The following is a 288,358-nucleotide window of genomic DNA, read 5'->3' as shown; positions in this document are numbered from 1 at the left end:
CGGGAGCAGGGAATCCCGCTACCGGCGAACGGCACAGTGACAGCAGCGGGAACGGAGAATCCCGTTACCGGCGAACGGCACAGTGACAGCAGCGGGAGCAGGGAACCCCGCTACCGGCGAACGGCACACTGACTGCAGCGGGAACGGAGAATCCCGCTACCGGCGAATGGCACAGTAACAGGAGCAGGAGCAGGGAATCCCGCTACCGGCAAACGTCACAGTGACAGCAGCGGGAGCGGAGAATCCCACTACCGGCGAACGGCACAGCAACAACAGCCGGAGCAGGGAATCCCGCGTTACCGGCGAATGGCACACTGACAGCAGTCGGAGGAGGGAATCCCGCTACCGGCGAACGGCACAGTGACAGCAGCGGGAACGGACAATCCCGTTACCGGCGATTGGCACACTGACAGCAGCAGGAGCGGAGAATCCCGTTACCAGCGAACGGCACAGTGGCAGCAGCCGGAGCAGGGAATCCCGCTACCGGTGAACGGCACAGTGACATCAGCGGGAGCGGAGAATCCCGCTACCGGCGAACGGCACAGTGACAGCAGCCGGAGTAGGGAATCACGCTACCGGAAAATGGCACACTGACAGCAGCGGGAGCAGGGAATCCCGCTATCGGCACACTGACAGCAGCGGAGCAGGGAATCCCGCTACCGGAAAACGGCACAGTGACAGCAGCCGGAACAGGGAATACAGCTAAAGGCGAACGGCACAGTGACAGCAGAGGGAGAAGAGATTCCCGCTACAGGTGAACGGCACAGTGACAGCAGCGGGAGTTGAGAATTCCGCTATCGGCGAACGGGACAGTGACAGCAGCGGGAGCAGGGAATCCCGCTACCGGCAAACGGCACAGTGACAGCAGCCGGAGTAGGGAATACCGCTACCGTCGAACGGCACAGAGGCAGTTGCGGGAACCGGGAATACCACTACTGGCGAACGGCACACTGACAGCAGCGGGAGCAGGGAATGCCGCTACCCGCAAATGGCACAGTGACAGCAGCCGGATCATGGGATCCCGCTATCGGCGAACAGGACAGTGACAGCAGCGGGAGCAGGGAATCCTGCTACCGGCGAATGGCACACTGACAGCAGCGGGAGCAGTAAATCCCGCTTCCGGCGAACGGCAGAGTGACAGCAGCCGGAGCAGGGAATCCCGCTACCGGCGAACGGCACAGTGACAGCAGCCGGAGCAGGGAATCCCGCTACCGGCAAACGGCACACTGACAGCAGCGGGAACGGAGAATCCCGTTACCAGCGAACGTCACAGTGGCAGCAGCCGGAGCAGGGAATCCCGCTACCGGTGAACGGCACAGTGACATCAGCGGGAGCGGAGAATCCCGCTACCGGCGAACGGCACAGTAACAGGAGCCGGAGCAGGGAATCCCGCTACCGGCAAACGTCACAGTGACAGCAGCGGGAGCAGGGAATCCCGCTACCGCCGAACGGCACAATGACAGCAGCCGGAGCAGGGAATCCCGCTACCGGCGAACGGCACACTGACAGCAGCAGGAGCAGGGAATTCCCGCTACCGGCGAACGGCACACTGACAGCAGCCGGAGCAGGGAATCCCGCTACCGGCGAACGGCACACTGACAGCAGCGGGAGCAGGGAATCCCGCTACCGGCGAACGGCACACTGACAGCAGCGGGAGCAGGGAATCCCGCTACCGGCGAACGGCACACTGACAGCAGCCGGAGCAGGGAATCCCGCTCCGGCGAACGGCACAGTGACAGCAGCGGAGCAGAGAATCCCGCTACCGGTGAACGGCACAGTGACAGCAGCCGGAGCAGGGAATCCTGCTACCGGCGAACGGCACAGTGACAGCAGCCGGAGCAGGGAATCCCGCTACCGGCGAACGGCACACTGACAGCAGCCAGAGCAGGGAATCCCGCTACCGGCGAACGGCACACTGACAGCAGCCGGAGCAGGGAGTCCCGCTACCGCTGAACGGCACACTGACAGCAGCCGGAGCAGGGAATCCCGCTATCGGCACACTGACAGCAGCGGAGCAGGGAATCCCGCTACCGGAAAACGGCACAGTGACAGCAGCCGGAACAGGGAATACTGCTAAAGGCGAACGGTACAGTGACAGCAGAGGGAGAAGAGATTCCCGCTACAGGTGAACGGCACACTGACAGCAGCGGGAGCGGAGAATTCCGCTATCGGCGAACGGGACAGTGACAGCAGCGGGAGCAGGGAATTCCGCTACCGGCAAACGGCACAGTGACAGCAGCCGGAGTAGGGAATACTGCTACCGTCGAACGGCACAGAGGCAGTTGCGGGAACCGGGAATACCACTACTGGCGAACGGCACACTGACAGCAGCGGGAGCAGGGAATCCCGCTACCGGCGAATGGCACACAGACAGCAGCCGGAACAGGGAATCCCGCTACCGGCAAATGGCACACTGATAGCAACGGGAACCGGGAATCACGCTACCGTCGAACGGCACCCTGACAGCAGCGGGAACCGGGAATCACGCTACCGGCGAACGGCACACTGACAGCAGCGGGAGCAGGGTATCCGGGTACCGGCGAATGGCACAGTGACACCAGCGGGAGCGGAGAATCCCGATACCGGCGAACGGCACAGTGACAACAGCCGGAGCAGGGAATCCCACTATCGGCACACTGACAGCAGCGGGAGCAGGGTATCCCGCTTCCGGCAAACGGCATAGTGACAGCAGCGGCAGCAGGGAATCCCGCTACCGGTGAATGGCACACTGACAGCAGCGGGAGCAGGGAATGCCGCTACCCGCAAATGGCACAGTGACAGCAGCCGGATCATGGGATCCCGCTATCGGCGAACAGGACAGTGACAGCAGCGGGAGCAGGGATCCTGCTACCGGCGAATGGCACACTGACAGCAGCGGAGCAGGGAATCCCGCTTCCGGCGAACGGCACACTGACAGCAGCCGGAGCAGGGAATCCCGCTACCGGCGAACGGCACACTGACAGCAGCCAGAACAGGGAATCCCGCTACCGGCGAACGGCACACTGACAGCAGCCGGAGCAGGTAATCCCACTATCGGCACACTGACAGCAGCGGGAGCAAGAAATCCCGCTATGGGCGAACAGCACATTGACAACAGCGGGAGCGGGGAATCCCGCTACCGGCGCACGGGACAGTGACAGCAGCGGAAGCAGGGAATCCTGCTACCGCCGTACGGCTCACTGACAGCAGCCGGAGCAGGGAATCCCGCTACCGGAAAACGGCACAGTGACAGTAGCCGGAGCAGGGAATCCCGCTATCGGCGAACGGCACAGTGACAGTAGCCGGAGCAGGGAATCCCGCTATCGGCGAACGGCACAGTGACAGCAGCGGGAGCAGGGAATCCCGCTACCGGCGAACGGCAGAGTGACAGCAGCCGGAGCAGGGAATCCTGCTACCGGCGAATGGCACACTGACAGCAGCCGGAGCAGGGAATCCCATTACCAGCGAACGGCACATTGACGGCGAATGGCACACTAACAGCAGCCGGAGCAGGGAATCCCGCTACCGGCGATAGGCACAGTGACAGCAGCCGGAGCAGGGAATCCCGCTACCGGCGAACGGCACAATGACAGCAGCGGGAGAAGGGAATCCTGCTACCGGCGACTGGCACAGTGACAGCAGCGAGAGCAGTGAATCCCGCTACCGGCGAATGGCACAGTGACAGCAGCCGGAGCAGAGAATCCCGATACCGGCGAACGGCACAGTGACAGCAGCCGGAGCAGGGAATCCCGCTACCGGCGAACGGCACAGTGACAGCAGCGGGAGGAGGGAATCCTGCTACCGGCGACTGGCACAGTGACAGCAGCCGGAGCAGAAAATCCCGCTACCGCCGAATGGCACAGTGACAGCAGCGGGAGTAGGGACTCCCGCTACCGCCGAACGGCACAGTGACAGCAGCCGGAGCAGGGAATCCCGCTACCGGTGAACGGCACACTGACAGCAGCCGGAGCAGGGAATCCCACTACCGGTGAACGGTACAGTGACAGCAGCGGGAGCAGGGAATCCCGCTATCGGCGAACGGCTGACTGACAGCAGCGGCAGCAGGGAATCCCGCTACCGGCAAACGGCCGACTGACAGCAGCGGCAGCAGGAAATCCCGCTACCGGCGATCTGCCGACTGACAGCAGCGGGAACAGGGAATCCCGCTTCCGGCAAACTGTCGACTGACAGCAGCGGGAGCAGGGAATCCCGCTACCGGCGAACGGTACAGTGCCTCCCGCCGCCGAGAAACATGCAGCTGGGAGGACGGAGAACCCTGCTCATAGTTCACGTTTCAGATCATTGACCTCTTGGAAGAACTGATCATCTGTTTGTCATCTGTTCCAATGAAAAACTATCGACAATACTCTTTTTCCCTCTGCCAATTCTGCCAGACCTGCTGAGAAGTTCCAGCATTTTATTTCAGATGGCCTTATCGGGCGCCCAGGCATAGGCCTGACTGTTTAGGTATCGTCAGTGTAAGCTTAGTAGTCCCACAAGACAAGATGCATGATTAGACCTCGGGCCAGGGGAGGAATGGGGCTGCTCGGACTGCAGATTGTGTGGGGGTGACGTCGAGGGCAGTGTGGGAGTGAGTACGGGGATGAGGGAGTTGCAGGGTGTGGGTGGTAGTGAGGGTGTTTTTTGTGGGGGGTGTTGACACATGTGACACTGGAAACCACAACTCAGCAGGGTCTCACTTCCGTGTCCGCGACCTCCCTTTTCTCCGGGCCACTGACAACATCCAGAGCCCTGAGCTCTGCCATGGTAAGGGGCCGCAGGTCCGGCGGTCCCCCTCCAGTTTTCTCCTGCTCCAATGGTTAAGGGCAGCTTTCTCGGAGGGGGGGGGGGGGGGGGGGGGGGGGCGGTGCTGCCTATTCACCCTGGTCGCCCTGAGGCACTTGTGCAGTTGTTTCCGGACTGTTGATCCGGAGAGTGTTGCTGGCGGTGTGACAGCCTCTGCTCGAAAAGGAAAAAGAAGGCGACAGCAACCAAGGATAAAAAGAATTACAGTTGAAATCTTCTGTTTTTAAAACAGATTTTGTCTGAAAGAAAATGCGTAAAGCTACATTCCACCCATGAATTATTTTTTAAAGGAACAACAAAATAAAGAATACAAATTAAATTGGAAGAGAAAGAAATGAGAGGGGAGGAAAAGTCAAAGGAAGTACATCAAATTAAGAACAGGTAACTGTGATGCTGGGAAGAGATGGCACTACTTTGTGAATGGAGAATCATGGAGTTCCGATGGAGAGAGATTCCAGTATCACTTTGCTGCAAACAGAATGCTGAATGGAATTAAAGTTGCAACTTTCTGGACTGTAAGAGGATGGCAAACCTTCACCCTATTACAAAGTCTTGTCCATCCTGCAAAGCTGGTACAATGGGTTGGATTCTCTGGTCGCCAACACCGAAATCGCGTTCGGCGATTGGCCGAAGAATCAAAGTTCCTGACCAAATTGGGGCCGGCGCCGCTTATGCGGTGCTCCACCCCCTCCAAAGTGGCATACTCGGAGAGTACGCCGTGCTACGTATCAACGGCTTCAAGACATTGCTTGAAGCCCGCCCCCCCGATGGTCCTCCCGCGACCGGCCAAGTTCCCGATGGCGTCGGTCGCGTGTCTGTCATTCATCGGGAACTCGGCGTGGCGGCTGCGGACTCAGTCCAATGCCACCACAGTCGGGGGGCGGGGGGGGGGGGGGAGCCATTCTGCTGGCAAGGGGGACTTCATTCGGGGCTGGGGGTACTGTTGGGGGGTGGTCCCGTGTGTGCGAGCCGGCCAAAGGGGGGGCACTATTTTGCGGGCCGGATCTGTGAGCGGCCTTCGCCATGTAGCATGGTGCAGCTGCTGCAGGCCTCCGCCGTGCGCATGTGCGGCCACGGACCCGGCAATTCTTCAGCTAGATCCGAGTGCTCCATGTTCAGTCAGAGATTCAGATTTCATTGGTGTAGTCAAGAAGAAGGTGAAAATATTCCACAATTTGTACCAGTAATATGAAAACTAGCAAATAATTATGAGTTTGGATCAATCCTTGAGGACACGCTGAGAGACAGACTTGTGTGTGAATTGCAAAATGAGACAATCAAGAGACAATTGCTGACAGAAAGCTCCCTAGTGCCTGTGAAGTTGGCAGCAAAAGAAACTTCCCAATTGGAGTTGGCACTAAATAAACACGATTAATGCTGGGAAAAGAAAATCTCTCAACATGCAAGCATGCCATAGGTGTGCACAAGTGAGGCATTTTCCTGTGATCGATTTAGGATTGCCTGAGCAGAATGGTTAACCTTACAAGTCTATTTCTGATTAAACCACCGGAGAGGGGAAACCCTGCAAGACAGAGAATCAGCTGTCACTGGGGGGGGAGATTATTAGTCCAGTTCTTTAACAGTTAAACACATTTCAGTTACGCCTTAATGAGAGATTCTTCAGATAAGCCACTCAGAACCAAATCATCTAGCTCTTTCGGCCATGGATCCTTGTCATTTAAGACTTCCTAAATGAGCGTCCAGGATCTAAAGCTCATTCAAAGTAAAATACGCAGTTAATTCTTTTTGTGCAATTTTATTGTATAAACATTCTAGATTAGAAAACAAGTCGCAGCATCTTTTAAAATATCAATCTGCTAACAGTCCTTTGTCATCTTCTAACAGATTAATTTATTTCAGTGAAAAATATAATAAAACATGGAAATCTTAAACAATCTCATATCTGTACCTAAAAAGGTCAATAGGTACATACTTACAAAACCGCAAGAGTCTTTGACAAAACAAGCTTGGGAAGAGAACAGCTTACTCTCCTCGGTGGAGGGTAGAGAGAGTGCTGATTTTGTGCCTCTTCTTTATACATATATTTTTCTATTTAGCCTGTTTTGTGTCTTATCTTCCTATGGGAGTTTACTTTACAATTTTGTAGTTTTACTCTGTCTTATTTACAGTCTATCTTTCAAAGCTGATTGATGCTCCTTTTAATATTGGTTTGACCTTCAAACATTGTAACATACATTCAGCCGATAGGTAATTCTAAAAATGACTTCATTTTGTTATCTCTCATGTGTCAAGACTTCTCAAATATATAGTTGAACAGAAAGTTACTTAATTGGTTTTATTTGTTAACCGTTGCAAAATCTCTCTTTCTCTTGTTACAGTTTGTAGCAAGTTTCAATTGAGTAATTGAAAGGGTTTTATGTTCAGACAGACCAAGGATCCCAAGCGCCATATTGAGAAATGAAAATGAAAATCGCTTATTGTCACAAGTAGGCTTCAATAAGGTTACTGTGAAAAACCCTAGTCGCCACATTCCGGCGCCTGTCCAGGGAGGCTGGTATGGGAATCGAACCTTGCTGCTGGCCTGCTTGGTCTGCTTTAAAAGCCAGCGATTTAGCCCAGTGAGCTAAACCAGCCCCCTGGTTGTTCTTGAGGTGACTTAATTGGTCTAAGGGTGAGGGGATTCTCTTGTGTCTAATGGCTTCTAAAAATATATGCCTGATTTAATTATTGTATTCTGCTTGGGTTAAACACACTGTGCATTAATGTCTGATTCTTATAAGTGTCTTTATTTTAATCTGAATTCTGTGGTCAATGTGATATTCATCACATTCCACAGGGATGTTGGTGTCGAGAAAACAAATTCCATAATTGTGGCAAGATAGGTCACAAGCAAAGGCATGCTGGGCCAGACAAAATCCCAAAACCTTGAAGATGGGTAAATGCAGGAATGCACCCAAATGTACAAAAAAAAATGCAGAATGACTGACAATGAAAATTCCCAGGAAGACAAAGATGTCTACAGATATCAAGGAACTTGTTGGCATACTCGGTACATTATCGATGCAAGGCGATACACAGATATTTGGGGCCTGTTTCACACCAAATAGGAAGAAAATTAAAATGGGCATAGATACAGGAGCAGCTGTATCTCTCATCTCTGAAAACGTTTATCAACAAAAGCTCAAGAATATACCATTAAAATGTTCTGATATAATCTTGAGAATTTAGATGAAGGGGATGGTTCCAATGAAGGGTTATATCATGGCGAAGGTTGAAGTAAATGGTCAATTTGAAAAAAATTTCATTACATGTGGAAAAAGGAAATTTTCCTGCGAACTTTAGAACAGACCCCGAACATGCGCCGAAATGTGGCGACTAGGGGCTTTTCACAGTAATTTCATTTAAAGTTAACTTGTGACAATAAGCGATTTTCAGTTTTATTTTCAAAAGCATGGTTGAACCAAGTTGGCAAGCTGTGAACCAATTTGTTGATGGAAAGAACACATTACAGAAACTCTTAGGAAAGTGCAAGAAGATATTTGAAAACTCTTTTGACCGGATTTGAGGCATGACTTAAGCTAAAACCTGGTAGCACTCCTAAATGCTTAAAGGCGAAACTGTGCCATCTGTTTTCAAAGCAAAAGTCAAAGTGGAACTTGGCAACTTGATCAAAGATGGAGTGATCGAGCCTGTGATGACGAGTGATTGGGCAACCCCAATTGACCCAGTTATCAAGCCAGGTGGCTCAGTAAGAATCTATGGTGACTTTAAAATGACAATAGACCCAGGGGACGATTCTCTGATATGGCGGCTAAGTGTTCGCGCCGTCGTGAATGCTGTCGCGTTTCACGACGGCGCGAACAGTGCCTGGGCATGACCCTATGGGGGCCAGCACGGTGCTGGAGCGGTTCACACTGCTCCAGCCTCCGTACGTGGCGCAAATTGGGCGCCACGCCAACCCGCACATGCACAGCTGGGTCAGCTCAATCCTGCACATGCGCAGTTGGGCCGTGCCATCCTGCGCATGCGCGGGGAACTTCTTACGCGCGCCGGACCCGACCCAACATGGGGTCAGTATTCAGATGCCAGCCGCGGCGGAAAGTAGGCCCGGGGAGGGGGGGGGAGAGGCCAGTCCGCCGATCGGTGGGCAGCGAACGCGGGCCAGACCCCTTTGGAGGCCCCCCATCTGGTGAAGGAGCCCCCCCCCAACAGGCCACTCCCCAAGTGTTCCCGCTGGCAGTGACCTGGGGTGAACGATGTCGGTGGGACTTTGTAGTGTCGGAGCGGCTGCTTGGCCCATTCGGGCCGGAGAATCGGCAGCCCTGCCGATTCCAGCGGCCCGCGGCCGGCGCCACGCCAAACGCGCCGGCGCAAATGGCGCCGATTCTCCGCACCTCGGAGAATTGTGCGCCGGTGTTGGGCCGTCGTGGCACGGTTGCTCCGATTCTCCGGCCTGGAGCGGGGCTCGGAGAATCGCTGCCCCCAGTGTCATGTGCCAACCAGTGTCTCTTACCATTAATACAGGGCCTATTTGGGGGATTGTTGGGTGGACAAGATAGATTTGTCTGAAGCATAACTCCAGATGAAGGTGGCAGCTGAGTCAAAACCTCTTCTAACTATTGTAACACACAAAGAACTATTCAGGTACAAATGCCAACAGTTCGTAAAAACATCTGCGCTGGCCCTATTCCAAAAGTCAATGGACTAAATCCTTTGTGGTCTCAACAGTGTTCAATGTTATTTGGGTGACATTTTAATTATCGGCAGGACTCAACAGGAGTGTCTAAAACATTTAGAAGAAGCATTGGAGCATCTTTAAAGACATTGGGCGGGATTTTGCCCTAATCGGCGGGGCGGGCAACTCCGGCGGGAAGGAGTGGCGTGAACCACTCCGGCGTCGGTCCGCCCCAAAGGTGCGGAATCCTCCGCACCTTCAGGGGCTAGGCCGGCCCCGGAGTGTTTGGCGCAGCGCCGACCGGTGGGGAAGCGGCTTGGTGCTACGCCAACCGGCGCTGAAGGGCTTCCGCCGGCCGGCGCGAGTTGGTGCATGCACGAGAGCGCCAGCATGGCATCATCTCAATGCATGCGCAGAGGGCTTCATCTCCGCACCGGCAATGGCGGACCACTAGAGCCGCTGGTGCGGAAAATAGAGTGCTCCCACGGCACAGGCCCACCCGCAGATTAGTTGGCCCTGATCGTGGGCCAGGCCACCGTGGGAGCACCTCCCGGGGCCAGATTCCCCCGTGCCCCCCCGAGAACCCCAGAGGCCACCCGCGCTGCCAGCTCCCGCCGGTAAGGACCTACTCTAATTTACGCCGGCGGGACCGGCAAAAAACGGGCGGCCACTCGGCGACCCGGAGAATTCGCCGGGGGGGGGGGGGGGGCGCTGCCAGCGGCTGCCAACCGGCACGGCGCGATTCCCGCCCCCGCCAAATCCCCGGTGCCGGAGAATACGGCAGCTGGCGGGGGCGGGATTCAAGCCACCCCCCCTGCGCTTCTCCGACCCGGCAGGGAGGTCGTAGAATTCTACCCAAAATCTTCACATCACGAGCAGGAAATGCAAATTTTTCCAATCATCAATAAACTATCTTGGCCATGTTATTGATAAAGACGGGCTCCATAAGGAACCTAAGCAGATTACTGCGATTTTAGATGTGCTAAGACCAGAAATGAGATATTTTTTTAGAACTCAGCAATTACTGTGGATGATTTGTTCCAAATCTCGCTACCATATTAAAACCACTCCATATGTTATTATGTGTGAACCAACAATGGACTTAGACAGAAGACTGCGAAGAGGCATATGATAAAGTTAAACTGCTGAAGAAATCGGAAGTCTTAGTTCATTTTGACTCTATAATTTGAAAATGCAACTTGCATATAACTCATTGCCCTAGGGATTGGGTGCAGTTGTCTCTCACATAATGCCAAATGGAGATGAAAGTCCAATAGCTTTCACTTCGAGAACATGGACATGTGCTGAACAGAACTATGTTTAATTGGAAAAAGAAGTCTTGAGTACAATACTTGGCGTGAAATGATTTCAGCATTATTTGTATGGAAGGCAGTTTGTTTGTTAACATACCACAGACCTTTGACAATGATTTTTGGTCCTTACAAGGAATACTGGGCTGGATTCTCCCAAAATGAGGCTAAGTGTTGACGCCGTTGTGAAAACCGTGGAGTTTCACAATAGCGTCATTGGGCCCCCAGGTGGAGCTATTCAATGGCCCAGAAGGGGCTCGCATGGGTGCATTGTGCAATGCGCGATGGACCGGCCGCCGGTTTGCCGGTTCCGTCATTTACGCGATGCCACGGCTGAACTTAATTATTCTCCCCCACACACACACACGGCATCACAGGCAAGATGGCCGGCAGACGATCAGCACCGCGATTTCAGGACGGCAAACTCGAGACCCTCCTGGACGCAGTGGAGGAGAGGAAGCTGGTGTTGTGCCTCGGGCCAGGATGGAGGACAGTAGGCGCCATCATTCGCCGTGTGTGGGCAGAGGTGGCAGGCGGTGTCAGAGCCGTCGAGGTGGTGGCCCGGACTGCAGACCAGTGCAGAAAGAAGCTGCACAACCTCCTCAGGGCAGCCAGGTGAGTACCCAGCACTGTGCCCCTGGCACCAACCCCCCCCAAAACACGTGATCCCCCCTCCCCCCCCCCCCTTCCAGGGTGAGGACCCCACCCCCACCCTCACTTAGATGGCTGCACCCACCCATGTCAGCCGCAATGGCCAGGTGCCCTGTGCACTAATGCCATCAGAGACCCAAACTCTGGGCTGCATACGTGCGACCGTCTAACACTGTTGGTGTTTGTGTTTGCCCTGCCCAGGACATAACCACCGGGAGCGGGAGAAGGCTAGAGGGGGACAGGAAGACCAGCATCTCCTCACCGTGCCCAAGCAGAGGGCAGTCGACGTCGTCGGCAGGCCGCAGGAGAGGGAGGTCGCCGACGTGGAGGTCAGAGGTGCGCCACCAAGTGAGGCCCCCTACCTGGTTGCGGCTCCTCATGACATATGTGTGCCCACCCCTCACCCCACACCCCTCACCCACATTCCCTCACCCCTCAACCCTCCATCCTTCACCCACACACCACACCTCTCACCCCTGACTCCTCACCCCTCCAGCCCTCACACCACACAACAACAGCCTCATCACCTCACGTCGCCCCCCTCCCATCCACCTGTCCAACCATACAAGCCGTCTTGTGTCTTACAGGGCCAGCCGGCGATGGGCCCAGCCCATCCGGTGCCTCCCACCCACAGCCAGTGCCAGGGCCGGTGCCCCCCAGGGACGCCAAACACTGACGGGGAGGGCAGCCGGAACACCAGCCCTCTGCTTGAGACGAGCCAGGACACCACGGCACAGGGGATGACCACACAGGGGACCACGACCCAGGAGACCCGTGTCTTCGGGTTGGATGAGGATGTTGACGTTCCGTCATTGCTATCTCTTACACCCTCCACCACCTCGGTTGGGCAAATTACTGAGGAGGCTTCTGGGGCACTCACTGATCCGCACCACACAGTCGTTCCGGTACAGCAGGTGGAGACAGGAGCAGCCGAGGGGCCAGACGGTCGGAGAGCAGCCTGGCCCTAGCAACCAGCTACCACCCAGACGGGTCCTGGGCTCCTGGGAGGTCCATTCCCACCCATAGTTCAGGTGCAGGCAGAGACCCAGGGACTAGAGGATGGGATGATGGTGGCTTCCAGCACCTTCAGGGACAGGTGGAAGAGTCCAACCGCTTGCAGGAGGCCGTGGTGCTGCGGTGTTCCGGGACCACCCCTGCAGCAGTCACCGGCACAGGCCCCATCACCTCCTTCTCCCTTGGGGTGTCCGATGGCCCCCAGGCCTCTCCATGGGATGGGTGTGCGTGCGGAGCCAACCCCCGAGGCCCCCCGACACTTGGCACTGCTAGTCGTGGATGCCCGCTCTGTTATCGAACAGGGTCTGTATGTTAGCAACCATGGAGCACAGGGAGTGGGCCATCTCCCTCCGGGACTGCACCATCTCCCTCTGGGGCTGTCCGAGACCGGCCAGCACCCGGGCAATGGATCCGATGCTCTCAGCAATGGCCTGCTGTGACTGGCCCACACTGAGTGGCTCCGCTGCAATCTGCAGCTGGTTCTGGCACGTGGCTGCCTGTGAGTGGATAGCTCTGTCCTGGGCCACAGCCCCTGCCTGCACAGAATGCCCCAGGCCTTGCAAAACCTTACCCGTGTCTGACACCATTGCCCCTCATCGCCTCCATCGTGCATGCCACCCATGCAGTTTTGACCTGGGTGGCACGCATGACCGGCATCACTCCCTGCTCCTGTCCCTGGTGCATCTAGTGGGCAGCGGGCAGAACAGGGCAGCACCATGCTACCCGGGACGTCCGAGGAGCAGCCGGCCCCATCCAGGCCTGGCCGTCCCAGGAGATGAGGGCCAATGGGGACCCTAGTCGCAGGGCAGGAGTCTCAGCAGTCCACCTCCACTCCTGCTGTACCGTCTGGGGAACCACCTGATGTAGCATCAGAGCCCATAAGGCCAGAAAGTTAAACACCAGTTAGGTTGGAATGGGTGCAGGTCACAGTTTAGTTATAGGGGCGAGGGCACAGACTGCAAATACCTCTTCACATTAAACACCTGTTATCACCGTTCAAACCTGCCTCTGTGCTCTGTGTGATGGGGGTGAGGGACGGTGGTGGATGAGTGAGGCCCAGTGGGTGGAACATGCAGCACCCGCCTCCCCTGACCTTCCCCATCACTCCGTCCCCAGCTATTCAACATGACCGTGTGATGTGCTGGCCAGCCCGCATACAGTCCTCACCATGGGGGGAGTTGCTGCTGTGGGCATGAGTCAGACATTGTCTAATGATGTGGAGCATGGAGATCATCGCAGTCATCATCATCATCCTCCATCCCATGGACCAGACCCACTGTCACTGGCAACCCAGTGCCCCCAGCTCATTGTGTCGCAGATATATATAATGGAGGGAGGTGTGCATGCGGGTGGTTTGGTGGTGTGGGAGGTAATGGTGTCAGGTGGTGTGGGAGGGGAGGGTTTCAGGTGGTGTGGGAGGTAATGGTGTCAGGTGGTGTGGGAGGTAATGGTGTCAGGTGGTGTGGGAGGTGAGGGGGTCAGGTGGTGTGGGAGGTGAGGGGGTCAGGTGGTGTGGGAGGTGAGGGTGTCAGGTGGTGTGGGAGGGGAGGGTTTCAGGTGGTGTGGGAGGTGAGGGGGTCAGGTGGTGTGGGAGGTGAGGGTGTCAGGTGGTGTGGGAGGTGAGGGTATCAGGTGGTGTGGGGGGGGAGGGTTTCAGGTGGTGTGGGAGGTGAGGGTGTCAGGTGGTGTGGGAGGTGAGGGTGCCAGGTGGTGTGGGAGGTGAGGGGGTCAGGTGGTGTGGGAGGTGAGGGTGTCAGGAGGTGTGGGAGGTAATGGTGTCAGGTGGTGTGGGAGGGGAGGGTTTCAGGTAGTGTGGGAGGTGAGGGTTTCAGGTGGTGTGGGAGGTGAGGGTGTCAGGTGGTGTGGGAGGTGAGGGTGTCAGGTGGTGTGGGAGGGGAGGGTTTCAGGTGGTGTGGGAGGTGAGGGGGTCAGGTGGTGTGGGAGGTGAGGGGGTCAGGTGGTGTGGGAGGTGAGGGGGTCAGGTGGTGTGGGAGGTAATGGTTTCAGGTGATGTGGGAGGTAATGGTGTCAGGAGGTGTGGGAGGTAAAGGTGTCAGGTGGTGTGGGAGGTGAGGGTGTCAGGTGGCGTGGGAGGGGAGGGTTTCAGGTGGTGTGGGAGGTGAGGGTGTCAGGTGGTGTGGGAGGGGAGGGTTTCAGGTAGTGTGGGAGGTGAGGGTTTCAGGTGGTGTGGGAGGTAATGGTGTCAGGTGGTGTGGGAGGGGAGGGTTTCAGGTGGTGTGGGAGGTGAGGGTGTCAGGTGGTGTGGGAGGTGAGGGTGTCAGGTGGTGTGGGAGGGGAGGGTTTCAGGTGGTGTGGGAGGTGAGGGTGTCAGGTGGTGTGGGAGGTGAGGGTGTCAGGTGGTGTGGGAGGGGAGGGTTTCAGGTGGTGTGGGAGGGGAGGGTTTCAGGTGGTGTGGGAGGTAATGGTGTCAGGAGGTGTGGGAGGTAATGGTGTCAGGAGGTGTGGGAGGTAAAGGTGTCAGGTGGTGTGGGAGGTGAGGGTGCCAGGTGGTGTGGGAGGTGAGGGTGTCAGGTGGTGTGGGAGGTGAGGGGGTCAGGTGGTGTGGGAGGTGAGGGTGTCAGGTGGTGTGGGAGGTAATGGTGTCAGGAGGTGTGGGAGGTAAAGGTGTCAGGTGGTGTGGGAGGTGAGGGTGTCAGGTGGTGTGGGAGGGGAGGGTTTCAGGTGGTGTGGGAGGTGAGGGTGCCAGGTGGTGTGGGAGGTGAGGGGGTCAGGTGGTGTGGGAGGTGAGGGTGTCACGTGGTGAGAGGGTGCAGTATTGTGGTGTCCTTGCCCCTGCCGAGTAACCCCCCCCCCCCCAGTTGGTGAAACGTGCATCCCTCGAACATGCCGGGCATCACAGATTGTGCCAGTATGAAGGAGTTATGCACACTGCCTGAGTACCGGGTGCAGGTTCACCTGATGGTCACAGACCACCTGAATGCTCATGGAGTGGTACCCCATTCGGTTGGTGAACAGCTGCCTTTTGTCCGCTGGTGACCGAATGCGACATGCACCCCATCGATTACACCCTGGACCCAGGGCATCTCGGCGATGGCAGCAAAGCCCAGGCATCCTGGTGGGCGCGGTCCACAGGGAACTGGATGTACTGGTCTGCAAGGGCATACAGGGCGTCCGTCACGGCACGGATGCACCTGTGCACCGATGCTTGGGAGATGCCGGACAGGTCCCCACTCGGTGCCTGGAACGACCCCTTGTTATAAATGTTGAGGGTTCCCGTCACCTTGACAGCCACCGATAGCGGGTGTCCTCCCCCACTCCCACCCGGTGCCAGGTATGCCATCATGTGGCAGATGAGTCCGACAGTCTCACGGATCATCCGCAGCCTCCTCCTACGTGCCCAATCCGGGTGTTCCTCAAAGGACATGCTGCGCTGGTACATGCGGTGCCTCATCCGTGCCTCCTTGGCACCACCACCTCCCCCTCCTCCTCGACTTGTTCCTCCTTCTCCTCGTCCCGTTTCTCCACCTCCTCCTCGGCCTGTCGGGCGGCAGCCCTCCGGCCTGAGCGGCTGCCACCTGCCCCTCTACGGCCCTCTCCAGGGCTGCATGCAGGGCAGTGACGCTGCCAAATCGGCCAACATCGCTGGGTGGTTCCCAAACATGACACCCTGCAGGGGGTGAGGGGAAGACAGTTCATCATGGCGCATACACCTCTGCACAACCAGGTGCCATGGGCTACGTGGTGGCCCCATTTGACACCGCGCGCTCCAGGCACGCATGATCTCCGCCCCCGTCCCGTCGGTGCCCCTGATCCTGGCGCCCGTCCCTGCTGCCAGGGCCACCGTTTCATTGCACTACCCTCACTGGGGATTGCCGTCGGTGTGGCCTGGGTGGTCTTCCGGTGGGTGTGACCGGTTGAGTGGGGTGGCCGGGGTGGGGGCAGCACCCACCCACCCATACGCCTGTTAACCGTTCACCCAGCGCCCGGAGTGGGTGGCCAACAAGATAGCCAATGTAATGGCGCCCGTTGTGTGGGCACCGGCCTGTCATGTCGGGGGGTCCCCGACTGCTCAGCCTCTCCCACCTCTTCCCCCCAATCTGTATACGAGATGCTCTGTCACATTTACCAATGCGGGACAAAGCTGAGTCAGAGGAGAACTATGTGAATTATGTGTAGTTTGCCCAGTTCGATACGATACCTTTTACTGCATCTAACATGGACATGGGGCGCGATTCCCCGATGCCGCGCGACATCGGGAAGGCCGTCGTGAACTAGGCCAAGTTCCACGACGGCGCGAAACGGCCCCGTTCCCGATCGACGACAACAAGGGAGGGGGTGAAAATGTCGGAACCACGGAGGGCCGCCCCGAGGTTCGGTGATACTGACCTCGAGACCCTCCTCGATGAGGTGGAGCAGCGGAGAGGCATCATCTGCCCAAGACGAGGGCATCGCCACCCTTCCAGCACCGTGCGACGGGCCTGGCGTGAGGTGGGCACGGCAGTCAGTGCTGTGGGGCAGACCCCTCGGTCTGGGGAGCAGTGCCGGAAGAAGCTCCACGAACTTACCAGGGCTGCCAGGGTAAGTGCCAAGAGGGTGCCCCCGGGTCACAACAACCCCCCCCCCAAGTCCCTCATCACTCACCCCCCCCCCCCCCAGGCACGAGGGGGAGGGGGAGGGTGGGCAAGAGTGAGTGGAGGGTGGTTAACAAAGTTGTCACAGACCCACATGAGCACTGTGACCCCCCCGGAGAGATGCCATGGTGTAGCTGCAACTTTCCCCCCAACCTGTGCCAATATCTGAACGCCCTGATGATACCTGCCGAATTGTGATGATCTATCTATGCCCCCCCCCCCCCCCCACCAACAGGACAACAGGACAAGACTGCTCACAACAGCCGGGAGCGCAACAGGACCGGAGGGAGTTCACTCATTCTGCACCCCCTGACAGTGTTTGAACAGAGGGCACTGGACCTTGCTGGGGAATCTGCCATCTGGGAGGTCGCGCAATGCGAGGCTGGAGGTGCAGAACCAAGTGAGACAACCCTGCATGACAACCCCCCCCCCCCCCCAGCCCATCCTCTGTCCTCTCACACTCTACCCACTGAACCTCCCATCCTCTGCTGCCACACACAGGCGCCCATCCGCCACGACCACCGCACCCAGGGCCTCACGCCAGAGGGTGGCGGGAGGTCAGCCAGGAGTGCCATCCTCCCAACCCGGGACTGTCGAGCAGGATGCACAGAGGACGTCGACGCAGTCAACAGACTCACCTGACGCACAACCAGACATGGGCCGCGTGCAGCCTGCGCTGGGATATGACTGGGACGAGGACACTGCTGGTTTTATGACAGACGAGGATCTAGAGCTTGCGGCACTGCTGTCTCCCACACCATCCACCATCCCAGAGACACACACCTCGGTTGGCCAATTAAGTGATGAGGCTCCTGGGTCACGGTCTGGTGTGCACCACACAGCTGAGCCGGTACAGCAGGTGGAGGTCGGAGCAGCCGAGGGGCTGGACTGTCGGAGGGCAGCCCAGGCCCAGCATTCAGCTGGCTCCCAGACGTTTCCCGGGTTCCTGGATTTACTCGACCCACGTGGACAGCCAATGCATTTTGAAACCCAGGGACACAATGACGGGATGAGGGCCGTCTTCCAGCAGCTGCAGACGCAGTTAGAGGAGTCAAACCGCGTCCAGGTGCAGGGAGTGGTGCCGCTCATGGCAGCCCACCCAGGCCGACACCGCACGGGTGGCATCCGCGGTCGAGGTAATGGGTGAAACGGTTACGGCTATGGGTCAGGTTCTGCAAGGCGTTGGGCTTAATGTGCACGCGTCATCCATGGCCCTGGACAGGGCTGCCCTCTCACAGGCAGCAATGCGCCAGAGCCAAAACGACATTGCCGGCTCGCTACGGGCCCTGGCCGAGTCTCACCAGGCCATGGCACAGTCCCAGCAGCCCATGGCACAGTCCCAGCAGTCAGTCGCGGAGGGCATCGACCGCCTGACACACGTGCTAGATGGCGTCGCGCACTCACAGGTTGAGGTTGCAAAGTCCCTGGCGGGAATGTCTCACTCCCTGGACTCCGTCTCAGCGAACCTTCGGACCCTGGTCGATACGGTTGCAGGCCTCCAGGACTGGCAGCGCCAGGTGTCGGTGAGGCGACGGGGCACCTCCCCGTTCACACCTCCGTCCCACAGTGAGGCCCGGGGCCCACCGCGCTCCCCGAGGGAGGAGGAGGTTCTGGGGCCTGTCCCATTAACTCCATCACGGGACGTCCCTCAACGCTCGGCCTCCCCCCGTCCCATCTCTGGTGCATCACGTGGGCAGCGGGCAGAGCAGGGTGGCACCACGTCATCCGAAACGCCCATGGAGCAGCCTGGCCCATCAAGGCCGGGTCACCCCAGGAAATGAGTGCCGACGGGGAGACATGTCGCAGGGCGTGATTCTCAGCAGTTCGCCTCCACTCCTGCTGTACCATCTGGGGATTCACTTAGACATAGTGGTAGGGTCCGTAAGGCAATGAAGAGGGGCACATAGTAAGTTGGCACGGGCGAAGGGCACAGTTTAGTTGTAGGAGCTGGGGCATCTGTCCATAATATTCACCATTAAACTCACTATTGCACCTAACTTGTAAGACTGTGTGATTTTTCCATTGCCACGGGGATCGTGATGGTGACCGAGTGTCACTGGGGTTGATGAGCGGTGAAACTTCGGTGCCGGGTGTGCAACGTCCCGAGCGATTCCTGATGGGCCGAGCGGCCGTCTGTCTTTGGCCATCCCTGCCGGCATGTGTTACGCATGGTCCTACACGGCGGGACCTGGCAGGTAAGTTGGCGTGGGCTGTCCTCGGGGGAGCGCGGGGGGATCCAACCCCAGGGGGGTGCCCCACGTTGGCCAGGCCTCCGATTGGGGCCCACTGATCTGCGAGAGGGCCTATTCCATGTGGGTACTTCTTCCTTCCGCGCCGGCTTGTGTAGGCCTCTGCCATGGCCGGTCTGCGCATGCATGGAATCACACCGGTGGTTCCGCGCATGCGCAAACTCGTGCAGTCCCTTCCGCGCCGGCTGGAGTGGCGCCAACCCCATCAGTGTCCACCTAGCCCCCTGGACAGGTGAGAATTCCTCACCTTGGGGGCCCGTTGACGCCGGAGTCGTTGGCGCCGGTTTCCCCGCTGGCTTGGGGGCGTAGACCCTGGAAGGGAGAATCCCAGCCCAGACATCGAAACAAAGAGGTTTTGAGCAAGGTGAAAGAGTTTTACCAAGAAACTATGCTTTAAGTGAGAAGTGGGTACCTGCCACAGTACTCACAAAGACATACAGGGCGAGATTCTCCCATATGGGGAGAAATCGTAAGGCTGGCGTCAAATCTGGGCGGGATTGACGCCAGCCCCCCCCTTCCCGACCGGGAACCGATTCTGGTCCCCGGTCGGGGCTAGCATCCCGACGCCGTAAACTCCGGCATCGCGGGCTTAACGAATTTCATTAAGCCCGCTTGCCAGAGTTAGCGCCGGCTGACGCGTCATATGACGTCAGCCGCGCATGCGCGGATTGGAAGACTCCAACCCGCGCATACGCGGATGACGTCATCGCGTATTTGCGTGAAACCCGCGCATGCGCGGGCCGGGATGCCCCTCAGCCGCCCCGCGAATGGATACTGCTGGGCGGCGGAAGGACAAATAGTGCGCGGGCATCGGGCCCGCTGCCCGCGATCGGTGCCCACCGATCGCGGGCCCATGGCACCCTTGGCACGGCCGTGGTACTGCCGTGCCAATCGGTGCCATGGTTATAAAAAGCAAGAGTTTACGGCCGTTTTTACGAACGGCCAGACCAGGTGTGTTTGCCGTTCGTAAAAACAGCCGTAAAGGGCTGGGAACTCGGCCCATCGATCAGCTGAGAATCGCTGCCGGCCGTAAAAAAACGGCGTGGGGGGGGGGGGGGGGGGGGAGAATAGCGGGAGGGCGTCGGAACAGCGTGGCCGTAAAATTTTACGAGCCACGCTATTCTCCGCACCGTCGGGAGTGCGGAGAATCTCGCCCACAGTGTGTCACATGATTACATGGTAACATCATCAGAGGCACTTGAGAGATTTCTCTCTCTTTCATCTTAGACTGGGAACATGCAACATCTCTGCCATAAATTATGACAACTGTTTAAGTAACCTACGGTGTGGCAACCTAGTTATCCTTTGATACTGTGAGGAAAAGTAAAACCCCTGAAAAGATAACATAAATTCAGGTCAAATAGGCCACAAAGTACTTGGTTTGAAAAGGATATTTTCTCCGTCAAAAAACAGATTTGTCTCCATGTTGGATTTATATGTCATGTCGTATCAAACCAAAACATGAAGAAGTGTGAGTCCATTTGATCCAGGCACTCCAGTGTCTGATTAGATTTTATCTCTGATTTACACTGTCAGTTTGATTTGGCGCAAAACTAAAATCTCTTAACATCACCATCCGCTCTTAGTGGAAGAGGAAGATGCAGTAGCCCAGGAGTGAACCGGCTGTTGGAGCTGTGCCATAGGCACCAAGAATTCATCTCAATAAAGCCAGATACCCTGGCATGATGGAAGGACTATGTCTGAAGATACTTAGTGTTGATAAGGATGTTGCATCAGGCCAATATGAAAAAAACAGTAAAATGTGCAATCTAAGAGTTCTAGTAAAATTTGTCTGAATGGTCTTGTATACCTTAAAATGGAACTTGAGTATTACTGGTGCCAGTATTACTGATCATTACTGGTTTTTCAAATGTGAAAATCATCCCCCCCCTCAACCCGAACATTCCCTCGCCCTTTTCCCCCCCCGCGCCACAATCCTTTTCCCCGGCTCCCCCGTATTCGTCCCCCTGCCCATACTGGAGGACACGGTAGATTCCGGCTCGCTCTCAGAGTTATCCCGCCACTGGCCAGCACCAACACCGCCAGCACCTGCACCGTCGTCGCCAACACCGCCTGTGCCGACGTCGCCACCACAACTATGCCGATCACAGCGGAACGTTCGACCGCCGATTCAGCTCAACCTGTGACCTGCTAACCGGATGGACCCTTGGTTTTCTGTTGTTTGGACCTTTTGTACATCGACCACCTTTTGTATTATAGTTCCACGTCACCCCCGCTGGACTCATTTTTTACAGGGGGTCAATGTGGTGAAACAACCACTGTAGATATGTGTGCTTGCAGTAGGCGGATGTATGGCCGTACCTGTAATACAGGTTTCTCCGGTAAGCCCCTGCCGGCTAGCTCCGCCCACAGGGAGCTTGTGTATAAATATGTGCTAGCTTCACTGAGATACTATTCTACAGCTGCCGCTGGTGGAATAGCATCTCACAGCAATAAAGCCTCTCTTGTACTTCACTCGAGTCTTTGCGTACAATTGGTAGCGCCACACACAGCTTTGACAAAGACTCAAAACATTTCACAGCCATAACTTCCCAACATACACGTGTGTGACCTTTGTTCGAACTTTAGCATGATCAAGATTTACCTTGGTGCTGTTCCTTAAATTCCATAAATTTTGTCTTACTTTCTGCCAGGTCCCTTTAATCATAATCTCAGTTGTCCTATCTGCACCATGCCCCTTTCCCTGCAGTCTGGGTCTCTTTGTTTATCTGTCAAATATTTATTAGAATGTTCAGTTACAGAGTTTACCAATGTTTGCAGCACATTCTCACTAATTTGCAGCTTTCTTACTTATTTTCAAGTCATTGGCAAGGAGATTCATGTCCATTGAATCAGATTAACATGTATTGGGAGCTTGATGCAGCAGAAGTATTTTTGTTATTCATTCAAGGAACATTAGATTAGATTAGATTTAGATTTAGACTTATTGTCACGTGTACAGATACAGTCAGATCGTTCCATGCATGAAAAACATAGGCCAAACGATAGACATAGGACAAACGATAAATACATAAACATAGGGTGAAGCATACGGAGTGTAGTGCTACACAGTAGAGAAGATGCATGGAGAGGTCAGTTCAGTCCATAAGAGGACCATTTTGGAGTCTGGTAATAGCGGGAAGAAGCTGTTTTTGAATCTATTGTTGCATGTTCTCAGACTTTTGTACCTTCTGCCCGATGAAAGAGGTTGGAAGATAGAATAACCCAGGTGGGAGGGATCTTTGATTATGCTGCCCTCTTTCCCAAGGCAACAGGACAGAGTCAATGGATGGGAGATGGTTTTGCATGATGGTGTGGGCTGTGTTCACGACTCTCTGAAGGTTCTTACCATCTTGGGCCGAGCAGTTGCCAAACCAGGCTGTGATGCAGCCAGATAAGATGTTTTCTATGGTGCATCTGTAAAAATTGGTAATGTGGACATTTCCTTAGTTTCCTGTGGAAGTACAGGTGCTGTTGTGCTTCAACATGGGTAGACCAGGACAAATTATTGGTGATGTGCACACCTAGGAATTTGAAGCTGTGGTGGAGATGCAATGGTGTAGTGGTATTGTCATTGGGCCAGTAATCCAGGGTAATGTGGGGGACTGGGTTCGAAACCAACCACGGGCAGATGGTGAAATTTGAATTCAACAAGAATCTGGAATTTAAAAGTCAAATGGTGACCATGAATCCATTCACTAATGTATTTTATGGGCAGCACGGTAGCACTGTGGCCTCACAGCGCCAGGGTCCCAGGTTCGATTTCCCGCTGGGTCACTGGCTGTGCAGAGTCTGCACGTTTTCCCCGTGTCTGCATGGGTTTCCTCCGGGTGCTCCGGTTTCCTCCCACAGTCCAAAGACGTGCAGGTTAGGTGGATTGGCCATGATAAATTGCCCTTAGTGTCCAAAAAGGTTAGGAGGGAGTATTGGGCTATGGGGAAAAGGTGGAAGTGAGGGCTTAAGTGGGTCAATGCAGACTCGATGGGCCGAATGGCCTCCTTCTGCACTGTATGTTCTATGTTAACAAACCACCTCCACCTTGGCACAATTGATTCAGACAGGGGTGTGTACGACACTTCACTTCCTGAAGTCATTGACCAGCTCTTTAGTATTGCTGACATTGAGGGAGAGATTGTTGACCGATGTGGAGACCGATACAATGAGGCCCATGTGGCCACCCAGGCTGTCATTGAACGGTGCATCAGATTCATCAAGATGCAGTTCCGATACCGCTACCGCTCTGGTGCTTCACTGCAGTACTCCTCCCGGAGGGTCACTTTGTGGTGGTCTGCTGTGTCTTCCATAACCTGGCAGAACAGTGGGATGTTCTGGAGGTGGAGGAACATGTAACCATTTCCAAGGAGGAGGATGAAGATGAGGAGGCAACTAGACAAGGAGAGGCTGGAGGACGAGCCCGAGGTAGACCCACAGGATCACCTGGTGGATGGAAGATAGGCGGCAGCGGCGAATGTCTGGCAAGCCTGGAGGGCCAGGGAGAACCTCATCCTCTTCTCATAGGACGTGGCCTTGTCCATCATCCACCCCTCCACGCAACCTCCCCCCATCCCGTCCACCTTCTACCATCCTTCAGCCTTCCCCCTCCCCTCTCCCCCATCACCCAACCCCTCCCTCCCCCAACGCTGTCCCACCCTCACAGGATCTGTGTAACTTCACTGCAGGGTGATGATAGTGTGTTGCCACTGCCAGTGGGTCACTGTCGAGGGCAGCGGAGTGATGATATCCCACTGAGAGCTGATACTGCCTGTCTGCTGAGTGCTCAATCAGATTCATCACCTGTATGTGGTGTGCCGGGAAGGGGTGGGTTACGGATGCAGGGGGGCAAGAGGCATCCAAGACTTCCATGTCTGGGGAGCTAAGTCATGGGACTGGTGCCCGGTGCTTGGCCCGCATTGCTGAACAAAGTGCCAGAGGCTTCATATTGATCAAGGTTAACTTAATACTATAGACATATGTCTCCAACTGCCCCAATACCCTCGTGGTGCTGCCCCAATCTCCCACTCCTCCCCGCTCACAACACACCCTCATCCCTTACTCCATACCCCCCTTTCCCCCCATGCCCTCTCAACTTGTGCCGAGGTGTGTCCCCAGGATGCACATCAGAGGTGGAGGCACCCTGCTGCCTACTGCATCCCATGGGCTTTGATGCCCCAGTGGGCATCCTCGGGGGGCCTGAGGCCAGAGGGTGCCAGCACATTTGCCAGGGGCACATCCATGCTTGGGCTGACAAATGGCAAGTAACATTCGCGCCACACAAATGCCAGGCAACAACCATCTCCAATAAGAGAGAATCAATCTGTCACCCCCGAGGTCCCTTACAATTGGAATCAGGTGAATTCATAATGGGCAACAAAGAGATGGCAGACCCGTTGAGCAAATGCTTTGGGCCTAAGGAAGACACAATTAACCTTCTGGAAATACTAGGGACAGAGGGTCGAGCATGAAGGACGAAATGAAGGAAATCCTCATTAGTCAGGAAATTGTATTGGGGTATTGATGAGATTAAAACCCAATAATTCCCAGGCCCTGATGTTTTGCATCCCAGATTACTTAAAGAAGTGGCCCTGGAAATAGTGGACACATTGGTGATCATTTTCCAGTATTCTATAGGCTCTGGAAGTGTCCCAATGGATTGAAGGGTAGCTAATGTAACCTCTCTTTTTAAAAAAGGAGGGAGAGAGAAAACAGGAAATTATAGACAGGTTAACCTGATATCGATTGTGGGGATAATCCTGGAGTCAATTATTAAGGATGAAATAACTGAGCATTTGGAAAGTGAGGACAGGATCAGTCCAAGTAAGCATGGATTCACTGAAGGGAAATCATGCTCAACAAATCTTCTGGAATTTTTTGAGGGTGTGATCATTAGAGTGAACAAGAGTGAACCAGTGGATTATGTGTATCTGGGACAGGATTCCCTGACCCCCCCACCCCCGGCCGGGTCGGAGAATCGCCGGGGGCGGCGTGAATCCCACCCCTGCCGGCTGCCGAATTCTCCGGCACTGGGGATTTGGCGGGGGAGGGAATCGCGCGGTGCCACAGGGGCACTTTATTCCTCCGCACCGACGGCTGTACCGGTCCGCCATTGCCGGTGCGGAGATGCACCCCTCTGCTCATGCACTGGGATGCCAGCACACGCTGGCACTCCCGCGCATGCGCCAACTCACGCCGGCCGGCGGAGGCCCTTGTGGTGCCAAGCCCCTTCCCCGCCAGCCTAGCCACTGAAGGTGTGAAGGATTCCGCACCTTTGGGGTGGCCCGACGCCGGAGTTGCCCGCCCCGCCGATTCCCACAGAATCCCACCCCTGGACTTTCAAAAGGCTTTTGACAAGTTCCCACACTAGAGATTAATGAGCAAAATTAAAGCTCATGGTATTTGGAGTAATCTATTGGCATAGATAGAGAACTGGTTGGTGGAAGCAGAGAATGGGAATAAACCAGTCCTTTCAGGCAGTGACTAGTTGGGTACCGCATGGTTCAGTGCTAGGACGCCAGCTGTTCATAATATACATTAAGATTTGGACGAAGGAATTACATGCAATATATTCAAATTTGCAGACGACACTAAGCTGGGTGGCAGTGTGTGCTATGAGGAAGATGCAAAGAGGCTGCAGGGTGACTTGGACAGACTTGCTGAGTGGACAAATACTTGACAAATGCAATATAATGTGGGTGAATGTGAGGTTATCCACTTTGGTGGCAAAAACAGGAAGGCAAATTATTATTTGATTGGTGGCAGTTTAAGAAAAGGGGAAGTGCAACGAGACCTGGGTGTCATGGTGTAACAGTCGCTGAAGGTTGGCATGCAGGTACAGCAGGCGGTGAGGAAAGCTAATGATATGCTGGCTTTCATAACAAGAGGGTTTGAGTATAAGAGTAGAGATGCCTTGCCCCAGTTATGCACAGCCTTGGTGAGGCCACACCTTGAGTATTGTGTGCAGTTTTGATCTCCTACTTTGAGGAAGGACATTCTTGCCAATGAGAGTGTACAGCGAAGGTTCTCCAAACTAATTCTTGGGATGGCACGACTGACATATGAAGAAAGACTGGATCGATGGGGCTTGTACTCACTGAAGTTTAGAAGAATGCGAGGGGATCTCATAGAAACATATAAAATCTTAATGAGACTGGACAGTTGTGATACAGGGAGAATGTTCCTGATGTTGGGGATCTCCAGAACTAGGTATCACAGCCTAAGAATAAGGGCTACTTCATTCAGGACTGAGATGAGGAAAAACTTCGCTCAGAGAGTTGTGAACTTGTGGAATTCTCTACCACAGAAAGTAGTTGGGACAGATCGTTGGATATATTCAAGAGGGAGCTGGGCATGACCCTTGTGGCTAAAGAGATCAAGGGATGTGGAGAGAAAGCGGGATTGGGATACTGAATTTGCATGATCACTATGATCATATTGAATTGTGGCACTTGCTCAAAGGGCCGAATGGCCTACTCAGCACCTATTTTCTATGTTTCTATGACATTCAATCACATTACAATCACTGAAACCCCCATGATCAACATCCTGGGGGTTACCATTGACCAGAAACTGGACTAGCCATATAAATACTGCGGCTACAAGAGCAGGTCAGAAGCTAGGAATCCTGCACCTAGTAGCCCACCTTCTGACTCCCCAAAGCCTGACAACCACTTACGAGGCCCAAGTCAGGAGTGTGATGGAATACTCTCCACTTGCTGGATGAGTGCAGCTCCAACAACACTCAAGAAACTTAACACATTCCAGGACAAAGGGCCCGCTTGATTGGTACCTCTTCCTCAAACATTCACTCCCTCCATCACCGAAGCACAGTAGCAGCCAAGTGTACCATCTGCAAGATGCACTGCAGGAAGCACTGTGGGCAGCATGGTAGCACACTGGGTAGCACTGATACTTCACAGCTCCAGTGTCCCATGTTCGATTCCCAGCTTGGGTCACTGTCTGTGTGGAATCTGCACGTTATCCACCTGTCTGCGTGGGTTTCATCCAGGTGCTCCCTCCAAATGTCCCGAAATATGTGCTATTAGGTAATTTGGACATTCTGAATTCTACCTCTGTGTACCTGAACAGGTGCCAGAATGTGGTGAGTCGGGGCTTTTCACGGTAACTTAATTGCAGTGTTAGTGTAAGCCTACTTGTGACAATAAAGATGATGATTATTAGTATTATTAGGAACTCACCAAGGCTGCTTAGGCAGCACCTTCCAAACCAACGTCCACTACCATCTAGAAAGTCAAAAGCAGCAGATATGGGAACCCCACCACCTGGAAGTTCTCCTCCAAGTCATTCACCATCCTGTTTTGGAAATATATCGCCGCTCCTTCACTGTCACTGGGGCAAAATCCTGGAACTCTCTCCCTAATAGCACAGAGGATGTACCTACACCAACATGGACTACAGCGGTTCAAGAAGGCAGCTCACCACCAACGTCTTAAGGGTAATCAGGGATGGGCAACAAATGCTGGCCACGCCAGCGAAGCTCACATCCCGTAAAATTGTATTTAAATGAAGGCAATTCTTGGCGCATTATAATTTCTGCTTGCCTACCGTGTGGACGCCAATGCATCCATGATAGGCCTTGAAGCCATAATTATACAGGTACGGAAGGATGGTAACAGGAATTCAATCTATGTTGCTTCTCGGGTGTTGATAGAAACAAAACAATGCTATGCAGCTGGGGAGAAAGAAGCATTTACAGTAACCTGGGATTCAGAGAGATTATCGGATTGTTTGATGGGATTACAATTTCAAATTGAGACAGACCTTAAACCATTAGCCACCCTTCTGATTCCACAGAGTTTGTCGAAAATGCCTCTACGGAGGCTGATGCATTGCCAATATAAAGCTGTATATGTGCCAGGGAGAACACAGACTTCAAATGATGCACTCTCTCGAGCTACGATTGATCTTGCAGCAGCCCAAGGCTTGTGCCTTTTTCAGAGCTGGATGCATCAATCTACAAGATGTGCTGCAGGAACTCGCCAAAGGTCCTTCTATTTGCATTGTCCAAAACAACAACCGCAACCTCTACCACCAAGGCCAAGCAGCGGATACCTGGGAACATCAGCACCTGGAAGTTTCCCTCCAAACCATACGCCATCCTGACTTGGAGCTATATTGTCATTCCTTCACTGTCACTGGGTCAAAATCCTGGAACTCCCTCCCTAACAGCACTGTGAGTGTCGCTACACCACATGAACTTCAGCGGTTCAAGAAGGCAGCTCGGCACCACCTGTTCAAGGGCAATTAGGGAAGGGCAATAAATGCTGGCCTTGCCACGTCCCGTAAAAGCATTTAAAAAGAGCTCCCTCTGAGAGAAAAAAAAAATCTGGAAAGCACAGAAAGAAGGTGTGGCATGTACCCAGGTGCCAAGAAGGTTTGTCAAAATAAATTCAAATGATCAGCTCTTAGGAAAGTATCATAAACAGAGGAAATATCTGGTGATAATGGATGATCTTCTAGTGTTCAAACATAGACTGTTGAGTGCAACACCCAAGGCTCTGAGGGAGGAAATTCCTCAAATGCCTGTCATTTCATAGGGAACTTAAGTCTTCATCTCATCATGCCATACTTATTGGGTTTCCCAGCTAGATCTTGGAAAAGATTTGGACTAGATCTCTTCGACTTTCAAGCAAAAGCGTAACTCATCACAGCAGATTATTATTCAAGATGGTTCGAGGCTATTACATTTTACACTGCAATGGCTGAGGCTGTGATAAGAGCATTACTGAATATCATCGCAACGGTCTTTGGACAAAATTGTTTTGGATGATGGGCCATTGTTCCTGACTGGACACTTCAAGAATTCTACAGAATGCTGCAGGATCACTCATGTCCCCAGTTCTCCTATTCACCCACAGTCCAGAGGAGAGGCTGAAGCTATTTCTATACAACATTGACTTATGCCCATGCATTAACTAAATGGACAGAGGCACCTTTGAAAGAATGGTGAAAACCATGAAAATATTGGCTAAGGATGGCAATGGAGATTCAGCCTTGCTGAATTATAGAACTACACTTTTAAGCGACGGTACCAGGTAAGAAGGTTTGGATTCATGGTTGAAAGGCTGAAGGCAGAGTCCTTAAACTAACAGAACAACCACATTCCTATATTGCCTAAACTCTGGCAAATTCAGAAGAAACAGAAAATCTCTAATCTTATAACAGCTGGCTGGATCAAATGAGTTTAATTGTCATGTGCTTTGGAATGATGGATTGAAGATGATGGCCAGAATTCTCCGGCCGTGACAATTTTTTTTAACCGCCGGCAGCGGCTTCCAGCCTGCGAGCTTTCCGGCAGCGTGGGGTGGCTTCAATGGGAAATCCCCTTGACAAGCGGCGGGAGTATAGAATCCTGTCGCCAGCGAATGGCGCACCGCGGAGAAACATTCGGCTGGGTGACCGGAGAATCCAGCACGGTATCAATCACTTTGCAGAATGGTGACTGTGATGAAGCAATTCTGTACATGACCTCCAAACGCCATTAGGATGGTGACGCAGTTGAATTAAAAAACATGCTCTCAGTTCAGGCGGTCATTTTGAGTGGCCAGCCCAATTCTCCATTTTATGCCTGCAATGTGGCAAACAGCATTTGCCACGACAATATCCAGCGTTTGGAAAGACATGTTCCAACTGTAATGACAGATATCATTTTGTGGCACAATATTTTTCCATGAGAAGGCCTGAACAAGCAAAAAGTATCAACACTATTGATGAAGTGTACCTCGAGGACACATTTTTTGTAGACATGATTTCCAGTGAAGGCAAGGAGATTGAAGTCATGCCAAATGACAATGCGTTTGGAACAATTTGTACCAATTGTGAATTAAAGGCAAATAATCAAAAGGATAAATAGCCAGTGCCATTAAAGATAAATAACACAGTTATAACAGTCAAACGTGATACAGGTGCGAGGGCCAACCTCATCAATCTGCCCGATGTAAAAAAGCTGTGAATTGAACCAAAAGTAGTTAACAAAACAGTATTGTTAAGAGATTACAATGGATCAAATTACGACATTAGGAGTATGCAAGCTCAATGTCGATGTAAAAAACAGAATTCACAAGTTGAAGTTTTCTGCTGTGGCAACGGAACGCAAATCTTTGATTGGAGTAGTAATGTGTGAGGCACTACAGCTAGTCAAATGGGTCTGCAGTGCAGACAGCTCTGCAATAAGAGCCCTCTGCTCTCATGCCTCAGGAGATTCCATACTAAATGATTTCCCTGATATCTTCCAAGATTTTGGTACTTTACCATATACGTACAAGATCCAATTAAAGTAGAACGCAAAGCCAGTGATTCACGCACTGAAAGTGATCTGCCCACTGAAACATGTACCAGCTCCATTAAGAGATAAATTAAAGGCTGTGTTCGAGAGAATGACAGCTTCAGACGTAATTAAGCGCATAAAAGAACCTACAGACTGGGTAAACTCCATGGTCTGTGTCAAGAAGCATAATGGAGACCTACAAATTAGTATTGACCCTAAAGATTTGAATCTTAATATTAAAAGGGAACAATACCCGAACCAAAAAGGGAGGAGATAATATTCGAGATGTTAGGAGCAACTTGCTTCAGCAAATTAGACACGTCCCAAGGCTTCTGCCACTTAAACTAGATAAAGAAAGCACTAAATTGTGCAGGTTTAACACATCCTTTGGAAGATATTGCTTCTTAAGAATGCCATTTGGTATAATTTCTGCTTCAAAAATGTTTCATCGTGCCTTGAGCACATAGTTGAAAGGATTCCAGGAGTCCGAGTTTATGTGGATGACAATCATTTAGGGATTAACACGGGAAGAACATGATGGACGGCTTCCTGAAAAGTATCAAGAATAACAGCCTGACGTTGAACAGGGCAAAATGTCAAATCGGTGTGCACAGCATTACTTTTCTGAGAGACAAGGACCGGGATTCTCCCTTCTGGGGATTAAGTCCTCATGCAGGCGGGAGAACCGACGCCAGCCACTCCAGCGTCAACAGCCCCCAAAAGTGCGGAATTCTCCACACTTTCAGGGGCTAGGTGGACACCGGAGGGGTTGGCGCCATTCCAGCTGGTGGCAAAGGGACGGCGCGAGTTCGCGTATGCGCCAAAGGGCAGACGTAATCTCACGCATGTGCAGAACCGCCGGCGTGGTTCCGCGCATGCGAAGACCGGCCGCCTATTTTGGCACATACGCGGGGGGGGGTTCTCTTCTCTGCGCCCGACAGAGACTGGTGCTGTAGAAAGAAGTGCCCCCACAGAACAAGCCCGCCCGCAGATCGGTGGGCCAGACTGCGGGCCAGGCCACCATGATCCCCGCTCCCCCCGAGGACCGCCCCCGCCGACTGAACTGCCCGATCCCGCCGGTACGTGAGGTAAGTGATTCATGCCGGCAGGACTGGCCAAAAACGGACGGCCGCTCGGGGTTGGCGCTACCAATGGCACCCGGCCGGCATAGCGTGAATCCCCCCCTCGTCCAAAAAACAGCGCCGGAGAATACGGCAGCCGGCGGCGGGGCAGCGAGGCAGCGGGGCGGGATTTGCACCACACCCCCCCCGGGCCGGGGATTCTCCGGCCTGGCGGGGAGTCGGAGAATCCTGCCCAAGCTCTCTGCACAAGGCATTCAGCAAGGTCAAGACAAAATAAGTGCAATTCTGCAGATGCCACGTCCTACTGATAAAAACAAAATATTACAATGATAAATATTGTGGGCAAATTCATTCCCAACTTGACAGCTAAAACTGCACATCTTAGGGAGGCTCTAAAGAAAGATGTAACATTCCAGTGGTCCAGCAGCCATGATCAACAGTGGCAAGCATTGCAAGTTTCATTGACCATAGGTCCTGACATTTGTTGACCCAGCAAAAAAGGGCAGCACGGTAGCATTGTGGATAGCACAATTGCTTCACAGCTCCAGGGTCCCAGGTTCGATTCCGGCTTGGGTCACTGTCTGTGCGGAGTCTGCACATCCTCCCCGTGTGTGCGTGGGTTTCCTTCGGGTGCTCCGGTTTCCTCCCACAGTCCAAAGATGTGCAGGTTAGGTGGATTGGCCATGATAAATTGCCCTTAGTGTTCAAAATTGCCCTTAGTGTTGGGTGGGGTTACTGGGTTATGGGGATAGGGTGGAGGTGTTCACCTCGGGTAGGGTGCTCTTTCCAAGAGCCAGTGCAGACTCGATGGGCCGAGTGGCCTCCTTCTGCACTGTAAATTCTATGAAAAAATACGGAAATTGTGACAGACGCATCAAAGGATGGTTTGGGAGTGTGCCTACTCCAACAGAATCTGGAAGGAAACTGGCTTCAGCTGGCATATGCATCGAGATCAATGTCTGATACCGAACGCAGATATGAACCAATTGAAAAGGAATGCCTTGAGCTGATTAATGCGCTAACAAAGTTCCCTGCTTATGTGTTTGGTCTTCCACGTTCGTAATGGAGACTGACCACAGACCACTGGTCGCTTTCATAACAAAAATCTTATCGAGATGTCGCCGAGGATTCAGCGGATAATCATGAAGTTGCAACGGTATGACTTTCAGCTGATTTATACACTGGGAAAGCATCTCATTGTTGCTGCGACACTATCCAGAACCACCGGCACTGAGGAAACACTCCAGTTGGATGAGGAACTGCAGGTTCATGTAAACCTTGTAACTGAGTCTCTGCCAGTTTCTGACAAGTCAAAAATAATTAAAGAAGAAACCACTAAGGACACAGTCCTGCAGAAAGTGAGAAAATATCTCCACGAAGTGTGGCCCAAAGGATCCTGCTCAAGTCTCAAGTCTCTACAATGTACGAGCAGAGTGAAATGATGTGAATGGATTTTTGCTGCAGAATCAGCAGATTGTAGTTCCACAGTCACTACAGCCAATGATCCTCATGAAGCTACATAAAGGGCACTTGGAGATGGAAAAGTGCAAGCATAGAGCCAGGGAGGCAGTTTATTGGCCAGGGGTAAACCATGATATTGACATGATGGTGGATAATTGCAAAACCTGCCAAGAATGTCAGTGCAGGCAGAGCAAGGAGCCATGCAGATGGGCGAGATAGTCACAACTCCATGGCAGAAGCTTGGCATGGATCTCTTCCACTTGAATGGAAAGGAATACCTTCTGGTCATAGGCTATTTCTGTAACTACCTGGAGATAGCACAGCTGTAGAATTCCGCAGCCAGAGGTGTCATTAAGAATGTCAAAGAGATATCTGTATGCCACGGCATTCCGAATGTGATCATGAGTGACAATGGTCCCGGTTTTAATTGTTATAAATGGGCAGAATTTGCACGGCAGTATGATTTCCAACATGTTACCTTCAGTCCTCCCTACCCTCAGTCAAAAGGCAAGGCTGAGAAAGGCGTTCATATCGTTAAGCAGCTCATGAAAAAAAGCACTCAACAGCCGCGATGTCACCTATCTCGCCCTCCTTAGTTATCATTAGGCACCACTGATCAATGGGCTCTCGCCAGCTCAGATGTTGATGAACAGGCAACTGAGAACGACCTTGCCCTATATTCCTCAAGAATCAGTGAACCATATATCAGAGAGACTACTGATCTGTCAAAAAAGGAGGCGGAAGGGAATCTACAAAAATCTGAAAAAGACTCCATCCTTTGCAGCCAGAGGTCATGGTTAGACTTGAAGATTCCAAAGGAAATGGATGGTCTAAGCAAGCGAAGGTACTACAACAGCGGGTCCAAACTCGGATCTCAACATTATGGATGAAGCTGTTGTCTTAAGAAAGGACAGAAGAGCTCTACTCAAAGTTAGGCAACCTCTTGTAATGCAACTACCAGAGATGCATGCAACAGCCCTAAAACAGCTGAATAACATACAGTGCAGCATAAGGAATAACTACAACAACAACTACAAGATAAAGACACCACCATACATGACATGGGCAGCACGGTAGCACAGTGGGTAGCACTGTGGCTTCAGAACGCCAGGGTCCCAGGTTTGATTCCTGGCTGGATCACTGTCAGTCCAGAGTCTGTACGTTCTCCCTGTGTCTGCATGGGTTTCCTCTGGGTGGTCCGGTTTCCTCCCACAAGTCCTGAAAGACGTGCTATTAGGTAATTTGGACATTCTGAATTCTCCCTCTGTGTACCCGAACATGCGCCGGAATGTGGTGACTGGGGGATTTTCACAGTCACTTCATTGCAATGTAAGTCTACTTGTAACAATAAAGATTATTATTATTATTATTAAGAACAACAAAAAGTATCTTTGCATGTTCAGCAGCCACTTAGAGGATCAACAGGGCTAAGAAACAAACCTGAAAGACTGTAAATACTCTAAAGATGTAAATAGTTACGCATATCATATTGAATTGTAAAATAATCTAATGAATGTAAATGATTACATTTTACAAAGGAAAGGGGATGTGATGATATGCATAAAGCAATTCAGTACATGATATTGTACACGACCACCTACCACCAGGTAGCAGTGTAAACCCACCATGTGACCCTGCGTCTGGGGAGTTGGGAGTAAGTCATATTGGTGGATTGACGTATTTTGCAGCAGCTCTATAATAGTTAGTGTTAGTAATTTTTTATTTTATTTTTTCTAGTTATCTTTACCACACAGTTGTTTCATAATAAATTATTTAAACTAGATGTTCTGTAGTGCTTCATTCATATCGCCCAGTCTACAGAACATGACAGTGACCAGGTCAGCAAACCGGTTCAAGATCATCACTCTTGTTCAACGATGATAGGAGCAATATCAGGCAGAGCTGTAAAGGCACCACAAAGGTTAAACCTGTGAACTCCAGAGAGGAGATGGTGTTAGCATAAATGTAAGGGAAATTGCTTAAAGGAATTGCTTGAGATTGTTATAAAAAACATTGATGTTGTACTTGCTACACTATAAAGCATAATGGGGAATTGTCATGTGAGAGTACCTTTAAGAAATGGGTGTTTAAGAAATGTACCTTTAAGAAATGGGTGTTTATCAGTGATGTCAGTGTGGGTGAAGCTAGGCTGTCTGTCAGCCTTTTACTTTCGTTGTAGGCTGTTTGCTGCAGGGTGTGTTTTAGTTTTGCTTTCAGTGTTGAAGCTGAAGCCAGACAGAGCAGCTGTACTGTTGATCTCTCTGTCATGAAAAGACTATCTCTTGATCATTTGGTGAATTCAGAATTATAAATGTTCTCAGTAGTGAATGTAAACCTAATGTGCTTCTGTTAAAAGGTGTTTCTTTTGTCTTCTGGATGTTGTTTGGGAAGTTATTCAGGATTACTTAGTGTTGTATTCTTTGGGGGTTGTATTTGAATTGATGGTTGCGAAGATGTTCAGTGTATGTTTTAAAAGGTTAACTTGAGTTCATAGATTAAACATTGTTTTGCTTTAAACAATACTTTTCGATTTCTGCTGTACCACACTTGTAGAGTGGGCCGTGTGCTCCCCATACCACAATCTATGAAAAGTTGTGGGTCAGGTGAACTCCATGCTACACTTTCGGGTTCTCTAAACCCTGGCTCATAACAGTAATAGTTATGACAATGAGATTGCCTTGATGTAATAGTGACACCAGCAATCATGTACAGGACACTATTCGAAAGAGGGAACAACTTGTACACAAGAGAGATGTACTTACCTAGTAGCTTATGTATATACAGACATACAAACAAGGGCGTTCAGACCCTTCAGCCTTCCCCACCATTTCAAAATATGTTTTTTTTATTGGATTTTGAAAAATATCGCAACAAAGTAAAAGGAAAAAAACAAGGAAGTCAGCAATGCAGGATACAATCAACAGCACAAAGATACATCATACATCAGTACAAAAGAAAACAAAAGAAAATTCACAAGTACTCCAGTACTAAGGGGGTTTACATTGCATTACACAATGCAATCCAACCCCCATCCAGGCACAGGACAAGAACAGCCAACAGTCGTATGACTACAAAATTATAAAGGAAGGACCAGCAGCAACAGATCCAAGTTATTCTCAGACCCGTGGTCGTACATAAAAAAAGAACAAAAGAGCAAAGACCTGAGCTACTAGAGCCACCCCACTCGGATCCCAGATCCATAGCACTGTGAAGTGCCCAGCAACCAAAAGGAATTAAACCACCCAACCACCAAGCAAATAACAGTTCCCCAAGGGGAACAACAGGCTAACCATGAGACCAGAAATTTAAGCGAGATAACCTCAGTCCCAGCAAAAGAGCTGTTCCGCCATTTAATAAGATTACGGCTGGTCTGAAAGTACCATCAAATCTACATCCCGCCTACTCCCAATAACCCATCACCCCCTTGCTTCCCAAGAAGCTACCCACCTCAGCCTGAAAAATATTCAAACTCTCTGCTTCCACCGTTTTTTCAGCAAGAGAATTCCAAACACCGGCAGCCCTCCGAGAGAGAAAACAAAATCTCCTCACCCCAGTCTTAATTGGGTGACGACTTATTCTTAAACTGTGATCCCTAGTTCTAGATTATCCCACAAGAGGAAAAATCCTTTCCATATCCACTCTGTCAAGACCCCTCAGGATCTTATATGTTTCAATCAAGTCGCCTCTACTCTTTTAAACTTCGGCGGGTTCACACCTTGCCTGTCCAACCTTTCCTCATAACTGACCCATTCCAGGTATTAGTCTGGTAAACCTCTTCTGAACTGCTTCCAATGCATTTATCTCTTTTCTTCAATAAGGTGACCGATACTGTACATAGCAAACCAAATGTGGTCTCACTAGTGGCCTGTACAACTGTGTCTAGTGTAAATGAAATAGCTTTGAAGAAAACCTGACTGAGTCAGATCTAAGTCATCCATGAGTAGAAGGATACCTTCCCTGTGTAGATGAAGTCACAGGTTAAGCCACAGAACATGTGCAGCCATACATGTATGAGGCATTTCCCTTCTCAAGGAACTGCAGTGACACACGTTGACTGGTTAAATTACAGAGCCACAATGGGAAAGAGCTGCAAACATCCTTAAATGGAATACAGTCTGAAAATGTGAGGAAAGGGAAGGAGAGAAAAGTAGGCAGTCGGAAAAGTCAGACACTGAATGTATCAAGATTATTTTCAGCTGCTGAGGCCAGTGACTTTTTGGCAAAATGCAACACTTCCTCCTTCTCTGAAATAAGCAAAAAGCTCTTATGAGACTATATATCACCAGGACATTCAGCCTGGTTAGATTGATCTATTTGCTGTATTAATTTATACCTGTGCAGTGTTGTGGAACACTTTGCCCATGTTCATTGCCTGTACTGTTATATCCTTGATAGCACTTTTCATTTGTGTCATTTATTATTATTTTTGGGTTTAACCTTCTCTATTTCTCATTTAATTCTTTGCCTATGCAGAAATCTTATTATATTTACCTGTGCACAACACAGCTCTCTCAGGACGCACTTGCGATCCGATGCTCTCTGCAAGAATTTCACATTTAGTTTTGTTATTCAGTGATTATTTTAACCTCTTCAACCTGTGGGCATTTGACACAGCAAGCTCTGGGACTTTGAGCATTCCTGTCTTGTGCATGAACTTAAATGTACATTCCACATTCACAGCATTGCAGTCTTTGTTCTCCAGTTTCATTGCTCAAGTTACTTCAAGGGCAACTAGGGATGGGAATAAAAGCTGGCCTAATTCGTGATACATACATCCCATCAGTGAATTTAGAAAAAATTCTTGTGTGTAAGTTAGAAGCATGCAAAATTTAAATGCATTGAGGACAAAATGTTTTAGCCCCTGAAGACAGGAATAAGGGTTGCAATGCATTCTTATATTGGAATACATGCAACATACAATTTTGTATTGGTTCATTTCTGTGAATGCAGTGGCGAGCCAGCACTAACCACGTTGTCGATCGGCTGAAAATCCCAGCAGGGGGCTGATACTATGAATGGCTAATACCAATTAAAGCTAGCCTCTCATTACTCAGAACTAACTTTCTTAAAGGGAAGCTGCATTGTGGCTGGTAAAGGTGCAGGAAGTAAATCTAATGCAGGAAACAATGTGGGAGAAATCAGGCTTCAAGGTTTTTGAATGCTGAACTGGAAGTCTTAAAATCATAGAATTTACAGTGCAGAAGACGCCATTCAGCCCATCGAGTCTGCACCAGCCCTTGGAAAGAGCACTCTACTTAAGCCCACGCCTCCATCCTATCCCCGTAAGTCAGTAACCCCACTGAACCTTTTGCAAACTAAGGGACAATTTAGCATGGCCAATCCACCTAACCTGCACATCTCTGGACTGTGGGAGGAAGCTGGAGCATCCAGAAGGAAGCCACACAGACACAGGAAGAAAGTGCAAACTCCATACAAACAGTCACCCAAGACTGGAATTAACCTGGGGCCCTGGTGCTGTGAGGCAACAGTGCTAACCACTGATGTCTTGGTGGGTTAGGTGGATAGGTGGACAAATGCTCTGTATCAGCAAAAGGCCCTCGAGGCACTGTGATGCTCAGTAACAGAGGGAATGCAAAGTGTGCAACTGTTGGTGATTGGAAAACTGGTTATGGTCTTTAGTATCATACTCATGAGTTCTTCACAGGACATCAGGGAAGGGCTGCCTAGTTTGGCTCGTCCTCCTCCTCGTGCCTTTCTTCTTTAGCTGGACAACATGTAGTTGATGGCAAGGGCTGGCGTGGCATGATATGCAGCAGGGCACCACAAATCTTGCCACCCCTGCTCTGCCGAGTGCTTCTCCAGTGTGCTTTAGGCAATGGAATTAAGCATGCCAATGGCTTGATCAATCACATTTCGTGTGGTAGAATGAATTTTAGTGTTTGCAAACTGTGTGCGTGGGTTGTGCATTTGTATTATTAGCCATGCAGTCAGCAAATTTCCCTGGCTGCCCTTTGGACATCCTTTCATTTGCCAAGGTAGCTCAAATGCAGCAGGTGTAGCTAATAGCCACAGAAGGATAGCATGACTGTTGCGAGGATGTCTAATATTAACATAAGAACATAAGAACATAAGAACTAGGAGCAGGAGTAGGCCATCTGGCCCCTCGAGCCTGCTCCGCCATTCAATTAGACCATGGCTGATCTTTTGTGGACTCAGCTCCACTTTCCGGCCCGAACACCATAACCCTTAATCCCTTTATTCTTCAAAAAACTATCTATCTTTACCTTAAAAACATGCAATGAAGGAGCCTCAACTGCTTCACTGGGCAAGGAATTCCATAGATTCACAACCCTTTGGGTGAAGAAGTTCCTCCTAAACTCAGTCCTAAATCTACTTCCCCTTATTTTGAGGCTATGCCCCCTAGTTCTGCTGTCACCCGCCAGTGGAAACAACCTGCCCGCATCTATCCTATCTATTCCCTTCATAATTTTAAATGTTTCTATAAGATCCCCCCTCATCCTTCTAAATTCCAACGAGTACAGTCCCAGTCTACTCAACCTCTCCTCATAATCCAACCCCTTCAGCTCTGGGATTAACCTAGTGAATCTCCTCTGCACACCCTCCAGTGTCAGTACGTCCTTTCTCAAGTAAGGAGACCAAAACTGAACACAATACTCCAGGTGTGGCCGCACTAACACCTTATACAATTGCAACATAACCTCCCTAGTCTTAAACTCCATCCCTCTAGCAATGAAGGACAAAATTCCAGAAATGAAAATCGCTTATTGTCACGAGTAGGCTTCAATGAAGTTACTGTGAAAAGCCCCTAGTCGCCACATTCTGGCGCCTTTCCTGGTACGGGAATCGAACCGTGCTGCTGGCATGCTTTAAAAGCCAGCGATTTAGCCCAGTGCGCTAATCCTGCTGCCTGCATGATTAGAACATAGAACATAGAACAGTACAGCACAGAACAGGCCCTTCGGCCCTCGATGTTGTGCCGAGCAATGATCACCCTACTCAAACCCACGTATCCACCCTATACCCATAACCCAACAACCCACTTAACTTTACTTTTTAGGACACTACGGGCAATTTAGCATGGCCAATTCACCTAACCCGCACATCTCTGGACTGTGGGAGGAAACCGGAGCACCCGGAGGAAACCCACGCACACACGGGGAGGACGTGCAGACTCCGCACAGACAGTGACCCAGCCGGAAATTGAACCTGGGACCCTGGAGCTGTGAAGCATTTATGCTAACCACCATGCTACCGTGCTGCCCCTTAAGGTTGAGGTTGGTTGGGTGGGGGGGGGGGGGGAAGGGGAGGGAGACGAGGCCTGGGGGAGAGTGCGGAGGGGAGAGGGATGAGGGGGGAGCAGGGAGGGAGGCGGGGAGAGGGGTGGGAGAATGGGGAGAGAGTAGGGGCTGGGGGAGTGTGGGGGAAGAGGAGGGAGGGGAAGGAGTGGGGATGGGAAGGGGAATGGGGTGAGCGGAATAGGGAGGGTAAGGATTGATGAGTGTGTTGGGTTGGGGAAGAGGGGAGGTGACAGTGTCCCCACCCATATTCTCCCACTTGCCTTTGAACTCACCTCCAGCGGCGACATTCCTTTTCATCCCTGGTTCCAATAGAGCGATGTGCTTCCAGTTAATGGCAGCATGCTAGCAAAGCTACAAGTCCCCTCGGCCTGCTCATCGCTGGCAAAAGAGATCAAAATCTACTTAGCTCCAGTCGAGCAATAGGCATTGATGACAACAGTCACAAAAAAATGCACAGGCAATGTGCAAGATGTTGTGAGTCTTGCCATCTCCACCCTGCATGGAGCCAGACCTGTAAATGTTCTTTCTCACGGTTAACCTCAGCCTCTGGCAATGCTGTTCTGTTGCCCTGCTGCGAGGTTGCTGTTGTGGCAGGGGGCAGGTTTCACAATCAGCATGCGTATCTCAGCCCAAACATTTCACACAATTTCTCAGTCTTGCTGAGGTTCATGCAGGAGAATTGTGCATTGAACATCCTGGATGGAGATGACCTCCTGATGAGAGTCTTTCTGCCCCTTTCCTTCTCTTCCCTCTTGCAGCAGCTCCTTCTGCTCTGCACGTTTATTCTCCAAGTTATGCTATTATCCATGGGGAATGTCTTTTCTTCATCCTTTCATGGTACGGTGACATCATTAGCAAGGTCAGTATTTGTGCCCATCTCTAGTTGCCCTTGAACTGAGTGAATTGTAAGGGCACCTCAGAGGCAGTTAAGTGTCAAACACATTGCTGTGGGCCTGGATCACTTGGAGGCCAGATCCGGTAACGATGGCCGATTTCCTTTCCTACAGTTCATAAGTGACATTTTACGACAATCAATGACAATCATTCCTGAGACCTGCTTTCAATTCCAAGTTTATTAATTACGTTTAACTTCCACCAGGGGCCACGGTGGGATATGAACACTAAATCTTTAGCCTGGCCCTCTGGTCCAGTGACATTACTAGGACACCACTCTACACCCGCATCCAAAATGCACCCATGTCTGGGAGCAACTGGTCTGTGCAGAAGTTTTGAATTGAAATCAGGAACAAGTCCTTCAGCACCCTCCCCTCATCACCCTCTGTAGATTTTATATAACTTCGAACAACCATAAAAATCTAAACACTTCTGGAACTGGTGCAACAGACAGAAGGAATCGACCAAAAACTCACCAGTAAGTAGGTGACGGTCCCTTTAAATAGTGTTGGTGTGGCAATGAGGGTGAGCTCACAGTCCTTGAGGCTTAATATGGGTTCAGCTGTGCAAAGTTAAGAAACAGCAACTGGTGAAGGGATGATCCCCACACGGCTGCCATCAGATGAACGTCACACGCATGCTGCCGGTGAATGTCCAATGCGCACACACTAAGGTTGTCACCAATAAGGCACCTGGTGTGACCTACATTCTCAAATGGTGCAAATGACATTCACCAGGATGTTGCCTGGGCTGGATTGTTTCCGATATCAAGAGAAACCGGATAGGCTCAGGTTGTTTCCCTTATTTTGAGAAGGCTAAGGGGGGGCCTGATTTAGCTGTATAAAATTATGAGGAAGATAGATAGGATGAACAGGAAGGTATTTTTCCCTTAGAGGAGGGGTCAATAACTAGAGGGCATATATTTAAGGGAAGGGGCAGGAGGTTTAGAGGAGATATGAGGAAAACCTTTTTCACTGAGAGGGTTGTTGAAATCTGGAACGCACTGCCTGAAAGGGCAGGAACCCTCACGACGTTGAGGAAGTATTTAGATGAGAACTTGAAATACCAATACACACAAGGCTTATAGATCAAGTGCTGGAAAATGGGATGAGAAAGGTGAGGTGCTTGATGGTCAGCATGGGTGCAATGGGTCGAAGAGCCACTTTCCATGCTTTAAAACTCCATGACTCTGACTCGATATATGAGCATACCATGGAGAACACTTTTGGAGCACTAAATGCATGGATACCATCCAAACACGAGTGCAAACAATCCCGATTTATTGCCCTGTAACTCTTTTTCTGATTTTTCATTTCCCTGCTATATGCTCCTCTTCTCTTCAACTACCTTTCTTAAAGAATTCCTTAAATTCCAAAGCTGATTAGTATAAATTGCTGCTTGAAGTAAGAGCATTTCTGAAATCTGCTGAGTTGGTTTGAAATAGGCTATTAAGCCTTTACTTTTTTGAAACACAACAGTTTGCCTACATGACAGACTTAACTTCAAGCATTCGGCATTGTCTATGCAGTCTGAAGACATGAGGCACGATATAAATAAATAAACACATTTTCTGACTTAATTTGCCGATTATAACTCTTAACGTTTGTGCACATGCTCCATCTACCTGCAATATTCTATAGCTTGTGATGATGAGTTATTATCAGAAGCTATTCATTATTCTTCCCAATCTCTATTCGATGTTCATGCTTAAAATGAATATTATTTCCTGAATTAGCATTTATTTACCAAAGTGTTACACATTTTAAGCTGTGAGTTACCAGAAATGCGTTCACACATTTTAAAGGGCTACATAATTAATTTTTTAGTAACTGAACGATACATTTTTCATTGCTAATCCTGTTTTGTCCATTGGGCTACAACAGATATCTAAGTAATTTTTCACATAATAAAGCTTCTTATTCCATTAACTGCATTATGTGTGCAACAAAAGGAGACTTGGTAACCGTTTGTGTGGACAACATTTTTTGCGGAATTTGCTGATGTCGGCTTTGCATTTTTGTTAGCATTCCAACTTTCCATGCCCCACTTCATTGGCCATGTAGATTTTAAACACTCTTCACTAACAAAAGCTCTCTAGTGTGGAGCATTTAAACTTATTAATTGATTATTCAAACGTCACCTTTGAAACGGCACATCTACAACATTCCAAAAAGCGTCCCTAATAAATAAAAGGATTATGAGGTCCATATTTTAAAAAAACCTTTCAAAACTTCACCCATTTGTTTTTCACTTATGTGTCTCACATTCTCAAAGATTCAGGTTTGATGACCTGCCTGTTTTTAAAACCGACTTCCTGAAAGATGCCGAGGTTGTCCCGACAAGACCACAATGGTCTTGAATGTTCATGGAAATGCTGAAATTGCACAGGCCATCCTTTGCTGGTGGTATTGCACAGTTTCTATGCTGTAGAATATTTTGCTTTTCCTTGCTGTAGCTGTTGGAATTTGCATTGCCCAAAATGTACCAAATCAATTTGGAGAATATCTTCAAGTCAAAGAAGTCAGTTGGTAGATCTAAGGATATATTATGAAATGAAATGAAATAAAAATCGCTTACTGTCACGAGTAGGCTTCAATGAAGTTACTGTGAAAAGCCCCTAGTCACCACATTCCGGCACCTGTCTGGAGGCTGGTACGGGAATCGAACCGTGCTGCTGGCCTGCTTGGTCTGCTTTAAAAGCCAGTGATTTAGCCCAGTTAGCTAAACCAGCCCCTATCGCTGGGATAATGAAGGATTAGTGTTCCATTGTCTGAACTATGGCAATCTGCTAAGTGTATCTGATATGACCTTCAAGCCACCTGGACTAAACCTAATTTCATTCGTAACCATGAATATTTATCAAGAGATGTTGAAACTTTGGCAGTGCACTGCTCACGGGCAGGTGGAAAATTATTTCCAGTGGCTCCTTGTCACTCTCTTTGTGGTCACAAATCTTTTGCCAAATAAATAAGTATTGAAATGCATCAACACTAAATCGAATGTTTCCTGAGCAATGCTGCTTTAGTTGGGCTGTGTTCCAGATAGAGATTTTAAAGCAATGCAATTGGTTTGCCTTTTTGTCGTATGCATGCTCCCAAACCTTTCTGTGAAGCATCTATCTCCGGGGTAGTCATCCTCCTGAATTGTGGAATCACAATATTGATTCTTCTGGTAATTATTCCAATGCTTTGAAATGGTATTGCTGGTCCTCCTGCCGCAAGAAAGACACACTCTGTCTCAGCCATTTCCTGAGTGATGAAGATATTTGAGTGAAATTAGGAATCTATGGAGATGAGAAATTCAAAAGTTCTAGACATCTTTGAAGATCGTCCTTATCTTGAAGAGCTTTAAATCCTCTATTTTGCTTAGATCAGTACATAAGCCAACACTGGAATAAATAGAGCTGAAGAAGTTGATCTGCTACACGTTAGTGTCAGTTCAGGCTATGGAACACCAATCCTTCATTATGTGCTGCTTGCACCATTAAGCGCAGATCATGGTCATGTTCTTGCTTTGTTCGTTCCACAACAGCAATATCATTTGCGATACAGATGCATCCTGCCACAGTGCATGTAATGCAGGCCATGTAAGCTTGAAAGGAACCCTGACTGACATATATCCCGGAAAATGTAATTGAAAACAGTATTGTCTGAATGGGGAATGAAATGTAGTAAGCTCTTGGGACTTCTCCGTGAGATACACTAACTAGTAATCATGCTTGGCATTAAACTTTGAGAAAGAATTTTGCACCTGTAAATCTTGGATTTAACTCTTCTAATGTGGGTAATTTGTAAGCAAACATTTCAATACTGCGTTTTAACATCATAGACCCAGGCATATTCTTAATGCTCTGTCCTTTACGACACATGATTGAGCTGCACCAATCTGTCTGCTCTTGTAGTCTTCTAATGATTACTTCTTCCTCTACTTTGTATAGTGTGACCTTCAATTTGTCTTGGATGTGAATGCTGCACCTACATAGTGGATCATTTGCATTTTCCATCAAGTGAAAATTTGCACCTCCCCTGAAACTGCCAACTTTGTTAAAACATTGTGGATATTTTGATGTAAACTGAGGTGATAAGCATAGTTTCTGAGGTTGATCTGCTGTGTGATTTCTGACTGATTCCATAGATTGCAACTAGTATGTGTTCATGTCATGTCGAGAGTCTTGCAATTGCTGGGCCTTCAGTTTCCACAAAGTAGAATATCTCTGACACCCAAGAGGATTGATTATACTTGCACTCTGGGATTACAAAACTTGTACATAGATGTAAGGAACCATTGTACTGAAAGTTCCATTGTATTTGATTTTTCCATGGCTTTCCACATCTGTGGATACAGGGCTTTTGGAATTCATAAACTTAGTAATTTACCATTTTCCCCTGTGGAAATCTTGGTCAAATAATGAATAGTTACCAATGTCTTTAGGACAGATGATTTGAACCTTGGCAAGCACTTAGGATGGTGTGACAGTATTTATGTTTTCCTTGAGATTGATGGTATGAAACATGTCTTTCCGCTCTTCATCTCATCATCACATCATTGTCATATTTCTGATTTTTCAATCACCTTGTGTAAATGTTTCTGATGGAATACCGAATGGTCATACGTATTGGAATGGAATACATATTGCTTGAAGGGAACCACTGTGTATGGTCTGTTTGGGTCTGTTAACAGCTCTTTGTAGCTGCATCAGTCTTTGCTCTCATGCACTGTCAATGCCAATGACCCTTTCTGCCACATGCCATGCAGAATTGTTGAAAAGCTGAGCATTTTCCTGGTGCATACCAAAGGCCACATCGTCCATATATCTTGCCAGATTTGGGTCCCTTGGAAATGGATGCGATCACCAACTCAAAAATTCTGTCTGCTCACTCTGCATTTGAAAAAAATCACAGTACATACTCTTTTCTTTGCATCTGCAGACAAAGTGGTCTATGGATTTTCTGCAGCTGTCAAAATGGCATGATCTCTAGTTAATAAACACAAAAGTTTAACGTGATTTGGAACTGGCCTTCCAGTATAGTTCATGGGCAGGATATTCCATCCCACCAGACTCGTTTTCTGGCATGTCGCGCCCCCTGCTGGTAGCGGGATCCTCCATCCCAGCAACCGGCCAATGGGGCTTCCCATTGTCGCTTTCCCCACCGTTGGAAATCCGCGCGCGTGAGTACATTGCCAGCTAGGTGGAGAATCCCACTGATGGAGAATCCCACCCCAAATCTTTTGGGGATCCTTTAACTCTTCTGCTGTTAATCCTGGCACCTTCAGCCTGTGTTTCCAATTGCTAGGTATATTTTTATGGCTTGTTTGTTTGCTTTAGGCACACCTGAATTAAGAAACTATGGGCTAGATCCTACGTTTGCGATTGTCTGGCCTCGTTGCGCTATCGCTCGAGAGAAGCGAAGCCGGTGAACAGCGGGAGAGGCCAAAAACAAGAACTGTGTCCAGGCGAGAAACAGTTTGCGATGCAACCAGCCCACTCCCGTTGGCGAAATTGGGATCTCACCATAGCAAGGTGAGAAACGAACTATCACCACTTAAGCACTATTTCCATACATTTAATGGGAACCACTCCATATCCAAGGGCCTTCTGTCATTCAGCAGCCTTCCCAGCAAGTAGCCACACTGGTGCCAATTAGTACTCCTCTTGGAAAACGTGAACCTGGTGGATGGCTTCTGCGGGAGCTGAGGAGGTAAGTATCTATCTTTCCAAAGAGCCGGGGAGCACTGGACTTACCACCCCAGTGCCATGGGAAGGGGTGAGAGGGAGAGGGACGAGGTTCTGGGGGGCAACCGCTCATGACACCAGCATGCCAAACCCTGGATCGTGTGTAACTGTTCTCGGGGCAACCCTACCCCTTGCCCATCTGCTCCATTAACCACCCATAACACCCACGACTGCTGAGGCCTCTGACAAATAAGTAATTGGCAATTGTGGTTTAGTGAGCACTTCACTCAACTCAAATGGATTTCCACGGATTGGCAGGCAATGTACCATGTGGGAGGCATTGTCTAGCATCCCAGTCACACCTTGAGGCATCATACTGGTAGTGGTCAAGGGTGTTTATTGCGATCTACAATTCCCCACTTTTTCGACGGTGCTGCACCCTCCCCCAGCCCCTTCACTTCCTACCTACCATACCGCCCCCCCAGTCAAGAGTAGCTGGGTTATAGTCAGGGGAAGGAAAATGAAGGGCAGACAGTGCAGGGATCTCTCGTGGCCGTTCCCCTTCAAAACAAGTATAGTTTTGGATGCTGTTGGGGGGTGACCTTCCGGGGGAAGGCCCTAGCGGCCAGGTCTCTGGCACTGCACCTGGCTCTGTGGCTCAGAAGGGAAGGGGGAAGAATAGAAAAGCAACAGTGATAGGAGACTCAATGGTTTGGGGAATGGATAGGAGATTCTGTGGTCGCGAACGAGACTCCCGGGTGCCAGGGCCAGGGATGTCTCGGATCGAGTCTACAGGATTCTGAAGGGGGAGGGGGAGCAACCAGAAGTTGTGGTGCACATAGGCACTAACTACATAGCTAAGAAAAGGGATGAGGATCTAAAAAGTGATTTTAGGGAGTTAGGTTGGAAGCTAAAGAGCAGGACAAGCAGATTAGTGATCTCAGGATTGCTACCGGTGCCATGTGCAAGTGAAGCAAGGAACAGAGAGCGAGTGCAGCTGACCACGCGCGACAGGGCTGGTACAGGAGGGAAGGCTTCAGATATGTGGATCATTGGGATATCCTCTGGGGAAGGTGGGACCTGTACATGAAGGACGGATTGCACCTAAACTGGAGGGGCACCAATATCCTGGGCGCGAGGTTTGCTAGAGCTCGTTGGGAGGTTTTAAACTAGTTTGGCAGGGGGATGGGAACCAGATCTATGGATTAGAGGATAGGGTAGCTGTTGAACAGGCAGAAATAGTATTGGCCAAGTCTGTGAGGAAGGAGAGACAGTTGATAGGGCAAAGTTACACTCAGTGGAATGGGTAAAGTGTGTCTGTTTCAATGCAATGTTGCCAGGAATAAGGGAGATGAACTTAGAGCATGGATCAGTACTTGAAACTACGATGTTGTAGCCATTATGGAGACATGGATTTCACAGGGGCAGGAATGGTTGTTAGATGTTCTGGGATTTAGATGTTTTCAGAAGAATAGGGAGGGAGGTAAAAGAGGAAGGGGAATGGCACTGTTTATTAGGGAGTGTACAACAGCTGCAGAAAAGGAGGTAGTGGAGGAGGGTTAGTCTACTAAGCCAGTATGGGTGGAAGTCAGAAACAAGAAAGGAGCAGACACTTGATTGGGAGTTTTCTATAGACCCCCCCCCCCCCCCCCCCCCAATAGCAGCAGAGAGATAGAGGAACAGATTGGGTGGCAGATCTTGGAAAAATGCAGAAGTAACAGAGTTGTTCTCATGGGTGACTTCAACTTCCCTAATATTGACTGGAACCTCCTTAGTGCAAATGGTTTGGATGGAGCAGATTTTGACAGGTGTGTACAGGAAGGATTTCTGACTCAATATGTAGATAGGCCAACTAGCGGGGAGGCCATATTGGACTTGGGGCTCAGCAACGAACCAGGCCAGGTGTCAGATGTCTCGGTGGGAGAGCATTTTGGTGACAGTGACCACAACTCCTTGACTTTTACCATAGTCGTGGAGAGAGATAGGAACAGACCGTATGGGAAGGTACTTAATTGGGAGAGGGGAAATTATGCTACCATTAGACAGGAGCTGAGGAGCATAAAATGGGAACAGTTGTTCTTGGGGAAATGCGCAACAGTAATGTGGGGGTTGTTTAAGGAGCACTTGCTGCGAGTGCTGGATAGTTTTGTCCCACTGAGACAAGGAAGGAATGGTAAGGTGAAGGAGTCTTGGATGACAAGAGAAGTTGTGCTTCTAGTCAAGAGGAAGAAGGAAGCTTATGTAAGGTTGAGGAAGCAAGGATCTGGCACGGCTCTAGACGGTTACAAGGTAGCCAGGAAGGAACTCAAAAATAGACTGAGGAGTGCAAGAAGGGGGCATGAAAAAGCCCGAGCAGGAAGGATTAGGGAAAATCCCAGGGCGTTCTACACTTATGTGAGAAGTAAGAGGATGATCAGAGTGAGAGTAGGGCCGATCAGGGATAGTGGAGGGAACTTGTGCCTAGAGTCGGAGGAAGTAGGGGAGGCCCTAAATGAATATTTTGCTTCAGTATTCATTAGAGAGAGAACTTGTTGCTCATGAGAACAGTGTAAACCAGGTTAATAGACACAAACAGGTTGATTTTAAGACGGTGGGTGTGCTGGAAATTTTGAAAAGCATCAGGATAGATAAGTCCCCTGGGCCTGACGGGATATACCCAAGGTTACTATGGGAAGTGAGGGAGGAGATTGCTGCGCCATAGGCGATAATCTTTGCGTCCTCACTCTCCACTGGAGTAGTACCGGATGATTGGAGGGAGGTGAATGTTGTTCTCTGTTCAAGAAAGGGAATAGGGAAATCCCTGGGAATTACAGATCCATCAGTCTTACGTCTGTGGTGAGCAAAATATTGGAAATGATTCTGAGACATAGGATTTATGATTATTTAGAAAAACATAGTTTGATTAAAGATGGTCAGCATGGCTTTGTGTGGGGCAGGTCATGCCTCACAAGCCTCATTGAATTCTTTGAGGATGTGACAAGACACATTGATGAAGGTCGGGCAGTGGAGGTGGTGTATATGGATTTCAGTAAGGCATTTGATAAGGTTCTTCATGGTAGGCTCAATCAGAAAATTAGGGGCATGGGATACAGGGAAATCTGGCTGTCTGGATACAGAATTGGCTGGCCGAAAGAAGACAGTGAGTGGTAGTGGATGGAAAGTATTCCGCCTGGAGGTCGGTGACCAGTGGTGTCCCGCAAGGATCTGTTCTGGGACCTCTGCTCTTTGTGGTTTTTATAAATGACTTGGATGAGGAAGTGGAAGGGTGGGTTAGTAAGTTTGCCGATGACACGAAGGTTGGGGGAGTTGTAGATAGTGTTCAGGGATGTTGCAGGTTACAACAGGACATTGACAGGATGCAGAGCTGGACTGAGAAGTGGCAGATGGAGTTTAATCTTGATAAATGTGAATTGATTCGTTTTGGAAGGTTGAATTTGAATGCTGAATACAGGGTTAAAGGCAGGATTCTTGCAAGTGTGGAGGAACAGAGGGAGCTTGGGGTCCCTCAAAGTTGCCACCCAGGTCAATAGGTTTGTTAAGAAGGCATATGGTGTGTTGGCTTTCATTAACAGGGGGATTGAGTTTAAGAGTCGCGAGGTTTTGCTGCAGCTTTATAAAACACTAGTTAGACTTGTAGCCATCTGAGATGGCCACCTGTAAAGGACCATGGGAATTATGGCCAACCCAGGACTCAGACAGATACAGAGCTTGTATGAATTTGCAACCCAGATAGCTAGACCTGATCGAAACCCCCACTCGTTTGCATTCTAATGGCCCATTTCCCCAGAACAATAGGACTCCAATCAAGAAACCGGTACAGCCACAGACTGATCAGCACCATTCCTTTTACTGAGAGCCCAACTACCAAGGTCAATGACCTCTAAGGACCCGCCCAGCCACCAAGGCACCCGTCCCTTTATTGGCCGAAATCGAAGGCAGTGATCGAAGCCCTGTCAAATTATTGGGTCCAAGATTAAGGACCGCCCCAAAGAGCGCAAAACCCTAGAGGGATAAAAGGGGGCACAGCCACGTGTTCTGTCTCTTTTGGACCTGGCCTGTGCCAGCCTCCTTTGAATCCGGCCTGTGCCAGCCCAACTGCAGCATAACAACCAGACAGCCAAGTTCAAGACCAACGATCGCTACCTGACGGATGAGCCCAGCGGAGACAGAGCCACTTCTTCAAACCAGCCACATGAGATCAAGATAAAGGCCTTATCCACTTGCACAATGCCAGTTGCCTGAAGTTAAATATAGGCTATTGTAGTTGATAGGTGTAGTTTAACTTGTGGTATATTGTGCTTGCATGTCGAAGTAACCCTTGCGTGTAAATAAACCATCTTTGAACTTGAACTGACTAACTGGTTGTGTGGTCATTTGACCAATATACGGGAAAGCCTTGTGATTCAGTGAGAGAAATCGAAACACCCACAGTATTGGCGATGCTGTTGGGACATAACATCATATCATAAAAAGAGCCTCAGTATCATATTGCCGACTCTAAAGAGCAACATTAAGAAAGGTTGAAGGAGCTAGGGATTTTCTCACTCGAGCGAAGAAGACAGAGAGGTGATTTGATGGAGGTGTACAAGGTGATAAGAGGCATGGATAAAGTGGTTAGCCTGAGACTTTTCCCCAGGGAAAAGTCCTGGGGAATGGCCGTCATGAGGGGACATAATTTTAAGGTGATTGGAGGAAGGTATAGAGGGGATGTCAGAGGTGGGTTCTTTACACAGAGAGTGGTAGGTGTGTGGAATGCACTGCCAGCAGAGGTGGTGGAATCAGAGTCATTAGGGACATTTAAGCGACTCTTAGACAAGCACATGGACACCGGTAAATTGGAGGGGTGTAGGTTAGGTTGATCTTAGATTAGGATAAATTGTCGGCACAACATCGTGGGCTGAAGGGCCTGTACTGTGCTGTACTGTTCTATGTTCTGTCTGCATACCCAAAAACCTGGTGCATCATTTGACAGTTTTGTCACTGACTTGAGGTTAAAGTTCCAGTCATGCAACTTCAGCAGCCTGAAATCTTCGTTGATCCACGACCGAATTGTCTTTGATGTACCTAATGATAAACTCCGGGAAAGGTTATTACGGGACTGGAAAGGCAGTAAAGATTTGCAAAGCGAGCGAGATAGCTGCACAGAGAATAGATACACTCTGCTCGAACAATTTTGGCGCCAACTCGGAAAAAGAAGCCAGCGCCATTAGTGCTGTGATGCACATCTTGAAGAAACGTGGTCTCAGTGCGGGTTGCCATTTTAAGCGGCGTTTGGTGGAGTCCTTTGCAAGTTATAGAACACGAAACACAACGCATTTGACCAACCTTACTTCTGAATTACCTGGGACGAGTATCATTGTAGCCACTTTTGCACACTTTTCCAAAGCTCCACCCATGATGACAAGTTGTGGTGGGAATACACCAAGGAATAATGGCATCTTTCCTTTTTATTCAATTTACTGTTTAGCAGTGTTAAAAGCCACCTACTATAATCACAATCTTCGTTAGTCCAATTTTAATGACGGTATTTTTGGTTGACTCTCTCTCATTCGGTATCATTCGGCCCACACCTTGGTGACTCACCTTTCCTGACTGAGGTAACCCAGTGCTGGTCCTATGGTGCACTGTCCCTTTCACAGAGCTGATGGACAATGCACTGCAATCTCAGCATGAGGGATCTGTTTGCTTACAGCTCTTTTCTTGGGCACTGTCTCGGTGATGGGTCTTCAAAGCTTTTCTGCACAACCTCCACGCTATGTTTTCAACACTGTCCAATACTGCAATTTCGATGCAGTTTTAACAAAACATCAAGAGTGGGATTCTCACTCCCACCGCGGCCGTTTTCTGGTGCGGTGCGCCCTCGCCGGCAGCGTGATTCTCCATCCTGGCAACCGGCCAATGGGATTTCCCATTGTGGGCACCCCCATGCCGTCGGAAAATCCACGGGTGTGAGTGCGCTGCCAGTGAAATGGAGGATCCCGCTGACGAGGAATCTAGCTCCAAGGGTCTTCTTACGACATATAGTACAATCTAAGGCTATTCACTATGTCCTACCTGTATTTAATCTTGCTGCTACCTGTCTTACCACTACTGATCACCATGTGGTGTTACAATGATATCATGCTTTGGGCTTATTTACTGTACAAGACACAAGACACAAATTCCTTGTAAAGAATTGAATACATATGTTGTGAGTTAATTAATTCAGACTAGGCACAAGAGAACAGTTATGCATAGGTATAAAGCTTGAAGGCATCAGATCTGTGTGTGTGTGCTCTCCTCAAAGCTGATGTGAAACTAAGGCTGGATCACATGACAGAATTTCCTTCAAGTGATGACACGCTGATATTCCTTAAAAACATAATATAAGTTTGCCGATTCTCCATCCAATGGACGAGACCCCAGTTGCAAAATTAAGTTTTGTCCAATGTGTCTGCTCCTCGCAATTCCAGAATTCAGGTGCTTAATACATGCTTATAGAAAAAGGTAACATGTGACAGTTGTAATTGAGGTACATCAGAGAGGGCCTTACAACTAACTACCATTGAGAATGTATGACAAATGAAATCTAGGGTTGGAAACATGACAGGAATACAGTAGGGTGAGATCAGTGGTATGTCTTAATTTCCATATCATCCTTCGCTAATTAGTCTTTCTTCCTATTTCATCCTCTCACTCCTACACACTTTCTGATTGGCATTTAGATACTGCACAGCAGCGTAGCACAATGTCTTGTCATTTTGAACTGGAGTTTTATTGTTTATATTCTAACATATGTTTCCCTTCTATTTCTATACATGATGCAGATTTGATGAATCAAGAAATCAATAACTATGATATTGAACTGGCACTTCACAGTGCCTTATTCACTTCATATGCAATAAACACGATTCTTACTTTCCAGGGGTTCAGCTGATAAGTTGTCAGGGTGAACACTGGGTTTTTCAGTTATTGTAACAGTTTATTTGTTCTTTATAGGAGACAGGTTTAGATAAAGGATCTGGATCGGCGCAGGCTGGGAGGGCCGAATGGCCTGTTCCTGTGCTGTAATTTTCTTTGTTCTTTGTTCTTTATTAAGTGGGGGATCTTTTCTGTCATTTAGAGTATACGTTGCTGACTGAAATAGTGTTTAGTTAATGTTGCTTTTAGTTATTTGTTACAATAAATGACTTAAAATCCTTTCAGTCATTTACTGGAAATTCAAAATAAAAAAAATCAGTGTCTGGGGGTTCGTAATAAGGGTGAAAAGGATTAAATACATATGATGTCCCACTGCGGAGCAGTAGGTCTCCACAATCTGATGGTAGGACATGTCTCTCAGAAACACTTGTCAATTAAATGGTGTTAAGCCAGCTGAAGCCCATCCACCTCACATCCTCTTGCGCTCCTCCTGCTCCTCCTTTTCTTCCCTCTCTTCTTTCTTCTTCCATTCTTCCTCTTGCTACTCCTCTTCTTCCTTCCTCTTTTTCTCCTCTCGCTCCTCCACTGTGGACCCTGAATTTGCCCCTCTGGTGCAATTGCTGGCTGCAACAGATTGTGGCAAATGTCGCAAATTGCCTTAAATCTGGAGAACTTCTCGATTGAGTACTGCAGGGCGCCTCCTCACCAGTTACAGAATCTAAACTTCTCTTTGAGGATCAGTGATATTCCAAGTAGTTGAGTGGCTCTCAGTTTCAGATCTCATCTGAAATGCAGCACTCCCTCTGCATTTGAGTTTCATTCTGGCTTTTTGTGCTCAAGTTCTGGACTGGGATTATGAACCCACCGTGGTCGACCTGAGAAAACAAAGTGCTACCAGCTGAGCTACAACTGATCCATTACCAAGAAAGCATTAAAAGCTGAGCACGGCTTTTAAATAGCACTCAAAATCCTCAGTGGCACCTTGTTAACTCCTGCTCAGTTAGTCAGTATTAGAAGGTGTTCTTTAATGCATTACCCTCCAATATGGCACACACTCTTCTTCATGAGTGGTGGCAAGCAATATAATTGCCAATCAGCCTCTTAACAATCCCCTGGGCTGACCAATCCTACCGCATGTTTTTACCACAATGGCATCTTGTGCTAAATGTGGATTAGAGCAATGCTTTGGAGATTCATTAGTGCCTTAAGTATTCCAAGAAATTATTCACAATTGATCTTGTTAGTCCTGAGTCAATTGGATCTGAATTCATTTGGACCTTATGTTAGACATACAGTAGGATATCCAACTGTATAATCAGATAAAATATGGTGGTCTTGGTTACCCTATGTGCACATGTTAGCTTGGAACAGTTGATAGCATTCTTACTGCCTTGTGAAATAGGTGTAGGTTCCAGGCATCTCTCAAGAGTGCAAGTAATCTTGTACTAAGGGAGCCCTGTATTTGTTTTATTTACATATGAACATGCCCTGGGAGATATACCGATGTTGCTGAGTGTTAGGATAAATATGGATGCACCAATTATGTTGATAAAGATCTACACAGGAGAGATATAAAGGAAAGAAACATGGGTCATTTAGATGGTGAAGAAATGATATAGCATTGTTGGATTGGGAGGTTAGGAGGAGTAATAGCAAAGTTGGTGTGGGCAGGAAAAGCTCAATGGATAGATTCACAGGGGAGCAGGTAAAATTGGGAGTTGTGGCGGGGTGACCCTGAAACAAGTGTACAGGCGACTGGGTGCAGAGACGGGCTGAATGAAGGGCACTGGTACTGAGTTGAGGATTGATAAAAACCCATTCATTATATTTAGCTTCCTTCAATAACTCAAAAAAAACATAGGAATTGCCTACCTCAAAGAGTCTATAATGACCTGCATTTGTCGACCCTGTCAACTGAGAGGCACACCACTGTAATAATAGTTGGTTCTGAAATCAGCCATGCAACACAAATCCAGTAATGGTAACCCTTCGGCTAATAGAGTGAAATAGCAAGCACTGATTTTCCTTTCAGCAATGCAGACAGTTGTTTTCAAATACATAAAGGGCAGGGGTTTTAAATTTCATAACAACTTGACAGCTACTCTTGACAGTTGTTTGTGACTCTTCCAATGAGCTTGACATTTCCAATGAGCTAATGCACCATTTATGCACATTCATGTCTAATTTTAATGACCCCACAGGGCACCTTACCCATGACCTTTACCAAAGGTGTCCCAGGGCCATATTCAAAAGGGTCCCTTACCTCTCCAGTCCTCCACTTATCCAAGCAACTCAGCAAAGTTTAGACCTGCGCAAACTAAGCCCAATCTGCACAGATGGGGCTGGATTCTCCGATTCTGCAACTATGTACGCAGGATACATCTGGTCTTACGACCAAAAAGCTGGAGCCACCCCCGCACCGATGCTCTGCCTGGCGGGGGGCTAGCAGCCATGCCACGTAAAGCCCGCTGCTTTACCTGCCGATACGGACGCAGAATGGCCGTGTCCGTGGCCGCGCATGCTGTACAGTATGGCGCCGGCCATGCGCGGACCCAGCAAATCCAAAAACCTCACCACCTCCGGACCACTCACCACCAGTCCCCCCAGCCCCCACTGATGCCACCCTTACCAGTGGAATGGCTCCCCCCCTGACTGTGGCGGCGCTGGACAGCGTGTGCGTACTCCTCGAGTATGCCGTTTTTGAGGGGCCGGAGCATACAAAAAATGGCGCCGCCCCCGATTCTGGCGTAAAAATGGATTCCCCGGCCAATCGCCAGGCACGATTTCAGTGTCAGCGATCGAAGAATCCGCCCATCATGTTTCTCACTCCTCGTTGATGAAAATCAGATACAACTGGAAGCAGCTCCTGTTTTATATGGGCAGCTGCCACCTTGAACCTCAGATGTGCAATTTGGAACCTGAATTATTGCCCCCTGTTAATGTGGTAGGTGCCATGTTCAGGGACGATACTTAAGGGTCCAGGCCTCCAAGATCATTTTCAAAATGGTGGAACATTCTCCATTTTTATCAAAATTCAGGCCTGAATTTAAAATGACAATAAGACCAGGGCCTGGTGGACTGTCCATTTTCGGTGGTACAATATTAGCTGAATACAGGTTTCTTTTTCTTTGACAAGTCAAAACTCTGTTAGTTTGGTTGGTGGAAATTTGCTGTACATACATACAAAGAGATGACTGTTTTCACCCTCTCATACTTCACTTTATTTTAAATTTTTATTGAATGCATCTTGATTGATTTTAAGCCAAAGGAAGAGTTGCATTTTTATAACACCTTTCATGATCACAGGATATCGCAATGTCCTTTGCAGCCAGTACTTTTGAAGTGTAGTCCCTGCTGTAAAGGCGCAAATGCAGCAGCCAAGTTACACACAGCAAGATCCCACAAACCGCGATGTGAAAATGAGCAGATAATCTGTTCCAGTGATGCAGAATGAGGGATGAATAAGGGCCAGGACACCAGGGATAACTCGCCTGCTCTTCTTTGAAATAGTGGTGTGGGATCTTTTACTTCTACCTGAGACAGCAGATGTGGCCTTGGGTTAACATCTCATTTGAAAGGTGCCACTTGTGACAGTGCAGCTCTCCCTCTGTACTGCGCTGGAGAGTCAGCGTTGTTATTTGTGCAGATTAATCCTCTGTTAAATAAATGCACTAAAAAATGCCATGAAAATTTATTGAATGTTATTAGAGCGATATCGCGGATGGTAATTTCTGTACATATTTGACCATTGCAGTCCTGGCCAAGAATATATATATTAGATGAACAAAGTACTTGGTTAGAGTTGATCCATCAAATATAGTGAGGTGTACAAAATCACTTTAAGTACTAGAATGAGGCTTACTCAAAGTGCAGGCTGCTCTTCAAGAACACCCTTTGTTACTAAATCAAAGTATTGGTGATCTGTTCAAAGCAGCAGCTAGGACTGATCTCTCTTTTATTCCGATAATTTTTTTAATGAAGGTAACTGGAGTTCATGAAACAACTACATTTTCCTTGCTTTTTGAAATACATTGCCATGTTCAAACAAATTTACGATGGTATTTGCATGTGACAATATTACAAAAGAGTGGTGCTTATTTGTTGCTGGGTCTTTTCATCGACAAACAAGAAAATCTATTTGTGAAACTGTGTCCTGCAATAAGTTAAGGTGTGAAATATGTTCAACTGCCGTTACCTGTGACATGAGATAATCATGGTTGTGCGCGTCGGTCTTGAGGAATGACTTGTCTGTGTTATTAGCGAGATCTTCTTAAAACATTGATCACAACTGGGCAATAATGAATGGCATGTGTATCCTTGATGCAGGATATACTGTGAGCGTTTTGATGCAGTTCCTTTCCTTCAAAAAAAAATGAATCACAGAGTTACTTGGTTCTAATATAAATCTTTACAGGAGACAAGACAGCTTTACACTTGAGAGTTCCTTAGAAAACTTAGAAATGGTTTAATAGTAAGTTGATGAGCCTCAGGCAGATCTGATGCATGATTTGGAACAGCCATGGAAATCCCAATAAAGACAGCATGCATACTAATCCAGTCCAGGGTTTCCCTTTGACCACCTGATTGGCATGAAAGTGTAAAGAGGTGTGACCAAATGTGTTCAGCCTGTGTATGCTAGGGCTGAGAGCTGGATGTTTATTCAAAGCGAGATGCTGTGAGCTGTGAGCTATAATCAGTGTTTTGAGAGCGTGGAGTCTGAATCAAAAACTGGATCTCCTGCGGCGCAGAATGATCTAAATTGTTATTAAGAATCTTCATTGTTTGTGATGCAGTAGAGACAGCAGGTCCTGTTGGAGGGAATCCCATCTATAGTTCTCAGATGCTACACATCCCCAGTGGCTTGTTTGCCCCATTCATTACCTCTGGAGTACGAAGTACCGGTGCCTCTGTGTACTGTTCGAACAGCTGAGCAAAATTAAGTCATACCTTTCATTTCAGCCATGATGCCATGGTTGCTGTCAACTGAGACCATTTCAAAGCTAATGTAACTTTTAAAGACTGAGAAACACCAAAAGCACCCACAATTATAGAAATGTTGCCACTGAAGTTGGGAGACTGAAACGGAGTTAACTTAAGCAAGAAAGAAATAAAAGAATATTTTTTCGACACCTGTTGATAGTACAGCAGGAGGCCTTCCATATTCAGGTAAGAGACTTTCTTATCACAGCTGAAGGATTATGTTTTGTATTGAGACTGTAGCGCCTTATTTTCTGGCATTGCTAATTAAAACAGAAATGCCCCTTCTGCTGAGCCTCAGAGCTCCTCAGTTTGACTCTCATGATGTGGCAGCAGGAAATCACATTCAAAAGCGTTTAAGTTGCATTAAAGTTTGTGTGTTTGAGAACAGGGGTTGAGGAGATTAATTTTAACGTGCGTTTGTAGTTCCCAAATTCACGGGGATGGAGCCTCTCTAAGCTTTAATGTAATAAAGTTGAATGCTGTAGAACACAGTACAGTGATAATTAAAGATAAGAGAGTGAAAAAGGAAAACCTACAGAAAATCAGTAAAGCAAGATGAACTGGGATGTGTCTGTGGGGCTGCAGATAGTGGTTTTAAAATGTTGCTATTCAAGACAGTAATTTCCTTAAAGTAGCTCAGGGCAGTCTTTTCTTCTCCCCTCAAATTTGAGGCTAAGATTTTTGAGATCCGTTTTACTCCTACACCACATGCATGGTTTAACACGATAGTGTTCCGCTGCCTCCACAAATATTACATTGAAACCTGCTGCTGGAAGAAGCACAGATGTTTTCCCTTTTCAGCTGCTTCTATCCACGCTCCCCCCTCATCCCATGCTCCACTGCGCACCCCTCCCATGCTCCACCCTCCCCACCCCCCCCCCCCCCCACCCCCCACCCCCTCTCGCCGCCCCCCATGCTCCACCGTCCCCAATGGGGGAACATGGTGAGACTTGCTTTAGCACCATTCCATGCTGGCGTGGCTGAGACTGGGAACTCAACGTATGAAAGATGTACAAAGCCACAAACCCCCACACTGTGCAAAGCCACCAAGTGGGTCAACTGTAACCATGGATTAATTTTAAAACAATATCTAATTCAAAAGGGAGAACTTTAAGTTAACCCACACATCGTGAAACTACAAGGATCACATGCGGCATTTGTTTTGTACCCCCATCTGATATTCTTCTCTGTTCAAGCCAAGAAAGAGTAATAGCGTGTGGGGTGTAAAACTGCCATTCCACCCAATCCTGTCGGCTTCCTGCAGTCAGCAAGCAAGGTTAAAATAATGCTTATAGTCTTAGTAGGATCAAATACAGAGCTGTCATTTTAAGCTGTTCAATTTGATACAATGTATTTGATGTAATGTTAACATCAGGCATAATTGACAAACTTGACTGAAAGAGTTAATTTTCCATTCCCATTCTTACACTCTTTCGCTGCATTTATCGTTCATTACTTCTTCAGATAAACTATTTGTTGAATTAACATCTGAACTGTGTGTCATTTCCAAAAAACATAAACTGACGTATGAGTGACTTTTGTCAATTCGATTCACGCTCCAAAACCTTTCCCAGATTTCTTAATTTACTATTGTCCTGCACAGGGCTGAAGGAATAAGCCAGTTGTAACTAGCTCTGCTACGTTATGACAGCATTCATATGCTGAATGTTTTCCACTTATAATTGAAACACGAGCCTTCTTTAGTTTATCTTCATAATTCTGAAGATTTTATCTAAATTCAAGATTATCACGAAATAAATGGTCAAGTATTGCTATTTTGTCAAAGGAGTTAACTCGGTGACTGACTACATACGTTAAAAGAAAATACTTCTCATAAACTAAAGATGACTGTCTCCAATTGAGTAAAGATGTGTATTGTGCTGGGTCACTCTCGTCCAAGGACATAGCAAGACAAAGTGTGCATCACTGCTTTTTCAGGTGGAAGTTGATGTATTCCGCTATGCGTTTTCCATGCATGTCCTCTGCCCAAGGCAGACAGAAACACGGGCATGTCACATTCATATGCTAAACAAAACAAGCACAGAATTGACGAACTAATTGGTCGAGTTCTCCATTGTAGAGTTGTATGATTATATGGTACAATCTGTTGTTGGGACTTTAGACTTTTCCCCTATAAACCCCAGTCCCCTGTGTCAAAATAAAGTGTTAAAAATTGTGAAGCAGCACAAATGTTCCAACAATCAAAGAACGCTCAAGAGTTTGCTTTGAGAGGCACTTTTGTACAATTCAACCGTAACACTTTAAATATTGTATTTCCAGCTCATGTCACTCGAGTCCTGACTATGTTAACCTGATTTGGGAAGAAGTGGATGGTGGGTTGCTAGGCAAACAATTTGGGGCAGATGTTTGTCTTCACTACTTGGGCAATAACCTGATGGATTGGTTATCTTCCATTGAAAATTCGGAGTGTTCTATAAAGGGCAGGAAATCTGCTCCTTGAGATTATGATATTGTCCAATCGATGAAGAATAAAAATCTACCCGACTGACAGGCGGTTTTAAAGTTAATTGGGACTGACAGATGAAGACACTTTCCAGTGACGTGCATGGGTTGATGCACATTATAACATGGGGATTAAAATGTGACTGCGATTTTTCCACTGCTGATTAATTTGGAGTAATTTTTCCGGAAGATTTATGCCGAGTACGTCAAGCAGAACACCTCCACAGCTTGTACATACAGCAGGCCATTCAATAGATTTGATGCGCTTCTTCCTTCATCTGTACCCTGAGCTCACCATTTTATTCTGAATATAAGTTGCACTTTATAGCCATGGCTTTAATATTCCAGTGTATACATTTTGCCTGGTTTTAAATAAACTCTGAAAATTCATGTAAGGAGTGTCAGTGATGTATTTATCTTTAATGAGTTTTCATAAATAAACTATCTAAAAGTAAAGATTTTAACCAGAAATAATAACTCCATCTATTGGTTAATGGTAAGGTATAATACTTCCTCAAAATAATAGATCCACTTTTCCTGTTCATAATATTAGTTGCTGTAAGTATTTTAAAATAAATGATTCATCATTGCAGGAGCAGTACATGATCATATTAGTATCTTATATAAAACCCATATTTTACCTTCAAGTCGCAAGATTTGTGAGGTTCAGTCCCGGCTTGGCACACATTTGAGCTCGTCCATCCGCACTGAGTGAGAATTGGCAGTACTTGGCATGGCTGCTAGGTGGAGCACTGCGTAGCAGCAGAGCAGTCCATCTCTGTGAAGGGTAGTGGGTTGATTGGGGAGGGATGGGTTAGAGGTAAAGCTTAACAAAAACAGTTTCATCGTGTGCCCTCCCCCTGCTTTGCCTGGAACACACCTCCTATCAGTTGATCAGATAGCAGTATTAATGGTGGCTGCAGCTAAGATTGTATGCATCCTCGTAGAAGGTTGGAGAGTCGAGATTGGAGGCATAGCGGTAAGAAACATAAATATGTTTGTATTTAATGCAAGGTTGGAGGGTAAGGAAGAAATCATCGGACTCTAAAAATCTGTAATGTCTCGCATGGTATTAAATTGCAAAATGAAAATTCAGATTGAATAATATTCCTATCGCATCTCCATTCAAATCTCTATTAAACCATATATATCAGAAAGTGTTATCCCTTGAGTATTTGAAAAAAAATAAGTTTGTAGGCGAGTGTTTCTTTGCCGTAATATAGCATGGAGACTGAATGATAGTGATAAATTATTTTTTGTTTCCTATCCTGGGTTCCGGTACCATCTGGACTTCTCCAATTTGTAGCATGCCCACCAGTATCTTACACACACTCCTGTTCCGATATTTTCTTATTCTGATTTTATAATGAAGAAAATCTGATTTCAAATCGGCTGGCACAGCAAAACTGAATATAAATGCAGAATGTGTTCCAGACTTTACGCTTAGTTTCCAAAAGATTCAGTGGGGGGGGGGTGGAGAGGGGGGTGGGGGGGTGGGGGGGGGGGGGGGTTATGTGTGGGGGGGGGAGACTGGTGGAAATAGAGAAGGTGGGTCTTCAGAACTGGACAAATGGACCGATAAAATGCAAGCAGGTTGATTTCTGGCAGTCACTTTTGTCTCATTTTTCTGGCTGCTTTCTTGCCCTCATGGTTTTAATCCATAGTATTCAATGTCTGATAGCTAGTTTCTCCACAGTAAGGGTGTCATTTCTTTTTTTTTGTTGAGGATGGCTATTTAAATGCTTTATCAGTGAACTTCCCAGCTTAACTACAGTTCAAGGAAGATGGGTAATTAGTATTTATTTTGATACAAACACAGCTGGTTAAAAAAGGCATGGGCTAGTGGTGACTAAAACTCTTTGATTACGGAGCATCATCATCAAGTGTGGAATTGTTGAAAATCACAAGTTCTGATTCAGCAAATTCCTGCATGTGACAAAACTGTATTACAGTAGTTCTGCTGACTTCATACTTGCATTTTACTTGGAAGTGTCAAGAGTGTCTGTGAAGTACTGTTGCTCTTCAAAATGTTATCTTTCATCTCTTATTAGTTCCAGCCGCTTAATCAAAACTCACTTCTTTAGGTAAGAAGAGAAAATCTCAAGCCATTCCATTTCTTTACCAGCAATTTTTTAAAGTTAAAACTTTTAAGAATACTGCAAATATTTTAATTGCCATTTCTGTGCTTCCACGTTCGCAGAATGCAGACTAATTATTTCCATATTTGTTCTTGCAGCTTATACAGTGGCTACCAGAGAACACATTCATGTAGCTTACATCTTTGAATGGATTTGACAGAACATTTCCCATCAAGTTACGATCTCCATGGAGTTATACCTGAAAACATGCTTTCTCTTGTCCCACTCATATGTGTATGTGGACAGAGCCTTGAGTGTTCAGACTTCCTTCTGTGAGTTGCTCTAGGAAACAGTATCAAAGATCATATATCGCTTTGGAATTGCCTTCATCAGCATCAGCCTTCATCTAGACAAGAGACAGAGCTGTGCAGTTATTACTATGCAGTTTGGATTCTTTTTGGTGGTGATCATTTTAAACTCCATGGATTACACGGGCAGCCATGTCTTGGAGGGAAGGAGGCAAAGACGAAGTGAGTATCAGAGGTTTCTGTCTGTAGACGTACCTGTTTCAGTTTAAATGAACTGATTTCAGCTGGGGAGGTGAATAAGAGGAATGAACGGTTACTTTTTTGTAATATTTGTGAAAGCAAAAAAAGCAGATTGTATAAAACCTGCAGTTTTTATTTTAATTGAGGACAAGATCCAGACACGTTAGAATCTAGGGAACCTGATGGAACAGGATTCTAAACTACTGTTTTTGTCTTCTGCAGCTGGTTTCAATAGAATCCAGATTAATAAAATAGAATGAAAAATCTCCTTACTGCCTGCTTTAAATAAAAGCTTACATATTTTAAAGAGCGAAGACAGGTTGATAAATTTGTGGAGAAAAACTTTTGCATGGGAACCTGGATTTTATAACTAACGGTGTGGCCAAGAGGGAATGCGAGAACTATACAAATGATTAGTTCGGCTTCAGCTAGAATAGTGTGTGTCCTGTTTTTGGAACCATGTCCTTGGAAAGAATGTCAAGGCCATGGAAAAGGTGCAGAAGGGATTTACTAAGATAACACCAGCAACTTGAGGCTTAAGTTATGAGGAGAAAATAGAGAAACTGGAACACTCTTTGTAAGAATGGAGAAGGTAAAGGGGAGATCAGATAGCGATTTAAAGTCAAGAGATTTGAAGAGGCAAATGGGGGCAGTGTGGGGGAAGCTCTACTGGTCAGTGATTCAGTAACTAAAGGCTATATGTTCAATATAAATCACCAAAGGAATAAAAGGCAAAGTGAGGAGATTTTTGAACATATCCCCTGAGTGTTTTTAGGATGTTGAACTATGCTGCCAGAAACCTCGGTGAAAGCACAATGTAGGATAGCAGGAAGGAAGGTGAATACACATTGCAAAACAATGATATGGCAATAGAGGAACTAAATGAATAATCGTTGCAGACGAACATTGGTCAAACGATGTGTGGTTTTATGATTCTTGCTCCATTGCTAGCTTTATGACAGCTGCATGACAATCTTCTGTCACTGCTGTGTTTCAGAATACAATAAGGTAGAAATAACTGTCAGTGATATTATCATACAAGTGCTGAACCGTCTCATACCAAACTTTTCTTCACTAATTTAATGGACTTTATTGGCAAATCAATTTGAAAATGCCAGAGAGGGGAATACGGTATGAAAGTGTTAATTTCTCATTGGAAAACATTGCCATCAATCATTCCTACCTTTCATATGCAAACAGATTTCACCCATTTTCATTTAGTTTCCAAATGGCATGAATTCAGACACAAAGGATTCTTCCGTTTTTCTCATTTAGAGATTACTGAATGACGGTGGGCATAGAAAGGTGCATTCAGGAGCTTTATTTTTAGATTGAGGCAAAGGTTCATTAGCTGGGACATGATATAATCTGTAAAAGGGGAGAGAGAAAGTGAATGTGCTTACAGCACATAAGGAGGCTATTGGGCTGTAAAGTGCTTGCCATCTCTCTGCACATGCAGCTCAAGTCTCCAGTTCTTTGCCCGCATCCTGCAAACATCTTCTCTTCAGGTGCTTAAGCAATTCCCTTTTGAAAACCATGATTGAATGTACCCCAAAAAACTCTCAGGCAGTGCATTCAGAACCTAACCACTCGCTGTGCAAGAAATATTTTTCCCCTCATACAGCCTTTAGTTGTTTCGCGAGTCACCTTAAATCTGGGTCCTCTGATTCTTAACCCTTCCATCAATGGGAACAATTTCTACCTGCCTACTCCATCTAGAACCCTCATGATTTCAAACACCTCAGTTGAATCTCCTCTCTTCTCCAAGGAGAACACCCCAGTTACTCCAATCTCTCCATGTAACTGAAATCCCTCATCCCTGGAACCATTCTTGGAAATGATTTATGAGCTATACCAAATCTCTGAGTAGATAAGACTGTCACTGGAGTGAAGAGTGTTTTGTCACTCAGAACTAATGGCACCAAAGCTTTTAAAATTGCTTCATTTTATAACGTTTTTCACTTAAATTAAAATAATTAAACTCAAAGATGCCTGAGCACTTATATCGCTTTGGTAATACCCAATGCGGGAAGTTGGGGAAAATAGGCTGCGAAAATATGTCCAATGGGTTAGTTCTGTTAACGAGATAGGAATTTAGGAGGAATGAAGTAGAATAGAGCACTTTTAATACCAGCCATATCTCATTCCTCAAGTTCAATTATTTTAGATGTTCAATTTTATATCATCAAGCAATACGAAGGGAAGGTTAAGATAATTTTTTCATGATAAGGGGTATTAGAATATGGTGCAAATACATACCACGAACGGCTATGTGAAGCACAGTTAGTCACAACATTTGAAAAGGAATTAGATAAACGGTTGAAGAAAAGAAACAAATAACAAACGGTATGAAGCGAGTGTCGATAGCTGTGATTTGGAGCTCTGACAGACAGAACTGACTCAATTATCACTTTCTGTGTTGATTTTTATTGTAACTTAATGAAATGTGAATTGATTGATATGGGTTTAACAAGTTAGGTGGTGTGATTTTCAAACCTATTTCTATGGTGATGTCAGCTGTGTTGGCCTACAGAGTGTTAGCCTTTGGTCTACATTTATTATTAACCCCTCCCCCCCCCACCCCCACCCGACCTTCATTCTGTAGTCTGCCTGGGACTTAATTTGATTCCATTTGTAGTTGTTCTCTGCTGACTAATACTTTGAATGTCAGGTTACGTTTTCATGTACTTTCTTGTCCATTCTTAATTCCTTTGCGCTCATTTGCGGTTATGTCATTCTTGATGCAGTTTTACATTGTATCTAAGGTTCTGAGAAACAACATCCAAGCAGGGAATTATGACCTTTAAATGCCACTTTCATTATATTTAGGTGCATTCGCTGGCTAAAAAGAGGTGCTTGCCCATGGCTCTGTCCTGTCTGGTCAGGTCCCAGGAAAGGTTGGGTACCTGGTGCTTCTAAGGTTTGCCTGCCTCATGTTACGTTGTGTCACTACTTGCAGGAGGAGTGTGCTCCTCTCACTGATGACACATCATTCGTGTAAAAATGTTTATGGTTCCACACTCTATAGGTGTGACTCTGTGCTCTTCTGATGCGGTTCCAACTTTGCCAAAATTCTTCAGGTGCCATTGATAAGCAGCACCCTATGGCACCTCCCTGATGAAAGAAAGGAAGAAAAAAAGGGGGGGAAAGAGAGAGAGAAGAAGCTCAACTGTCTGTGATTCTGCGAATAAATTTGGCCAGTCAGGATTATTAGCTGCAGTAAACAGAGGGCCTGGGTGAGTGCATAGGAATCATAAAAAAAGGTTGAATGCATTAAACCTGTCAGTTTCACTCATGCAGCACATTAGTGTAATGGTTCTTCTGTCAAGCTAGCACAAGGTACAAAAAGTACGTAAGTGATTTTCCACATTATTTGAGTCAATGCAGCTGCATTGCACAACTAAGGTTTTTTTACTCCACTATGCAGCACTGTTGATTGCTCTGATGCAAATTTCAAAATTTGAGGCAGCATATCGTCTGTTTGGAATTGTATATTTGCACCGTGTTATCTGTTACTCCAAACATCGTTGCTGCAGTCAGTCAACATCATTTTGACAATGTTTTCCGGGCAGGAAAGATGGTATTTGATTATAGAGTACCAATATATAACCTTTCTGGAAATGATGTGGCAAATTTTATTTTGAATGTAAGATCCAGGAGGGCAGCAGGTTTCATGCACTTGATTCCAAGAAGTGTTTTGCCAAATAATTTTTCATGCAGATCGTGCTGCTGGAAGGTCAGTGTACTTTGAATGCCCCCTTCGTTTCTATCTCTGTCCTTTCTTCCAATGCATGTTGTAATCGTTAGTCCTTCTGTAAAGTTTCTCAAACAAATTTACTGTGGTAGTTTTTTTACTGAATCTGCATTATGAAGCAACTGGTGCTTCTAGCTTCAATTTAGATTGAGTGCTAGTAATTAATCAGGAGCAAATTTCCTCCGAGTGATGCTTACGTTCGGGAACTGATTTCGGTGTTTTCTTCACTAAATACAATTCCTTGGAGATTTTTTTTTTGTATTTGTACAAATTGGGGGTAGAAATTAGTTGAACCCTGTTTTCGGGGTCATAAAGACGCAAGAATGCCCATAGTATAAGTACTAAAGTGCATGAGCCCAAGCTAAAAATGTTTATCCTCAGGATTCATTCGCTTAATGAGAATGAACAGGCTGGTTTCTTTTCTCTTGAAGGCTGAGGAGTGACATAATAGACGCCTTTAAAATTATGTATGGTTTTGATGGAGAATTCAAAAGAGGGCTGGATTGTCAATCAAGGGTCAGGAAGCAGACATGGGTGCGAGTTCCCGGTCCCGACCTTACTATAGACACAGCCATTAGAATCTTCAAAGCTGGAGGGAATTAAAAGCTGAGGAGCAGGTTCACCATAAAATGAGGGATGGCTGGCCGGTTCGCAATGTTGGAGGGATAGTGGAGACTGTGATTGGCAGCCCACTCGCCGTAGGGAGCTACCAAAATGGAGAGAGACAGAGAGCAAGGGAGTAAGCCAGATAAATTTGTTTTATTCTTTAGAAAGCCACAGCTACAGTTATCAGGTCATGATCTTAGAGGGACACTGTAGAAAGCACATTGCATGCAACTGTGCATCCAATCCCTCATATGATTCATCATCCCATCCCACCTCTGGCTCACTCCTCACCCTCAGCCCACCATGTTGGCTTGCATTGCTAACTTGGAATGGGGCCTGAATAGGTCCCGTAAATCTCAAACATTGGCCTGAGTTGGAGGTGGAGGGCAACCAATCAAACTCTGTGACTACCCTCATTGAAAATGATTCAGGGTCTCAATCATGGTGGCAAACCAGCATGGGCATCGGTGATGCCAATTTACACATCTGCGAGTGCAGCACGGTGACAAAGTGGTTAGCACTGCTGCCTACGGCGCTGAGGACCTGAGGTCAAATCCCGGCCCTGGATCACTGTGGAGTTTGCACATTCTCCCCGTGTCTGCGTGAGTTTCACCCTCACAACCCAAAGATGTGCAGGTTAGGTGGATTGACCACGCTACATTGCCCCTTAATTGGAAAAAAATAATTGGGCACTCTAAATATATTTTTAAAATAAAACATTTACACATCTGCCCACCTCTGACACGGATCTCGCAATAATTTAAAAATTTCAGCCGGAGAATGTGTTTTCACAGATGGGGAAGAGTAAAATGAGAGACCATCGTTATAAAATGGACATCAATGAAATCAAATAAGGTATTCAGACGAGACTCGTTTATCGGGAGAATGGTGAGAATGTGGAACTTGCAACCACAGAGAGGAATTGAGCGAATACTATAAACCTGTGGGAAGCTTGGTAAGTGTAAGAGTTGGGCAGATGAGGGGTTTTGAGGTTTTGAGGGGCTGGATTAGCACAGTGGGCTAAACAGCTGGCTTGTAATGCAGAACAAGGCCAGCAGCGCGGGTTCAATTCCCGTAACGGCCTCCCCGAACAGGCGCCGGAATGTGGCGACGAGGGGCTTTTCATAGTAACTTCATTGAACCCTACTTGTGACAACAAGTGATAATTATAAGGGAAAGAAAGAAATAGAGAATAACGCTGATGAGAGTTAGATGAGGAATCATGGGAGAAAGCTTGGATGCAAGTAAACACTGAATTGGCTAGTTGGGCTGAATAGCCTGTTTTGGTGATGTAAGTTCCATGTAACTTGGGTGAGCTGCCGTCACACCTCTACAAGCAGCTCACCAATTTTACAAAGCTGAACGCTGGGTCACATTACAACCTATACATTGGCTGCCAGAACATATTTGTCAGACTTCTCCGGCTGTCGAGATTCTCTTTTCCCGCTGGCAGTGCAGCCCCGCCTGCAGGTTTCCTGACAAACCCCATTGACAAGTGGTGTTAAGAGAGAATCCTGCCGCCAGTGAATGGTGCGCCGCCGAGGAACACTGGCTGGGGGACCGGTGGATAGTTGCGCATTCCTGTGAAAGTAAGGCACAGGATTTGGGTCAATAAGTGAACTTGTTTAAACACAATAGATGAATGAAACATACAGGGCAGGATTCTCTGATCCTGAGGCTAAGATTTGACGTTGTGGTAAATGCCGTCGTGTTTTATGACGGTGTCAACAGGCCCCCAGGAGCAGCGATTCTGAGCCCTACAGGAGGCCAGCGTGGCACTGGCGCGACCCACGCTGCTTCAGCGCTGCGACCGGCACGAATGCGCGCATGTGCTCTGCGATCGGCTTGATTGCGCGCATGTGCAGTGCCTTTCTTCTCCGCGCCGGTCCTGACGCAACATGGCGTAGGGCTACAGGGGCCAGCACAGAGCAAAGGAGGCCCCCAGCCCGAGAGGCCGGCCCACCGATCGGTAGGCCCCGATCGCGGGCCAAGCCACAGCGGAGGCCTCCCCCGGGGTAGACCCTCCCCCCACTAGGCTGCTCCCGAAAGGATGCATGCCGAGGTCCGCCACACATGGACAGTGCCAGCTGAACTCGGATTTTTTTTGCGGTCGCTCGGCCTATCCCGAGCGGGGAATCGGCGGACCTGCGCGGGGATGTTTGCGCCTAGCCCGGCGATTCTCTGACCTGGCGTGGGTTGAGAGAATCCTGGCCACTCTGTATAATGCAGCAATATATATATATATTTACCATCCCCCTTGATACATCTAAAGATGCCACCTCTGCTTTTTCTTTGAACGTAAAGATTAAAATGTGGACTCACTTTCTACCCTGTAGAATGGATTACAATTTCAGATTTAACTCAGCTATCCCCTTGGCTGACCCTGGAACTTTCAAAACACATTTGTGCAGCTGTTGGCTGCAAGATTGACACAGTGTCTGAAACTGGCTGTAGACTGCCTTGTCATCTGTGGCTCACTAGGTAGCACTCTGAGTCATCAGGTTGTGGGTTCATGTCCCACTCCTGAAAGTTTAAATGTAAGGTTGTTGGTTCACATTCCAGCGGGTTACTGGGGGGGGTGTGCCATAATTTGGATGAGATGGTAAGCAAGACTCCATGGCAGTATTTCAGAAAGGGCCACATGAATTATTCCTGATGTCCTGGCAAGTATTACATATATATATATAATTTACAGTGCAGAAGGAGGCCATTCGGCCCATCGAGTCTGCACCGGCTCCTGGAAAGAGCACCCTACCCAAGGTTAACACCTCCACCCTATCCCCATAACCCAGTAACCCCACCCAACACTAACGGCAACTTTGGACACTAAGGGCAATTTATCATGGCCAATCCACCTAACCTGCACATCTTTGGACTGTGGGAGGAAACCGGTGCACCCGGAGGAAACCCACGCACACACGGGGAGGATGTGCAGACTCCACACAGACAGTGACCCAAGACGGAATCGAACCTGGGACCCTGGAGCTGTGAAGCGATTGTGCTATCCACAATGCTACCGTGCTGCCCTTGATCCTCCAATTGATCCTCCAATCAACATCAGTAAATCAGATTATTTGGTATTATCATTTCCTGTTTGTGGAAGTCTACTGCGTGTAAAATGTCTGCTTTTCCTACATTACAACAGTGACCAGACTTCAAATTGTATTGAATTAAGATCACACAGCTGTTGAGCCTTCTTCGCCATTCAACGAGATAATGGCTAATTATGGGCTTCAACTCTGCTTCCCATCCACTCCCCAAAATCCCTTGATTCACTGTTTCATGCCCTGTAAGAGGTGTGTCATATTTGTAACTTCAGACATGGACTGTGCTCAAATGGAACTGCCTTTAATTATTTAAAAATGGAACTGATGAACTATTAAGATGGCTGCCAATGGAATTAGGTGGCATTTGGAGCTCCAAACCAGACGATCAAGCTGCTGAAAACTGGAAAACTCTGAATTGAATCATACTTGGCGGGGATCTCCATCTTGGATGGTTATATTAGACAGCACTCGTTTGCGGAATTAATTATTGCCATTGTTCGAAGCCTACTCCAAAACACCAAGTTATTTAACTACCCAGCTTTAACTCCAGTTTTACAACATGACAAAGGAAAGCTGAAAAGACTAAGATATCTCGACAAGTTGCATGAAAAACCACTATTGCCTTCTGTGGTATATCAATGCTGGTTGACCATGTGAGTGAAACTGGCAGTCTGATACTGAATTAATTTTATCCCAAAACTCAGAAGAGATGTAAGGGCAGACTGCAGAATAATGTTGACATGATAACATCTATAGAGAAAGGTTGTGCCACTTTGCCTAGTTCGGACCAGGAGTCTTAAGAGTGTTTTGTAAAATGTTTCCCAGGCTGATTCTTAAGCTCTGAGCTCATCTGTAAATAAATCGAGTCTTCTCGAAAATAAGTCTTCTCTTCGAAGAAACCCTGCAGCAATCCGAATATTGAACCTCAGTTATCTGGATTGATCTGCACAATAATTGAAGAGTGAGAAATATCTTCCTTCTTCACTGGACTCACAAAGGCATGTGTAATAATAACAATTTTTATCAGCGTCACAAGTAGGCATACATTAACACTGCAATGATGTTACTGTCAAAATTCCCTCGTCGTCACACTCCGCCGCCTGTTCGGGTGCACTGAGGGAAAATTCAGAATGTCTAATTCACCTGACAAGCATGTCTTTCGGGACTTGTGGGAGGAAACCGGAGCACCCGGATGGAACCCACACAGGCACAGGGAGAACGTGCAGACTCCGCACAGACAGTGATCCAAGCAGGGAAACGAACCCGGGACCTAACGCTGTGAAGCAACAGTGCTAACCACTACTGTGCTACAATGCGGCCTAGTCTTTGTGAACTATTAATTATGCTTTTGATTTATAGATGTTGAAGTGCACTTTTCTTCAATCGTCTCTTTCTGGAATGTGTGGTCTGTGACTGACATCGGGAGGAATTTTCTTAAAAAAAATGACAAATTTTCATTTCCAGTGAGAAAATCATTGTGGTTCCCTGCGGTCCTGGCGGTATGATCGGGACCACAATTTCCAGGCACTCGGAAAATTATTTTTTCTTTCCCCACATGAAAAACACTTTGCCTGAGGCATGAAGCGTCTGATGTTTCTGAACACTTCAGTGAAGGGTGCTGCATTTAACTGGCTTCACAGCACTTGTTCTCATTCAAGCCAGGAGGATGGCAGCAAGGAAATCAGCTCCTAGATTTATGGAGGGGGCCTTCAGCCATTTGCTAAATACCGTGGAGGAGAGGCGAGCTATAATATATCTGTGGATTGGCAGGAGGCCCTCCAGCAAAGTGACAAATCCAACTTGGTAGGCGGTGGTAGCACTGGTCAGTGCCAGCAGCCTGACCAAGAGGATGGATGTGCAGTGTAGAAAAAAGATGCATGACCTACTCCGATCAGCCAGGGTAAGTGCTTCCTGTCTCTTCCCTGCACTCCACCCTTCCATCACCCCCTGCAATGTCACCTCAATCCACATTCCACCACCTCACAGGGCCACAGCATTTTACCTCCCACCTCCTCAAATCCCCCCAGCACTCCTCATCACATCCCTTCCCTGCTTAGGCACAGTGCCCACACATGCCAGTTGTCATTGGCCTTTGATCCACCAGGGTTCCAGTTCATATTACCCCTATTTGTGTTCCTGCAGGAGAAGCTTGCACATAACCACGTTGAGTGAGAGAAAACCAGCAGTGGAATACCTGAGCTGAGGATCCTGACTCTGGAGGAGAAAAGAGCCATGGAACTCACAGACAAGGAACAGGAGTGGGCCTGTGCTGAGAGTGATGTGGGTCTGTGAAGGCAAAGTGAGACCTTCATTCTGTGTCAAGTGAGTTTTGTGCAGTCCAAACTCTTGACCAGTCCATGTACTAAAGCAGGAACATCAACTGAAAAGCCTGGTCAGCCATCCTGCAGTTTCCCACCGCCCACACTCAGCATTTCCTTGGAGGATATCTCAGAGCAGAACATCGATGAAACATCACAGCTATCACCCACACCATCCACCATTGCAGTGACACTCACGCCTGCAGGCGAACATAACAGACAGGCTTCTGGGTCACTGTCCGGTGAGCAAGTCACAACTTCTGATGCACATCAGGGATTGGACACTCAGGGAAGTGCTGGATCCCTGGACTCAGTTGTGCCCCCACCAGATGCTGTGCGTCTGGACATGTTCACCCCTCAGCTCCAGGAGCTGCAAAGACAGAGTCTGGAATTCCAGGAGGGAGTATCAGCGATATTCCTGCGACTGTAAGTCTGACTGGATGAGTCCTAATGTCTTCTGTCACTGGAGATAGTGCCAACAATGCATGGCATCGAGGCATACACAGCAAGGGTGGCACCCACAGTGGAAAGCCTGAGGCAAGAAGTCAGATCCATGACAGCAGAACTCTGAAGCATGACATAGTCCCTGAGGACAATGGCTGAGGGTTTCAACTGAATGGTGCAGACAATGATGGGTCTCCTGGACTGACAGCGCCAGATAATATTGAGGCTCATGGAGCTCACTTCATCCACCCCTCCATTCCATGAAGTAACCCAGGGGCCCACACCCACACCCAAACAAATGGGGAACTGCTGGACCACAGCCTGAGATCCTTCACCCAGAAGACCCTGGGAGTGACCAGCCAATCTGAATCCCCCCTTCCAGAGACTGCCGCATCTCAGGGGCAGCAGACGGAACAGGGTGACATAGCAGAATCAGTGCCACCCGAAAATGGGCCGGGGCCCTCCAGAGGCTGCCTCCACCTCTGATGTGCATCCTGGGACACACCCAGATGTAGTAGGAGGGTTTTGAAGTGTAAAGGATTGTAGGAGCACACACTGTGGGCATGGGTGAAATGAGGCACAGATGATGAGGGATCATTGGTCACTTGTAACTCATATGTCACTGAATTGAATATTATTCTTCACCACCTTGACACCTTACATTCTTTAACCCTCCTCCTAATGGCATAGTTCTTCTCCTCATTTGGGTACAGTTCTTATCACTGGCCCTTAATGTCAGGCAGAAAATTAGGCCCACTCAATGCAAATGTTTCATTCGCACCCCCCCCAACCCCCGCCCCCCGCCGATTCTCCGACCCGGCGTGGGCTCGGAGAATCCTGGCCATGGTCCACAGATGTTACAAGGCCTCAAAAAAGGCAGGCACCTTGGGAGTCCGTGAACCGGTGCAAACGATGATTGTATGGCACTGCTGCATGCAACAGCCTACACCCCAGGTCCCCAAGATTGAGGGGGAAAACTCCTCCATTCAGGAAAACTCCTCCAAAACCCCACCCCGCCCATAGCCCCCAGGCTGTGCACCCAGTTGTCGTCTCTTTCAGAGTTTCATCCACCCAGCCCATTAGGTCCACCTTCTTGACTCTCATCACACCCCATCCCCCACCCCATGTGACCACAGGCATAGCTTCACCATACCCCCAAGCCACAGATATCAGACTAACACAATCCTCAAAGAACCTTTAAACAATACAGGCAGCAAACTTCAGGACCACCCTTAACTGCCGTGATCTCCATCCCTAAAACCCCTTATGTCACACCTGCCCCGGACACCACCCTTGGATACTCCTGAGCCTCCACCCCCTCCAGAGCTGACCAGTGGGCTCTGTCTCCTTGGACTCCCTGGTGCCAGTAGGAGACAGTGGTGCTCACCTCCTTCCTCCCTCTCAGAGGTCATGGTGCTTAGTTCTCATTTTTAAAAAGCAGTAGTGAGTTGCGCCTGCATGATGTCACATCTGGTGGGTGGGAAGATTCGATTAGGCTGAAGATGCAGCGTTAACCATGTTAAGTATATTATAATGGATTCAAATAGGGCAGCATGGTGGCTCAGTGGTTAGCATTGCTGCCTCACGACGCCGAGGTCCCAGGTTCGATTCCGGCTCTGTTTCACTGGCCGTCTAGAGTTTGCACATTTTCCCCGTGTTTGCGTGGGTTTCGCCCCCACAATCCAAAGATGTGCAGGCTAGGTGGATTGGCCACACTAAATTGTCCCTTAATTGAAAAAAGATGAATTAGGTACACTAAATTTATATTTAAAAAAATAAACAATGGATTCAAATTCATGAAAATCCGGTTTGCACTCTTCCTGGGCATGAACTTCATTGCGTCATCGGGGAGGGCCTGGGAAGATCGCGTTCTGAAATCTCACCGACACATTTCCCGTTTTTGCCCTCCCACAAGGTTTAGCAGCTATTACGGGATTTGCACCCTCGGAAAGCACAGTGTTTGGATCTTTCAGGGTGAGTGTATGAATAAATAATCCTGTTTATCTAAGCCCGTGAACGTCTGCTGCTGGTACCTTTGCAAATTGGCCATACACTAATGGAGAGTTTAGAAGCACACCCATCGACCTTTTCAAAAATAAACCACACTGCTTATGGCCAGAGAGAGGGAATTAGGGTTATCCGTTTATCTCTCCCCTTCTGCCCTTAAAGATATTAATTGTTGGAGCATCCATAACACTCTGAGGTAGAGAATTCCAAAGATTCACAACCCTTTGAGTGAAGGAATTTCTCTGCATCTCAGTCCGAAGTGATCATCCCTTAACCTGAGACTGTTATCCCATGTCCCAGATTCCACAGCTGGGGGATCAGCCTGACAGTATACTCTGTCAAGCTCCTTCAATATTTGTTTTTAATATAAATTTAGAGTAACAAATTCATTTTATCCAATTGAAGGGCAATTTAGCGTGGGCAATCCACCTATGCTGCACATCTTTGGGTTATGGGGGCGAAACCCATGCAAACACGGGTAGAATGTGCAAACTCCACATGGACAGTGACCCAGAGCCGGGATTTAACCTCCCTGGCTGCAGTGCTAACCATTGCGCCACTGTGCTGCTCTCGCTCTTTCATAATTTTGAATGTTTCTATCAGATCACTTCTCGATCTTCTACACTCTGTGGAATATCAACCTAATTTACTCATTTTAAGACAACCATTGATGTTGAATCTTTGCTGTGCTGCATCCAATGCAATTATATCTTTCCTTAAACATGGAGACCAAAACTGCACACTATATTCCAGGTTGTCTTATCAATGTCACATCAATTGGAGCAAGACTCCTTTATTCTTGTGCTCCAGTCCTCTTTCAATAAAGGCCGTGCCATTTGCTTTCTTAAGTACTTATTGTACCTGCGTGGTGACATTTTGTGTTCTTTGTCCGAGTACACCCAAGTCTCTTTGAAGATCAACATTTACAAGTGTCACACCTCCTAAAAAATATTCTGCTTTTCTATTCTTATGGCCAATGTGCAGAACCTCACATTTCCTAACATTACATTCCATCTGCTACCTTGTTGCCCATTTACTTAACCTGTCTATATCTCTTTCAGCCTCTTTGTGTCATCCACACTGCTTGAATTCCCAACAACTTTGTATCAGCAGCAAACTGTACTCTATCTCTTCATCTAACCCATTGAAAGGGATTGCAAATAGCTGAAGTCCTAGCATTGACCATTGTGGCACTCCACTAGTCACTACGTGTTCAATTTGAAAAAGCCCCATTTATTCCTATTCATGTCCATTAGCCGATTCTCTATCCATCTTAAAATATCACCCTCAACTCCAGGAGTGTGTATCTTGCCTATTAATCTTTTGTGCGTCACCTTATCAGATGCCTTTTGGAAATCCAAGTGTACTGCATCTATTGGTTCCTCTTTATCTACCCCACTAATACATCCTCTAGAATTCCTAATTAAGTTTGCATCTGGATTTACCATTTGTAAAATCATGTTAACTTGTTCTAATCATACTATGCTTTTCTAAGGGCATTGTTAAGTCTTCCTTAATAATAGATTCGAACAATTTTCCAATGATTGATATCAGACTAACTGCCCTGTAGTCCCCTGTTCTCTTCTCCCTCCTTTCTTGAAGAGTGGTGTTACACTTGCTAACTTTCAATCGACTGGGACCATTCCAGAATCTAGGGAATTTTGGGTTGGCTTAAAGCACTTTTTGACATCCTGAGATTGTTGAAATGCTCTATATGAATGTAAATCTTTCTTTCTTAGTATAGTATTGTAACATGAGGGCCAGGATTCTCATAAATCCTGGCCAAGTGCTGATGCAGGGGTCAACACTAGAGTGGTGTACGCCGCTGTCAAGGGGCCTCCTAGCCCAGCAATTCACCAGTCTTTAAGGGACTAGCACAGCGCCAGAGTGCTGTGCGTGGCTCCGGCGCCGAAAGGCGGCCCTGCACGGCCGGCGTGGATCTGCGCATGTGTGCGACGGCCATCTCCGCACCGGCGCATGTGCGTGGTTGCCGTCTCCGCGCCAGCATGGAGCAACATGTCGGGGACCTTACAGTGGGCCGCGCGGAAGGAGATAGGCCCCCTCCAGATCGTGGCTGCCCGCTGATCGGAAGCCCCTGATCATGGGCCTGCGCCTCATGGAGGCCCCTCCCCAGAGTCAGATCCCCCTCCCCACTAGGACATTCTCCGGGGCTGCGGGTCCAAGCTCCTGCCGGGTGGTACCAGGTTGGAACCACGCCGGTGGGACTCAGCGGAACTCGGTGGGAGTTCGGCCCGTCGTCCGTGGAGAATCGCCATGGGGGCCTATTTCAGCGGCCCCCGACTGGCGCCGCGGTGACTGCGCAGGCGCGATTGGTGCCAATTCTCCGGTCGCCAGAGAATCGCGTCCCGGCATCGGAGTGGCGTGGCGGGAATTTCCCGTGCGCCCTCCAATTCTCCGACCCGCCGCGTGCTCGGAGAATCTGGCCCAAGATCTCTGACTCCAAGTTGTATGTCAAAGAGAATGTCAAAGAACACTGCCAGTCAGTGACCCATCCCCATCTCAGAACTTCTCAGAAACAGATTGCCATCAAAGCCATCAACCCAGGCAGAAACTGAAGCATTGGTCTGGGTTCAGGTGAGTTGGCACCTTCCCTAGTGCTAACCTGAAACAAAAACTGCAGATGACTGTAACCAATCCCATTATTTCTCAGAACACTCAACCATTCACTGTTGTTGAATGTAAATATATTCTTGAACAGCAACATAGAATGTTTATCATTGAGTGTGAGAGCAATGGTCACTTGACAACATAAGACTTTCATTGCACTGGGCTTGTCCTTCTGAACTGCTTTTTCATTCAGCTTGTCTGGAATATGTTTACCCTCCTTTAACACTTTACACGCTGATTCAAATAAAAATGTACAAAAATCTAGGTTAAAGATTTCAGCACCAGCAAATCCAATATGTTTTGTCACAAACCAAGAATTGGTTTAATACTGAACCTGGTACTAAAAACAGAAACACACTTCATTCTTCAACAATGGGCATTGCCACTAGTTTTCATTGCGCTCAAGTGCCTGTCATGATATGCAAACATGCAACCAATGAACACTCAGAATAGGACACAACCAATGGGCAGTCAGGACACTCAGAGGTGGCATCACCAAAAGGGGGCATGACATAAACACTATAAAAGTGATGAGGCACTCACACCCTGCCTCTTTCCACAGACAGACATCTAGAGTGTTAGACACGGTTGATCAGCAGCATCACACCCCAGCACGTGGCTTAGAGCAAGCTGGTGCAGTTACACTGAGTTACTGCAGTTAGATTAGCAGAGTCGAACTCATTTGAGAACTGTGTTAATAATTCAATAAACACGTTGAACTCATTTCAGAGTCTGGAGCATCCTTTAGTTAAGACTGCATCAAGTAGCAGCCTGTGTTATCCGAAGCAGCATAACGTTGCTGTGAAGAGACAAGACAGATTTAAATCAGACTCCTTCAGTCAATTTAGAGCTTGATTTTTAAATTATGCACATTTCCAGAGATCGTGTTGCAGTGTCCCTAAATCTGAGTCAGAAGCTTGCGTTCCACTCCCACCCCAGGACATGATGGCTAAAAAGGGTGTGCTTATAATGTGACCAAACAGGTTGAGTATCAACCTGCAAATCCTTACAAACATGCCAATGACAGTGGTAAGAGTGGAGGGACTCCTGGTCAGCCAAGTGATCGGAAGAATGTTGGAGCCTCTACCATCACTGTCCATGGCTGCAGTCGACAATGTGCAAGTAAAAGTGTAAGTTGCCACAGCAACTTTGATTCCCTGAGTGGGCAGACACACTCACTCTCACTCACTCATTCACATGCTCACTCGCTCACTGTCACACAATCGTATTCACTCTTCCCTGCAACGCAACCCCTCCCCAACCACCACAAGGGGCCAGAAGATTCAAAAATGAAACGGGTGGGAACTGGCAGCTCCATGTGGCTCTTTAAGCATTGCTTGTAGGCCAGGAAGAGTCTTCCACACTCCAGAAGAAGCCTTTAGCCTCCTTCAGTCGCTGTCTCCAGTCCCCCTTGGACCAGTCAGTCCTTTCTCCAGAACTACCTAATTGCAGACCTCCCCTCATAATTTGTTGAATCAATGCTGACTGCGGAATTCCTACATAACTTCCTTCCTCTCTCCTAACTGCTGACCGCCCGTCCCAACCCAAATGCTCATCTTTCTGCCTTTGAATTGGCGACCTGCCTCCTGATTGCTGACTATTTGTCTTCAATTACTGACCTGCAATCACCCCAACCCGCCGCAACCACCACCTTTGCCAACTTTCACAAACCCAACCCCCACCCCATCACCTCGCCCACCATTTCCAGAGTCCATCCTCTGAGGTATTCATTGTGACCTCCTGCTCATTGGCCCGACTGTTAACTTGTCCAGCTACCGAACAGGAAGAGGACCTCGTAAGACTTTCAGATGCAAACAAGGTCCAATTGTTAAAGTTGGTGGAACCTCCTTGTCCTGGTGCTTTCACTCAATAACTCCCTTCCTTCCTGTAACTATTGGACCAATATATCTGCAAAATAAAATTAAATGTGATGCATATAATCTGCACTGTTATGTCACCCACATTTTCCTGTCAACAGTTTCCTGTATACGATTGTTAAAATGCCTCATTTTATAAAACACTTGAACACCACCCAGTTATTGGTAATATTTTGAAAGTTACGTGTTTAGCATTCATTTCCACCATGGAATGATATAAAAATGTGATTTTTGACTCACTGTAAATTCAAATTGATCTTAAAAATATGCAGAGATGTTTAAACATTCACCGTTCAATTAGATTTGGTAATGCAGTTGAACTAAAGCATACACAGGTTTGTGAGGTGAACCTTGGGGTTAAAACAGATGTGGTAAGCAAATGTTGGTAGCATGCCGTGCAAGGTAAATTTTCCATCATTTATGACAAGGACAGTAACTCCCACCGAAAGAAGATAACCATACTTTACTGAACTAATGGGCTGGCAAAGTCCCAAAGTTACATTTCTGCATTCCTTTTCTAAAGCCACAAATCCCGTAATGATTTTTCATATTTATAGCATCAAGTCTATTATCTAAAATTACTGGGCTTATATTTGTGTAACGTTTATTGTATAGTACCTATTTAAAATAACCAGCAAATCGTACGGGTGTGATTGCGAGACAGTTGGCTGCGTGGGTTTTATGAAGCATGAGGGCCAACACAAGCCACTGCCACCTTCATAATGCCACATGTTTGACTGACAGCTCCAGAAGATTAATTTCAGGGAGGATTCAACTATAGGGGAAGAAACAATGTGACATTTAAGTGCAGGCATTTCGGTGGAGACTAGCCTTTATAACACGGTGTGAACAAAGAGATAAACATAATGCTGCCGTTCAATTTTTAAAAAAAATTATCGCCTCATATTACGAGTGTGGAAATGGAGCCTAAAGTTTCACCAATTATTGAGCTTCAGTTGGCTGTCACCCAGTGAGACCCACCACACACTAAAAATTACAGTTCAAGTAAGATGCATTACTTGGCTGCAAATCCTTTCTCTCTAATTACATGGAGAGTAATGGGAAACAGTGTGTAGTTTTAAGGTGACGTTCCCAAGGATTTCAGACAGTGTCATAAGCCACACAAGGTCAGACACTGATGGCTAATGAATTCTGTGTCATTGATGTATCACCCCTTTAAACCTTAATGATTAATAATTGTGTCTGTAGGGCAGCACGGTGGAGCAGTGGGTTAGCCCTGCAGCCTCACGACGCTGAGGTCCCAGGTTCGATCCCGGCTCTGGGTCACTGTCCGTGTGGAGTTTGCACATTCTCCTTGTGTTTGCATGGGTTTCGCCCCCAGAACCCCAAAGATGTGCAGGCTAGGTGGATTGGCCATTCTAAATTGCCTCTTAATTGGAAAAAAATAATTGGGTATTCTAAATTTTTAAAAAAATAAAAATATTCGTGTCTGTATTGTGGGTTTTATCAAATCATGATCAATTTTTACTGGGTAACGACAGGGTTAGCATATGTGAATATGATTGGCAGATTTTAGTGGGGCAATAACGTTATGGGTAATTGTACAACCAATGGCTTCGATAAAGGGAAATCATGTTTTAAGAAGCATAGATTAGTGGCGGCATTAGTAATCTCATTTTTAATATTTTTCTCTTTTGTGGATCCTAGATATCAAATTGTCTCCAGCAAGTTTATTAACTAAGTGAATAAACCTGGAGAATTTCTCCACAGCAAATTAGTGATTGGGATGCTGTTTACAAAATAGACTTTCAAAGGTTTGGCTGATTTTAATAACACACAAGGCAGTGTTACCAACAGTAGGATACAGTTTCCATTCATACAAACACATATTTGTAATTGCCTTACTGGATGCAATTGTGCTTTTATTATAAATGATTATTTATTGATTAGTTTAGCACTTACACTGTATTTTAATGTTATTTGGAAATAGAGATAGTTTATATAATTTCTATTTATACTGTGTGTTAGAAATAAGGCCTGGTTTTAAGTACAAGATTAATTTATGTTTCTGTATTTGTGTGCTAGGAGAGGGCTAAAACTTTGGTTTCATGTTAAACACAGCGGTTGACTGGCCGAGTTCCCGCCGAGTTCCACCAGCATAGTTCCCGTATGGTTTGCGGTCGTGAGGCCGTCCTGGTGGGGGGTTGAGGAGATCAGACTCCGGGGGGGGGGGGGGGGGGGGCGCTTCCACGATGGCCAGGCCTGCGATCGGGGGCTACCGCTGTGTGGCTCCGCCATGTTGCGGGGGACCAGCGCAAAAACACCCGGCGCGCACACGCGTGGACTCACGGCCAACCACCGCATGCACACGCAGACCCGCAGCCAGAAGTGCAGGGCCCCGTACTGGCAGCAGTAGCTGCAGGGCTCACGCCGGGACCCTGCTATCCCGCTTAACTCCGGAGAATCACTCCGGACTTTTTGAAAAACGCCTGGACTGATGCGCACCCGTTTTCCGGCGGGCGTGGGGACATAGCCCCATTTTCTGAGAATCCCGACCCAGAATTGTAACATGGTACTGTTCACTGAAATTAAAGGAGCAGCGGAAAAGGCTCCCAGTTAAAGACAGAGCTGCGATGTTCAGACTTGGAGAAGTTGGCTAGTGAGAAACCAGACATCCAAAATCATCCTGAGGTTGGTGACACCTTAATACACACTGTGAGACAGTAGTGCTTTGTTGGTGTGGCTGGTTAAGTGAGTTATTGTGTGGAAGCCTGAATACACTTGATGTCCCCACCAAATGAAGAGGTTGAAATCCTGTACGTGGATCCTTTCTGAAGGCATCGAGAGAAAACCTTTGCAGAAATTTCCCAGCCACCGACGCTGGCAGGATCTTCTGGTCCCGCAGATGGCGCACCCCACCATGGTGAGAGGTGCATTCAATGGAGAACCCCATTGACGATGGCAGGGAATGTGCAAACTCCACACGGACAGTGACCTGGAGCTGGGATTGAACCCGTTTACTTGGTGCTAACCACTGTGTCACCATGACGCCCTATCCGATTATGTATATTGCTGCAGTAGTCTTTTTGTACTTCAATGAAACAGAGTTTGGCCGCATAAAAATTAACAGAGAATTAATGTTACCCTGACTAAACGTTAATTAATGAAAACATTAATTAATTATGTGGTGAAAATATCACAAGAATATTTGTTAATACTCTGTCAGGATCGTGGTAAAGTGTGTTTTGATAGTTATCCACATAACAGTATTGCATTTTTAAAAGTTAATTATTTTAAATATGCTATCATCAAATTCTAGCCCTACAGCTGGTCTACTTTCTAAACATAAAACTAGAAGACATTTGTTGATCTAGCCACATATCTATCTCTCTGTCTGTTCTTCTATCTATCTATGGGAGGAAATTCACTGTGATGCAATACTGAACCATACAGACCACACACTTGTCAGATTTGATCCCTGTTTATGCAGAGTTAAGTAATCCTAGGTTGATATCATAGCTCAATTAGGAATTGTGTCCCAAGGCTAGGGAGGGGAAAGATTCACTCTTTGATTTGTAGCAGTGACTACTGCTGAAATAGACCAGGTGTTGATACGAAGTGAAGAAATTCTGAGACATAACCCTGATTAACCGATTCTCCCCCTCTATCATGATCACAGTCTGGCTTTATGCATGAATTATGACCACTTGGGTTGAGATAACTAAATTGTTGACACCCACAGAACTCATCGCTGACATGAGTCACTGCCTTCAGAGTCGAAGGTAAAGTACTGAGGGAGAAAAATGAGTTCTGGTGTGATATAGAAAAGGCAACTTCAAAATGATTGTACGTGGACTATAATAGGCTTTTTGCTAAAATAAAATCCATGAAGTCTGTCAAACAGACCTCCATTAAACTGCGTGACCATTAGTGATAGATACATAATTGATGTTCTATGGTCTAAACAGTTTTACTAACAGTTCTTGATACATTTGTTCTGGTAGATTGCATTACGTGCAGGGAACTGGTCCAGAAACATTGCACTGGAATCGATGCAACCTATTATCGGGGAAGCATTACAGCTGGGCACATTTAACCACAGGAGTGTCCCCATGTTTGTCTTCTGGCGGTGGCAAATTCCTCTGACCCCCCCACCCCCGATTAAGTCAGAGGGTCGAAATGGCTAATACGGGATTCATAGCCATTGGCGGTGGGATGTCAATTAGACTCATTCATGCCCAATTGACATCACTGAGCCCATCCTAATTTAGGGTGGCACAGGGATTAAATAAGGCTTCATGGGTCTTCTGTATTCACAGAAGGCCGCCTAGCAAACAGTCTCATGGGTTACGTCCTGCATTGTCAGGCACTCAATGCCTGATTGAAAAACTTGATATTGGGATTGTGTGTGTGTGTATGTGTGTGTGTGTGTGTGTGTGTGGGGGGGGGGGGGGGGGGGGGGGGGGGGAAGGGGGGGGGGGGGGTCTGTTGAATCTTGAAAGCTACTACCATCCCTTGACTTCAACACCCCAGCCCCCACCCCCTCACCTCACCCCACGACCCCCATTCTGTGATCCCCAACCTGCCCTCGTGCACACAATGATCCTGGAGCACAGGTGGGTGCATTGCTGCCAGCAATAACAACCCCTGCACTGCTGGCATGAGGAGCTAGCAACCTCTGATTAGCTGATTGGTCATGGCAGGCAGGACTTCACTTGCTAGGATCCTTAGTCATAGGGAAGGCTTGACACTGGCCTCTTAGGTGCCTGAAGGAGTATTGATTCCATTGGGCATCCGCCACTTACCCCCTTAACAGGCTTCTCTCCAGAGTATAAACATGGGCCCGGGAACTTTGGAATAGAAGAAGGTCATTCAGCGTTTCCAGACTATTCTGACACATAGTTAAACCATGGCTGATCTTAAATATATCAACCCACCATAGCATCATACCCTTACCCAAGACAAATCTACAAAATTCAGTTTAACATTTTCAAATGTCTTACCCACAATAGCTTTTTGTCGTAGTGGGTTCCAGATTTCCACTACTTTTATGTGAATAAATACTTCCTGGCATCACCTTTGAATGGCTTAACTTTAATTTTAAGGTTATAATACTTAGTTATGGACTCCCCAACCAGATTAACTCTCTCTCTCTCTCTCTCTCTGTCGTCAGCAACCCTTTTAATCATCACAAACACATGAATTAAATCATCTCTTAATCTTCTACCAAGGAAATATGTGCCCAGTCTATGCTATCTTCGTAATGTAAATGCTGGGATAATTCTGTTGAATCTGTGGTGCATCCCCTCCAATGCTTATATATCCTTCATGAGGTGTGGTTCACCGAATGTAATGCTGTAACTGGTGTTTGTATAAGATTAGGCTACTCCTTACTCTCATCCTTTTAAAACTTGTGCTCAACTCAAATTGCTCTTGTACACCATTCTTGTGCTGCAGTTACAGAGAAACATAGAAAATAGAAGCAGGAGAAGGCCATTCAGCCTTTTAATCCTGCTCCGCTATTCATTTTGATCATGACTAATAGATCCCACCTTCCCCCCATACCCCTTGATCCATTTAGCCCCAAGAGCTATGTCCAATTCCTTCTTGAATAACACAATGTTTTGACTTCATCTACTTTGTGTGGTAGCGAATTCCACTCTCTGGGTGAAGAAATTTCTCCTCACCTCAGTCCTAAACGGTTCCCCCTTATCCTCAAACTATGAACCCTAGCTCTGGACTCCCCCATCATCGAGAACATTCCTTCAGAATCTATTCTGGCTTATCCTGTTAGAACTCATATATATTTTAAAATTGACATAATCAATTAACTTAAATCTTACAAGCCCAAGTTTGAAAGCAAATCTATCAAAACAAAAACTATTGACTAGACCAAGATCTTCGAGTTGCTGGTCTGATAACACTCATCCATCGCAAAAGCCAATTCAAAGTGGACCATTCATCCTCCTCATCAGAGAAAACAAAGTTCAAGTGATAACTAAAATAATCAAAGCTGTAAGATGTTCAGCGACTTTCAGTGTACAAAAAAGGGAAAGGGCAGGTTGTTAACTTCAAAACATCAGCAAGATGATCCCAGCCCTCAAAAGCCATTTTAAAGTCTGTCACTTCCAACTTGCGGAGATATTTTGTTCAACTCATGGCTCAGCCAACATCATTTATCATTCATGAACTGAAATAATATTCAGATATATTAAAATCTCAGCATGTGCATCAAAATAAACACTGATACAAACAGAGTGACCTGAAGCTTCTGGCCACCTTGTTTTGTTTTAAGCATAATTAGTTTGAAAGCAACACTGAGGGTGTGGTCTTCTGGTCACGCTGTGCTAGACAAGCAGCTCAATGCGGCGCAGCATGGCCGGTGAAAGCCGGGAAACCCCACTCCCGGGATAAACCCAGCTCGCAACGTCTCGCAAGATTCAATGCAATCTCCCGAGACGATGCGAGTAGAATCCCGCCCACAATGGGTGTGATCACTTTTTGGCAAATCTGCATATTATAGTGAGGCAGGAAGCCTTACACTAATGTGCAGATTTCCAAGGTACCTGAGGGTTTGGGATTCAATCACCTCGGAGACCTCGGGTGAGCTTGGTACTGGCCCCTGTCTTGTTATGCTCTAGGCGTGGCATAAGCGGCTTCCTTGTGGTGCACTTGACAAAGGAAGGTTCAGACATGGAGATAACTTCAACACGTTTATTAAACTATTTACACTTCTCCTGCTCGGGTTCGCCACTACTGTAAATCCTTCTATAGCTACTCAGACTGACGAACCAGTCTGCTACAATCCACGTGGTGGGTGTGATATTGAATCAACCCTGTGTCTCTGCTCACTGAGTGTCTCCACAGGAAAGAGGAAGATCATGTGTGTTGTGTCCTTTATATATGGGTTCGTGTAATGCCCTCCTGTGGTCGTGTCACCTCTGTGTGTATCGTGAATGCCCATTGGACGTGTCCTATCTAAGTGTTCTATTGGTTGAGTGTCTGTGTGTAATGTATCTGGTGCTCCCTCTAGTGTCTAGCTAGTCTACATGTATTTATATTAACCCCTTGTGTATTTACAGTGATGCATATCACCACATCCCCCCTTTTTACATGTTAAATATTTTCTGTACACTTAAAGAAAATTGAACAAAAAACAGGTAGATAAGTTATGGTATGTACAAGTCATGAGAACAGTGATTAACAATAAGTCCAAATCATATGTGTGAATCCAAAACCCATCAATCATCATGGTCAAATGTCTCTCTTGGTGGGTTGGTGAATCTGATGGTGCCATGTCCTTGTGAACACCATCGGTGTCCCTGTGCATCAGGATCCAAGAAGTGGTCAAATCACTTCGCTGTTTGATTTGGAGCCCTTTTTTTTGATGTTTGTGATGGTGATGTCGGATGGCATCTGTCCTGAAAGCCAGGTTGCCTCTTGGCAGTGCAGCACACGTGAAGTGGGAAAATGCATCGGCCTGCCATGGTATGTACTGAGCTGAGCAGTAACAGTGTCCCTCATGGGCAGAGTCGTACCATTTCGTATCAGTTGCAGTTCCATTGGTGTAGTGTTTGTCGTTGGTACGCGTCGTGTCGTTGTCTGTGAGATGGTGTTTCTAGGTCGGGATGTTGAGTTGGCTGGTGCTGTTGTTGCGTTCACTGCGCTCAAGGACCACACGCTGTGGATTATACAAGTCCTTCACATAGTTACTCGAGTCAGTGTGCGTCGTGGGATCTGCTGTCACCCTGAGCGTGCCGTCACTGAGTTTGCGGCACTCCCTGTTTGGAGTAAAGTCCGGCTTACGTGAATCAGAGTTGGCGTTTGGTTGGTCCCCATCTGGAGTCTGGTCTGTTTCACCTGAGTCAGTTTTGGTTTGTCGATGCTCCCCGTCTGGAGTCTGGTTTGTGTCACCTGAGTCAGTTGTGGTTTGTCGATACTCCCCGTCTTAGCAGGTTCACTGGAGTCAGCTGAGATTTCTTGAAGCTGCACGTCTGGAGTCGGAACATGCAGGAATGCATTTGCTTGTGGAGGGGTTCGAGCGAATGAGGTTGGAAGTAACATCGTGTCACCGGAGTCACCAGTGGTCTCACAGTGATCGCCGAGTGCCTCTGTACACACTAGCTGAAGTCTGTTACATTGCACATCTTGCATGGGAAGTGTGATGCTGTCGTCACTCGTCTCACATACAGTGGGTAGAGCCTCAGGAGCTTCTTGTTGTTCACTTGAGCTGGGTAGACTGTCAGAGTCTTCTTCTGGTGGCTCAAACAATGTGGGTGGACTGTCATAGTCGCTTTGTTCTTCACTGGAACATGATAGACCGTCATGGTCGTCCTGCTGTGCACTGGAGCATGGTAGACTGTCATAGTCTTCTTGCTGTTTACTTGAGCATGGCAAACTTGCATCGTCTGCTGCTGGTTGGTCAGAGGAGGTTGCTAGACCCTCATGGTCTTGTTCCTGCAAGGACTGCGCTTTGGAGTCTTGCGTTGCTTCTATTATGGAGGTCGTGAGCTCGTTGTCCATGAGCCCGCTGTGGAGGTTTGTGACACTGGAGTCACTTTTTGTTCGTGCAAGGACTGCGCTCTGGAGTCTTGAGTTTCTTCAATTGTGGAGTCTGTCCACGAGCTCGCTGTGGAGGCTTGTGTCACCAGAGTCACTTCTTGTTCATGCAAGGACTGCGGTGTGGAGTCTTGCGTGTCTTCTATCGTGGAGTCGGGAAACCTTAGCGGTGCGTGCACCACTCTCTGTGGGCTTGTACCACTCTCTGTCTCTTGGTTTCAGGCCGTAGCATAATCCTGCACTCACGAGTCAGAATGTCATATATGCTGGCTGAAGATCCTCAAATTCGAAGAATGAATCCACGTCTGCATCCGATTCAGTATGGGGGTCGCCATTTCTGATGAAAAAACCTTCGTCCGAGTCGCAGTCTTCTAGGACCATATCAGCACTGTTTGTGCCGGAGCTGGCATTGGGCTCGCAATGTCCAGAGAAAAAATAAAGGTCGGTGTCGGAGTATTCAAGGACTGAATCATCGGTTTGGGCGCAGCTAACTGCTTGTTGCAGGGTTTTGCGGAGGTTACTTTCAGCTCCTGGTAGAGTTTCAAGGCATTGTGCTGTCATTCGAGGTGAAAGAAGCTTGTTTTACGGCTTTCAGAGATTTTTTCGTGATTTGCGACATTTCCCCTTTAAATGGGCGTAGTCCGGGGACTCTGACATCATGACGCATGTGACGTCAGACATAGGAAATGTTTGCGCATGCGCATTTCGCTGTTCCTGTGCTGGGGGCCATTTTCATAATTGCGCATACGTGGCTTCTTGCGCATGCGCAAACGGACCTTCCCGGTCTGTGCACTTCTCGCGCAGCTGCGCATGTGCAGTACCTTTACAAAGATGGCCACTGATCAAAATTGTTCTCTGCTCCAGGATCTCGGCCTCGTGGTGAGTACTGGCACTTCTCTTACCGTTTTCTGCGGGTTGGAGTGTGTTTTCCTGACAGTATATACCGAATTTGTCCAGGACTACCTGGAACTCGATCCTGTTTTGCCCTTTGGAGAACTTGAATATTTCAAAGATTTCTCCTGCTCTGGCACCGGCGATGGTGAGCAGAAACTCTGTCTTTTCAGCATCGGCCACGTCTTGTAGATCGGTTGCTACCAGGAAGATTTCAAACCTTTGCTGGAATACCCGCCAGTTTTCACGGAGATTGCCATGGCACTGGAGCCGCTGCGGAACCGGGATCTCGAGCATCTTGCCTGGGTATTGTTGCTGGTTGTCACTGTATGCTGAGTTATGGCTATATGGATTGAAACAGACCACTCTGGTACCATGTCTTGTTATGCTCTAGGCGTAGCATAAGCGGCTTCCTTGTGGTGCACTTGACAAAGGAAGGTTCAGACGTAGAGATAACTTCAACACTTTTATTAAACTATTTACAATTCTCCTACTCGGGTTCGCCACTACTGTTAATCCTTCTATAGCTACTCAGACTGACTAACCAGTCTGCTACAATCCACGTGGTGGGAGTGATATTGAATCAACCCTGTGTCTCTACTCGCTGACTGTCTCCACTGGAAAGAGGAAGATCATGTGTGTTGTGTCCTTTATATATGGATTGGTGTAATCCCTCCTGTGGTCGTGTCGCCTCTGTGTGTATTGTGAATGCCCATTGGTCGTGTCCTATCTAAGTGTTCTATTGGTTGAGTGTCTGTGTGTCATGTCTCTGGTGCTCCCTCTAGTGTCTAGCTAGTCTACATGTATTTACATTAACCCCTTGTGTATTTACAGTGATGCATATCACCACAAACGGGGACCAGACGGAACAACACTCGTGGGGGTCTCTAATAAGATAGGAGGCCCCCAGCTGCAAGTCTTTTGGGCATGGTGTTGGCCTGGCACTGCTGGTGCTACCTGGATATCCTGGCTGTGTCACCATGGCAGTGCCACCTGGGTGCCATCCTGGCACTTCCCAGGTGGCACTGCCAGGTGGCAGGGGCACTATCAAGGTGCAAAGCTGGCATTTTGTTCATGTGCGCGATTGGGCCAGGGTTGCCCACCGTGAGTGTTAGAGGGTGCATGTGGATGAGGGGGGCAGGGGACAGTCTCATGTTGCGTTCGGGCTGAGGGGAGGTCGGGGATTTCATTTGTGGGCCTCGGAGATCGGGACACCATTTAAAAATGACGTCCTGCTCTCTCACTACCACGGGCAGTTCCAGCAAGCAGGGCTCCCCGTTGTAAAAAAAAGGGGCTATGTCCCGCCTCGGCAGCACGTTCCCCATTCAGGCCCCTTATTCAACCCGAGTAGCGTTGAATAGTCATGTATTTCTCAGCACTGAGAATGCTGGGAAACACGCGGCTAAACGCGCTCGCGAGGGGTCTTTGTATCCTTTTGGGAAGATCGCGCCCAAAGAATTGTGGAACCTTAACCACAAATTGCATTTAGGTTGCCATAATATTTTGCGCTCATTTTAAAAGCCTCGCGCAGGTAGAAGGCTCCACCCACAGAAATGGCGACATACCCAATGTGATCTAATCACCATTTGGAGTCCCTGCTAATTGTACCAGTTTACAGGCCTTAAGGGAGATTTTAAACATTAATGTGGTTCTTTTGGGCATAAGAACACTGACAAGTCCATTTTAAAAACTTTCATAGACCATTTTAGTTTCAGCTCTTGAGGAAATGGATTAACGGACATCAATATAACTAGGAAATAGTTCTATATTGTTTTTTAAAGTGACTGCCAATAATTTGAAATCTCCTTACTGGGAGGCCGTTTTGGTAACTAAAATGCATATTTTTGTGATCAAGTTCTTATCAGCTCTTTCAGTCGAACTTCATGATTAGATTTAAGAAGAAAACATTTCAAAGCAAATTAACGTCGAGGTGAGGTAACCAGAGGAATCAAGGGCAGGATTCTCCTTCCAGCGATGTCGGAATCGTGAAATGCGATTGGGAGGAAAATTACGCATCAGGCGAACGTCGTGGCCCGCTTCGGGGGCCTGACAGAATGCCATGTTCCGGTGTCTCGACAGGGCCGTCAATGCATTCTACTCCGCATGTACAATGCACATAACATTAGCGGGCCTGACCCGTTATTTTCCAGTGCCTCCGTGATGCTCCGCCTCCATCAGGAGGAATTACCGACGCCGAGTATCAGTGCCGTGGCTACTGAGGGAGAGAGAGGAGGTAGAACATGCAGAGACCCAACCGTGGGCTGCCGATCCTGCCATTGGTAGGGTTGGCTGGTGGTGGGGGGAGAAGGGGGTTGGGGTGCCCCACCCCCCCACCCCTGTGCCCCCCCCCCCCCCCCCCCCCCCCCCGGCTGGGACTGGGGTGCCAAGGCACGAACTGCCATTGCCGCAGCCTTCAAGGCTGCCATCTTGCTGCACATCCCACTGGCCGCCCATTGTGGCCCATGGTTGTGCAGAGTGACACCACCAACCTCACGCACGTCTCCACCAATCTGCACCCCACCACCCTCACATTCCAACTCCCACCCAGCACCCCACCACCCCTGCACACCACCTCCCCCTCCACCTCACCAACTCTTCCCCTCCCCCAACGAGGCACCACCCGCCGGCAGCGCATTCACGCGGCCCTCCCAGGAGCAATGCCCACTGTAGCCCCTACAGGAGGGCAGCAACTGGGGCTTTGGAGCATACCTCTGGCATCGGTAGCCTGCCAGCAGGGATGGGTCCCGGGACCAGAGGGCCCCACGGTGTCGGATACCGATTGGGCCAGGGATGCAAGGCGGGGGTCAGAGTGCCATGGGGAATAGGTGGTAGTTGGCATGGGAAAAAGGGGGGCAAACACATGGTGCAGGGGCTGCAGTACAGGCCGGGACCACCGTGTAGCCCATTGTACTTGGTTGGGCACGGGGTTATGCACAGTGCTAACATATCTGCCTTTCACACCTGCAGAAAATGGATTTCAAAATCCAACCAGGGATGGTGGTCTTCATCCTGGCTGCTGCAGCCCTGGGCGCTGCACCTGAGGCTATACAAGCAGGAGATGCTTGAGGAGGGCCCTGCAGCAGTGGAGCCTGCCCGTTAGATACAGGGACCAGCTAGTGAGGATGGAGAGCCTGAAGCCCAAAGGGCAGAGCAGGAGGTGGGAAAGAGGCCTCATATGTATCGGCAGCGCGTGTCCTTCAAGTAACTGCCTGACCTGGTATGTCGCCGAAGACTCCGGCTGAGCAGGTGTATCATATGGCATATCTGCCAGATCATAGTGTACCTAAAACCAGGGGGTATGGGGGCGGACACCCGCTCCCGGTGGCCGTCAAGGTGATGTTCACCCTGAACGTTTACGGCATGGGGTCCTCCCAAGCACCGAGTGGGGACATATCTGGGATCTCACAGGTCTCGGAGCACAAGTGCATCCGTGTTGTCACAGAAGCCCTATATGGCCAGATGGCTCAATATATCAAATTCAATGTGGACCAAGCTCACCAGGATGCTTGGCAGCAGGGTTCACCATCATCACTGAGATGCCCCAGGATCAGGAGGTGATCGACGGGATGCATGTTGCCCTATGAGCACAGGCACATAAAAGGCCAGTCTTCATAAACTGAAAGGGGGTTGGTTCCACTTGATGAACGTCCAACTAGTATGTGACCATGAGCTGAATATCATAAATGTCTCTGCCCGATACCCAGGCAGTGTGCATGACTCCCTCCTGGCACCTTCAAGGTGCACCCCCGGGTGAGTGGTTGGCTCATGGGCGACAGGAGTTATCCTTTACGGTCATGGCTGATGGTGCCTATCCAGAGGACACAGACTGATGCGGAGAGCCACTACAGTGACCCCCATACAGCAACCAGGGGCCTGATTGAGCAGTGCTTCGGCATTCCAAAGATGCGATTCAGGTGCATGGACTGCTCTGGAAGAGCCCTCCTTTATAGCGCTAGGAGGGTCCCCCACATTATGATGGTCTGCTGCGTCCACAGCATCGCGCAGCAGAGGGGCGATGTGTTAGAGGAGGAGGATGAACAACATGCCTGGTCCGATGAGGAGGATGCAGTGGAGGGTTAGGATGGGCAGGACATGGGGCCCAGGCAGGAACCGTTTGCCGCACAACATGTGTGCACAATGTATGCATTAGATGCCCTAATCACCTCCAGTTTCGCCACTTAGCAGGCTTGGCGGAGACACACCCACCTCCATATCTCCCCACCCCCCCACACCCTGGCTGTCAATCCATTCCCATGACCACCTTCCCTGCGTCATCTCCCCCACACCTTGCAACCCACTACGTGATTCCTCCCTGCCTCACTACGGGATGCGGGCCCTGGCGGCAGGGTGGCCCAGTGGCTATCACTGTTGCCTCACTACCCCAGGGATCCGGGTTCAATTTCAGCCTCGGTTGACTGTCTGTGTGGTGTTTGCACTTTCTCCCCATGTCTATGTGGGTTTCCTCCCACAGTCCAAAGATGTGCAGGTTATTTGATTGGCCATGATAAATTACCCCTTAGTGTCCAAAAGCTGAGGTAGGGTTACAGGTTACGGTGATAGGGGGGGTGGAGGCGTGGTGAACACATGTTTATTGTGAAACGATGAACATTTTTGTAGAATTGTGTGCCCTAGCCCCTTACGCTCTCCTGTGTGCTGCACCCATGGCAGCGTAACTGTTGTCTACCTTACTGGCCTTACGATCCCTAATGCTACATCTTGGTGGATGCCCGGAAGTACATCAGGAGTGGAGGCGGCCTGCTGCAGTTCCCTCCCTGTGACATAAGTACCCTTTGACGGCCATCCTCTGGAGCGACAGATGCCTGGGTGTCCCAGGTGGTGTGGTGCCACCCTGCCCGCTGCCCATCAGATGCACCAGGGACAGGAGGTGTTGGGGGTGGGGGGAGAGTGGGTGGGGGGTTGGTTGGGGGGAGGGGGAGTCCCAGGCACTATGTGCTCTGCCACCTCTCCTGTGGGTGTCACAAGCACGGGCCCCATCACCTTCTCCTCCCTCGGGGTGCCTGATAGCCCCTGGACTACACTTTAGGGCATGAGTGCGACTGGAGCTAATCCCTGAGGCCTCCCAGGCACCTGGCACGCCAGTCCTGGAGACCCGCTCCTGCCTCAACCAGGGTCTCAATGCTCATGGTCATGGAGAGGGGAATGGGCCAGCTCCTTCTGTGACTGGCTCATGTTGGCCAGCACGCCAGCAATGCCGCTGCCGCCCTCAGCCGTGGCTGACTGTGACCTAGGTCAAGCTCTGGAGCGCCGCTGCAATGTCCAGGTGGCTCTGGTACATGGCTGCCTGTGACAGAGCAGCCCTGTCCTGTGCCCCAGCCACCGCCCGTACAGATTTCCCCAGGCCTTGGACATCCTGATCCGTGTCCCATATGGTCTCCCTCAAGGCCTCCACTGCGGATGCCACCCAGACGGTGTTGGCCTGGGTTGCACACATGATTGGCATCACCCCTTGCCCTTGCAGGTGGTTGGACCCCTCCAACTGCACCTGCAGGTGCTGGACTGTTGCTGACATGTAATCCCTGGTTCTGTGACTGCATTTCCACTATCGATGGGACAGCCCTTTCAAGAAAGCTACAATCTGGACGGCAGCTAGTCCCTAGGGTTAGCCACCCTCCGACCATCGGCTCCCTTGGAGGTTCCTACCTCCACCTGATGTAACGCAGCAGGTGTGTGATGCACGCCAGATTGTGCCCCATGAGCCTCTTCACTAATGTACCCAACCGAAGTGAGTGTCTCTGGGATGGTGGAGATTGTTGGAGACAGCTGTGATGGGAAGTCTTTATCGTCCCCGGACTAGTACTTTGGGGTGTCTCGGGCTGTAGGTTGGGGCTTTTGTCCCTGCCTGGTGTCTTGTTGTCACTGGTATCCGCTGGGGGTTGGAGTTGGGGGATACCAGAATGGCCTGTCCCATTGGCAGGTGATCCTGCAAGACACAAGCCATGACGCATGATTGGATCTAGCGTTGGGGTGGTAGGTGGTGAGGGGTTGTGTGGGGGTGGTGTGGGAATGGTGAGGGGGTTATGAGGGGGATGGTGTAGAGTCGTGTCACCCAGGCCATGATGTATCGCAACTCAATGGGGGTCACTTGGTCGCCTGATACTGATCTCTGCCTCAACGACTGCCCTCTCTCCGGGTCCACCAACCAGGTCCAGTGCCTGCCGCTCCACTGTGGTGAGGTGCCGCAGATCTGGCAGTCCCTCTCAACTCGTCTCTCTCTCCCGATGGTTATGTATGCAGCACAGGGGGTGGGCAGCTGGTGACCTCTGTGGCCACGGCACCTGGCCATGCTGGCCGGGTTTGCGGGCATGTGGCGCAGGGTGGGGTGCATGCACACTGCTGGCAGGTGGGCCCTCCGGGTGGGTGTGGGGGCGTTACAAGTATGTGGGTGTGGGTTGGTCCAGGGGCACAGTGCCGCCTGCTCACCCTGGCCGCCGTGAGGAGATTGTGCAGCTTCTTCCTGCATTGCTATCCAGCCCTGGTGGTCGGGCCTATGATGCTCACATCCTCTGCCATTTGCACCCAAGCCTGGTATACGGTGGTGGGTGGCATCCTCCTCTCCACCCCGTGGTGCAGGGTATCTCGCCTCTCCACCATGGAGTCCAACAGGGTCTCGAGCTCCGCATTTGCAAAATACAAGAGTATTTCATTGCCCGTACGTCCTATGTTTGTGAAATGCACTATATGAATGCAAGACTTTCTTTTTGTTTTTCTTCCCCCACCAGCTCTTGTACCATGGCTTTGTGACAACTCTGCTATTTCTTCAGTTTTCTTCACAATCAAATTCCATGCGTAATTTTTTAACTCCATTTCTATAAAATGTATTTAGTTTCTCCCAGTATCATGCCCCCAATTGGAGTTTGGCAACAAGCAACCTGCTCTCAGATCTAATCAATTAAAACCTAGGGTGGAATTTACCAGCCCTGCCGTGGCTGAGGTGGGGCTGGAAAATGCAGCAAGCCGCTCTAGAACATAGAATGCAGAAGGAGGCCATTCGGCCCATCGAGTCTGCCCCGACCCACTTAAGCCCTCACTTCCACCTTATCCCCGTTACCCAATAACCCCATCTAACTTTTTTGGTCACTAAGGGCAATTTATCATGGCCAATCCACCTAACCTGCACGTCTTTGGACTGTGGGAGGAAACCGGAGCACCCGGAGGAAACCCACGCAGACACGGGGAGAACGTGCAGACTCCGCACAGACAGTGACCCAGGTGGGAATCGAACCTGGGATCCTGGCGCTGAGAAGCCACTATCCACTTTGCTACTATGCTGCCCTAAAGTCTATTGACTTCGGCAGGACCGGAAAATCCTGCCGGTGGGAGAGACTGTAGATGGTTGGCGGTCACCGAATCATACAGAACAAAATGAGGCCATTTTGCCCAGCATGACTGTGACAACCTTTTGAAACAGCAACATAATCCTATTTCCTGCTCTTTCCCAATAGCCCGGCAAGTGTTTTCTTTTGAAGAATACACTGAAAACCCTTTTAAAAGTTGCTATCAAATCTGTTGTCACTACCCTTTTCAGTTGTACATACCAGCTCATAAAAACTTGGATGAAAGTATTTCCTCTTTCTCTCCTTGGGTTCTTTTGCCAGCCATCTTAAATCTGTGTCCCCTGGTTTTTGACTTCCCAGCCAATGGGACCTGTTTCTCCAGATTTTCTCGATTAAAATTTTCCATCATTTTGAATGCACCCTTTTATATCTCCCCTGGAACTTCTCTGCTCCACGGAAGGTGGTGGACTCCTCTTCTGCTTCTCTTGACGCCACCACCCCCCCCCCCCCCCCCCCTCCCACCGCCACCCACGCAACTGGAATCTTTTTCAAGCATTGATCAGAGTATCTTCATGGTCAATTTTATTTCGTTCCCTTCGTTTTACCAAAATAACCTACACCTCCCATCTAAAACCTCCGACTGCTGCTTGCAAGTCACAAATATGAAGATGCTCTTGGACGTAAGACTTTGCTACTCAGTTACGTCTGAAAAAAATAACCTTGGAAACTTCCAATCCTGGAGTTCTGAAAGGTAATTTTGCTTTAATCCCTTGTGGTCGATGGGAGATACAAAATACATGTGGATGCATTGTATCCAATCCTGTTGTATGTGAAGGGCATCTCGATCTTCTATTCAGCTAGTGTTCGTTGTTATCAACAATCTTCTGTGCTGATTAAACTGGTGTGTAAAATTTAGTTATCGAATGCTTTCATGCTTACCAGACTTGAAAGGATGACAGAGAACTCCGAAATACAGATGGAGGCCATTCGGTCCATCGTGTCTGCAGTGCCCCTCTGAAAGAGCACCGTATGTAGACCCACTCCCCTGCCCTATCCCCTTAACCCATGCACTAACCATCACCCCACCTAAACTGCACACCTTTGGACTGTGGGAGGAAACCCACGCAAGCACGGGGAGAAACTGCAAACTCCATACACAAACAGTCACCCAAGGCTGGAATTAAACCCGGGTCATTGCCGCTGCGAGGCAGCAGTGCTAACCACTGTGCCTCTGTGCTGCCATAAAGACGATGACGTCTTTCATGTGGTCAACACTAAATGTCGAAACTATCTACATTTTTGGGAACTTTAATGGTAACTATTGGAGGGTGTATACTTATGGTCAAAAATTCATTGGAGTTGGGTGGTGCAGATTGGTCGCACAGTTACATGGAACGTGACTGTGTCATGCATGACCCATCAGCTCGACACCAGCCAATTGGGAGGTTTCTGCCCATGCTGTGACCTTTTGAAAACTTGACTTGATTATTTTTGCATGTAATGTCTGGCACTTCATTGTGATGGCACCGTAGAGGATGGGTCGGGGAAGAGAGAGAGATTGCCAAATCACATCTCTTTGCCCTGGGTACATGCACATGAAATATGGACCTCGATCAGTATTAAACTTGTGCTTATGTCAATTTAAATGAAATCCATAAAACTTTTTCCTTACGTTTCCAGAGAGACAGTGATATTCTCCTGAACCAAATGTGCTGCACGCAGGTTGTGTTAAAGACTGGCAATTTAATGATGCCTTTGTTCCAGTCCTTAAATATTTGACATTGTGCCATGCACCTTTAATTCAGTTCAGATTATGTACTAAGTAATAGATACCTGGGAGCGATTACAGGGCAGTAATGGCCTAATTGAGGGGTTGAGATGGTTTATGTGGAGATGAATGGGTACCTGGGAATGATTAGAAGGCAGTAATGATCTAATTGCAGAGTTCAAATGGTTTATGCAGGGACTAACGCATACCTGGGAATGATTAGCGAGCAGTAATGATCTAATCAAGGCATCCGGATGACATCATAATCCATGAGAGGGAAATTCAGCTGCAGTATCACCGGGACCTCAAGATAATTTTACAGACCAGCAATCACCTGTATTCATCATCATATTTTATTTCCGTTTTCTGTTGCTCTTTATCTGGTCAGTTATTGATAATATATCCAATCCACATTGTAAGGTTTAATTCATAAACACCAACTTCAGCAAAAGACTGTTTAAATTGAATTACCGATCATCAGGTTTACACAAGTAAAATGGAATTTTCTGTAATTCCCGAGGAAGATAGGCTGCCCTCCCCTTTTTTCTTTGAGAGAGAGCTGACTGGAGGTGATTTAACCTGGGGGTCACCACACATCAGGTGAGGGGCAAGGTTGAGAAGGTAGGGCATTCACGGATAACCTCGGCCGCTACAAGAATTGAACCCGTGCTGTTGGTGTAGATCCGTATCACAAACCAGCTGTCCGACCGACTGTGTATTAGTGCAGCTTTTAGCAACAGTCTTTGTTCTGTTCAACCATCTGTTCTGAGATTATTAACTGAAACTCGTTTACTTCTACTGGAAGTCCAAACAACAACAACCATATCCTAACACTGTAAACAAATAACAATTTAGGGCAAGGATATTGGGCTGGATTCTCCGATTTTGAGGCTGTATCTGGAGGAAGTGTCTTGTTTTACAATTAAAAAGTTGTCGGCGCCCCCAGACTAATGCTACGCCCGGTGGGGGGCTACGGTCGTGCCATGTAACATGGCACCGGCCGCGGGCGTGCTGGCCAAATAGTGCCCCCCTAGACACCCCCTCTTAACCCCCTGGACACCCCGCCAGTAACCCAGCCCTCGCCGAAGCCCCCCCCCCCCCCCCCCCCCCCCCCGGCAGCAGCACAGATCCTGCCCGACTGTGTCAGAGTGCTGGACACGGTCCGTAGCCGCCACACGGGTTTTCACAAAAGCAGACCAAACGCGACCCACAGGGTCGGGAACTCGGCCCATCAGGGATGGAGCATCGTGAAGGGCCTTAAAGCAACGCGCTGATACTGTCGCAGTGGTGTGCGGTGCGCGCCTCGATGACGCCGATTTGGAGGGGGCGGAGGATCCGAAAAACGGTGCCACCCCGATTCAGTCGCAAATGGGGATTCTCTGCCCAATCGCCGAATGCGATTTCGGCCTCGCGCAATGGGGAATACAGCCAATTGTATTTCCATTGTAATGGGTCCAGACTCGAGCCCCACTTTTGGTTAAGATCCCAGATTAGAACCCAACTATTTGCGTTTGCCAAAACTGTGAGGAAATGTTACTCCACAACAGGAGTGATAACACTGACGAGTAGGCAGCTTTTATATTAAAACAAACTTTAATTTTCACACAGAATTAAGCAGATTCGCAACAAAAGAATAGCTTTACAGTTATCAGATGCAACATTTTCAACTTACTTCCTGAAACCTGCCTCTGTATCCCAATTAAACAACCCATATATTTCAAATGCTACTTATATATAAAGTTAACAAACAGGTTTTACTTGCTTATCTTGGTGCAGAGTCCTTGGAGAGAGAAACCTTTTTTAAGATTAAGCTTAAATCATTCTGCTCAGGTTATTGCCCTGGAAGCAACTCTTTTGTACAAAGAGTCCTGGCCCCTCCCATTAGCTCCACCAGCTGCACTCAAAGCATACATCATTCTTTTGTTGCTTGTTACAAGATGTGCCTTGATTTGTTTAGCCAGGTTCAAATTATTATAACATTACATGAGCTATATCTGCAAACAGTTAAAATGTTTTTTAGTAACTCTCAGCAAAACACTTTCCCTGAAAAACCACTGTTTACCACACTTTTAATCACAGCACTAGAAGACATACTATAAGCATTTTAACATATGATTTATTAATATTACAGCAAAAATACAAACTATAAAATATGACAATTTCTTATACAGTGTATTCATCACACCATCTTTAACGCTTTTCCACCTTAGTTCCTATCATGTTACATAGCCATCCTCAGCAGAGTATGCTGACAGCTGTCCAATCAATGTCAATTCTGCATCAACCACTTGTCTCGGCAGTGGGGGATCCTCAGGTCCCAACCTCACAGATGAGGATGTCTCTATGTTCCATTCTACATGTTTTTAACGGAATGCCTCAGATTAATGGCACTCTTCCATATCATGATTCAGAAGGCTGTTTAGCAATAGGTGGAGTGGCAAAATCAATCCAAATGGCTCGTGTGGGTCTCCTTGTGGCCAGTTACACAGAAGGGTTGGAGAAACGCTGGAACCCAGTTTCCACTGGGGTCTCCATACAGCAAAGAGAGAGCATTAAGTCAAAGGGAGGGGTTGAAAGAATGAAATACGAAAACCTCCCGCCTGATCAGTTATTTCCCACTGTTGATTCTGCAATTCAAAGAGTCAAGGATATGATAATTATGTCAACGTACTGGAAACTCAAGAAATATGTCATTCAAGGAAATAATTAAGAGGAAACTGAAAGAAAAAAACCTGAAAATATTTTCAAACTATTTCATGAACTTTAAACCTTGCCCTATTTTCTTTAATTATTTCAATGATATTTTTGGCAGGGCGAAAGAACAGGTTTTTTTTCACAATTATTTTGAAATTGTGTACAGTCCTATCTACCTACTATGAAAATATTCCGAAATGCCAACTTAAACGTCATGCTATGGGCATTAGCAAGTGGTGAGCTGAAATGGAAAGTAGTTTTATACAACTTGATTCTAATGGTGCCAAATAATTTGGGGACATGTTTTGAAATTCAGGAAAGATGGCAGTCGACATTTCCTGGATTTTCCTGCAATAATGTTGGAGGGTTTGCCATCATTTGCCGTTTTCCCAGGGGAAATCTGACAACAACTAATGGCTTCTAAGCATGTACAGTTAAGCGTGGAAAGTCAAAGGTTGCTGACAGAGATATTCTACTTTTCCATAGGGTTCTCTGTTGTAGCCCTCAGTAAAGAAAAACAGTGATGTCATGATTGCAATAGTGTGAATTTTGGGCCCTTATCCATTTGCTCCATGCTGGAAATGACTGAAAATCATCTGGGGTTGGCAAATTCAGGGGTAGGTGTATTCTTAGAAATGTATTACGTTATAATTACCAGTCAACAACCACTCCTCCCCTGAAAAAAAATATTCTGCAAGTGTGGAGTCTTACTCCTTTGGAAGAAAATTAGTATTGGAATTTTTTTTTCAATTGTTTTAATCTGTGTATCATTTATCTTATTCTCTCAATCATATTTGTACTCCTGGCCTTCATTTTGTATCTTTTTACATTGTTTAAAGCCAATTTATATCTCTTGCTTTATACTTCCTGGTTTGTACTCTGCACATCTCTGGTGAACATTTTTGATTCTCATTGGTTGACGAGCCTCTTGACCTGGTCAATTGTGCCATAGATACTTTTCAGGGATCCCCACACTGAAACAGACACTGGATTATGAAAAATCTCTGTTGACAGGCTTGCAAAGTCTCTGTGGGGAAACTATCAGTGAGGTAAACAGCGAGCACCATTTCATCGTCGCTGAGAGCAAAATCCAAGCCATAAATTATTGCTTCCACCTCAAATGAATGAGAAACAATCAGATGACAGGTTCCATTTTCTGCGCCAGTTACAGGAACTTTAATATCACAACTGTTTTTCCTGGCTGCTGATGCTCCAATATACTTCTTATTTTCACAGCCAAATCACCAGTAGCAACAGCAAAACACTGCATGCGTAAGATGTTTAGGTTTCCAGTGGTATCTAAAAATAAAACAATATGTGGCCAGGCTTTTGTTGATAAGCTCAGCAAGTCAGTCAGTATCTGTGGAGAGAACAGATGAGTTAATGGACCATAATTCAATATAGCAGGGTGTCTAATGGGATTTTCTATTAGATTTATTTTTAATTGATTTATTGTGTGGTCAGTTGCTGAACGTGTGAGCTGACAACAATGCAGTAAGAGAAACAGGACACATTGAACCTGAGTTCGCAGCACCCGCATGTATCCTTAAACAATCGACTTGAAGGATTCTGAAATAAAGAACACAAGGATTGAGAAGGAAATATAAACTGACATTGAATGTCAAATCAGGTACAGAAAGAGAAATAATCAGCAATGTGTATTTACTATGGTACTTTTAACTTAATAAAACATTCCAATGCACTTCACAAGTGTGTTATGAAACAAAATATGACCCAAGCCACATGACATATTGGGTCAACTGAACAAAGCTTGGTCAAAGAGTTGGGTTCCAAAAAGTGTTTTGAAGGAGGACAGCCAATTAGAAAGGCAAAGAGATGTTGGAAGGGAATTTCAGAATTTAGAACATGGCAAGTGAAGATACAGTCACCAATAATAATAACAGTAATCTTTATTAGTGTCACAAGTAGGCTTACATTAACACTGCAATGGCGTTACTGTGAAAATCCCCTAGTCGCCACACTCCAGCGTCTGTTTGAGTATTCAGAATGTCCAATTCACCGAACAAGCACGTCTTTCGGGACTTGTGGGAGGAAACTGGAGCACCCGTAGGAAGTCCACACAGACACGGGGAGAACGTGTAGACTCCACACAGGCAGTGACCCAAGCCAGGAATCGAACGCGGTCCCTGACGCTGTGAAGCGACAGTGATAACCACTGTGCTAAAGATTGGATTAAGACAGGAAAATAGAATGAAAATGGAAAATAAATTAAATATTAAATTTTTTTAATGTCCAAGAAAAATTCAAACTTCAAGACTTGTAGCAGTTACGTTTTAGTGCCAAAGAAGTTATTTTGCAGGAATTAATACTTATTTCACTATTAAGGATAATTAGTCTTGAAGTCTATGGCTAATGGACAGTAATTACACATTAATAAATCCAATTAAATGGAGGGGCAAACAGAAAGAAGCTCATGGCTAAATGGCACAACTCAAGCAGCAACTTTTGGATATTTCTATGCCTCTTCCCATCAGCTGAAGAGCGCAACTAATCTCATAATTAATTTAACAGCCGATTCTTACTCAATGCTTCATGCGGAGACCCTTTCTCATTTCTTCCATCTGCACAGTGATGTAAAAAGTTATTTTGCTACGTTTACGTTCTGGCCGTGATATTTTATTTTATTCTTCATCATTTGGACATCAATAAGGTCCGAATACTTGCACATTGCTGTTAGGTAGGGAGTTACAGGATTTTGGCCCAATGACAAAATGGACAACGTGCTCAGGGGGATTCTCCATTCCTGAGACTAAATGTTGATGCCAGGGCAGGATTCATGAATTTCCATGATAGCAATACTGGTGCCGCACCTGGACCGATTCAGCGACCGTTGAGGGGCTAGCAGTGGCGCCATGTGGAACACAATCGATTCCAATGAAAAATGGTGCGGGATGCGTCAGGTCCGTGATTGACACTTAGGAGGCTGACAAAGCTGCAGCCGCATATACACATTACTCTCCCCGCACGCAGTCATCCCAGTCAACATGATGGCACTGGTTGTGCTGGAGCACGCCCATCCTGCTGATGGGTCAGCTGGGGCCGGAGAGCACGTGGGGGGGGGGGGGGGGGGTGTTATCTGGGGAACACCTGTATTACCTGTGGCCCAAAGTTCACAGTAGGCAGTCAGTGGCATGAGTAGCTGCATTGTTGCCTTCTAGGCTACGGCAATGGTGTTCCATGTCTACCCGGATCCCACAGCCCAACTCCTGGCCAGCCTTCAGTACTCCCCCCGGCCCTGGCAGAAGCCCCCCAGCCAGCAGCACAACTGTCAACAAACTGTGGTGACGTTGGACTCTTTCCGTACCTCCTCTCTCTCCCTCAGCAGCCATGGCGCCGTTTTCACGATTTTTAAAAGCACAAGTGAACCGTACCATCGGGAATTGGCCCCAGTAAAGGCAGAGCATCGCAGAGGAACTGGAGACTACTGGGTCAGGCCCGTTAATGATATGCCAATGCGGGTAGCATGGCGGCACAGTGGTTAGCATTGCTGCCTCACGGCGCCGAGGTCCCAGGTTCGATCTCGGCTCTGGGTCACTGTCTGTGTGGAGTTTGCACATTCTCCCCATGTTTGTGTGGGTTTCACCCCCCACAACCCAAAGATGTGCAGGGTAGGTGGATTGGCCACGTGAAATTGCCCCTTAATTTATTTTAAAAAATTGATATGCCAATAGCATTTACTGTACGTGAGGAGTGGAATGCATTGCCTCCATTGTTGAGACACGGGAGTATTGCGATTTGGCGTGAAACCTGAGCCCACCACGATTTTGGAGTCAAAAACGATTCTCCGCCCAATCAGGTTTCCCAATTACAGTGTAGGCCGATGGAGAATCCTGCCCCTCACTTCCTCATCGGAATAGTGTATAATTTGGATAAAAATGTGGAAATGATGGTGTTCCCATATGCATTAAGTGTTGTCCTAAGCGGTGATGGCTGAATGTTCGGACATTTACATTTATTTGCAATGTTTGTCCCTCACCTCTAGATGCTGTACCATTTGCACAAGTATTGCAGTGAATGCAATTAGCCTAACCATTAGTACGACAACAAATTCGGGCTCATTGTTTAATGTTTAAACCTTTTGACTGTTATTCCACACACACAATTGTCTAAAACACCACAATATCTCCTTTTACTTTCTGGCCATGACTATCTGTGAAAGCCACTAATGGAAGAAACCTGGTTAGTTGCCATTGTTCCTCCTGTATATCGTACAAATAACATGAGTGATGGAGGGTATAGATATTTCAGTTAGTGAGCTATTGATCAAGCGGGCTGCTTTGTCCGGTATGGTGTTAAGCTTCTTGAATGTGTTTGGAGTTACACTCACCCAGACAAGTGAAAGATATTTCATCATACTCCTTCCGTGTGCTTGTAGATGATAGGAGGGTTGTGGGGCATCAGAAGATGAATCACTCACAGTGCAGAATATCCAGCCTCTGACCTTCTCTTGTAACATATGTGGCTCTTTCAGTTGATTTATGGGCAATGGTAGGCCTCAGGGAACTCCGTGATAATAGTTCCCTTTATTATCAAAGAGGTAGTGAGACTCCCACTTGTACAAGACAGCCATTGCCTGGCACTGATGTGGTGAAAATGAAACTTGCCACTTACAAACCCAGGTCTATTGTCTATGTCTTAGAAACATACAAAATAGGAGCAGGAAGAGGCCATTTGGCCCTTTGAATCTGCTCTACTATTCATTATGATCATGGCGGACCATCCAACCCAATAGCCTAATCCTGCCTTCTCCCATATCTTTTGATCTCCTTCACCCCAATTGCTGCATCTCACTGAATCTTGAAAACATACAAAGTTTTGGTCTCAAATACTTTCTGTGGTAACGAAAAAAAGGTCTTGCTGCCTGAAGTAATGGACTGAGGAATTGTTAATAGAGTTCAATAATATGTAAATTTGCCTATCTCAGACATGATAATGCAATAAAGTTGATTGAAGGAGTTGGGGAAATGATTCGACCAAGGTCACTGGCCAGGATTCTCCCCTAACCGACGGGCGGGCCGTACCAGCGTGAACCACTCCGGTGTTGGGCCACCCGGAAGGTGAGGAATCCTCTGCACCTTCAGGGGCTAGGCTGGCGCCGGTGGGGTTGGCGCCGCGCCAACCGGTGCCGAAGGGCTTGGCGCCCGTGCCAACTGGCGCAAAAGAGCCTCCGCCGGCTGGCGCAAGTTGGCGCATGCGCGTGAGCACCAGCGTGTGTTGCCGTGATCCCAATGCATGCGCAGGGGTGTTCTTCACCGCACCGGCCATGGCGGACGTTTACAGCGACCGGCTTGGAGTGAAAGAGTGCCCCCATGGCACAGATCTTCCCCGTGCCCCCCCCCCCTCCCCCCCCCCGCCAGAAGGACTCTGCAGGCCGCCTGCAGAACCAGGTCCTGCCGGTAAGGACCTTGTTTGATTCACGGCGGCGGGACTGGCCGAAAACGAGCGGCAACTCGGCCCATCGCGGAGCGGAGGATCACCGGGAAGTCACTGCCAACGGCCCCCGACTGGTGCGACGCGATTCCGCCCCCGCCGAAAAACTGGTGTCGGAGAATCCGGCAGCCGGCGTTGGGGCGGGATTCACGCCGCCCCCCCTGGCGATTCTCCAGCCCGGCGGGGATCGGAGAATCCTGCCCACTGTCCTGAAGAGCCCTTGCAACAATCTCTTGGGGCTGATTGATTGGCCCCCAACAAGCACAAGCATCTGTCACTGTTCTTGGTGTGATTCCAGCCACTGGAGAATTTACCCCCGATCCACATTGACCTCAATATTGCAAGGACTCATTGGTGCTTGGGTTGAACGAGTCTTGCCTTGATGTTAAGATGAGTTACGCTCACCCCCTCTGGAATTAAGGTTTTCCTGCGTGAACCTGGATTGAAAGGGTAGTCTTAGCAGAGTCCAACTGAGGCCAGCAAGGTGGTGGTGAGTAAATGCTGTTTGATAGTACTGTAAGCAGCATCTTATGTCACTTTGCTGATGATTGAGAGCAGACTAAAGAAACAGGAATTAGCTGGATTGGATTTGTCTTCTATTTTGTGGACAGGTCATATAACCCTGAGCAATTTACCACATAATGAGGTAAATGCCAAGGTTATAACTGTACTGAAACAACTTGGATGGAGGTGCAGCTAGCTCTGAAGTGCAGGACTTCAACACAACATTTGGGATGTTGTCAGGGTCTATAGTCTTTACTACACCCAGCCATTTCCCGCAATTAATAGAATTGGTTGAAGACTGGAGTCTATGATGTTGTGGATGTCGGAAGAGCCTGAGAATTACCATCTGCTTGGAACCTCTGGAGGTGGTTGCAAATGCTTCTGCTAGTTCTTTTGCACTCATTTGTTTGTGCTACTTGGGAATTTACACCATCCAGATCATCGTAAGCAGATTTGAGGATGTTCTGCAGATGTGTACCATTTCTGGTGAAGTCCGTGCTTGTAGAACTTCATTTAGTTATGTGCTGCTGTTGGCTTTGGGTCGGGCTAACGTATAGAAGAGGAACTGGTATTCTGCATGGAGAGGACCAAGACTTGAAGGACTACGTGAGATTGATGACATATTTGCTGAATGGACTGCTGAAAAATGCTTTAGGTCTGTTTTAATTGCAAATGCTATTTTAATGTGTAATTAAGTGCCTCAATTTACCTGTTCCTTCATGTCTAATTTAAGTTGAGTTAAAGTGCAGAATTTTCCCTTTTATTTATCCTAGTGCTGGCTCAGGCATGCATCTCGGTGGCTGCACAGCTAGATGAAAAGAAATTGGGAGGTGTGGCCCACGCCTTCACACTGGCAGGGTGGGGCATAAAAAAGCTGACAACGTCCGGAATATAAATGGCATTCCTGCTCTCCAGGGCAGCACTGTGGCGCAGTGGGTAGCACTAGTTCGATTCCAGCCCTGGGTTACTGTCTGTGTGGAATTTGCACATTCTCCCTGTGTCTGTTTGGGTCTCACCCCCATAACGTAAAGATGTGCAGGGTAGGTGGATTGGCCACGCTAAATTGCGATTTAATTGGCCAAATCTATCCAAAAAGCCTGATCTCCAATTGAAAAAGAAGAAAAATTCTGCCCCAAATATACAGAGTTCCCCCTCCCCACATGCACCCTGGCAACCCATGCCTCCCACCAACCTCTCCCACCACTGTGCCCTCATGGACACTGAAACCCCTGCCCAATGGTGCTCGACAGAGGGGGCTCCCAGGCACTGCTCCCTGGTATCCTGGCACTGCCCTGACGGTGCTAGATGGCAGTGCTCTGTGCCAAGGACAGTTCCAGGGTATCGAGGGCAATGCCTTGGTTTCAGGGCCAATTCCATTTGCCATATGGCGATGCCAGGCTACTGCCCGGGAATGTATGTTCCTCTCTCCCCAGGCTTTGTACCCACCTGTGCACCTCGATGGGTTCCTTCACCTGGTTTACCTTTTAAAAAACCTCCCGATGTTCCCAATTTTTGGGGATGATATGGCAGGGAAGCCATTTAATTATATTGTAATTAATTTAAATTAGATTCCCAAACTTTCTGAGTAGGAACCTCATTACATTAATGGAGGGGGCGTAGACAATTGCTCCACCAGCGAGATTCTCGGTAGTTTGAGTCTTGTGGGATTTTCCATCTCCGTCGCCATCTGCACCCACTGCAAACATAGTTGCACCATCCAGGTCAAAATGGTGACCCAAGATAGAATTTTATGTTTGTGTTCTTTGTCTCTTGTGTAGTAAACATTCTTTTTTTTAAAACCGTGGCACCTTGTGGCTTAATTCTTTCAGTAAATAACAATAATTTCGAGTTTCCTCTTTGTTTAAAAAAAAGTTACTGGTGTTGACCGACTTGGTTGACTGAAGATTGTATTTACTTTTCTGAGCATCAGCTTGGAGGTGGGGTGTCTTTTAGCACCTTTCTTTATACTCAGGAGCAGTGCTATTTACTGGGCGTAGCAAGCTGAAAAAATGCAGGATGTTTTGTGGTATTGGCCCAGTTATACTGAAGCTTCGGTGATGCACGTCAATGGCTTCATTCAAATTATATATGGCGACTGGAGCTGATAGGTGAAACTAGACAGAGAAAATAGCACATAAATGGCAGAGGAATGTATTGGTCAAGAATTGGGACTTGAATCAGTGTAAGACCCATCCTCAGGGAGACTTGGTTTAATGTGGTAGTGATTAGGATCTTGGAGATTAGTTTTCAAACATAACCCATTTGTTACTTTCAAATAAAGGATAATAAATGAAGATTTGAACTGAGAGAATATAGTTCACTGTGGTGTTCTGATACCTGAGGAATATGTTTCAGCCGTAACTGTCAATTATAACCAAGGGAAAATCATCTCACTTGCAGAAACTTGCATCTGTACAGCACCTTCAGTCCAAAGCACTTTTCAACCGATGAAGAACTTTTGAAATGTAATCACTAATGCAGCAGCCAGTTTGTGCACAGCAAGATCACACAAACAGCAAACAGACGCCCTCGTACACGCTCCTCCAATGGAACCTGTTGGATGAAGGTGAAGTCTTCTGGTGTCGGAAATTATGGAGTCTCCATCTGTCCAAAGTTCTGAATTTTATCATATAAACCCCCCCCCCGAACTTGTAAATAAAAATAAAATGAATAAAATAAATGAAAAAAAAATAAAACCCCCCCGAACTTGTAAAAAAAATAAAATGAAGAAAATAAATGAAAAAAATAAAAATTAAATGAATAAAATAAATGAATAAAAACCACTACAGAACTTGTAAAACAAAAAGCTACAACCGTTTAAAAAATAGCGGCCGCACTGCGCATGCGTGCCCGATCATCATGCGTGCATGCGCAATGTGGCCAAATCTTTTTTTTAAACATGTTCACGGTCGCATGTAGCCGGCGTTATGAAAAGCCGGCTGCTGCTTGGGGATTTGCGCGATCGGGAGCGCCACGGACAGCGGCTCCGCGACCCTCCCAACACCCGCCCGCGACCCACCCGCGAGTTGCGTCCCCGACTTTGAAGAACACTGACTAACATGAAACAACTATTGTGGAACGACTGCAAATACATCTATCACCCAGCATGACCAACTCCCAGATCCCACGGTGATGTGATGCATTTACAGTGCCACCTAGTTGTCGGAGATTGTGCATAACATTACATACAAATTTACATTATGCATATCATCACAGTCTTCAAACTCTTTTTAAAGTTGGAATGCCTGTCAGAACAACATGAGTGAAAGCCACCATAGTCCCTGAGGACCTTTTGAGAGAAAGAGCTGACTAGCGGTGATTTAACTGGAGGGCCACCACACCTCAGGCAAGGTGCAAAGTTGAGAAGAGTAGGGAGGGGGGGGGGTTGTCCTCATGGATAACCATGGCTCATATGGGAATTGAACCCGTGCTGTGCTGTTGCTGACACTCCACATCACGAAGCAGCGGTCCAGCCAACTGAGCGAACCATATAATATAAATATAATATAAATGTCACCACAATCACAGAGGCTGCCCTCCCTTTGAGGGCTGACTGGTGGTGATTTAACCTGAGGGTCAGCATACTTCAGGCAAGGGGCAAGGTTGAGAAAGTGAGGCCTTCATGAATAACCTCAGCCACTGTGGGGATTGAACCCATGCTGTTCGAGTCACTCCGCATCATGAACCAGCCGTCCAGCCAACTGAGCTAACCAACCCAACTTAAGTAGGGAGCACTTGTAATACTGCCCATTACGCTTGCTACTGAGAGTAAGCAGCTCAACATGCAGATTTTAAAATATGATTTTTGCACTGGTTGCTGATATTTCTGATAGCTGATGAGAGCTGAAGTCATTCGGAGAAAGAGAGAGGCAGACAGTTGGCAGTCAAGACTGAAATGAAACATGTGGAGCCAAATCTGTTTGACAATAATGCTTGCACTGAATACCCTGTTACTGCAGCTGATGAGGTGAAACAAGTGAATTCAGCGCTTTCTATTGGTGCCACATGTTCCAGCAGTGACTCACAACAGCCACACTGCTGTGTCCCTTTGAATCAGGTGCACAACGATTTTTGATATGCGACTATCACGAAACATGCCTTATAGTTGCAGCTTTTAGAAGGGGATGTCAGGTCTCCATGCTAAAAGAACAGAATGATTACCAATGTAGAAAAATAAATCAACGTTGGCTTATAACACAGGCAATGACGTCAGCTCCATGAACAATCTACTTTTTTCATGGATATGACAGCCTGATTAAGAACAGATGGCTGTGTGAAAAAACATCACAGGACCACTTTGGGATCCAACGACCAGTTTAATTGCTATTTAAAATTGATTTAATAACATCTAACAACATCGAACATTTATTACTTTTAACATGAATATTTGTCTAACGTGTAATTTAAAAAACTTTCAGGCTGGCACGAAGGTGCATCTAACACATGCTAAATTTGTTCTGGGAGTGCTTGATATTGACAGGCCATAAGAAGTTGTAAACTGGTCCCTCTCCGAGCATCAGACACCTCCCTCACTTAAATGAAATGCAGATGGTGTTACTAATGGTCCGAAATGTTTCTCACTTGCAATAACAATGCCCTGAGCCATTCAACCCATTCATTTGTGGGATGTAAACTGTAATCCCATTGCTTCCCGTTACGTTCCCACCATGTCATTTTGTTTAATGAATCAGATAGTTTCCCAGTGATGCAACCAGCACTGGCTGTTATTTGGGCATGTCACACTCATGACAGTTAGAGTACAATGAACTTTCTATTTCAACCCACTATTAATCTCAGTGATACTAAGTCCGATCCAGCAGGTTGATGCAAGGTGAAGCTGCTTGTGCTTTATCCCAACAGCCCCAGCCTGAGAAGACTAAGCTTACTTTACCCATGTGAAACGTTTGCATTTCCCTTGTTAGGCATCGCAGAATGAATGTGGCATTTTAATAGCAATTAGTGGTAAATTTGATATAGGTTTGCCCAGAAAGCACTCGATTGAGATTATCAAACTTAATTTTGTATCTGACTCCTACAGCCAAAAGGCAAAGACTTCAATTATCTTTCTTCTATACCCCTTGAGGCAGAGATTAAGTCATCAAGTGTGTCTGTGTGTTTGTTGCAGTGGGGTGGGCAGGGAGCGGTGCTGGGGGTGGGGTGTTGAGATGCTGTTCTGGTGACGTTACTGGATCGAGTATCCAGAGGACTTGCCTAATACTCTGGAGATATGGGCGGAAATCACACAATGGAAACTGGTGGAATTTAAATTTAACTAAGAAATGTAGTGAATTAAAAAATCTGGGTTAAGATAGCCTTAGTAGGGGCAGCACGGTGGCCTAGTGGTTAGCACAGCTGCCTCACGGCGCTGAGGTCCCAGGTTCGATCCCGGCTCTGGTTCACTGTCCGTGTGGAGTTTGCACATTCTCCCCGTGTCTGCGTAGGTTTCGCCCCCACAACCCAAAAAATGTGCAGAGTAGGTGGATTGGTCATGTTAAATTGCCCCTTAATTGGAAAATATAATTGGGTAATCTAAATTTTAAAAAAAAGATAGCCTTAGTAATGGTGACCATGAAACCATCTAGGTTGTTGTAAAAACCCATCTGTTTCATTAATGTCCTTCAGGGGAGAAAATCTGCTGTCTGGCATCCAACTATGTGGTTGAATCTTAACTGATCTCAATGGGGGATCATGGATTTACAACAAATGTTGGCCTTGCCAATCCACATCCAAGAAAGAATTTAAAAAGTCCACGCAATGCTTCAGATTTTTAAAAACACTAATTTATAGCATGTAGGTGTCACTGGTTAGGTCAGCATTTATTGCCTATCCTTAGTTGCTCTTCAGAAGGTGGTGGTGAGTTGCCTTCCTGAACCACTGCAGTCCCTGAGGTGGAGGTACACACACAGTGCTGTTAGGAAGGGAGTTCCAGGATTTTGACCCAGAGTCTGTGAAGTAATAGTGATATATTTCCAAGTTGGGGTGGTGAGTGACTTTGAGGGAAACTTACAGGTGGTGGGGTTCCCAGGTATCTGTTGTTCTTGTCCTTCCAGATTATAGTGGTGGTGGGTTTGGCAGGTACTGCCTTAGGAACCTTGGCAGGTTCCTGCAGTGCACCTGTTAATCAGTAGTGGAGAGATTGAATGTTTGAGGAAGAAGTAGCAATCAAGCTGGCTGCTTTTCCCTGGATGGTGTTGAGCTTCCTGAGTGTTATTGGAGCTGCACTCATCCAGGCAAGTAAAGATTATTCCATTACACTCCTGACTTGTGCCTTGTAGATGATGAACAGGCTTTGGGGATCATGAGATGAGTTGATTGCCGTGGGATTTCTAGCATTTGATCTGCAATCACCATAATCACCTTCCCTTGTGCCAGGTATGACTCCAGTGAGCAGAGAGTTTTCCCCCTGATTCCCATTGACTCCAATTTTACTAGAGTTCCTTGATGCCTTACTCAGCCAAATGATGTCAAGGGCAGTCATTCTCACCTCACCTCTGGTATTCAGCTCTTTCATCCATGGCTAGTCCAATTTAGATTTTGATCAATGGTAACCCCCAGAATGTTGATTGTGGGGGATTTAGCCATGATAACGCCATTGAATGTCCAATGCCCGCCGCTCCGCGACGGTGAAGGGCCTCAGGTCCAACGTGCCCCCCTCCAGTCTGCTCTCTCTCTCTGCAGTTGTGTGCCGCCTTCTCCTGGGGCTGGGAGGATGCAGAAAATGCACATTGTGAGACAGTAGGACACAGGCAGTACAAGGGGTGGGCAGCTATTGTTTATCTCATTTAGCATGGCGGTAGTGTCACAAACCATGATGGAGGGTATTCTCAGTGTGAAGACGGGACCTTGTCTCCACAAAGATTGTGCAGTGGTCAGTTTTACTGATACTGTCATGGACAGATGCATCTGCAGCAGTCAGGTTAGTGAGGTTGAGGTCAAGTGTGTTTTTCCCTCTTGTTGGTTCCCTCAGCACCTGCTGCATTCCCAGTCTAACAGCTATAGAAACATATAAAATAGAAGGGCCCTTTAACCCTTTAAGCTTGCTCCACCATTGATTATGAACATGGCTAATCATCCAACCCAATAGCCTAATCCCGCTTTCCCCCATATCCTTTGATCCTCTCCGCCTTAAGTGCTATATCTAACTTCTTCATTAAAACACGCAAAGATTTGGCCTCAACTAATTCCTGGGGTAACAAATTCCATAGGCTGACCACTCTCTTAGGACACGGCCAGCTCGGTCTGTGGTGGTACTACCGAGCCACTCTCGGTGATGGACATTGAAGTCGTCCACCCAGAGGATATTATGTGTGCTTGCCACCCTCAGAGCTTCCTCCAAGTGATGTTCAACATGGAGGAGTACTAATTCATCACTGATGCTGGAGGATGCGTGGTAATCAGCAGGAGGTTTCCTTTCCCATGTTTAACCTGAAGCCATGAGACTTCTGAATTGTGCTCAGAAATGGATCTGCTCCCAACTTTTCATTTCCTGTTAAATGCAAGCATATCTAGCATGGATCATTGCAGCATAATGTTCCATTTGCACATCCTTGATATGTCTTAACTCCAACCTCAAAAAACACCTCTACTTTGCCCAGGGGAGGTGCTGGGAGTTGTGAGGTTGCTGTTTAAATGGGTGTGAAGGTATGGGATAGGAAGCCCTTCACTTTCCTTACCACCTCCACCCATGATGTCCTGATGTGGCTAATTTACGGCCACTTGAATACTAGTGGGGCGGGGCATGCCACAACCATTCCACTTGGGAAGGCCATTAGATGTGCCTGTGGTGGACAAAAGGGTTCCCCTGTTTGGTACTGTGCACCCCCCCCCCCCTCCCCCCCACTCCTTAGCCCAGCCTCACGCATTGACCCCACCTCCCTCCCTCATGCTGGGCCTGCCTGACTGAACTTGTTCGGCTATTCCATTTACCTCATCTCCGGGACATATTACTGCTCCCTGTCCCTGGCCTCCTACAGGATCAGCAGTGGCCATTGCTTACTGTGGTAATGCTGAGTCGGAAGATCTGCTAGCCTCTGATTGGCCAGCAGCTCTTGGAGGCAGGATCCTTATTTTCGAGGGGCCAGGAATCCCAGCGACTGTAACCTTTCCCAATGGAATGGGCAAAGTTTGAACCAAGGTTGAATATCCGATCAATATCTGATATTTGCTTAAAACATATTTAATTGATAATTGGAAGAAGAAATTTGAGTTTTTGCTTTAATTCCAGGGGATTGGGTGATATTTAGAATTAAGTTTTTAAGTTATTTGCAAACTAGAGGTGTTTTTTGAGGTTGGAGTTAAGACATATCAAGTATGTGCAAATGGAACATTATGCTGCAATGATCCATGCTAGATGTGCTTGGTTCTGACAGGAAATGAAAAGTTGGGAACAGATCCATTTCTGAGCACAAGTATCTTCCTCACTTTGATAACCACACAATTCACTGAAAATAACATTATAGTAATTCACATTAAAAAGTTGATCATTTTCTAATATTGATTATTTGACTTACTTAATTCCCTTTCTGTAATTGTACTGAAATATATCACATCCATATATTCTGAATAGGTTAGAACTTCGGTGGCCATCAAAGAGAACAAAGCCAATTTCATTATGTTTTCTATCTTATTATAGATTCCTGATACATGGCATCATCTTTGTTGCTTCCCCTGTAACCTTTTGAAGGACAACAATATCCTGTCTGTGATTAGATGACCAGAACTGATAGTCTTCCAGATGGTGTCTGACTAATGCCTTATGAGCAACGGGATAACTGCTCCCGATTTGTACGCTACCCCATCCTGTGTGAAAGCAGCCCCTCATTTACAGTTAGCATTACGTGTGAAGTACATAAACCTTCTTTACACAAGTAACATTATAATTGGGTAATTGAATAAAATGCAGGCAAGAAAATCCCATATTCTGGGCGCGATTCTCCGAACTCACGAAAAATCGGAGAATAGCGGGCGTCGCTGGTCCGACGCCCTCCCGCTATTCTCCGAACCCCGCACAGACTCCAAGTCGCCATTCCCACCAAACGCCTCTAACGCGCCCCCGACACGACCAGAATCGCTAGTTTTTGGCCCCCCCCACTATTCTCCGGCCCGGATGGGCCGAAGTCCCGGCTTAATCGCGCACTGTTTACACGGCGTCAAACACACCTGCTTTTTAAGTTCATCAACCAGTCGTGCTGGCTGACGACTGCTTCCAGGAGGTGAGCACACCGCTCAGCGCACCGCTCGAGTCTGGCCACAACGGGGAAGGCATCCCTGAGAACGGGAGGGGGGTCCAGAGCGGGGGGGAGTGGGGGAGACGGAGGGGGGAGTGGGGGAGATGCCACCTCACGCCAGGCCTGGTGTACCACACCGGAAGGTTGGCGATGCCCTCTACGCGGGCAGATGATGCCCCTCCTCTGCTCAACGGCATCGAGCAGCGCCTCCACATCAGCCTCAACAAACCGAGGGGCAGCTCTCCTGGGCTCCGACATCATGGCCGACAGATTCTGTGCTCGCCCGCACCTTTTTACGATGTCGGGCGGCGTCACGTGGGCGTGTTCGTGTCATCGCCACGTTCCGTCGTAATGGCGCACGTAATTGACGCGGCCGCGTTACTAGCCCATTTCCCGGAAGTGAATACGTCGGGAAATGGACCCTTCCCGATCGTCGTCAAACGCGCCCGTTTTTTCCCGCCGATTTCCCGATTTTTCGTGAGTCCGGAGAATCGCGCCCTATGTATTCAAGAGTATTTTCGCTGATATAAAATCAATGACACGTATTTACTTTCCTTTTAAACAATTTGTTCTGTCTTTTGACAATGATCCAAGATGCATTGAAACATGCTCTCATACTGCAGGTGAGGTGTTGTGTTCAACTTGCATAATGCATCTATCTGGGCACTTGTCCTTCCCATTGCTCTTGAAATTCACACAACCAAGACAACACTTGAGATAAACCTGTAAGTTGATCTTATGCCTTTCATCTGATGGATTTAAGAAAGTGAGATATTATTTTTCTACAGTTGAACTGTTTTCTAAAGGTATTACAGATGAACAACAATTTCGGACTTAAGTGTTTAACGAACATTTGACAAGATTCAACGGATGGAATATAATGCCCCCTCCTCCTCACCCCAAGGGAGGTGCTCGGAGTTGTGAGGTGGCTGTTTAAATGGGTGTGAATGTGTGGGATGGAAAGCCCTTCACCTTCCTTACCACCTCCACCTTTGATGTCCTGATGTGACTAATTACGGCCACTTGAATACTAGTGGTGGGGGGGGGGGGGGGGGGCATGCCACAACCATTCCACTTGGGAAGGCCATTAGATGTGCCTGTGGTGGAGAAAAGGGCTCCCCTTTTCGGTACTGTGCATCACCTCCCCCCCCCCCCCCCCCCCCTTCCCACTCCTTAGCCCAGCCTTACACATGACCCCACCTCCCTCCCTCATGCTGGGCCTGCCTGACTGAACTCGTTAGGCCATTCCATTTACCTCATCTCCGGGGCACGTGACTGCTCCCTGTCCCTGGCCTCCTGCAGGATCAGCTGTGGCCATTGCTCACTGTGGTAATGCTGAGTCGGAAGATCTGCTAGCCTCTGATTGGCCAGCAGCTCTTGGAGGCAGGATCCTTATTTTCGAGGGACCAGGAATCCCCCAACGAGCAAGTAAATCCTTGATTGGGATATAATCCCACCAGTGGGGGAGGAGCAGAAAATCCCACCCCAAGAGACAGAAGCATGAATTGGTAGGGTATGAATAATTTTTTAAAATCCTGAACTGAAGGAAGCTTCTAAAGGGGAATTCTTGAATGTGGACATTAAGGGGCAGGACTTCGTTGTTTTGTTATTTTAAGTAAACTTGCTGGGCGGGATTCTCTGTCAGCGGGATCCTTCGCTTAGCCAGCAGCGCACTCATGCCCACGCATTTCCTGACGGCATGGGTATGGCCACATAAGAGACCCCATTGGACGGCTGTTGGGATGGCCGATCCCGCTGCTGGTGGGGGTGCACCGTGCCACAAAACGGGTCCGGCGGGACGGAGAATTACGCCCACTATTTTTACATAAAAGACTTGACAAAGGTTCATTCAGGAAAAGTTTCATCTATGTGGGTGAAACTAAAATGCAAGGACATGCAAATAATGAAAAACCAAGACAACCAAATTCTAAAGCGTCTGGGTGGTCTGCAGCAACTGGGGCCAGTCGATTTTTTAAATGGGATTATCGGTACTGTTGGCTGGGCTGGTATTTATTGCCCATCCTTAATTGCCCTTGAATTGGGTAGCTTGCTGGACCATTTCAAAGAAGTTAAGATTCAACCGCGTTACTGTGGATCTGGAGTCACATGTCGGTCAGACCAGGTAAGGAAGGCAGATTTCCTTCCCTAAAGGACACTACTGAACCAGATGGGTTTTTATTACAATCAACAAGCTTTCATGGTCATCGTCAGATTCCATATTTTTATTGAATTCAAATGTCACCATCTGCTGTGATGGAATTCGCACCCAGATTGCTCGAGCATTACCCTGGGTCTCTGGATTACTAGTCTTGTGAAAATACCATTGTGCCATTGCCAATGCAATTCAATTTGGTTAAGTGTAAATTAATAAGGGAACAAGAAATAAAAAAGGAGTAAATAAGTGTTAAAAAGGAACAGGGGCACAATGGTGTTGATCAAGGTATATCCTAGTCCTGCTCATGAATATAGGAAACTTTAAGTCCTGTACATAATTACAACACAAAAAGAATGATTGGGCACAAAGGCATTAATAGAGGGATAGAGTGCAGTCCAGTAATGGTTATGTTTGTTATTGTTTCAAGCATTAGTCAGAACCCATCTGGAGGAATGTGCGCAGTTTTGGTCATCTAATCACAGGAAGGATATTATTGCCCTTCAAAGGGTACAAGGGAAATAAGGATGATTCCAAGTATCTGGAATCTACGTTACAAAGAAAGGCCAATTAAGATGAGTTTGTTCTTGTTAGAAAAGAATAGATTTCACAGTGACCTAATTCAAGTTTTCAGGATCACAACCATGTTCCACAAAGCTCATCCAAGTAAACTGTTCAGTATGCTGATGCATTCAAATACCAGGGAACAGAAGTTAAAAATTAGGAAGAAAGCAGTAAGTAATTACGCGCCAGACCACTGAACCGATTGGCATAAATGGATTACAAAAGGGAATGAGATGTGTTTCTAGAGGGGAGAGGATTAAAAAAGCATTAACCTGTATTTATATCCAGAACCTTTCATAACCTTAAGACAGCCAAAAGGCTTTATTACTGAGGGAGTACTTTTTGGAATGAAGTCATGTTGGTAATGTGCAGCAGCAGCTTTTATTTCGATAGCTCCTTTAAAGCGGTAAAATGTGGAAGCCAAAATAAACATACTCTCACGTTTGAAACATCAGTGATAACTTGCATTTATATAATGCCTTTAGTGTGGAAAAATGTCTTCAAAGGCGCATTACTGGATAAAGATTAACAGTGCGCGAAAGTAGGAACTATCTGGAGTAATGATCAAAAGCTTGGCGTTAAAGAGATGACCTTGTGGACTGCCATTTTACTTCTGGGTCCTGGCATCAAGCTCGCACCAGCCGAATGTGATGAAAGTTCCCTCTGGTCTGCACATTTTCTTTGCAAGATCAGGTTCAACAGGTCCGTCTGACTATCAATGTTGGAATATGGAACAATATGGAAGTAAATTATGATGGTGGAATGTGTAAAGTGTATGTCAAATTAAACTATAAAATCCCATCAACATAACTAAATTTTGACCCTTCATGCTTTCTAATATAGAGAAAACATTTTTAGCTGCACAATGCGAGGGTGAAGTATTGCTGGTAACAGCTATGTTGGTGGTGATGTTCGGGATGGGAACAATTTGGGTTGATAAATTAAAAGCATTGGCACAGCACTAAAGCATAGTTATGTAAATATGATCTTTGCCCTTGCATTATATTGGTGTTAATGGGAGGTCTTGTGGTACAGTGATAGTGTCCCTACCTCAGGATCCGAGCATTCATAACCCGGTTCAACGGGGTGATAATCAGCTCAAGAATCTCTCCATCACTTTCCCGTCTATTAACCAAAGGGAAATACAGTGTGGATGTGAAGACACACTATGTATCTTGATGTTAATGAACTAAGCTGCCTGGTGATAACATTGATTATGGATATGCAACATGAGATTTTGGCAGGAAGTTTTTGCGTCCCCCCACCCCATCCCCAGCGATGTGATCCTTGAGGTGAAAGCACAGTGGCACAGTGGTTAGCACTGCCGCCTCAGAGCACCAGAGACCTGGGTTTAATTCCGGCCTTGGGTGACTATGTGGAGTTTGCACGTTCTTCCCGTGTCTGCATGAGTTTCCGCCGGGTGCTCAGGTTAGGTGGATTGGCCACGCTAATGTCCAGGGATGTGAGGTTAGGTGGAGTTACGGGGATAAGGCCTAGGTAGGGTGCTCTTTCAGAGAGTTGGTAAGGACCTAATGGGCCGAATGGCCTCCTTCTGCACCATAGGGGCTCCATGGTTCTATGAAAGCATCTCTCCATTTGCCAATCGTGGGATATATCCCATAGTCTATCCCTCAGACAACAATCTATCCCTGAATGCCAGCAAAACTTAATTGACTTCAGGAAGCAAAGTACTGTACACACTCCTGTCTGCAAAAGCGGGGAAAAGCTCAGGATGCTAAGGAAATTCGGCATGTCCACATTAACTCTGACCAACGTTTACAGATGCACCAGAGAAAGCATCCTATCTGGCAGCATCACAGCCCAAGACCGCAAGAAATTTCAGAGGGTTGTGCACACAGCATAGTCCATCACACGAACCTGCCTCCCATCCATTGACTCTATCAACATCTCTTGCTGCCTGGGGAAAGCGGGCAGCATAATCAAAGACCCCTCCCACCTGGCTTACTCACTCTTCCAACTTCTTCCATCGGCCAGGAGATACAAAAGTCTCAGAAGACGCACAAACAGATTAAAAAACAGCTTCTTCCCCGCTGTTACCAGACTCCTAAAAGACCCTTTTATGGACTGACCTGATTAATACTACACTCCTGTATGTTTCACCCGAGGCTGGTGTCTATGTATTTACATTGTGTACCTTGTGTTGCCCTAATATGTATTTTATTTTTATTTTATTTTATTTTATTTTCATGCACTAAATGACCTGTTTGAGCTGCTCCTAGAAAAATACTTTTCACTGTACCTCGGTACATGTGACAATAACCCAAATTCAATCCAATCCAGTCCAATCTTTGGGTCCTGCCGAAGTCAATAACCATTTGCCTTACTCGCTGATCGCACCGTCGGGAACACACCATGGGGTAGGGGGCTGCATTCAGCGGGGTGAGCCGTAAAGTACCGGCCTGATCCCACTCAGGGAAACAACGGGATATATAGCTGTGCAAAAAGCACAGCATTGCAGAATGAGGAGGGCCTCTAATACAGTTGGAGCTTTGATGTGCTGTAAGGTAAGGTTAAGTCACCATAGACCCAGATGACCATAGGCTGCTTTCCCCTTTCAGGGGGAGGGCTGACTGGTGGTGATTTAACCAAGGATCACCACATCTTAGGCGAGGGGCAAAGTTGAGAAGGCACAAATTTATAAATAACCTCAGCTGGTATGGGAATTGAACCGATGCTGCTGGCCTTTTTCTGCCAGTTTAGTTCACTCGGTTGGACAGCTGGTATGCTATGTGGTATGAAGAAAAGGAAGTTCTCTATCCCATGGTGTGTTCCCGACAGCACGCTCAGCAAGGAAAGAAATGGCCATTGACTTTGGTGGGACCGGAAGACCCTGTCAGTGGCTAATGGCGAGACACTTCCATAGAACTTCACTAAGAGACATGGAAATATATCATGAACGGGATATACCGCCCTCTTCACTCCCGACCTGGTGACACGACAAGGCTATTGAATGGGCCAGGCGTAATGTTACCTAGTGGGTCTCCCAGGCCATTTGAGCCACCCGGGGTCGGGCTCTGGCCAGGGTGGCACCCTGGCCGTCCTACTGGTACCTTGGCACTGCAAGTCTGACACCTTGACACTTCTACCTTGGAATCCTGGCAATGCCACCATTGAACCTTGGTACTGCCCTCTGGACACCCTGGCAGTGATGCCATAGTATTTCCAGAGTCCCCGTGTGGTTCTGCCAGTCTGGCAGGGGCACTGCCATGGTGCCGGGCTGGTAGTGCCAAGGTGCCAGGTGCCAGGTTGCCCATGCAGGGGTCGGGCCTGGGATTCGTTGCCCTTAAGAGGTGGGGTGAGGGAGCCCTCAAGAAGTCTGGAAAAGGTAGGTTGGTAGCAGTAGGGGTACCTGGAGGCTGTGGTGGGATCCCTGAGGGGGTTTGAAAGATTGAACTGCCTTTGAAAATGTGTCTGCTTGCCAGTGAAGGAAATGATGCAAGTATGGCCTTGACGGAGCGTTCCCCAATGAGGCAAAAAAATGGTCGACGTGCCATTGAATAGTGGGGTCTTTCCAGGCGCTGCAGCTGCCAAGAAACACACGGGCATTTGCTTGCCTTCGTAAAGGCGCCCAGAATGGAATTCTGTTTTTCTCCCGTTTTGTCATGCCCAAAGTTGTGTCTCAGTACCAAAACATGGAATGGCATTCAAATCTTCAGCAGTGATGCCCTTCATGGTGAAGGCATTAGAAAAAAGAAACTAAAAACTCCTTTGTTCTTGATCGCACATTATGATGTTGAATGAATAATAAACCAGTGTCACTTTCATTGTTCAATCTGCTAATTTTAAGCTTTTTTTGTGTGTGTTTTTGTTTTTTTTACAGTAAGCACGGAGGTAACTCCAGTTTGTCCGAAAGGGTGTGAGGTTTGTTCGGAGTACAATGGATGTCTAAAGTGTTTGCCTAAATTGTTCATCCTTCTGGAAAGGAACGACATTCGACAGACGGGCATTTGCTTGCCTTCGTGCCCAATTGGATACTTTGGTGTTCGGACACCAGAAATGACCAAGTGCAACAGTAAGTGGAAATTCCATTGTCACTGCATTACTTGTTAAATCTGGCATCTGATTACTCAACAGTAGAAAGTGTCTTTGTTTTTTGTGTTGTTTTCTCCGCTAATTTCTTCCATTTACTGACTCTTCATTGGAGACGGTTCTTTGGTCATCAATTATCTTCTCACACCTTGTCCGACTGGTCATTATGCATGTGTAAACTTTAAGAGTGAATGTCAAAAGGCTTTGTTTCAGAATAGATGCCACCGTACCTGGTCCTGTCTTGTCCTCACCTGGCATCATGAACACACATCATTTTTGTCGACATTGATGAACAATAGTCCAGTGAAGGGACCCTGGTCAAATTTCTCCTCCCTAATCCAGAGACACAAATTCAATTTAAATTCTGCTGAAATTATCCTGGCGAAGATCAACTACTGCTATACAGCTTGATTAAAGAAACTTGGTTCTTCTTACTCTATAAGGCTCAGTCACTCACCAAATATACTTTGTGATCCATTGACAGCCAGAATTTATGTTCCCCTAGTGGTACGGCAGAAGATGCACTGGAGACAACCCCAAACAAAGACTGCATGGCAATTGCAGGGGCTGGTTTAGCTCACTCGGGTAAATCGTTGGCTTTTAAAGAAGACCAAGCAGGCCAGCAGCACAGTTCAATTCCTGTACCAGCCTCCCCGGACAGGCGCTGGAATGTGGCGACTAGGGGCTTTTCACAGTAACTTCATTGAAGCCTACTCGTGACAATAAGCGATTTTCATTTCATTTCAATTGTCTGGGAAGTTTAAACTTCCGATGGGCAGCTGCCCTGCACTAGGGCAGCACGGTAGCACAAGTGGATAGCACTGTGGCTTCACAACGGCAGGATCCCAGGTTCGATTCCCCGCTGGGTGACTGTGCGGAGTGTGCACGTTCTCCCCGTGTCTGCGTGAGTTTCCTCCGGGTGCTCCGGTTTCCTCCCAAAGACATGCAGGTTAGGTGGATTGGCCATGATAAATTGCCCTTAGTGAGCAAAAAGGTTAGGAGAGGTGATTGGGTTACAGGAATAGGGCCTCCTTCTGCACTATATGTTCTATGTTCTATGAACCATCCAATACTGCAATTTAAATTGGAGACTTCAGATTGTTCAGAATCTCTTAGCAGAAAAGTAACCTTGGAAATGTTAGCAGGATTAAAACTACTTTTAACTCCTGGGTAACTATCCGCCCCCCTGACTACCATTCCCAATCCCTCAACTACACTCTTGGGAATAACCTTTCCAAACCTCCAACTGCACTCCCACCCATCGATTATTCCCCACTCCTCTCTGACTAATATGCGACCACACTCATCTTCTCAACTACCCTCCCACTTCTCTGATTACCTCCAATCACCTGATCGTCACCCCCCAACCCCACCACACCCCCCATCCCTTCACCAACTTACCGTACATATTTACTTTCCCCCCTGTCTTCTCAAAGTGGCTGAACCCTTTAAAATGACAATGTTTAGGCAGCTAGTGCCGTAAAAAAGAAGTGTGGCTTCTCTTCCACTGACACTGCAGCCCTGCACTGGAAGGGCTCTGGAGCTGCTGTGGTGCATATTTCTGAGCAGACTTGGGATAGAAGTCTGGGCGAGGAATGTTCAGCTCCCCACCTTTTAAAATGTTTTTAAGGGATGTAGGCTTAGCTGGCTATGCCAGCAGGTGATGCCCATCCCTAATTGCCCTTGAGAATATTATGCCCCCACCTGCCACTTCATGCTCATCTATTCAGCCCACCCAAGCTACGACTGCCATCAAGAATATTGTGGTGAGCTGCCTGCTTGAACCGCTGCAGTACATGTGATGTAGATGCACCCACTGTGCAATTAGGGATGGATTTCCAGGATTTTGACCCAGCAACATGAAGCAGCGACGATATGGGCAACATGGGAGCACAGTGGTTAGCACTGTTACTCCACTGCGTCAGGGACCCTGGTTCGATTTCCAGCTTGGGTCACTGTGTGGAATCTGCACGTTCTCCCCGTGTCTGCGTGACTTTCCTCCGGGTACTCCGGTTTCCTCCCACAATTCCTGAAAGATGTGCTTGTTAGGTGAACTGGACGTTCTGAATTCTCCCTCAGTGTATCTGAACAGGCGCCGGAGTGTGGCGACGAGGGGATTTTCACAGTAACTTCATTGCCATGTTAATGTAAGCCTACTTGTGACACTAATAAAGATTATTATTATTAGATATAGTTCCAAGTCAGGCTGGTGAGTTACTTGGATTGGATCCTCCAGATGGTGGTGTTCCCAGATATCTGTTGCTCTTGTCCTTCTAGATGGCAGGGGTAGTTTCTGCTGGACCTGATATATTGAGTCCAGATAGGTCTCTGCTGAGCCTGTGGATTGGATGTTCTTCTATGATGTGGTGCATAATTTGCTCTCGCCCACGGGCACATAGGGGGCTGACACTATTGCCCCATTGTGGAGGTTGGCCAAGCAGAGCCCATGGCCGGTCCTGAACCTGTTAAGTGTGGACCACACTTTCCCTGGAAGGTTAAAACCAAGCAGTTGCTGGGTTGTGCTTGAGACCAGGTGCTAACTTGTCATGTCCAATGATTCCCATGCATTTATCCAGATGGAATTTGCGTCAAAGTCCTGTGTGGGAGGAATTTTCCAGATTGTCCTTCTTGATGGCAGTCGTAGCTTGGGTGGGCTGAATAGATCAGCATGAAGTGGCAGGTGGGGGCATTGCAAACTTTGTCTCTCATTTTGTGGGTTATTGCAAGTCAGCAATGTTTCCAGGACAGGGAGTCAAGGGAGTCATGTTGAGTGTAGTTTTCCAGTTATGATATGCATGGTAGCATTCAGCTAGGTCTCATCTGTGTGTGCATGTGATGATCCTGAACAAACAGGGGCGCAATACCCTACCGCTGAGCATGAGAGTGCGAGTGCTGAGGTTTGGAGGGTGGTGGTAGCAGCCTCCCAAGTTGAGCCGGCTGTTGTATTACTCTTTGATAATATATCGTCACCCTTTAGTTCATAATTCAGGATGGTCTAATGGTGTGATTATAAAGAAACCACCAATCTCTAACTTAAAGCAAAACTGGTTTATTGAATACCGATTAATTTATATTGAGTTTGCACACTCCACAGGACTATAACTATGAATAAAGTAATCTATGTTAAAGTAATAACTAATGAACTACACATGCTGCTTCTACCTAGTCTTAACTAGTCTGTGATCTATCTTTCTCTGCTGCTAACACTCAACTGACTACCCAAAATTCCCTGAGTTCTTATATTTATACTGGGAACGGGTGGCGCACTGAGATGTAATAATTAACTCTTTACTTGTTACACCGGCTAGTTTGGCAATTAAGTTGTTTCTGGGCTTGACCTTGGCTGCAGTTGTTTTCCGATGTTTCTAGATGGTCAATGTCCTATCTAAGGGCACTCCAAGGTATGCGAGAGTTGGGTGGTGCTTTATCTTGCAGTCATTCGGTTAGATGTTAAGCTCTTTATTGGCTTTTGCATTGTAAAGATGGGATAAGCTGGATACTGTTTCTGCAGGGCTTAGCTTGAGTAACCATGTGTGCCAGTAGTGTTCACGTTTTGACAAGTGCTTGTTTAGGGTCCGGTCCAAGGTGTCAAAGTCGGGAGATGTCGTTGGCATGTATGAATTTTCGGGAGTAGTTTTCAGAAGACCATTTGCGTAGAGTCGAACAAGATTGGAGTTAGTACTGAGCCTTGGGGAGTCTTTTAGTTTGCTTTTTCCATGTACGTTTTGGGCGGGGGGGGGGGGAGGCGGGAAGCAGGGGGACGTCAATGCTCAATAATTTGGGATGAGGCGTTCAAGGAGAAGGGGTTAACTGCAAGTATGGGGTGTTTTTCATGTTTTGGTATAGCAATGACTTTTGCAGCCCACCATTTCTTTAGAATGGGGTCGGAATTTATGACCATCCTGTGGAATTTGGTCAGCCAGCCAAGAGCATGGGGCCCCAGGTGTTTCATAAATGCTGCCGTGATATTGTCATGTCCTGCTGCCTTACCATATTTCAAACCCTGTGGGACCTTTTTTAGTTCTGCAATCTCAAAGGGCTTTGTTCAAATGTATCTTTCTCAGCCTTGAAAATACTCAACAAATAACCATCCACAGCTGGGGTAGAGAATTATCAAAATTATCAACCCCCTGAGTGTAGAAATCCTTCTTATCTCAAACCTAAATAATCAACGTTTTATCCTGAAACTATTCCTCCTCGTTCCAGACTCTCTGGCCAGGCGGAATCAGCTTTCTTATATACCTTGCTAAACTCTCTTCGAAGCTTACATGTTTCAATGAGATTATGTCTCATTCTTCTGAACTCTAAAAAGTATAGGCCTATTCTACTCAATATCTCCTCAGCCTCACAACCCAGGAATGTGTCCAGTGAACCTTCATTGTACTGTCTCTAAGTCAAATGCAAGCTTTCTTTGGCACAGGAGCCAAAATTGGATACATTATTTCAGCAAAGCCCAGTACAATTTTGAAAAAATTCCCTTACTCTGGTACTCCACAATCCACTTGCAATAAAGATCGACAGATTATTTGATTTCCTAAATGCTTGCTGTACCTAAATGTTAAATTCCATTATTTTGTGTAGAAGTACACCAAACCCTCCGAACACCAATGTTTAATTGTTGCCCTGTCTTTAAATACACCTATAGATCGATTCTTATTTTCAAAGTGACTAACTTCAGATTTCCCCATTTTGCAATCCTCCAGTTACCCTCTTTACTTCTCTCTTCACCTGCCCATACCCCTTTGTAGATTCTTTGGGCAAAGTTCCTTCATTTTTGGACTTAAGAGCCACGGGCGGGAACGCGGGATATTTCCCGATGGAGAGGCTGGCAGGAAAACATGTCAAATTTCCGAACCCTGGCTTTATTAATTATGCACCCAGGTGTTTTATGCTGTACTCAGTGGTGCGGAAGGCCTGGGTGGTGCGTCGTCCACTGTGGTGTCTGAGTACCATATTGAAAAGGCGGCCGACATCACTGAACCATCATTAAAGAAAGAAGGTGGACAGCCTGAAAATGGAGGTTCCCCTTCAAGTCACTCACCATCTTGACATAGAAATATAGTGGCTGTTCCTCACTGTCACTGGATCAAAATCCTGGAATTGCTTCCCTAACAGCACTGTGGATGTACCTACATCACATGGACTGCAGTCGTTCAAGAGTCAGCTCACCACCACCTTCTTAAGCTAACTAGGAAAGGACAATAAATGCTGGCCTAGCCAGAGATGGCCACATCCCATGAGATGAACATAAAAAAATCTCTGGGAGCACTCTGAGATAGGAAGATGGATCTTCAAGAACATTCTCAAGCTGTAAGATGGACCTCCTCCAGTACACTAAATCATGAAACTCTACCTGCAGATGCACATCTGACCTGCTTTTGTGGTGTTCCAGGGTTCAGGGCTGCAGGCTACCTCCTTCCCGAACTCGGGAGACAACCCTAGGCATTGCTCAGATGAGTCCCGACGTCTGCATTCCACTTAGTTCATGCCGGTGTGTTTTCTCACCGACATCGCAGATAATCTGACCTGGGGATGGGGTGAGGGCTGGGGGGTGGGGAGGTTCATCTGCATCCCATTAACTGGCTGCAAGTGAGGTTCATGCATGCCTCTGGTGGGATTTCTGGCAGAAGATATCATTGTAAATCCCACACTTGCATGAGTGCTCTTTCTGGGCCTCCTGCCATATTTGCCCTCCATGCCCACCATCAAAGATACCAGCAAAGGCCTGGGAGAATTTCACCCCTTGTGTCCACCTCACAACCTGTTTTCTCAGCTAGCTTTGTATGATCAGTAAACCTTGGATACATTTTCCTGATGACATTATTATAGTCATTAACATTGTTCGTAAATAATTGAGACACAAGCACTGATCCCTGCAGTAGCCCATCACTGATCCCTGCAGTAGCCCATCAGTAACAGCTTACTAGACTAATAATATTTCTACTCTCTATTTTCTGTCCTTTAAAAAATCCTCTGCACTTGCTAATAAAAACCCAATCCCATGAATCGTTATGCTGTAACAACCCATCTATGTGGCATCTTATCTAATGTTTTTTGGAAATCCATATATAATCCATAGAAACATTTAAAATTATGAACGGAATAGATAGGATAGATGCGGGCAGGTTGTTTCCACTGGCGGGTGACAGCAGAACTAGGGGGCATAGCCTCAAAATAAGGGGAAGTAGATTTAGAACTGAGTTTAGGAGGAACTTCTTCACCCAAAGGGTTGTGAATCTATGGAATTCCTTGCCCAGTGAAGCAGTTGAGGCTCCTTCATTACATGTTTTTAAGGTAAAGATAGATAGTTTTTTGAAGAATAAAGGGATTAAGGGTTATGGTGTTCGGGCCGGAAAGTGGAGCTGAGTCCACAAAAGATCAGCCATGATCTCATTGAATGGCGGAGCAGGCTCGAGGGGCCAGATGGCCTACTCCTGCTCCTAGTTCTTATGTTCTTATATTACATCCATTGGTTTACCTTTATCTACGCTGCTAGACCTTCATTAAGGTCCAATATATTTGTCAAACAGGATTGCCCTTTCATAAAATTACATTGATATTTATGTTTCGTGGGATGTGGGCTTCACTGGCAAGGCCCGCATTTGTTGCCCATCTCTAATTGCCCTTGAACTGAGTGGCTGGCGAGAAACCACGTTGCTGTGGATCTGGAGTCACATGTGGGCCAGACCAGGTAAGGACGACAGATTTCCTTCCCTAAAGGGCATTATTGAACCAGATGGGTTTTTACAACAATGGATTCATGTGGTCTTCATTACGGAGATGATCTCTGAATTCAAGAGTTTTGTTTTATTAATTAAATTTAAATTCCACTAGCTGCTGTGATGCGATTTGAACCCATGTCCCCAGAGCAATAGCTTGGGCCTCTGGATTACTAGTTTGGGCATATTACCGCTGCAATGCCATCTCTCCCTATCAGCCCAATCAGATTGTGCTTTTCTAAGTGACCAGTTACCATTTACTTAATAGTAAATGCCAACATTTTTCCTAAGACTGATGTCAGGCGAACTTCCTTGTAATTTCCCATTTTCTACCTTCCTCCTCTCTGAGTAGAACATTTGCTGTTTTCCAATCTGTAGAATCCAAGGGAGTTTTCAACATGCATTGAGCGCGTCCAATATCCCAACAGCTACCTGCTTTAGAATTGTAGCATTTAGATTTGTAAGGGGAAAAATGGTGCAATGGGGCAAGTGCAGAAGAGTAGGACTAATCCAATGGCTCGTATGAAGAGCTGACACATGCATGATAGGCCAAATGACTTCCTTGAATACGAAAGGTATGAACAATGTTTCAATGGTAAGATTGTTGTGAATCGCAACTGCTATTATCCTTATTAAAAAGTGAAGCTTTCCGAGGTCAGTGTTTCCACAGCCTACCATATCTGGCTGCTCCAAGGAATTGGGCCTCTTTTTTAGTAAGTCTTTAGTGCCGCCCTTTAACACAACAGTTTATTCTGGGTTTAATTAAAATATTTGGCAGGAATGGGCACAAGATGCTGATGTGCGAAGTAGAGAAATACCACATTGTTGCAGTAGAACATTCTGAAGTTGAAGCTGACCCACATTGTTAAGACAGAGACAGGAAGCTTCGCTTTGCCTCTGAATTTTGCTGTAACTGACCTAGAAATGCTTGAAGCTGACTCTGGGGGCTCTATGTAGGCAAATGTGACATTCTCCATTATTAATTTGGTTCATTTTCTTCCCAAACCTCTGAAACCTCATCCTTAAGTGAAAAATAAATAGTCTTAGCATGGGCACAGCATACATTCAATGAATTTATGTAAAGAAAAACAGATTAGGGCTTCAGGTTACGAAACTGCGCAATGTAAAAGTACACCTTCAAAGTTTGGAATCAAAATATTATGAGCACTTCAAACAATGTATTTGCTCCTACACTGGATTGAAGCTATGGGCCTTCCTCGCTCATCAATAGTTCACGTAAATATGTCACTGCCTCTTGGGATGACGAAGAATGGCCTGCCCTCCACATGAGAAGAAATGATATGGAAAGTTGCATTGGTCACTGGGATGTTGATGAGAAAACATTTTCCCCAGTTCGGCTCTTGCACTCTCTAATAGGCTTGCACAACATACTTGCTTTTGTAATTAGGGTGAAGGTCAAACTTTTTGGGAAATTCTGATGACACATGCTGGGCTGTTGAAATTTAGACATTTGCAAATGTTAAAAGGAAACCTAAAATCTGTGCAAACCCCACAACATGAAATCACTTATATCAAAAATCCCAATTTCTGATTCATTCTTTCATGGTCAGTTGTACTATTGATGTAACTAGGTGAGGTTGATGTTTCTGCAAGCACGTAAGGGTTGCTATAACTGCACCTCAATACATATGGTGCATAATACTGGTGCCCTGATGTCAGCCAAGATGAGTGCACTACCTGTGGAGGAGCTACAGGCATCAGCAGCTCACTCATTTTTTGAAAGGAGGAGCACTCCAGGTATCACATAAAACAAAAAAATACTTCAGCTTTTGGAGGTGGCTGCTGGCTGTGCATTGCCCAGTCACCTCAATTTCCCTGAGGGACATAAAGCCTGTTTTAATTGGATGCCTGATAAAATGATCCGATCCAATATCAGGTTGGACATTTTTCAGTCATCCTTGATACACTCAACACTGGTTTCCAAAATTGTCCTTTCCTCCACCTGCTTTACAGAATTGAAATAGATACAACAAAATCCAGTTTCTATCCCAGTGTCCCTTGTGCATAAAGGAAGATCAAGGGGCAGCAGGGTAGCATGGTGGTTAGCATAAATGCTTCACAGCTCCAGGGTCCCAGGTTCGATTCCTGGCTGGGTCGCTGTCTGTGTGGAGTCTGCACGTCCTCCCCCTGTGTGCGTGGGTTTCCTCCGGGTGCTCCGGTTTCCTCCCACAGTCCAAAGATGTGCGGGTTAGGTGGATTGGCCGCTAAATTGCCCGTAGTGTCCTAATAAAAAGTAAGGTTAAGGGGGGGGGGGGTTGTTGGGTTACGGGTATAGGGTGGATACGTGGGTTTGAGTAGGGTGATCATGGCTCGGCACAACATTGAGGGCCGAAGGGCCTGTTCTGTGCTGTACTGTTCTATGTTCTATGTTCTAAGTGACGAGGTGATCGCAAGCTGCTAAGTGTGTGTTATTGCTCCTTTGCACCCCAGCACAGATTCTCCAGACTTTATTATTCTTTAAACAGCCATTACTATCTATTTCTGCGTTGCCTAACGTTGTAACAATTACCTTTCTTGCTGCACTCTATTATGCCATTCAATGTGAAAAGATGACCTTGAAATAACATCAAATGGGCACCAAGAGTTAACTGGGCTTTGGGTTATGTGGTTGTTTCCCCACAGCGAGTGAGAAATAAAACTGTGCTCAGCTTCATGGCTCTATTTGATGGCATGGCTAACCTTTTGCTGGGGAGCAGGAGAAGGACTGCAACTGAACTCTGATTACAAAAGTGCAGTATCGTGACAGCATGGGCATGTGGTGCAGCTTTGGCTTTTCGTTTTGATCCTTTTATATGGGACATATGTAGTTTATTATAAAAAGAATACTAGATCCTGAAAATTGAAGCGCACTATGGGAATTGCTTCTCAATGCTTCTGGCATGACTGCTGTGATTTCCTCTGATACGCAAAAGATAGAACAACTTGACAAAAAATACAAGGTAAAAATACACGCATGGTAACAAAACACCAAGATTACAATACAGATAAAGTTCAGTTTTTTGAACGCCAGTCATTGCTGTAACAGAAGCTAAAAGTGCACAGATGGATCAGCCAATAACTTAAGATATGACGAATTCCAGGCCCTTGGATTTGAAACTTTATAAAGTCCGTTAGTTCATGACTGGAACCAAGACTAAATTGGTGTCTGTCGTGCAAAATGGACTTTATGCAATTTGGGAAAATTTCATGTGAATCCTTGTGAAGGCCTCTGATGCACGATCAATTGCATGAAAGACTCAGATTGGTACAACTGTGGCTTTATTACAGTCAGTTGCGTGGCCTCTTACTGCAGCTGGCGAAATGTCTGATCAGGAGGAGGACACGCATATTTATACGGCTCCTTGTGGGTGGAGCTCGCCGGCAGGGGCTACTGGCGAACCTGTAGTGCAGGTCCTACCGTACATCCCCTAATACAGGTGCACAGTGGTTCACCACAGCCTCAATCTGCCCCTCAGGTGGGAGTAAAAGATTCCATGTTAAAGCAGAGACACAAGCTGGGACTCCTTATTCCCCCGCCCCCCCCCCCCCCCCACCACCACTCCACCCTGCCCCACCCCGCACCTACTCCCCTCAGCAGGTTTCTCTGCGTCGGCATCTTCCAGTCTCATCAAAGTCTACGGGCTTTTGGCTGGCTCGTCTGCCCCACTGCCGGGAATCAATCACAGGGGGTTGGCATCGAACAGCTGGAACATCCTGCCCATTGTCTCTGGTTTCCTATTCATGATTTCACCCTCAATCATAATTTTAATAGGTAAACTGGTGATTGTCGCTTTGCTGTTCGTGGGACCTTGCTGTATACCAGTTGCTGCTGTGTTTCCTGTATTGCAACAGTGACTACATTTCAAAAGTACTGAATTGGTTCTAAGTGCTTTTAAATCACCTGAAGGCAGGAGGTGCTATACAAATGCTAGTTCTATCTTTTATTTAAAACCATTGATAGTCTAACTGATTGAACAGGTTGCCACGTGGTCTCAATGTTGTGTGAAGTAATTATGTGAGTGAAATATTTATCTGTGTGTAATATCATTCAGAACAAGATGTGTAATGATGCCTTCGGAATACTTCAGTTACCATTCAATTCCCGAGAATAGTGACGACCTTTCTTAGGAAGACACATCTACAAGAACCAGCGCCAGCTAATGTCACTTGATCAATATTTTCCATACCGTTCGCCATAATTGATGAGATGAATTCTCTGTGTTTCACTAGATTGTGAGGTGAAATTCTGAAAAAAGCATTCAGTAAATCTTCATTTGGGAAGGACCAGAAGTATTTGTCCTTCACTTCTGTCAAGACTTCATCCATTTGATGACAATAAACATGACTTCTATTAATGAGCTGCAAGACTAGAAACAGAAAATAAACATTTGCAAATGTTTTTAATTCCCCCTGAAGACAGGGCCCCTTTAAGCTGTTGGAGGAGAGTAGTCAATGTGCTGAATTGTTAAATCCATACCATTAACACAATTGCATGGAACCGTTTGTGGAGCCTTGTCTCAAAGCTTGATGAGCAGGGCTGTGGTATTAAACTTTTGGAATTCTTGTTAATAAATGTAATTTTTTTCTTGTAATTCAGTTCATATTTTCATCCTTTAGCTCTACTTGGAATGTTATGCAATGACTTGCTCCAAGGTCAATGTTGAACCTATACCAGCTGTTATGAGGTACTCGACAGAACCTTGCGATGATTTACCGAGCACACTCCTTCCTGTACACAAGTGAAGTGCCTTAGCTCCCCTCGGTGCCCGCCAGTTTTTTTCTCCACTGGAGCCTCATTATTACAGACTTGCTCACAATAAAATCGCTCATTAGAATACTTTGCTTTCTCCAGAAGCTCAAAACTCAATAAATCAGGTGCCTGTTAAGAAAAATTGCTTTGCCAAGCCTTGAGGTTGAAATTAACATAGCTTAACTACACTTAAAGAGCAGGCTAGCAAAACACAGTGGTGTCAAATCTTTTATGAGGTATAAATGTTTAAAAATAAAACATTGCAGGCATAAAACCAATGACTAGAGTAAAGTAATCTGGCAGGTATAAGAAACAGCTAATACAGCAGAGAGGCAAAATGGAGGCTGTAGTGGAGAGAGGGGACATGATTTACCAGCTGCGTCCCGTCGGAATCGGGAAGGGACGTGGCCATTAGATCCCAGGAGAGGCCTCTCCCAAGATTCTCAATGGTCGTGACGTGATCTCGCAAGTCGTTGCGATCCACCCACGATTGGGGGGGACCCAGACTTGCAGAGCTAAGTGAGTTTATAAACTCACTTAACCAGCTGATGCCAGATTGAACTGGCTTCCAGGATCTCGTCGAGGAGACCCCAGCTCAGTTCAGTTTAGCACTGGTCCCCACAACGGGAACCAGGTGGAATGACACTTGGGGTGAGGGGTTGGGGGCACTTCCAAGCAACTGGTTTATTTAGTATTCACGCCAACCCCCCCAAAGCACAATATAATCACAGTTAGAACTGAAACCAACCCCCACCCATACACATTTGTTCAGCATGAATCTAACTATAAGTTTTACCCTTCCAGTCGCAGTAACATAAAATTAAATCCACGTAAAACTATACCTTTGTTTGCCAATACAAATATAAATCCCTCAAATGTACTTTTATTTTCTTAACAATATGAAGAAAAATTGGAGACATATTTAATCTATTCACTAATTATGGTTTCTCTGGATTGTAATCCAGTCGGAAAAATTAGGGACCTTCAAGCGGCTATTGGATAGGTACATGGATTAGGGTAGAATAATGGAGTGTAGGTTAACTTCTTAAGGGCAGCACGGTAGCATTGTGGATAGCACAATTGCTTCACAGCTGCAGGGTCCCAAGTTCGATTTCGACTTGGGTCGCTGTCTGTGTGGAGTCTGCACATCCTCCCCGTGACTGCGTGGGTTTCCTCCGGGTACTCCGGTTTCCTCCCACAGACCAAAGATGTGCAGGTTGGGTGGATTGGCCATGAAAAATTGTCCAAAATTCTATGATTAACCTAGGACAAAAGTTTGGCGCAACATCGTGGGCCGAAGGGCCTGTTCTGTGCTGTGTTTCTCTATCTATCTATTTATCTATCTATCTATCTAATGCTGTAAATCTTTGAGTGAAGAGCCATTGGCATTAAATTGCAACTTTTTCACACAATAAAACAACAACCGTGAGTATTCTTATTATCCATCAATAAAACAATTTTGGTTTGTTACGTGCTTCCATTCCAAAACGTGGTGGGTGTTCATTAAACCTCAAAGGAAGTCTGTTGGCCGCACAATGTCTGCACACTTGGTGCTTTCTGGAAAATATAGGCTGTTGCTTGGCTGTCTTTTGGCGCATCCCTGCCTCTGGGCTAGAAGCTCTGGGTTTGAGTTCCACCCCAGGTTGAGTATTAACTTGCAAATCTTTCCAAACTACACCCATGGCAGGTAGGAAGAGAGGGAGAGATTCCTTGGTCAGCCACATGACGGGAAGAAATCGAAGCCTCCGCCATCACTGTCCATAGCTCCAGCCGAGAACATGTATGTTAAATTGCATGTTGCCTCAGCCACCCGGATTCCCTGAGTGAACTGTAACACACACCTGATTGTGGCTCATCGCTGTTTTTTCGTGCAGTGATAGGTATGGAAAAAGCAACCACAAGCCTTGGGCTGAGAGAAGGACAGAAGGTCAGTGGGAAATGTTGATGAGCATACTTCCAAAATCAGAAGAGATAACTGTGTGATAGTTTAATATTTTTTTCAATATTTTTCTCTTCTTTACGAATATAATGCTACTAGTTCACCTTTTACAGCTCTCTTTCTTTCGTTACCAAGAAAGGAAAATGGCGGCCGAAAGCATCTTCCAAGAACATTCTGAGCCGTTTCATTGATTTTCTTCCTCATCCTTGCCAGTTGATAACTTTTATTTGTACTGCTTATTCTTCAAGTTCTCAAGTCTGCTTGATAGGAAGTCATTATACTTCGTCACTGACCAATGCAGAGTCCAATGTGACTGTAATAGTGATAAACTATCATTCATTGTTCACTGGTGTTGCCAACTCTGACTGGGCATATTCTGGGAGATGTCGGTGGAAGTGATGTCATGGAAAACCATGGCATGGTGTGAGCGTGTTCTGCAGGTGACATCTCTGAGGAGAATGCAGGAGAAATTATTTAATGACGAGTTTATGACCTAATGCAAACAATGAATCATTTTCTCCCTCGTTGATGTTTCAAGTTATTAGTTTTCGCTGTGTGTGAATAAAAAGATAGGATATTTTTGGTGGACGTTTTCTCTGCCTGTTGAATTTTACCCAAATTCAAGAGCATGAGATGTCTTGGAATGGACTGTTGGGTTTGTCTTGGGAGACAACTTGCTGTGCCATTTGACCAGTAGCAACTTTTCACCCCTTTTCAACTTCCTGGCACAGGCCGAAGGTCACCACAGAGGACTTATTCTCTATCAGACGACATGGAGCCGGAAGGGTCATAAGGAGCAATGCCCCCTCCGGGAGGGGAAAACCGACCACCGCCAGCGCTCACCTGACCTTTCGTCTGGAAAGCCAAAACAAGTCAATGACTGCCAGTGGTTTCCTGACAACATGAGCCTCCGGGCTGGATGTGGACTTGTAGCCTTTGGAGATCAACTATCCACGCCTGCTGATCACAATTGCCGACCATGGGCTCTAGGAGACCCCCATGTCTCCAGGGAAACCGGAGGACATTGCAGACTCTTTACAGGAAGCTGGTTCCTCTGGGATGTCACTTCTGATGGGAGTTTGTTGCACGAGAGGGGATGTAACTGAATGATAATGCCTCGTGATGATGGGAATTGTTTCTTTCCCCTTCTCGCTGGTTTCTGATACCTAATCGTGGGAAAGATTTGTTTAAAATGTTGTTTTAAAATCTCCTGGAAAGATCTATTTGGCACTGGGAGTTTGATGCCAATTCCTTTAGACCACCAGCCATTGCTGGAGGATTGGCAACTCTATCAAAGTTTTTCAGCATCTCTCAAACTTTATCCAACTGGGTGGGACAGTGCTTGCCTGGTTACATTCTTACCTATCCAGTCATAGTTAGTGTGGTGATCTACCACTGTATATATATGTGTGTGCTTGCATTAGGGGATGTACGACAGTACCTGTATTACAGGTTTTCCGGTAAGCCCCTGCCGGCTAGCTCCGCCCACAGGGAGCAGTATAAATATTCATAAGTTTCCCTGAGATGCCATTCTATAGCTGCAGCCGAAGGAATAGCATCTCACAGTAATAAAGCCTCTCTTGTACTGATTTGAATCTTTGTGTGCAATTGTTAGTGCCACAATTAATTACAGTGAGATTTTCCAACATCATGGACATCAGAATTAAGCCCGATCGCCTGCAGCTGGATCCGCAGTCGCCGCACGCCAGGAAAGACTTTAACCACTGGCTGGCTGTTTTCGAGGCCTACATCACCTCAGCGGACCCTGAACCATCGGAGGCTCAGAAGGTACAACTCCTGTACTCAAGGTTGAGCTCCAGCGTGTTCCCGCCGATTCAGGACGCGTCTAAATACGCCCGAGCCATGGAACTTCTCAAAGAGAATTACGCACAGTCGACGAACACTCTGTTTGCGAGACATGTACTCGCCACTCACGTTCAGCAACCGGCTGAGTCGATTGAGGACTTCTGGCGGGGCCTTATCCCTCTAGTACGGGACTGTGACTGCCAGGCCGTCTCGGCCACGGAACATTCAAATCTCCTCATGCGGGATGACTTTGTGACGGGTATTGCAACGGACCCCATCCGGCAACGACTGCTGGAAGGGGCAGCTATCAATCTTGCGGCAACAAAGACTTTAGCGCTCTGAATGACGGCTGCTTCCTGTAATTTGCAATCCTACCCCTCCCGCCGCGCGGCCCACCCACCCTACCCCTCGTGGACCCTGCAACCGACCCCCCCGACTGGGGCTGCTCCCGCGCAGTACACCTGCGCTGCTCGCCGCACCGCAAACCCTGGGGGTCCCCACTGCTACTTCTGTGGTCAGCAGAAGCACCCCCGCCAGCGCTGTCCGGCCCGCACCACGACCTGCAAATCCTGTGGCAAGAAAGGCCACTTTGCAGCAGTGTGTCAGGCCCACGCAGTTGCCGCTATCGCGCCTGAACTCTCCCCCTCACCTCAGCCGATCGCGCCATGGGCCCTGCTGTCCGCTGCTCCTGGGTCACGTGCGATCATTGGGTGCCGCTATCTTCCTTCCCCGACTCCATGTGCGTTTCATGGTCGCCGCCATCTTGCCCCCAACCCACAACGTGCGCTCCATGGTCGCCGCCATCTTGCCCCACCCCTGCAACGTGCACTGCATGGGCGCTGCCATCTTCTTCCCCACAGGTACTCCAGACACCGCTATTTTGTCCTCCCATCGGAACTGGACCACGGCACCCGGGTCGCTGCCGCTACTCATAGGACTCGTTGGACTCTTTGGTCAATCGCCTGCTACTCACCTCCATGACGCTCGACCAATCCCATCCTCGCAACCTGGCCACCGCTTCTATGACGGTGCTTATCAATGGCCAGGCGACCTCCTGCCTCATCGACTCTGGGAGCACGGACAGTTTCATCCATCCGGACACGGTAAGGCGCTGCTCCCTCGCGGTCCATCCCGTGAACCAGCGGATCTCCCTGGCCTCCGGATCCCTCTCTGTCCCGATCCGGGGCTTCTGTCTGGTCAAACTCACCGTACAGGGCGTTGAATTAAACCATTTCCGCCTGTACGTTTTCCCCAACCTCTGTGCGACACTTTTACTGGGCCTGGACTTCCAATGTAACCTCCAGAGCCTCACCCTCAAATTCGGCGGACCCCTACATCCCCTCACTGTTTTCGGCCTCACGACCCTCAAGGTTGACCCTCCCTCCCTCGTTGCCAATCTGACCGCAGATTGCAAGCCCGTCACCACCAGGAGCAGACGGTACAGCACCCAGGACAAGACCTTCATCAGGTCCGAAGTCCAGCTGCTGCTTCAGGAGGGTATTATCAAGGCCAGCAACAGTCCCTGGAGAGTCCAAGTGGTAGTGGTTAAAACTGGGGAGAAACACAGGATGGTCATGGACTACAGCCAGACCATCAACCGGTGCACGCAGCTCGACGCATACCCCCTCCCTCGCATATCTGATATGGTCAATCAGATTGCACAGTACCGGGTCTTCTCAACAATTGACCTGAAATCCGCCTACCACCAGCTTCCCATCCGTAAATCAGACCGTTCCTACACTGCCTTCGAGGCGGACAGTCGACTGTATCAACTTCTTAGGGTTCCCTTCGGCGTCACTAACGGGGTCTCGGTATTTCAGCAAGAATGGACCGAATGGTTGACTGGTACGGACTATGGGCCACGTTTCCGTACTTAGACAATGTCACCATCTGCGGCCATGACCAGCAGGACCATGACGCCAACCTTGCAAAATTTCTCCACACCGCATCTCTCCTCATCCTCACTTATAACAAGGAGAAGTGCGTGTTCAGCACAGACCGCTTAGCCATCCTCAGCTACATAGTCCAAAACGGACTACTGGGGCCCGATCCCGACCGCAGGCGCCCCCTCATGGACCTCCCCCTCCCCCACTGCCCCAACGCTCTCAAACGATGCCAGAGGTTCTTTTCTTACTACGCCCAGTGGGTTCCACAATACGCGGACAAGGCCCGCCCACTGATCCAGCCCACACAATTTCCCCTCACGGCCGAGGCACAACAGGCCTTCTATCGTATTCGCTCAGACATAGCCAAGGCCAGGATGCACGCAGTAGACGAGACACTGCCCTTCCAAGTAGAGAGTGACGCTTCAGATGTCGCCCTTGCCATCAATCTAAACCAGGCTGGCAGACCCATGGCATTCTTTTCCCGCACCCTCCATGCCTCTGAGATCTGACATTCCTCTGTTGAAAAGGAGGCCCAGGCAATCGTTGAAGCGGTGCGGCACTGGAGGCATTACCTGGCCAGCAGGAGATTCACTCTCCTCACTGACCAACGGTCGGTAGCCTTCATGTTTAACAACACGCAGTGGGGCAAGATCAAAAACAACAAAATCTTGCGGTGGAGAATTGAGCTCTCCATCTATAATTACGAGACCTTATATCGCCCCGGCAAGCTCAACAAGCCCCCAGACGCCCTCTCCCGAGGTACATGTGCCAGTGCACAAGTGAACCAGCTCCGTGCCTTGCACGAGAGCCTTTGCCACCTGGGGGTCACTCGGTTGTACCATCTGATCAAAGCCCGCAATCTGCCCTACTCCGTCGAGGAAGTATGGACAGTCACCAGAGACTGCCAGGTCTGTGCGGAGTGCAAGCCGCACTTCTACAGGCCAGACCTTGCGCGCCTGGTGAAATCGTCCCGCCCCTTTGAACGCCTCAGCGTGGATTTCAAAGAGCCCCTCCCCCACCGACCGCAACACACATATCCTTAGTGTGGTCGATGAGTTCTCTAGGTTTCCCTTCGCCATCCCATGCCCGGATATGACGTCTGCCACCGTCATCAAGGCCCTTGATTCCATTTTCGCTCTGTTCGGTTTCCCCGACTATATCCACAGTGACAGGGGATCCTCATTCATGAGCGATGAGCTGCGTCAGTTCCTGCTCAGCAGGGGTATCGCCTCCAGCAGGACGACCAGCTACAGCCCCCGGGGAAACGGGCAGGTAGAGAGGGAGAACGGGACGGTATGGAGGGCTGTCCAGCTGGCCCTACGGTCCAGGAACCTCCCAGCCGCTCGCTGGCAGCAGGTCCTCCCTGACGCGCTCCATTCCATTCGGTCACTGCTGTGCACCGTAACTAACAACACACCCCATGAATGTGTTTTTGCCTTTCCTAGGAAGTCTACATCCGGGGTGTCGCTCCCGACTTAGCTTGCAGCTCCAGGGCCGGTCCTTCTTCGTAGGCATGTCAGACTCCACAAGGCAGACCCTCTGGTGGACAGGGTATGCCTGCTCCACACGAACCCCCAATATGCCTACGTGGAGTTCCCCGACGGCCGCCAGGATACAGTCTCGCTCAGGGACCTGGCTCCCTCGGGTGCCGATCCCGTGCCCACACTCCTCCCTATCCAAACACCACCCTCCTTTTTCCCGGCACCCCCGACTTTAGCCCAACCAGGTCCATCCCTCGTTCCCCTGCCCACACTAGAGGACATGGAAGATTTTGGCTCGCTCCCGGAGTCATTCCGCCACTGGCCAGCACCAACACAGCCAGCACCTACGCCGTTGATGCCGACACCGCCTGTGTAGACATCGCCACCACTGCTGCGTCGTGCACAACGGAACATCCGACCGCTGGTCCGACTCAACCTGTGCCGGGCACCGTGTTGCCCGATGGACACTTGGTTCTTCCCCCCCCTCTGTAAATAGATCACGTTTATGTATTATAGTTTCACGTCACCCCCGCAGGACTCATTTTTTACAGGAGGTGAATGTGGTGATCTACTTGCATTAGGGGATGTACGACAGTACCTGTATTACAGGTTTTCCGGTAAGCCCCTGCCAGCTAGTCCCGCCCACAAGGAGCAGTATAAATATTCATAAGTTTCCCTGAGATGCCATTCTACAACTGCAGCCGAAGGAAAAGCATTTCACTGTAATAAAGCCTCTCGTACCGATTTGAATCTTTGTGTGCAATTGTTAGCACCCCAGTTAGAGAATCACTTGCAGTGTCTTCTCTGCCCACACCTGCACCATATCACTTTGTTGTGCTCCAAGGATTTATCCTCTGTATCTTCCTATTTCTCATTTACATGACACCCCAAGGTGACATCACCAGTATATTTACTCTGACAACACCCAACACTACCTTAACCTCCACTGCCTCAAATTTATCAGACGCATGCCTGACATCTAATACGAGAAATTGCCCGCAATGAAATATTGGGAATATCACAGCATTTAATTTCTATTCCGGCCACAAACTGCACCCTTGTCACCAACTCTATCTATCGCCATGGCAACTTTCTAAGGGAAACAGAGAGTTCAAAACATTTGTATTATGTTTGACACCAAGCTGTGATTTGACCAGATATCTGGGCCTTCACTAAGGCTGTGTATTTTCATCTTCATAGCCTCAGCCAACTGTGTCCCTGCCTCAGCTCATCTGCTGCTGAAACTCTCAACCAGATCTTTTATACCTCGAGATTCAATATCCCAACGCACTCCTATCTGGCCTCCCAATTTCCATTCTCTATAACTTAAGTTCATCTAATACTCTGCTGCCATGTCCTAACTCACACCAAGACCCGTTCATTCATCGAGCCTATGCTCACTCACCTACATTTGATTCCCAGTTAAACAGTGCCTTGACATTAAAATTCTCATTCAAGTACCTCCAGGGCTCACCCCTCCCTGTCTTTGCTGTCCATTCCCACCCTACAACCACTCGAGATCTCTTTGTTCCTCCAATTCTGGAGACTTGTGCACCCCAATTTTCATCACTCCACTATTGTGCTTCAGGTGCTTCGGCCCAAGTTCTGGAATTTCCTCTCTAAACCTCTCTTTCTTCCCTTAAAACACATCTTAAAACCTACTTCTTTGACCAAATGTTTGGTGATCTGGCAGAATAGCTCCTTCTGTAGCTTGGCATTGGATTTGTTTAACCCTGTGAATAACCTCGGGATGTCTTGGAACCGTAGGAGCGTTTTCAAGGACTGAGTATTGAGCTGGCTTTTGTGTAGGGTTCCTCCCTCTTTGTGTAGCTCAGCTAAACACAAAGACCTGCAGACACATCGACTCTGGTTAAGACGGCTTTATTTTTCCAAGCTTGATCAATGTACGAGGGAGAGTGATTTTGATAAATGCCAAAACCATTCTACTTTAGACTGGCTCTGGTGCACTAATTATACAAATTTCCAAAAATCAATAGCCCAACCCAGTTGGACTCGATCCAATCCTTGGAGCTGACAATTTTATCTTGACTAATGATGTTTACTTTAAGCAGCATGGTCACTATGATAAGCTCATGATTTAACCCCATCCTGCCTGTTGTTCACCAAGACTCTTTATCCGTTATGTCTTGTTTTGTTCCCATCCCATGTTGCTTATCTCAGCCAGATTCAACCCACCTCATTGTTTGTCTGGGTGCAGGATGTTGAAGTTGGTTCCTCTTTCTTCCATGGATTGTCTGAGACAGGATATCGGGGCCACTGATAAGAACTGCTTACTGAGCTGACTATGTCACTGCTGACCACACTATTTCTCTCTGATTCTGTTTGTCTTAAAAACATGGGCAAGTTAGCTATCTTAAATTCCATCATGCATTGTGGCCACTGCTTTTAGCAAGAGTTTAATGCGTGTTACTGCTATGTTCTAAAAATACATGTTCAATGGTTAATAATGACTACTGGGTATACTTTCTATCAGTAGTCTCAATTCTCATTACACTAACTAATGCAGAACTATTCTAATGTTATCCCAGCTATCTGGTTTTAAGGGGTTTCATTTCAGGACGCCCCTGTTTATGTACATTGAAGGTGCTTTGAGGAATGCGATCTCATGCTGATTGGCGGAATTCCTGTCTCTGGTAATATTTCAAGTGATTTGCACCATTAATTCAACGGTGATTCATTTTATCAAGATTATTTATGAAGCTAGTGTGAGACAGATTTTATATCTTATGGTTTCAAGTGTGACAGACACATACTGAATGCAACATTTGAACTTTATTGTTGCTGCCCAATGATAGAATTCTGAAACTGTCGTCACATACTAAACCAGTGTGAGGTATTGCCATTCTGATTGAATAGTGCAAAACATGAAAGTGGTTGTTAACAATTTCACACCATGTTGCCTGCAGGATTTGCATTTTCTTTCCTTTTGTCTGATTCACTCCATGGTGAATAAAGCCAACACCGCACCGGGTTGATTTTAACATATTTCACTCTATTCCTGTCTCTCTGTGATATAAAGTAACAGATTTACAAACGTATTTCAATTCACATAAATTAAGTTTATTTTGTGCTTCAGACCCAGTAGTTAGGGGTAACTTGGGGACAATTACTTTGCTCAATGCTTTCCGCTTCACATCATGACATTGAATTTGGCACTATTGATACCATGACCAGGGTTGGTAAGCTGTGGACAACAATTTTACTCATAGACATCACTCTAGTGGAACTTTATGCTGTTTCCTCAGTGGAGCTTACAAGAAGTTTTATTTATTTTTTCATGGGATGTGGGCATCGCTGGCAAGGTCAGCATTTGTTGCCCATCCCTATTTACCTTTGAACTGAGTTGCTTGCTTAGCATTTCAGAGGGTAGTTAAGAGTCCTAATTACTCAGGAGCAGGCCAGACTAGATAAGGATGACAAAGTCTTTTATGGCAACAAAGAATTTTACGGCCACCATTACAAGACGGGCTTTCAGTTCCAGATTCATTAATTAACATTAAATTTCACCAATTGCCATTGTGGAAATACACTCCTTGTTTGCAAAACTTTAGCCGAGGAATCTGGATTTCTAGCCCATTGACATTATCACCACTTGACCATCTCCCCTGAGTTTGGGAACATGCAAAAGACACCAATGAGTAGTGTGACCTATTTCTTCATAACGTGAAGAATTAAATGGAGAATGCATTTTCCTTCAAAATATATGTGACCAGGCTCACATGTATGGAGAGCTTCATAAATTTCGAAGGAACGCTGAATATTCTTGACCCACACAACATTCACATAACCTCTGTAAAAAAAAAGAAAGTCGGGTTAAAACAAAATAGTCAAGAGATTAATTTTCAACAATCATTTCTGGGAATCCCTGCTATAGTTCCGAAAACAGCATTCTGCCTTGACAAAATCACTAACTGTGCCCAAATTTCATTGTTTTGTTAAAGTGATGGGAAACTCCAAGTTAAATGGCAAAACAGAGCAAATAACACAGATTAACAATCATTCCATTTTGACTAAGTCTGGAACGAGAACTGTTTTTCACAGTTTACCCCAATAAACAAATGATTGTTTTGCATGTTTGAACTCTTTATTTGTGCTGATGTTTTTGATAAATCACAGATCTTGAACTCAATTCGTTGCCAGTTTCCTTGGCCAGACAATACCACACTTTTCCACTGCATTCCTTACTCCTTTGCTCCATCATTTTCTCTGCCTTCTGTTTGAACTTGCACCAGGGCTCAGAGCTTCGGCTGGATGCCATTCAGTAACCATCTTCCTTACAAGGTTGCAATATATTTGACACGTAACACTGTTTGTGTATTGTGGATATTCTCATAGCAACAGTGATCACAAAAACACCAGTATTTTACTGTTGTTAGTTTTATTTACATTGGAAAGATGAACACAGTGCAGGTAACAGACAGTTACTAAACCTGAGGTTCTTCAGTTGCAAGTAGAACACTTGAGACTGACTCATTGCTGACCTATCCACTGGTGTAATTAAGAAACCATTATAATAAAATGTGGCTTTATCAAGTCATTCATCAAGGTCTCAGTTTTGGTTGCTTAATTGGAAGAAGTTCCTGTGGAGGCACTTGTTACCTATTGAACTTTGCTGTATCTCCGAACTACAAAATTATGATGAATTAATAAACATAGAGCGATCACTTCATAACTTTCTACTCTACTGATTTATATAATGCTTACTACTGCGAGACTGGCCACGAACTTGAACAAATCACCCCTAAGTTGAGATGTCATGTACATGTATCATTGATGCTTGAATAGTCATTTTTTTAATACTAGATTACAATTGGATTTGGGTGAGAAACCCCTGTGAACAGTTAGTTCAGTGTGAAGTCTGGACTATTTTAATTCCAAAGCCTTCCTGAAATAGTTCTGACCCAGCTCCTGCTGAAACTGGCTGGCCGAGGTGAGGGGTGAGTGTGGGGGTGGGTGGGGGGGGGGGAGACAAGAACATAAGAACATAAGAACTAGGAGCAGCAGTAGGCCATCTGGTCCCACAGCCTGCTCCGCCATTCAATGAGATCATGGCTACGGGTGGGGACTCTGGAGCGAAGCACTGCATAGGGTCAACTCCACCTCCACGTGCGCAAGGCTCAGCCTGACGCAACTAAAAGTGGTACATAGAGCCCACTTAACAAGAACCCGTATGAGTAGGTTCTTCCCGGAGGTGGAAGACAGATGTGAACGGTGCCAAAGAGGCCCGGCCAACCACGCCCACATGTTCTGGTCCTGCCCCAGACTCGTGGAGTACTGGACAGCCTTCTTCGAGGTAATGTCCAAAGTGGTGGGAGTGAGGGTGGAGCCATGCCCGATAGTGGCGGTCTTCGGGGTTTCAGAACAGCCAGATCTATTCCTGGGGAGGAGGGCGGATGCCCTTGCCTTTGCCTCCCTGATCGCCCGCCGTAGAATCCTGTTTGGCTGGCGGTCAGCAGCACCGCCCAGAGCTGCGGGCTGGCTGTCCGACCTCTCGGAATCTCTCCAAATGGAGAAAATCAAATTTGCCATCCGAGGGTCGGACGACGGCTTCCACAGAACGTGGGAGCCATTCATGCAACTGTTCCGGGACCTATTTGTGGCCAATGTACAAGAGGAAGAATAGTCGGGGGAAGGTAGCGGGAGGGGGGGGGGGGCTACAGGTTCGTTACGGGGGTTCGATGGCTAGCTAAGGCCCAAAACCAAGCTAAATAAACATGTTGAGGGGGGGAGGGGGGGGGGGGGGGGCGCAGTTACTACTACGAAGATGCTTACCTGTAAATATGTATGTTAATTTTTGCGTGTTTGTTTTTGTTTGTTTTTTTTTCTCTCTCCTAACAATTTGTAATTTGTTCAATATAAAATACGAAAACTGAATAAAAACATTTATAAAAAAAAATGAGATCATGGCTGATCTTTTGTGGACTCAGCTCCACTTTCCGGCCCAAACACCAAAACCCTTAATCCCTTTATTCTTCAAAAAACTATCTATCTTTAGCTTAAAAACATTTAATGAAGGAGCCTCAACTGCTTCACTGGGCAAGGAATTCCATAGATTCATAACCCTTTAGGTGAAGAAGTTCCTCCTAAATTTAGTCCTAAATCTACTTCCCCTTATTTTGAAGCTATGCCCCCTAGTTCTGCTTTCACCCGCCAGTGGAAACAACCTGCCCGCATCTATCCTATCTATTCCCTTCATAAGTTTATATGCTTCTATAAGATCCCCCTGCATCCTTCTAAATTCCAACGAGTACAGTCCCAGTCTACTCAACCTCTCTTCGTAATCCAACCCCTTCAACTCTGGGATTAACCTAGTGAATCTCATCTGCGCACCCTCCAGTGCCAGTACATCCTTTCTCAGGTAAGGAGACCAAAACTGAACACAATACTCCAGGTGTGGCCTCACTAACACCTTATACAATTGCAGCATAACCTCCCCAGTATTAAACTCCACCCCTCTCGTAATGAAGGACAAAACTCAATTTGCCTTCTTAATCACCTGTTGCACCTGTAAATCAACTTTTTGCGACTCATGCACCAGCACACCCGGGTCTCTCTGCACAGCAGCATGTTTTAATATTTAATCATATAACTAATAATCTCTTTTGCTGTGATTCCTACAAAAATGGATAACCTCACATTTGTCAACATTGTATTCCATCTGCCAGACCCTTGCCCATTCACTTAACCTATCCAAATCCCTCTGCAGACTTCAGGTACTCTCTGCACTTTTTGCTTTACCACTCATCTTAGTGTCATCTGCAAACTTGGACACATTGCCCTTGGTCCCCAACTCCAAATCATATATGTAAATTGTGAACAATTGTGGGCCCAACACTGATCCCCACTCTTTGCTTTCTATTAATTAACCAATCCTCTATCCATGCTACTACTTTATCCTTAATGCCATGCATCTTTATCTTATGCAGCAACCTTTTGTGTGGCACCTTGTCAAAAGCTTTCTGGAAATCCAGATTTACCACATCCATTGGCTCCCCGTTATCTACCGCACTGGTAATGTCCTCAAAAAATTCCACTAACCTGCCCTTTATGAACCCATGCTGCATCTGCCCAATGGGACAATTTCCATCCAGATGCCTCCCTATTTCTTTCTTGATGATAGATTCCAGCATCTTCCCTACTACCGAAGTTAAAATAACTGGCCGAGAATTACCCACTTTCTGCCTACCTCCTTTTTAAAACAGTGGTGTCACGTTTGCTAATTTCCAATCCACTGGGACTGCCCCAGAGTCTAGTGAACTTTGGTAAATTATCACAAGTGCATTTGCAATTTCCCTAGCCATCTCTTTTCGCAGTCTGGGATGCATTCCATCAGGGCACAAAGACTTGTCTACCTTTAGCCCCATTAGCTTGCCCATCACTATCTCCTTAGTGATAACAATCATCTCAAGTTCCTCACCTCTCACAGCCTCATTTCCATCAGTCACTGGAATGTTATTTGTGTATTCCATTGTGAAGACCGACCCAAAAAACCTGTTCAGTGCCTCAGCCATGTCCTCATCTCCCATTATTAAATCTCCCTTCTCATCCTCTAAAGGACCAATATTTACCTTAGCCACTCTTTATTGTTTTACATATTTGTAGAAACTTTTACTATCTTTTTATATTCTGAGCAAGTTTACTCTCATAATCTATCTTACTGTTCTTTATGGATTTTTTAGTAGTGTTCTGTTGCCCCCTAAAGATTTCCCAGTCCTCTAGTCTCCCACTAATCTTTGCCACTTTGTATGCTTTTTCCTTCAATTTGATACTCTCCCTTATTTCTTAGATATCCATGGTCGATTTTCCCTCTTTCTACCTTCCTTTTGTGTTGGTATAAACCTTTGCTGAGCACTGTGAAAAATCACTTGGAAGGTTCTCCACTGTTCTTCAACTGTTTCACCATAAAGTCTTTGCTCCCAGTCTACCTTAGCTAGCCCTTCTCTCATCCCATTGTAATCTCCTTTGTTTAAGCACAAAACACTAGTGTTTGATTTTACCTTCTCACCCTCCATCTGTATTTTAAATTCCACCATATTGTGAGCACACCTTCCGAGCTCACATCTCGAACATGGTCCTCAACTGCGACCTGTCAACGCTTCCATCCAGCGCAGAGCAAGAAGACGATCCAGCAGCATCAGATCGAGACCTCCCCGTGGTCCAAGGTTGGAATCGACCTCTTTCGTGCAAATGGTGGTGAATACGTGTTGATTATTGACTATTTCTCCAATTACCCTGAAGTCGTGAAGCTCTCAGACCTCACATCTTGGACCATCATCAAGGCCTGTAAGGAGATGTTCTCCAGGCATGGTATCCCACTCACTGTCATGACTGTCAATGGACCGTGCTTCAACAGCCATGAGTGGTCTATGTTTGCCAAGTCATACCATTTCAAACATGTCACTTTGATCCCATACTATCCGCAGCCCATTGGGAAGTTTGAAAAAGGGGTGCACATTGTGAAACAGCTCATCTGCAACGCTGCTTGCATACAGGGCGACCCCACAGTCCACTGGCACGTTGCTGGCTTAACTCCTGATGAACAGGGATCTGCGGACGACACTTCCAGCCATACACTTGTCCAACCTGGATCACCTCCCGGTGCTGCAGAAGGTGCAGCAGCTCCAAACCCAGCAAAAGCAGGGTTATGATGCTCATGCCACCGATTTGCCCATGTTATCCCCAGCAGACACTGTCAGGATCAAGATACCGGATGGTGGCTGGTCAGCTCCAGCTGTTGTTGTTCGACAGGCTGCGCCCTGCTCGTATATTGTACGTATGGCTGATAGTTCTGTTGTGCGACAAAACAGACGGGCACTGGGCAAAGTTGCCTGCCCGCAACCGCTTTCTTCTCCGTTTCCGTCCATTGTTTTGCCACCTCCTGATACCTCAAACTATGAGACCACCAGTCAGGCTTCCTTCCCACCTGTCAAGGTGCCGTTGTCCCAACACCACCTATCCGGTGGTTGACAAGGATCTGACGCAAGCCCCAGAGACTGGACTTATGAATATTTGTTTTGTTTGTTAATTTCTGTTTTCTCACATTAAACGCTGTCATCACATGTAAATATGTTCACATATGCCACCGCTTGTAATTATGTTAATATATGCCTCCACATGTAAGTACGTTCCCGTGTGCCAACAAAACATTAAAAAAGGAGAGATGACAGAGTAACCACACTTAGGTTAGCAGAGAGTCAATATCATAAGGAACTGTGCTAACTGTGCCACTGGTTCAATAAATCAGATTGAACTAACTTCAAGGTCTGGAATACCTTTTGGGTAAAGCTGCATCCAGTTGCAGCCTGTGTTATCCCAGAGTACATAACGCAATACCCTTATCCTCTCCACTGCAGCAGTGTCCCACGCAGGTCCACTCCTCTCTGCTCCCAGAAGATAAGTGAAGGCCTCGAGCCTGGCGCTGCCTTTATCCTCTCCCCTGCATCAGTGTCCCATGCGGGTCTGCTCCTCTGTGCTCCCGGAAGGTAAGTGATACACCGTGAGCTTACATCATGGCCGTTCAGAGTTAGTTGTTGGTACTGGGAGGGTCTTACAATACCAGTAGTTCAAGTTATTTTGTGATGCCAGCGTTGTCATCCAGCCTTGACTTCTTGCTCCTAAAGTAGGTCACTGGCTGGTGACCCAGCCAGAGGAAGCCCAAACCACTGGCTGGCTGGTTTGGGCTTCCTCTCAATTTTGTTTTCCATGGAATTAAAATGGTGGTGGTGGGAGTGGGGTTGGGGGAGGAGCGGGGGGGGGAGGGAGGCACTGTATCAGCAGAATCCATCAGCAATCTACTAACCCACCTAACTGACCCACAGGAATTGGACTGGGTTAAAATTTGTGCTTTCAGTTTCCTGTCATTTCCTGCATGCTGGCAAAAGCCATATTGCTGCTCACAGCATTTAAGATAAGGGTTAACATGTACCTTGAACAAGAATATTACCTCTAGTGCCTTGGTTGTTATTATAATTGTTGCAATCATCCCCTGGGCAGATAGTTTCAAAAATGTTTCCACAATTATGCCTAAGCAGTACTTTTCTTTAATGTTCAAATTCCTGCATACTCCTTAATTTAGTTGCTTGGTCTTGTACCAATTATTTTACGTGTGTTGACATTTTATAGCATTTCCCATTAGCTGGCTGTGTTTACTAAATGATTCTACTTGTCATGCATTGAGTTGTATTCCTTCTCATTTTACCTCCAGTTTAGAATTAGCTGTAAAAATTGAAATCTTGGTTCAGTAATTTTATCCAAGTCCCACATTGGCACATTATATAAATAACTTGGAGTCTTGGTGTCCCAGTGGTAATCCCTCTCCAACTTAAATACTTTCCAGTTTTGCTTTTCCTGTTTCCAAAGCGATCTATGAGTCTGTGTTTAACAGGGGTACCAGTTAAAAAAGAACTGGAACAACAAATGGTTAATCCTATCGATTTTTGGAACGTTTAAGAATATTTAAGGTGCCATTCTGATCAAAGTCTTCAAACCTCTGAGTGAGTAAAACTTTGCCTTTCCTTCACTATGCCGACTCAATATCAGAAATGAATTTGGATTGGAACATGGACATTAGTGAGGGGGGGGGGGGGGACTGGTCTTTTTTTAAAGCAAGTTATTTGGAGTCTGGAATTTCTCTTCAGTGAATAGAGAGTGTTATGAGGGGACGCCAGCGACAAGAGGCGGCAATCCAAAGCCAGTACAGTTTGTACAGACATGTCAAGTGCCCTGTGTACATGGTTCCTTCCAAACCAAAGAGCTTCTAGTTTCCAACACATTCTGTTTTGCAGTGAGATTCACAGACTGCCAACAGGACTGCTTGTCCCGAGATCATAGATTATCATAGAATTTACAGTGCAGAAGGAGGCCATTCGGCCCATCAAGTCTGCACCGGCTCTTGGAAAGAGCACCCTACCCAAGGTCAACACCTCCATCCTATCCCCCTAACCCAGTAACCCCACCCAACACTAAGGGCAATTTTGGTCACTAAGGGCAATTTATCATGGCCAATCCACCTAACCTGCACATCTTTGGACTGTGGGAGGAAACCGGAGCACCCGGAGGAAACCCACGCACACACGGGGAGGATGTGCGGACTCCGCACAGACAGTGACCCAAGTCGGAATTGAATCTGGGACCCTGGAGCTGTGAAGCAATTGTGCTATCCACAATGGTACCGTGCTGCTATAGTGTTAATATTAACTCAAGATATGGGAGCAGGGGTTTGGAGAATTTGAGATCGTGTGCACAACTCAGAATTTTAATGCTTCTGTCTGTGGCCTTTTAACACAGCCAATATATTATCATTTGACAGTTCTCCATAAACCTTGACTCTCTTGTTGATCAAACATCATAATGTGCCAATGTGGGACTTGGATAAAATTACTGAACCAAGAGTTCAACCTTGAATATACAATAGGCAGGATTTACCTGGCAACCCGCTGTGCAGTGGTTGGAGGTGGCCCGCCATTGTCAACAGGGTTTCCTGTTGGATGTACCCTTTGCCACTGAGAAATCTGCAGCTGTCTGAGGGACTGAAAGATCCTGCTGGCATGAAAAGTCGGAAAATCTTCATGCAATGACCCAACTTCACTGCTCTCTGTGGAAGAGAATTCCAAAGACTAAGGACCCTCTAAGAGAAGAAATTAACTCTCATCTCCACTTTCACTGGAAGCTTCCTTATTTTTAAACTGTGCCCCTTCACTCCTGATTCCCCATGAGAGGAAACATAATCTCAGAATCTACCTTGACAAACCACCTCAAGCGATTCTCCGCTGTCCACGATGGGTCGGAGAATAGGGGGAGGGCCTTCCCGACAATTTTCACGGCCTCCCGCTATTCTCCCCCCCCCCCTCCGGCAGCACCCCGACACGAATTGCTGCTCGCCGTTTTTTACGGCGAACAATGATTCTCCGCAGGCTGATGGGCCGAATACCGCGGAGTTTACGGCCGATTTCACGGCCGCGATCACACCTGTTTTCATCGTTCGTGAAAACGGCCGTAAAGTGCCCGTCCAGGACAACCATGGCACCGATTGGCACGGCCGTGGGGGCATGGGCCTGCGATCAGTGGGCACTGATCATGGGCAGCGGGTCCGATACCCGTGCACTATTTGTTCTTCCGCCGCCCCGCAGGATCAGTCCGCGGGGCGGCTGAGGGCCATGACGGCCCGCGCATGCGCGAGTTTGACGCGTCTGCGTGCTGACGTCATCCGTGCATGCGCGGGTCGGAGCCGTCCAACCCGCGCATGCGCCGCTGACGTCATCATGCGCTTCAGCCGGCGTGACGCTTTAGCGACGGTCGCTAAGCCCGCGATGCCGTGTTTCACGGGGCCCTGCTGCTAGCCCCACCCGGGAGGGGAGAATCGGGAGGGGGTGCAGAGGCTGCCGTGAAACACGGCCAGTTTCACGGCAGCCTTTACAACTCGCCACATTTGCGGAGAATCGCGCCCGTTTCAAGGTCACCTCTCATTCTTCTAAACTGTTATGAGTATAGGCAAAACCTGTTCAACCTTTCCTCAGACAACAGCCCCTTTATTCCAGGGTTGTAAACCTCCTCTGAACTGCTTCCAATGCAGGGGCTGGTTTAGCTCACTCAGCTAAATCGCTGGCTTTTAAAGCAGACCAAGCAGACCAAGCAGGCCAGCAGCACGGTTCGACAGGTGCCGGAATGTGGCGACTAGGGGCTTTTCACAGTAACTTCATTGAAGCCTACTCGTGACAATAAGCCATTTTCATGCGATTATATTGCTCCTTAAATAAGGAGACTATAACTGTGTACAGTCCTCCAATACAGTTGTAGCAAGGCTTCCCTCCATGTATACTCCATTCCCCCTTGCCATAAAGGATAACATTCCTAATTACTTCCTAATTACTTGCTGGTTCTGCATGATACCCTTTTGGGATTCATGTGCAAAGACATCCAGAAACGTCTGTACTGCAGCATTCTCCATTTTAATAATATTCTGCTTCTCAATTCTTCTTCCAAAGTGGACAACCGCACATTTTCTCACATTATACTTCATCTAACAAATTATTGTCCACTTACTTAATGTATCTATATCCCTTTGCAGGTTCTTTTTATCCTCCTCACAGCTTGCTCTCATCTCAACGTTTGTATTTTCAGGATATTTGGCTACCTTCATCCAAGTCATTAATATAGATTACAAATAGTTCAGGCCTCTGCACTGAGCCCTGTGGCACTCCACCAGTTACAGTTCGCCAATCTGAAAGTGACCCATTTTTCCGAATTCTCTCTTTCCTGTTTGTTAGCTGACTCCCTATCCATGCTAATATCTCACCAACAGCACCATGAACTCTTATCTTGCACACTAACCTTTAATTAGTTGGCATCTTATCGTATGCCTTTTGGAAATTAAAATACACCACACCAACTGGTTCCCCTCAATTCAGCTTGTTGCGTCTTCAAAATATCCTAATTAATTTGTCAAACACATTTTCTTTTTCACAAAGCCATGTTGACTCTCCCTGATTGTATCAAGATTTTTGAAATGCCCTGTTACTACCTCGTTAACAATATATTCTAACATTTTGCCAATGACTGATGCTGGACTAATTTCCTATAGTTCCCTACTCCTATAGTCCCTCATCTTTCTTGAATTGTGACATTACATTTGCAGTTTTCCCATCTGCTGGGACCTTTCCAGATTTCAAACAATGCATCCATTATCTTTGCGCCACTCTTTCTTCAAGACCCCAGAATGCAGGTCATCAGGTGCAGGGGACTTCATTCCCAATAGTTTACTGCATACATTTTCTCTAGTGATTGGGGTCGTTTTACGTTCCTCCCTCCCTTTGACCCCTTGCATTTCTACTATTCTTGAGATGATTTTTGTGTTTTCCTCTGTGAAGACGGGTATAAAATACTTGTTCACCGTCTGCATCATTTCTTTGCTTGCCATCATTAATTCCCCAGTCTAACCCTGAAAGTCAACATTGACTTTAGCAACTCTCTTCCTTTTTTATATACTGCCAAAGCTTTTTTCACCTGTGGCTTCTAAAATGTTATCAATCTTCTGCCCGACCACTAATCCTTGCAGTATTATCCATTTTTTGTTTTAATTTGCTTAGTTAGCCATCAATGGTGCATCTTTCTCATAGAGCCTTTCTTTTTTAATAGAATTTATATTTTTTGAGTTAAAAAATATCTGCCACCGTTTCGCTACCATTTTACCTTTTAACCTATTCTCCCACTCCACTTTAACCAACTATGTCTTCATTTCCTCAGTAGCACAGTGGTTAGCACTATTGCTTCACAGCGCCAGGGTCCCAAGATCAATTCCGGGTTGAGTCATTGTCTGTGCGGAGTCTGTTCATTCTCCCTGTGTCTGCATGGGTTTACTCCGGGTGCTCTGGTTTCCTCCCACAAGTCCCGAAAGACGTGCTGTTAGGTAATGTGGACATTCTGAATTCTCCCTCAGTTTACCCATACATGCGCCAGAATGTGGTGACTAGGGGCTTTTTCAGCACCGCTCAAGGTTAGAATCCCCTCCATCTAGCCCATGGTTGAGCTGTAGAATTGCCTGTGGGGGGACCTGAGGTGAAATTTGGATCCTCACAGACCCAAATCTTTCTCGAAAGATGCAGGACAAATGAAACAACAGAAAAATCAACAGTGAAGCAAATATTCCCTGACACTCTTTAAAATTGGTTCAGACAAGTACTCGAATGATTTAACAATAGTTTTTTATGTGTGAATGAAAGAAAATAAATTGAATTATTTTTGACTGCTGTGTGAAAAATGTACATCTAGAATAATTGGTCAGCAACATTGCCTTGCAACACACTGCTGCAATTGCCCCCATATAAGTAGAAACGGTGCTGCGTAACTTTGATCAATGTTCCCTCTGATCAGAGTTTGCTTCTTTTTTTCATGAACTTCACAGATTAATAACAACAGGTTAAATTTATGTAGGATGATTGAAAAATCCCAAGGAACTTGACAGAGGAGAGATCACTTGGAATGAGTAATAAAGGAATTAGGAAAATTGAATACATGATTGAACAGTAGATTTTGAGGAGACATTTACAGTTTTTCAAATGTTTACATCTCAGTGTGTTGCTTGAATAACTCAAGGCACATTCCATTGTCTTGCTTGCTCCGTACCTCCCTGGATGCTCTTGAATTTCTTCTTTTGTGTTTGACTGAAGAATTATTTATCTGAATAGTCTCGCCACATTGGAACAACCTGAGGACAGGAGCAGGTGCCAAATCAGGAGATCAAAGAGAGATAGCAAAGGACATTAAATATCCAGAAAGAGAATCAAATCCATTGAAAAAAATAACTGACTGCAAACGGAGCAGACCTAATGCATTGACTTTTGTGCAATGAAAATAAAAGTTGCAGAGGTTTCCTCTTTCCAATTGTAGCCTTTATTATCAGAGGAACATTTTGGGCGGAATCTTGAGGCCGTACTCACCGCCCATGGCATCAGTGACGAGGGCAGAAACACTTCTGATGCATGTTTAGTTAGAACTTGACTTTAACATTGAAGATCTGTTTACCTAGCAATATCACACCAAGTGTCTTCAAAATAGTAAATACTTCTTTGAAACGGAATCTTGAAATCTTTTTTTTTAAACCATGGCCGGGATTCTCCAAAACCCCGGCTAAGTGTTGACGCCGGCGTAAACACTGGAGTGTTTCATGTTGGTGTCAACGGGCCTCTTGGCCCAGCAATTCAGTGACTCACAGGGGGCCAGCATGGTGCGGGGCGGTCCACGCAGCTCCGGCGCCGGTACAAGGCCCCGCAGTGCTGGCGTGGATCCGCGCACGCCTGTGGTGGCCGTTTCTGCACCGGTGCATGTGCGTGGTGGCCGGTTCCGCGCCGGCGCATGCACGTGGTGGCTGTTTCGGCACTGCCGCCATTCAGTAGCCCCCAATAGTGGGCCTTGCTGTCGTGGAGGCCCCCCCCATAGTCTGACCCCCACCCCTCCCCCACCAGGACTGCAGCCGTGGGTCCGAGCTCCCGCCGGGTGGTACCCTATGTGAACCACGCCGGCGGGACTCAGTGGAACGCGGTGGGAATCGCCGCAGGGGCCTCTTTCAATGGGCCCCAACCTGGGCCACGTCGACCGCACGTGTGCAACTGGTTCCATTCGCTGGAGAATCGTGTCCTGGCGTCGGAGCGGTGTGGTGGGAATTTTCGGCGATTCTCTGACCCAGTGCGGGCTCGGAGAATCCCGGCCCCAATCTGGTATTAGTCAGTATTTATAATAATTATACTGTGGAGACTGAATTTGGGCTGCATTTTAGATGGGGTAGGAACTCACATTGGTTGTATTACTATGCCCATATATAAATAAATTCCTGAAGTTTCATAGTGATTTATTAATTTCATCCATGAACATGCAATCATCTTGTTATCATTTGTCAGAGGGAAAGAATTATATAATGGAAACTGCAGAAAAGAGTAAGAAAATAATTGTGTCAGAGATAAAGGAGAACCTGAACATTAAAAGCATTAGCTTGCCTCAATGATAGTGCTGTTACTTCAGAGTCAGAAGGTTATGGATTCAAAGCTCACTCTCGGACATGAGCACATAGCTAAAACTGATATGTTTGGTTTAGTACTTAGAGTGTCAGATTGTCACAGTGCCTTTTAGATGGGAGCAAAGCCTTCACTGCGTGTTCAAGTGGAATCAATGATTTTGTGTCATTAGTGGAAGAAGAGTATGTGAGTATTCCCAGTGTCCTAGCATTTATCCCACTTCCAAAAGGGATGAACTGCTAATTTATCTCATTGAAGACCCTTGCTGTGTGCAATGTGGCTGCATGGTCCACTGGCTGTGGAGTATGTGCTTTGAGATGTCCCAAGGCTGGACAGGATATATGAATGCAGATTCCTCCTACCTGTGACCATATTGGAAAGGAGAGGGCAGTGAGAAGGAGGGGTCAAAATGGTGGAAAGACAGTGGCTAGAATCCTCTGGCCTTTGTGATGTGCTGTCCCCGCCGGCAATGCATCCTCGCCCACAGATTTTCCGGCAGCGTGGGGTGGCCTCAATTGGAACTACTACCGGCAGGAATGGCACGCTGCTGAGACACACAGGGCTGGGGGACTGGAGAATCTAGTCCAGTAAAAGGAAAAGGATTGAGGCTGAGCTCGGAAAAGTGGACATGGAAGGTGAGAGAAATAAATGGAGAGATGTGGGAATGAATTGGTAGAGGGTAATTGGCATCAATCGATTTTGAGAACAATACAATGACATCTAAAGGCATTATGTGACAGAATCATTATGACTGGACAAAGAGCAGCTGAACCTGAATTCAAATAGACACACTCATTCTGTTGCTGTTCTATTCATTTGAGTCGGTGTCAGCTGAACTTACAATTAGAAATAGATTTGCAGGGCAGCACGGTGCCGCAGTGGGTTAGCCCGGCTCTGGATCACTGTCCATGTGGAGTTTGCACATTCACCCTATGTCAACCCAAAAAGATGTCCAGGGTAGGTAGATTGGCCATGCTAAATTGTCCCTTAATTGAAAAAAATGAATTGGGTACTCTAAATTTATATTAAAAAAACGATTTGCTGTCACTATTGTCAGAATGGACTCCAGGACATACAGAGAATGAAACACTAAGATATTTACTGGGACTTGATTTTCTCATACTTATAATTTATTTGTGGCCGACATATCATCGTGAAAGCAATATAGTTCTTGTGAGGTCATCACGAACTGAATACAGTTTTAGTATAACGGCTTAAATTATGAGGACAGGTTCTCCAGACTAGACTTGTATTCTGCCACGTGAGGAAGGTCGTGGTGATCAAATTGAAGTGTTTCAAATAGTCAGAGGAGTTGACAGGTTTGATGAAGAGGACCCAATTCCTCTGGAAAGAGAATTCAAAACTTAACTTAACTTCGGTAGTAGGGAAGATGCTGGAATCTATCATCAAGGAAGAAATAGCGAGGCATCTGGATAGAAATTGTCCCATTGGGCAGACGCAGCATGGGTTCATAAAGGGCAGGTCGTGCCTAACTAATTTAGTGGAATTTTTTGAGGACATTACCAGTGCAATAGATAACGGGGAGTCAATGGATGTGGTATATCTGGATTTCCAGAAAGCCTTTGACAAGGTGCCACACAAAAGGTTGCTGCATGAGATAAAGATGCATGGCATTAAGGGTAAAGTAGTAGCATGGATAGAGGATTAGTTAATTAATAGAAAGCAAAGAGTGGGGATTAATGGGTGTTTCTCTGGTTGGCAATCAGTAGCTAGTGGTGTCCCTCAGGGATCCGTGTTGGGCCCACAATTGTTCACACTTTACATAGATGATTTGGAGTTGGGGACCAAGGGCAATGTGTCCAAGTTTGCAGATGTCACTAAGATGAGTGGTAAAGCGAAAAGTGCAGAGGATACTGGAAGTCTGCAGAGGGATTTGGATAGGTGAAGTGAATGGGCTAGGGTCTGGCAGATGGAATACAATGTTGACAAATGTGAGGTTATCCATTTTGGTAGGAATAACAGCAAACGGGGTTATTATTTAAATGATAAAATATTAAAGCATGCTGCTGTGCAGAGAGACCTGGGTGTGTTAGTGCATGAGTCACAGAAAGTTGGTTTACAGGTGCAACAGGTGATTAAGAAGGCAAATGGAATTTTGTCCTTCATTGCTAGAGGGATGGAGTTTAAGACTAGGGAGGTTATGTTGCAATTGTATAAGGTGTTAGTGAGCCCACATATGGAGTATTGTGTTCAGTTTTGGTCTCCTTACTTGAGAAAGGACATATTGACACTGGAGGGTGTGCAGAGGAGATTCACTAGGTTAATCCCAGAGCTGAAGGGGTTTGATTATGAGGAGAGGTTGAGTAGACTGGGACTGTACTCATTGGAATTTAGAAAGATGAGGGAGGATCTTATAGAAATATTTAAAATTATGAAGGGAATAGATAGGATAGATGCGGACAGGTTGTTTCCACTGGCGGGTGAAAGCAGAACTAGGGGGCATAGCCTCAAAATAAGGGGAAGTAGATTTAGGACTGAGTTTAGGAGGAACTTCTTCACTCAACGGGTTGTGAATCTATGGCATTCCTTGCCCAGTGAAGCAGTTGAGGCTCCTTCATTAAATGTTTTTAAGGTAAAGATAGATAGTTGTTTGAAGAATAAAGGGATTAAGGGTTTTGGTGTTCGGGCCGGAAAGTGAAGCTGAGTCCACAAAAGATCAGCCATGATCTCATTGAATGGCGGAGCAGGCTCGAGGGGCCAGATGGTCTACTCCTGCTCCTAGTTCTTATGTTCTTATGTTCTTAAAACAAATGCAGAGTCTTAAAATTAGAGCTAAGCAATTCAGGGGTTAAGTTAGAAAGCACTTATTGGTACAAAGGATGGGAGTAATGTGAGACCCAGCTCACCCCCCCCCCCCCCTTTCAAAAAAACTGTTGTGGCTAGATCGATTAAAAATAAGAAAACTGAGATTAATAGATTTTTGTTAGGCAAGCATTTAAGGGCACCGGGAACAAGGTAGGTAAATGGGGGTGAAGATACAGATGAACCATGATCTAAGTAAATGGTAGAAGAGGCTCAATTAGTTCAAAGGCCAACTTCTGTTCCTATCACTGAGGCTTGAAAAAAGCTGAACTGAGGAGACCAAAGATGCTGATGCATAGAGTCAGAGGAAAGCATCATGAGAGAGCTGATGTATGAAGGTATATAACGAGGGGGATTCTCTACAGTCCACTGCCGGTAGTGATGTGTTAGGCAGGTTGGTTCGATGTGGACTGCACTTGATGCAGGGAAGTTAGAAACAGACATCTAACACTGGAGAAGATTCAACACTGTTTTATTCAACTATAGAACTGCTATACATATTCAGCTGTGGGTCAACACGATACCGATCTGACTGGTGACCTTGTAGTAGCCTGACCTGACTTACTAGCTACCACATGGTGTTTGCACTTACTAGCTCATGGACTCTGACTATCTCAGTAGCTGGGTCCCGAATGAGCGGGAAACCTGTTGCCCTCTGGTTTTATAGTGGTAGTGTCCTGTCTGGTGATTGGCTGCACTGTGTTGGATGCTTACTGGTCATCCTATGTGTCAATCACTGCCTGTCTGCATCTCATTATATACATGAGTGGATATTATGACATCTCACCCCCTTTTTTTTAGTTAAATAAATACTGAGGTATGTATACGTATATATATGGGAAGGTGTCGATAGTGCAGATACATGGCAAACAAAGCAATATTTACAAAGGTTAAATCGATGAATTTAGTCACAGAATTTACAAAAGATCAGTCAACAGATTCAGTCTTTGTTGTGGGCGACGAATTCTTGTCGATCGCTGCAGAGGTGGATCGGGAGCCGCCTGCACGTGGATAGGTTGGCTCGCTGCCATCGCGGTGGTCGCGTGGGCTGGCAGGATCGCTAGCAGATCGGTGACCTCGCTGGGTCCCGAATGAGCGGGAAACCTGGTGCCCTCTGGCTTCATAGTGGTAGTGTCCTGTCTGGTGATTGGCTGTACTGTGTTGTATGCTTACAGGTCATCCTATATGTCAATCACTGCCTGCCTGCATCTCATTATATACATGAGTGGATATTATGACAGGTAGTGGGTATCCCAATCCACACCGCCCCACTCAGAGCAAAAGCCTCACCTGTGACACTATCAGCCAACCCACCCCTAAGGATCACGAGATGTCCCCAAGAGCTGCCTGTCCATTGTGCCCTTGATCACATCCATCCAGTGTGTAAAAAGTACATTTTGAACAATGATTACCAGGAAGCATTATTTCTTACTCAGTGGGTGATAAACAATTGGAATTGATTGTCAGGATAAATGGTTGAGTTACAACACTGGATTCAATTAGCAAAAAGCTAGGTGTTGTGATAGGAAGTTCGTAAAGCTGCTTTTCTAGAAGGGTGAGGTAAATGGGCCGGAACCACTTTCTCCACCCGAAGTGAACATATGATATAATTGATAACCAATGCCACAGCAGAAATTGGCTAAAGCTGAGGGAAATTCACATACTACACAACAACAGGACATGTGTTATAAATAACAGTAAATACCGGGAACAGGCTTTAAGGCTTAAGGTCATATCTTGAAGGAATGGGTGAAGTCATAAACCACAAAGGGTGCAGTTAACAGTTTACTCGCAACTGATTGCTTTATCAGTACCATCAAACTCCAGAGTGCGCAAATCAAGGTGACAATGAAAGTCATGTCGGGTGAATCTGCAGGGAATCTGGAGGCTGCCCGCCGAGCAGATGGGCTGGCCAGAAGGCCTGCCCCAGTACTGCGTAAAAGTTTTAATAAAACAGCATCGAAACATCTTGCCCAACCCCTTCACCTCAACACAGACTCCCCATCCATGCTAGCTCATGCCACCCACCCATCCTCCATATCACTCAAGCCCTTCAAGATAACCATGCCACTCTATCTATCTCAAAAGCACCTCATAACTTCCATACCAACCTGTTCCCCTCTACTTACACCAATGGCCCTTTAGCCTCTATGCCAACTCATGCTCTTCAATCACCACCCTTTGCCCTTAAAACCTAAAATGTCAACCAATCCACTATCCACCATGAGAAGACCTCAGGAACAATGCTAAGGTGAAATAAAGTGAAGTCTTTATTGAAGAAATCACAATTACAAAACAAACAGTTGCCGTGATCTAATTGAAAGAAAATAGTGCTCAGTACAGGAAGAGATCGGGATGCCATTTAATCTCTCGACCCCCCAAAACAACTCCCAGACAACCCCTTCAATGCCCCAACACACCTATAAGTGGTTATCAAGCCCCCCCACACCCCACCTCACCCCTGTGCCCGATCCTGGCGCTGGCAAAATGCCAGCCTAGCACCTTGGAACTACCAACCTGGCATCTTGGCATTGCCAACCTGGAACACTGGCAGTTCCAATATTAGCTTGGCTGTGCCATGTGGACATCTTGGCTGTGCCAGGCTGGCACCTATATGGCACTGTCAAGATGCCATGCTGGCAGTGCCAATGTGCCCAGGTGACATCAGCAGTGACAGGGTGCCACCTTGCCCAAAGACTGACCACCCAGGGGCCTTCGTTAGCCTGGGACACGGCCCCAGGTACCATTCCGCCTGGTCTCCGTTTATGGAGAGAAGTACTGAATGGCGCATGGCTGAGGTCTCCTCAGCAAGGACGGTAGATGCCAGGTGACTGTTAGATCCAACAATGGTTGCGCTGTCTCACGAGATCTGGTTGGATCTCGCGCGGCGTAATAGTTGTCGGGCATTCTGGGAGAGGCCTCTCCTGAGATCTGCTGGCTGCATCTTTCCCTGGTTCCGGCAGGATGCGGCCAGTGGATCGGGCCCATAAAAAAATAACACACTGGTAAAAACCCATTCTCTGCATTTAATTTCCTTTAATCCTTTATAAAGCAAGCATTGGAATTCATAGACCTAGTTCATGAGTCTGTAACCTCTCGGAAATGTGAAGCAAACTGCGACTGAGAGGTATAATTTTATGGGCGGCACAGTAGCACAAGTGGATAACACTGTGGCCTCAGAGCGCCAGGGTCCCAGGTTCGATTCCCCGCTGGGTCACTGTCTGTGCAGAGTCTGCACGTTCTCCCCGTGTCTGCATGGGTTTCCTCCGGGTGCTCCAGTTTCCTCCCACAGTCCAAAGATGGGCAGGTTAGGTGGATTGGCCATGATAAATTGCCCTTACTGACCACAAAGGTTGGAGAGATTATTGGGTTATGGGGATAGGGTGGAAATGAGGGCTTAAGTGGGTCGGTGCAGACTCGATGGACCGAATGGCCTCCATCTGCACTGTATGTTCTATGTATCCTACTCCGATAATGGAAAGTTGTGACGTCAGTCCTGTAACACTAATTAAATACTGATAGTCCGCAGACTCAATGGGCCAAATTGCCTCCTTCTGCACTGCAGAGATTTTATGATATTCTATGATTATGTCGACAGTGAAATAGCTGATTTAAATAAAACTGCAGTTTTTTCCCCCCGATATTTAAAATGCAGGAGTTTTAATCCTTGATAGCCTGTGAGTTCCTTATGACAGTTCCAAAAAGCTTGATAGTTCCAATGAATGTGCACACTTTTTACACACATTCACACCTACGTTTAACAATCCCAAGGCACCTTACATTTACGAAAGAACGAAGGGCAGCTTACCCTTCCCAACAATCACCTGACGCCTCCCACAGGTGCCCCGGGATCATATCCAGGGTACCTTAGCTCTCTAAAACAGTCCCTCAACTATCCAACAAATCAAAGTTTAAACCTGCTCCGACCAGGTCGAATTTACACATGTCGTGTTTCCCATTCTTAGCTGATGAAAACCCAACACGACTGAAGGCAGTTGCTGTTTTATGTGGGCAGCTGTCTCCGTGAACTGCTGATGTGCAAATTAGAATCCCATCCCCACCCAGCCACTGTAAGAATGCTCGGTGTTGTGTTCTGCGGCAGATCTTCAGGATCTGGGCCTTTGCAGCCATTGTTGTATCGGCAGAGAGGATCTCTTTCTTTACGAAGATTCTGGCTACAGTCTTTCGTGTGTCTTGAGGAAAGAGTGCCAGGTGCTTGTTGAGGCACATGGATAAGTTAAACTAAATGTAAGTGGCCGATTTAATATTTTCCTCATTTTCTCTACTTTGACATGTCTTTCCCTCGCCGCTATCGGTTACCAGTGGGAAAACAACTGTTAAAGTTTGATAACTAATACAATGGCCAGGGCTTCTGATGGGTACAATTTGTCTACTATACTCTATGGCAAGTATAACATTATTTGTTGTGTGGCTGCTGAGAAGAACTTGTAAATTTCTGACTTTAACAGTGGCTTGAGAGAGAGTGGATTTGTTTTGCAGGTTGATGCCATTTAAGTTTTCTGTTGCCTGGCCTTTTGAAGTATTTGCTGCAATGCAACTTCAGTTTAAACAAAGTTTATGTGCGTTTGAATCCCATTAAACATCTGGAATCGCAAGGCTCTCATATTATAACCACTACGCTCGACCTGGTGTTAATTACTTAGCTTTGCTCTTGAATTCAATGCGTCTTAATGAGGCACAAACTGGTGAATAAGCACAGCTCTTTCTCTGCAAAATGAATGGAGCCACTTCAGATCTAATATCAGCAGTTCACAAAGCTTCCTTAAAAGCTTTCATTGAATTATTCACCTCCTGAGAATGAATTGATCGCCCTATCCACTCCCCCCCCCCACCTCTGTCCCTCATGCCCCCCCCCCCCCCACCTCCCCTGCCCCATTCCCATATTTGCTAAAACTGGAATTGGTGGATTTCCGATGCGTTGGGTTTGGAGGACTAATTTTTAATATTTAAATTTTCCACCCAGTTCAAAATGGCATTTTCTTTTTGCAGGCTAGGCCTGAACGTTCAGGTCAAGTTAATTAAATGAGTGTGACTTGCTGCATTTCATTTCTGTCTTCAATATCTGCTTGCAGATGCACACTGGGCGCTCCAAGTTTAAGACGAAGCCAGAGTTCCCATTTGTTTGCTATCAGTATAACTTAATGAGAATGACTGAGTGGCATTGCAGAGTGTGCAATCAGCAAAACAACTGCAATGGTCTCCCAGTAACCGAGTGTTCATTGCGGACGTGTATTTCTGACATCTGGTCAAGCGGAACACACACACAAGAGTAGCTGTCAGTGGCATGCAAGACAAAGCATACTATTCGGTAGATGGATTCTTGAGTAGCGGGGTCGGGGGAGCGGTGACAAGTTATCGGGAGTAGACAGTAATGAGGAGTTGAGTTTAAAATCAGATCAGCCATGATTATATTGAATGGTGGAGCAGGCTCAAAGAGCCGATTGGCCCACTTCTGCTTCTAATTCATATGAATTATTATTATTTGTAAAACTCTCAGCAGGTCTGGCAGCATCTGTGAAGAGTGAAGTAGATTTAATGGGCTGGACTCCCCGGTCCACCAGCCATGAGTGCCAACCTCATGCATTCTCTTCTTGCTCACCTGCAATCCTCAAGTCCTTGATGGGCGCAGTTCCATTGGCAATGATCAGCCACTGCTCCCTCAGCCACATGACCATTCATGCAATGAGCCTTGACAATGAGTGTGACTGGGCTGTTTGACAATGAAGGACTCTAATCTCACCCGACAGCCATTTTTTCACTTTTGCCAGCTGAGGCTGCGAATTCCAATCGAAGGAAATTTAATCTCCACCCCAACCCAGTGATCCGCCCCAACTCAGGTACCCACCTTCGCTCCCTCATATACATGCCCAACTGGGGGTATTTAATTTTTGTGCCACTCCTGTATTGAGATCTGCTTACTCAACGCAGGCTAGAAATTGAACCCTGCATTAAATTCATTGAGTTCTCAGAAAAGGTCATCAATTAATCAACAAAAATATCTAATTGTTCAACGAGTGAAGCCCAAAGGTTGACTGGAGGCAGCTGCAAGAAGTTTCAAAAATAAAATGGAGGCGTTAATTCCCTGGGCATGGATATGACAACTATCAACATCAGGGAATGGAAACAGGATGCTGACGCATTTAAACATACTTATATTTTCCTCAATAAAAATGTACTAGATTTTTAAATCATACTGAGAGATTATGTTAAATGAGTGGCATTTGGCAGGTCTGAGAAATTATTGAACCAGAAAAAAAACACTTGGTGCATGAAGATTGTTCCCATTGGCAGGCCAAGCTATAATTTGCACTGTTATTTACTGTTTTCCAAGTTATTTAATCCCCGAATGGTCTCAACCAATTTTTTTTTAAAGATAAAAATGTGAAATTTCCCTTGGCGATAATTTACAACACAAGTTCAGGATTTCAGTGTAGCTTTAGAATCTACGTTTTTTAATCCTGACCTGCTGCACTTCCCAGATTCTCCTGACATATGATTGGATCTTTCGAGTCTTTAATCACCCATATCTACAATTAAGCACCAATTATCCTACTCGCCAGGTGTTATTTTGGCTTCTTATTAAAGACATAGCACTTGCAATTTTTATTGGCATTTATTCTATGTCTCTGTGGGAAATATGAGTCTCTTATCTCATTGTGCTTTTCTGAATTATATTTATGCCTATACTGTGATCACAGTTAACATCCAATGACCTGCTTATCTTTGCCCTCTCGCATTTATAGACATTGATTGGTACTTTTATTTACAATGCAAACAACTTCAATTCTGTCAGCTTAGCCTTATAAAATGATATTTGATTTCTGTAATTCCCTTGTTGCTTTGCTCAGCACAATCTTCATCGTATCAATGCATTTTGCAACAAAGGTATTGAAAATTTGGCAATAATATTCTGAATGTAGGTTCACCAGGGTTATTTAGGATTGGAGTGATAAAACAGAAAATAGTGAAAATACCCAGAAGGTTCTGTGAGTATCTGTGACAAGAATTACTGGCGTTCTAAACACGGGAACCTTGGAAGAACAGCTTGTATCTGTAATTTAAAACTATTTTTCTCTTTAAACTTGCTGATGGATACATTGTGTGTTTTCAGCTATTTATGTTTATTTACTTTAATGACCTGTACTTTATCAGTCCTCTATATTTAGGCTGAAATTGGTGGAGTGCCTTCAGTGAATGGTCAGTACTAGCAATGCTGAATATTCATTCTTTTTTTACTTGGATGCTTACAATTTTTCTACATACAGAACTATTTTATGGTGCATTGTTTAAAGCCAATGGTGAATTAGTGTATAAAGCTAATACTCAACCAATACTGGGCAGACAATAGCTAATTGACTTCTCAGGCGAGAATGCGCATTGATCCCAGTGATGTGATACGTGGCACTGTTCCAAGAAAATAAACTCTCCTGACGGGATAACATTTTTCCTTTAGCTGTTGCTTCATTTGGTCTTCTTTTATTCCCATTTCACAGTCATGCTGCTATGTTTCTATCCGATGTATGGGGCTTGTGTTAAAAAAGCCTCTCTGCAACCTCCGCTGCCTTGGCTCACTGGAAGCACCTTTACCTCTGGTCCAGGAGGTTGTGGATTCAAGCTTTTTGATAAAAGTGGCCATGTTGTAGGTAATCAGTAATTATGCAAACCAATTAGCTTCCTGCCTCAGCACACATCAACACTAGCGAAAGCAATCAACTCATGGACACTGCCGACTTGAGGACTTTTTATTTGGAGGCCCCATCTGGCTCCACTGGGCTCCTGGGTGGATTGTGTTACACAGGGCAGTGATGTTAAATCAATAGAGGTTGTCTGTTGCATGTTCATTCTGCTGTCAAAAGAGGAAGAGAATCTTTCATATCTATGTACAATGTCAGAGATGGAGCCTCTGTTCCGACAACTGAGTGGACCACTTTCTAATGTTTAATTACAGTTCAAGACTTCAGCACCTTTGGTGGAACTCATCTTGAACCAGTCAAAATCCACTAAGTGTTGATCCATGATGAGTAAATTGACCAGAAAGGTGGACTATCAAGTATGATTGCATGATTTACTTGACGTCTTCCACGGTCAGTGGGAGCAGCAGGATATTGATTGTTCCTTTCAAACAAATTACTATATTGTCATTTAAACTTACATCTGCAAATCTTTTTATGATTTAAAAAAAATGTATTCATTCATGGGATTTGAGGCATCGCTGGCTAGGCCAACATTGATGCTGATGTCCTTCCAGTGCATGAAGATCTTACGTGAATGGATGTCCATTCACATCATCCGGAAAGGCAAGGTACTGTCACTATTAAGTGATGGCATAAAGGTTTACCAGTGTTTCCATATGATGGCCACAAGAACTGGAGTTTGTTTTGGTCAGTGAAGGACTGTGGCTTCAGAAGGAAGTTGTTGTATTTTGATGGAGACTGTGGTGAACGTATTGTATTAACCATTCACCATGTATTTCACTGTATCACGCTGTTGCCCATGTGGGCTCAATCTATGGTCCATTGTACGATATTACATAGAATGTATCATGTTGGTGCACTTGTGGGCTCCGCCCCTGGCTCTGCCCCTTGAGGGGAGGTATAAAGAGCAGCAGCCCTGTAGGCGGCTCTCAGTAGCAGAGCAGTAGCAGGCAGGCTCTGTTCCAGTTGATTAAAGCCACAGTTTACATCTACTCTCTGATTTGCGTGAATTGATGATTGCATCAGGGACATTGGTCAATGGGAATCAACCGGTTGTTTGAATGTACTTCCCAGAAAACACCATGTGAGTAAAAGCTCAACTGCAGCAAAACTAATTGGAAAGTGCAAACAAAATGATGGCATTGAAACAAAACTAAGTTAAATAAACTATCTGCGATGTTCCTAGTGTGTTTCAGAATATTTGACAATTTTTCCATGGAAGACATCTTGGTATATTTTATTTCCATGCTGTGCTTAAGCTAAATTTTGATCTCAAGAGTGGTTAGATTTAGGATGGTCTTCTGCTGGAGCCACTGATCAAAAAGTGAATTGGTAGATTAATGTGACTGTCCCAAGAACAAATAGGCCAAACATTGAAATTGTTATTCTTAGCAAACTGGAATATTGAGCGTTTCTTCACCACATTTCAAACACTTGTGGAAGGCATTTACACTTGAGATATTAATAGGAACTGAATTCATGGCTGCACAGCAGGATTTCGTTGAGAGGGCCCTGCACTGAAATGGTAGCTGCTTCGCATACAGTCCAAAGATGTACAGGTCAGGTGGATCGGCCAGGCTAAATTACCCCTTAGTGCCCAAAAGGTTAGATGGGATTAGAAGATTACGGGGATAGGATGGGAGTGTAGGCCTAGGTGGGGTGCTCTTTTTGATAGTCAATGGGCCGAATAGCCTCCTTCTGCAATGTAGAGATTCAATGATATGCAGGTTGTGTGGCTGATTTTATCCAGAGTGGCCTATTTTATCCAGAGAGATTGTAGTCTGACTCAGGTAGTTACTTCAAGCTAGTCTCTGTACACTGGATTCTCCCATCCCCCAGCTGCGGGTTGCTCGGCGGCATTGGTGTTCGTTTGTGTTGGGATTCTATCTTCCTGCTGCTTGTCAATGGGTTTTCCCATTGTAACCACCCAAGCCTATGGGAAAACTGTAGGCAGTAGTGCGTTGCCGGTGGGAAAAGTGAATCCCGATGACTGGAGAATTCTGGCCTATGTACATACGATGAGATATTAAGTTGGCACATCTCTCCTGAGTGCTGACTAGTCAATCTGCCTTGCAAAATCTCTAGTGTATGATTGCTGATGTTACTGTTACATCAGTGTTTATGTCTCTCATCACCATAACTATTCTATTAACCCATGGCACACCATCTACCACCAAGTATACTATTGAGCACTAAACTATGCTTTAAACTATTTACATTGCATTTGTTGGCTCCCTGACCTCCTCCCGCCAAAGTCCATCGGTCAGAGGTTAAGTCTTCACAATTTTTTCTCACTGCATTCTTTTGACCGCTGAGAAGGGTGGGTCTTGGACAGGGTCATTGGATGGGTCAACATCTCTCAAGTTGCCGTAAGTGTTTTGGGGGCCTCCATCCCATATCATGTGGTAATTGATGGGCGCCAATGAAATCTAATCTATTACACTACAGTAGCTAGTTTGTATCACAACTGTAATGATCAACCCATTGACAGGGAATGAGTTGGAACTGGGCATTCCCTCAAATTTCTTTGTAACCTGGGGGAAAAAAAGGGGAAAGCAGATGTTTTTGGTTCAGTTGTGAGTTCATTTGTGAGAGGCAGGAAGTGGTTTAGGCCAGAAATGAAGAAGGATCTGGTCAAGACTTTAGCCAGGGATGAATAAATGGAAAGGAATTTTGCTCTCTAATCAGAAAGCATGCTATTCTCCTTGTAATGTACATGAAAGTAAACATTATGGGCACGATCCACTCGAATGGGAACAGAATTCCGTAGCGAACCGAGAAACGCCACGCTACTGAATGCCCTTTTAGGTAGACATGGCGCCTCAGTGGAGAAGGCCCCGACGGGGCTACACTTAGTCCTGTTTTCTTCACTAAGGACTTCTGCTTACCAGAACTCTTCAGTGAGGAAGGAAATCTATCTACCCCCCAACATGACCTCCGAACCCTCCAAAAGCCCCGACTCACCAATAAGGAGTGCTGAGGCCCTCTTCCCCCCCCCCCCCCCCCCCCCTCATCCCTCTGCACCTGCATAGTGCACCTCTGGCTCTGATATTCATCATGGGAAAATGGCAGCTTGGCACTGGCACCACCAGCCTGGCACCCTGGCAAGATCTCCTGGGCACCATGGCAGTGCCAGGCTGGCATCCAGATGGCACTGCCAGAATGCCAGACTGGAAGTGCCAAGGTGGCAGATGGCATCAGCAGTACCAGGGTTCCATCCTGCCCAGAGGGCAAGCACCTGGGGGCCTCCAATCCCCTGGGAGACTTCCATGAGTGCCGTTCCACCTGATGCCCATTATGGAGACCAGCACTGAACATCGTTCATCCGAGATCTCCAAGGAGAGTGGGTTAGATCCTACGCCTTGGGTAGATCATGGAAGAGCATATTAGAATGAGACTAGCTGTCTCATTCTAATACACAGATTGGCTAAAAGGTGATCCCGGTCACAATGAGGTGGGATTCACTTCACCACGTCTTGTGCGATTGCATTAGGTCTCACGAGGCATGGCAAGCCAGATAGATCCCAGGAGTGGGATCTCCTGGCAACTACCAGCCACGCCGCACTGCCTTACAGGTGTGTTGTGGCTGGTAGATTGTGCCTTATACCAGATACTAAAGAGCTGGAAGTATAGGAGGGCTTGTATCAAGCGGGTTGGAAGTGACTGAGGGGTGGAGGAGCAAAATTGGAGAAAGCTATCTGATTTGCCCGTGCCTCCGACCGCTGGTCTCAATGGAGGGCTGCATCTGATTTAAGTAACCCACTTGGTGTCAATGTGAAGACAGTTGAAGGAGATAATTCTGCAAATAGCTGAACTCTTCCACCGACATTGCATTTTTTTCAGCACTGCACAAGCCCCACCCATACTGTATCTTAACAATGGCAACTCAAAGGACATAGCTGTACAGGGGGAGGTCAGGGCAGCATAAGGGTTCAATGCTTTCTGATCTCTAAAAGCAAAGAAAAATGTCAAGTCTGATACTTTTTGCTGGCAGAGATTGCTTGGTGGTCCTGTCCCTTCCTGGCACTAGGGACCCTAACATTGGTTATGAATATGCAGCACGAGACTTTGGCAGGAATTCTTTTGCTTCCCCTGCGATGTGTTTCCCAGTGGTGCAAGCATAGTGGCACAGTGGTTAGAACTGCTGCCTCAAAGCGCTAGGGACTCGGGTTCAATTCTGACCATTGGTGACTGTCTGTGTGAAGTTTGTTCATTCTCCCCTTGTCTGCCTGGCTATCTTCCGGGTGCTGTGGTTTACTGCCATAGTCCAAAGAGCTAGGTGTATTTGCCATGCTAAATTGCCCCTTAGTGTCCAAGGATGTTCAGGTTTGGTGGGGTTATAGGGATAGGGTGGGGAAGTGTGACTAGGTAGACAGAAGGTCTCTTTCAGAAGGTTGGTGCAGACTCAATGGGCTGAGCTATCTCCTTCTGCACTGTCGGAGTTCTATGAATTGTGTGAGGAGATCCTGGAGACTGACGCTGGGGGTAATGTTGTGGAAGCTGCTCCTATCAGACTGACGATGCTTCCATTGCCTGCCTCCTCCTCCTGTTGCATTCCCCTCAGCCGTACTCAAGCTGCAGACACAGCGAGGGTTGCTGGCAGCCCTTGCAACAAGATGTGCTGAATCAACCTCCCACCTCCTCAGTTTGCCTGCTATTCCTCATTGGATGGTGATCCCAGAGGTGTGTCATGCCACTCGACCACTTTCTGGAAGATGGAACAAGAATGTGGACTACTGCTGCGAAGGGGATTGGTATCCCAAATGGTCCCGAAAGTTGAAAAACATTTAACACAGAACATTTTGCCCTAGTCTTTGATTGAAGCCCATGCATGCTGCAAAATAAAGCAAGTCCTTAATTTTATATTGATCATGTCCACTGGAGTATTCACCAGTTCACTCGTCTGGAAGTTTGAGAGAAGAACATGTGAGGACACAATTCAGATGATCATAGAATCATAGCATTTACAGTGCAGAAGGAGGCCATTTGGCCCATCGAGTCTGCACCGGACCTTACAAAGAGCACCTTACTGAAGCCCACATATATACCCTACCCCCGTAACCCAGTAACCCCCATTTAACATTTGTTTGGACACTAAGAGCAATTTAGCATGGCCAATCCATCTAACCTGCACACCTTTGGACTGTGGGAGGAAACCGGAGCACCCGGAGGAAACCCACGCAGACACGGGGAGTATGTGCAGACTCCGCACAGTCAGTGACCCAGCCAGGAATTGAACCTGGGACCCTGGAGCTGTGGAGCAACTGTGCTAACCACTATGCTACCATGCTGCCCTATGATGATAATGGAATCTGGTGCATAAACAAAAGTCCTATTCTCTCTCACACCATCCTTTGCCTGATATTGGGCAGTGAAAACAAACTTGTGATTGTGACGGAGGTGGTTTTGCACACAAGATAGGCCAGCGACACGAATCAAGGGAATAATCAAGACAGTCCCAAAATTTGTAACGGTCCTTTTAACTTTAACCGCACATCCCACATAGGCTGCACTGAACGGTTCACTGGCTAACGCAAGCTCAACAAATTCCATGAATTAAGAAATTTTCTACGCTTGACCCATTCCCCCATGCCCTCTTCCGGTCTCAAAATTAAGAACAGGTTCTTCTTTTGCAGCTTTTGTCTTCAGAAGGAGTGCAAACATTGCTTTGAAAGTTACAAATGAAAGAAGCTGTCAAATGGTAAAATGAGACAGTCTTTTTCATGCAACTTGTTTATCTTGTGTCAAAGAAATAAGATTGGGCACGAGATTACAGTCACACAGTATTAAGTCAGTTTGCGATTTGTTTGGTCTGCATTATATCCTTCGGGTGCTTGAAATATGTGAGGTTGCTCCGCTTTCAGTTAAGGACGATTTTGCCATTGTTCTTCCAGAATGCAAAATTGAGAACTGTGAGGCCTGTTTCAGCAGAAACTTTTGTACTAAATGTAAAGAAGGACTGTACCTGCATCGAGGGAAATGTTTTGACAGCTGTCCAGAGGGCTTTGCAGCCACAAATGGCACCATGGAGTGTAGCCATGCTGGTGAGTACGAACCAACTTAACTCTGTTTACAAAAACTTTGTTTAAGTTTCCACAAAGATATTGGGACAAGATGTCAAGAGTGGGACTAGATTTGGAATCTACCCCAGAAACCAGATTTTTTTTTTCCCCCAGCCAGTTTCACTCCACCATCTTGGAATGAAAATACCAAACGTGAAATTGCCCTGATTTCGATTGTTTTCGCTTTCGCTTACAGTGGTCCCAGGAGACTGCGAGGCCTGGATAGAGTGGACGTGGAGAGGATGTTTCCACTTTGAGGAAAAACTAGACCCAGAGGACACAATGTCATACTAAAGGAACGATTCTTTAAAACAGAGATGAGGAGGAATTTCTTGAGCCAGAGGGTGGTGAATCTGTGGAACTCTTTGCCGCAGAAGGCTGTGGAGGCCAAATCACTGAGTGTCTTTAAGACAGATATAGATATGTTCTCGATTAATAAGGGGATCAGGGGTTATGGGGGGAAGGCAGGAGAATGGGGATGAGAAAAATATCAGCCATGATTGAATGGCAGAGCAGACTCAATGAGCCAAGTGGCCTAATTCTGCTCCTATGTCTTATGATCTTATGAGTTGTAGAAAGGGTGATCACAGGGCTCAGGGGAGCTGGAGGGAGTCGGGTTATGGTGGAATTTGTAAACCTGTTTAAGATTTTGCTCGACCTGGCACTCACAGGAAATAATTCCCCCAGGAATGTTGGTGCGGGAAATGGTAATGTCAAAAGAGGGATTGCTCCCCATAAAGTGAAATAAGTCGGGGAAAACTGCTGGGAACTATACCTCGCCTTGGAATGTCTGAAAACAAGATTGGGAGTTAAAAGTGTAAAATTGTTCTCATACTCATCATTGATCTCTCTCAAGTTGATTACCCTGCATTTAAGTTGGTTAAAAAAAGTTACATTGAGAAAATAGCAGAAGAAAACCTAAACGCAATTAATCTTTTTCCCTAAATGAATCATTTTTTAAAATGTTTTATTCAAGTAAGGATTATACATAACAACATACAGAGCAGCACGGTGGCCTAGTGGTTAGCACAACCGCCTCACGGCGCTGAGGTCCCAGGTTCGATCCCGGCTCTGGGTCACTGTCCGTGTGGAGTTTGCACGTTCTCCCCGTGTCTGCGTGGGTTTCGCCCCCACAACCCAAAAATGTGCAGAGTAGGTGGATTGGCCACGCTAAAATTGCCCCTTAATTGGAAAAAATAATTGGCTAATCTAAATTTATTTTTAAAAAAAATACATAACAACATACATACAAACAATCAATTAATTATAAAATAAACAAAATACAATCCTCCTAATTTGAGATTTTTTTCTCTTCTTTCTGTTAAAACGTTCCCTTTTTTCCTCTCCTCTTATCCCATCTCCCGTACCTCCCCTCTTTTTACCTGCTGGCAAAAAACAGATTTGTAAGTAGAGACAAGAATAGCCTCCATCTTATCCAGAATTCCCTCTCTGAGCCATGAAGGACAAATTTAATTTTCTCAAGTTTAAGGAATTCCACAAGATCCCCCCAATCCTGTCGATATCTTTGGTGGACCTTCAGATTTCCATTCTAATAAAATTCACCTTTAGGCAATCAGTGTGTCAAAGGCCACCACATCGGCCCTTTTCCCTTCTATCAGTCCTGGTATTTCCTACACTCCAAACATTAACTCGAGAGGTTGGATATGGAATAGCAATGGGGAATATGGAGTGAAATTATGCACAGGGTCAATACTTGACCTTTATGCTCTAGAATAAGCTTCATTCAATTCAAGATAGTACATAGGGCCCATACGACACAACAAAGAATGAGCAGGTTCTTCACAGAAGCAGAAGATAACTGTGAGCTGTATAAAGGACAGCTACCATATCCACATGTTCTGCTCATGTCCATCATTAGTGCCGTTTTGGACCTCGGTGTTTAAAACATTATCAAAAACTGTGGAGGTGACAATATTACCCTTAAATGAATCATAAAGTCTCACATTTACTGTAAACTAATCAGTTGTTTGACACATTGGCAAGTGAAAGAAACTGCAATAAAATTCATTTCAATCTTATTCATTTTTCTTGGGAAGAAGGTCATCTCTCCAACTTGCTCACCTCTGCCCTGGGTTCGAATTCCATGGCTAGCAAGAATTTAAAAAGTGTTAAATTGAATTCAGTTTCCGAATGATAGTCTTGCTCTGCCAGCTGCTCCACATCATTAAAATTAATATTCACACATGCTTTTCTCAGCTCTGCCTTCAACAATGTAAACGTCTCACCGTTCCCAATCCCTGTCTATTTATTCTGCTCTGGCTACCAGGAACATCCATTGATGAAGCCTGATGAACACTTCTCATTTACAACTTAGCTTTGACTCCAGCTGAGAACAGTGGGATGAAAGGTTCCTTTCTCCTTTTGTGCAGTCAACCCAGTTCCCAATAAGCATGACTCCCTATTGTATAAGTGCTCATAAATTTAAGCCATTACTAAATTGCTGAATGAAACAGATTGTTTTTAATTAAAGAATCAGCATTTCAAAAATGTATGTGTTTTTATTACAGATTAATTAAGTATGGATAAATTTAGATTTTCATTCAGACTTTCTCTCAGTGGAGGAGTCTGTATGGGCTGGATTTTATGCTCCCTTGCTGGCAGGTTTGATGGTGGCAGGGCTAGTAAAATCCAGTGGGCGGTTTACCTGGTACCTATTTGCCCAGCTCTGTCCTCTGAAATTTAATCTGGGGGGAGGGAGGGAGGGGGGGAGGGAGGGGGCGGGGGGGGGGGGGGGGGGGGAGATGGCATCAAGCTTATTGAGGCCTCCAAGTTGGCAATTGAGGGAGTTTAACGCAATTCCTAGTGTAAAACTGCTGCAGGGTAGTCAGCAGTATGGTGGGTGGGTTTTCAACAAACTTTTTAGCTGTTGGTGGTGAACTGTACCGACCTATAAAATCCAGGACCCGATGTGTCATTTTAGTATTCATTTTAACCTTAAATCTTTCTTTGAATAATTTTCCAGAGATGGGCAGTAACATCCGCTTTATAATTTTTCACAGCACAATGTGAAATGAGTGACTGGAGCCTCTGGGGCCCGTGTACCAAGCGAGGGAAGACATGTGGCTTCAAAAGAGGTACAGAAACAAGGACCAGACAGTTGATCCAAGGGCCTTCATCAGAAGATGTGAAATGTCCCCCGGTCAGTGAGAGCAGAGGTTGCACAGTGCAGAGAAAGCCTTGCTTAAATGGTAGGTGGCAACAAGTAATCAAATGATTTCAAATAGGTTTAACAATTAGCTGAATCCCACCATTACACCACATCCATATGCATTTCAGGATTGGTTTAGGAGTAGAGATGGTCCACAGGAACCTCATGGACACCTGTGAAAAGCCCCAATATAATCATAGTCGGACAGAGCAGTACGATGGTTTCTTCTGATGCTTGTTATGCACACCAGCCAGGCCACGTCTGACCAGTTGGCGGACATGAAAGCTTATCGTCAGATTTCAACCATAATTTCAAAGACAAATAAGTCTCATGTCAATTGTACAATTCCATAGTGAAGAATAGGTGGAGCAATTTTAACCTTACCTGCCTGTTGGGAAATGAAAGAGATCAGATTAAATTCTGGTTTTATACCTCACCCAATTGTACCTTTAAATGACGGGGATTGACCTTGTTTGAATTCCAACAATGCTCATGGATTGATGTAATCCAATATTATTCTACCATATGGTCAATGTTACCAAAAGGGAAATACTTTATTATAATTAATGCAAACAATGCAAGTTGAATCCTTTTTGGGACAAAATTAAGCTTTATTGTTCCATCTCATGAAATAGAACACTTTACAACATGTGAAAGAATGCCAGTGGCAAGGGATGTCATATTACTGCATGACAAAAAAAGCACAAGTATTTCAGGATAAATATATACTGAAGCATGAGGTACAACTCTCCCATTATCTAACTGAACGGTGGGACAACTCAACGGACTGAATGTCCTTTGCCTGTTGCTGTTTCAAACTTGTGTATTTGGGAATATTCTCAAGAACTCACGGCTGTCTTGAGATTGGAGAGTGTTGAGAGTGCTTCACCCTGTGCCTAACATATTTTGCATCTGATGCAAGAACATACGGAACGGTGGAGCTGACAAGGCACTTAACCCTTCTACAGATAATATCAATCACCAGTATTGTGGACTTTAACCATCAATTCAACATACTCAGGTAAGGTTTTGCAAAACTCCTCTGTCCTATTCCTCCCCTCCTCACAGCCTAAAGAACTCCCACCACAATTCACAGATAGATATTCTGGAATTCCTACCCTAAATCCCTTCCATCTCCACTCCCCTCACTTCCAAAATATCTTTTGGTTACACCTCATAATATTTACTTATTTGCCTTGGCATCCATTTTTGTTATTATACCTCCATAAATCACTTCTGGGGGTGTTTTGCTCTGCTAATTGTGCTGGATCTGCAAGTTGTTGTAATGTTTATGATTGTGTAGAAATGTTTATTTTTAATTCAAAAATTGTGATTGGAACAAAAGCAGATCGACATTTTGCAGCCAAAAAATCATCATGCCCACTATCTGAAATGAATTAGTTTGAAAAACTTTACAGCCCCTCGGGGTGAAGCTAAGTCTTCCTTACACTGTGCAAAGAGTGCAGTGGTGGTGCCATAGAAGCTTATTTCCCTGTTACTGTTCATGTCATCACAACAGCATGTTTTACATCCACGTTAATCGCACTCCAACATTTTATAAGGATTTATGTGATTGTTTGAGAGCTGGATACTTACAAGAGGAAGGGCAGTTGGTCTGTCTTCGCTTTTCTATCCAAAACAAACTTACAATATCCGATCACAGCAGCCAGCTGTTTCTTCAGTGACTCCAGTTTGTTTTTTCTTACATCCACACTTTGTAGGTAAGTTCATCCCATGTGTTGATCACTCTTAATTTGATGACGATGTTCCTGTTCTTGGTCATGAATTTCTCAATAGGAAGACAAAATAGTTCAGACCAATATTCTTATTTCCCTACTTGTACTGTTTTCTGGGTTGCTTTTAACTGGCGGCAGGGGAACCCTTAAAAAGGGAGCAGAACCTTAAAATTAGGGATGGACCATTCAGGATTATGTCGGAAGCCCTTCCTTTAAAAATACACCAGTTACATAGTTAAAAAAGAGTGATGGTAATCTGGAACTCCCTCGCCCAAATAATTGATGGGGCTGAGTTAATGGAAGACTTAAACAAGGTTGATAGCTTTACATTTTCACAGAAGTATTAAAAGGATTTGTTATAAAAGAGAGTGGAGATACAAATGAACCATGATCGAATTAAATGGTGGCAAAGACTAGCTGCTTCAATCTTCACAACTCGAGTTCAGCGAGATATGATTTACTTATTTCATTGAAACCAGTTTGCAGCACCTCAGCTGCCTTCTCAGATTCTATGTCCCCAGTAACGTAATGGTTATTGTGCCCGGCCAGCATTCCCAAGGTTGTGGGCAGAAGTTTGGCACTGGGGACAGGAAACCGACATCGGGACTGTTTCTACCTCTGGGATGCCCTCTTAATTCCCATATCAGCCTCCCCGAACAGGCGCCGGAATGTGGCAACTAGGGGCTTTTCACAGTAACTTCATTTGAAGCCTACTTGTGACAATAAGCAATTTTCATTTTCATTCATTTTCATAATTGGCCTGGAAATGGGCTCGCCACCCAATTAAGGATGGCCATTGGGCGATCAAAGCTGTAGGGCCAATCAGATGTCTTCCAGCTTGAAAGCAGCAGCGGGCAACAACACAATGTAAGTAAGAGACAGGACGCTTCTGTCCAACTATAAGGCCTTGACTATATGAGCTCAGGGGTGGACTAAATATATCGACAGGACAGACAGTGCTGCTTTTAGCTCCCTCCCACCTCTGATTCTGGGGCTGAATATTTAGTCTTGTTTTGCATCTGAGGATCGCAAATTGTGAAAATTATATCAATAATCTGGTCATTTACGGTCTTGCTCTAGAAAATGACTCTGAATTCTGTTAAATAGTCTGAAACCCCATCTTGTTTACTGATATCTTTCCGGGAAACTTAATCTGCCTTGCCGACCTCATCTGACTTATTTTACGTGATTCCAGTCCCATTTTATGTGATCATATATTTGATCCATTTTAAATGAGCTGGAGGGGTATTAGTGTCAGTGTGGATTCAGAGTAACAGTGCAGGGACAGTTCCCCGACCTCAAAACACAACAGTTGTTGTTGCTAGGGGTTCTCTCCCCGCCCCCCCCCAGCCAAAAAAAACCTTTTAACTTAACATTAATCATAATAAAATGTGTGAATTTTGTTTGTAAATGCTAACTGCACAGCAATATTAATTTCTGTCACTGTTTTCATGAGGTAGGGTGCAGGGCTTGACGAGAGCAGAAGTAAGTTGAAGGGTCAAAGGGGAAGTTCTAAATGGCTGAGATTCCATTCTGTCTTCTACCTCCTCGACTATATAAAATGCATTAATTCCGCAGTTATGTGTAGGGTCAAAATTCCTTCTCACAAAGTTATGGGATGCAGAAACAAACTTGCTTTTGCCAAGGTTCCTCATGGAAAACATTTAACTCTGCGTCTGACTATAATGGGGGCCAGTAAAAAGGTTTGTTATGATGAGAGGCCCTTATTAATAGGTCACTGGATGTATATGTGTTTTAGGAGGGAAGCAGAAGAACACCAGGCCTTTTAGTCTTGTCAGTATTGTAGGGTTTTTTCTTCATTTCTTTTGGAGCTAGTTTATGAAATAGCTTGTTTTATACTCACAAAAAGTCAAAAGAAAGTATGCATAGTCAACAACTAATGAACAGTGTTCACCAGAAATAACAGAGTCAAATTTTCTTCCACGCACTGGACTGGATTCTCCGCTGTCGGGATTCTCCGTTTCAGAAATTGGGGGCTGGATTCTTCGATTCTGCGGCCACTTCCGGAGGATGCCTCTGGTCTTATGACCAAAAAGTCGGCACTGCCTCCGCACTGATGTTCCACCCAGTAGGGGGGCTAACAGCCACACCGTGTATTGCCCCCGGCTTTATGAGCGGTATAGATCAGGAAGATAGGAAGTAACTTTTTCCCTTAGTGGAGGGGTAAATAACCAGGGGGCATAAATTTAAGGGAATGGGAAGGAAGTTTATAGGAAATGTGAGGAAAAATCTTTTCACCAAGAGGGTGGTGGGATGCTGGAACTCACCACCTGAAAGGATGGTAGAAGTGGGAATCCTCACAACATTTAAGAATTATTTAGGTCAGCAATTGTACTCAGCGTGGGGGCGGAGAAAGGGGCGTCGGACTTGCGACGCCTTCGCGCGATTTTCCGGCGACTGGAGAATCGCCGCCAGCCACGCTCGTGCGGTCGATGTGGTGCTGGTCAGGGGCCGTTGAAAGAGGCCCCCGCGGTGATTCTCCGCGGTCGACCGGCCGAGTACCCACCGCCGTGTTTCTCGTATGGTTCCACCCGGCAGGAGCTCGGCGTCGCGGCAGCGGTGGCCTTCCTGGTGGGGGGCAGGGGGATCAGTCTCCGGGGGGGAGCCTTCACGAAGGCCATGCCCGTGATCAGGGTCCACCGATCGGCGGACACGCGCGATCTTGGGGGGGGCCTACCTTCTTCCGGGCCAGCCCGCTGTGTGGGTCTGCCATGTTGCGCGGGGACGGCGCTGCAGGCGGAAGTGCAGGGCTCCGTATCAGCAGCAGGAGCTGCACGGCACACGCCGGGGCACTGCAAGCCCCCTTAAAGTCAGAGAATCACTCCGGACTTTTAGAAAAAAGCCCGGAGTGATTCGCGCCCATTTTCTGGCGGGCTTGGAGACATAACCCCATTATTGGAGAATCCTGGCTCATATTATACAAGGCTATGGGCCAAGTGCTGGAAAATGGGATTAGTGTAAATAGGTGCTTGAAGACTGGCGCGGAACAATGGGCCAAAGGGCCTCTTCCTGTGATGCAAAAAACCCGATGACTCTATTCCTTGCTCAACCAACAAAATTCCAGAGAATCTGGTGATCTATTTTATTGATGTTTTGTGGTTCTTGTTGTCTGAAGAATGGATGCCATGCCTGCCTGCATAATAGGTGATTCTGCATTTCAATGTAATTTGTCATAGGTGAAACCTTAATATTTGTCATATTAAGATTTGAGCTGGAATTGGCTAAGTTAAAGGCCTTCTTTTCAACGATAAAGTACTGATGTTAAGGTAGGTTCATATGCACTGGACTTGATAATTGCTTTTCATAGAATCCCTACAGTGCAGAAGGAGGCCATTTGGCCCATCGAGTCTGCACAGACCCTGCGAAAGAGCACCCTAACTGAGCCCAAAACCCCGTAACCCCATCTAACTTTCTGGACTCTTAGAGGCAATTTAACATGACCAATCTACCTCACCTGGACATCTTTGGACTGTGGGAGGTAACCGGAGCTCCTAGAGGAAACCCACAGGAGAATGTACAAACTCCACACAGACAATTAGCCGAGGCCGGAATCGAACCCGGGTCCCTGGTGCTGAGAGGCAGCAATGCATACCACTGTGTCACCGTGCTGCCACACATGGTGAAGAAGAGTGTGGTTGGAGGGGAGTGGGTGAATGGTGTGTGAGGCAGAGCGACGTTTTGTTTACAGGGGCCTTGCAAGCAGGATTCCCCTCACATCCTGCTGAAATTAACCTGTAGAATGTCTTTAAATTTTGGCACTGGGTTTCTTGCCCACCAGTCAGTTAAATTTGACAGGCGGGCAGGGAAACAGCAGGGGAGAAGATGTTATGCGAGTTATCATGAGGAAACAGAATGCTGGAAAGTGGGTAAGGGTGGGGTTTAGTACCCGTCCCAATCCACTTGTGCTGGGGTTTCAAACTGTCCCCCTACAAACCGCTCCCCCGCCCCCTACACCGACAATGCCCCATTAACTATCGATCGCATAGTAAACAGGTTCTGCACAGTAGCGAACTGTTAGAAGTTTGGACAGAAGGATATCAAGTTAAATTTAACATGAAGAAATGGGGAATGATACATTTTGGGGAGAAAAATGAGAGAAAAACATACATGAAGGGCACAATTTGTGTGAGGGCCACGAAGAATCCATGTTATCGTAATAATTAGAGAACAAAAATAAGACAACAACATCACCCTGTCCGCTCAAACACAGTGGTTTGAAGTGTATTTGTTTCAACGCCAGAAGTATAGCGGGTAAGGCAGATGAACTTAGAGCACTGATTACTATTTGCAATTACGATGTTGTGGCTATCACAGAAACATGGTCAAAGGAAGGGCAGGATTGGCAGCTGAACTTTGGAGGATATAGATGCTTCAGGAGAGGTAGAGGGGGATGTAAAAGGGGTGGGGGAGTAGCATTACTGGGTAAGGAGAATATTATAGCCATACTGCAGGAGGATACCTTGGAGGGCTCATACCCAGATTGTCTGGGTAGAGCTCAGGACCAGGAAGGGGGCAATCACAATGTTGGGCATTTATTACAGGCCTCCCAACTGCCAGCGAGAGATAGAGGAGCGGATAGGTTGAGAGATTTTGGATGGGTGCAAAAGTAACAGGGTTGTTGTGGTGGGGGATTTTAATTTCCCCTATATTGACTGTGACTCATTTAATGCTCGGGGTTTGGATGGGGCAGAGTTTGTAAGGTGTATCCAGGAAGCCTTCTTGATGCCAAATGTAGATAGTCCAACTAGGGAAGGGACAGTGCTGGATCTGGTATTGGGGTATGAGTTGGACAGGTGATTGAGATTTCAGTTGGGGAACATTTTGGGATTGTGACCACATTTCCGTACGTTTTAGGGTTCTTTTTGACAGGGATTTCCTCCCACAGTCCAAAGACGTGCAGGTTAGGTGGACTGGCCATGCTAAAATGCCCTTAGTGTCCAAAAAGGTTAGGAGGGTTATTGGGTTATGGGGATAGGGTGGAAGTGAGGGCTTAAGATGGCCGGTGCAGACTCGATGTGCCGATTGGCCTCCTTCTGCACTGTATGTTCTATGTTATAATTAATTGATTTAATTAGGAGTGCAGAGAACCTAATTTTTTCACTACAGCAAATAAAACTAAGACTCGATTGAATGGGGGTGTTCAAAGTTATGAGGGCTGGGATTCTCCGGTCCACCAACCACGTGTTTCACAGCCCCGCGCCATTCGTTAGCAGCAGGATTCTATCTTCCCGTCGCTTCTCAATGGGATTTCCCATTGTAACCATCCCATGGCGTCGCAAAACCTGCCAGTGGGGATGCACTGCCAGCGGGAAAATCAAATGGCAAAGGCAGGAGAATTCCGACCGAGGTATTTTAATAAGGTAAATTAAGACAAACTATTTTTATTTGTTGGTAAAGTGGTAACCGAGGGCATGGCTTTATGTCATCATCAAAGAATGTTGGGGGAGTTTGGGAGAATTTCTTATTCCACCATCGTTTGGACTGCCATAAACAGAGGTGGAAGCAGAGTTCAGAAGAGTTTTTGAAAACAAAATGGATAACTTTTTGAAAAAGTGAGAAGTTGAAAGGATTTGGGGAAAGAACAGGGGAATGTGACACAATGGAGAGTTTGTCCAGAGCCAGCAGAAGGGGGCCAAATAGCCTCTCTTCGTGTCATTATGCACAGATTCCATATGCAGTCACTTTTTTTTTATAAATTTAGATTAGCCAATTATTTTTTCCAATTAAGGGGCAATTTAGTGTGGCCAATCCACCTACTCTGCACATTTTTGGGTTGTGGGGGCGAAACCCACGCAGACACGGGGAGAACGTGCAAACTCCACACGGACAGTGACCCAGAGCCGGGATCGAACCTGGGACCTCAGCGCCGTGAGGCGGTTGTGCTAACCACTAGGCCACCGTTATGCAGTCACTGTTGGCGAAATATGGAGATAAGTACACAATACTGTCTTATACTTCTTTAATGTCATTGTCAGGAAGTTGCTGTAAAAGGGCTTTCTATCACACATAATTTCTACCTGATAATTGCTGCAATTTTGTGACCAGGAAAGTGCATGTACACCTGATCGAGAGGTTTTAATACAGTGCTGATGACTTTGGCAGAGGATTCAAATCTTGATGACAAAATATCTTTATTCATGGCAACCATCAGATACTACATCCCGACCACACATTTGTGAGGGAAAAGAAAACAATCAGTGGCCATTTAAACTTTAGAAAAATATTTCAACTGTTCTATCACCAAACAATGCTTTCTTTCACCAATGAACCACATCCAAGATTTCAACTTTTTGTTTTGGTATTGTTGCTCCCATCGTTCCTATGGCTTTTATTTATCTTTACCATTTTTTTGTCTGTGGATCATTAATTAAAACATACCTTTATATCGAGCAGTGGAAGTAAAGAACTCAACGTGTCAAAATAGTACACTGTGTTAAAAAGTTTTGTATTTTGGGGCAGAGGAACCCAGACATTGTGGCACCCAAGAGATCGAAAGGGTTTGTTTTGATTGGTTGGCTGGTGGCCAATGGATTGGCCAGGGACAACTAACAATGATTGCTTCCTATCAGGTGGGGTTTTTTGGAGAGAACCTGAGAGAAAGCACTGGACCCTCAAATTGGAAGCAGCTCCCTCTTTCTGCTCTGCAGCCTACTGTCTGAAGATAGAAGTTTCTAGACACTGAAAGAAGTGGCTTTCTTTATCTATCTATCTGTCTATCTATCTATCTATCTATCTATCTATCTATCTATCTATCTATCTATCTATCTATCTATCTATCTATCTATCTATCTATCTATCTATCTATCTATCTATCTATCTATCTATCTATCTATCTATCTATCTATCTATCTATCTATCTATCTATCTATCTATCTATCTCTCATGCCTGCTAATTCTGTGAGTCTGCAGTGAAAACCATTACAAGCTGTAAGAAAAGATAACATCCATCTGAACGTCTAGACAGAAGAATAATCTAACAGCAAGACGTCCATCCAAAACAAAAACTCATCCTTTTACTTTCGGCATTATTTTATACCCCTCTTTTCTCTCTGTGTTTGTCTGTCTGTGTGTGTGTGTGTGTGTATAGAGTGTAGGGCAAGTAAAGAGGAAGGGTTAGAGATAAGATTAGAGATAAGAGATAAAATAAGAGATTAAGATAAGTTAGAGATAAGATAAGAGTTAACCAGTTGTATTTGTTGCCTATTGAATTATAGTTACTGTTAATAATAAAAAGCTAATTGTGTTTAAATTTACAAACCTGGTGACCGTAGTAATTGGGCAGCTGAAGACCCGGATGTTTTAAAATAAAAGTTAATTTTAACACTGTTGTGACTCCAGATCAAGCAGGGCTTGAACTGACTGCACACTAGCCCAGGGTGTCGTAACAGTATTCCTCTGCCCTGGACTGCCACATGTATTCAAGCTTCCACACATATCTCAGGTACCCAGCTATACCAGCAGAACACCACTGCTTCAAAAGCTTTGTTAAGGTGCCACCAGCCTTTAGATTACCCTGGATCTCTAGCTTCACGCTGTCCAACATCACCAGTTCTACACCTTGCAGCTCTGTATTTGTCTGGAGCATCTCTCTCTGCTCTGCTCTTGACTTCACTGAACAAATCCTGTTTTCAGGTTTCTGTTCTTTTTTCCTTTAACTCAATTCTGTCCCATTCCTTGGTTTCAGGGACTTCCTGTTCCTTACATTCCAGTCCTTGCTTTCTGTTCCTCCGGATTGACCTGCCTGTTGTGGTAGGACCTGTGAAATGCTCCTTGCCTCTGCATTACCTGGTTCTAAACTCATGGTAACTGCTCCAGAAGCCCTGGTGTGGGCTTTTGGCTTCTTAGCAACAGTGTGGTATTTTGATAAACTGTGTTTGTTTGTTTTAAGGGTTTCAAACCTTATTACAGTGCAGGCAAATTTTAAAGTGAAAATAAAACTGAACCAAACTGAAGATATTAACCCTTTCCTAGTGCACAAAATAAGCTCACCTAAACTTATACACTATTCCTAAATATATGATACGAATATAAATTACTTAAACTATCTCTATTTCCAAACAATTGTTAGCTGTTTTCTTCCAAGGGAGAAATTGCAATCAAGTGCCCACATATGCGCTCGCAGTTGAGGTTATAAGATAGAAAACAAAAGTAGAGGCAATGGATGGCTTTCCTTTCTATAATCAAATATAGATGAATGCTATTGTAACACCCTGGAAACTATTTGAGATGAGGATGCAAACTGGCATCCTCCTGATCTGTACATAAGAACAAACAATTATGAGAAATAGGAGCTGGTGGGGGCCACTCTGCCGCTTGAGCCTGTTTCACTATACGAAAAGGCCATGATCTGGCTTGGTCTTAACTTGCCATTCATACCTGCCCTCTATAATCCCAGACTCCCTTGCGGATCAACAATGTGTCTAACTCAGCCTTGAATAATCCAGTCACCACTGCTCTCTGAGGAACAGAATTCTAAAGAGATGAAAGTCCTCCTCATCTCAATCTGAAATGGGATACCACGGGCAGAATTCTCCGGCCTCCCAGCCACGTGTTTCTCGGCGGCGGGAGGGGGTGCACCGTTCGCTGGCAGCGGGATGCTCTGCTCCCGCCGTTGTCAATGGAGATTCCCATTGAAGCCACCCCACGCCGTTGGGAACCCCACAGGCTGAGGTGCGCTTCCGGTGGGACCAGAAAATCCCGTCACCAGCGAATGGCCAGAGAATTGCAGCCCACATCTTTGAAAACTGTGTTCTGTTGTTCAAGTTTCCGGGGAGGGGTAAACATCCTCTCAGAATCTCCCCTGTTAAGACCCCTCAGAATCAATAAGGTCACCTCTCATTCTTCTATGATTCAGTTATTATTGCCTAAGCTTGCGGACTTATCTGATTATTTTCTTCGCATTTCGTCTGTTACCTTGGTCTCAGTGAAACACTTCATATTCCATTCAAAGGCATACTCCACATTCTATCAAGGATTAGTTTAAAATTAACTGGCACATTTTGAATTATATTAAGCCCAGGATTGAGAGATTAGTTGCCTATGGAACCAGAGTCAAGGAAGTCTACAGCAATCTTGTTGAGGCTGTCCATAACTAGATGTAATTAGATGTAATTAGAAATACTGGGAAAATGAAAAGTGAAAACACAATTCATAGTTATCTTAACACAAGTCAGTGAACAGAAAGATCTGTGCACTTCTATTCTGAGAATAACACATCGGGAAAGCTTTGTGTAATAGGTCACATGTTAGTCATATCAATCTTTTGTTTCCTTATTTTTGGTAGTATATTAGAACATAGAACAGTACAGCACAGAACAGGCCCTTCGGCCCTCAATGTTGTGCTGAGCCATGATCACCCTACTCAAACCCACGTATCCACCCTATACCCGTAACCCCCCTAACCCTACTTTTATTAGGACACTACGGGCAATTTAGCATGGCCAATCCACCTAACCCGCACATCTTTGGACTGTGGGAGGAAACTGGAGCACCCGGAGGAAACCCACGCACACAGGGGGAGGACGTGCAGACTCCACACAGACAGTGACCCAGCCGGGAATCGAACCTGGGACCCTGGAGCTGTGAAGCATTTATGCTAACCATCATGCTACCCTGCTCCCTTATTCCTTGGGTCCTTTGTGTAAACATAAGCTGTAGAAGTTCTGCACAATGTTTTCCTGACAGTATGATGGGCAGGATTCTCCCCTACCTGGCAGGGCGGGTGGTCCCAACGGCGAGGAGTGGCGTGAACCACACCGGCATCGGGCCGCCCGGAAGGTGCGGAATGCTTCATGGGATAGGCCGATGGCAGCAGGTTTGGCAGCGCGCCAACCAGCGCCGAAGGGCCTCTGCCGGCTGGCGTGAGTTAGCGCATGCGCAGGGGGGTTCGTCTCTGCACCGGCCATGGCAGAGGTCCACAGCAGCTGGTGCGGAGGGAAAGAGTGCCCCCATGGCAGAGGCTCGCCCGCGGATCGGTGGGCCCCGATCGTGGGCCAGGCCACCGTGGGGGCACTCGCCGGGGCGTTGGAGAATCCCGCCCATTGTTTTGACTAGAAACTGTCGCTGTAAAGTTTGATAATAGCAAAACAGCTGCAAGATTACTACTCAGAAACCCATCTTTTAAAAAATGTATTTGTTCCTGGGATGTGGGTGTTGCTGGCTAGGCCAGTGCTTATTTCCCATCCCTAAATGCCCTTCAGAAGGTGATGGCGAGTTTCCTTCTTGAACCATTACAGTCCCTGCGGTGCAGATACACCCACAGGGCTGTTCAGAAGTGAGGTCCAGCATATTGACCAAGCCCCAGTGAAGGAATGGTGATAGAGTTTCAATCAGGATGGTGTGACTTGGAGGGGTAGTTCCAGGTGGTGGTGTTCCCACACATCTGCTGCCCATGTGTTCCTGTGTGCCAGAGTCTGTGGGTTTGGAAGGTGCTGTCAAAGAAGAGTTGGTGAAGGGCGGCAGTGTATCTTGTCAATGGTACACACTGCTGCTACAGTGTGTCAGCAGTGGAAGAAGTGAATATTTAAGGTGGTGATGGGGTGTCAATCAAGTGTGTTGCTTTGTCCTGGATGTTGTCAAGCTTCTTGAGAGTTTCTGGAGCATAACTTATCCAGACAAGTGGGGAGTGTTCCATCACATTCCTGACTTGTGCCTTGCAGATGCTGGATAGGCTTTGGAGGGTCAGGAGGTGAGTTATTTGCTGCAGAATCTCCAGTCTCTGAGCTTCCTTTGTAGCCACAGGGCGCAATTCTCTGTCCTTGTTGCGCTCTCAATCAAGTGTGCCGAGGCCGGTGAATAGCGGGAGATGCGGAAAACGAGAATTGCGGCAAGCGTCAAACCATTTCCGATGCAACCGGCCCACTCCTGTAGGTGAAATCGGGAAATCGCCGTAGCATGGCGAGAAACCAATTATCACTTAAGCCCTATTCCCATTCAGTTAACGGGAGCCACTCCATATCCAACGGCCTCCCATGATTCAGCGGTCTTCCCAGCAAGTGGTCACCCTGGTGCTGATTAGTACTCTTTTTGAAAAACGTGAACTTGGCGGATGGGCTGCTGCGAGGAGGTGAGTGGCCATCTTTGCTTGCAGGAAAGAGCCAGGGGCACTGGGCATGCTGCCCCTCTGCTCGGGGAGGGGGACACAAACACACACACAACTGGGGGTTTGCAGCAACGTTGGGTTGGGCCGGCATGGGGGCAGGGGTTATTGGGGAGGGGTGCCCTGTGGCATGGTGGTTGGGGAGGGGGTGCGCGGACATGCGTGGGTCAACTATGCCAATCCCTCTACCTAGCCCCGGCCTGTCTGCCCCACTGACTACCCACAACTCCCACTAACCGCGGAGGCGTCTGGCCTTGCGATTGAAGGCTACTGCTAATCGGGAATTGGTAATCGTGGTTAAGTGAGCACTTCACATATCATGGTTAAGTGAGCACTTCAGACATCCCAAGTGGATTCCCGTGGATGGGAGTGCCATGTAGCATGTGGGAGTCATTACCTAGCACCCCAATATACCTTGATGCATGGACACTGTGTTTGAACACTGCAGAAGGTAGCACCACAGACCCCAGCAGCCAACGTCAAAATACCCAGGGGATGAGCCCCAGCCCTGGGCACATATCCGCAGCTGGGTGTGCGTGGGCAGGGCGTGTCATGTGGAGATGCGGGGGGTTGGGGGAGCGTAACATGTCTGGGGCAATGTGGCATGGGATTGGTGGTCAGCCTGCATCATGCAACAAAGAGCCAAAGGTGTCATACTGGTTATGTTGAGGGTATTTTAATGTACCTTGTCCAAGTGTACACCGCTATCCTGATGGTGCCGCTTCACTATCCATACCTTCCATCCCTCACCCCCCTCCCACAACCCTCCCACAAAGCCCCTCCCCCTCCTTACGCCCAACATATAATCCATTCCTTACTCACCACCCAGCCTCGCCCCCCTCCAGTGCCCTCAGTGATCCTCAATATGCTTTACCTTCGTAGCTCTATCGCTTAGTCTAGGTGAATCCCCAGGATGCTCATCAGAGGTAGAGGCAACCACGTCCCATGGTCTTTGATGCCCCTGGCGGGAGTCCTCTGAGGGCTCTGGGGCCGGAGGACCCGGGCGCAGTTGACAACGATACATATACAGCCGTGCCACCCTGTCCCATGTGCTTACCTCGAGACGCGGCCTCATCAGAGGGGTGGAACTCGGGTAAGCAGTCCATAGGATGGGTCCATAGGATAGGTTGCCACCCAGTGTCCTCTCCTCCCGGTCGGTGCTATAGGGCCCTGGGATTCACCTCGGGACAGAGGGCCAGTTGGATCCAGCCCCAGCTGCCCCTGCATCATCTGGTTCTGCCAGCCCTGGTGGCTCCCCATTGTCTGCACCTGGTGTTGACACCCTCAGCAATGCTCCTCAGTGATTGGGCCATGCTCTGCAGTGACTCGGCGTTGCCCACCTGCGAATGAGACAAGCTTTGCCGAGCCTCAGTCATTCCCATCTGACAGTGGGTCACGTCCCGCAGCACCTCATCAAGGTCAGCCTGGTACTGGGTCACATCCGCCAGTGAGTCGGACAGTCTGCGAGGCCGTTCGCCATGGCCGTCAACGACTGCGCCATTCCTTGGACACCTTCATTCATGCTGCCGACATCATGCACCAGGCTCCCCAATGAGTAGTCAATTATTTTTCTTTTTTCAATTAAGGGGCAATTTAGCATGGCCAATCCACCTATCCAGCACATCTTTTGGGTTTTGGGGGTGAAACCCACGCAGACACGGGGAGAATGTACAAACTCCACTTAGTCAGTGACCCAGGGCCGGGATTCGAACCCAGGTCCTCAGCGCCACAGTCCCACTGCTAACCACTGCGCCACCGTGCCACCCTGGGCTCTCCACTGAGGTCACCATCCAAGCAGTGTTGGCCTCGCTGCCACTCATTGCCAGCGACATGTCCTGCATCCGTAGCCTTTGGGACTCCTCCAAATGGCTATCGTTCTGTTGAAGTGGCGTTGACATCTCCTTTGGAACACCCCGATTGCTCTCTAATTGTCTCTATCAGCTCCGGTAAACCTGTTCTAGAGGCTCAACATCTGGCTGGGACCCAGCTGTGATCCAGCAGACCTGCGACTGCTGATTCGCCTGGGGGTTCCTGCCTCCACCTGATGTCCATCAGCGACTGCATGGTGCTCACCAGATTGTGCCCCAGAAGCCTGCCCATTAACATTTCCCACCGAGGTGTGTGTCTCTGCGCTGGGGAGATTGGGGATGATGGCTATTTCGCATCAACTGTGGCACCCTCGGAGCTCTCCTCAGAGCTGGTCTCATGGGAGGAGGGGGGCACACCAAATGAGCATGTGCCAGCGGCCGAAGGACCTGCAGGAGAATGAGCACATGGTCAGTGGGAGGAATTGGTCAGTCTGTATGGCAGTAACAACTCACATGTAACAATCCATCCATTTCATTTCATTTTCATAGGGCCCGGTGCATCCTCACCTCTACGGCATGCACCGACCTCTGCATTGGTGACTGCTCTGTCCTCGGCCAGCCCCGTAACCTCCAAGGCCCATTCCTTGAATGTCGTGAGGATTCTTATATCCGGCACCCCTCCGCCAGTCTAGACCCTCTCCCGGCAATTGTGGGAGAGCTTCTCCTGCGGAGACACTGAGAGGGCATCATTAGCCACACGCATGGGTCACAGTGTGGGTGGTGGGGGGGGTGATGGGCGGTAGGTTTGGTGTGAAGGGAGGATTGAAGTGATGGAAGGGGTGAGGTGAAGGGAAGGGGGTGTGAAAGGTGAGTGGTGGGGGACAGATGGAGGGTTGGGGGGAGAGCTGGCGGAGCTGGGGGGTGCGAAGGCTCCAGGGGTGGGGGCTGTTCACCTCACCAGTGCTGCCCGGTGTAGGTTATTGACCTTCTTGCGGCACTGGAGGCCAGTTCTCCTGGTCACGCTACCCGATCTTCCCGCCGCTGCCACTTCATTCTAGGTGGCACTGGCTGCACTGTACTTCACCCTGTAGGACCCTCAGGGGAACAAGACATCCCTCCTAGTCTCCACCACATCTAGGAGCCTCCCCAGATCTGCATCAACAAATCTTGGGGCCGGTCTGCTTGGCGCATGCCTGCGAGCTGAGTCGGGTTGGCTGTGCAGGTGCTGTTTCAGTGATGCTCGTACTTTTTAGCAGGGGACACTGGCGAGCGCGGTGCTGACGAATCAGCTGGCAAGCTTTCATTTGCGGCATGAAACACGTGGGGCCTCGTTATGTGGACTAATTGACGTCGAATGGCTTTGCCGACTCACCGGCTGAACTCCTGGAAGCTCATGTCAGTTCCCGCGCACTTCCACACTTCGAAATCTTTCCGGAGAATCGTTGCCACAGTACTTATATGTCTATTTCAGTTGCGTTTCCGGTCAATGCTTAGCCCAGGGTGTTGAAATTGCACAATGGTAATGTTATTGAATGTCAAGGCGTGAAGGCTAGACTCTCTCTTTTTGGAGATGGTCATTGCCTGGCACATGAGTGGGAAGTCACATTCACTCCGCATATCAGCCCAAGCCTGGATATTTTCCAGATCTTGCTGTATGTGGACATGGACTGTTTCAGTGTTTGAAAAGATGTGAATGGTGCTGAACATTGTGCAATCATCTGCGAACATCCCCACATCTGACCTTATGTTGGATGAAAGGTCACTGATGAAGCAGTTGAAGATGTTTGGGCCTAGGACATTATCCTGAGGAACTCCTGCAGTGATGCCCCTGAGAGGATTGACCTTGCACAATGACAACCAGCTTCCTTTGTGCTAGGTATGACTCCAACCAGTGGAGAGTTTTCCCTCGGATTTCTCTTCACTCCAGTTTTGATGGGCTCCTTGATGCCACATTCAGTTGAATGCTGTCTTGATGTCAAGGGCAGTCATTTTCACCTCAACGCTGGAGTTCAGCTTTTTGTCCATGTTTGCATCAAAGCTGTATTGAGATCAGAAGTTGAATGGTCCTGATGGAACCCAAACTGAACATCAGCTAGAAAAGTACAAAATCCATCCTGCTGTCATTTTAGCCACTCTCCTTGTCTTTTGCCTCTACAGCCAATCAACAATCCTGCAATTTATTATAAATTATCCTTGTCTGCACGGCGCACAATTATAATCTTTTCAGGCTCAATTTATAAAGGAACCATTTACTTGGGTTTAAACTCTTCATCGTCCGAAGAAATTTTGTGTACATATCCTGCAGTTTTGGGATTATCTTTACAATTAGTGCCAACTAGGAAGATGATCCATCAAGAATAGCATTGATTGCAGCCATGAAAATCACATATGTTCGTAGTTTCAGGATAAAAGAATAAGGTAAACCCATTGCTTTCAGGATTGTCACTTGTGAAGAGAATACATAATAATATAATAATAATTGCTTATTGTCACAAGTAGGCTTCAATGAAGTTACTGTGAAAAAGCCCCTAGTCGCCACATTCCTGCCGGTATGGGAATTGAACCCGCGCTGCTGGCTTGTTCTGCATTGCAAGTCAACCCACTGCACTAATATGGAAATCGGATTTCCATCTGCACGGTGATCTGGCAGAGTGGATCACCCAGCCCATATAGAATCCAGTTGAGTTCCATTGTGTTGAAACTATAGGATCAAAATCAAGTAGGTTCCATGAAGGGTGATTCACTATTACCACCCAGGTACTGGTGACATAGGTGCATCCAATGGGACTTGTGGGGCTGAATGGCCCGGCTTTGTGTTTCAATTTCAATGGTAAAGAGGCCACTTGATTCATCCAGCTTGTTCTTGTGTGATCTAGATGGCTAATCGATCCCATTCCATTCATCTTCCCTAATCATTTCAGCTCTGGTGCAGCGTCTTGAACATCAACCAAGATTCAATTGTTCCAGCCCTGGCCTCGAGCCAAGTTAATGGAACACAGAACATACAATGCAGAAGGGGGCCATTCGGCCCATCGAGTCTGCACCAACCCACTTAAGCCCTCACTTCCACCCTATCCCCGTAACCCAATAACCCCATCTAACCTTTTTGGTCACTCAGGGCAACTTATCATAGTCAGTCCATCTAACCTACACGTCTTTGGACTGTGGGAGGAAACCGGAGCCTCCGGAAGAAACCCACGCAGACACGGGGAGACCGTCCAGACTCCGCACAGACAGTGACCCAGCGGGGAATCAAACCTGGCACCCTGGCGCTGTGAAGCCACAGTGCTAATCACTTGTGCTACCGTGCTGCCCATGACCCTTCACTCAGAAACATGCCTCAATCTCAGGGGATGATCTTAAGAAGTTGAGCTTTAATTACGTCAAACCTCAGGTTTTGTCTGCTCCACATCTTTCTGTCTCCCACCTCTCCCCTTTAGAATGCTTGTTTATCCTCCAATCTGTGGTTATCACTGACATAATGGGCTTGTTCAGCCTTGATCGTACAGTGCAGTTTGTCTCGGAATTTCTCACAATCTAGCATAACTAGTTCAAAACTTTAGCCATAACATCAGAAGTGTTTCTTTCACTACGTAATGGGGTTTATTTTAACTCTGACTTCCCAAAGGACACCAGGTGGGGTAAATAAAAGCTATTAGACTACTCACAGTTGTTTCTGATGCTCACAACTGTAAGATGTGGAGTTTGCAGGCAGATGAGCTGCCCTTCAGAAGCAGGGTGGGAGACACATAAATTTATGCCAATTAGGGTTCTATCATGTCAATAGTTCGATGCTTTCCTCTTTGGCGTGGAAAAAGCAGGGGAACTCCTACAGATTTCACAAAGAGAGACAAAGCCTCCCTTGCCCCAAGTACCTCCCAACATACTACCCCATCACATCTTCCCTCTCCAAGGTTCTTCAAAACCTCATTCTCCTCTACTTACCCGGAATCAGGTCAGCGACCTTCCATTGGTTTTCATTTTATTTCATGGGCGGCATGGTTGCACAGTGGTTAGCACTGTTGTTTCACAGCACCAGAGTCCCACGTTCGATTACTGGTCTGGGTCACTGTCTGTAAGGATTTTGCACGTTCTCCCCGTTTCTGCATGAGTTTCCTTCAGATGCTCCAGTTTCCTTCCACAAGTCCTGAAAGACATGCTGTTAGGTGAATTGGACATTCTTAATTCTCCCTCTGTGTACCCGAACAGGCACCAGAGTGTAGTGGCTAGGCGATTTTCACAGTAACCTCATTGCAATGTTAACGTAAGCCTACTTGTGACAATAATATAGATTATTATTTATCGACAGCTGCCCGGCACCTTCTCCATGCCAGAAAAGGCAAGAATTCGACCAGCAGCCTTTCTGTAAGTCTCGGAAGATAAGCCACAGGATGTTTGTATAGCCATCCAGGGTGACAACTCCTCAAGTAGATAAAGCCCTTCACAAATTCACAGACGATTTGAAATGAATAAATTTCCCAAAACAATGTTCCAGAAAGATTTGAGTGTCGGTTGCTATCAGCATTCACACAAATGCAGGTTTGTCAACCAGAAACGTAGGGTTTTGTATTTCATTTGATGCACTGTGACAATGGAGCATTTGGCATGCTCTGTCGGTGTTACAGAATTCTGATTCACTTCTACAACCTACCAGAAGAGAATATCACATCCGCCTCTTCATACCTTTGTCCCATTATAAAATGAACATATTACGGTGGAATTCAGTACATTGGAAACCCAGCACCTAGTCAGACTAATTTTGGAAGGGATCCAGTACTAACAACATCAAATCTTTATTTTAGTTTGCTGGTGACTATCTTTCACAAGTATATTTCAGGCTGTGTGTTAGTGTGCTCTCCTGCAACAGCACAAAATGAATCCGGCTAAGACTGAATCATGGGAAAAAGTGTAATAAAGGTTTCATCCAAAGCATATCAAACCTTGATTAAGCACCGACAATGATTTGTCTGCCTTCTACTGTGGAATAAAGGATAGTCTTCAATCAACCCTGAAACAAAAAGACAATCTACTTTAAAACAAGCAAGTTAATGCTAAGTTAGATTAAATATCAAGCATGTTTTTTAAGAGAGCTGAGATTTATATAGACCTGTGGGATTTAGAATTCAGGAAACAGCTGTGCCCTAACTTCCAGTAAGTGCCGTCAATACAGCACAGTCTTGTCATCACTTTCAAATCCTCGATTAAAAGTTCTGTGTAATTTTTTGTATGAAAGGCTTAAGAGAGATTCCTTGTGCACCACCAGGTCTGCCCATCATCTCAGTGTTATGCTGTCCTGTGGGTGCTGACTGTTTGATTTCCACAGACCATTTACATAGACCACGCTCAGAATAACATCAGCATCCTGGAAGCAAACACAAGGGCCTGTACCTGGCATATCGTTATTTTACATACCTCCATCAGGCCACCTCAAAATCTCCACTGCTCTTGAATAAAATCACTCAGCTGCTGAAGTCAGAATAACTCATTTTCCTTAAGCTCGGATTCATTCTTATACCTCCCATCTGCACTATTTCTAGTGCCACTATGTCACTTACCATGTGAGGGGAACAAAACTAGGTGCACCTGTGAGGGGACGTTCGAGCTTTCGGCCAAGAAACACCAAAACTGGTTCGATGAGAATGATCAGGAGATCCAGGATCTCCTTGACCATCAATGCAAGATGTTCCTGGACTGGCAGCTTCGAATGAGAGGAATCAAACCTGCAGGCAACTTAAGGCTGAGGTGCAACAAAGAACTTGTGACCGAACGAACAGGTGGTGGGTGGAAAGAGCGCAGGAGACTGAGCAACTCACCGAAAATCACAATATGTGCGGCTTCTTCAGTGCAATTAAAACCATCTACGGCCCAACTACCCAGGATACACCCTACTGAGAGCCAAAAATGGAGATATTCTCATCAAAGACAGAGAGGCAGTCAACACCCGCTCGAGAGAACACTTTGAGGACCTCCTCAACCAAGACACAGCTTTCAACACAAGTGCCTGTGACCCCATCCCACAATATGCTACCCTCCACCATCTCAGCACAATCCCAGCTTGCGGTGAGTTAGACAAAGCCATCCAACAGCTGAAAAACAACAAGGCCTCTGGTGTAGATGGACGCTCTGCAGAAGTATTAAAATACAGCGGAGAGGCATTCTTGATATGAATCCACAATCTCATCACCCTTGTCTGAAAGGAAGAGAGCATGCTGGGTGATCTCAGAGATGCCTTAATTGTGACCATCTTCAAGAAAGGAGACAGGTCCGACCGAGGAAATTACAGAGGGATTTCCCTACGCTCCACCACAGGAAAGGTCATTGCGATAATCCTCCTCAATCACCTCCTCCCAGTGGCTGAAGAGCTCCTCTCTGAGACTCAGTGTGGCTTCCGCCCATCAAAAGGTTCAATGGACATGACCTTCAGCACATGGCAAATCCAGGAAAAGTGCAGAGGGCAGCATCAACCTTTGTACATGGCCTTCTTCCATCTCGCTTGACTCTGTCAACCATGAGGGATTGTGGAACATCCTCTTCAGATTTGGCTACCCGCAGGAATTCGTGACCATTCTCCGTCTGCTCCACGATGACATGCAAGCTGTGATCCTCACCATTGGAACCACCGCAGACCTAATACGTGTGAAAACTGAAGTCAAACAGGGCTGTATTATAGCAGCAATGTTCTTCGCCATCTTCCTTGCAGCAACACTCCACCCCATTGGAATGGAGCTAATCTATCAGACAAGTGGAAAACTGTTCACTTCTCATACCACCAGGCCAGAATCAAGAACACCCCAACCTCTTTCATCGAGCTGTAGTTTGCAGATTCAGAGGCCTAGCTACAAATGTCGACCCACACACTGAGGCCTCAGACGAAACGTCCAGAAAATAAAGGTTCTTTACCATCCCGCTCCTGCCACACAAAACTGCCCCTGGACAATATGGATAATTTCCCTCACCTCAGGAGCCTCTTCTCGGTGTGAGCAGACATTGACAATGAAATTCAGCATCCGCTCCAGTGTGCCAGTGCAGTCTTCGAATGCCTGAGGAACAGACTTCGACGGCTGAGACCTCAAATCCAACACCAAGCTCATGGTCTACAGCACAGCTGTGGTCCCCTCCATCCCGTCTGCATCAGAAATATGGATAATGTACAGCAGACAACTCAAATCCCTGGAGAGATATCACCAACATTTCCTCCGCAATATCCTGCAAATCCACTGGCAGGATAGGCATTCCCACTTGAGCGTCCTCTCCCAGGCCAATATCCTCAGTCTCGAGGCACTGGGCTCGCTCGACCAGCTGCGATGGATGGGCCATGATGACCACATGCCCGACACACGGCTCCCAAAACAAGTGCTACACTGTCAGCTTTACAATGGCAAGCAATCACAAGGAGGGCAGAAGAAATGCTTTAAGGGTACTCGCTAAATAAATGCAACATCACCATCGACACGTGGGAATCGCTTTCCTTAGAACCCACAAACTGGAGAAAAAGCGTCCGCAAAGGCGCCAATCACCTTGAGAGTCACAGGGTGGAGCATGCGGAGGTCAAGTGTAAACAGCAGAAAGAAAGCACAGAATCCAAAGCATCCCACCCAACCACCTCATCAAACACCAACGGCCAAACCTGTGGCAGAGTCTGTGGATCCAGGATTGGATTATTCAGCCACCGTAGAACCCACTCCCTCGAGTCGAAACAAATCATCCTCGACCCTGAGGGACTGCCCAAGAAGGAGAAGTAGAAAAGAGGAAGGCTGTTCTCCTCTTGTCCTCAACTCCACTTTCCTGCCTGCTCTCCACAATCCTTCACCCCATTACTAATTTAAAATCTGTATACCCCCTGAATTGGATTGGATTGGATTTGTTTATTGTTATGTGTACCGAGGTACAGTGAAAAGTATTTTTCTGCGAGCAGCTCAACAGATCATTAAGTACATGGGAAGAAAAGAGAATAAAAGAAAATACATAATAGGGCAACACAAGGTATACAATGTAACTACATAAGCACCGGCACGGATGAAGGATACAGGGATGTAGTGTTAATGAGGTCAGTCCATAAGAGGGTCATTTAGGAGTCTGGTGACAATGGGGAAGAAACTGTTTTTGAGTCTGTTTGTGCGTGTTTTAAGATTTCTGTATCTCCTGCCCGATGGAAGAAGTTGGAAGAGTGACTAAGCGGGTGGGAGGGATCTTTGATTATGCTGCCTGCTCTCCCCAGGCAGTGGGAGGTGTAGGTGGAGTCAATGGATAGGAGGCAGCTTTGTGGGATGGACTGGGCTGTGTTCACGACCCTCTGAAGTTTCTTGCGGTGCTGGGCCAAGCAGTTGCCATACCAGGCTGTGATGCAGCCCAATAGGATGCTTTCTATGGTGCATCTGTAAAAGTTGGTAAGGGTTAAAGTGGACATGCCAAATTTCCTTAGTTTCCCGAGAAAGTATAGGCGCTGTTGTGCTTTCTTGGTGATAGTGTCGACGTGAGTGGTCCAGGACAGATTTTTGGAGATGTGCACCCCATGGAATTTGAAATTGCTAACCATCTCCACCTCAGCCCCATTGATGCTGACAGGGATGTGGACAATACTTTGCTTCCTGACGTCAGTGACCAGCTCTTTAGTTTTGCTGGTGTTGAGGGAGAGATTGTTGTCGCTACACCACTCCACTAGGTTCTCTATCTCCCTCCTGTATTCTGACTCACCGTTATTCGAGATCCAGCCCACTATGTTCGTATCATCAGCAAACTTGTAGATGGAGTTGGAACCACATTTAGCCACGCAGTCGTGTCTTGAAGCAGATGGGGACCTTGGAGTGGAGTAGGGACAGGTTAAAGATGTCCGCGAACACCTCTGCCAGCTGGCCGCACAGGCTCTGAGTGCACGACCAGGGATCCCGTCCGGGCCCATCGCCTTCCGACGGTTCACTTTCAGGAAGGCCGATCTGACTTCGGAAGCTGTAATGGTGCATATGGGTGAGTGATGGGTTGCTGTGGCACTTGACAGCGGATTGTTGGTTTCCTGCATGAACTGAGTTCATTTGGGAGGGGTGCGCTGCTGCCGGGGATACTGCTCGGCTTTGTTTTATAGCCAGTTATGTAGTTCAGTCCTTGCCACAACCACCGAGAGTCTGTCTGTGACTCTAGCTTGGTTTAATATTCTCTCTTGCCATCTCAGATGTCTTTGCGGAGGTTGTACCTGGATTTCCTGTCTTGGTCACATCGTCTAACTTGAACGGCTCAGGCCTTTCATTCAGTAGGGAGTCAATCTCGTGATTGAGCCATGGTTTCTGGTTGGGGTACGTACGTACTGTTTTCTTTAGCACGCAGTCGTCCACACATTTTCTGATGAAGCCTGTGACGATGGTGGCATACTCATTTAAGTTGGTCACTGAGTTCTTAAATATGGACCAGTCCACTGTCTCTAAGCTGTCCATAGGAGCTCTTCTCTTTCCTCGGACCAGCACTGCACGACTCTTCTGAGCTGGATTCTCCCGCTTGAGTATCTGCTTGTATGCCGGGAGAAGGAGCACCGTCTTATGGTCTGATTTCCCAAAGTGCAGTCGGGGGATGGAATTTTGGCAGTACGTTCTTGAGGCTGGCCTTGTTGAAGTCTCCGGCCACGATGAACAAGGCCTGTTCTGTTTCGTAGTTGTTTATAACTGTGTACAGTTCGTCCAGCGCCTTCCTCACTTCTGCCTGGAGTGGGATGTAGACCGCTGTGACAATGGCTGAAGTGAACTCACGTAGAAGATAGTATGGGCGGCACTTTACGGTCAAGTATTCCAGGTCCGAGGAGCAGTAGGTCGCCAGGGTCGCCACATCCAAGCACCAGGAGGAGTTGATGAGGAAGCAAATACTTCCACCCTTTGCTTTGCCTGATGACGCAATGCAGGCCGCCCGGTGAATTGAGAAGCCTTCAGGTTGTATGGCACAGTCCTGTGAGGTGGGGATGAGCCATGTCTCTGTGAAACAGAGCACACAGCAGTCTCTTACTTCCTTCTGAGAGGTAAGTCTAGTGTTAAGTTCATCCAGCTTGTTTTCGATTGCTTGGATGTTTGCCAGGAGTACGCTGGGGAGAGGGGTCTTGAAACCGCGTTGCTTCAGTCTAACCTGCAGACCACCGCGTTTCCCTCGCTTCTTCAGTCGGCGGCTGTGGCGGGGTGGTCCTGGGATCCAATGGGAGAAGTCTGACCTTGTGGAAGGTAGGTGGTTGCGTCTGGCGGGGTCCAGGGCACTGACGGTGACCAGGGCACTATTTACGTTTCTGGGGTTGCGTCTGGCAGGGTCCTGGATGCTGGCTGAGGTAGAGGGGTTGCTGGGGGGGCATATTTGCAATCTGTATGGGTTCCGACGTTCTGCGGGCATGGTAATACCTTGCAGTGCGTTTGGGTCCTCTCACGGGCTCTCCGCCATGTTGGGGGTCCTGGGTCATGGGCAGGTCCCGTAGTCTGTTCCCTCCTTGGGCACTCCTGGGGTGGAGTCTTGAAGTAGGCCCGGTCGTGGATTTTTCTTTCTTCCACCTCCAGGTAGGTCGGGTTGCTGGGCGGGCCTCTCTGGGTCGGGTCGCTGGGCAGGCTTCTCGGGGTCGAGTTGGGCCATGTCTCATCGTCGGGGGTTGGGTCGGGAACTCCGGGGACTGGGCCAGGCGATCCGGGGGCTGGCGTCGGTTGTTAGACCGGTTTGGGAGCTCCAAGGTCCGGGCCGGCTCCAAATCGAGGTTGGGGCTTCACTTCCGGTTTGGGCCCGATCTGCTTCTAGGTCGTGGAGGTCAGGTCAAAAGCACTCCACAGGCCTTGGAGGATGTTCAATTCTGCAATAAAAGATAAAAGAGAGAGGTTAGTAATAATGTTAGTCTTAGAATTAAATTTTAAAAGATTAGAACAATTGTAAGTTAAGTAACAAGTGGATCTGTTGGGGAGAGCTCGTAGAGAGTCGCCTCGCTCCAGCGCCATTTTCTACCATCCTCCTTGAATTGACTCAATGTCCTGGCATCCACTGTACTCTGGAGTAGTGAATTCCACAGATTCATGGCCCTTTGAGAGAAGTAATTTCTTTTCATCTCTGTTTTAAATCTGCTACCCCTTAACCTAAAACTATGACCTCTTGTTCTAGATTGCCCCACAAGAGGAAGCATCCGCTCTACGTCTACTTTGACAACACCTTCTATAATATATACCTCAATTACATCCTCTCATTCTTCTAAACTCCAGGAAAGGCCGAAACTGCTCAATCTCTCTTCATAAAACAAACCCCTCAGGCGGGATTCTCCATTGGCTGACGCCGACTGGGCGGAGAGTAAGTTCCGACACTAAAATAGCGGCCGGTGCAGGTGCCAAATCGAAATTCTCCATCACCATGACAGCGGCGTCAATGCAGTCCGGAATGCACATACAGTAAACACCGTTTGCCGATCATTAGCGGGCCCGACCCGGTATTCTCTCGGTCCTCCGCAATGTTCTGCCTCTGATGGCGTGGTTCACTTGTGCTTTTAAAAATCGTGAAACCGGCGTCGTAGCTGTTGAGGGAAAGAGAGGGGGTACGGAAAGTGTCCAACATCGCCATAGTTTGGTGACAGTTGTGCCGCTGGCTGGGGGCTTCTGCCAGCGCTGGGGGGAGTAGCAGGGGATGGCCAGGAAGTGGGCTGGGGGGACACAGTGGTTGGGCATGGAACACCATTGCCACAGCCAGCAAGGCAGCCATGCAACTGTGCACGCCACTAACAGCCAACTGTGAACTTAGGGCCATGAGTTGCATAGGTATCCCTCCAGGCCAACCCTCTAGGTGCCCTCTGGCCCCAGCCGACCCACCAGCTGAATGGATGCGCTCCAGCACAATCAGTGCCAGCTTGTTGACTGGTGGGTCTGTGTGGGGATTGTAATGTGTATATGCTGCTACAGTTTGTCAGCCTTATGAGTGTCAATCATGGACCCGGCGAATCCTGCACCATTTTTCATTGGAATCGATTGTGTTGCACCTGGCGCTGGTGCCAACTCCTCTGCAGTTGTTGAATCGATCCATGTTCGGTGCCAGTTTGGCTGTCGTGAAATTCCACGAATTCTGCATCAGTGACAGCACTGTAGTCTCAGAAACGGAGAATCCTGCCCCTCAACTCTGGAATCAATCTCGTGGACCACCGCTGCACTGAATCTAATGCAACGCATCCCACCTCAAATAAGGGCACTAAACTGCAGACAAAACACCGGTGTGGTCTCACAAATGCCTTGTATAGTTGCAGCAGGACTTTCCTACTTTTATACTCTGTTCCGTTATCTATATAGGCTAAATTTCCATTTGCCTTCCTTAGTACCTACTGTACCTGCATACTAACCTTCTGTGATTCATGCACCCAGATCCTTTGCACCAAAACACTCTGTAGTTTCTCTCCATTTAGACAATAAGTTGCCTTCCCATTTCTCCAATCAAAATGGATAGCCTCACACTTACCCACATTAAACTCCATCTGCCAAATTTTGGCCCACTCATCTAACCTTTCTGTACCCATTTGTAAATTTCTTATTTCCTCATTGCAATCTGCAAATTTGGCTATAGTACCTTCTATCCCGACATCCAAGTAATTAATATATATATATTGTAAATGGTTGAGACCTGAGGACTGAACCCTGTGGCACCCCACTAGTTACATTTTGCCATTTATCTCAACTCTCTGCCTTCTGTCGATTAGCCAGCGAAGCTGTTGGAATTTGAATTCAATTGATAAATCTGGAATGCAAATCTGGTCTTAATGACCACAAAGTTCTCATCAATTATTGTAAAAACCCATCTGCCATGCTGGCCTCACATGTCATTCCAGACCCATATAATATGGCTGATTCTTAACTTCCATCAGAAATAGCCTCAAAAGCCACTCAGTTAAAGGGCAATTAGGGATGGGCAACAAATACTGGCCTTGCCAATGATGCCCACATCCCATGAAGGAATAAAGAAAATCATTGTGCACTTGATGCCACAAGAAACCCACATTGATATGTTAGGAGCCTCATAGATTTTTTTTCATTTGTCACAGGGTATCATTCCGCAATGCTAGTAGGAACAAATAATAGGCCATGCAATTTCCCAGGCCTTCTACCCTACTCAATCACACCAAAGTTCTTGTCGTTCATGACTTCCTCTTTCACAAATTAGCTTACCCGTTCCAAAGTCTTTGTATACCCATTCACCCATCGTGGGTCCAAATGTTCATTTAATAACATTTTTTAAAAATAGAAGCCATTTTTAGAAAATGCCGAAGGAAAGAAAAACACCCTAAATAATGTTTAAAAAAGGAAGGTATCCAGGTCGTATTTCCTGCAGTAGAAAGTGTGCACTGCGTGTGCCTCATAGGTGTTCTGAGTTACTTAGCCACAGTTTACCTCCTCTCTCTCTGCAAATGGGACAAATGTTACACTTCTTGTTTTATTAAATAATTTATCCTGTAAATTTCTCTTTAAATTTATTAAAAACAGTTTTTACTGCCTTTGATCCTTTATACGTGTGAAATTTTAGGTGTCTGCAACCTATTTATTTGACTCCATTGTGAAGTATGTTCGGCATTCATGATTTTGCCGTTTGCATGGTTTTGTGGGAAATTAACCCTGCGAAAAGTAGGACTGTTGCTCTGTTTATCTGGCTCTAAATATGGTCGCCTTCCTTAATCCTAATTGTGTTTTGCTCTAGAGTCGCCAGGTATCTTTCGATACCGCCACAAGGTTCAAATCCGAATACTGATCAAAGAACCAATGCACCAGTTAGTTAGTTCAAAGTCAATACTATTTATTTAACACAATAATCTCTACTCATGCACAAATACCATAAACTAAACTATCTCTAACGCTAACGCCTATACTTAACTTTGGGTGCCCGCTCAGTCAGAGGAACAATGGCCGTTATTCGGATCTGAGGCTGTTGGGTGCTAAGGTGTAACAGGAGGACAGCTAAGGTCGTCCATCTGATGGCGAGCGTTGACCTTGGACTTACTTGCTTCTGGTGCAGCTGGTGGACGGGTCTCTCTGCTTCGAGAGCCAAGTCCAAGAGAGCGGTTCTCTCTCGGGGGCTTCTTCTTATACCCAAAGGGGGCTTCGCGCGCTTTTGGGCGAGCCTTGAATTTGGCCCCAATTAATTGGACCGTATCTTGATCATCGGTATCGATCTCAACCAATAAAGGGGTGGGTGCCCTGATGGCCTTGCTTTGTTTGTGTCTTTCTGGCGCCGGGGTGTCTGCCTTAGTATTGGTTACTTGAATGTTATTCTTTTGTTCCCAGAGATGGGCCATCAATATGCTAATTGACCTACAGTTTCAGGCTCATCTGGGAGTTGCCTTCTCAATACGCATCCAGGCTCTGTGCCTGCGTGCTTTCTTAGCATTGTACATGTTTCCCTATAGTCTTTGCAAACATCCATTTTGTAATCTGGAAGTGAACATTCCAGATGGCTACTGGACGCAACTGTAGATTATGGTTGCACTGCACATCAACTCTATTTCCTTGCCTTTGCTCCATTCTCCTTGTTACCCTGACCAAACAAAAAAATGACCTCTCCAGTTGTCCCAGCCTCCATAATCTACTGGAGAGAGTTCCAAATGGATGTTTTATCTGAAAATTTCCTTCCTGATATAACTCCTGAATGGCATAGCTTGAATGTTATTATTATGTCTCCTTGTTTTTGATGCCCCATCCAAGAAAATAGTTTCTCTGTATCTGTCGTATTGACTCATTTTGACATCTTAAATGCCTTGATCAGATCAGCTCGCTATTTGTTATATTCAGGGCATTATAAGCCTTGTTTGTCCAAACTATCCTCATAATTTAATCCTCTAAATTCCAGTATCGCTCAGATAAATCTAAAGCCAGTTAAACATTCTGGATATTTATTCAGCACCAAATTTATACTTAAATACATGTACATGTACAATATAATGGCAACTTGTCATCTTTTAACTAGTATAGGGATGTTCGGCACAGCAAGGGTTAATGTGAGATGGGAGAACAATATCGCCCACAGTGTGATGTAAAGGGTCACATGTCAAGGGACCGGAGTCAGTCTCAGAGTTTGCAGAGACCTGTGTAGAAGTAAGCATGGAGTTAGCTCATAATCTGAACTATACTTTGTACGTATATAAATAGTTATGTGCTATCACTGAACCATATAAGCCTCTGAATCTACTGCTGACATAACCCTTGCAACATTAAACATCCAAAATAAAAAAGGTTGCAATGTTAAAGCCCAAAGGATTGTCGTTAATGTAACGACAAGCTAATAGCACTCGCTGTTATTTATGTGCCAATGTTACAGCAACATTATGCAAGAGTGATGGGTGATTAAACACGGAAACCAAAAACTCCCTGTTAGACATGTGCCACTGTTAACGTGAAAAACACCCCATTGAGTGGCTCCCCTTTCAAATACATTGAACAATCTGAAGTTCCTGCACATGCACTTCAGATTCGTGGCAGACTTGCCCCAGAAAGTTGTCATTCCAAATCTAATTTCCGCTTAACAATATGCTGAGTGTTGACTTAATTGGTGATGAAACCGGGTGAACCTTTTCTATCCCTTTTGGCAACTGTTTTGCTGGAATAGTAAAATAATAAAATTCCCCTACTTGGAGTCTGTTGGACTTTCCATCGAGCTGTGTGACGGAGAATTTGTTAGGAGCAAAACTAAATGGTAATAGGAAACTAGTGACTCCATATCAAGAGTCAGGCAAAAAAAAAATCGCAATCTCAGGAACTATTTATCAAGCTGCAGAGGCCACTGTAGTGTGTATTTATCCGTAGCTTTTACTCAAGGTTTTTTTGGGCCAGATTTTTTTTCTTTTTGTTCCCTCCTTGAATGTTGTTTAAAAAGAAATAGAAGAAACATGACTGGTAATTCTTCATGGAGGAGTTAGCCCCTAGTACAGCAGTGTCAGCTCTGCTTGAGAAATGGGACGGAGATTTACATTGGGTGACGCCTGCTCGCTGGAAAAATTCTTGTCCAAGTGAAATGGAATAATAAGAATGAAATATTATAAACTGCTCATCAAGTTGTTATGAGCATTGCCAGACTAGCAAATTTCAGTTCTCCATGATTTAAAGGAGCTTTACGTTGCACTGTATTTTAATTGAGAAAACAGTACATATCATATCCGTATGCCCCAAAGGGTACTTTAAAGAAACACATGCATGTAAATAAATACATATGATGTGTTTGAACATTTACTATTGTTTTAAAAAGTCACTGAACAGTAGCCCTTTGATCCAGCCTGCATAGTTACAAAGGACTGACAAATGGGTTAGGGCAATTCAGGCTACCATCACTTTTTTTCATCATGCCTTGGAAATAGATGCGCACTGCAGGTGTGCAGGATTTACTGGTTCACCTTGTGGGACAGTAATCCAGTGATATTTCCATGATATTTCGTAATGCCATCCTGTCACTGCCCACCCCAAGCCATCACAGTTTGTACACCAAACTGAGCACAAATCTTCACACCAAGAGAGGATTGTGCTGTGCATTAGCCTGTTGTGGGAATACGGAGAGAGTTACCAGTTTTGGGGATTTTGTTTTGGCAGCTCTGCCCATAGTACATACAAGAACATTCTGCTTTTGGAACCCTGTACATCGGTACCAATGGATGTCAGAGCAGCCTCTCTCTATAATTGATGTCATTTCTAAAACCATTCACAATATCAAATTTGCAGTTTTTAACCAGAGATTTTGTGAGATATGTGGGAATGATTTATCTATTGTCTAACGTGCCTAAATGGTAATGAAAATTGACAGTTTGTTGCGATGTCAGCGTGACTTCAATGTGCACAGAATGGTTTGCTTTCAATGATTCACATTTTTAATTAACCTTAACTGCCTGGACCAATTCCAAAGGTGCAGCTAAATTCAGCATTGCATTGCAGGATGGTGGCAAATTGGGTAATATTAGTAGTGGGATGAATGTAGGAATTTCAGATTGTTCAATTCCTCAGTATTATAGGTATTTGGTGCAGTAAGGGTTGACAGCCTGGGTTAGTGTGTGAATGACTGCTGCAGTAATCTTTCTTAAAAGTCCTAGTTTAAAAGACAAACACTTTGGCTATAAGGATTAATTAAAGCATCATAAAAGTTGGACTAATGGAATTTTGTTTATATAAGGAGTGTTCCCTGGGGAGTAGATAATTATAATATATAATAATCTTTATTGTCACAAGTAGGCATACATTAACACTGCAATAAAGTTATTGTGAAAATCCCCTAGTCGCCACACTCCGGCACCTGTTCGGGAACAAAGAGGGAAAATTCAGCATGTCCAAATTAACTCACAGCACGTCTTTTGGGACTTGTGGGAGGAAACTGGAGTGCCCGGAGGAAACCCACCCACACACTGGGAGAACGTGCAGACTCCACACAGACAGTGACCCAAGTGGGAATCGAACGTGGGACCCTGGCGCTGTGAAGCATTAGTGCTAACCGCTGTGCTACTGTGCAAACATCGGACGTGATTTAGTGGACAAATATCTAAATCTGTTTTTGGGTGGGTTTGGCAGGACGTTACACAGCAGCTTCAATGCCTAGAATCACACCGTCATTCAACGGCACATTTCTGTTATTTTGACATCGGAGGTTTCTCCCAGCCAAGGCAACACTAAGAGAGATTTCCTCCTGGTGAGCTGATCTTCACATTGCAAAACTTGCAGAGGGCCCTGGGAATATCCCCTCACACCCCCTCCAATGGGCAAGGCCCCCCATGCCTGAACCTTGTAGTGCCAACCAGGTATCCTGGCAGTGGTTGCAAGCCAGCAGTGCCAAGGTTCCTGGGTGCCAGGAGGAATGCCAGGGCACTACCATGCCCTGTCCCCTCTAATAGTCAGTGAGACCTGTCTCAGGTGCCATTAGACCTGGTCCATATTTGTGTAGACCAGAACTAATTGGCTGCCTGGTGAGATCACACAGGCACTGTCATTTGCTCCCAGATGGTAGGTGAATCCAGCATTTGGATATTTAAATGAGCCTAATGACTCACTTAAATATGCTGATCTGGATCTTGCCCAAGGAGGGCAAGATTCAGATCGCACCGCTGGAGTGAGTCGGGTGACTCGTGATCAGCCTGGCACGGAGCCAGGTTTGGGGTGCTCACACGTTTCCCCCATTGTGCCCATGTCCGCAAGACGATGGCATTAATGGGAGGAGCCAGGGTTTGAAGCAGTCAGCTGTTGCGTTTCAACTTGGGGTTTCAGTTCAATCAAAGATTCAACTTTGTACAGACCAGGAGCTTTTCTCAAAGCAGTTTAGTTAAAAAGATATTGGGCAGGATTCTCCGATGCCCAAATCGTGTTCGGCAATTGGCCGGAGAATCTGTTTTTACACCAAAATCGAGGCCAACGCTATTTTTCGAATGTCCCGCCCCCTCAAAAACAGTTAACCAGTAATTTGACACAGGCAAGAATATGCAGCTGGTTCCTGAAGGGTTTCTCTTTCTCAAAGGGGTTTATCCTAGACATCTATTTACAGCAAGTATTCCTGGGATGTCTAACGGTGTTTAAAAATGGATTTTAACCTGAGAAGGATTTTTCTCAAGCGGAGATAAAATACACCAATTCAGATTTTGTGTTTCACGGTATTGTTAAGCATTGTTTAACTGGTAATTGTTAGTTATTTTCTTCATGCAGTTAAAGTTAGTAGTGCTGTGTTAGGAATAATGTTTGTTTTGATATACCTTCCCTATTTGTGCATGGAATCACTCCTGAAGCAGTGTATTCATTCCTCACTCTTACAAATTACATTAAATATTGAGGTTTCTAACGGTATCGTAGCGACTGTTGGGGTCTGGTCTGGAATCGTAATAGGAGACAAAGCTGTTAATTGCCAATAGGATCCAAGGGTCATACATAGAAATCTAAGTAGAAAATAAAAGCGGAGGAGGTCATTCAGCACTTTGGGCCAATTCCGCCAATCATTATGATCATTGCTGATCATCAAGTTCAATATCCTGATCCTACTTTCCCTCCATATTCCTTGATTATTTTAGCCTCAAGAACTATATCTAATTACTTCTTGAAATTACACAACATTTTGGCCTCAACTACTTTCTGTGGTAATGAATTCCACAGATCACCACTCTCAGGTTGAAGAAATTTCTCCTCACCTCAGTCCTAAAAGTTTTACCCATTATCCTCAAACTATGACCCTTATTCTGGACTCCCCCACCATCGGGGACATTCTTTCTGAATCTATCCTGTTTGAATTTTATGTTTTGATGAGATCCCCTCTTACTCTTCTAAATTCCAATGAATATAATCATAAACAACTTAGTCTCTCCTCCTATGACAGTCCCGCCATCCCAGGAATCAGCCTGGTAAACCTTCGCTGCACTCAGTCCATAGAAGAATATCCTTCCTCACATAAGGGCACCAAAACTGCACACACTACTCCAGGTGTCGCTTCAGCAATGCCCTATATTATTGCAGCAAAACATCCCTATTCCTATACTCAAATCCTCTCGCTATGAAAGTCAACATACCATTTGCATTTGTTACTGCCTGCTGTACCTGCGTGCTTATTTTCAGCAACTGATGCACAAGGACACCAAGTTCTCACTGAATATCCACCTCTCTCAATTTACACCCATTGAAATAATAATCTGCCATCCTATTTGTGGTACCAAAGCAAATAACCTCAGATTTATCCACATTATACTGCATCTGCCATACATATGCCTACTCACTCAGCCTGTCCAAATCCCATTGAAGCATCTCTGTCACCCAACTTTGTATCATCTGCAAATTTTGAGATAATGGGCTGGACTCTCTGAGCCTTCTTGCTGAATACGCGCTCGGCGCGGGAGCGGAGAATGGTTGTCAAACACAAAATTTGGACCGGCACCAGTCCCCGGAGAATGGCTCAGGAGTCTCTCGTATGCTAACTATACGGTGCGGGTAGGGGACCATGGACAGAGCCCCCCCTCCCCCCCGCGATTCTCCGCTCGAGACCGGCCAAGTCCCGATGGCATGGTTCTAACCACCTATCGGCCGTCGGGAACGCCGGCTGGCGGCTGCGGACTCAGTTCACGGCTGCCCTAGTAGGGGGATCGTTCACTGGGTGGGCCTCATAGACGGCCAGGAGAGCGATAGGACGTCACGGACCCGCGGGCGCGCGTGCGCTCGGGGGCGGCCTACATTTTTATTGCCGCTCTGCGGTCCGAGTCCGCCATGTCCCAGGGGGGCCGCTGCAGGCCACCACCATGCCCGACCAGAGGTGCGGGACCTCAGATCCGCAGCCAGAGCTGCAAGAAGCACTCCGGGGCCCTACCAGCCCCCTGCAGATGGGAGAATCACTCAGGACTTTCTTCAGGAAAGTCCAGAGTGAAACGCCTGCGTTTTTATGCTGGCGTGGGGACATAGCCCCATTATTGGAGAATCCAGCCCAATACATTTAGTTTCCTTGTCCAAATCATTAATATATAACATGAACAGTTGGGGTCCGGGCACAGAACCCTGCGGTACGCTCTGAGTCACTGCCTGCCACTCTGACAAATTATCTATTTACTCCAACTTTTTGGTACCTGTCTGCGAACAAGCTTTCTATCCATCTCAAGACACTACCCACAACCCCATGCATTTACATAGATGACATAATAATCTGCTATATGAAATCCTTGATAATGATTCTCGCAACTTCTGTACTACTGATGTGAGGCTCACTGGTCTATTGTTCCCTGCTTTCTCTCTACCTCCCTTTCTGAACAGTGGGGTTATATTTGCTACCCTCCAATCTGTAGGAAACATTTCAGAGTCCAAAGAATTTTGGAAAATGACCATCAATGGATCTTCTGTTTCTCGGGCCACTTCCTTAAGTACTTTGGGATGACGATTATCAGGCCCTGGAGGTTTATCCTCCTTCAATGCCATTAATTTCCCCGAAGTAATTTCTTTACTAATATTAATTTCCACCAACTCCTCACTGAAGCTTGTGTTTCTCAGAACGTCAAGGACATTATTCATGTCATCCTTGGTGAATACAGAATCAAAGTACGAATTTATTTCCTCTGACATTTCTTTGTTTCCCATTATGAATTCCACCATTTATAATTGTTAGGATCAATATTAGTATTTAATCATCCTTTTCTCTTTATGTATTAATAGAAACCTTTACATTCAGTTTTTATGTTCCTCGCTAGCTTACTTTCATTTTGTATTTTCCCTTCTCAATCAATCCCTTGGTTCGCCTTTACTGAATTTGACACTGTTCCCAATCTTCAGCTCTATTGCTTTTCCTTGTTAATTTGTTCTTTGAATCTAATACTCTCTCTAATTTCCCTTTTAAGCCATTGTTTGGCCACAGTTCCCCTTCTACTCTTGCGCCAAATAGGAATAAACAACTTTTGGAGTTCATCTATTAATTCTTTGAATGCCTGCCATTGCCTGTCCACTGTCCTTCCTTTTAGTAACGTTTCCCAGTCCATCAAAGTCAGTTGCTGCCTCTTACCACCAATAGGTTGGTGATGAAATACAAGACCCAGCTTTGTTGTATTGAGAAAGTATATTGACTTTCTTCAGTCTCACAGCTTTGCTCCAATGCTCCTCAGTGTCTCAGCTATACCCTATTTATATGCTATTTTCTTTATTAACACTCCAACAAAACTAGTTAGCCAATAAGCTAATGAAAAAAATTAACAGCTCCTGAAAGGCCGTAACATAGGCTTGGCCAAGGCTTGGGCAGCACGGTAGCACAGTGGATATTGCTGTGGCTTCACAGTGCCAGGGTCCCAGGTTCGATTCCCCGCTGGGTCACTCTGTGGATTCTGCACGTTCTCCCCGTTTCTGCGTGGGTTCCCTCCGGGTGCTGCAGTTTCCTCCCACAGTCCAAAAACGTGCAGGTTAGGTGGATTGGCCATGATATATTGCCCTTAGTGACCAAAAAAGTTTGACGGGGATAGGGTGGAAGTGAGGGCTTAAGTGGGTTGGTGCAGACTCGATGGGCTGAATGACCTCCTTCTGCACTGTATGTTCTATGTTCATTGGCTACCTTGGTGCAGACCTCTGAGGAGGCTCTCTGATCTGTTCACTGCCAATCCACTCTTCCTTTCCTACCTCACACTGGTGGCTGAAGTTCAGGAGCTTGGGCCTGACATGCAACAAAAACAAGAGGAGCAGCCCCCTCGAAGTAGAACAGGGGCTGCAACCTTGGGCGGCCCATATACACATGGAGCATGGACTCCTTGAGGCCTTATAAAATGGAGGCAGCCCGAGAGTCCGTGAACCACCGTAACCTTCTATTGCACTGGACTGCTGCATGCAACACTCTCCACTCCAAAATTTCCTATTTATATGCTCTTTTTAAAACCAATAAAATAAACAAATTAAATTAGCAGCCTCGTCAAGGGGCACTGTAACTTAAAACAACATTCACAAAAGGAAACTTGTCAAATCAATCAACATGATTTTCCTGGGGGTGACGGTGCAGTCCAACTCCTGCAGGCCCCACTGGTCATGAAAGGCCTCAAGCATATCGGTGGAATTCCCTATTTGTACTTGAGCAAAACAAACAAACAAATTAAACCAAACTGAACAAATTAACACAACAACCCTTAAAAGGGCACGAACGAGAAACAAAATGGCAAAGGGATCTTACAAAATCTCAAATTAAAACGTGATTGTCTCTCCCCATTTATATTTGTTCAAAGCATTTAATTGAACAATGCCCTTCACATGTTCATCCGAGCAATACAATTAACAAGTAAAAATGAAAAGTAGCAGAGGCCTGTCGTAACTGAGCATTCCTCATTTCCTTGGGGTTTCCACCAGTCACCAACTGAACTTACAGCAGGAAACTGTAAAACCTTCATGAATGTTCTGTGTGGGTTCAGCTGTTTCTTCTCCAAATGTATAACGTTATTTAACTTTCAAACGATGAACTCCAAAGTAGAGCACATGAAATTATATCAGATTGTATCAAATCAGCCATGATTTCATTGAATGGTGGAGCAGACTTGATGGGCTGAGTGACGTACGTTTGCTCCGAGGCCTTATGGTCTTATGGAATGCTAAATTTGCAAACTGCAAGTGAAATTCGAGACTTTGCCCTTTCCCCAGACAGAACGATTGATATCTGGAATAAATTGTCATCAAAGGAAGCCAAAGTCAAAGAGAAGCAGGACAATATTTTGTATTTGAAATAGATTGAAGGTTACAAAAGTAAACACTGTCAGTCATGGTCCAATACTCCACGGAACGCTGTAGGTTCAAACCTTATCAAATCAAATTATCTGCAAATGGAGCTGGTCAGTTTTCAGCATCATGAGGAGGTTTTGAGCGAACAGGGAAAGACTATTTTTTCCTACCCCCTCCACATGGTCTGATTTTACCTTTATGGCACCAGTCTTATCATATCCAAAATCAAATGTACATTTACTCCAAAACAAGGCAATGTCCAGGCAATGTTCCCTTCCCAACGTCAGGTCCGATATAATTGTTTCATGAGCCCTTCATTGTCCTCTAACTTGATAACCTTCCATGAGTCGATACTATGCCCTCGTACATGGCGACATCGGAGAACATCACCTCTGCATAAGTGAAATGTCTTTGTAGTTTGGTCGGGATTACAGGTATAGATGGTGTTCCAAGTGAGGCAAAACCGAAGACAGCACAGGTGGCCCGTATCCAATCCATCATGCTCCACACCTGTAAAACAGCGCTGGGGAAAGGAGGCAGGTTAGTGACCGATCATTTTGCAGTGGTGGAGGTAGACCCAGCACTCCGCCCCTCCACTTTAACTGCAGCGGGGGTGGTAAGGAGAACTTGGAAGGGCTCCTGTCACTGTGGCTCCAACCCTTTCCGAGTCCAGTTCTTAAGCATGACACAACTACCAGGCTGCACTGATGTTTCATTTTTCATTTTTCAAGCGAGCTATGTAATGGGGACGGTGACGGGTGAGCCGCTCGAACCTGGCTATGGAGTTTCTTGAGGGCTTTAGTGAGGGCTAGAACATAGTTAGTCCTTTCTTTAGTCATATGGTGAAACTGGACCAGTCTGGGAACAGGTAGGTTCCAGGGTGTTCTAATGGACCTGCCATAAAAGATCTCGGCAGGAGAGAGCCAGGCCAATCCCGCAGGTGTGACCCACAGCTGGAAGAGGGCAATGGGGAGCAACTTAAACCATGTTAACCCTCTGTCCACTCGTAATTTGGCCAAGTTGGTTTTGAGGGTCTGATTGTGTCTCTCAACCAAGCCGGCCGTCTGTGACCAGTACGCACAGTGGAACTGCTGGCGTATCTTCACCCAGAAGCAGAACTCCTCGTTAATCTGTCCAATAAAATGGGGCCCGTTATCAGAACTTAACTGAGCTGGTATTCCGTACCTAAACACCTCATCACATTTTTACAGCCACTGGCTCTCCGTCCAGCTTCCGTCTGGTGTGATGGTCACCAGTAATGGGATGTCATCTTGGTGAATAATGATGGGCCAAGCCTATCGGCATCATCCGAGCCATAGCCAGCTTACAATACATATTAAGGCATCCAATGATTATACAGTATACAATTATAATAACAAGTATTATCAATCCATGCATCAGGTAAAACCCCATGACCAAGCTATGAGAGCTAACTCTGAGCTGAATCCTGCTGTAGGGTTTATATCCCTCTTATAGTTGTACTGACTAGCAACTATCCCTCATCCTTGTCATTCGTATGTACATGTCATGACTTGTAAACTGTGCACGGAAATCAATGGTAAATGCATCCATCTCGCAGACCAGTGTCGATAGACCCTTTGTGATGTGCTTTTCCTCAGTAGCAGCAATATTATAAGTATGTTTGCCCCCTTGGGAGTATGAGTTTAAAGATGTGTCACAGTTTGCAGTGTGTTCTCCTCACACTCAAAGTGGTGACTGATGCCTACATTTTAGTTGCATAAGCTGTTGTGGCACATTGCTGTGGATTCATTCTGGTCCCACAAAGGCTTGGTATTCAAGTGGGCACAAAGCCATTTCTGGCTTATAACTAAACACTTTAAATTTTCACTTCAGAAGAACTTTTGAAATGGCTGTTCTTGGGTGGTCTGTCATCATAAGTAACAATGTCTTCATTGCCTGGCCCAAAATAAAATGACACATGAGTGTGTGTGTGGCAGCGATGAATCACCTTTAGCTTTGTTTTGTTTCTTTAAATTTAGAATTTGTTTTCCATTATGCTATTTAACTTGGGGTGAACGGTACCTTTTATAAATGGGCCTGAAAGGACATTGGGTTTACAGAACTGAACCAATTGGTAATCTGGTCATCTTAGTGCCTCCTCAACATTGGTTAGTTCATTCAAGAGCTGATTGAATTGCTAAGCATATGAACAATATTGGGCATCTCAGGATCCTCCAGTTCATCCAGCTCGCCTCAAATAATAACACTCACCTGCTCTACTGGTGTTTTATTTTTACTTGCTTGTCTATGTGGGTCAAGGACTGAAGGTACTCTATACTATGAAGAAGAATGACAGAATCCCTGTGTCAGGGACTCCCCTTCAGAAGTGTAGTAAATGTAGGAAATTCTGAAGCACTCATATTAGCAGATATATGAGTCTTTTATGAGTCACTTGTATCCTTCTGAATTGAATCTTGAACCACAATTTTCAGGTGGTGTTCTGGCACAGTGGGTGGTGTTCCTACCTCTGACCCAGAAGCTCTGGGTTTGAGTCCCACACCGAGACCTGATGGTCATGGAAGGTGCGTTCATAACGTGGCCTTGCAGCTGGATTATCAACCTGCAAATGTTTCCAGTATGGTTATGGCAGGTGATCAGTGAGAACCTGCAGAAGACAATGAAAAACCACTTCAGTATCTTGCCAAGCATAATCATGGATTGACATATGGAAGTTTATGGTCCTCCAATGCCCTGCTAGATCATGGCGCTTGAAGAGAAAAAGCCATAGTAGTTGATGTAAGTGCCCCACGTTCTCTTTGGATGAATTACCAATATTAATTCTGTCTTTGTAACAAATTGGTCTCAAGCATGCTCATTAACATAGCAGCATATCATCATGATGAAGCTTTCACATCGCTGTTGAGCTGTGCTATTGCTCTGATTCTTTGTTGTTGATGGAGGATTTAGCAGCCAAACTTCAGTTTTCTGGCTGCTAAGGAGAAGTTAGAGTTATACGCCCCATCTGGGAAGATGAGCTTTTTGTTTTGGTAGTGCTAAATCTCCTCAGACAAAATATGACAACAACATCATATCTGTTGTGCACAATTTAACAGCTTTAAAAGAAAATAGAATAGAGTCAGCGTATTGTATTACCTCTGTATCCCGGTTCTGTGGGGTTTCCCATCTATGAACTGACTTGGAATGAAAATTGAACTATAAGCCAAAGTTGACAGAGGTACACGATACATTGGCTGAAATGCTTTTTCTAATCCTTGGCTAATGTCACTGGGGTCAAAGTCAATCTCAAAATTGAATGATTAACTTCTTAGGTTTCTGCGAAAAAACGAGTATTACAGGAACTCTTCAGTTAGCATTGGTAACTAGCCAATGATATGAGCAAAGTTATTGCTGAGGAAGAGAATACCTTTTGTAGCCTGTGACAGTATTAAATGCTCCCAAGTATGGCATATTACAGCCAGATCCAGAGAAAAGATCACTCTACTCAGCCTCCATCACAACTCAGAGGAGCATCCCTATTATATCACTGCAAACTTTCCTTTGCCTGCCACTGCTTGCTCAGTACGTCCTTTAGCCTGATGCTGAATTAAGTTACATTTTGGACAGCATTTTTGTGATGTCTAGCTTGAGACAATCTAAACTCTTCTTTATAAAATCTTTACAGCTCGCAATGAGTTTTTTCTCATCAGTCTGGGCAGGGTTAAAAATGGTTCCAGGCAGTGGGACTGGGTGATACAGTGGGTTAATCCAATGCATCACTTCATCCTGGTTAAGGTTTCAAATCAAAGTCCTTCTGGTTTGATGACCTGTGTTAAACTTCTTGCAGTCAATTGGTGGTGCAGGAGACCAGGGACTGAATTCTCTGCCGTCGGGATGCTCCATTTTGCTGGCAGCCCGGGGGTTTCCCGACAGCGTGGGGCTGCCCCACAATGGGAAACCCCATTGACTAGCCTGCGAAACCGAGCACCCTGGCGGCATGCTGAATCAGAAATCTGGCGCAGCGGGAGGAGAATTCAGCCCAAGGACAAGGAAACAATCTTTACTCAGTTTTCGATTTATTCACAAAGTGAGACTTTACAAATGTACGGCTCATAATTCTTTAATCAATCTTTATTAGTGTCACAAGTAGGCATACATTAACACTGCAACAAAGTTACTGTGAAAATCCCCTAGTTGCCACAATCCGGTTCACTGAGGGAGAATTCAGAATGTCCAATTCATCTAACAAGCATGTCTTTCAGGACTGTGGGAGTAAACTGGAGTATTCACGCTAAATTTCTCCTTAGTTGGAAAAAAACTATGTATAAAAGTTACAGTGGTTAACAGGGACAACCAAAGAAAGAGAGCCCGTTAAAATACCGAATTGGTCCGGAGACATCTGGGTCATCCTGGACCTCTCTAGCTCAACCGTAGGCTCGGCACTCTGTTGGGCAATCATGTGATCCACAGTTGCTGACACCTCAGGAAGGCCCAACTGTGATGCCAGGTGAACTAGCCTCACTGGCCTCGACAGATGCAGCAGGTTGAACAGAAATGGGAGTTCCTGGCTCGCCTTTACTGGACCACGTTCTAGTGGTATTCACAATGCTCTCTGAACTTGTCAACCCCATGTCGGGGGTTACCACCCCTTAACTCTTCAGGTGGTCGACACACTATTGATGCATTATCAATTATGACGAGACGAGAGTAGAGAGTAATCGAGTCTTTATTACACAGAGATGTGTGGCCTCCTACAGCAGCTGACAAAATGGCTGCAGTTCGGAGAGCACACACATTTATACTCCGCCCACTGGGCAAAGCCAGCAGGCAGGGATCTACCCCCGTACCTGTAGTACAGGGGCCTTACCGTAATACCAATATATACACTATAATACAACAGTGGTGACTACCACAACTTCTTGATGGTTAACATTGACCACATAAGACACCGGCCCTGACTGAGCCACAACCCATACTTCTGACCAAGACAAACCAGCAGCGACTGTATTCCCACATGTGGATATTGGAAGGTCTGCTCACCTACTCGGTCACTAAAGCCCCTGTGTTGACTACCATTTAAACTTAAGACAACTTCAATCAGGTGCAGCATGGTGGCGCAATGGTTAGCATTGCTGCCTCAAGGCACCGAGGTCTCAAGTTCAAACGCGGCCCTGGATCACCGTGCCTCAGTTGCAAGCCCTCAAACTCCCAACATGGCATGTCTTCTGGGGATAGTTCCCCGCAACAATAGCAGTCCACCTCAGATTCAGTTTGATCCTCCGACTCTCTCCCACTCCTTGGGTTCTGGTCCTATACCCAGGATTGTGTCTGCTCTGAGTTGTGCCTGTTGATCCCTCCACAGACCTTGTGGTCATATCACCTCATACTTAGTTAACCTCCTGTTCAGCCTTACTTTGATTCTCAGTGGTGTCTTTTCCGGTGCACTCCATCGCCTGAGCTAACTCAATTGCTTTTCCCAATGTAATTGTGGTCTCTACTAGAAGCTTCTGCATGGATATTATAGTTATGGATCATGCAACATGTCGCTCAGCACGGTCTTGAACTCACAGTGCTTAGCAAGTTGGCAAAGTCTGGCTATGAAGACTCAGACAGACTCTTCATGGTATAAAGAGTTTCATGATTTTACTGCCATATTTAACATGGGCATATCTTCTGTGAGCTTCTTGAATATTCACTGACCTTCTGCTCCTGGACAATGTACAAGTATCGGCTTTTCATAGGTCACTGCTAGTCTGTTCATCCCTGCAGTAGAAAGTAGGTCATGATCCCAAAAATGCATCACTTCCACAAGGTAGGATAGTCTCCTGGCGATGAAAGAAGCGGTTCTGGAGTTGTTAAAGTTAACTTTTGTCAATCTTTCTTGTTGCCAGTTTTGTTATATTTGCACCAAGTTATCTAAGACAGCCATTTTTAAAGTCAAGGTGTTGGGAGGGTCGCGGGCCATGCGTTGTGGCATTTCCGATCATGGGGTCATGTGTGGTGGCGTTCCCGATTCAACAGCCATGCGTCGCGGCGCTCCCGATCAGAAATGTAATATTGAATAACAAAGCAAGTGAGATCGTGAGACCTGCAAATGAAAGATAAGTGAAAATGGTTGATCACAAAGTTCAAGCAGCGTGGGTTGCGATGGTCGGCCGGTGTGCAAAGGTCGGCTGGCATGGGTCACGAAGGTCAATCGATATGGGTCACGAAAGTAGGCTTGGTAAAAATGGGTCCCGGGCACAACAGTTTAAAAAACACTGATCTAAGATGACTGAATTATCTCAGAAAAATATTGTGATGACTCTCATTCTTTATCATTATCAACAATGCATTAAATCATCTCGGAGCTTATAGAATTTCCAACAGACATGATGCTCGCTGAACCCTGGGTCCTTTCTGGAACATTCCCTTTGTGCTGTTAATACTCATCTCTTGCTCCACCTGCAGGCTTAAGAAATCAAGCAAGTGTACATGATTACAAGGGTGGCACAATGGCATAATGGTTAGTATTGCTATCTCACAGCGCCAGGGACCCAGGTTCAATCCTGGTCTTGGATGACTGTGTGAAGTTTGCACTTTCTCCCCGTGTCTGTGTGGGATTCCTCCAGGTGCTCCAGTTTCCTCCCACAGTCCGAAGGTGTGCAAGTTAGGTGGATTTGCCATGCTAAATTGTACCTTAGTGTCAAATGTTATGTTGTGTTACAGGGATCAGGCCTAGGTAGGGAGCTCTTTCAGAGGGTCAGTGCAGACTCGATGGTCCAAATGGCCTCCTTCTGCAATGTCGGGATTCTTTATGATTGGTTACCGACAAACACAGATAAAACAAACCTTTAACACTACAATCCCCAGATCTAAAACTATTTTTCAAATGATTCATTGACCCCACTTCTAAAGGAGGCCAATTTCTCCTACTCAGATGGCTGTTTCCTTTGAAGTTCCAGGTCATGAAGCAAGGTTGGATCCCCACATGGGTCTCACTTAGCCTCGATCATAAATGCTTCATTCAGTCCAGTTACAGGTATAACCCAGGTCGACAACTAGTTTGGGAAATTTGACAGTCCCCATCCCTCCCTCTGGTTCCATCCACTCTAACATTAGATAAACATTTGGAGTAGATGGGCACCACCCCAAATATGCCAACAGTGAGGAACTCACTGATCAGACCAAGCATAAGCATATTGGCTCCTGCCACAGGGTAGGTAGATCACCAGAAAGGCAAGTTGATTTTTGAGTTATTGCTATTTCTTCATTTATCTGTTTCACCATTATGAAATCTAATTTTCGATGGTAGGATATTCATCTAGGAGTCATTAGAAATTCTGTTGTGTTTATATATTTTAATTTATGTTTTCATAGAATCATAGATCTTACAGTGTAGAAGGAGGCCACTCGGCTCTTCGTGTCTGCACCGGCCCTTAGAAAGAGCACCCTACTTAAGCCTAAACCTCCACCCTATGCCCGTAACCCAGTAACCCTACCGAACCATTTTAGACACTAAGGGCAATTTAGAATGCCCAATCCACCTAACCTGCATATCTTGGGACTGTGGGAGGAAACCAGAGCACCCGGACGAAACCCACGCAGACACGGGGAGAACGTGCAGACTCCGCACAGACAGTGACCCAAGCTGGGAATCGAACCCAGGCCCCTCGCACTGTGAAGCAATAGTGCTAATCACTGTGCTACCGTGCAGCCCATAATATAATTTTATATATTTTATTTAATGTAAAGTATAAAATTGATTGTTATTGTACCAAAATTCTTGTAATTGGCTGGTAAAAGCTCTAGCGATAGCTATACCTTGGTATCATTTCACTGTTCAGGAGTTTGACATGTTTGTAGATTATTAGAAAAAATCTTACTTAAACAGTCATAGTGTGGCTAAACTCTTTTTTTATCTTGTTTATTTTATGTTTCTCCCATGTAATTTATCAATGGTATAGGGAGTTAAATAAAATGATGCTTCATTTTGAATAAAGACCTAACATCTTGACCTTTGTCTTATCAATCTTGCAATCCTCATTTAAAGAGTGAGTGTTGCCTGAAAAGAGACCTTTAAAATTAGCAATATGGCTAAGGATAATGATTAATTTTAACATCATTTTGTTTATTTCTGTCTTTCAGTTCCTTTTTTCCACCCCATGATTTTTTGTTTAAAAAGTGAATAATGATGTGCGTTGCGTGTCATGCATCCACAGTTTGCTTCCCAGACCTCTTGGTTCACTTTTCCCTTTGCTGGCAGAGTTAAGCTGTCAAATGTTTGGTCTGCTTCAGCTAACTAAAACAATTTAGCAATTTGTAAGGAATAGCAAGTGAGGTGTTGGAATATGCAATCGAAGAGGCCTGCAAACAGACAGGGTTGGAACTGCTACTTTATGCCAAGTAGCTGAGGCTGCGGTGGTATCTGGGACAGTTTAGCACATTGAACCATAACCGTGCTCAGCACCGATTACAGTGTTGCGGTACCTGTCACAGGCTGCCAGGACCTCATAGCCTTCGCTCTAGAGTCAGGAGTGTTGATAGTAAATGTGGGGAAGCACAGGGGAAATGGGGCAAATGCCCAGTGAATTGTGGCTTCAAGTAGTATAATGGTTTGTTGCTTCTCCGGGTCCAGGAAATACAGACACACAATCCCATTTAGGTTATATCAATTTTATAATCCCCCACACATGCCAAGGTCTAGTGCTGTAATTGTACCTCTGTAATCAAGTTAGCATGATGCAGAAAGAGGGAAGTGACTCCATTCATGGTGCTGCCTCTTATAGACAGGCTCCATAAGCATCCCTTACAATATTTTTTGGATGCACAGGAATGTGTAAAGGAAAGCTGTGTGCATGCCTCGTCTAATTTCTGTATCTGCTCCGAGGCAAAAACCTTTCAGATGGGGATAGGAACATAGGGGACAGGAACATAGGAAATAGGAACAGAAACAGGCCATTTGGCCCCCAGAGCCTGCTCAGCCATTCAGCGAGATTATCGTAGATCGTCTACCTCAATACCATTTTCCTGCACTATCCCCATATCCCATCAGCACAGTAGTTAGCACTGTTGCTTCACAGCAGCAGGGACCCGGGTTCGATTTTCGGCTTGGGTCGCTGTCTGTGCGAGTCTGTAAGTTCTCTCTGTGTCTGCGTGGGTTTCCTCCGGGTGCTCCGATTTCCTCCCACAAGTCCTGAAAGACGTACAGGTGTAGGTGAATTGGACATTGAATTCTCCCTCAGTGTACCGGGCAGGCACTGTAGTGTGGTGACTAAGGGATTTTCACAGTAACTTCATTGCAGTGTTAATGTAAGCCTACTTGTGACAAAAATAAAGATTATTACTAATTGATATTGGAGATTGGGTTTGAATCAAGTGGCCAATTCACGACCAAAAACCTGTGTCATCTCTATCCAGTCCAAGGCATATCAAGCAGTTGCTAGGTTCCAATGATTATCAGTTAGATGCCAAAATAAAGAAGGATGCTGCATAGTGAGCAGACCAGATACAATAATAATGATAATCTTTATTGTCACAAGTAGGCTTACATTAACATTGCAATGAAGTTACTGTGAAAAGCCTATTTGAGAGCCGTGATTAAATGCCATTATGATCGATTTATAATGGTAATGTAAGCAAAGGCAAATCTGTTGAACATTCACACAGCTCTAAATCTGGGCTCCCATGCAACCTACCTCCAGTGGGGAGTTAGTTGGCTGGATATCTGGTTCGTGATGCAGAGTAATGCCATCAGAGTGGGTTCAGTTCCTGTATCGGCTGAGGTAATTCATGAAGTCCCCGCCTTCTCAACCTTGCCCCTCACCTGAGGTGTGGTGATTGTTGTGTTTGGTTCTTTCAATGATTTGCAAAGGAATCCACCAAACACCTTGACTTGTCTAAACCAGGATCTTTATTGAATCACATGTGGTAAGATAGCAATCTGTTATCTGTTACAGAGCACATTATCGTGGAGTTTATTTGTGCTCCTCTGGAGCTACACTGAGCACGACTGTTCATCTGTATGTCTTATTACCATCTCGTACAACTATCTGCTGATGGCTGGATGTGTCCCCACTTATATTGGAGTCCCTGGTCACATGATCACAGTCTTGAGACTGCATAGTATTTCTGCACTGCCACCTACTGGTTGGAGGCCATACACCAACCATCTATGATATTGCTTACAGGCATACCACCACAGTGATCCTCAAGTTAAATCATCATCAGTAGGCTCTTTCTCAAGGGGGGGGATGGGTAGGGGAAAAGCAGCCGATGGTCCTCTGGGACTGTGGCGACATTTATATTCATTTTTACACTTTCAGGAGTCAACTCACTCAGTCAGAGCTCTGTGAGGCTGGTACTTGAATTTGGAGGTTAATTTTTAGTAGGTATATTGTCTGATTGCTGTGAGGAAAGAGAAGAACGCAAAATCCCGGTGGCGTGATTTTTCACAAGCCACTAAATTGGACTCAATGAGCTGACAAATGGCAACTTTTAAAAGCTTTTGTTTCTAAAGAGATTTGACACTTCCCAAATTTGGCAAAATTGGTTTAATCTCATCCAGATGTCCTGTTACATCCTTAAAGAGAAGAATGGCAGCCAGTGTGTCACCTTTAATCAGTTTTATGCTGCTTCACATGGCTCTCGATAATAATTGAGGATGATGAAAGTTTCAGAGACTAAAGGATCTATGATTTTTTAAAATCTAACTCAAAGTCCTTAATTTTCAGCATGTATTATCCCTTCTCGGGTGAAATCATAAACAAGAGGGAGAAGTTGAATAGAGTCAAGGATAAAAGGAAGGAACAAAAATGGAAAATGTTGGACAATTTCAGCAACTCTGACAGCATCTGTGGAGAAAGAATGGAGCTAATGGGCTGTATTCTCCGATTCCGTGGCCGCATGTCTCTCGTGGCGTGCCATTCCCTCATGGCGGAATTCGCTACACCTGCCAGTTGCCAATGGGATTTCCCATTGTAACCACCCCACGCTACCAGGAACTCTAGGGACATAGGTGCTCTGCCAACGGGATAAGTGAATTGCCGTGACCGGAGAATTTCGGCCAATGTTTCGAGTCTAGATGACTCTTTGTCAAAGTTTGGCAAAGAGTCACCCAGACTAAAGACGGTAGCTCCATTCTCTCTCCACAGATGCCATTAAACCTGCTGAGATTGTCCAGCATTTTCTGGGGAGTTTGCAGATTCCAGAATCCGCAGTAATTTGCTTTTATAAAAGGAAGTAATATTTCTGTCCAGATCTTAACAAGTCTGCCCACCTCCTAGTGGGTGCCCACAAGGTGAAAGGAGATGAATCCTCGGAGAGCATAGAGAATTGATCAGCTGTAGTTTCCCGAAAAAGAAGAAAAATTAAAATGGGGACAAGAGACTGAGATTTTAAGAAAATATAGAGGGCCGGATTCTCCGAGCCTGCACCGTGTCAGAGAATCCCCAGGGGGCCGCACGAATCCCGCCACGCCGCTCCGACGCCGGAACACGATTCTCCGGAGAGTGGAGAATCGGTGCCATTTTCGCCGGCGCGGTCGGCATGGCGCCGGTCGGGGGTGGCTCTACGCAGTCCCCCCTGGCAATTCTCGGCCGGCACTGTTCTAACCTGGTCTTACCCGGCGGGACCTCTGCATGAATGGATACGGGGGTGGCCTAGTGTTCCGACCCCGGGGGGCCTCTGCTGTGGCCTGGCCCGCGATCGGGGCCTACCGATCGTCAAGCCGGCCTCTCAAGCTGGGGTCCTCTTTTGTTCCACGCTGGCCCCTGTAGCACTACTCCATGCGCAAAGAAGAGAGCCACCTCAGATGTGCGGCAATCACGACGCTCCCACTGCGTATGCACGCATCGGAGTCGGTCCCACTGCGCATGCTCAGACCCGCAGCGCCCATCTGATTCTGGGATCAGCAGCTGGAGCGGCCTGGGTCGCCCCAGTGCTGTGCTGGCACCCTGTAGGGGTCAGAATCGCTGCTCCTGAGGCCATGTTGACGTCGTCGGGAAACGCAACGGTGTTTACGATGGAGTCAACACTTAACCTCAGTATCAGAGAATCTCGGCCAGAATATTTAGCACAGTGGGCTGAACAGCTGGCTTGTAATGCAGAAAAAGACCAGCAGCGTGGGTTAAATTCCTGTACCGGCCTCCCCGCGCAGGCGCCAGAATGTGGCGACATGGGCTATTCATTTTTCATTGAAGCCTACTTGGGCCAATAAGCTATTATTATTAATATTTCAGTGGACACATCCATGGATGTTTGCCATAGCCCATTGTCAAATATAGAATACAGTATCATGCAATCTGCAAAATTACGTAAGCACAAAATGAACACCAAGGAATCGCTAAAAAATGTGTTTACATAATAAAATACTGCACTCATATGGCAGATCATGTGGCCCACAGATGTTGCATAAACTCAGTACATCTAAGTAGCCAGTGTGACATCTAACCTGCTAAAGGTGGCAAGTTTTCTATTGCAGTCTCAAAGCCACTTTGATTGTGAGGGTTAAAACACTCCAAACTGTCACACATGCCAGCAGTGAAGTGTCTTTCTACAGGTGGTTTGAGCCTCCGCAAATAGGCCTCTTAATCCAGGCCGTTATTTATCATCGGGACGACAACAGAATCAGGGAAGACCTGAGTGGATGCTATACGACCCACTCCCAGAGAACTACAGCCAAGATGCAAAAAGGGGAATTTATTCTTGTTGAGAAGCTTGCGTTAAAATATGTTCTGCTGGTGAACAATGAAGTCGCAAAACTTGTAATAAAGTAAGGTGTAGCGATTAAGCCCCGCTCGCTTGGATATTTACAAATCTGTCGCTTATAGGGGAAAAGAAAAAGAAGGGGCAGCAGGGTAGCATGGTGGTTAGCATAAATGCTTCACAGCTCCAGGGTCCCACGTTCGATTCCCGGCTGGGTCACTGTCTGTGTGGAGTCTGCACGTCCTCCCCCTGTGTGCGTGGGTTTCCTCCGGGTGCTCCGGTTTCCTCCCACAGTCCAAAGATGTGCGGGTTAGGTGGATTGGCCATGCTAAATTGCCCGTAGTGTCCTAATAAAAGTAAGGTTAAGGGGGGGGTGGGTTGTTGGGTTATGGGTATAGGGTGGATACGTGGGTTTGAGTAGGGTGATCATGGCTCGGCACAACATTGAGGGCCGAAGGGCCTGTTCTGTGCTGTACTGTTCTATGTCTCTGTCTAAGAAGTGTAAAGGCATTTCTGGCACCTGTTGCTAATTACTTCTGGACTAACTCTAAGAATGGACAGCTGACGTGACAACCACAGTCAAATTCATTTCAATAGTTACACTACTGAAGAATTCTGAGTGAGGCAGGCTGTACACTTCCCTGCCCATTGCTGATTAAATTTGATGTAGGGTTTTTCAACAAGTGGTAGGTCTCTAATTTACATATTCAAAGTGACTCCTGCCTATTTTAGGCTTATGCTCAGAAAATTAAAAAAACTGCCCTCAGACTGCTTACAGACAGTTACTAAATTAGTATGATTTGTCTCCATTTTGAGAAAATGAAATTCACACCAATTACCGTATATACTCGCGTAACATGCGACTTTTGAGCACCTAATTTGAAGCCTAAATTTCGGGGGTCGCATGATACGCGAGGTACAAAAATCGCGGGTGTGAAATGCTGGCCAAGATAAGTCACATAGCATCCAGCTGGCTTTACCAGAGTCGTTCAGCCACTTGCCGTTTCCATTCATAAAAACATGAATGGAAACGTCAAGTGGCTGAACATCTTCCCATCAGAATACTACTCTTCAGATTTTGACCACAGCATTCTGATGGAAAGATGTTCAGCCACTTGATGTTTCCATTCATGTTTTTATGAATGGAAACGGCAAGTGGCTGAACGACGCTAGTAAAGCCAGCTGGACAGCTGTTCGAGTCGCGAACAGCTTTCACAGCAGATTCAACTCTGCAGAAACCATACGCAATGATACCATTTGGAAATTTTAGTTTCCAAAATTAATTTCCAAAAAAGTCACTCGCATGATACATGAGGTATACCATAAAATCATGTTTTGGGGACGAAAATCTAGGGGTCGCATGATACGCGAGATCGAAGGATACACGAGTATATACGGTAATTCCTACTGTTCCTATGGACCATCACAACATCTTCAATGTTTAAAATAACAAACACCACAAGGTGAGAAGGAGAGAAAGATTTATGGTGGCACATTGGCATAGTGGTTAGCACCTCTCAGTGCCAGGGCCCCAGGTTCAATTCCAGCCTTGGGTCACTGTCTGTGCGCAGTTTGCACATTCTCTCCATGTCGATTTGGGTTTCCTCCGTATGCTCCGGTTTCTTCCCACAGTCCAATGATGTGCAGGTTAGGAGGGTATATGGAGATAGGGTAGGGAGTGGGCCCAGATAGGGTGCTCTTTCAGAGGGTTTGTGCAGACTCATTGGGCCAAATGGCCTCCTTCACAACTGTAGGGATTCTATGGAGTGAATCATTCTTTCCGCACAGGCTTACAAAATAAATTACAATATTGGTGTTACCGTTGGGGTCTGGTCCTGAAGGGAGAAAGGGATAATGGTGGGGTTGGAGTGAGTTGAGCAGGAAAAGCAAGAGGTAAATGATTGCACAGCTGAAACTTGCGAAAAAGAAGATTGTGGGATGGTGGGGAAATGAGATGGAGAATCAGGTATGAGGAGACCATCATCTTCAATGGTTTCTGCCCTGCCGCTGTTTATGGCCTTGATTGTGGTCATTAAACACTATCTCCTCACCGTGTCAGTGGGCATAGTACAATATGTATATTGTCCAGCACATGAGTGGGCAGGATGCCAGTGATTGACTGATGTGCCTGCCACTGGTGAATAGTTTGAGATAAGTGGCGGCTATGAGACATTAACATGATCATTGATATATGTGCAAGGGGAGGTGAAAAATCTGAATATTAGACATGAGCCCTGAGTATCAGGGACTGCTGTTGGCTGAGTGATGGGGTGTGGCGCATCAAGAAGCGTGCAAGGCTTGTGTTGTGATGAGTATGAATTGCTGTGTAAAAATGCACTCACTAACCTTGACCCCCCTCTCTCCCCATGAGACTTTGTTTAGCACTGCTGCCAAATCTTCACGGTCAAGTTCTAGGAATTGACCTCCTCGGCGACCAACTCCCATCTCCTTCTGAGGGTGGCCCTTGTGTCGTCTCATGTCCAGTCCACCTCCACCACTCAAACCTCCAGTGCTGCATCTGTGAACCTGGAACCCTCTCTCAGCCCTGGTGCCCCATTGTCTTTGTTTAGAATGGCAGTAGAATAATTCACCAGCAGTCTCCTTTAATTCAGTGCAACTTCCCTTTCAGAGGGACAACCTTCCTTTAAGAACATAAGGTTAGTTGCACCACATGCTCTTCATCAACGATACTTGGGTTCCTACTGACCACATAGTCAGCCAGCAGAATGACTGACCTCCGGTCCCACTCCATAATAATGTTGTCGATATGGCAGCATGAAATATAAGTGCTGCCAGTTTGCACCGGGACCGATGGGGCAGGTTTCAAATTGCAAACGCCACACCAAATAGCAATGCAAAAGAATATTTAGCCCAAAGAATGAGCTGCTGGACCGGACAGTGTGCTAATGTTATATGTTTTTATATGCAACTGATTTAATTTTTAAAAATGACAAAGTGCATGAGAGAACAAGAAGATTGCCATCTGTGGCAGTTGGTTTTCTCCTTATTACTCTACCTGAAATTAATTTACAGCTCCTCTGTCTGGTTTAAGTTGTCAACATGTTTGGGTTGCAGTTTCTCATTAAGGATACATTTTCTGCTCCCCTTGAGTGTCAAACCTTTGCAAGTTCAAGCTGCCATTGCATTTGGGTTGATTCCTTGGTGAAGTTGAATTACCACTGTTTTTGGATTGGTGTATTACGAGTTACAGTGTTTCTCCTTTTTTCTGTTGAATGAGGGCAGAGTGTATTTGGTCCTGTCAATCAGTTTGTTCACCGAGCTAGTTTTTGAATTTTCTTTTGAATGGAAACCAGAGGCTGGATTCTAAGGTCCCCCAGCCACATGTTCCTCGGTGCGCGCAGTTCGCTGCCGGCGGGATTCTCTCTTCCTGACGGTTGTCAATGGGATTTCCCATTGAAGCCACCCTACGCCACGGGAAAGCCCATGGGTAGGGATGCGCTGTTGGTGGGAACAGAGAATTCCAACAGCTGATAAATTCCAGCCCATTGTTTTTTGATTCTGCGATCGGATGCTGAAAATAACAAGGCAAAAAAGGAAAACAACCCACAGTGTGTTGTCTGCAAGCTGAGTGCCTCTCACTGTGCCAACATTAACTCACCCTGGTGCTATTCAATCTCAATGAAGTCAAGTTTTCCATCTGTGGGACAGTGACCAGGAATTCTCAGAGGACGATTGCAGCATCCTCCCTTGTTCTGGTCACCCTGAGCAAAAATAATCAAATACTGCTGCCACATTCTCATAGCATGTGAAGATTAACAATTTTCTCGAGTCGTTTCTCCTTGCTCTGCTCAACACATGTGTCAATTATTGTGCAACCAACTATTTAAAGCATGTCTTTCTCTTAGTGTTGAACAAAGATTATACCCACATTAGAATTTCAAAATACTTGGCTTTCCATTTTTGCTTTGTTGCAAAGTCCAAATCAGATCAGGAATGCTTTCACCAATGGTTTGAAGTGCATTTGTCGATAAATATCAAATTATGGAATGTTTAGTACTCCTGGCAGCGTGTGCACTTTGTGTTTACTGTAACACTGGAGGAACGGCTTGCTACTGTTTCTATTTTCATCGGCCGAAATGAAGAAAAGATATTTTCCCCAGAACCACAGCGGACAATAGACTAAACAAGCAGACAAGATAAAGCCCTTTGATATTCATGTTGTTGTTGCTTGATGTCAGGCACTTGAGGATTTTGATGTGTGGTTATTGAGGTTAAGGAGTTCCACTTTCATGGAAATAGATGAGTTTTGTCACTCATTTGAAAACACAATTCTGTTACACCTGGGGAATGCTCGGTTGCCAGGCACAAATGAAAAGAAAAGAAGCTGGGTATTTTGCTTGACTTGTCCTGGGATTTCGGGGGGGGGGGATTCTCTGAGAGGAGGTGAAATGCCTGCGGTTCCAATGGATGCAGGCGAAAGGTAGTCATGGCTCTGAGGTAGGGAAGGACACTTCTGATCTCCCAACCTTTCCCTTCTCCCAATGTCGGAAAGGCGCTTATTTTGTTGGTATTTCTGCCCACATGTTCATGCATAAATCTCGGCCTGCGGGTGGCCCTGGCTTAGAGGACATTAGGTGGAAGCCACTGCTGTTGTGTTATGTCTGCCAGGAGCCACGCTACAGGAACCTCAGTATAATTTGGACGACTTGTTCACAACTTCATTGTGAAACAAATAACACACGTTTTTTTTCTATCTTCCCCAACCTCGTTCAAAATATAAGAAGAGACAGACGTTTCTTCTGGGACGTTAAACGAGGGTGAAGCAGTGATTCAGTGAAACAGACAGACAGCTAAGGATCTGACGGGATTAATCTGAGAAATCACAGTACATGATTTCAACAAATTGCACATGTAACAAATATAAGCAGTTCTTATCAGGCACGTAGGAAATACGTCAATGCATGTACTTAAGAGCATTCCTGAAAAGGGAAAGTTTGTTTCATGGGTTGATTTTCCCCTTCCATTAAATTACTCTTTTATTCGGCGTCAGATAAGAGAAGTCTGCTCTTCACATAAAGAATTGAATTTCGTCTTCACATTTGTTGACAGTTTGTGACAGCAATGAAGCTCAAATTGCCAATGAGATCTTTACCTTCTATGCAGAGAATCTGATTATGTTTTTGCAATAGCTTTTCAAAAGTTAGTTCACTTGGAAAGTTCCTTTACATGATTTAGAAGCAATATATCCCTCGGGGTCAGTTGGCAACCAGAGAAAGAGGACTGAATTCCTGGTGAAAAGAAATTCTGAAAATAATGCAATTTTTTTCTTAGCAAGCTGAGCTTAACCATTAACAGAATGGGCCATATATTTATTCTTAAATAAATTTAAAGTACCTAATTATTTGTTTTTACAATTAAGGGGCAATTTAGCGTGGCCAATCCACCTAGCCTCCATATCTTTGGGTTGTGGGGGTGAGACCCACGCAAACACGAGGAGAATGGGAAAACTCCACATGGACAGTGACCCAGGGCCGAGATTCGAAACCGGGTCCTCAGCACCGTAGGCAGCACTGCTAACCACTGTGCCAAGTGCCGCCCTTGAATGGGCCATAAATAATACGAACGCAATCGGCCAGATTTTCACTCCCAAGGTCAATAACGTGAGTGGGGAAATTTGCCCACTCCGATCCGCCTTGGTTCAGATCAAATTTTCACTGTGGGGAGGCAAAGACAGAATTGCCGTGTTTGCCCATAGATCTCTGAAGGCAGCAGAGCAGGTTAATAGGGTGGGGAAAAAGGCATATGGGACACTTGCTTTTATCAATTGAGGCATAGATTACAAAAGCAGGGAGGTTTTGCTGGAGTTGGATAGACCTTTGATGAGGACACAGCTGGAGCATTGTGTGCAGGTCTGGGCCACATTATAGGAAGGATGTGATTGCACTGGAGGGTGTGCAGAGGAGGTTCACCAGAATGTTGCCTGGGATGGAACATTTATGTTATGAAGAGAGGTTGGATAGGCTTGGGTTATTTTCGTTGGTGTGGAGATGTGGGGTTGACCTGATAGAGGTGTACAAGATTAGGAGGGGAGGGACAAGGTGAATAGGGAGCAGCAGTTACCCAACGTTGAAGGGTCAGTCACAAGGGCACACAGGTTCAATGTGAGGGGCAGGAGGTTTAGGGGGATGTGAGGAAAATCTTTTTTACTCAGAGGGTCATGGAGGCAGGTTATCTCGATGGTCCCTCTTTTTCCCATGCCACCTCCATGCCAATTCAAGCCTCCACCTGCCCCTCACCCCCATGCCACCGCTATTCCAACTGAACCTTCCACACAACTCCCATGGCCCCTCTTACCTTCTGTGCCACCTCCACAACCACTCACCCAATATCTAACATGGGTAAATCTCAGGAGCCATGTGGAGATGAAAAAATAAATTAACCATTAACAATTTAATGCAGTTCTCGCTCATACACACATCATAATGACAATAATTTCCCATTCAAGTTTTTGTTTTTTCCATAGGAACCAACTGTGTAATTTCACTCAGTAAAGCATTTGTCTTTTTTGGTTTAAAAAATGAAACTGATCATTTTGTAAAAACATATTTTGTATTTCCCTTAAAAACTTTCAAATCTTCTCAAGTGGTTAATCTCATGTAAAAATTATCTTCTGTTTAGACCCCGCACCAAAGAGAATTAATTCTCTGATAGACTGTTTATTATGTCAATCAAATTGTGAAATCAGAAAACTTCAGTGAGGTAATTACAGCCTTTGAAACTCATCCAAGAATTCATAATGACATGATAACAGTCTTTTGTGAAATGAAAACAAAGATCTCTATTGAAACAGCACAACCAGATGTAATTTATTAACCTGCAACAGATGACCTGTCAATGAAAGCAGTCCAGCAGAGTGTTTTGTTTAACCTCTCACTGACAGCTTAAGCCTTTTCTTTCTCATTTGTAAAGATTGGTTGGTCTTAAATAGATCTTAACCAACCTTTAAAATTATTTTTGTCTACTTCATCAATTTGTGACTCCCACTGTGGTTAAGGTCTTTGGTATCAGCCAAAGTGAGTTCTGTTTGAACTCAGCATTAAGTTCTTAGAACCGTCTCAAAAATGTATAGTTACGTTTCATTGCTGAGCTTCAGGTCTGTCATTGGAATTCTGTTATTCCTTGTGGTAGTCAGGCTGGGAATCTTTCTTGTACCTGTATGGGCATGGGTCACTCGATGGTGTGAACCTGTGCCCATATTAGAATCATAAAATCCCTACAGTACATAAGGAGGCCATTTGGCCCATCGAGCCTACAACAACCCTCTGAAAGACAACCCAACCTAGGCACAATCACCCACCCTATTCCTGAAACTCCACCCTAAAGGGCAATGGAGCACAGCCAAGCACCTAACCTGCACATCTTTGGACTGTGAGAGGAAATCAGAGCACTCAGAGGAAATCCACGCAGACACGGAGAGAATGCGCAAACTCCACAAAGTCATGTTACCCAAGATCAGAATCGAGCCCAGGACCCTGGCGCTGTGAGACAGCGGTGCTAACCACTGTACTACCGTGCCAGGAGGTCCAACAACTGTGAGACGATTTTATTACAATACTCACACTGATAGAGTTTCTACCTTTTATGAGTGTCTTGATACACCAGGAGATATACTGACTGTGTGGAAGCCTTATCACACACCTCACACCAACGTGAATCCTCTGGTGCTTTGGTAGTTTGGAGGAGTGGATGAAAGCCTCAGCACAACCTATAGGACTTCTCCCTAATGTGAATCGTCTGCCTGCTCTGGATGATAAAGATGTTATGTAAACTTTATCGCAAACCTCACACTTGATGGGTTACGTTCAACATTTCTTCCTCATTCTTCTGTTTATTCAACAATTCTCCTGAATTATTAACTTGTTCCAACAGTTGTGTTCTTCCTTTGGATTTGGCCATGGCTATGTCCTCCTCAACACCCTCAAACGGCAGAAAGTTTGTGCCTTTCTGTGGAACACCCATTTCTCGAACTCATCCGTATTTGCCACATAACTGGTCGTTGATCATTACATTGGATCTCCAAAGAATTCCCACCAATGGATCTTGTAAAGCTCCATCTGCTTAAGCTCATATTCCCACCACAGAGAACTGTCAGAATGTTGTGGCTGCTGGCTCACTTGAAGTGGAGGGCAAAGGCTTTCTCAAAAGCAGGAAGGGAAAGTCATGGGAAGGTTCCAGGACGGGGAGGGGGGAACCTTGCATACCTGTCTCTTCCAAGAGATATGTGTTGAAGATCAGACCTAAAAAAAAGAGATACTGACCTAAATTAACATGGTGTAATGGTTTGAATGATAAACAATATTTATTAGTACAAAGCATAATTTCTCAGTGTTGAATGAGTGATCTAGATTAGAGAGTACATTTGCATCTCTCTGGGTGGCCTTTGGCGCAGGAATCACGGCAGCAGTTCTGGGAACATGCTGACGCTCCAGCGCATGCGCAAACTCGCGCCGGCCGGCAGAGGCCCTTCGGCACCGGTTGCCGCGGTGCCAACCACCCCAGCGCTGGCCTAGCCCCCGAAAGTGCGGAGCGTTCCGCATCTTCCAGGCAGCCTGACGCCAGAGTGGTTCACGCCACTCTTTGGCGCAAGTACGGCCCACCCGCCGCATACCGGAGAATCCCGGTCTCTGTTTTCACAATCCGTTTCCACTTTTATTCCTCGTACACAGCCATTTTGTTACAGGCTGTAAATACCGGCATAAAGATATGGGTGTATATAATGATTTTCGAAAGATTTGAATTACATACATTTTTCAAATATAGCCAATTGAAGATGCCAACAGGTGGTGTTTTAACAGGTTCACAGCTCAATGTTTAGTTCACTGCAATGCAGGCAAATCTCCTGATTCTTTGAAGAGTTCTCTCTGTTTCTGAATTGTTAGCAAACCAAGTTGCAGAATTTAGTCACAGAGTTGAATAGTTCATTGTTTGAAGGACTGGATTCCTCTGCTTTGGCATGATGCCTTGATGGTCTTTGCCAGCGAAGACTGAATGACCTCTCTTTGAGTTCTCAGTGACATTCCCCTTGCAGGTAGCCAGACAACTCCATTACTGTCATGTTTCTGTTTTGCTGCATCATACATCAGCAATACTTGGAGCCTGGAGAGATTCCAGTCAGTTTCTGACAAGCGGGCTCAAAGTCAATATGATTCAAACCATCATTTTCAAGTTCTTTCAAGATATCTGATCATTATTAGTAATCTTGTTGATATGCACGAGGAATAATAAATTAAATGACACATCCAGTGTGCACTAATCTTTTTGTAGATTGTATAAGTGACAAGAGACTTGTACCAAACACTTACCCAGTCTTTAACTTCAATACTCACCGGAACTCCAGTTCCAAGTTGCAGAAATTCTATTATTCAGAGTTATTAACTACACATTATTTATGTTCAGTTGTAGATAGTGAATGTCACAGTAAAAGTACAAGCTTTCTGCTTTCAGGTAAAAATTTCACCTTCACTTACTGCACCCAACATTTGCAATTATGTACTGTCATCCCAACAACAATTTGTATTTGTATAGTACCTAAAATAAAACATCCCATGCTGGAAAATGGGATTAGAATAAATGGGCGCTTGATGGCTGGCACAGACACGATGGACAGAAGGCCCTCTTTCTAAAACTCTTTGACTCTATGAAAACTTTTTGCAGAGTCATTAGGAGAAAACATTTGTCACCAAGACAAATAAGATAATATATGGGCAATGACCAAAAGCTCGGCCAAAGAGGTAGGAGTGTCTTAAAGTAGTAAATCGAGATTATGAGGCACAAGTTTTAGTAAGATAATTCCAGAGTTTAGGGTCGAGGCAGCTGGAGGCAATCCTCCAGTGTATGAGCAATTAGAATTGATAACGTTCAAGACACCATCTTGAACATTTATTCATGGATGCTGTGGTTCAGTGGTGAGCATCCTGGGGCCTGGGAGCCATATGGGCCCAGCTGGCCTTCGAGTGTGGCCTGACGAGACTGATGCGACTATCAATTCACTCGAGACATGAGTAGAAGTAAACAGTGGCTTTAATCAACTTAGAACAGTGCCTGCCTGCGACTGAACCAATACTGAGAACTGCTTACAGGTCGACTGCTCTTTATACCTCCCTTCAAGGGGAGGAGCCATGGGCGGAGCCCATACAGGCCCCAGCATGTTCCCCTATGGATAATGCCATACAATGGCCCACACGAGAAGCCCACAAGGGCAACAGCATAGCACAGATACAAATACACTGGTGGATTATTGGTATAATACATTCACCACAGAGACATTTTGTTGGTCATTGCCCACATGCAGGGTTGCCACATTCCATGTAATTTTTTTCCGACCGATGTAAAGCAAGTGCAAGTGAAGTGAGAGGCATGCTCATTATGCACAGCATTCACTGTGAGAGTCACGCACTCCCTAATCCCTAGGTGTAAATATTTATTTTGTTTTTACCATTTGAAGTTAATTGATAGTTATATTAATATATAAATGATTAAACATATTCTGCAACTCATTGTGATATATTCAGCGTGTATTAAATGTATTCAATCTTGCTCATGGGGTTATGATTGTCTGATTTCAAATTTGCGGCTGACTGAGATGAAGGAGAGACACACGCTGGGTCCACTCACTAGCTTCGGTTTCCCTCTCTGGTTCCTTGTGAAATATACAGAGTAGTGCCAGATCTCCGAGGGTTAGAGGGAACCCTCAGTGTAGGTGTAGATGGAGTTCTGCCACGTCAAGGATGTGCAGAATGTGATTTAGTGATCCAAAACTGAATGAGACTCAGTGCAGACGAAGAGATAGGTTTTCAATGACAACTGTGACATCTCATCCAACTGCCTTGGGGAAACACTATAGAGCTTTTTGCCACAGCTATGAGGGAGGTTGCTGGATGGCTTCCATTGCAGCTTGCGCTGAAGCGACTTCTCCTGTAGCAGAGAGAAATCAGTATCTAACCACTTGACTCATTAGCCCTATAATACAATACAAATAAAGGCCCGACGCCGGCGCCAAGAATGACGCAAACCACTCCAGCATCGGGCCAACCGGAAGTTGCGGAATCCTCCACACTTCCGGGGGCTAGGCCGGCGGCGGAGGGGTTGGCGCCACACCAACTGGTGCCGGCGCAAGTTGGCGCATGCGCAGAACCGCCAGCGTGGTTCTGTGCATGCTCATAGGGGTTCTTCTCCGCGCCGGCCATGGCGGGCCAGCCATACAGAGGCCTGCGCAGAAGGAAGGAGTTCCCCCACGGCACAGGCCCGCCCACAGAACCGTGGGCCCTGATCATGGGCCAGGCCACCGTGCCCCCCCCCCCCCTGGGGCCGGATACCCCCACGCCCCCCCCACCCCCACCCCATCCCCGAGGACTCCACTTGACAGCCTACCAGCCAGGTCCTGCCATGTGGGACCATGGCCATTTCACACTGGTGGGACTAGCCAGGAACTGACGGCCGCTCGGCCCATTGGGGCCCGGAGAATTGCCAACGGCCCCCGACATGCGTGGCGTAAACCCCGCCCCAGCCAGAAAACCAGCGGCGGAGAATATGGCAGCCAGCGTTGGAGTGATAGGGCGGGATTCACGCTGCAGCCCGGGGATTCTCCGACTCGGCGGGGGCTCGGAGAATCTCATCCAATGAACCCTTGAATGATGATTTGAAACTTCAGATCATGAAGCTTGTTAAGATGTTATTGTGTGAACTCTATGCACCAGGCACATTGCATCATGGCCTGAGGCATTCGAGACTGAACATCCTGCCCTCCAGCACTCCCTGGGCAGGATGACAGTCTGTAAACCACCCTTGATGCACATTGGCAGCAGTTAACATATTATCTATTATTGTGAATGCATTGACAGTGGGCCCATAAGTCGGAGCGCCGCTGACAACCGGAGCCTGAACTCCACCATCGGCTTGCGAGCGAATTACTCAGCTCATGGTCTCAGATGCTGCCGTCCGGCTAGGTTTATCCAGCATTTCCTGTTGTTATTTCAGAATTCCTGTGTCTGCCATGATTTGCTTTTAAATAATCAGGAAAACTGTGCTTTTTTTAAAAGAAAATTTTAAGTTCCTTATTCATTTTTCTTCCAATTGAGGGACAATTTAGCATTGCCAATCCACACATCTTTAGGTGTAGGGGTGAGACCATTGCAGACATAGGGAGAATGTGCAAACTCCATGATGCACGATCAATTGCACAAAGACTTGAGTTGGATACAACTGAGGCTTCATTACTCTAAGATGTGTGGCCTCCCACAGCAGCTGCCGAAATGGCTGCCGCATGGAGGACACACATATTTATACACCGCCTACTGGGCGGAGCCAGCAGGCAGGGACTACCAATGTACCTACAGTACAGGTCCTACCATACATTCTCTAATAGAGGTGCAACAGTTGTTTACCACATTCACCCCCCTGTTAAAATTTAGTCCGGCAGGGGTGGTGGAGAACTATATACAACAAATGGTTTTTACATTTACAATATTCGATAGAGAGAAAAAAAGTGTCTTTTGCAGTCCAGTGGACCCGTTAGAGGTTTAACCTTGATGTGCCGCTGGGAGCAACGTAGTGGTGGCGGCGATGCCGATGCCGGTCTGATGTCCGGTGACTCCGGGAGCATGCCGAAACCCTCTTCATCCTCGGGCGTGGGCAGGGGGAGGACGGATGGTCCTGGGGGGGTTTTTGCTGGGAGCGCCGGGGAAGGGGAGGGTGGCGCCGGGCCGGAGGGGTGTGCATGTGTGGAACCTGCTGATGTCAGGTCCCTGAGGGAGACAGTATCTTGGCGGCCATCGGGGTACGCCACGTAGGCATACTGGGGGTTTGTATCGAGCAATTGCACCCTCTCCACCAACGGGTCCGCCTTGTGGAGTTGGACGTGCCTACGGAGCAGGGCGGTCCTGGAGCTGTGAGCCAAGTTGGGAGCAACACACGGGACGTGGACTTTCTGGGGACGGCAAAAAGACGTTCATGGGGTGTGTTGTTAGTTGCGGTGCACAGTAGTGACCGAATGGAGTGTAGTGCATCAGGGAGGTCCTCCTGCCAGCGGGAGGCCGAGAGGTTCCTGGACCATAGGGTCAGTTGGACGGCTCTCCATACCGCCCCATTCTCCCTCTCTACCTGTCCATTTCTCTGGGGGTTATAGCTTGTCATCCTGCTGGAGGTGATACCCCTGCTGAGCAGGAACTGATGCAGCTCATCACTCATGAATGAGGATCCCCTGCCACTGTGGATGTAGGAGTGGAAACCGAACAGAGCGAAGATCGTGTTGAGAGCTTTGATGACGGTGGCAGACATCATATCGGGGCATGGGATGGCAAAGGGGAATCTGGAGTACTCATCGACCACACTGAGAAAACACGTGTTATGGTCGGTGGAGGGGAGGGGCCCTTTGAAATCCACGCTGAGGCTTTCAAAGGGACGGGAGGCCTTCACCAGGCGCGCACGGTCCGGCTGGTAGAAGTGCGGCTTGCACTCCGCACATACCTGACAGTCTCTGGTGATTGTCCGTACTTCCTCGATGGAGTAGGGCAGATTACGAGCCTTTATGAAATGGTACAACCATGTGACTCCCGGGTGACAAAGACTGTCGTGCAGGGTCCGGAGTCGGCCTACTTGTGTGCTGGCATATGTACCTCGGGATAGGGCGTCTGGGGGCTCGTTGAGCTTACCGGGGCGATATAAAATCTCGTAATTGTAGGTGGAGAGCTCGATCCACCTCCTCAAGATCTTCAGGCGCTGCCATCTTGCCCCCTCACAGCACATGGGCACCACCAGCGTTCCAGGACCTGTGTCCCCCGGGCTCTAGTGTTCCCGGGCCGGGATCGAAAAATGGTCCTCGTCACTGTGAGGCAGCAGTGCTAACCACTGAGCCATAGGTAAAGGTTTTAGAAAGGGTGCAGAAAAGATTTACGAGAACGGTTCTGAGGTTGAGAGGTATCAGTTATGCGGAGAGATTGGCAAAGCTGTGGCTGTTCTCTTTGGAGAAGAGAAGGTTGAGAAGAGATTCGTTCGATCAGTTCACAATGGTGAGGAGTCTGGAGAGCTTAATTGGGCGGAGCTGTTTTCATCAGCAGGAGAAGGTCTAGAATCCCGAGGTGATTAAGAAAAGAACCAGAGACGACATGAGGAAAAACCTCTTCATGCAACAAATGGTTTGGATCTGGAAACTACGGCCTGAGTGTATGGAGGAGGCAGATTCGACTGCGATTTTTAAAAGGGAACTGGATAATTCATCTGAAGAGAAAACCTTTACTGGTCCACAGGAAAAATGTAGAGAGGTGGGATTACGGGGCTTGCTGTTGCAGCGAACTGACACACATGTGCTGAATAGCCTCCTTTTGTGTTGTAACCATTCTATTATTCCAGTATAGATACATTCAAGGAAGTTTATAACGCATGAGGAAAAAAGAAGCTGAAGGTTACCCTGACAGTGCGATCAAGAAGAGTGGGAGGAGGCTTGTGTGGAACATAAACACCAACACAGATTGGTCAGCCAAATGGCCGCTTTCTGTGCTGTAAATTAGAATCATAAAATCTTTACAGAGCAGACGGAGGCCATTCACATCTATGCTGACCCTCTGAAAAGACACCCTCCCTGGGTCCACTCCCCCAACCCTATCCCTGTAATCCCATTACCTCACTAACATACAATTTAGCATGGCCAATCACCCTAATCTGCGCATATTTGGACTGTGGGAGGAAACAGGAGCACCCATAGGAAACCCACACAGATGGGGAGAACATGCAAATTCCACACAGACAGTGACCAAGGTGACCTAGGTCCCTAGCACTGCGATGCAACAGTGCGAACCACTGTGCCACCGTGTTACCCTTACTTTACATGTAAAGCTCCAGCAGGGAATACAAACAGCTTACCGTGTTGAACATACTCAGCCCATCACAGCTAAGGAATGACTCACTCTCCCCAACCCTCCCACCTCCGCACTGAGGAAGGAGCAGTGCTCCAAAAGCTAGTGTTTGAAACAAACATGTTGGACTTTAACCTGGTGCTGTAAGATTTCTTACTGTGCTCACCCCAATCCACCTCCGGCATCTCCACATCATGAAATAATCAGGTTATAATCTTTCTGGCAAAAGCTGTCCCTCCAAACCTGGCCTGTCTTTCCTCTTGATAGATTCCACAGAGCCTGTTAAATGTATCGAGCATGTCCTGGTTTTAGTTAAGGTGAGAGCCAGGATCTGAGTTATCCACTGTCCAAAGAAAGTTCTCCTCAGTCAGACACTTTTGCCCAGTTAGGATTTTATGCTCAGATGTGGGTTTCTATTCCAGACTGAATTTCAATAGCTTTCAGATTGCAGCACATTCCTTACTTCAGTCTCTATATCTTAATTGGGAACCTGTCCCCACAAATGACTGTTCTCTCAAAATCAGACTTCATTCTGCCAATGTAGATGTTTTGATTTGATTTGATTTTGATTTGATTTGATTTATTGTCACATGTACCGAAGTACAGTGAAAGGTATTTTTCTGCAGCCGAGGGAACATACACAGTACGTACAAAGTAGACAAAAGAATAATCAACAGGGAACATTGACAAATGGTACATCGACAAACAGTGATTGGTTACAGTGCGGAACAAGGGGCCAAACAAAGCAAACAAAGCATTTGTCATTTTGGAGTTTCTTTGGCCTCCTCAGATCAGGGTGTATTTGCCAGTTTAAGTGCATTCACAGATATGGGGTAATTTCCCAACTGCATGTACATCCATCTCTAATTCAGAATGTAGCCAACAGATGCCTCCTGGTGGGAAACCAGGGCCAGAATTCTCCGGCCATTGGGATTCACTCTTCCCGCGAGCAGCACAGTCCCGCCCTCGGATTTCCCGATGGTGTGCGCTGGCTCCAATATTGTGCATTGACAGGCGGCGAGAATGCAGTGTGCTGCCGCCAGCGAGCGACGAGCTACCAATAAACATGTGGCTGGGGGACTGGAGAATCCAGCCCCAAATACAATACTGTTTGAGAGGTATAATTTTGGCCTTGTTGTCTGTTCTAATAGTTCACTGTGGTGCACAACACCCACAGCATCTTAGTGTTTTATTTTTTTTGTGCGGGGAGGCAGTGTGGTGGGTAAGGGTGGGAGAGCGCTTGGCGTTCGACACATGAGGTTTGACTATATTTGTAAAATCTCTATTGTTAATTTTGCCATCCCCCAACCTCTTGATTTATTCCCATATAAAACGATGAAATGTTTTCCGTCTGGTGCACCAGATGAACTCCCTGCCATAAATATGGCCTAATTAAGGTTCTTTCTAATGGAAAGAATTGTTGGAATGCTAACCCTTAGCGTTTTACAGCAGCAGGCTCCATTATTCAGCAATTTAATAAATTATCATTTAATAGGGATACTGTCGTGCTACACTGAATGGATAATAGGATAGTTTTGCTGCCTTGGATTCTGATTCCTAAATGATTATAATTTTCTTCAGCCACTAAAATCTATTTATTCCAAGGAATTACTGCAAATAAAACGTTCCAGAGCACAGGCTGTGTTGGCTGTTTCTGAATGCCAAACTCTGATTATTGGATTGAGGTAGAATGGTTAAATTTAGGCAACTGCATTTTTCTCCGCAGTATAATAAAATATGGCACAAAAAAAACAACTTTACTTTAGCGCCTTTCGAGCCTTCAGGGTGTCCCAAGGAACTTTGCAGCCAATAAAACATTTTGAAGTTAATTACTGTCGTCATGTAGGGAGACACAGAAGCCAACCTACGCATAGTGAGGTCTCACTGTTATGCTTCTTAGTGATGTGGCTCCAATGGGTGTTGGCCAGGTCAAGGCTGCATGTGCAATTAATGGGTCTTGACCTTGTTATTGCACATTGTCAGCCAGACTAGCTCCCTGCAAAGGAAGGGAATGGATGCACTGTGAAAAGCACGTAACTTTATGTGAAGTGAGTTGAGATTATACTAACTGAATCTGAAAGCCATGATGTGGAGATGCCGGCGTTGGACTGGGGTGAGCACAGTAAGAAGTCTTACAACACCAGGTTAAAGTCCAACAGGTTTGTTTCAAACACTAGCTTTCGGAGCACTGCTCCTTCCTCAGGATTCACCAGAGGAAGAAGCAGTGCTCCGAAAGCTAGTGTTTGAAACAAACCTGTTGGACTTTAACCTGATGTTGTGGGACTTCTTACTGTGAATCTGAAAGTTTAGTAGATTTTGAAGGACAGGTGATGAAGTTGTTTTTTGACAATATAGTTAACAGCGAGAAGATGTCAATGCATTATTTGTCATTCCGGCCTCAAAAAAAAACTTTGGGCCGAATGAACCACAAGGTGGCAATCACCATCAGATTACATCTCAGCTTCTTTTTGGTTACCTTAAACTAGGGCTGCATATTTCCTGCCCGGACGTCCGAGTCGGACTTGATGAGAAATGTATGGCAAAGTTGTTCCTGAAGTCTCTTCTGTCCAGAGCAGAATTGACAACAGCTATCAATCCATGCACCTACCCCACCCCTCACACACACACCCCTTTTTAAGGAATTAGCTGCCGTAAACTAGTGAGGCTAAACGTTCCCAGCCACTTTGACAAGCTAGGTGTGAAGCTAAGTGTATAAGGTAAGTGGGTGGTGGGGGAGGGTGGACCAGGTGGCGGTGGGGAGCGAGTGGGGGTGGGGGTGTGCGGTGGGTTGGGTGAAGGGGCTGGGGTAGTCAGGGGAGGGGTGGGATATAGTTGGGGGTAGTTGGGTAGTTGGAGGGGGGAAATCACATGATCATGGGTAGTCAGGTAGTCATGGGAATAGTTGGGTGTGGAGAAACTGGGGTGAGGGGTAGTTAGGGACGGGGGCATAGTTGGTCAGATGAGGGGTAGATGGGAGGGTGCAGTCTGAGAGATGGAGGGTATTTGAGGGATCCAGTGAGGTACTGGGGGGATGGATGTGGGAAGTGTTGTCAGTCGTATAGTTACCCAGTTATAACTGGTTTTAATCCATCTAACCTTCCGTGGATAACTATTATGGTAAGTGAGTCAATCCGACAATCCGACAATCCGACCTCTCTGACTTTAAAGCATAGTTTCGGAAGATTCCAGATACAGGGTAATTGCCAAACGGAACTTGACACTTACAGAACATGGGGACTTTGCAGGGGTTCACCAGTGGGGTTCTCTGGAGTAAAACCTTTTGTGGAACGGAAAATCCTGTCAATTATTTTAAAACAATGTTCTCCCTACTGTGCACACTCTTCAAACTCCAATTTTCCTCCCATGGTAAATGGCCAAATGCAATACCCAGTGTAGTGCAGAGGCAATCAGGCTGGAAAGTCCCACATTCTATCTTTGGCCAGAATTGAGCGAATTGACGTGAAATGGATTGCAGATGTAGTATAACAGCTGGCTTTAGAGATGGGTCAGAGAAGAGAAGAACCAGCCATAGTTTCTTCTCCTTCTCAGTGTCATAGAATCATAGAATTCCTAATTTGCAGAAGGAATCCATCGGTCCATCGGCTCTGCACCGACCCTCTGAAACAGCACCCTACCTGGGCCCATTCCCACGGCCTATCCCCATAGCCCCATATCCCTACCTATATTTTGGACACTAAGGGGCAATTTAGCATGGCCAATCCATCTGACCTGCACATCTTTGGACTGTGGGAGAGGGCCAGAGCACCCGGAGGAAACCACGCAGACACAGGGAGAAAGTGCAAACTCCACACAGACAGTCACCAATACTTGAACTGAATCTGGCTCCATGGTGCTGTGACGCAGCAGTGCTAACCACTGTGCCATTGTGCCGTTAAAATATATGTGTGTGTCGAATAAGGAATTAACTCCACTAGTAGTGGATATTTAAAGGTGGAAGAGGGAGAAAATGTAAAGAAGAAAGTGAACCGTGTAATTAAATGTCAAATATTGTGTAATAAACATTGCATGGCTGGCAGTGCAGTTAACTGTGAGCAAGCCAGAATGGTACAGACACAGCAGAAATTCCCAAATCAGGTGCATCCTGATGGTTTATGTCTTACTGCAGATTCCCTGATGAAATAACAATATTCTTTATTCAAAAGTCCAAACCCACTACTAAATGACCTGGATTTTGCAGGAGAAATAACAATGAAGGTATTAGTGCTGGAAGTTATTGATGAGGAAATTGGGCAGGAAATTCTTGTGGCGCTGACATAATTAAACACAGAAATCAGGAAATCTGATTTGCCCTCCTATACAGTCCCTCACTGAAAAACTCTGCACTAAACTTTGCACTGGAGTGCTGAGCTTGTGGCATTTGAGTGCTACAGTGAGAGTTTGGTGACTGAGGGAGTATAAGGGTTCATTTTTATTTAAAGTCTAGTATTTCTTTTATTTAGTTAATTAACTTAAAAGTTGCGGGCAGCATGGTAGCATGGTGGTTAGCATAAATGCTTCACAGCTCCAGGGTCCCAGGTTCGGTTCCCGGCTGGGTCACTGTCTGTGCGGAGTCTGTACGTCCTCCCCGTGTGTGTGTGGGTTTTCTCCGGGTGCTCCGGTTTCCTCCCACAGTCCAAAGATGTGTGGGTTTGGTGGATTGGCCATGCTAAATTGCCCATAGTGTCCTAAAAAGTAAGGTTGGGGGGGGGGGGGGGGTTGTTGGGTTACGGGTATAGGATGGATACGTGGGTTTGAGTAGGGTGATCATTGCTCGGCACAACATCGAGGGCCGAAGGGCTTGTTCTGTGCTGTACTGTTCTATGTTCTATGTTAAACACATGAAGCGATTGAAGTTGTCATAATGACCCATTAGATAACCAGTAAACACATCAGAATAAGTTATGTATTGTCCATTCAAATGTAAGGAAATTTTAAATCACAGCCTAAGATTTGATTACCCCCAAAATAACCTCCTTCCCGCTGAATATTTTATTTTCAAGTGTGGAGTCTTATTCCTTCAGGTTTTCACAGTATTGGAGATATGTAAGATATTTTTGTTAATTCTCAATTTCATCTTTCCCATATCCCATCTTTCCTCTTCCTTATTTAATTTTCTGTGCATGATATCCTGATGAACACTCTCTGCAGCCCTGATATTTACAATGGTGTGATTTCCAAGTGGGATGTGATAAGTTCTCGTTGGAATACTGTGACTCAAAAATGTGATTCTTAAAACAGGTTCCTTTCCTGAAGCCAACCTTGATGGGAGTCGGGTGAGAGGAGGGCCAATCGTGAGCGACTGCGTGTGTCCAATCACAGGGTGTCGAGATGTGATGGTGATTGCATCACAAAGGCCCCATTTTACGGGCAGTCTAATTATTCCTGGGGGTGTATAGTTGCAGGGGGTGGGTCCAATCTTAAGGGGGAGGGATGGCTCTATTGAGAGGTAGGTAATAAGTTAGCTTGAGAGGTTGGGGTAAAGTGCTGCTGTTCTTCCTGGGTGACTAAACAGTGCTCAAAAGCCACTTGCTCTTGCACAAAGCCCTCCTTGTCTCCCTTCGACTACAGCATTTGCCAAGCTCACAGCATTAGTAAAGTATCTAAATAACCAAACACTTCCTGGGATTGGGATCATTGCCTGGCCCCTGTCCCTGTCAAATTAAAACTCGAAGCGGATGGGGTCCAGGCAGCATGTTCGGGCTTGAGACTTATAAGATTTCTGTGTCCCATCCACTGACGGGTCTCAGAATTCTGTTGTGTGCTTTTCAGTGAAGACTGGTTGAAGAGATTTGCTGTTGCCTGCCTGCCTTGTTCATGCGGTTCCTGTAGACATAACTAAACTGAACCTTAAGTTACCACTCAAAATCCCAAGAAAGCTCTGAGGCAGTGGCAAGCGTAGTGAGCAGTCAGAGTCATTCTTTCGCCACTGGCTGCAAAATATGGGCCAGTATCTTTTTTGAAAATGGAAATGAAATGTGCGTCCATGACAAACAAAGATCCTGAAACACATCTGCTTTGCACTTAACTAACATTTGAAGTGCTTATGGCAGAAGATTCGTGCTGATCCCTACTCAGATTGTCCCATAGGTGCCAGGCCATTTTCTAGCAGTTTATATATGCTAAGCCTTTAAAGAAAACCATAATAAGTCAATTTCGACAAATGAGATAAGAACCACATTTACTTTAATGACGCCATAAAGTTGGGAAAATCTCTTTGTGGACCCACTCACTGACCTCGCGTACCTTTTTGAGGAAATTCCACAAGTCTTTTAAACAAACCATTTTCAGAAATATGCTGGGTGTTCCATTTTGAGCAGGTTTTCAACCTTCTGCAGTTGGAGCATATGCTCTGTTTCTGCTCAGGAATGTAGGGCAGCATCGAAGGGAGAGAATAAATAAATCAGAAACATTTCTGAGCGAAGGTGTTTGTCAGTTTGTACAGATAATATAAAAGCTTCACTCAACTTTGAAATAATAGCCATGCAATTCCAATCAAACTACATACATGGAACTTAATTACAACCTCCATTCATGCCACCAGATTGTTGAACTGTTAACCTTTAGCCTTGGACTTACTGCATTCACAGGCTTGAAACACTGTTCATGTTACGTTTACTTAAAGATAAAGTGCCACAATTCTTTTTCCTTCCAACAACAAGTTCCATTGTTGCAGTTGAAACCTAAACTGAAGCAAAATATCCCATGACAGTATTTTTAATTTTTATATCAGTTTCATGGAAACGGAAATGATAAACTTATTGCACCAAGTGCAGACTTCGAAATCAAAAACATTGGGTGGGATCTCTGACTTCCCGACGCAGCCTGTTTCTCGATGGCCACAATGACCATCAGTGGGATCTTCTGGTCCTGTCGCTGGCAATGAATTTTTCCATTGATTCCACTTGAAGCCTCCAGGAAACAAGCGGCAGGCGTGCACCGTCGGTGAGACCAGAAGATCCCGCCGAGTGAAGAGCCAGAAGATCCTGCCCATCGTGGCCGATTTTCAGCCTGTGATCTCCATTAGACAGAACAAAGGGGCGACCGGAAAAAACAGGCAGAATCGGGAAATGCCGGAGAGATCGCCTTTCCCAATTTTCCCCACCCTTCTCAGGCAATGCCACGAAGTTCACACAAAGGCGAGGACCTTGTTTAAATTAATTTTAGCACATGTTGGTATTATTTATTCACCTCCCCGCCACATGATGCCCCCCTCACTAAATATTTATATCTTGCCAGCGAGATTTACAACAGCTTTCAAAAAAACAAGAAACAGTCGAGAGGATCCCTCCAGCGGCACAAGGGAAAGTTTGGCCCCCAGGGATAGAGCGGCATGCAAGCACAGGTTGGCACTGGCCCCACCAGTGAAGGTATCGGGGGCTCCCCTCACACACAAACATTGATCGGGACTGCCTTTGTACCACCACAAAAATATCGCTGGTGGCCCCCTCCAAATCATAATAATCTTTATTATTGTCACAATGAAATGAAATGAAAATCGCTTATTGTCACAAGTAGGCTTCAAATGAAGTTACTGTGAAAATCCCCTTGTCGCCACATCCCGGCACCAGTTCGGGTACACTGAGGAAGAATTCAGAATGTCCAATTCACCTAACAAGTATGTCTTTCGGGACTTGTGGGAGGAACCCGGAGCACCCGGAGGAAACCCACGCAGACACAGGGAGAACGTGCAGACTCCGCACAGGCAGAACCCAAACGGGAATCGGACCTATGACCCAGGCACTGTGGAGCAATAGTGCTAACCACTTTGCTATCATGCCATGCATGAGTGGTCACTTTACCCATGCCTGTAAGTTCCCCCTCACAGCCCCCTCTCCCCCTCCCACCACAGTGCAAAATTGTGCCAAGATGCAATGACTCACCCCCTCACACCCCCCTCTACCATGCTGCCACCTCACCCACTTACTAGCTGCTCCCACGTGGCATCCACCAACCCCTGTCCCTACAAGGGAAGGTCTCCAGGAGCAGGTACGCTCGACATGCATAGAAACATACATAGAAAATAGAAGCAGGAGGAGGACATTTGGCCCCTCAAACCTGCTCCATCATTCATTATGATCATGGCTGATCATCAAGTTCAATACCCTGATCTCGCCTTCTCCCCGTATCCCTTGATTCCTTTAGCCCCAAGAGCTATATATAATTCCTTCTGAGAAACTATACTATGTTTTGGCCTCAACTACTTTCCATGGCAGTGAATTCCACACATTCACCACCCTCTGAGTGAAGACCTTTCTCCTCACCTCAATCCTAAAAGGCCTACCCCTCATCCTCAAACTATGACCCTTCATTCTGGGCTCCACCACCATCGGGAACATTTTTTCTGAATCTCCCCTGTCTAATCCTGCTAGAATTTTATAAATTTCTATGGGATCCCCCCTTACTCTTCCAAAATCCAATGAATATAATCCTAAACAAATTAGTCTCTCCTCATATAAAAGTCTCGCCATGCCAGGAATCAGCCTGCTACATCTTCGCTGCACTCCCTCCATAGACACCAAAACGGCACACAATACTCCAGGCCTCACCAATGCCTTATATAATTACAGTAAAACATCTCTATTCCTACACTCAAATCTGCTCGCTAAGAAGGCCAATATACCATTTGCCTTCTTGACTGCCTGCGGTAGCTGCTCACTTACTTCCTGTGACTGATGCATGAGGACATCAGGTTTCGCTGAGTATCTACCTATCTCAATTTACACCCATTAAAATAATAATAATAACCTTTAATCTGCCTTCCTAATTTTGCTACCAAAGGAGATAACCTCACATTTATCCACATAACTTCATTGAAGCCTACTTGTGACAATAAGCGATTATTATTATTATTATGCTCCTGCCATGCATATGCCCACTCACTCAGCCTATCCAAATCCCCTGAAGCATCTCTGCATTCTCCTCACAGCTCATCCTCCCACCCAGCGTTTTCATCTGCAAACTTTGAGATAATACATTTTGTTCCCTCGTCCAAATCATTAATATATAATGTGAACAGCTGGGGCCTCAGGAAGCCCGGTTCAGAAGTCCGGGTGGGAAATTTGTAATTCCATTTTAAGGAAAATAAATAGGAGTGGAGTGGCAATCCGACAATTACTGCCATTCCCTAGAAGAACTGCCCACTAAGCATCCTCCCCCCCACCTTTAAAATCAGTCGAGCCACCCAACTTCCACTGCTGGATGGATACTGCTTGGCAATATCTCCGCTTGGGCTTTGAAGGCAAATCCAAATTGTTACATTTGAAGTGGATCTCTTTCATGTCTCTGTCCCCCTAGCTTACACAATAAACATTATCTGAAAGAAGTTATTTAAAACTCTCTTCAAGTAATTTTAAAAGTAGCAAATGGCCCAAGAGTAACAAAGCATCGGCAACTGAATGGAGGCAGCACATCCAGCTGATTGCCAGGGGGAAGCCATCACATGTTAATCCATCAGAGGTTTCCCACTAACTTCGAAGCAACGCAAAGTTTCCAGATGCAGGATTGTTCCTTCGGGTGATGCTTCAGATAAAGCCAACTGATATGGAAATCATCTGGTCGAGCTTGAAGAAACCTTTGCAAATACTGAAAGTCAACATTTCACGCAACAGCCGCCTAAAAGTCAAATTTGATTAAAAATGCTTTTATGCATCGTAAATGAACTCCATTAATCTCTGATGGTGAAAGGCTGTGTGGAGAAATATTTGTACTTCAGGCTTTCGGTACCCAAATATTGAATTCTAATCTTGGGTTTGTGAAATGGGATTCCATGGGCAAAAGTATATCAATATTACAAACATCAAAGGCCCAATTTAATGATTCTAAAAGAGTTGTCAGATTTCACTCCATGTGATAGACATGTAACTCAGCAGTCTGTGATAGTTCTTCCTTCACAAGAGCGGATTGTCCTTGTCCTCTTTTCTTCAACTATCTATCTGGCCTATTCTTAAATGTTGACGTGATCTCTCTTTGAATCAGGCATCACAACCTTGTGCAAAAAGCAGATTCTCATGCTCTCTGAATATAAATTTTGAAACAATGGACAGCAAGGTAGCATAGTGGGTATCACTGTTGCTTCACAGCTCCAGGATCCCAGGTTTGATTCCCGGCTTGGGTCTCTGTCTGTGTGGAGTCTGCACGTTCTCCCTGTGTCTGCGTGGGTTTCCTCCGGGTGCTCCGGTTTCCTCCCACAAGTTCCGAAAGACGTGCTGTTAGGTCATTTGGACATTCTGAATTCTCCCTCTGTGTACTCAAACAGGCGCCGGAATGTGGCGACTAGGGGATTTTCACAGTAACTCGTTACAGTATTAATGTAAGCCTACTTGGGACAATAAAGATTATTATTATGTATAGTGTGCAACACAACGTTGTACTGGCCATTTTTGTTGTTCCCATTTGTTCCCCTTGTATAATTAATAATGGAGTAAATACATTTGATTACTACTGTCGATTTCAACAATGTGGTCTTTTGAAGCTCATATGATAAGTCAAGAAATTAATCATTGTTTATTGTGTTTGTTCACATGGTTTTTAAAAATCATAATCCCCACATTACCATGATCATCAACTTTGACCTCCAGTGGCAAATTATCTCCCACTGCAGCAAATTCAAATCATTCATCCTGATTTGCGCATTTCACATGGCTTTGCCTCACTCTTGGCAAAATCTAACCAAATTGAAATGGGTTCCCGTGACAAATGCATTTAGCCAGGCATTTCCCGTCGCTCACAGCGCTGAGAAACACCAAGCTATCTATCGGGACTCTGTTGCAATGTGTGGCCTCAGCGGGGAATGGCCTGCCGAGTCCACACTTAGTCCTGTTTCCTGCACTGAGGAGCTCCACTTGCCGATATGCCACAGTGCAGGAAGAGATCAGGATGCCATAAGGGAGTCCTCGGGCCCCTCACACGGGCAGGACACCCCCAGGCCCAATCCCCACAGGCGAAAAAGTCACTACTGGACCTTGGCACTGCCAGCCCAGCAACTGGGTGCTAGGCTGGCAGTGCTAGGGTGCCAAGATGGCAGGGTGCCACCCTGCTCAATGGGCAACCACCAGGGTTCTCCAATCCCTTGGGAGTTTGTGGGGACCAGCACTGAATGGCACTCACCTGAGGTCTCTGAGGCAAAGTGGTTAGATCCCAGGGCCTTGGTAGATCAGGCAATTGCATATTGGAGTGAGACTAGCTGCCTCGTTCTGAGATGCAGATTTGCCAGATAGTGATCCTGCCCACAATGCCTTTCATGCGCAATGCAACCAGTAGATCGCAACCATCATCTCCACCTGCCCTTACACACAGCAGTCCTCTCACTCTGGACTTTGATGTATTCCCTGCTCTATCACTAGTGGAAGAAATTTCAGCTTTTGAGCCCGATTCTCCAGAACATTCTCCCTAAATCTAATTACTGGCCTTTCTCCCTTCCTTTAAGAGCTTCTTCAAGACTTAGCTTTTCCAACTTGTTTTTTTTTGTCATTCCTCTGATCTCTTCCCTTCTTGCTCAGCATCCACTGTGACATACTTCAAGTTCTCTGTAATCAACTTGGTGTATGAACTCAAGTTAAACTAAGTTTTGGACCATTATAGGCACAGATCTCCTCATGAAAACTGCATTTTCCTCCAATCATGAATAAGGAAAGTTGTGTGGGATTTAAAAATATATATCTGAACATAGGATTTTGACAACAGAAGTGTTGTTGCAGCAATTTTGACAAAGGAAAGAAGTAAATTAGTTCAATGTTCTCGTTCAAATTATATATTTCTTCAGATTCACTATAAGAACGAGACCTTAAATAAATGGATCTTTAAGGTATAGAGTGGTTTCCCATATTACTTGCAAATAATCATTTAATTATGCATCTGTGATTTGGGACAGTTGTTGTAAAACTGACTTTAGCACTGAAAGAGGCCATTCAGTGTATCCTGTTAGTGCCTGTTCTTTGAAAGAGCTACTTCATTCTGCTCTTTCCTCATCGTCCCATAAACATTTTCATTTGCAGAGACATTGTCCACTTCATGGTTTTGAGATAAGAGGGCAGGAAAAATGAGAAAATAGCTCTTTAGGAGGGAAGAAAACCTCTTGGGCGTGATTCTCCGTCGCTGATGCTGGAATGGGAACCACGATCGGGCGGAGAATCACACTGTGGTGATCACATTCAGGCCCCATCACCTCCTCCCTCGTGGTGCCCTATGGCTGCCAGGCTACTCCATGGGATGGGTATGCGGCCGGGGCTCCGCTGCCAGCTGGCACTGTCAGTCCTGGAGGCCTGCTCTTATCTCAGCCAGGTCTCAATGCTCTTGGCCATGGAGCACAGGGACTGGGCCACCTCCCTCTGGGACTGCCATGTCACCCAGTGACTGGCTCAGGTCAACCAGGTCCCAGGCAATGCCGTCACCCCCCCCCCCCCCCCCCCCCCCCCAGCCATGACCTGTTGTGACTGGGCTGAGCTCTGGAGCCGCTGCAATGTCCAGGTGGACCTTGTTCATAGCTGCCTGTGATAGGGCAGCCCTGTCTTGTGCCTGAGCCACTGTCCGCACAAGGTGCCCCAGGCCTTGGACATCCTGACCCATGGCCGATACCTTCGCCCCCAAGGTCTCCAACGCAGATGCACGGTTCCACCCCCTCCTGCCCTTGCAGGTGGTGGACTCCTCCAACTGCACCTACAGGTGCTGGATGGTTGCTGACAACCCCTCATGTAGTCCCCGGCTCTGAGTCTGCATCTCCAGCATTTATCAGGACAGCCCTTTCCAGAAGCCCAAGGCAGCTAGTCCCTGCAGTCGGGCCGCCCTCCAACCATCCATCGCCACTGGGGTTCCTACCTCCACCTAATGTACCATTGCAAGTGTGTGGTGTGCACCAGATCATGCCCCAGGAGCCTCTTCACTAATATGCCCAACCGAGGTGAGTGTCTCTGGGATGATGGAGGGTATTGGAGACACTTGAGATGGAAAGTCGCTGTCGTCCCTGGATTGGTGCTCAAGGGTGTTGCGGGCTGGTGTTTGGGGGCTCCCATCACTGTCCGATACTGCCTCATCACTCGACGTGTCCTGGGCTTGTGGCCGGGGGCACCAGAATGGCCTGCCTCGTCGGCAGGTGATACTGCAAGACACAAGACATGGTGCATGTTTGGGTCGCAGGCTGGGGTGATGGGTGGGGAAGATGGATTGGTGTCGTGGTCTGGGCTTGGTGGTGTGGTATGGGAGTGGTGGGATGGTGTGGGCGAGGTGGTGGGGTGGTGCGGGGTGGTGTGACATGTGCCATAGTGACAGCACAACTCAGTGGGGTTCCCCAATGCCGTCTCCGCCTCGGCAGATGCCCTATTCCGAGCACGCTGACCAGGTCCAGTGCCCACCACTCTGCGACGGTGAGGGTCCATCTGTCTGGCGGTCCCCCTCCAGTCTTCTTCTTCTCCTTCTCCCTGTGGTTGTGCACCGTCTTCTCCTGGGGGAGGGGACAGCAAAGGCACAGTGTGAGGCAGTTGGAAGCGGGTAGCACAGAGCAGCTGGTGACCTTTGCGAACAGGGCATTGGCCATGGTGGGTGGTATGGGTGTTGGCATGTGGTGTATGGTAGGGTGGGAGCAGACTGCCTGGGAGGGTTGGGGGTTAAAGGTGCCGAGGTTTGGGTTGGTGCCAGTGGCAGGATGTTGGCTACTCACTTGGGCCGCCCTGAGGAAATAGCTGCAGAATCAGAGATTCCAGCCCTTAGTCTCTGAAATGGAGAATCCTGCCCTTATATTTGAAACTAATATTTTATAAGAGAACTCACTTAGTAAAACACTTGTCAAAGATGACCCAATTGGTGCTCAGACTGTGTTGAGATCTATCTCTAATGAGAAGAGCTACTTTGCTATTCATTATAGGTTGCAAAAAATTGCATTGCGAAAAGTAAGCATCCTTAAATTGATTTCTTTCCACTGAGTGTGAAATGCAGTGACTCCCCAGTCTATGTGTAACAGCAACAGCTGTCTGTCAGCTCCAATTCTAATTCTTCATTTGCTTTCTTTATCCAGTTCTTTGTAATGTTGTGCAAAGCCAAATAGCATCTGTTCTGTATTTCTTTGATGTGCTCTTCATCAAGCCCGCAAGTATATTTATATCCTTTATTATTTTGCCAAGATACAAGGGCCCATTTAAAGCAGGATTTTTCAACTTGCACGGCGTGACCTGCAGGTGGGTTGTGGGAGGGTCGAGGAGTGATCGGTTGCGCTGTTCCCGCGATGGACCCGATCACGGGAGAAACGCTGACGGCCGCTACTGGCTTTCAAATTGAGAATGGCAACCGCTGCCACATAGAACATAGAACATAGAACAGTACAGCACAGAACAGGCCCTTCGGCCCTCGATGTTGTGCCGAGCAATGATCACCCTACTCATACCCACCTATCCACCCTATACCTGTAACTCAACAACCCCCCCCACCCCACCTTACTTTTAGGACACTATGGGCAATTTAGCACAGCCAATCCACCAAACCCGCACATCTTTGGACTGTGGGAGGAAACTGGAGCACCCGGAGGAAACCCACGCACACACGGGGAGGACGTGCAGACTCCGCACAGACAGTGACCCAGCCGGGAACTGAACCTGGGACCCTGGAGCTGTGAAGCATTTATGCTAACCACCATGCTACCGTGCTGCCCACCTTTTAAATGAAAATAATTGAGGTTCTGCGCAGTCTTCCGGCCAGAAGGGGCAGCAGTGAGAAGGTCGCACGCCCTGCCTGTGCTTTTGATGCCAAATCACAGAAGAGAGTTGCTTTCATTTTCTAGCTGCTGGCAAGCAAGGCAAGAGGACTGTGAAGCTGAATCATTTTTTTGAAAGCACAAGATGGCCAGAGACACAAATAGACACTGTACCTACTGGACAGGATCTTGCAAGTGAATCTGCTGTGCAGAGTTGCTCAGTGGAGTCCAGGGCAGGACAGAAAAGTGCTAGTATTAACTCTGTACAGAGCTCCTGGCCCTCTGGTTAAAGGCCTACAAAGAAGAAACTTAACTCAGGAACAAAGCAGGATAAAGGTGATTTATTGAGGTATGTTTTTGTCAATTGTGCCAGTGCAAAGAACAATGCAAAGCCCACGTGTGTCATATGCAGGGAACTGCTGGCAAATTAGAGCAGGAAGTATCAGATTTTGAAAAATAAGTGGTGGGTGAAAAATCCCTTTTGCGGTTGAGACCCGGAGTCAGTTATTACCTTACAGCTATCTCCAAATTAAACAATGAAGCTGTTGTACCTGACCTGTGACAGCACATTAAAATTATGCCACAAGTCCATGAGGCTGTCAGCATTCTGGAGCAGCATCTCCCAGGAGTATCCAGGGCTGAGTAAAACAAGCATTTTGTTCCTATTGCCCTTCCCGACGACCTACATGTGTGAGGTTGGATATTTTGTTTTCACAAAGATGAAGACGGCACAAAGGAACTGATTGAAGTCTGCATCTGATATGCACATTACTCTCTCCTCCTTTGAACCTGATTCAAGTGAGATTGTGAGGACCAAGCAGGCTGTTTTCACATTAGAGGTAAGTGAACGTGGAGTGTTTCACCAAGCTCAGCCAGCATGGCTCACGAAGGTGGGTCGGCGTGAGTCCCGAAGCTTTGCAAGTTGGCAAAAGTGGGTCTCGGGGAAAAAAAACTTTGAAAAACTCTGATTTGAAGTGAGTGAAAGGTTAATTTTGAAGGGCTAAGGCAGCTCAGTGATGCAGTGGGTTAGTCCTGCTGCCTCAGGGCGCCGAGGTCCCAGGTTCAATCCTGGCTCTGGGTCACTGTCCGTGTGGAGTTTGTACATTCTGCCGATGTCTGTGTGGGTTTCGCCCCCACAACCCAAAGATATGCAGGGTAGGTGGATTAGCCACGCAAAATTGCCCCTGAATTTGTAAAAATGAATTGGGTACTCTAAATTTCCAAAAGAAAAAGAATTTTGAAAGGCTATGGTAAAGAGATGGTGTGCATTAAGTAGCTTTCAATGAGCTGGTGAAGTCATGGTGGGCCCTTAGATCCCCTACTGTGCTGCTTTATTATGTAATTCCTTCCTCTAGAGTTTTGATACTTGTCAAATTATCAATGGCATCTCCAAGGGCAGGTTTGTTAAAGTGTGTTTTTAACAAAGAGACTGCCAAACATTTAAATTAGGACTTTATGTTAAACAGAGAAAGACAAAAGGATGTCTCTGCTGTGAATGAAACACTAAGCACTGCTACTGAAGAGGATGAATAGTTGACCCTAATTTCTCTCTAGTTAGCATAGGATAGATTGGGGAAAAAAGGGATTAAAGCTGCTAAACAAGGATAAAATATTACAGAAGCTATTTACATGGTAATTAATTAACCTTAAGTGACCTGAGGGCTCGGAACATCGATCATTAATTACAGTTCCCAGAATTATAATCGTTGACCCATTACTTCCTGGCAGCTTCAGATGTGGCACCTAAATGAACTGGTTTCTTGGATGATATGCAAAGAGATCGTTGGCTGGGATCAAAAACTCCTAAAACAAATGACTCTAATTAGTTTAGGTTGGCTGTGCGGAGTTAAAAATGGTCAACATGTTTTAAACCAGAACAGATGATGGCTCTTTAATAAAGGCTGCATTTCAGAATGAATACCTCTTGTTTTTTCTCAATAAAAGGTGCTCAATAGATTGGTCACGGCTGAATAACAGATAATCAGGATTGTTCCAATGCACTTATTTTACTGAAGATTTATTGGGTGTATAAGCAATTGACATCATTTATCTCAGCCTTGAAATAAGGTTACAACTTTAATGTCAAGGGTGTTTATTTTTTAAAATTCCCTCAGGAAAGATTATTAGTCCAATAGTGGATCCGAATACAATTCCTCATAATTGGTCAGCTCCACTTCATTGACCTCCTGGTCTCCCACAAGGAGAGGATCCTTGGCTCCTCTATTTGCTGCCTTCAGTGATATCAGGCGGGATACTCCGGTCCCCCAGGCCCAGGTTTCTTGGTGGCCGTCCTTCGCTGGCAGTGGAATTCTATCTTCCCGCTGCTTGTCAATGAGATTTCCCATTGCGACCAACTCACGCTGGCCGTTCTGCGCATGCGCGAACTTGCGCGGGCTGTTCCCCGCCGGCTGGAGCTGCGGGGACCACTCCAGCGCCAATCTAGCCCACGAGGAAGGGGAGAATTCCACATTTTCAGGGACCGTTAACGTCAGAGTGGTTGCCGCCGCTTTTCACGCCAGCGTGGGGACATAGCCCCATTATTAGAGAATCCCGCCCCATGGGTGGGAGTGTTCTGCCTGTGGGAAAAGTGAATCACAACAACTGGAGAATTGCAGCCATCACCTGAAAGTGCAGCGTTAGTTTTCACATACACACCGTCAACACCCAGATCACCCATCACCCAGATGAAGATGTTCCTTAAAGACAATCTCTTCAACTAACTTTTACTCTTCTTAATAAAACCAATAATCAGCAAATTAAACAAATGAGGTGGGGGGGGGGGGGGGGGGGGGGCATGTGACAGCTCCTGGTGGGATACTGTAACTAAAATAAAATATCCAAAGGAAACTTCACTAATTAAATAAAAATGTCTTCCCCGGGTGTAATGGTGCACCTCAGGCCCGCAACGCCCTTTGGTGGAAGGTCTGAAGTGTGCTGGATAACACCTCCTGCTCCTTCTCCAAGGCCACCCAGCCATGAACATAGCTGCGGAAGAGGGAATTAGCCTTATATGTGTTGGTGTCCAATGTTTATTTATAACGCCCCTGTGGAGCACCTTCATGTTTTATTATGTTAAAATGTTCGTTGATTTGTGGTTGGTGATTCTGCACACTATTGGGTTGTAATCTCATGCCGCACATTTCTCAAATGCCCTCTTTCATATCTTAAACATATGACTGCAAGAAATCGGAGCAGAAGTAGGCCATTCAGCCCATCAACCCTGCTCTGTTAAAATCATGGCTAACCTGATTTTGCCCTCAATTCCACTTTCCTGCCTTCCAACCAGAACCCTTGACCTATTTCCAGATCAAAACTCTCTCACTCAGCCTTGAATGTATTCACAGACCCAGTCTTCAGAGCTGTCTGGAGTAAAGAAGTCCAAATATTGACACCCGTCGAAGAGACGAAATGCCTCCCCTTTTGCATCTTAACTGGGAGATCCTTTATTCCCCTACAAATATCCCAGTACCTACCTCGTTATCATATGTTTCAGTGAGATCACTTCTCATTCTTTTAAACTCCAATAAGTTTAGGCCCAACCTGCTCAACCTTTCCATACAAGAAACCCCTTCATCTCATGAAACAATCCAGTGAACCTTCTCTTAAATGCCTCCAATGCAAATATATCAAATGCAAATGATATGTTGACCTTCGTTGAAAGACGATTTGAATACAGCACGGTAGCACAATGATTAGACTGCTACTTCGTAGCTCCAGAGTCCCAGGTTCGATTCCCAGCTTGGACCACTGTCTGTGCGGAGTCTGCACGTTCTCCCGTTTCTGTGTGGGTTTCCTCCGGGTGCTCCGGTTTCCTCCCACAGTCTAAAGAGTTCAGGTTAGGTGGATTAGCCATGCTAAATTTCCCCTTTGAGCCCAAAACGGTTAGGAGGGGTTACTGGGCTGAAGGATAGGATGGAGATATGCACTTAAGTAGGGTGCTCTTTCCAAAGGCCAGTGCAGACTTGAATGGCTGAATGGCCTCCTTCTGCACTGTAAATTCTATGATTCTATGATAAAGGCTTCAAGGGGTATGGGGAGAACACAGCGGCATGAAGGTGAGATAGAGGATCAGCCATGATCATATTAAATCACGGAGTAGGGTTAAAGAGCCGCATGAGCCGAGGGCAGCACGGTAGCACAGGGCAGCACGGTAGCACACCTGGCTAACACTGTGGGCGGGATTCTCCGAGTCCCGTGCCGGGCCGTAGAATTGCCGCAACTGCGCCACACCGCCCCGACGGCGGCACACGATTCTCCGGGAAGCGGAGAATCGGCGCCATTTGCGGCAGCGCGTTTGGCGCGGTGCTGGTCGCGAGCCGCTGTTCGCGGCTGGGCCACCGATTCTCCGGCCTTGATGGGCCGAGCAGCCGCGCGGAAATGGCAGAGTCCCGCCGGCGCCATCCACACCTGCTCGCAGCCGGCGGGAATTCTGCGCGCAGGGTCGGGGGGCGGCCTGTGGGCGGGGGAGTGGGGCTCCTTCACCAGAGGGGCCTCCGATGGGGTCTGGCCCGCGATTGGGGCCCACCGATCGGAGGGTCGGCCTCTCCAGCCCCAGCCCTATTTTGTTACGCGACCGGCCCCTGAACCCCCACGCCATGTTGCGTCGGGACCGGCGCGTTGAGGAAGTCCCCCGCACATGCGCGGGTTGGCGCGTCACCACTGTGCATGCGCGGGTTGGCGCGGCGCCCAGTTGGCACTGGGAAGGGAGGTTGGAGCGGCATGAACTGCTCCAGCGCCGTGCTGCCCCCCTGTGGCGGCCAGAATCGATAGTGCCTGCGCCCACTTCTCGCCATCGTGAAACGCGACGGCGTTCACGACGGCGCGGACACTCTGCCTCCATTTTGAAGAATCCCGCCCACTAGCTTCACAGCGCCAGGGTCCCAGGTTACATTCCCTGCTGGTCACTGTGTGGGTTTCCTCCGGGTGCTCCGGTTTCCTCCCACAGTCCTAAGACCTGCAGGGTAGGTGGATTGGCCATGCTAAATTGCCCTAAAAAGATTAGGAGGGGTTATTGGGTTATGTGGATAGGGTGGAAGTGAGGGCTTAGGTGGGCCGGTGCAGACTCGATGGGCCGAATGGCTCCTTCTGCACTGTATGTTCTATGTTCTATGACCTACTCCTGCTTCCATTTCCTATGCTTCTCAGTTTCTATTCTTTAAAACCACTGGCTTCAACCATAGGATGGTATGCCGGAGGACAAGGAGTAGGCATTTCCACTTGCTCTCCATGTAATGATGTGATGTGCAATAGGGGCCTAAAAAGGATAAAACATTGAGCAAAACATGAAGCCCATTGATGAGAAGTCTAAATTGATGTTCATTGGAAGCTAAAATTTCATTTTTGGGTGTTCTTGTTACATAATCAGATCTTGCTTTTCCATTAGAATCAGTGAATGGAGGTTAAAAACAGCCTCTAAACGTTTAATTTGAGTTTTTAAATTTGTCTTCATGTTGGAGATAAAGCAAGTTTCAAAATCATTTTTGAGCAATGTGCTGCCAAGGTTGGTGGCCCATCCATGGTTGATATCTGCTGTAGAAACACAGTCAGGGTATGTTTGTAAACATTTAGTACAACAGGACTGCTGCAAACCTCAAACATATCTTGTCATCTGATGATAAATGAGTCTCACTTCACTTGCAGTGGTGCCCATTGAACTCAGGAAAGTATAAACATCAACAGCTATATAGTCCCCCTGCAGTGTCTGAATGCTCTCAGTGCAGTTCATCAAACGTCACCTAAAACTATTGTATCATTGAATTCCAACACAAATGCAAAATACTGTGGATGTTGGAAACTTGAAGTAATAACTGAAAGTGCCGGAAAGTATTCAGAAAATCAGGCAACATCTGGGGAGAGAAACAAAGTGCACTGGCTCGTGCCTGGCCCTGCCACCCTGTTTCTCAGGCTGACCCCGAGATGTGCCATTGTTGTTTCGGGGGGTGGGGGACTCAGGAGAGCTGCCGACCACCATTATCTCCCTGTGTGGAGGCTCCGGGTCGCCCCCCAGCTCTCCCTCCTCCCGATCGGTGCCCGTAGGGCCCTGGGGATCACCTCGGGCCAGAGGGGCAGCTGGATTGAGCTCTAGATGCCCCTGCATCATCTGGCTTTGCCAGCGCTGGCAGCTCCCCAACGTCTTCCCCATGGTGATGCCCTCCACGATGCCTATCTGTGAGTGGACCGTGCTCTGCAGTGCCTCTCCAATGCCCACCTGCATCTGGGACACGGGCCTCTGCGAACGGGACATGCTCTAGAGTGCCTGAGCAATACCCGCTTGAGACGAGGACATGTTCCACAGCACCCCGGCAAGGACCACTTGAGACTGGGACACATAGCCCAGCAACTGGGAAACACCTTCGAGGCGCTCAACCATGGCCGTCACTGACTGAGCAACACCTTGGACACCACTATTCATGCTGCTGACATCGTGCTCCAGGCTCGCCACAACGCAAATATGTAGACATAGGTATCGGGGGAAGCATACAGAGTGTAGTGCTGTACAGTGGGGAAGATGGGTGGAGAGATCAGTTCAGTCCACAAGAGGGTCATTCAGGAGTAGCAGTGGGAAAGAAGCTGTTTCTGAATCTGTTAGTACGTGTTCTCAGATTTTTGTATCTTCTGCCTGATGGAAGAGGTTGGAAGAGAGAATATCCCGGATGGGAGGGGTCTTTAATTATGCTGCCCACTTACCCGAAGCAGCGGGAGATATAGAGAGAGGCAATGGATGGGAAGTGGGTTCATGTGATGGATTATGCTGTGTTCGAATCTCTCTGTAGGACCCGCTGAAGTGTCGCTGACATCCACCTCTGAATCTCACAGCCACACCCGATCGACTTGATCAGCTTCGGGGTAGCCTGGTCCAGAGGCTCAGCTGTGTCCCAACATCCGGCAGACTTCAGGCTGCTGTCGTGCCTGGACGTTCCTGCCTCCACCAGACGTGCATCTGCAACTGTGAGGTGCTCCCCAGAATGTGCCCCAGAAGCCTGTCCACTACTTTCGCCCACTGAGGCGTAGGTCTCTGTGGAGGGTAGGAATGACAGCCATTACACACCAATAGTGCCAACCTCGGAGCTCATCTCCAAGGTGTTCACTGGGAGGTGGGAGGGGGGGGGGGGGGGGGGGGGGGGGGGGGGGGGGTTGGGGTGACGCCGGATGGGCTGGCACCAGCAGCTGGAGATCCTGTGGGAGAATGGACATGTGGTCAGTGAGAGGTAAAGATAATGAAAATGAACACAACAGGTCATTTGGGATTGGACCGGTGTACACTCACCTCTGCGCCATTGGCCAAGTTTGACATTGGGACCGATCTACTCTCGGCCATCCGCATGATCTCCAGGCTTCGGAGGGGATAAGGACCCTGAGGTCTGACAACCCGCCACCCATCTGGGCCAATTCCCGCTGATTATGCGGCAACGTCTCCAGCGGGGATACAGAGGGGGCATCATGAGCTGAATACTGCATGCTTCGCAGGTGGGCAAGGGGGGGGTCATGGCAGGGGACAGGTGCAGACAGCACTGCTGGACATGGGTGGTGTGTGCTGGTGGATGCCATGGTGTACCGGGTTTGAGCACAGCATTATGCTTGGGGAGGGGGGTTGGGGGGTGCCAGGTGCAGAATCGCCGGGAGTGGGGAGGAGGCAGGTGCAGAGCCACTGGCCCGGGGGGGGGGGGGGGGGGGGGGGGCAGTGTCGCGGAGACGGGGGGCTGGCAGGCAGTTCCAGTGCCTGGGGTCTGATACCAACTCACCCATTCGGCACGGTGGAGTTCATTGGGCTTCTTGCGGCACTGGGTGAGCTGACGGCCACTTCCACTGCCTTCCAGGCGGTACTGGCTGCCCTGTGGCTGACCCTCTGACCCCATTGTGGAACAGGATATCGCTCTTGGATTCAACTGTATCCATGAGCATGGCCATGTCGACATCCCCAAACCGCGGCCCTGGACTATGCGGTGGCATGGCTGCGTGCTGTCTGTGGTTTGCTCTGCGGGAACCGTTTAAATTCTGCTTCAATTCCTTAGCGGGGAGTTGCCGGGCGTGGTCCTGGTGAATCAGCTGGCATGACAGACTTGATGGTGTAAAGGCCGCGGGACATTGTTAAGTGGCCTAATTAATGTTGGATACCAGTTATGGTTAGATCGCGCACAATGTTAACGTTTGAGGTCAATTATCATTTATTAAGGCTGAGAAAGGAACAGGCTTCAAGCAAAACCAGAGCAAAGGAAAGGGGAGTTGGTGGAGATCTGAGATAAGTAGGGAATCTCTCTCTCTCTATCTCTCTCTCAATCTTTCTGCATCTGACGGTGCATAAGTCAGACTTATTATAATTGTTCCTGGAATAAATCGCTTGTCTGTTGCCAGGGCCTTAGAGCTTGAGGGTCATTCCACGACATCAAGCATAGTCACACTCACACACAGGCAAACTAAGGGTCAATTTAGTGCAGCCAATCCACCTAACCTGCACGTCTTTAGACTGTGGGAGAAAGCCAGAGCACCCAGAAGAAACCCACACAGACACAGAGAGAATGTGCAAACTCCGCACCGACAGTCACCAAGGCTGGAATCGAACCCTGAGTCTCTGACGCTGTGAGGCAGTAGAGCTGACCAATCTGCCGCCATGCTGCCCGTAGGTGGAGGTTGGGGTATTTGAATGATGAAAGAGGTAATGGTGCAAAGCAAAAGGGGGAGGTAATGGGACAAGTGATGCATCAACAAATGAGCCTCGAGGAGCTGGAAGTTCCAACAGTAGAACCTATACCAGTATGTGCCAACCAAAACACAATGGAAGGATTGTTACAAAATGAAGTTGTTGAACTTAGTGTTGCGGCCAGAAGGCTAAAATGCCTCATCAAAAAATTAGCTGATTGAATTTGATAGTTGTAGTTCCATGAGCAGTTTTAGCAGTTTTACAATCGTAGCAGTTAACAGCAAATCAGTTGGAATCGGTCTCTCCAATTCACACTAACTATATCTTACATCGTCCTTCCAGTCTGCACTAATCATCTCATCGCTCCCAGCTCCTGAACTTTATTCCCCCAAAATGGTCCTGTGTAACTTCAAACATCTCCCATCAATTTTATTGCATATTGTCAAAAACTAAGCACCACCAAAGGCATGAAATGTGAGAATTGTCTTGATATTTTTTGCCAAAATAACAGATCTCACGGCTACTATTTATTCACAGTTAATTTACATCAAAGGAAAATCCTACTGTTCCCAATCATGTGCAATCCACTGAACAAAGCTGGCACAGACCAGCATATATTGATCTTAATTTCAGAATGGTGGAGGATGGGGTGGGGGTGGAGAGAGGCAGTTGGGAGGTGGAGGGGTCATATGGACTCTATGGGCGGGGTGGGAAGGGGGGGGGGGGGGGCCGTGAGACCAGATCAGTGTGTGGAGAAGGTGTAAAAATTGTGAATTTGAAGCAGTCATCCAGTTTCAAGACAAAAGAGTCTTCCTTGTCAAGAAAGCAGTTGTTTCTGAACCTTCTTTTTGCATTTCCACACCCGAGTTGAGGTGCTTGAAGAGTCATGTGGCATACCTTTATTAAAGTGACAACAATTCTTTACTTTCGATATTACCACTCAATCTGTATCGTTAAAATCTATGAGCAAGTTGTTGCCAAGAAGGTAGTTTACTTCTATCTTTTGGCCAAGTGCGGGGTTTTTTGGAGGTGTAATGTTGTTCTGCAACTGTTTTTACCATGTAGCTTTAATCCTTCTGCTTAAGTTGTTTTCTTTCCTTTTTAATAATTCTTCTAATTATCTGGCTTGTTCTGAAGAATAATATTCACGCAACGTAACAGAGAAAGAGCTACAAAATCCAAACAGATGTAGGGAGGATGTTTCCATATGCCGGTGTACCTCAGAATTAGAAGTCATGAATGTAAGAAAGTCAGTCGTAAACCCAGCAGTGAGTTCAGGAAAAACTTCTTTACTTAGGGAGTGGGCAGCACGGTAGCATTGCGGATAGCACAATCGCTTCACAGCTCCAGGGTCCCAGGTTCGATACCGGCTTGGGTCACTGTCTGTGCGGAGTCTGCACATCCTCTCCGTGTGTGCGTGGGTTTCCTCCGGGTGTTCCGGTTTCCTCCCACAGTCCAAAGATGTGCAGGTTAGGTGGATTGGCCATGATAAATTGCCCTTAGTGTCCAAAATTGCCCTAAGTGTTGGGTGGGGTTACTGGGTTATGGGGGTAGGTGTTAACCTTGCGTAGGGTGCTCTTTCCAGGAGCTGGTGCAGACTCGATGGGCTGAATGGCCTCCTTCTGCACTGTAAATTCTATGTATTCTATGTTACAACATGGAACTCACTGCCAGGGAGAGTAGTTGAAGGTGACGAGCATGAATACATTCAAGGAGAAACGAGATAACCACAATGAGGGAGAGAAGCTGGAAGGACATGTTGATGGGGTGTGTGTGGGAGGAGGCTCACATGGAGCTTAAACACCAGCAAAGAGCTTTTGAGCTGAATGGTCTGTTTATGGACTGCATCTACTTCGCAGTGGCATGTAATGCATAGAAAAGACAGTGGTGTGAATTCGGTGTGCGAATTCCTCAGAGTGAATTTTAACACAAAGGGCGGATTTTCTGAAACCCCCCTCTGCCCCTGCAGGCGTGTTTTCTGGTGGCAGAGGAAGCTCACCATTGGCCACAGGTGGGGTTCTTCCAGTCCCTCTGATGCCTGCAGCATTTTGCATAGCTTTACCAGGTAACCCGCCATGGGAGGGTCTTCTTTCGGGGAGGGTGGGGGGGGGGGGGGGGGGGGCACCAGTAGATCCCACCAGTGATAAGGGCACAAAAATCCCGGCCAATGCTTTTTGGATGCCATGGGGCTGGATTCTCCGTAGCTCCGCGTCAAAATCGTGAAACGCTATTGGCCGGAAAATCGGCTCCGACGCTAAAATCGATTTTGACGCTGGTTTGGCGGCGATTTCTGATTCGCCAGACCCCCCAACACAACAGAATCGTGGAGCCCGCCGCGCGGCCCGGAGAATCGCATTAGGTGCCCCGACGCCCGATTCTCCGGGGCCTGAGCGATTCTGCGGCCCAGGTGAGTCGAAGTCCCGACGCCGTGGTTCTAACGTCGGGGGAGGGGAGGGGAAGGGGGGGGGGGGTGAACATGCCGAGCAGTCGGGGAGCCCCCATCATGACAGGGTGGTGCTCACGCAATGGGCGCCATACTGCGGCCATCTTGTTGGCCACCCACCCCGGGCGCTGGGTGAACGCCGAGAAAGCGGCCGAATGAGTGGGTGCCGCCCCCCTCCCCAGCCATCTCACCTAACCGGTGACACACACCAGGGTACCACACCGATGGAAGCCCCCAGTGAGGGCAGTGCAGGCACGGGCGCCAGGAGCGGGAGCACCGACGGGGCGTGGGTGGAGGACATGCGTGGCCGGGAAGCGCGGTGCCAACCGGGGCCACATGTGGCAGTTGGTGTGTGCATGGGTGTATGTGCCATTGTAACATTGTGTCCCCTCACCTTCTGCAGATGTTTGGGAACCATTCAGCGATGTTGGTCACCGTGGTGGGGGCCACTGCTCTGCCTGCAACCCTGAGGCAGCGTGAGCACATGTGGCTCAGAGAGGCGGCGGAGGCCGCATCATCAGAGGAGCCGGCTGAAGAGGGGCAGGTGCCAGCCGCTCAGGAGGCCGCCTGCCCGATAGACTGAGGAGGAGGAGGAACAAGACGAGGAGACGGGGGAGGAGGTGGTGGTGGTGGCAAGGAGGGGCCTGATGAGCCCCCTTGTACTGGCACCACATGACCTTTCAAGAACACCCAGACCGGGAATGTAGGAGGAGACTGCGGATGAGCCGGGAAACCGTCACTCACATCTGCCACATGATGGCACACCTGGCACCGCGTGGGATTGGGGGAGACACCCAATACCGGTGGCCATCAAGGTGACATCGCCCTCGTCTTTTACGCCATGGGGTCGTGCCAGTCGCTGAGTGGGGTTCTGTCCAGCATATCGCAGGCATCTGCGCCTTCATGGACGCCCTGTATGCCCTGGCGGATTGGCACATCCAGTTCCCTGTGGACTGTGCCCACCAGGATGCCTGGGCAGCGGGGTTCGCTGTCATCCCCAGGATGCACCTGATCCAGGGGGACATCCATGGGGTCCACGTCGCCCTACGGGCACCGGCGGATGAGAGGCCGATGTTCACGAACAGGAAGGGTTACCATTCCATGAACGTACAGATGGTCTGTGACCACCAGGTGAAGATCCAGCACGTCTGCGCCCGGTACCCAGGCAGTGTGCATGACTTTTATCTTGGCGCAATCATTCATATCCGGCATGTTTGAGGGGCATACCCCCCCCCCCCCCCAACCCCGGCTGCAGGGCTGGTGGCTGGGCGACGGGGTTACCCCCGTTGCGGTCATGGCTGATGACACCAATACGGAGGCCATAGACCAATGTGGAGAACCGCTACAATGATGCACATGCAGCGACCAGGGGTGTGGGGGAGAGATGCTTCAGGGTGCAGAAGATGCGCTTCAGGTGCCTGGACCGCTCTGGAGGGGCCCTTGAGTACAAGGCCATGAGGGTCGGCAGCGTTGTTGTTGTCTGCTGCGTCCTCCACAATATAGCCCAGCAGAGGGGCGATGTGCTGGAGGAGGATGAGGGATAATAAGTGGGACATGGGGGATGGACATGGACGTGGAGGCTGCACTACGCCACCAGCAGGGCCAGCGAGCACGGGACGCTTTATTCGATGCACGTTTCACCAACTAGAGGGCGGGGTTGTGGGGTAGTGGCAGGGACACCACAATACCGCACCCCCTCACCACCGACCACCATTACCTCCCAAACCACCACTGAACCACCCGCGTGCACACCACCCCTCCATTATGTATACACCTGCGGCAGAACGAGCTCGGGGCACTGGGTTGACGGTGACAGCGGGTCTTGCCCATGGGACGGAGGGAGATGACCACCCATGCTGCGATGAGCTCCGAGCTCCACATCGCTAGACAATGTCTGACTCATGCCCACAGTAGCACCTCATACCTTGGTGATCCCTGCATGCGAGCTGGCCAGTCCATCATACGGCCCTGTCGAATCGCTGGGGACGGGGTGATGGGGACAGCCGGGGGGGACCTACTGGGCTGCACTCTTCCATCACCCCTCACCCACAGTGGCCATCACTGACCGCCCCAACTACCCACCCATCAGACAGAGCACAGAGGCAGCTTTCATCGGTGTTAACAGGTGTTTAATGTGAAGAGGTATATACAGTCTGTGCCCGAGCCCCTATAGCTAAACTGTGCCCTGCACCCATGTCAACTTAACTGGTGTCTAGCTTTCTGGCCTTACGGGCCTTAATACTACGTCCAGGTGGTTCCCCAGATGGTACAGCAGGAGTGGAGGCAGCCTGTTGTGATTCGTGCCCTGCAACGAGGGTCCCCTTTGGCACGTTTCCTGGGGTGGCCCGGCCTGGATGGGCCTAGCTGCGCCTTGGGCATCCTGGCTGGCATGGTGCCGCCGTGTACTGCCCGCTGCCCACCAAATACACCAAGGAAATGAGGGGGGGAGTCCGAGGTGCTGCGGTGTTCCGGCACCTTTCCTGTAGGAGATGCCGACATGGCCCTTAGCGTCTCCTCCTCCCTCGGGGTATTGATTGCCCCTGGGCTTCTCCATGGCATCGGGGTGTGAGCGGAGCCGTGCCCCGAGGTCCCCCCGCCACCTGGCGGCGCCAGTCCTGGAGGCCCTCACTGGTATCGACCAGGGTCTGTATGTTAGCGGCCGTGGAGCTCAGGGAGTGCGCCATCTCTGCGATGACGGCCCAACCTGGGCAATGGAGCCAATGCTCTCATTCATGGCCTTCTGAGACTGGGCCATGGCCTGCTGAGACTGGGCCATGGCCTGCTGAGACTGGGCCATGGCCTGCTGAGACTGAGCCATGGCCTGCTGAGACTGGGCCATGGCCTGCTGCGACTGGGCCATGGCCTGCTGAGACTGGGCCATGGCCTGCTGCGACTGGGCCATGGCCTGCTGAGACTGGGCCATGGCCTGCTGAGACTGGGCCATGGCCTGCTGAGACTGGGCCACTGCCTGCTGAGACTGGGCCATGGCCTGCTGCGACTGGGCCATGGCCTGCTGAGACTGGGCCATGGCCTGCTGAGGCTGGGCCATGGCCTGCTGAGACTGGGCCATGGCCTGCTGAGACTGGGCCATGGCCTGCTGAGACTGGGCCATGGCCTGCTGAGACTGGGCCATGGCCTGCTGAGACTGGGCCATGGCCTGCTGCGACTGGGCCATACTGAGGAGCGCCGCTGCAATCTGCAGCTGGCTCTGGCACATGGCTGCCTGTGAGCGGGCAGCCATGTACTGGCCGCAGCCTTTGCCTGCACAGATAGCCCAGGCCTTGCAAAACCTGACCCATGTCCGACAACTTCGCCCCCAGTGCCTCCACCGCGGACGCCACCTGTGCAGTTTTGGCCTGGGTGGCACGCATGACCGGCACCACTCCTTGCTCTTGTAGGTGGTTGGACTCCTCAACCTGCATCTGCGGGTGCTGGAAGCCGGCCGTCACCCCCTCCTCTGGTCTCTGGGTTGCTGACTGCACCTGATCTATGGGTTGAAGTGGATATTCCAGGAAACCGGGACCCATCTGGGCGGCAGCTGGGGCCAGGCTTCCCTCCAACCGTCCAGCCCCTCAGCTGCTCCTACCTTCAGCTGCTGTACCGGAACGACAGTGTGGTGGGCACCAGTGAGTGCCCCGGAAGCTTCCTCACTAAAGAACCCAGCCGAGGTGATAGTCTCTGAGATGGTGGAGGGTGTAGGAGATTGCAGTGACGGAAAGTCTATGCCATCATTGGACCCGAAGTCCGGGGTCTCCTAAGTCGTGTTGAGCTGTGTGTAGTCCCCTGTTTGGCTGGGCCGGACCATCACTGGCTGGTCCTGCAAGACACAAGACAGCATGTATAGTTAGACAGTCAGACGGGGGTGAGACGTGAGGGGGGTAGGGTGAAGGGGGTGGCATGAGGGTGGGGTTATTCACATATGTGTTGTGAGGGGCTGCATACATGCAGGGGCTACTCACTTGGCGGCGCGTCTCAGCCCTCTGCATCGGCAACCTCCCGCTCCTCCAGTCCGCCAACAATGTCCATTGCCCTCTGCTCGGGCACGGTGAGGGGACGCTGGTCTTCCAGTCCGCCTCCAGTCTTCCCCGCTCCTGACGGTTGTGCGCGGACTTCTCTTGGCGGGGTGTTGGGGGTGGGGGGGGGGGGGGGGGCAAACACAAACAGCAACAGTGTTAGATGGTCCGATGCATGCAACCCAGGGGTTGGGTCTCTGATGGCATCTGTGGCCAGGGCACCCAGCCATTGTGGCTGGCATGGGTGGGTACAGCCATGTGGGTCAGGGTGGGGGTGGAACCATCACCCTGAGGGAGGGGAGGGAAGGTCATATGTGTGTGGGGGGAGGGTGGTTGCTGCCAGGGGCACAGTGCTGGGTACTCACCCTGGCTCCCCTGAGGAGTTGTTCAGCTTCTTTCTGCACTGGCCACCGGCCCGACGGCGCTGACGGCCTTGGCCGCCTCCACCCAGGCACTGCGAACAATGCGCCTGCTGTCCTCCACCCCGGCCCGGGGTACAACACCAGCCTCCTCTCCTCCAAGGTGCCCAGGAGGGTCTCCAACTCGCTGTCATTAAATTGTGGCACTGCTCGTCTGGTGGCCATCTTGTCTGCGACGCTGAGTGTGTGGGGGGGGGGGAAATGCTTCTGAGCAGCCGTGGCGTCACGTCACGTCAATGACGGAATCGGCGAATAGGTGGGCACTCCCTTGGGTGCTTCACATTCCGCCCATGCTAGCCCCTTGTGGGCCGTTGAATAGCTCCACCTGTGGGCCCGTTGACGCCATCGTGAAACTCCACGGTTTTCACCACGGCGTCAACACTTAGCCCCATCTTCGGAGAAACCGGCCCATTTAAAAGCTCGCTGTGCTCAACTAGCAAAAAGAACTAAAGCACTGAATGTTTGAGTTTAACAACAATTTCACGGTATAATTACAAATATATGGAGGAAGTCAACAATTAAATCCACTTGTGACATTGCTGCTTGTAGGTTTTGTGTCATGTAACTCTGGACTGTATTCCATTCCCTGTAGTCACTCACCACTGATCCTGAAAATAGTATGGTGGCTCTTATTCCGTTTTCAGCTGAGCAGTGGTAACTCCTTGCAATGCTAATGACATGTGTTTCTGTCACAGGCCGGGGGAAAGGCAACGGAAGAAAAGAGAAACCGGGGAAGAGAGGCAAACAACGGAACAGAGAAAATGGCAACAGGCAGAGCAAGAAGGAAAACAAGCCTGGGAATAAGAAAAAGAAAGGGCAGCCTGGGAAGACCCCTCCTGCCACAACCCCCAGCCCCGTGCCATAGCAGCCTTATTTCAACGCAAACACTTCAATGCTGATACATATAAGTCGGCTTTTCTGAACTGGAGCGCTGCTACAGAGAGGAATAAATACAAGGCTCTTGTTTCCCTCACTGTTTAAGATAAGAAGTGAAGTTATTGTTTTGATGACTTAAGTAATGGAGATCCATTGCACCTGGCTTCAGTGTATACCTGAAAATGGAACGAAATGGGAATTAAATAGTTCAGTGGATCTTTCAGAGGACTGTGTTAGGAACTTTCATCAAAACGATGGCTGAATATTGTAGAACAGGTCAACTGCAGAACTAATGGAGGTGACTGGTTCTGGGGGAGGGGGAGAGTGACTGGCAAAAAGGCTTCTGGAAATGTGCAAATATTTCTGCACCAATTTTGGGCAGTTGGTTCCTGCATTGAATGAAAGATGTAAACTTAATTTCCTGACAGAATGTTAGAATTATGCATCATTAAACTGCTTTAAAATATATTTCAAATGAAAATAAGGCAATAAAAACATATAACAATTTTCAAGTGATTAATTATTGCGATGGTTGCCTGATAATGGATCAGGTTTTCTGTGGTGCCACTCCTGAATGATTTTGTGGTACATGTTTTCTATATAACTTTGAAAATCAAAGGGCAGCACGGTGGCCTAGTGGTTAGCACAGCTGCCTCACGGCGCTGAGGTCCCAGGTTCGATCTCGGCTCTGGGTCACTGTCCGTGTGGAGTTTGCACATTCTCCCCGTGTCTGCGTGGGTTTCACCCCCACAACCCAAAAATGTGCAGAGTAGGTGGATTGGCCACACTAAATTGCCCCTTAATTGGAAAAAATAATTGGATAATCTAAAGTTAAAAAATAAATAAATAAATAAATAAAAGCATTGAAAATCAAGGCTGCTGTAGTCCTGCAGAGCTTGGTAACTGATATGAAAGTGTTGTCACACAACAGTTCCCCCAGACATCCACTTGAGAAAAATATTAAAACCCTCAAACGATGGGCAGCACGGTGGCCTAGTGGTTAGCACAACCGTCTCATGGCGCTGAGGTCCCAGGTTCGATCCCGGCTCTGGGTCACTGTCCGTGTGGAGTTTGCACATTCTCCCCGTGTCTGCATGGGTTTCGCCCCCACAACCCAAAAACGTGCAAGCTAGGTAGATTGGCCATGCTAAATTGCCCCTTAATTGGAAAAATGATTGGGTACTCTAAATTTATTTTTTTTAAAACCCTCAAACGATTATTGACCATGTCAATGATTTCTTGGCCAGCCTCCCATCTCCCAGCCCCCGTACACTTGAGCCCATCGAAAGCCCTGCTGCTATATTTAATCTCCTTCAGTCATATGCATCCATCACCCTTACTCTTACCAACTAGTATTGCTTCCTGATTCAGTAATGCCTCTATATTCAAATCTCATCTCTTTTTCAAATCCCTCCATGGCCACGTCCGTCTCTATCCCATCCAGCCCCACAACCCCCTTGCAAAATGTTTTCACTCCACCAGTCATGCCGTCAGCTGCCAAGACTTTAAGCTCTGGAAATTCCCTCCTGAACCTCTCTAACTCTTAGGCTTTTAAGATACTCTTTCAAACCTACCTGTTTGACCAAGCCTGTTCTTTTATCTACTTATGCGGCTCGATGTTAAGTTGTGTTTGGAATCACTTTTGCGATGTGTCTTGAGATGTTTGACTACGTCAAAAGTACTATTTAAATGCAAGTTGTTACTGAGCTGAGATAGGGAAGCTCTCTAAGACTACCTGTGCGTTTCCCTGCACACTAAGGTGAGCTTTGTTGATACTGGGAACCAAAACTGTCCCATATTTACATCATAGGAATAAACCACCTGTTCGTCACAAAATTTGAGCCAATTGATGCTGAACTCTTGAGAATTTCTATGCCATGAACTGAGACCACGGAACAAAGCTGTAACGGCTTAGACTCCAGTCAAAGAAAATCCTGACCTCTCTCAAAGATCTTTCTTAAACAATACTCAGCATATGGTGCCGTTTCTGAAGGATTTGAAGGCATTAGGAATAGTGGAGCAGCCAATCACACTGGCTCTATTACTAGATTAGGTGTTGCATGTGAAGAGTGAAACAGCTAAAGTTTCAGGCTGATGATTTGTTTGCCGAAAAGGTTCTAACGAAAGATCATCAACCTGAAATGTTAACTCTGTTTCTCCCTCCACAGATGCTGTCCGACCTGCTGAGTGTCCCCAGCATTTCCTGTTTTCAGAATGCTAGCTTTTCTATCACAAGTTTGTTCATTTGCCTTGACATCAAGAACTTTGGCAAAGTTTATCAGAATATCTGTGCACACAATTTGCTGAATTTCTGTCACAAAGGATTTCTAATGATCAGTTAAATATCCAATGTTTGTGACTTGTTAGCACCAGGTAAGCAATTGCGATCTGTCAACACATTTTAACAACTATTCTTTTCCAGAATTTAACACAAAATGCCTTGTTTGTAATAATTTAGAATCTGATACCTGCCTTGCTGTTGACAGCAAATGACATTTGTGCAAAGTAGCCTTGTGCAAATAGGGTCTGAGTCCCCAATTTTGAGGCACAAAGTAATTTTAGTCAATTGTAAATGGCCTGTGACTTACCCTGTGGTCAACTATTGGACACTGTCTATTTTATAATATACATGATGACAAAAGAGTTGAGAGAGTCTTTAAAAGCTCCCTCCAGGGGCTGCGATCAGGTAATGGAGCAAAATTGAATGGGAAATGCTGGCATATAGGAACATCGAAACAAGGGACCGAGGAGTGGGATTTGGCCTTTTGACCTTCACGTCTTCTCCACCATCCAATAAGATCTTGGCTGATCTGGTTGTGGCCACAGATCCATTTTCCCATCTGCCCCACATAACCCTTGACATCCTAATCTATCCCTTGTCTATCAAAATTCTAACTCAGCCTTGATTATGTTCAATGACCCAACCTCCAATGCTTTCTGGGGAAGATAATTCCTCAGACTATTGACCGTCTGAGAGCAAAGGTATTCTCAGCATGTTTGTTTATAAAGGGAGGCCTCTACCTCCTAAACTGTGTCCTAGCTCTAATATCGGAGTATACCTCCAGAGGAAACATGGTCCTAATATCTACCCGATCAAGTGCCTCAAGATGTTTCAATAAGATCACCTCTCATTCTTGTAAATGCAAGTGGGTATAAGTCCAACATGTTCCTTATTCCTTCATAAGATAAGCCCCTCATTCCAGGTAAGAATTGTACATCCTGTGAACTGTTTCGAACACAATTATATAATTTTTCAGGTAAGGGGACTGAAACTGTACACAGTACTTCAGATGTGGCCTCACCAAGTTGCAGTAAAGCATCGCCCCCTTTATATTCCATTCCCCTTGCAATAAATGCCATCATCCCATTTGTTGTTAACCACGCGCTGTATCCTGGGATTCATGTACCAGAACACCTAGATACCTGCACACCAGAGTTCTGTAATCTCTCCAACTTTAAAGAGTGCCCTGCTTTTCTACTCTTTCTGCCAAAGTGGATGAGTTCTCATTTTCTCACATTATACTCCATCTGCCAAACATTATTTTGTAACAATATGAATTGACAGAAAAACGCCTCCAGAGTTAATGACAGCAGGAGGTATGTTTTATGGACAGAAATTTACAATATGTGGATGTTTCATTGTTAATCAATCAGGCAGTTTTTTATATGTTTGTGCAGGCACTTGACAACAATGGTTTGATACCGAGCATCCCATCTATAACTGTGAATATATGCATTTGAAATAAGTAAGCACACCATGGGGTCAGAAGACTAGGCGGGAATTTGTGCAAAGTTACTGTGGAATATCAAAACTGGAGGTCAAGAGAGAAAAGAAACAACACTGAGGAAGGGTGCTCGATCTAAGCATTTACTCTGAAAGAACCAAGTGGAACAATCAAATTGGGTAAAAAAAAATGAATCGGGTATCTTTTTATTGGTGACAAATTATTATTTGTGTTCTCTTTTATAACCCGATAAAGTCGGAAAGAACTGGACCTTGAGTGTTGAGTTCGAATTAATTGGCCTAATAGAAACCAGATTAAACTCTAGATTTCATGACAGAGTTGGACAACGATCAAGAAAAGAAATTAGGGAAAAGGTTGCTCCGAACGTTTTCAACAGAGGGAATTTAACTTTGGCATGAGGATATCCCAGCTGGCCTGGATAAAACTGTGTGACAGAAAGGAAAGGAAATTAATTGTGAATTGCAGCAGCAAGGTAAAGGTCAGATAGAACATGGACATTACACGCAAAGTCAGCGAGCATTTGGCATCCATTGTTGCTGAAAGCAATGTCTAGGTAAGTATGTTGTCCTGAGGTTACGGAGGAGTCGAGAATCTAATACCTAGAAATTCATAGTGAAAGCTGAGTGGGCGAAATCAGTCGAATGAACGTTAGGTGGGTTCTGTAACAGGCAGAAAGCCCCCAGATTCCCGCCCATGGGGTGAAGATGAGCAGTGGTTCCAGAGCCTTTTTATGGGCCATCTGCTTGATAGGCCAAATGTCCTTTTCTCTTTTCGTATTTTTTTCATATGATTATGTTTCTTCAGGATGTAAGGGTGGATTTTGGAAGTTGTCAAAGGCTGATTTTTCAGCTATAGGTGCAAACAGGCTAAAATCGAGTCCTGCCCCGCTTGAGCGTTCACTATTCCTCATTCTGTTCAGTGCTGATTTACCTACAAATCCAAGTGCAGATTAGGACCGATGCAGGGAGCACTGTAGTTGTGGAAGCAGATTTCCCTCTTCCACTCTTATTCTGGGGATTATCCTTTGTTCCTGGTTAAACATCTGGGGCGCGATTCTCCGGAAACATTTCTCAGTGTGCCAGAGACAGGGAATTGCTGCGAGCTTCCTGGTCATGGCACAGTGAGGCCGGCAACGCTATTCAACGTTAATTGGTCCACTTAGCGAGGCCTGACGGGTTTCTCGTCGCAAATGACGGCTCGCCAACTGATTCGCCGCCACCACGCTCGCCAGCCCCCTGCTACCAAAGTCGAGTAGCACTTAAGCTGCACCTGCTCAGCCAACCCCAGCCAGCTCGCAACAATGGCGTCGAGGAGACCAGACCAAAATTCGGGGACACTGACCTGGGGAGGCTCCTGGATGTGGTGGAGACCAGCAGGGATGTCCTATTTCCAGGAGGACTGACCTTCAGTGCCGAAAGAAGAGCAATGGCCTACACCAGGCAGGGAGATTGTCGAACACATCTGCCCTGGGACTGCCAGCCAGGACGGGAGCGAGACCCCAGAGGTGGATTTCCTGGGAAAGCAAACATACACTCGTGAGGAGTCTCATTGGTGGCTGTACACAGGAGCGACCGGATGGAGTGGAGCACAATGGAGAGGACCTCCTGCCAGCAGGAGACTGGGAGATTTCTAGACCTTAGGGCCAGGAGGATGGCCTTCCAGACCGTCGCGTTCTACCTCTCCACCTGTCCGTTTCCCCGGGGGTTATAACTGGTCGTCCTGCTGGAGGCGATGCCCTTACTGAGCAGGAACTGACGCAACTCGCCGCTCATGAAGGAGGATCCTCGGTCACCTTGGATGAAGGCAGGGAACCCGAACAGGGTGAAAAGACTGTGCAGGGCCTTAATGACGGCGGCAGAGGTCATGTCAGGGTACGGAATGGCGAAGGGGAACCTTGAGTACTCGTCAACAATGTTGAGGAAGTACATGTTATGGTCAGTGGAGGGGAGGGGCCCTTTGAAAATCGATGCTGAGACGCTCAAAGGGGCGAGAGGCCCTTACCAGGCGTGCTCTGTCTGGCCGATAGAAGTGCGGTTTGCACCCCGCGCAGACCTGGCAGTCCCTGGTCACGGACTCCTCCTCGATGGAGTAAGGCAGGTTTCGAGCCTTGATGAAGTGATAAAAAGGGTGACCCCCAGGTGACAGAGGTCATTGTGGAGGGCCGGAGTCGGTCTACTTGTGCGCTGGCACATGTACCGCGGGATAGGGCATCTGGGGGCTCATTGAGCTTCCCCGGTCGATACAAGATATTGTAGTTGTAGCTGGAGAGCTCGATGCTCCACCTCAGAATCTTATCGTTCTTGAGCTTGCCCCGCTGTGTGTTATTGAACATGAAGGCAACCGACCGTTGGTCAGTGAGGAGAGTGAATTGCCTGCCGGCCAGGTAATGCCTCCAATGTCGCACATCTTCTACAATGGCTGGGGCTTCCTTTTCGACAGAGGAAAGTCAAATCTCGGAGGCATGGAGGGTACGGGAGAAGAAAGTCCATGGGCCTGCCCACTTGGTTGAGTGTAGCGGCCTGAGCAAAGTCCGATGCATCGTTCTCCACCTGGAATTGGATGGACTTGATCACAGCGTGCATCACAGCTTTGGCAATATCTGCCTTGATGCGATTGAAGGCCAGTCGGGCCTCAGCCGTCAGGGGAAAAATGGCGGATTTGATAAGTGGACGGGCCTTGTCCGCATATTTGGGGACCCACTGTGCATAGTACAAGAAGAATCCCAGGCATCTGTTCAGAGCCTTGGGGCAGTGAGGAAGGGGGAATTCCAGGAGGGGGCACATGCGGTCGGGGTCGGGCCCCAGGACCCCGTGTTCCACAACATAGCCGAGGATGGCTAGTCGGGTTGTGCGGAAAACGCATTTTTCTTTATGAAAGGTGAGATTCAGGAGTTTAGCGGTGTGGACGAAGTGCCGGAGGTTTTCGTCATGGTCCTGCTGGTCATGGCCGCAGGTGGTGACATTGTCTAATACGGGAACGTGGCCCGCAGCCCGTACTGGTCAACTATTCGGTCCATTTCTCTTTGGAAGACCGAGACCCCATTGGTGATGCTGAAGGAGACCCTGAGGAAGTGGTAGAGGCGGCCATCTGCCTCGAAGGCAGTGTATTGGCGATCCTCCGGGCAGATAGGGAGCTGGTGGTACGCAGACTTCAAGTCAACTGTGGAGAAGACTCAATACTGCGCAATCTGATTGACCATGTCAGATATGTGGGGCAGGGGTTATCGAGCGGCATGTATCGGTTGATGGTCTGACTGTAATCGATGACTATCCGGTGCTTCTCCCCAGTCTTGATGACCACCACTTGGGCTCTCCAGGGGCTAGTACTGGCCTCAATGATCCCCTCTCGCAGGAGTCGCTGGACCGCCGACCTGATAAAGGCTCTGTCCCGGGCACTGGATCGTCTTCTCCTAGTAGCGATGGGCTTACAGTCCAGGGTGAGATTTGCGAAGAGCGAGGGTGGGGTGACCTTAAGGGTCGCGAGGCTACAGACGGTGAGGGGGGGGGCAGGGGTCCACCGAACTTTAAAGTAAGGCTTTGGAGGTGGCATTGGAAGTCGAGCCCCAGTAATAGGGCAGCGCAGAGATGGGGAAGAATTTAGAGTTTGAAGTTAGCATACTCTACGCCTTGTACAGTAAAGGTCGCGACACAGTACCACCAGATTTCTACTGCATGGGATCTGGAAGCCAGGGAGATTTTCTGGGTCGCGGGTAAGATTTGGAGGGAGCAGCGTCTTACCGTATCTGGGTGAATGAAACTGTCTGTGCTCCCGGAGTTGAAAAGACAGGCCATCTCGTGTCCGTTGTTCCGGACGGTCATCGAAGACTTCACGGGGTGGTGCGGCCGGGACTGGTCGATCGTGATGGAGGCATGCTCCGGAAGGCGGTTGGTAGGCCGGTTGGAGGCAGCGGCGGCCAGCTGATGGTCAGGTGAGCTGGGCTCCTGGGAGGCTGCGGAGTGGTCCCAAGATGGGGGCCCCCAAGAGTTGCGCGTGGCGGTTTGAGCGTCTCAGCATCGATTTTCAAAGGGCCCCTCCCCTCCACTGACCACATGGGTCGCACGTGGTTGCCGAAATTGAAGATGGCGGCGAAGATGGGGGTGCCCACGGGTCGCACATGGCTGGTGGCGGGGAAGCTGGGGACGGCCCCGACAGGCAGCAGGCAGCGCTGCTGGGCCTAGAAGTTTTAGGGGAAGATCGGGCCTGGCAGGCTTTTGCAAAGTGGCCTTTCCTTCCACACCCGTTGTAAATTGCGTTCCATGAGGGGCAGCGTTGTCTGGGGTGATTACCCGGGCCGCAAACGTAGCACCTCGGGCTTCTGGCGCTGGCGGGCCGCTGCGCGGCAAAGGCTTGCATCACACCCAGGTCGGATGATGGCGGCGCCCACGAGGTCCACGAGGGCGCCGCGCAGTTGGATGTGTAGGTCTCCACGTTCTGGGAGGCCACCTCTAGCAAGGTGGAGAGTTTTACTGTCTCTGGAAGGCCGAGTGTACCCCCTTCCCGTAATCGCTGGCAGATATAGTTTGATTTCATGCCTGCGACATAAGCATCCCTGATCAGCAGCTCCACGTGCTGGGTCGCCGATATCGCCTGGCAATCGAATTTCTGGCAGAGTACATGCAAAGCGCACAGGAATTCTGCAAGTCATTCCCCAGGGCGTTGCCGTCGCGTGGCAAGGAGATGCCTAGCATACACCTCGTTAACGGACTTCACATTTTGTACCTTCAGCAGCATTATTGCCTCTGCATACGAGGGGGCGTCCCTTATGAGAAGAAAGACTTGTGGGCTCACCCGTGCTTGGAGGATCTGCTTCTTCTGGAGGTCTGTGAAGCCTTCGGTGAATGATCTGAGGTATGCTTCAAAGCAGTTTAGCCAGTGCTCAAATGTTTCTATGGCATCAGCTGCCTGTGAGTCCAGCTCCAGGCGATCAGGCTTGAGTGATGAGTTCATCTTCGAAGTTTAGTGTATTAAATTGATATGCCATCAATAAGCACACGATGAGTGATGAATGTAACTGAGGCTTTAATACACTAAACAGCAAGCCTCCTGGCCTCTGGGCCTGAACTGGGGCGGAGACTAGCCACCTTTATACATGAGCCCGAGGGGAGGAGCCACAGGTGGAGCCAGCCAGGTCAAGCCCAGGCATGTACAACACAACACAATGCAACACAGTGGTTTACCACATCCACCCCCTGTTAAAAAAAAGATTTACCACCTGTTTGTCCCCTGTGTTTCCGTCCCCTGTGTGTCGCTCCCCTGTGTGTCACTCCCCTGTGTGGTCATCCCCTGTGTCATGGTCTCCTGGTTCGCCTTGGACAAAGGGCTGGTGTTCCGGCTGCCCTCCCCGTCGGTGCTTTGGTTCCTGGCGGGCACCGGCCCTGGCACTGGCTGGGGGCGGGGGGCATGGATGGGCAGGCCCATCGCCGGCTGGTCCTGTAAGACACAAGACACCATGTATGATTAGATAGCGTGACGGAGGTGAGGCGCAGGTGGTGAGGGCTGTTGGTGTGTGAGGTGAGGGGGGTTAGGGTGTGGGGTGAGGGGGTTTGGGGTGAGGGGTTTGGGGTGTGGGGTGAAGGGAGTTCGTGTGTGGGCACACATGTCGTGATGCGCCGTAACCAGATAGAAGGTCTCACTTTATGGCGCGCCTCCAACCTCTACAATGGCGACCTCCCTTTCCTCCGGTCCGCCGACAATGTCTAGTGCCCTTTGCCCAAACACGGTGATGGGACACAGGTCTTCCGCTCCCCCTCCGGTCTTCTCCCGCTCCCGGCACAGATGCGCAAACTTTTCCTGGGCGGCAAACACAAACAGCAACAGCGTTAGACGGTCGGAAGCATGCAGCCCACGGGTTGGGTCTCTGATAGCATAGTGGTTAGCACAAATGCTTCACAACTCCCTTGTGGACATTGAATCGCTCCACCTGGGGGCCCGATGATGCCATCGTGAAACGCCATGGTTTTCACGACGGTGTCAACACTTAGCCCCATTTTGGGAGAATCCAGCCCCACATGTCCATTCTCCCGCAGGTCCTCTAGCCGACTGCGCCGGCTCATCCCGGGCCGCACCCTGTGCACCTCCCATGTGACCACCACTGTGAAGAGCTCCGAGGATGGCCACCATAATAGTCGTATCGCAACTTTCATCCTCACCCTCCACCCACGCTAATAGACCCATGTGTACCTGTTAGTGGTCAGGCTTCTGGGGCATAATCTGGTGAGCAGCACACTGCTGCTGATGAACATCAAGTGAAGGCAGGAACCCCCAGGCGATACAACAGTCAGAGGGCAACTGGATCCCTGGACCCAGCTGGGTTCCAGCATGATGCTGAGCCTCTGGAACAGGGTTACGTGGAGCTGATGGAGACGATAGGGAGCGTCCGGGATGTTCAGAGGGAGATGTCAGCATCACTCCAGCAAATCCATAGCTGATTGGAGGTGTCCCAGAGGCTATTGTTGCAGGAGATGGCCGGGCAATTAGTGGCACTGAGGCCAACACTGCGAGGGTGGCAACCTCAGTGTAGAGCCTGGAACATTCCGTCGGCACCATGACTGAAGGTGTCCAAGGCATCGCTGAGGGTCTCGGCAGAATGTCCGACTCGCTGAGGGATGTCACCCAGCACGAGACTGTCCTTGATGAGGTTCTGCGGGACTTGTCCCGCTCTCAGACGGGCATCTCTGAGACACTGCAGAGCTCATCCCAGTTGCAGCTGGGCATTGCCACGGCACTGCAGAGCATGGCCTGGTCACTGGGGGATGTGCCCCAATCACTGAGGAGCATCGCCGAGGGCGTTGACATGATGGTGCAGACATTGAGGAACTGGCAGGGCTGGCAGAGCCAGATGATGCAGGTGCAGTCGGGGCTTGGACCAGCTGCCTATCTGTCCCAACGTGAACCCCAGGGCCCTATGGGCACCGACTGGGAGTAGGGGGTGATGAGTGCCAGCTCGGACCCGTTCCATGGGGCAGCGATGGTGGCCACCAGATCCCTTGAGTTCCACCCCCTTGATGAGGCCAGGCCTCGAGGTCACCACCTGGTGGCAGGGCTGTGCATGTGCCGTCGACAAGTGCGCCGGAACGCTCAGGCCCCAGAGCCCCCAGGGGATGCCCGCCGGGGCATCGAAAGCCATGGGACAAGGTAAGCAGCTGGCTGCCTCCACCTCAGGTGTGCATCCTTGGGTGACACCTAGATGCAGTAGTAGAGCTGGAGGGCCAGGCATGTCGAGGATCACTGAGGGCACTGGGGGAGGGTGGTACGGGGTAGGTAGTGAGTGAGGGGGTTGTGGAGAGCGGGCGTTTGGGGGGGGTGGGTGGGGGATTGACACCATTGGGAGATTGCGGACCTGTATTGAATAATAAATATCCTTGAACACAACCAGGAGGAAGCCTTGTCACTTTCTTGCACAATGCATTGCCATATGCGAGCACTCAGCAGACAGGTATGTCATGATATGCAACCAATGAACACTCAGAATAGGACACAACCAATGGGCAGTCAGGACACTCAGGTGGCACCACCACAAGGGGGCATGACATAAACACTATAAAAGGGATGAGGCACTCATACCCTGCCTCTTTCCACAGACAGACATCTAGAGAGTTAGACAGGGTTGATCAGCAGCATCACACCCCAGCACGTGGCTTGGAGCAAGCTGGTACAGTTAGACTGAGTTACTACAGTTAGATTAGCAGAGAGTCGAACTCATTTGAGAACTGCTTTAATAGTTCAGTAAACACGCTGAACTCATTTCAGAATCTGGAGCATCATTTAGTTAAGACTACATCAAGTAGCAGCCTGTGTTATCCGAAGCAGCATTACACAACAAGGTAGGGATCAGACTATGGCATAGTTTGAGGAGCACCAATGCTCAAATCTCTGCGGTTATCATCACCCCCCCTGCCCTTGACAATGAACCACTGACAGTGCCGACACAGTCCCATCACCCTGGATTGATGTGACACATATCCTGGGAGGGTGGGAAATGGGGATGGTAGGTTGATAAGGTTGCGTTGATGGACCAGGCTGCACCCTAGATGAAGCGGGCGAGCATGAGGGCCTCCAGGGCTTGTCGGACCCTCTTTGCTGCCGCCTGTCTTGGAGTCTCCGGCTGGGCGCCAGGTTCCTCCCTGGCCTCATCCTTCAACCCCTGCTGGTCCGACACTTCCTGATCATCCTCATCCTCTTTCTTGGAGGTGGCCACACGTTCCTTGTCACCAACCTCCAGCACATCGCCCTGCAGCTGTGCGAGGTTGTGGAGGGCACAGCGGACCACCACAAAGCGGGTGACCCTCAGGGGGGTGTACTGCAGGGCACCACTGGTGCGGCTGAGGCATCAGAAAAGCATCTTTAGGAGTTCGATGCGCTTCTCAATCACAGCCTGGGTGGCTATGTGGATCTCGCTGTACTGGGTTTCTGTTTCAGTCTCCGGCCTCAGTAATGGCATCATTAGCCAAGTCCTGAGCGGATACCTTTTATCCCCCAGGAGACAGCCACCCATCCTGGGGTGCTTCTCGAAGAGGGCAGGGATAACCGACTGCCCCAGGATGTAGCTGCCGTGCACACTCCCTGGGAAGCGTGCACACACACATATGCATGATCTTGTAGTCGCACATGAGCTGTATGTTGAGAGTGGAACCCCTATCTGTCAGCATAGGGCACCCCCAGATGGCCCGGTGAGCACAGTGCAACCTGCGTGGCATCTATTCCCCTGGACCTTGGGCATCACGGCATTGGCAGAGAATCTTGCAGCCCGGGCACCTTGCTGAGGCTGGTCCATATCAAAGACGATGCAGTCTTCCACCCGGGCATACAGGGCATTCATGACCTGCCTGATGCACTTGTGGGCTGTCGCCTGTGAGATGCCACACAGGTCCCCTGTCGAGTCCTGGAATGTTACCATGGTGTAAAGTTCAGGACTGCAGTGACCTTAATGTCTGTAGGGAGCGGGTGTCCTCCTCCACGTGATGCCAAGTCCGTGAGGCATGACACAGGTGCCGTACTGTCTCCTTGCTCCGGCAGAGCCTAATGTGGCACATGCTGTCCTTCATCTATTCAAACGATCAGCGTCAGCTGTCCACCCTGAGCCATCACGGGACCTCTCCTCTGGGTCATTCGATAGGCTGATGGATGGCCGGGCCCTCAGGATGTGGGATGGGGTCCGGCACATTGGCCGCTGCCTTGAGCATCTGCAGATGCTGCTAGTGCCGCCTTCTCCAGCACCTGGCTGCCCGGACTATCAGCAGCACCACTAGGGAAAGTTCTGTGTCCAATATCCCTGCCATAGAGTCCAATATCTGTCAGGAATTGGGAGAGGGTGTTCAACTGACAATCGGTGGTGACTCCTACTCTGTGACCTTCCATTATCCCATTGATTCCAGCACCCCCACCATCCGGAACTACCTGCCTATGCACACTCAACACATCACCCACACAAAGCGTCACCTGGATCTGGCAATGGTCCCCTTCCCGTGGCACTCCACCACCCTCCGGCTGTGGATATGTTGCCGGAGCAGAGTCCCATCCCGTGGGTGTTCGTATGTTGGCTGCTGCGTGTTTGGTGTTGTCTTCCGCAGTGTTCAGGTATAATGTCCGGGCATCAAGGTGTGATTGGGATGCTGGGCAATGACTCCCACATGCTACATGGCCTGCCCAACCACGATAATCCACTTGGGTTGTGTGAAGTGCTCACTTAACC

General features: G+C 47.2%; 1 protein-coding gene across 3 annotated transcripts; it reads left to right on the top strand.

Annotated features, from left to right (window-relative positions):
• The first annotated feature begins 58,471 nt into the window (after positions 1-58,471).
• rspo1 (R-spondin 1) lies at positions 58,472-275,428 on the top strand. Of its 3 annotated transcripts, none has more exons than XM_038801181.1 (6): positions 58,472-58,975; positions 63,489-63,860; positions 123,467-123,658; positions 175,215-175,364; positions 178,403-178,591; positions 274,741-275,428. In XM_038801181.1, exons 2-6 carry the CDS (start codon positions 63,770-63,772, stop codon positions 274,908-274,910), a joined length of 792 nt encoding a protein of 263 aa, XP_038657109.1. In that variant the 5' UTR covers positions 58,472-58,975; positions 63,489-63,769; the 3' UTR covers positions 274,911-275,428. The 3 variants fall into 3 exon arrangements, with proteins under 3 accessions (XP_038657109.1, XP_038657111.1, XP_038657112.1); XM_038801183.1 differs by lacking the exon at positions 58,472-58,975 and adding an exon at positions 62,128-62,231; XM_038801184.1 differs by lacking the exon at positions 58,472-58,975 and adding an exon at positions 62,895-63,336.
• The last annotated feature ends 12,930 nt before the right edge of the window (positions 275,429-288,358 follow it).

Source organism: Scyliorhinus canicula, chromosome 1 (genome assembly GCF_902713615.1).
Source record: "Scyliorhinus canicula chromosome 1, sScyCan1.1, whole genome shotgun sequence".
Lineage (NCBI taxonomy): Eukaryota > Metazoa > Chordata > Chondrichthyes > Carcharhiniformes > Scyliorhinidae > Scyliorhinus > Scyliorhinus canicula.
The sequence above is the reverse complement of the archived record's forward strand: the minus strand, read 5'-3'. Positions and strand labels throughout refer to the sequence as shown.

Excerpts from the sequence above, each read along its gene's own strand:
- rspo1 (XM_038801181.1), top strand. The coding sequence starts at position 63,770 with ATGCAGTTTGGATTCTTTTTGGTGGTGATCATTTTAAACTCCATGGAT. Across the intron at positions 63,861-123,466 it reads GGGAAGGAGGCAAAGACGAA|TAAGCACGGAGGTAACTCCA; the intron begins GTGAGTATCAGA and ends TTTTTTTTACAG. Across the intron at positions 175,365-178,402 it reads CATGGAGTGTAGCCATGCTG|CACAATGTGAAATGAGTGAC; the intron begins GTGAGTACGAAC and ends AATTTTTCACAG.